This window comes from Oryzias latipes, chromosome 14 (genome assembly GCF_002234675.1).
Source record: "Oryzias latipes chromosome 14, ASM223467v1".
Classification (NCBI taxonomy): Eukaryota; Metazoa; Chordata; class Actinopteri; order Beloniformes; family Adrianichthyidae; genus Oryzias; species Oryzias latipes.
The window spans coordinates 17,819,198-18,102,646 of record NC_019872.2 but is presented as its reverse complement, the minus strand read 5'-3'; the positions used below and the strand labels follow the sequence as shown (position 1 = coordinate 18,102,646).

The 283,449-nt window shown below is 39.2% G+C and overlaps 3 protein-coding genes across 7 annotated transcripts; 2 read left to right on the top strand and 1 right to left on the bottom strand.

Moving 5' to 3' along the window:
- Positions 1-50,569: 50,569 nt before the first annotated feature.
- LOC111948684 lies at positions 50,570-53,745 on the bottom strand. The gene is made up of 3 exons (XM_023962787.1): positions 53,585-53,745; positions 52,257-53,479; positions 50,570-50,637 (listed from the first exon to the last, which is right to left on the bottom strand). The coding sequence occupies exons 2-3, from the start codon at positions 53,227-53,229 to the stop codon at positions 50,570-50,572; spliced, it is 1,041 nt and encodes a 346-aa protein (XP_023818555.1). The 5' UTR covers positions 53,230-53,479; positions 53,585-53,745.
- A 45,771-nt stretch (positions 53,746-99,516) lies between these two features.
- On the top strand, positions 99,517-104,025 carry LOC111948659. Of its 3 annotated transcripts, none has more exons than XM_023962663.1 (4): positions 99,517-100,170; positions 101,696-102,753; positions 102,839-103,006; positions 103,543-104,025. In XM_023962663.1, the coding sequence occupies exons 1-4, from the start codon at positions 99,847-99,849 to the stop codon at positions 103,610-103,612; spliced, it is 1,620 nt and encodes a 539-aa protein (XP_023818431.1). In that variant the 5' UTR covers positions 99,517-99,846; the 3' UTR covers positions 103,613-104,025. The 3 variants fall into 3 exon arrangements, with proteins under 3 accessions (XP_023818431.1, XP_023818429.1, XP_023818430.1); XM_023962661.1 differs by having other exon boundaries at positions 99,522-100,170; positions 102,839-103,155; XM_023962662.1 differs by lacking the exon at positions 99,517-100,170 and having other exon boundaries at positions 101,512-102,753; positions 102,839-103,155.
- A 30,787-nt stretch (positions 104,026-134,812) lies between these two features.
- On the top strand, positions 134,813-260,339 carry LOC101156842 (roundabout homolog 2). Of its 3 annotated transcripts, none has more exons than XM_023962382.1 (28): positions 134,813-135,370; positions 138,958-139,284; positions 202,833-202,990; positions 203,122-203,242; positions 203,337-203,475; positions 206,787-206,923; positions 209,681-209,692; positions 210,187-210,311; positions 214,034-214,205; positions 217,247-217,452; positions 228,555-228,636; positions 228,751-228,916; positions 229,502-229,668; positions 231,287-231,408; positions 233,046-233,277; positions 243,251-243,375; positions 243,474-243,645; positions 245,245-245,421; positions 248,051-248,077; positions 248,204-248,243; positions 250,536-250,663; positions 251,293-251,565; positions 252,256-252,418; positions 253,576-253,833; positions 255,700-255,908; positions 257,728-257,847; positions 257,973-258,227; positions 259,808-260,339. In XM_023962382.1, coding segments are annotated over exons 1-28 (4,170 nt in total). In that variant the 5' UTR covers positions 134,813-135,315; the 3' UTR covers positions 259,810-260,339. The 3 variants fall into 3 exon arrangements, with proteins under 3 accessions (XP_023818150.1, XP_023818148.1, XP_023818149.1); XM_023962380.1 differs by having other exon boundaries at positions 134,814-135,370; positions 257,695-257,847; XM_023962381.1 differs by lacking the exon at positions 209,681-209,692 and having other exon boundaries at positions 134,815-135,370; positions 257,695-257,847.
- The last annotated feature ends 23,110 nt before the right edge of the window (positions 260,340-283,449 follow it).

The following is a 283,449-nucleotide window of genomic DNA, read 5'->3' as shown; positions in this document are numbered from 1 at the left end:
AAAAGAGTCAGAGATAAATCTGTCAGTCAGACCATTTTATTTGCATCACAGTAACTCTAAAACCTGTTTGCAACATGCTACATGTTAGCTGTGCTGGCATATTCACAGGGTTACAGAGTTAATTGTAATACGGAGTGATAAGTCAAGTAAAGTGGGAGAGCAGAATAAATATGTTTCTTGTCGACTTAGAGCTCATCAGCCCTCTGCAGTCCACTCATCTCTGTTTAAAGCTTGGAGTTTGAGAATGGATTAGCATGACTTTTACTGACTCACCAGATGCAGACTGCTCGTATTAGCCTGGTGATTGGCCCCTCGCTTTGATCAGAAATTCTCTTTCCATTGTCAGCATGTTACTGTTTTCAGAATCGCCTTCGCTGTGGAAAGCCGCTACCTTAAAGCTACAGATGGGAGCCTGCACGCAGAGAATAGTCAACACTGACAGGAGATGGATCCTGCAATAAGTCAGGCCTTCTTAACTTAACGTCTGGATAAGTTCCGTTTGTAAAGATCTAAACAGAATCGACATGTTTCCAACAGAGGTATTTTTTTTTTCTTTTTGCTATAATAGTTTCTTTGAACATCCATTTTTAAAGAGGAAAGTGGGTGGTTGAAAAATAAAAGCAGAGAAAGTCAGATGGCTTCACACAGTCGATACGTTTGACAGGGTCAGACTGCTGCATCAGAACTGCTCAATGTCAAAAAGAAACAGTTGTGATAGAAAGAAAAATGGAACAAAATACCAAATATCTTTCTTTATTGATCTGGATGTTAAAAATGAATTTTAGAGTTGAGCAATGATGTCAGAATGCGATGCAAAAGGAACACTGAATAATACATTGGTGTTCAAGGAGAATGATTAGTCTGAGTTCAGGCTTTAGATCCAGTTTTTTCTTTTTTGAAATTAGCTTTTAGTTAAAGAATACACTGATTTCTTGCAATAGTTCTCCATATAACCTACACTCACCCGTCACTTCTTTAAGCACAACTGTTCAACTGCTCGTTAATGCAAATTTCTAATCCAATGCATTTAGGCATGTAGACATGGTCAGAACAGTCCGCTGCAGTTCAAACTGAGCGTCAGACCAGGGAAGAAAGGTGATTGAAGTGACTTTGAACATGGCATGGTTGTTGGTGCTAGACAGGCGGGTCTGAGGATTTCAGAAACTGCTGATTTGCTGGGATTTTCACCCACAACAGAGGTTGACAGAAAAAGAGAACATTTGCAATGAGTGTTAGTTCTTGTTGATGCCGGAAGTCAGAGGAGAATGGTCAGACTGGTTCTAGCTGATAGAAAGACAACGTGAACTCAAATAATCACTGGTTACCACCGAGGTCTGCAGAAGAGCATGTCTGAACGCACAACACCTCCAACCTTGAGGCAGATGGGCTACAGCAACAGGAGTGTGCCACCCCTATCAGCTAAGAACAGGAAACTGAGGCCAGAATTCAGAATCACCAAAATTGGACAAAAGATTAGAAAAAAATTGTCTGGTCTGATGAGTCTCCATTTCTGCTGCAACATTTCGGATGGTAGGGTCAGAATTTGGCGCCAACAACATGAAAGCATGGATCCATCCTGCCTTGTATTAGTGGCACAGGCTGGTGGTGGTGGTGTAATGATGTGGAGGATATTTTTTTGACACATTTTGGGCCACTTATTACCAGGTGAACATGGTTACAACGCCACAGCCTGAGTATTGTTGCTGACTATAGTCCATCCCTTTCTGACCACAGTGGACCATCTTCTAATGGCTACTTCCAGCAGAATAAGGCACCATGTCATAAAGCTGGAATAATCTCAGACTGGTTTCTTGAACATGACTGGACTCAAATGACCTCCACAGTCACCAGATCTCAACCCAATAGATCACCTTTGGGATGTGGTGGAACGGGAGATTGGCGTCATATACCACCGACAAATCAGCAGCAACTGTGTGAAGATGTCATTTCAATATTAACCAAACTCTCTGAGGTATGTTTCCGAGTTGAATCTATGCCACTAAAGATTAAGACAGTTCAATTTCATACTAGTAAGGTGTACCTTGTAAAGTGACCGATGAGTATATATAACTTGTTAAATCAACTTTTTCTTAACTTCCTGTTTGGTGTGCACACACCTCCTGCTTGACATGCATCACATTTGGTCGCTCTGATTTTTCACTAGTGACAATTCTCCTTTTTTTTTGACTGACAGAAATGTTTATTGTTCTCAAAATTCTGACTATTTTTGTCAGACTCCACCAGTACAGCACAAAGCAACGTACATCCTAACCTCCGCAGCAGCTTGACGTTAAGCAAAAAGGATTTCAGAAACAGAGTGCACACTTTGAGTGCCAGTTCTTAATAAAAGATGTTTATGGCATTTTCAAACGAGTCAGGTATTTGATTACACAGTGACAGCTTGTAGCTGTTCTGACACAGTCACTAACCTTTTATCGAAGGAGTAGACACAAATCATGTTTTTGACCTTTCCCTCGTTTCACACAATCTGACAGACAGAGCCTTTTACTGTCAATATTCCATTTGAAATGGATAATTTTTGATTTCTCCAAGAAAGTTGAGCCACACAAAAGCTTTCATCGAATTCTCCCAGAGGTATCAGTTCAAAAAGCAACAGTCTACTTCTGTTACAAGCTTCTAGTTTGGCCTCGGCTGCCCTTCTGGTTGGATCCTGCAGACTTGACTGTGATCACACATTTGGAAACAAGAAGGACGTGAAATAATACATTGCTCTCTGACGGCATGAAAAAAAGGGGAAAAGCGACCTGATCCCGTCTTGAACTTTATCGTCATCTAGATTTTACACAAATAGATGTTTCTTTCAAATATTTTTTCAGTACACAAGCAGCCTGGAGGCGGAGCTGTGGCATTGTGTTTGAGATGAAAGGGGCAAACTCTTGCCTGAAGAGATTCAAACTAGGCCCCTCGGTGGGCTGTTCCTCTCTAATGAATTCAGTCCTATGTGTCACTATTTTGGTAAAACTTGACATCTATCCCATGCAGATTTGTAAAACTTTCACAACTCTGCTTTAGTGCGAAGACTTTTGTCATTTACTTCCAAATTTCTACTTCTCGTTCTGCGATTTTGGCTGTCCCAGCTACCGTAGGTTTGTTCGTCTTTCTGTTTTCGACTGCATGCATATTCATCACTCCCTGATTTTGTCCTTCCACTTTCACACTCAAGTGTGCAGGGCTCTGAAACAATGCGCTTCATCACACAGAGACGACAAGATGCCTCTGTTTTCATCCTCCAGTCGGCCCTGAAATGAAAAGCTTCCTCAGATATCTCACACATTCGGAATCTTTTTACCACATTTTCCTCTTTTTGCTTTGCTCACCGCCTATACTGCAGCTTATTTTATACTTAATGATCTCCTGTGGATGCACAGCCAGCCTTATAGACTAGCTTGCACACACACACACACTCAAAAAAAGACAGAGCAAAAAGAAAAAAACAAGATTTGCCACCACTATCGACAGTGGGCTCAGCTCTTGTCATGGCAACCACAAAAAAAAAAGCAAGGAAAATAAAAAAGCTGAGGGTTGGCCGTGTTCACTGATGTGAAACCAATAAGGAATTGTGTTCTTGTAGATTTGTTGTGTTGTCTGGACGGGAGGTCAAATTCACTGCAGTGCATTTTACGGTTGCTCACTGGAAAGCTGTAAAAACCCAAACTGTGTGTGTCATGGGGCTACGTTAACCTTCTACAGGTCTACAGGAGGGGCACCAGGGACCCCCACTGCTGGGAATTGGTCAAACTACACTTTATTTATAACAACCAGAAACCACCTGTTTGTATATCCTTTATTTCACAAATATTTTTCATTCGTAACAGTCGAAAATATTGTGACCATTCAAATAAATGTGCAAACATCCGTGTGCTCTTCTTCACCTTACTGTTTGATGTTTGGGTAGGCCAAGTGATTCATCCTTGAAAGAAAATAATTCTGAGAATGACATGAAACACCTTTTTTTTCCCTTTAATGAATATAAACTAAGGTCACTGAGTTTTCAGTTACCATCTTTCTTTCTTATTTTTGTTCAAAACGAAAGAAAAAATCTCTAATTTCACCTGCTGATCTGCCTGCCCTTGAAATAACATCTGAAGTTTAAATTTATATTTAAATATCTACTTGATTTATTTGTATTATTTCAATTATTCAAAGTGTAAAAGTGGAAGACAAATTTAAATCATGGGAGAAACCTTGGGATATTCCTCTAACTAAAAGCAGGTGGATCAGCTATGTCTATTTAGCGATTTTCAGGACGGTGGGGTTTAGTGTTATCATGCAGTATTTGGCCAATTGGGGGATGATTGATGAACAAAAAGTATAAAAAACAACAAACAACAAATCCCTTAACATGTTCTGTGACCAGACATTTTGACCTTCTCATTAAAATATGTATACTGTAGTTGGAATTCACAGTCAGCCGAAAGACTTTGAATGTGCCACCATTGACTGTATATGAGATCTGGACTGACTGTGACATCACCTATAGCAGAACACAGTCAATTTCGATGACAATCACTTGAAAGTGGGCTACACAAAATCTGTTTGGTATGTTCAGCACAGGACCACATACGTTTATTGAGGCATCTGATTTGATGGAATGCCTCTGATCTGATCAGAGCAAGAACGGTTATTCTGATGAACAGAATGACTGGGTAATTGCTGTTTGATTGAAGTCTGTGTGATTTACCTTCTTGGAACCAGCAGGTACTTCCTGTTTGGGTTCACAGGGGGAGGGGTTCACTCCGGCCAGTTCTCATATACAGTCAATGAAGGGGACCCAGTGACCGCTTCGTGATCAGTGGTTGGATTAGAGAGGAAAACTACTATTAAGGTCTATTCAGACTGGACACATTTGGTTTCCTTAAACTGATCCAGAGTTTGTTTCCCCCAATAATCCCTAACATATTTTTAGTCTGAATACACCCAAGCGTCACTGGTCCGTGACCCATCATTTCCAATCGGACTGAGCTCCGGTTTGCTCAGAGTTTTTTTGTCTGAATGAAAACAACTGAACTACTAAATAGGCCACTGTAGCTGGGCATTGCAGGATTTCAACAGGAAGGAAGCAACCATTAAGATCTGGTCATGTTGTTTCAAAACAAATCCACAGTGGACAAAAGTCTGAATACAAACCAAACGCAAGGTTGAGGACTCAATACGGACAAAATTAAGCTGACCTGGACCGTACCAATGGACTTTTCCAGTCTACATACACCCTAAGTCTTCCAACCATGGATGTTGTTGCAGCTTCCCATTAACTAGATGGTTAGTAGACATGGATAACAGATTATTGAAGCCAGTTTGTCAAAACTAGTAGCACGTTTGTTATGAATGTATTTTATTCTGTTTCTGAGTTTCCATCAGGCATGAAATACGGGTGTTCCTTTACCTCTCTGACTTAAATCATCTATCATCATCTAAAATGTTTTTTGGTGCATGTTTTTCAAATTGGCCCTGATAGAACCACTTTACTTTGTAACTTTTACTGCTTTTAAAGTGATTTGACACAGTCTTTTGATGTGAGTGTCTCAGGAAAGTCAAATTTCAAGGTGAAAAAATGTTATTTTGTTTTGTGAAACACGATGGATGGGTCCGATTTTCCCCGGAAACTGTAGCAGCGCCATTGTCAATACTTCCATCTGAAGCGAGCTGGCGAGTTGCAGGTGGTAATCTAATGCAGAGGTGCAGGTGTTAGTAGCAGGGCAGCAAGTATCTAATAGTCCTGCAGTGTTGACTTTGGCACAGCAGCAGTACAAACATGTTGCTGCGGAAGAACCCACTTCCACTCTAATGTATTTACTGTCTAATTTGTGTCACAGTGAGAGACCATATATCCTGTTTAGGGAGTGACACCTCTCCTCCTCCACTTTATGGAGCAGTGCAGGCATTTGATGGGACTGGGGCATGCTGGGCTGATGGATGAGCTTGTCAAGGCAGCCCCTCGATGCTCTCCTCCCCACATAATGCACGAGACCGGAGGACCTCAATCATATAGAAAGGCATCGCTTGAAACACAGTTAAAAACTCATCCATAACACCTGAAAATAATCTTCTTAGCAGAACGAGCCGTTAGGATGAGTGCTGATCTACAAGCTTTTTTTTTTTTTTTTTTAAAGGCCCGGTTAGGTGTGAGCTTTTAAATTCAAACTGAATTCATGTCATTTGAAAAAAATAAAAATAAAAAATAAAAATGCTAATCTGTGTCGTGACAACTCACTTTATTCAACTGATAAACACGCCTCAGGTTGACAGCTGTTTTTTATTTTTTCCCTCTCCTTCCTGCCATCACTATAGTCTGCCAGTGTACAATGTTGAACACAGACCCCTTTAATGTCAGAAATTCAGCACAACACTGAGAGTTTGATTCCCCGAGGCAGAAGTTTGGAATCCCTGACAGGTGTTTCAAAGAGTCGAATTTGTGGATGTTCTCAAACAAATTCTTGAAACACTGTGCTTTAATACTTCTCACTGAGTGACTATTTTTTGCACATCTATTTCTGCTCTGGTTTCTGTATGAAACTCCAATCAGAGGTAAACTTGGCTGATGTGTGTGCGGCTGCATCTAGAACAACAAGTAGCACATCAAATAGTGCATAGCCACCAGTAATTTCAATATTTGAATATACAGTAGGATCCCGCTGTAGTAGCAGCCAGCGTTGATGTTAAGAGTTAGCTGCATGGCTGCCTGTCATCCTGGGGAAACAAAGGCAGCGCACTGTAATAAAACCCTTTATTGCTTCTGCAGATGCAGGAAGCTGGGAAGATGTGCAGAAGACTCCAGCTCATATACGCTTGTTCAAAATGTGGAATGCAGATGGATGACATCCCAACCAAGCCTGGAACTCAAGTAAACAAAGCCAACTCTTTGGGGGCTGCACGGAATATTCCCCAGAGCTTTTTTTGGTGTTTTCTATTTTTTGTGGGCAGCATTTGAGCATGCACTGATATCGAAGGAATATTAAGCCTTTGTCTTCTTAATTTATTTCATTTTTCAACCACCATTTATTTATACTGTCTAATGCAGCCTGACTTACGTTTGAGACATTAACTGAAGGTTCTATATTTTAAAAAGAATTCTGCAGAGACTTGATCTATCGTAAAAGCGTTCCCAGTAGTCTTTTAATATTTGATAATGATGTCTTTAGACAAAAATCTTGGTGCCATTTTCTAGGCTGGATACTGCATAGTTTCTACAGAGTTGTAGGACTTCATTTGGAAATTCACCTCTGAGTTGTCGGTGGGCTCTTCCTGCAGAGCAACCCCGCCCCCCTTCCCCTCCTCATTGCTGTGAGCTCAGAGCAGGGTCCACCCAGCATATTTCCTACATCACAAAATGACTTTTTTATAACTGCATTATTTCATCTGCTCAAACAATTTCATTAAATAAACACTCATAAAAGCAATTTTAAGATTTTTTAAAATATGTTTCATGAGAAAAATGCCACATAACATGCTAAAAACACCAAAAATAGGATTTTTATCTAAGTGGGTCATGTAAGGCAGCATTTCCTAAACCCCGGGCCGCGGATCGGTACCAGTCCGTGGGTCATTTGGTACCGAGCCGCAAGGAAAGAATAAATAACTTTCATTACTTCCGTTTTATTTCAGAATCTGAAAGATATTTTACTTTGAAAAATTGCCCAATTCCCTGTTACATCGGTCTATGTCACTCTTGCCACGGCCCAAGGCGCTCTTCTTTGTCACGTGATGGGTTATCGCTAAAATAAAACCCAGGAGCTACTAAAATGAGTAAAAAACAAACGTCTTTGGAAAGTTTCTTTGCCAAGGGGAAAACGCCCTGCCAGGAGAAAAAAAGAGGAGCATTCGACTTCCAAAAAAATTAAAGCTGCATTTAATAGACTGCTTCTTTTTGCACCATGAGTGTGGGAAGGGGAGAGGATGAAGACACCTGTGTGATGTACAATGTCATGCGTGTCAAAATAAAAGCTCAGAGATCGATTTGTCACGTCTCTGTTCCTCCTTCATTGAAGCGTTGCTACACTAATCGTCCACCACATCTTAAAGACGAGTCCGTGAAAACTCTGACGTCATAACAGTCCGTGACGTTAGGTTTAAGGGGCCAACATTGTATTAAGAGGTACAATTTCAAGGATGAATTGCAGCGTGCCTCTTACAAATACAAAATTCTTTGTCTTTGTAGTAAATTTACACATGCCAAACCTAATATCTGGGTCCTGTTAGGCTGGAGTTGTCCTGGAAGGCTGACATAAATCCAAAACCTCCTCTGATAGGTGCATAACCTTCATTATGAGCAGTAATTCCAGCCACATTGATGCATGGATCGATCATGTCTTACATTTCATATTCAGTCTTGTAGCACTTCTAGTCGAGTTTCATGTCAGAAGTGGATTTACAAAAATAACCTGAAAAACAAAGATGTCTGCCATTCACATTTGTTCTGGCTGGAAAACAACAGGTAAAAAATATTAACCCTGTTGGCAGGTTTCCGTGCAAAAAAGCAATGCGGGCCTTCATGTCAGCTCAAACTCTGACAGCTGACAGGTAAATGGTGAAATATTACACTCTTCCGTCAAAATGCGTATGCCAGCCTCTCGTCTGAGCAACCCGTGAATGAGAGCCCACTTTCCTCTGCATGAAAAACCTTATGTAGGAGAATGACTGTCTAGAATTACATTTGCTTTTTAAGTTTTGAGGAATTTAAAAAAATACTAGATAAGATTAAAGCCATTAGCGGCGTTATATGTCCTAAAAGCGCTACCCCCTCACCCCCTTTTCATTGGCTGAGGGGCTGCTACATGCCCCTTACTACACCCGTCTGCCACCTTTTTTTAAAACGATAGAATTACTGTTTTTTTTTTAGCTCCATAGCAACCATCTTGTTTTTTGATCGCCTGGGGGTGACAAACAAGTCCATGTCATTTGTACAACAATCGAGAAAAATAAAGTTTTGGAAAACAGAGGTTTTTTGTTAACCACGATTACATTTCTAGTATGTTTATGTCGTGTATCATATCATTTTGTTAGCCTGAGTCAGATACTTATATGTTACCTTTTTACAATATGTGCAAAATATGTGCACAGAAATGTGCGAACAACAGGGGAACTTCACTTTTCCATGCTCACCACGCTAACACTGTTTAAAATATACAACTTCTAAGTCCAACATTTTCTCCCAAAGTAAGCTCTAAAGGTTAGGAATCAATAATTTAACATTCATAGGACGAGTTTACATTCAGAAAACAATCCAGTTTAGTACCTTTTACAAATCAAGATAGTGGCCTATATTTCCGAGGTCAAATGTCAACAAATATTTACATGTGGTTATAGACCTAACCTGGTGGTGTGCGTGTGAAACTTTGTGTCATGATTAGCTAAGACGGGAACAGACCCAAGCGCTCGAGAACTTGACATAAAGAAAGTTTTTATTTTGTTCTCGGGTGTTGACGAGGAGTTCCGTGGATGCTGTCACCAGAGCGGGCGGAGATGAGGAGTGGAACAGAAGGTGCGTTGTCTTCTTTGCATGTAGTGTAAACCGTTTTGACAAGGCAGGTGAGGTGGGAGCTTGCAGTTTGCGATCCGACAGAGGTAACGTGGCGAGGCGAGGTGGTTTGGAGTGGAGAAATGGCGTGGCTGGAGGTCTGGATGGCAAGACGGACTTAATAGACCAGAAGCTTGAGGATGAACCCAGGTCGGCTGTGATGGATGAAGTTCATAGTGGGCAACGAACTGGCGATGTATACCGGAGCAAGGCCATCTTAAATCCAGGGGGGTCGATGAGGGAAGTGCCACCAGCTGGGTTCAATCTGTGGAGGAAGAGCAGAGAAACACTTTGTAAATATCAAAGTGAAGTTTTGATTTTTTTTTCACCATAAATTTGGAAAAACATGTGAAAATCACCAAATTTGGTGCTTTGCCACAAAATGACCACCAATCCATAGATCCTGTGGCCATCCCATAATCAACACCTCCTACACTTGTGTTTTGGTTTATTTACTCGATCTTAGTTACTTGATATTTATTACACATTTTTTAACTGTTTCTCCCACTGTGATGTCATCTATTTTCTAGAATTCATTTTCTCCGAGTATTAGTTTCGTGAAATTTCCACTCAAATGCACAGTAAGAAAGAATTGCCAAAACAAAATAGTCCTTGCAGTCCAGGACGGCTGCAGGCCGTAATTAAAGAGCTAATGACCAAATTAAAAAGCGTAGCAGGTTTTGGCATCCACTTCAAACAATTCGTGCTATCATTTTGATTCACAGCACAGTTGATCAAATTGTGAATATATATTTGAATCAAATGTGCCATTAGTTTTTGAAGATATCTGAGAAATAATTCTGTATTGATACAGAAGTCCAAAACTTACTGCTGGAAATGGAACCCCTTGCTTCTGTTAGAGAATGCAAAAAAGAAGGATGAAAACTATGAATTGTGAAACTTTTTCCTTTTTCAGTAAAAGTCTGCAATTTGTTTGGAGCCCTCAAACCAACAACATTTTCAAACCAGAACAAATAACAAAAAAAAAAAAAAAAAAAATGAAATGAAAGAAGTGGGTTTTTAAACACGGATGCAAATTTTTATTTAATTTCTTATATAGCATAATATAATACAATTTTAAATTACTTCAAATTGCTCCTTAGGGTGCACCAGAATCTAAGACGCACCGTCAAAAAAGGTTTATTTTTGAACTTATGTCATATATAAGGGCGCACTGAACTAAAAAGACCATTAAACGAAAAGGGTCAGAGATACTTCTGTCAGTCAGACCACAGTAACTCTAAAAGATGTTTGTATCACATCAATGGATTAAAAAAAAAAAAGCAGACTACGCTAACACCCAACTTTATTGGAAACATGTAAAATGCACAATCCGACACAGCTATACATTACCCGCGTTAGCGTACTCACAATAGCACCCAAACTTGTTTGCAACACTCAAAAATACAGACTGATTCAGCTAAAACAAACATTGCTGGGACTACCATAACTCTCAGCCTTGTTCGAAACATGGAAGAGAACAGACAGACACCACTATACATTAGCCACGGTAGCATTTTCACAACAGCACCTCATCGTGTTTGCCACTCGTAAAAAAAACAGGTTGACAGAGTGCCATGTACCTCCCAGAATCATGGGACATGTGTCCTTGGTGAAATAGAGAATAGAGTAGAATTTAGAGAATACTGTTTTCTATTTTATTCTATTTTAATTCTAAATTCTTAAAAAATGTCGCCATTGTGGGATGAATAAAGTTTATCTAATCTAAGTAAGCCGGTATGGTCCGGTACGGTCCGGTACTGTCCGGTACGGTGTACCTGTATAAGATCTGGCGAAGCTACGCCGTACCGGCTGGTGAATCAACTGTGTGGACGCTCTTTGCTGCATTAACACGCACCGCTAACGCTCCAAAACGTGAGAACCAGGCAGCACTACTGTATATCTCATCATTTTAGCGTCTCTGTGGTTTTTAGTGTCTTATCATCACTGCAAAATGTGATTTATGTCCCTCTCTCCTCTCACGTTATCCACTAATTCTTTCATTTCCCTAAACAAACACATTGAGAATGTGCGACTTACAGGGTACCTTTGGATTTGTGGCATGTGCAGGGACAACCGATTCATTCACAGTCTAGGAGGCATATTTATGTTCAAGCTGGAGGTTGGTTAGTTTGCAACGGGACAAGAAAAACAACAAGTGATTCCTACAGTTTTCTGAACACTACTGTGATTGATAGTTCAAGATAAAACCCAATGCAATGGTAGTAGTGAAACACGTAGCAAAGAAAATAATGTATATTTGAAAAAGTCATTGAAAAAAAGAACAATACAGGGATGATTGTTCAAGAGTAAGATTGCAAGTGAGGATGAAGGTGTACAAACTGAAGAGAAGAAGAAAAGTAGGAAGTGCATTTCCTGCATTTATCAAAGTCTTTAGTACGATAATCAATTCCATTTTTTTTTCCACAAAGCAGTTGAGTTTACAGTCAAGATTTATTCCTAACTAAATTTATCTGTAATGCTGAAACGATTTATTTGAAGGATTCGTATCATCATTTGTATTTGACGATTCGATTCAGTGGATACTGGTTCATTTTGAACAATCCAATCCGGTTGACTGAAGTATTGATAAATCTAGGACATCTTTAGCCTAAAACTTCAATCAGTGTGACTCAGAGAGAAATACACCTGGGCGCCTTGGATCTCTAAAAGTCAACTCTCTGATTTTCAGAGACAGACCTGCAGACAACAAGACAAGGACCCTGACAATGTCTGCAGACCTTACACCGAAGAGAACTTATAAACTCTGTTAAAACCAGAAGGACGGCTGTCAATCAGCAGTAGATGGATTACCAACTTTGGACCATGGTCAGAATGTGGACCCTTTTTTACTTTACAGCATTACCTCATAATAATAAAAATGCTTAATCAATTATTGAAGATGGTTTAAGTGATTGATCTAATTATATCACTTCACTTGTTCCATAAATGGATTCATGATATTTTTCTAATGAAAAATAATCTGCACATATTTTTAACTTTTGATACTTGATCTCCAAATGCTATGATGATTTCAGAAATAGCGTTATGTCTAATTATATTCATGACTGTTCTAATGAAAAAATAATCTGCCCATATTTTTGATACTTGATCTACATATGCCATGAAGATTGCTGAAACAATGTTATGTCTATTTTTTCTGATATAGTGTTATTTTTATTCATAGTCATGAATTTTCTAACTAAATTAATCTGCACTTATTTTAGATGTGCTATGTTGATTTCTAAATAGTTATTTCTATTTTTTACATGATAATTTAAGTAATTCATCTTTGTCATGTGATTTATTGATACCTAAGGATTCTTAATTCTGTCTGATAAAAGTTAAGAACCGGATAATGGGGGATTATATAAGTTCGCTTCCTTCCACTCTCTTTCAAGCAATCTTTAATTTAATATCTAATTATCCGAAGTTTGATACGTCTTTGTATGAATGTAAAACTGCTCCAAAAGTTCAGCCCTATGTTGTTTTTCCACATCAAAATAATCCATAAAAACACAAAAAAGAACAAAAGAATCCATAGAACATTCTATCACACTGTATGGTCACATGTCTTTGCTAACATGCGTCTTTGCTGACATCACGTGTGTTGTCTGCTGTGATGCACTTGGTCGTTTTTACGTTATAGTACAATAAAACTACCATACCTCAATCCAAATGGTATTTTCCAATATTGATTAGAATCGATTTATTTTTATTTTGAAATGTTTCTGTAATGGTAAAGTTTGATTTGACTCAGTTAACAGCTTGAATCAGACAGATCAATCTGGTTGGATAAATCAATTCACCAATTACTTTTTACACCCCTATTATGCATTTACCGCTATTAAAAAGATACACGTTGATGTTGTTTGTTATAGTACCACCATAAACAAAAATCTCCTTTCACCCCTGTATATATCCATATATAAGACGCTGCAAATTCAAAGGTGCACTGTCGTTTCAAGTGGAAAATGTGGTATTTGACTTTCTAGCAGCAAAACTTTGTTTTGAGAAATTAGAATGCAGAGAGGAACTACCTGCCTGGCATAAACGGATCTATACAGAAGACCATCCCCTCTTCTCAAAAGAAGGGTCAGATAAATAGTGAAGTCTCTGCATTGAGATGCATTTAGAATAGGCCTCATTTGAAACCCCTGAAATATTTAGCTCCACAGGCACACCTCTAATACACTGTGAAGAAAACAATCTAACAAAACAAGTGTTTTTCTTAGCAGCAATGACAGCATGAATAACTATACGTGGTAAATAAGGTTAGGAGTCATCCTTGACATACAGATAGGCAGAACACAGCGAGTGATGTATGCCTTTACATGGCTTTTTGTCTGTTTCTCTCCATCAGTGTGACCCCTTTTGTAGTTCAGCTGCTAACATAATGCAGCCACTAATACTCAAAAAGAAGCTTTTTTTTTCTTAGGAAGTGAAAAGACAAAATAACATGGTGTCTCCTTTTAGCACTGAACTGATAATTGCTTCATGTATGAATTGGTACTGTTAAAGTGCTATTTAATTCTCTGACAACAGCAACACTTTGAGTGGACAGATAAAAATGCAGCATGCTTGGATCTGTACTTCAGAACTAATTTCAGTTATCAGATTAAAACCCTTATCCAACAAAACGTTTGTCAGTCTAACTGGAAAACAAACATAGTGGAAGTGTCTAGAGAGCAATATAAGTAATTGCATGCAATGCATTCCATTTAATAAATAATTGATTTAGAGCTATTAGCATGGTATATTTCGTATACGTGCAGGGGCGGACACAGTTTTCAACATGCAAGCTATTTTGTGTATATATGTAAGGGTTAATGGCTGACAACGTATCACTTTTTAACGCACACCTTGGAAGCCTGAACCGTCCTCCGCGAATTGCGTTAAAAAGTGATAATGCACACTTCGAAGGCCATTAACCCTCTTATACCATGGTCACTTTCAGATTAAATAAATGTTTGTAGTCCTTAATTCTTGTTTTTTTTTCCGATTTTGATCGCTTTATTCACAAAAAGCGGACTATATTTTACGTGGTGCGGCGCCTTGTCATGGTAATGTGACACCGCTGCAGTCAAGATTCAGCGATGTATATATGCTGATCTTTCCGATGGGTTGGATAAAGCATCAGTTCAGAGAGAAAGTTCGCCTCTTATCTCCTGTTTTTGGGGGTTGTTTTACAGAAGGGTTGTTTTAAAGAAGCCGGCGCAGTGATACAGAAGATTTAAGATAGGTGAACTTCTTTTTTTGGGCGTGCGTTTATCTCTCTGCGTTATCACTTTTTAATGCACACCCAGCAGCCAATCAGAATCGAGTATTCACCTGGAACATGGTATAAATAGATATAATCTAATGTATTTTACAGCGACGGTGATGATTGACAGCATTTAATTCACAGCTTTATTTGTACTAATCAAGAGGAAACATGAAGTTGATTAGTAAATGAAAACAAAGGGATAAACACAAAAAAGGAAAACATAATAATTAGTTTAACAAGTTCTGTTAAACAAAATGATATAGAATAGAATATAATTGAACAGAATTGAATAGAATAGAAAAGTATTGTTTTAAAAAAAAAAAAAATAGGACTAGTATTGAAAAGACAAGAGATTAGTCTGGAAACCTCCAACTTTTTTCAGGAAAAAATACTAGCTGAAATACCCTGAAGTGAAAGAGGAAAAGTGAAAAATGACTCTTAGAAGCGTCTAAAGGGACAAGAGCAATGTCCTCCTAAAAATGGTCAAAAAGAATTACCTGTTATTCCGTGGCAAAGGAGCCACTTAAGCTGTTGGCTGCATAAAAAGAACAAAACAGCTTGGTGACTACAAAGAGGGCTCTCACAGCTTAGTTATTCTGAATGCAAGCTAAAACTCAAAGTCAAGCTGGCCATGAAATGGAAAGCATCTTGAGGTGTCTCCACCCAAACAGGCAAGCAGTTAACAGGCCAATAAAAGAGGTCACTCAGTTAGATGTTGAAAAAACAGAAAGGAAAAAAAAAAAAAAAAAAACCTGAAGAGGTACATTTGTTTCCCTTTGGGATGCAGACAGCACCTTCAAGTCTAGACTCAAAACTCGAACTTTTGAGAAAGTTAAAAGTATAGATCTGTCTCGGTCCCTAACTGCTGCAATGACTCATGACAGATGTTGTAGGGATTTTGTATTTGTCAATGTACTTCCTTTTATCTCATTGCTGCAGTTACTAAACTACCTTGTTTATCTTAGAACGTATGTTCAAATGTTTGTCCTTGTTTTTTTTTGTATCTTTCCGTCAATTTAGATGGTTCCCCTCACTGTGTCTGGTTCTGGGGGAGTATTCTTCCAAATTTTCCCTTTAGAGGATATTTCCTCTTCAGTATCACCTTTTGCCTCCTCAGTACAAAAGTGAGGGTATCTGTTGGTCACTAATAGTTGGCAAATTTATACAATTAATACAACCCACACACACTGTATTACTTAGGTGAATTATAAGAATATGAAATCAACTTAATTGAAAGGATTATAATTAACAGCGCCAGACCTGATGTTTTTTGTTTGTTCGTTTTTCGATTTTGGCTTTATTGCAGTGCCCTCACTCCATGAATATAGAAACATTCATGAGGAGATGGAGGCACTAACCTCAGATATCACAGGTTTTTGTGGCACAACTTTCTTTTTGTCATATTATAAATGTTCCAGTGTTTATTTATTTGTTTATTTGTTTTTACATGTTTCTTTCTTGTTTGTTTGTGCGTGTTCATGTGTGTGTGTGTGTGTGTATGTTTGTTGTACTATTCAACCTCTCTGTCCTCTCAGAAAGTGGTTCCTGCAGGAGACCTTCCTTACTGATTCTTTTGTGATCCATCAAATCAAACTTTATTTATAAAATAGCGCTTCTCACACAAGCGCTTTAACATTAAAAAACAAAAACACACAATATTACAGTAAAAACCCAACCCACCCTTTACCCTTCCCACTCCCCTCCGTTAAAACATACGACCCATGACCCCCACACACAATGAATAATGACTGTGTATCTTCTATAAAAAAAAATTATAAAAAGTAAGGCTTGGCTCTGCTGTGGGGAAACGGTATGTGGAAATCTTTTCATACCAGGAGCTAGCCTGGCCAAGGGAGCATCGCCACAGTGCCCACCCAGACTGCGCTTGTCATTCGTCGATGTGGGCAGATGTCCGTCGAGGGCCAATGGGTCTTTACATCTGTTCGGTTATGAGCTGTTCAAAATTTTTTATCGGTTGAGAATTACGCTCTTTATGCGTCTTTAACGTAGTTTATGCGCGCTCATCAGATAAATCTTACGCAAATGTGTGATGTGCGTTCAATTTACACAATTGACGCACACATTTTGGGCAGAATTTAGCTTTTTAAATTAATCTACGTATGTGTTGTGTGGTTTACCCGTACTTCCTGTGGTTTTATTGTTGTTACTTTGGGATACATCTGTGAAATTTTCACAGAAAGAACAACTCATTTCCCTTTTTCCATGTGTATTCACGAACGACCCATTTTCACCCGTGCAATTAGCAAAAATGTACATAGTGGCTGTGTGACATGGTCTTTAGAGGAAGTCACCTTAATTGGTTGCCCAGTATGTGCATTACACCGTTGACTGTATATGAGAACTGGACTGAGACTGGACTTCTTATGTGATCTTATGAATATTGATGTAAAAGTACAAAACAAAAAGAAAAGGAGAGCTCCATTACACATGCAAGTCAGTGTGCACACTAAAGTTGTGTGCAAGTCTGCATTCAAAAAGCAGGTGTCTTAGCCCGTGCTGCTGCTGCTGTTGTTGTTGTTTTCTCTTTTTATTTCACTGCTGCACTGCCTTCGATGAATCCCAGTTGTCACTCAGGGGCAAATTCTCTACACCGTGACATTGGTGTGCTTGAAGTAAGATGTCAAGATTACAAAATGCGGTGCATCTATCTGGAAATCTGACCACATCATTCACAAAGTGCACCGCTCAATGAAATGCCAAACCACACTCACCACATGCTGTTTATAGCACGACAACAGGAGAAAAGCAAAAACAATTCAATGTCTCCAAATCATTTCAAAACATCTCAGTTCACAACAACAATTTAGAGTTGTTGCTGTACTTCTATTACCTCAGAAACAGAATATGAATGTCTGAAAAATGATGTTTATATTTATAGTTTTCAATCTAAAACTATTTTAAATTACAAACACTAAAAATCCGTGCTAAACTTACAACATTTTTATTATGGGTGTATTCAGACTGGAAAAGTCAGTTGGTCCGGACCGAGTCACATCTTTTGTATCTTGTTATATCTCGCTGACCAATTATGAATGTCTGTATCAACGTCAGGTACAACATTTTTAACTCGGTTTTTTGACCCGTTGGAGACATGCAGTATGGTGGTTACTGGCAAGAAGACGACTAAGGGACATAGTTTCTGCACAGCGGCACTAATTCATAAGAAATTCACCGAGTTGAATGCGTCGGTGTGTGAGCATTAGTTGTGTACATGTTGACATGTACAGCCAACAGGTATGTTTACGTGTGGACAGGCCCCACCCTTATAGATTTGTATTACATCAGAACACAAAAGATTATCAAATATGATTAAAATGAATGAAGTTTGGCCTTGATTACAAAAAGGGTTTATTCAAAAATACCTCTGGTTTGGTTTGGAGTGGTTTTGTCCACTCATAATTCAGCTATCTGTTTACACGCTTGAACCTTTCTACGTAACAAAGATTTTTTTCAATGAAGCATTTTTTTCGTCTGCTCTGTTTGACCAAAGTAATACTCAGAAATGCAACTTTAAGCTGAATTGCAGTCACAACAAGAAGATGTTAAAAACACCAAAAACAAAATTCCCATCACAGTGGGTCTTTAAAATGGTCATTTAATGTTCAGTAGAATGTTTGCATTCTTCTTTTTTTTTTATCCAAAAGCAACATCTGGAATGGGCACATCAGCCCTGAAATATTGATCTGCAAGTTTTTACACTTTGGCAGGGTCTATATTGATTTTTCAGGGCTAGCATACAGATTTAGATGTTTACACATTTTGTTTTCATACCTGAACTACTTCTAGTTTCCAGTTCAGCTGAGCTGCGTGTGTGTAGAAGGTAAAAGAATGAGTGAATCTCAGCAAACTCGCAGGACAAATGTGCAAAAGAAAAGAAACCCAGATTTCAAAGTCAGCGCCGTCTTTCAGTGAAGAGACTCTAATAGTACAAGCATGTTGCCGTTTCAAATAAACAGATGCAGTATTTTGACATTTACACTGATTAGGTAAACAGCAAATCCCCCAGGAATATTTGTCATGCACTGATTTGTACAGAAAGCATAAAAAAAAAAAGATTTCAAAACCAGTCACACTTCACTGCTGACCCTTAAACAATCCTGACATGCTCTTCATTTTCTTTCCATTTCATTAGCAGCTAAATTTTCCCATCATCCTTGTTCTTCACGCAATCATGTCTTCAATCAAAGCGTAATTCCATGTGCTTCACATCATTTTGCATAACACATTTGTGGAAAGCAAAAATTATTTCAGTTCATTCCTTACACCACTGAGCACAAAATAATGGGATCAGGAAACAACCAGGCCCAACTTGTTAGTAATTCAATGTCTCCATTATGGGATGATGATCTGTTCTATGATTCATGATGGCCGCGCAGGAAAGTCGTGTAATTGGAGAGTATGAAAAGTGATGATTCTCTCAACAGGATTTCAGGCTGTGTTGTCAGAGTGCTTATCACTTTGGTGTCGCTGCTTTCCCTTTTGAGTTGCACAATATACACACATCAAAGTCATGTTGCAGCAGTGCACTTCAGTAACAAACGCCCCACATTCCTGCTGGTTAAATTGAAGGATGTGTCACTGAAGTCTTTTTTTTCCCCCCACAACTTCCTCATCTTTTTATTCCACCAGATTTCTAAAGACAGAAAATAATTATGATATTGCAAAGCCAACATAACAGGAAAGGTATTATCTACAATTATAATAATCAAGATTGTTAGGGAGGAAGGTAGATGTGTGAATTTGAAATTTTATATATTATAAATAAAAGTATTCTTTCAAAACATTGACTGAAAAAAGTGAGATCCAAATCAACACTGGTCTTCCTCTTTTGCATTTATGTTGCGTAGCGTTGACACAAAAATAGTACGTTCATTGGAATTGGAATGGTAACATTACCTCTGGTATCCCTTGTGCTATCCTAGGCTCTTTACCATTGGGAGTTGGGTCATCTGGACCCCACTAGACAGTGCGCTGAACCTTTTTTCTTTAATGATTTGTGATACTCACTGGTGTAGATGGATTACATTCAACTCTCTTCACTTTTATCCACCTTTGTCATGGTAGGGAGAACATGTCAATGTAAGGGTGGGGTCATCTGGACCCCATAAAGGGCTAAGCATGGGTCTGATTCTACGCTCACACCCAGCACGAAAACGCACATACAGGCGACCACCTTCAGTAAAAAGTCTATGTTGACACACATATATACGCGTTTTGGGATTCCACAATTAAAACTCACATTTATGCGTCATTATGTAAAGGGTTGAAGTTGGTTTCAGTGCTCTGCGAACAAAACGAGCTGCCATCAAACATGCGGCAAACGTTAAACCCATTAAACTTTGACCAATCAAGGACAATGGATTAGGTAGTAACGTATGAGTAGAAATTAATAATTAGGGTTTGTGCCCAACCAGAATTCTATGAAAACAAGGGTTTCATTTATCGTAATACAGCTGTGAAAGAAAAGCTTGGAGCAAAGTTTGCAAGATTTGCACTAATATCAAGTTGTTTGATGAAAAAACAGTGCTAAGAATCAAATCATAAAATACTGTGACCTAAAAAATAAAATAAAAAGGTGTGAAAAAATGTATACAGTTATTATTAAAATATTGGAAAGCACTTGGAAACAAATAAAATAAATATGAGGCTAAAACACAGAAAAGGATACAATTTGAAGGCTTGTGTATATTTGCTCATAATTCCTCATAGGTTTGTGTAATCTTTCTTCATAATTAGAGCCTTCTTTTATGAGCGCACTTGTTATGAGAACACAGACTCGTGAACTTATGACAAATGTTCCCTGCTTGACTACATTTACAAACATTTGTATTTTTTGCATCAAATATTTTCCTCATTATGTGTAAAGTCACCCCCCCCCCCCCCCCCTTTATTTTGAGGTATTACACAATTAAAGTGAACCAATCTGGGTAATCAAATAAATGCTTACTTTTGTTTTTGGTCCAATTGGCTTGAAAAAGGAAAGAAACAATTGCAGTTTTAGTCCAGGGTGTTCCTGCCTGAACCTACAGTGTTTCTGAAACACATCATTATTCTAAGCAGCACAAGGCAAAGCCAAGATTTGCTCACCTCTCTGGAAGAAGATGACCCTTGCTCTGTTAAAGTAACCCTGTAAGTTCAATATTATATTTCTGTGTATTTCTCCTAAGCTTGGATTGTCCAGAAACCAATTAGTGTTTAAGCTTCAGAAATTGGTTTCCTAAAGGACCAGAAAGCACTGATGACATGCACGCACACATGCATGTCTGAGCTCTATAATCATGCTTTTTTGCTAAAGTTTTGAAACTACTCTGTGTATTAATAAAGTTTTTCAGTATTAATTACATTTTTTGCTAACAAAATTAAATAAGCAATTGACAAATCTTTTGTTCTGCACACAAATACATATATTGTTTTAAGAAAATTACTTAACTCGTTTGTAGCATGCTACACGTTAGCCACGCTAGCGCATAACTAATACCTGTAACTCCCAACCTTGTTTGCAAAAGACAAAAAAGACAGACTGATACCGCTACAGCAAATGTTACTGTCACTACGCTAACTACCAACCATGTTAGCAACACACAAAATAATAGTCTAAAACTTGCTATACGTTGCTAATGTTAGCGCATTTTTTTAATCAACATCCTAATTTGTTTTCAACATGTACAAAAATAGAGTGATGCCGCTTAAAACAATCGTTACTATAAATGCACGTCAATTCAATTCCATTTTATTTGTATAGCCCAAATTCACAACAACAGTCGTCTCAATGGGCGACCGGTAAACTAAACTCGGCATCCCTGCCCTTAGACCCTCCTTCGTGGTAAGAAAAAATCCTAAAAAAATGGATAATTGCAACATCAGTATACCCATTCAGTGTGTAAGCAGCTCTGGATTATACGGCACACCAAAACATGGTAAATTGAAAACATATCCATATTTAATATATGTTTCAATGTAACAGTATTTGCAAAAATCTTTCTAGTTTGAGAAATTACCAGTGTGAGGCATTTTTATGTTAAGTGACTGCTAGTGCGCAAGGTCATTATGGAAAGGTCAAGCCATCTTTTTAAACCCATGTTTGTGTGTGTTAATGTTTATCAAACACCACCTGTTGTGAAAAAATATGACACTTTTAAAGGTGCAAGGCTTGGCCTCCACATATGTAGTAACTTAGATCATGAATTCACCAACTATCACAATATTAAGTTTTATAAAGACAGAAGCAAGTTTAAGTTACTTTGTGTTTCACTTATTTTTTAATGTATTTGTAATTTTTCTAGGAAATTCCATAATTCCTTTTGGGATTATAGAATTGCTGGAGCCTATCCTAGCTATTGTCAGACAAAGGGAGGACAGGCTGGACAGGTTTCCAGTCTCTCACAGGGCCACACAACCCCACAAACTCACATTCACACCTAGGGACTATTTCATCGACTAACCTATGAAGTCTGTTTTTAGAATGTGGAAGCTAACCAGAGAAAGGTGAAGTGAGAGTGCTAACCACTACACCACTGTGGAGCCCTCTATTTAGTTCACAAAGGATGGTTATACCTCATTTCAATGGACGGTATCACAGCTATCATGAATTGTTTTGGTCATTTTGTTCCCTCACCAGTAGGGTGTTCGACACATTTTTATGGGAGTGGCCAAGGTAAAAGAAAAAGTGAGGCACAAAGGGTTTTAGCAAAATTGAAAAATAATGCTGTCAGATATTCATAATGTGCAACTAAAACAAACTTTACCTCTTTACCTTTCTTTAAATAATGTGTAGTACTTCAAATTAAAATTGGATGAAAATAGACTTGACATCGGCACTTTTCCTTTTGGTTTGTTGCATGTTACACGGTGCTTAGAAAACCTAGCTGTATTTGGATTCATTAGCTGTACGTTAAATACATAAATTATTTATTTAATTATCTTTTTGTTTTCACTTTTACTTTAACAAGAGAGACAGTCACATGAAGTTTGAAAACATCTGTTTAAAAAAAAAAACTGGCTGAAGGGAAGGTAAAACAGCAAACACAAAACCATCAATTTAAAGACCCACTTTGATGAAAATTGTTTATTTGGTGTTTTAACATGTTCCTGTGGGACGTTTTTGTTTGATTAGGGACATATATGAGGAAAATTAAACTTAAAAATGTGTTTCTTAGTACCATATTTCTTTATTCTAATCGTGAATCAGGAGTAGACGAAATAACTGCCATAGAAAAAAAGCATAGTTGGTGTGTAGAAAATTGGTTGGGCAGGCCACCAGCTGCCTGCTCTGCTCCATTCTGATGGATCCACTTGGATCCAATTACATCTTTGTTTTCCTCGTCTGAGCTGGTATGTGGCTCAGAACTGTATAACTGGATAGCTCCGCTATCGTTCACCACTTTTATTGCACCGCTAATGCTGGGTTGGGGTTGTGAGGGGCTGTTAGCTAGTGGGAGAGCATTTAAACAGATGGGTGATGGGAAGTGGGGGGTGGACTTGCTCCGCGCCAACAGCCCCGCCCACAACTCAGAGAAGAATTTCAACTATGGCCGCTTTGCAGAAACTATGTACTACAAATTTTTTTTTTTTTTTTGATTTTAGCTTAAAACACAAGTAACCCTTGTGCTATCCTAGGCACTTTACCATTGGGAGTTGGGTCATCTAGACCCACTAGACAGTGCTCTGAACCTTTTTCTTCAATGATTTGTGATCTTCACTGGTGTCCATGGATTACATGAAATCTTTCCACCTTTATCCACCTTTGTCATTGTAGGAATAACACGTCATAGTAAAGGTGGGGTCATCTAAGACAGCACAAGGGTTAAAAGGCACTGGGAACTCTTACAATAGATCAAAAGATGACCATCATGGTACTTTAAAGGCAAAGTTCTAAAGCAGCAGCTTGAGTACATCCGCTTTTTTTGGCGGTTTCTGCAGTTCAACATGCAAGTGGAGCTCTACAGCCAAAATGTTCTTTTTGTCCCAAAATGTCACTTTTTTCTTAGATGCTGTCAGTTTGTGACGGGGGGAAAGAAGTTTCAAAAAGCAAACACTTGGTTAGCAGTTCTTTGAATAGTATATAATGTTTCAACACATCCATGTAATTTTTTTTTAAGCAGAAACTTGGTTCATGAAACAAAGCTTTTTGAATAAAGATTGGAGATTAAACATGGAAGATACTGATCAAAATATTATACCACAACCCCAATGCATCAGTTAGAACTAATAAACAGACTTCCAACAGGTTTTTTCTTGGAAGAGGAACCAGACAGGGTTGCCCACTCTCTCCTTCTCTTTTTGCTATATTTATTGAGCCTCTAGCTGCAGCAATAAGACAGAATGAGAGTATTAAAGGAATTAAAACCAAACACAGCCATCATAAAATTAGTCTCTATGCAGATGACATATTACTGTTTTTAAGTAATTTACATTCTGTAAATGAAACGGCAACAATCATTAATGAATTCTCCTCTATATCAGACTATTCCATTAATTGGAATAAGTCTGTTTTATTACCACTGAACAATAATGCGGAGCAAAGACTCACAATACCAGTTAAATCAGGAAATATCAAATATCTAGGTATCAATTTTTCCCCCAAACTATCAGAACTGGTGCAGCTAAACTACACCCCATTACTGAAAAACATACAGGACGATCTAACACGCTGGACCAACCTGCCTCTGTCCCTTATGGGCAAGGTAGCCACAGTAAAAATGAAAATCGTACCCAAAGTTAATTATCTCTTCTCAATGATTCCCACACAACCGCCATTAAAATGGTTCAAAACATTAGACTCATCCATGTCAAGCTTTTTATGGAACAATAAACCTGCAAGTATTAGTCTAAAAACTTTAAAATCTGCAAAAAGCTGTGGAGGATTAGAATTACCTAACTTCCACAATTACTTTCTTGCAAATAGATTACAATACATCTTAAAATGGTTAAAAAATAATCCAGAAACCAACTCATGGTTAGACTTGGAACAGGCGTTATGTGGAAAGATCAAACCTATCAGATCTTCCATTTATTAGCCAAACAGTTAAAAAACAGGATTGTTTCAAAAGTATTAATATAAATGCCACTTTAACAGCCTGGTGGGAATTTCTCAAAATATCAAAATCATCAATTCAACCGTGCAAAATGACACCCATCTGGAACAACCCAGACATCCTCATAAACAAAAAAATTATCCACTTCCCAGCTTGGCAAGCAGGGGGCATAAAACAACTAGAGCACATAATTATTGATAGAAGATTCATAACTCCCCAGGAACTTCAAGACAAACATGGAATAAATAACTTCTTGGAATATCAGCAACTTAAATCAATTATTACTAAAAAGTTTAAATACAGAGACAACGATTTAAAGCTACCAGATGTAGTTACCACTCTGATCAATTTTTCAATGAATAAAACTCTCTCCAAAATATACAAACTTTTATGTAATTTAGATAATAATATTTCACTTCCGACAACAAAATGGGATGCGGATTTGAGCATCAGCACAGATGAAAGCTTTTGGTCAGAACTTTGTCTAAACACCTTTAAACTGACAAAAAGTCCAAATCTGCAGCTAATCCATTTCAAAACTCTACACAGAATTTACTACACTGGACAGAGGATGTTCAAGATGGGTCTCAGCAACTCAGACATTTGTCAGCACTGTGACGGTAATCTGCCCGACAATTACATGCATGCACTATGGTTCTGCAGGCCTGTCCAGGCTCTCTGGCAGCAGGTATGTGCCGATCTATCAGTCTGGCTTAAGGTTTCAATCACAGCTTCACCGTCACTTTGTGTGCTTGGTGACATGAGTGCCATCGATGTAGAAGGAGGATTAGGCTCTATCATTTTCATAACTCTTTGCATTGCTAAAAAAACTATTTTAATAAATTGGAAAAGCAAGAAAAATATAAATATAAGTCAACACAGAAATCTGCTGCTTGATCATATCAGCTTGGAAAAAATGTCAGCCCAAGGTTCAAGTAACTTTGAAAGAATTCGGTCTCTCTGGTCTCCCATAGCTAACTCCATGACTTAGGGGGTGGGGGGGCCTGGTCGTCGTTGCTCCTTGCCCTTCTGCCATGGGCCGGGGTGGGGGTCGGGGCCTCCGGTGCCTGGCGGGGGGTGGTGGGGGCTCTATTGGTCGGGGGGTCGGGTCCGGCGCCTGGGTGGGGCGGGCTGGGGTGCTGCGTTGTCCTCTGGGCTTGGGTGTGGGGGTGCGTGCTGGGGGGGTGGGGTGGTGGTCTGGCTTGGCTGGGGGGGTGGTCCTTTTGCCTTTGCTGGGGGGGTTGGCGGGGGGCCCTGCTCGGGGGGGGGCCCCAGCGGCGCCGGATGGGCTGTCCATCTACACCTGGGGCTGGGATCGGCCCTTCCCTGGCTCTGGGGCGGGACGGGACAGCCCTCTTGGGGCCCCCGGTCGCTCTGGGTGTCATCCGCTTCGGCTGCGGGGTCTGGGGTGGGGGTCTTGTCGGCCCTGTCCTGTGGGGGGGCATTCTGGGGGGGGGGGGGGGCACTATTGGTACGGGGCAGGGGGGGTTGACGGGTCGGGGTCTCCGCTGAGGCCATCGGCGGTTTCCCCGGCCGGTTGGCTGCCTCGGTCCCGTCGAGGCCTGACCAGGGCTCTTCTAGGGCCGGCGTTTGGGGGTGGGGGCCTGGGCTTGCTCCGGGGGGGGCGACGCTTTCTGGCTCCTCTCTCTGTGTGTGGGGTGGGTGGTGCTGGGCCTGGGGTATTGGCGCCTACGGGGGTGGGGCCCCTGGGCTGGGTGGCCCTGGCCCCCTTGCTGGGGGGGGGGGGGCTGGGGGACAGCTGTTTGACCACCGGGGGACAGTCTACCAGCTGTCCCCAACTTACCCCCTTCCTCATATAACCTCATATTAGGGTGAGGGGGTGGGGGGTCTAGCCTGCGATGCGCCTTGGGGGGGGGGCTACTTGGCAGTGGCCCCCCTCCTATGGTTGCCGTATGGAGTGTGCCCCCCCTCTTTCGGTTTTATTTGCACCTTAGACATGTAGGGTCCTTGGTAGGGGGGGTGCTTGGACATCACTGCCAGCAAGCAGCAGATGTCCTCCTGGCTCCCTACCCGCCAATTTTAACCGCACCTTAGACATTTAGGGCCCCTTGGTGGGGAGGGTGAGAGGACATCACTGTGAGTAATCAGGAGATGTCCCCTTAGTGCCCTACTCGCCAATTTTAACTGCACCCCCCTTAGTACACACACCCCTCCCCCTTCAATATATACATTCCAACATAAACACACACACATGCACACACACACCCACACACACACCCACACATTTTGCAAGGAAGGTGGGACCTGGGTCCATCTGTCCCCTACCCCTTCCCTGGTGGGGGGTGCGGGCCCCTTGGCGATGGCGGCCGTGTCCCTTGGGTGCTGGCTCCATGGGCCCGGCGGTGCTCTCTCCGCACGGTGGGGGGGTTCATATTACACCTGAGCCGGGGGTGTTCGTGTCCCTGGGGGATGGGTCCTGGTCCTTGCCCCTGAGCGCTGGGCCCCGCTAAACTTCCAACATGGCCGAGCCTGGTCGGGCCATATTTATAACACCCCTTGTGGGCCCTCTTTTTTCCCAGGGGTTCCCCCCTCCTGGGCGGGGGCGGCGGGCCCCTGCCTTGCTCCTCCCTGGACCAACCGTGGGCCGGGCGGATGGCTGCCTGGAGTGCGGAGCGGGTCTCCCTTGGGGGGTCCTGGCTCGTACCTGGGGTGGGGGCGGGGGGATGCCCGGAACTCCTGGGTGGTGGTGGGGTGCTCGTCTGGGGCTGTGGGCGTCCTTCTCCGGTGGGGCCCTGCGTTGGGCGCTCCCGGCGCGGCGGGGGGGCTGCTCTCCTGGTTGGGCTGGGGCGGCGCTCTCTTTTCCTCCGTGCCTCCCTGCTCTCTGGCTCTGGGGGCCTTGCGGCGGTCCTGCTGGCCCTGGCCTGGGTGGCGGGCTTGGTCGCCCGGGCGGCGGTTGTTCCCTGCCGGTTCCCGTGTGGCGTTGGGGGGATTTCGGCTGCCGCTGCTGCTGCGGTGGGGGTCTTGGGGTGGGGATGGCTGGGCACTCTCCCTCCTTCTTGTCACGTTCCACCATCCATTTTAGAAGAACATAAACACTCACCTGAGCACAGGTGTTAGCTCACCTTTGCACTAACAGTTTGCATGATTGAATGACTGAAATATTTCACACTAGTTGGTTTTAAGGCATAAGTATGCGTGTGAACACTATCTGTTTTGTGTACATGTCGACAGGTGGACATTTTTGCAGCTAGCAGGTGTGTTTATAACATTTGAGTGTGTGTGTGGATAGGCCCCGCCCTTTTTGTACTACATTTGAACCTTACCATAATGATTAACAACCAGTAAACTTGTTGCTTTATGCTGCTTCATGGTCTTACCCCCCTTCCCCTCCTATTATCACCCTCCTACCCCCCCTCTCTAACGTCCCTCTCTCTTCTTCCCCTCTTTCCTTTTCCGTCCGGTCCAACACCAAAGATTTTCAAACATGATTGAAATTAATAAAGTTTGGCCTCAATTACAAAAGGGGTTTATTCAGACATACCTTTGGTTTGTCTGAAGATTAATAACCCCTCTTGTTAAAGTAAAATATGTCCAACACAAGAGGCCCTCAGCTCTCATCTGTCTGCCTAGCTGTTGGACAGGACAAGTTAAAAGAAAGAAAGAAAAAAAAAACATGGAAGATACTGTGTCTTTATCAGTGTATCATGCTACCTTGAAAAAGTACCACAATTACAAAATAAATGAACACAAAAAAAAAACAAATGTTATTAAAATATGTGGCGATTGGATAGCCTGTATTGATTCTTTGAATTGAATTGAACTTGTATGTCCGCTGATTCTTTGTCAAGCATTTTAGCGTAGTTTATTTATTTTCCCTAACGGTGGCCCTTTAGTCGCCTGCACTGAAATAAATAAATAAGGCAAAGGGTTCCTGTGTGTTCAATTACTTTCCAGCAGCACCACACCTGAGGGCTTTAGATGAAATATGTGCAGCCACATTTTTTTTGCATCCCCACAAAATACCCACATTATAGTCAATGTTTCTTTAAACCCCATTAAGGTGCAGTCTGGGATCTGGGCAGCAGATGCAGAAGCAGGAGCCATCTGAAAATATCAAGGGTGACATAAGCTTGTGATCAATGACTTGCCTAGATGCTTACAGTTCAACCGAGCTTGAATCTGGAAAACATGTTGATCCCGCCTTTTTGGACTGTAAAAAGTAACCAGTTTAAGCAGGCTTTCTGCTGCAGAACATTGATTAAGCCGAGACTGTAGATCTTATAAATTGCAATAAAAAAATAAAAAAAAAACATTTCAAATGTCTTTATTTTATTTTATTTTTATGGTGTTCTGTTCAAAAATTGTTCTGCATGATGGAGCCTCTTCTACCATAAGCCTTAATAGGCATTCAATAAAAAAAAAAAAGTGCTTGGTCATCAAGCCACAGTTCCAGCACTGTTACCTTGTGTACTATTGCAAAAAAAAGAATTTGCACCTCAGGTAGTTTGCTAATGCAAAACCAAACGATTACCACTAGGCAATGCATTTCATTGCACACTTCCTCTAATAGTTCAGAGTTTTTCTACACCCACAATTCAGAGCCTTAGTTTATCCATCATGCAGTCATTTCCTGTGGTAGCTGAAGAAAGCTCGTACATCATACTGTGTTACTTAAAATTATGAGTCTTTGTGCTTTTATTCACATAGAATTCATTAAGTTGTACCCCACTACTCATGGCTGCTTTTGCGAGGCACATTTCATAGGTTGAAAAGATATTATTTAGGTACAATTCAAAACTCATTATGATCAATCCATGATTCTGAAAGGTAAACAATGTATTTAGACACTGCAGACACATTCATAGGTTGTGTAAATGTAATTTCACATTTCTTAATTGATATCAGAATGGAAAATAGCAGCGGAGATTTAGCTTAATTGGTTTGATAACTGAAATCAGAAGTCCTGAATTTCCACCACTGTATTTTCTGCACAGTCATTTCTTTTTTTTTTTAAGTGACAGTGGGCCTTATAATCCGGAACGCCTTACATATTGATTAATTCTGGCTTTGCTTGCTAATGTTGAAGTGATTTTGAGTGGTCAAAATGCTTAATTGGGTTGTAAATATGCTAACGGAAACATTTGTTTTAGCGGTATCAGTCGTTTTTAAACATAAAGGTTGGGAGTTACAGGTATTGTGACTGCGTTAACATGGCTAATCTGTAGCGGTGTCTGTGTTTTTTTAACGTTTTACTAACAAGGCTTGGGTTATAGGAGTCATAGTAGTAAAGTTTGTTTTAGTGGTATTAGTATTTTTTAACTTGTTTTTTACGTGTTTTTTACAAGGTTGAGAGTTACAAGTATTGTGAAAATGCTAACATGTAGCAGTGTCAAACTGTGTTTTTCATTTTAAGTGTTACCAAGAACGTTAGGAGTTAGCATAGTCACAACAATGTTTGCTTGAGCAATATCAGTCTGTTTTCTTACGTGTTACGAAACAAGTTTGGGAGTTATGAAGCCCATCTGTCTCAAAAATAAAAATAAAAGTGAATACCCAAAATGCTTTTTCATTTTCACAATAAAGCTGTATTTGTTGACTCAAAAATAAAATGAAAAACCAATCTGCCAAATGGCAAATTTCTTTTTCTCCTTTAACACTGCTCATTCTGTCACTTCATTAAAATGATAAAGAAAATGGTATTTGACATTTCATGTTCAAAAAGTTCTCGAGTAAATGTGTAGCAAAATTCAATTACCGTAGAAATATTTAATTTGAATTAAAATGGATTAACAGAAATCCTTTTTTACTTTCACAACGTAACTGCATTAAGTGACTGAAAATAAAATAAAAATCAATCAACCAAAATGCTTTTTTATTCCCCTCTTTAACACCGCACATTCGGTGACATAAATGAAGCAATAATGCAAAGAAGGGATTGCATTTTAGTTTTCACATCCACCGTACAAAATCTGTTGCATAAATCCTTTCCAGTCAGCATTTCCAAAGGGGGAGGTGGTAGCTTTATTGTGAAATTGGAAAATAATTTGCGGTATTGACTTATTTTTAATTATGAGACAGATATGCTTCCATAGAGAGTAATAGGTATTGTGAATATGCTACTGTGGCTACCATATACCAGTACTGGACTATGTTGTTTTATACGTGTTACTAACAAAGTTCGGAGTTAGAATTGTTTTTAGCTATATCATTCTGTTTTTTTTACATGTTACAAACAAGGTGGGGAGTTACAGGAATTGTGTTAACTCTCAACCTTGTTGGTAACACTAAAACCATGTGTTTTAGTGGTTTGTGTCACTACTTTAACGTGTTGCAAGAAAGGTTGGGTGTTACAGGAAATTTGAATATGCAAACATGGATATTGCCTCTGTTGTGGCTAATAGACTTGCCACAAACAAGTTGTAGAATCACTGTGCACGTAGTTAACAACTTTTGACTGACTGACTTATCTCTTAATACTTTGTCTTAGAAAATGTGGTATCTTGTTGAAACAAAAAAAACGAATAGTATTTATTTATTCATCAAGGATTCTGGTTGTATGAAGCAGTAGGGTGAAGTTGTTATCTTACCTGGAGTAAACACAACTCTCGGTTCAGATAATACAAATTGATTTCTAAGAGTTGAGCCAGAAATTGCCGTTTTTCAAACAGAATAACAACTTAATATTACACCTCACAGTTATTTGCTTTGCCACTGCCGTCTCAAACAAGGATGTCTGTGTGTGAATTGATGCTTAAGGAGCCATTACCTCGAGTGACCCTTAAAAAATCCTCCTTAATTCTCCAAAGTGAGACCCCGCTGACTTGTTGCAGAGAGGACTACAGGGGTGACATAGAGACTGCATATAAAAAAGTGTGTTTTCATTTCTGAGACATTTAAAAACACGGAGTCCACTTCAATATTCTCAATCTGTTGGTGACGCTATGGCATTTAATTATGCACGATGTTGCATACAAGATTAAAGAAACTTCGTTAAACTGGAAGTGACAAGTCCTCATAAAAATTCTGGAAATGTGCAAAGCTCTCTTGTAAAAGCAGTTCCAACGTCACTGTAAATACTGTCACATAAAGGGAGACTTCAACATTTTCTTTATCATATTAAAGACCAACACTTAGAAACTCTTCAATCAGCGATGCTGTCTAAATAGTACAGCAAATATGTTACCTCAGATTAGTTAATTAGTAAGATTTTGTAAGAGAAAAAAAAAACACTGATGTATTTTCTGTGGCTCATTACAAATTTAAGATATATTTACCCACTGACCCATTTAAAACGTGCTCCACAGTGTAATGTGCGAGTTTGAGGGGGCCCTTGAGAAGACAGTGAATCGGTGTCCCAAGGTGTTTTATTTTGCTGATGGGACATGCTCTAAATCCAGTCTGTCCCCTGGTACTTGAAATACTTTTTGAAATATTTCAAATGCGTATAGCATAACTTCAGGCAAACAGCAGTTGTCAAAACGGTGGGATCCAAGTGTCATCTCTGATAAACAATAACTTCAGGGAAGAATGCAAAAAAAAAAAGTTATTTAAAATAAAACATATGCCATTTTTTTTTTTAAATACTAAGCTTGAAGAAAACTTTCCCGTATTTCCATTAGGAATTCACCATTGACTTGATAAGAAAACTTGACTGAATAACCCCTTCGCCTTTGGGTTCAAAGCAGGAAATACCTGCTGGCTCCAAGAAGCCAAAATTCTATGGGTTTTATGGAGAAATAAACAGCTATTACACATTCTTTCTCTGTTGCTTTTTTTTACTTGTTCTTAATAGTTTTTTTCATAATGTAATTTTTTTATTGCAAGTTATTTAAGTAATAAACTGGCCAATTAGATACCTCCTTTAAAGTATGTGGTGCCTGCTTGATTGACAGATCCAGCACAAGTTCTGGTTCGAGGTCACAGCACGGAAGCGTGTGGCTCACGGCGGCTAAACAACTATCTTTAAGTGACTTAAAAGTTGATTTTCTCCCCCCCAAAAAGAGAGCTGACCATTGCCCCTTGGAAAAACCAAACAACAGGTAACTACGAAGACCTTCAAAAGATTGAAAAAATGGATTAAAAAATTGCACTTTTTTGGTCCTTTCTTTCTAAAACTGGTGGTTGTTACCAATATTTGAGTTGTAACATTGTCCTTTTTTTATCAATATGTGGTCATTCAGTATTAAAATTTTAATATTTTATTCCATCTTTGGGATGACTGATGAATGCCAGCTGTACAATTCAGCTGGTTTGCTTCGCGCCAAGCCGAGAAACTCAGACGGTTACTCTTCAAAGTCATTTGATTCTGATCTGATCTTTCAATTATGTTTCTTCAGTTTCAATCATTTGACTTAGACATTCATTTTTTGTTTGTTTGCAGTGTTTTGATTAAATGTCCTTTTTTTTTGTTTGATTTATTTTTATTTTTTGTTTCAACTGATTCCTTTTTGAATAAAACTATGAAAAACAGAAAAAAGAAGTTTTCACATGTGTGCTAATAAAACTTTATTTAATGTTAAAACATGAACAACATTTTTAACACATCACCATATCATGTCATATTTCTCATAAACCAAACCAACCAGTGTGGTCTTGATGTCTGCCGTGAGCTTTTTATTTTTTCTTTTTTTTACTCCCTTATCTTCAGACTTTTAAACATCTGAACCTATTAAATTGTAAAGATCTAATAAAAAATGCTCACTGCATGTTTTAGTCACTTAGACCTCATAAAAAATTTCCCAGAGTGCAACGAAGCGATCAAATGAGGCAGGGGGATGACTTCTTCTTCTTTTTTCTTTTTTCCGTGCCTGCATGCCCACCGCTCTCTCTCTCGCATTCGACAGCCCATCAACAGGCACATTTGCACAGGGTGGGAACACTAATGGTGTGATCAGACTGAGGGGGAATGTCAAGGCCTTAGAAAGCAGTGTTCATCTTCACATCAAAAACCATGAAATCGTTCAAATTATGTTTATATCACAATAAAAAAATAAAAAAAACTCAATAACGTATTTGTTGATTCTGGCAAATTACATTTCGAAATGTTATTGCAAGATAAAATGTTTAAATGTGTCACAGGAGTTTAGATAAGCCGGGTTATTTATTTGCATTTTATTGCACCAATACTTATCGCTCGCAAAAAATATATATGTGAAAACAACACTGTGATGAAAGTCTGAATGCAAAACATCAATCACTGCAAAAACTAAATATTATCCTGCAGCTTTTTGGCACCAATATGAATGTCTGTAATGACCTTCAAGGATAATATAGTAATTGAAACCTGCAATGATGATTCTAGTGCCAGTTTTGCTACAACTTTAAAGTCTCACTCTAATCATCTTTTTGATCTAAATCCCAGTGGCCTTTTAATTATGATGCTGTTTTAGCCAAAATAAAAAAAAATAAAATCATTTCCTGTCTTCTTTCTGATTTGATAGCTTACAGCCCCTTACAACCCCAACCTAACATTACCGTTGCAAAGGAAATGGCTACCAATATTGGAGCTATTTAGGGATTCCAGCTTAGACGAGGAAAAAGAAGTGGATGTATAGAGAGTAAAAAGAGGGCAAAGAGAAAACAGACACTATGGAGAGACCTGATCAACTCTCTCTAGGCGTTGAGAATGGCTCGGCCTGCTATCACCGTTGTGGAGGACCAGGACTCTTAGGAAGATCTCCGTGCTAAAGTTGCTGTCATGTAAGGGGTGGCACTGCCAAAAGGGAGCGATGAAAAAAAGTGATAAGTGTTTTAATCTTTATTATCAGGGCATATCTGTCTCAGAAAGTGGAACATGTACTAGATATGTCCTTTTCAAAATTTAAGTTCAAAGCAGCTGATAAAAAACTGATGCATTGGCTTTGGGCCTGAGTGCCTTGGGGTGGGGCGGGTTCCTGCTTGGGTGGGGCCTCAGCTTCTGCGTGCACTCTGTTCATCTTACTCCTCAGCCGGGGGGCTGCCGGGTCTTGGTGCACGTCTTCGTTGTGGAGGTCCAGTGTGCGAGAGGGTGGCTACTCCCGGGTCTTTGTCTGACGGTGAGGCTCTTGGATGCCTGGATCGGCCTCTGTCACGGTGAGGGGGCTCGAGAGCCGGTAGGACCCAGACGCAGAGACTGGAGGCAAAACGGTTTCGGGACTAGAGGGTTTAATAAACAAACAAACAAAAGGCACTGCCGAGCAGGATTACAAAACAAAACAAAACTTACTGTGGCGTGGCTAGAAACATGGAACATGAGCGTGGCTAGAAACATGGAACATGCATGAAGGGACGAAGACACATGAAGACGTTACAGACGTTAGACGTTAACACTGTGACAAGAAGCTAATGGACCAGCACAGGAGGAAGGCAGAGACAAGACTTATATACAGACAGGGCAGACAAGACACAGGTGAACACGATCAGGGCAGATGGGGACCAAGGAAGTACAACTCAAGGCATGACAAGACAGGAACCCTTTCAAAATAAAACAGGAAACAGAACCAAACAAGATAGAACAAGAACTAAAGCAAAAACCAAGACAAAACAAACTCAAACCATGACAGCCGCACTGCTGCGCTGCCGACCCCTAGCTTTGGGGTGTCGGGTGCCGTGCCTCCTGCCTTTGCTGGAGCATGCAGTGTGATCAAGGTTCACTCTAAGCACACATTTATTCAACCCACCCGCTCATTCACTTTTGCACAAATATGGGGCTGGGTATTGTTTTTACGCCCCTCTTCAAGAAAATTGGTAATGCAAATCTTGTGTGTACCTGTCTGTGTACATAAGTCTTGTGAGATAAATCTTCCATAATGAGTGTATGAATATACTTCCAACCTGTAAATAGTTGTGTGCAGACTGTTAATGTATGACTTTGTATTATCGACTGCCCCTCCACCCCCCTTCTAACCCCTTATCCCCCATCTCTAACATCCCAATCTATCTCTCATCTTTTCTTCCGTCCAGTCCAACCAGGAATGCGTACAAATATAATTATCATGAAGCTTACCCTCAAATGGAAAAAGGGGTTTATTCAAATATACCCTCTGTGTTTAAATAGCCATAAACTCCTGTTATAACAGTAACATCTGTCCAACACAAGAGGCCTTCAGCTCTGATATGCTTGCCCAGCTGTTTGACTGGACGAAGAAAAAAAAAGAAGACGGATGACCCAGCACTCTAGCAGCATTTAAACGCATCATCAATGCATAAATCTGCAGAGGTATAAGGAGTCTCAAAACCCCTTGGTCATTTGTAACTCCGATCTGTGCATAAATGTGGTTTTGTGTGTGTATCAGGCAATCGATACGTACCATTCAAACATTTGTATGGAGCTGTTTTAAATGTGTTCCTAGTTATGAGTTGGTGTTGTTACAAGTTTTGTTTTGTATTTGTGAGTTTTCAAATACAAAATTGCAAGTACGCAGTAACACACAAAATGTATTGTATGAGTTAAAAATTGAGTATTACACAAACACACACAAATCTGTTGACACTAGTTTCTCTCCATATGGATGCATGGGAATGCCTATTGTAGTTTCTCCATAACAACTACACGCTTTTTCCAGTGTGTGCTCCTGATTCACAACAATTGGAATTAAGACATACTCAGAAATCTCATTTTAATCTACATTTTCATTCTATATGTCCTTCATCATGAGACGAATGCTACAAGAACATGTTGAAAACACAATTTTCCTTACGGTAGGTCTTAAACTCAAATCCCAGATAACAAAGTCCCTGTAAAATGTTTGTCTCGTGTAGCTTCAACAGTCCTTACATCCTCGATTGCCGAAGTGACAACAATTGGGTTTCTCTCACAGATCTTCCTTTTTCTGTTCCATGCTGAGCCAAATCTTTTTCTAATATTTTTCAGGCATCACCGTTTCTCCGCAGGAAAAAGCAGGTGACTTTCCCATTGTTTGAGAAATCATGGTGCACAGCAAAAGCTGTCGACAGCAGTTTCATACAATAACAACGGCAGGGGAAGAGGAGAATTGGAAGTAAGATGCCACACATGGCTTTGTCCATTGTACTCACTTTGCACTCCCCCGCAGGTCCTCCGCAGCCGCTGGCATGTGCTACAAAATCCTGGCTGAAGAGGAAAACTAACTGGAGTGGAGCACTTTGATGAGAATCCAAGCGGAATTACTTCTTGAATATTGTTTTCTAAGCATCTCCTATTGCATAGGAGAGTGACACAAGATTTTGCGGTTGGATGCTGAGCGTCTTTGGAGGAAGACAGTTAAAAAGAGGGTTGCTTTTTAGTTGGTGCAGCAGGGGTCAGCGTTGAAAAACAAGCTCGTTCCTAAAAAAACATGAAGCTGCTGCAGCTTCAGAGACTAGAGTTCAGACAGGAACCTGATAAGGGAATTATCTCACAGCTGTCATCCACCTAGGCTAAAATGCCCCTGGGCAAGGCATTAATCAATCTCCAGTACCTGCGAGACAAGGGCTGTAGTGTTTCTGCACAGAGGATCCCAGCTGTGCGGCTGTTTACACAAAGTCTGGAACTTCACCTCAAAGCCATTGTTCTTAACACTGGAGGTTTATTTTCTTTCTCAGCTCACATTCTACATTAGTTTGTTGACTGTGTATTATTTTTATTTAATTTTATTCTTGCAATGCATCTCAGTGAAATACAGGGTCAAATTTGGCTGGTCATAAAATCTTAAAACAAAACATAAAGTCAAAAATCCAACATCCTGAGCTTAGAAGGAAGTGATCACTTGTATTTTCCATACTGTTATGCAACAGAATGCATATTTTCCTTTTTTTTTCAATGAGAAAGTCTAATGTATTTGTTGAGCAAAATACTTCATGTGTGGGTGTACAGGTAATTGTTTGAAAGCTTGTTATACCATCACTAAGTAATAATTGCTGTAATTATTGAGAATGTACATCCATCTCCTTTAGGTCTGTTCATGCAAAAACAAACGACAATCCTGCAAACGGATTGTTATGTTACAAAGATTATTTAGAGTTTCAGATCAGATGTGAGGCAAATCTCCTTGGTATTCAAGCAATCAGTGATAAGAGTCTCTGGTGATCCATAGTGTTTTTCTGCAGTAATTACCTCGAGGTGAAGATTACAGGAGATTTCTTCTCAAGTCTGTACACATCATGGAGAATTCATAGTCTTGTTTAAGATCAAAACAATCAACCTTATTCACGGCTTTGGGTCAATAAACAGAATGCTGAGTTTGACAGATATCATATCTAACTTCTTCATAAATAATGTAACTACAGCACATTCCAAATTGTTACGCAAATGACATTTGTGTATGATTTTTTTTTATTTATTTTTTTTACTAGTCCTGTAGACAGCTGAGTATGACAGAGTTTTAGGGCCAGTTTATAATTTTTTTTTTTTTAAATAACGACTTTTATGTCGTAAATCTACGAGAAAGAAAGTCATAACTGTTGAATTACGAGATTTCAAGTCGTAACTTTACGATATTTTTTCTCGTAAATCTCAGAGTTTTTATCTCAAATTTACGACTTAAAATCTCGTAAATTTACGAGAAAAAAAGTCATAGATTAATGAGGAAAAAACACCAAAGTTTTCCGTAAATCGGAGCATAGCTTGAAGATGAAAGATGTGGAGCCTTTTGTGAAGCTTTCTTTCCGGATAGGTATAAAAAAACAGAGATTCTAAACCAAAATCAGATTATTTTCAGTGGAGCCGTCTTTCCAGGGTTCAGTGTCAGTAAAGCAGAGTTTCATATGATAAGGAGCTCAGAGACACGTTTGAGTGTAGAAGACCACTGCAGCCTTTATTCTCCTTTTCATTCACATAACCTGAAGTTCATTTGTCACCTTATGTCATGAACCTGTCATCCGAATGCCAATGCAGACGTACAGTGTTACATACACCCCCTCCTCCAGACGAAACGTCCCGTTTCAACATAAAACAATAAATAGGAATAAAAATAGTCTGTTATATTAGCATTAGAACATTGAAATTACCAAAAAAGGGCTCCTCCTCAGACGGATCAATCACACAAATGTAGAGATTTTGTCTTTGGTGGAGAAAGAAAGGAGTAGACAGCTGCAGGGATACCGACGGCTTCATCGGGCTGCAGAGATCCTGTAAATCACCCATCAATAAATAAATCATTAATAAATGACAAATCACACAAATGAGCTTCCAAACATTTGGAACGTTATCAATAAACATTTAGCTCACCTGTTCAATTGAGTTTAGTTGGTCTGCTCTGCTGCTGCGCGGCGTTCACTTGCTGCTCTAGATGCTCACTTCCACTTTAATCTCGTACAATTACAAGTTTTTTTCTTGTAGATTTACAAGTTTTTTCTCGTAAATCTACAACTTAAAATCTCGTAATTTTACTGAGATGAGAGCAGATAAGAATAGATTTTACTGTTACAACAGGGGTTATGAATCTTCTGACACATTAGGTGTATATTTAAATAAACCCCTTCTCTATTTTAGACTAAACTTTATTCATCTTACTTATATTTGTAACAATTTTTTGTTGGACCAGACCGAAAAGAATAGGAGGGATGATTTTTCTAAATTTGCAATGCAAAAGATAATCAGCCTAATTTTCAAGTCACTAACCATTAGAGTTTAAATTTTATTTAACAAACCTACAAAAGATAACCATAGTTTTTGTCAGAAACCTTCCACATTTTGCCTTTATCTGCACCAACCTGTCTGTGTATGTGCTCTGAATCAGCCAAAATATCTCTTAAAAGTACCACGATCACGCTTAGGTTTTTGTGAAATAACCAAGGTTTTCATACCTCGTCCAAGACATTTACAGATTCCATGCTTTTCAGCAGCAGTGATCCTTTTTTTTCCCAAATTCCAAGAAAATATTGGTCGGCCTAATAATGTGAAACACCCTTCTTTAGTAGTTTTTCCTTTAATTGAACTCGCCTCGTAAACCAGCTACCACAGGTGTCTGAGATTGATGTCAGTGATCAAAAGAGCCCAGAGACATGATATCATCCATGACTTTAATTGCAAAAAAAATTAACATTCTTATCTTTTGACACTTAAATACAAATTGCATTATAATTTTGAACTTTGTAATATGATTTATTTGATTGCATCAACAACAATAAAGCATCAAATTCAGAAATATAAGTATTATATGAACAATGTAAAATTAGTAAAACAAAAAAAACTAAAATTCTTGAGATGTTAGAGGATAGTATCAGATTAGATAACTGAATAAAAAAAGCTAAAAAAAAACATTAGCAGATCATCTGTATATCCAAATATCCAAACCAATTTAAGAAAAAATGTGTTTAAACATTACTGCATATATTGCAGTATTACTACATGATAATAATTGGTGCAAACGTGCAGAAACCCATGCAAGATAATAGGATAAGTTCAATCTTTTTGCTATAGTACAGTCTAAAAAGAGTATTTGGGCTGTAGTTGGAAAGATGATTATTATATATTTTTACATTGATTTAACTCAATTATTTAGTTTGGTGAAATTAAATCCTTTTTTTGAGTTCATTCAACTTAAAAATAACACATAGTTGTCTGACAGTTATTTTACTTTCAATCAACTCAATTAAGTTGGTGTAACTGAAGCTGTCAATGTGTCATGACATCATAACGTTAGGCAGCGTAAGGAATTGTGGGATACCATTTTCTTTGCCTGTCTGGGCAGATTGGGGTTTAAGTGTGAGTTTTTGTCCATGGGTTTTGTTGTCTGTTACACTCTGTTTTTACTAGTAATTTAACCTGTTTTGTTTCTTTCTTTCTGCACCATGAGTTAGAGTGTGGGAGAGGATGTTGAGCAACCCCCCTTGTGCGGGAAAACACTTTGTTCCAATAATAAAGACAGAGATTAAGACATCTGAGCTCCTGCCCCATAGTGCAAAACATTGCTGGGTCATTCATGTCTTTGATATGGAAATTACAATTCTTATTGGCCTAAACTTAAACATGTTTAAAATCATAGTGAAAACAATAAATAGATAAAAACAGATGCCAGAAATACATTGTACTGAGTAGGATAAATGTGTGATAATAAGTCAGATAAATGTGTTAATTTGAGTTCTATAAACAAAAATATGTAAGTTAGATCAACATAATAAATTGAGTTAGATAGACATAAAAACTTATAAAAAAAAATCACTAAAACAACGTACGGATCCATCATATTAAATATACTTAAACTTTTAGAAATAGTATTAATAAAAAAACATCCAAATAATATTCAAAAATAATCTCCCCCTCCGCCCTAAAAAAGTAAAAGTTTTTTATAGTTTTTAGAAGGAGTAAACATTATTATAATAAATATGTGAAGAAGCATTGTAACATTTATAAAAATAAGGTTTATTTAAAGAATAATTTCTATAAAGTCATCAAAACATGTCAAACATTGAATTAGATTTTTGAGAACAAGGCAGAGCAAAGACAGAAACAAATGTTAATCTTTAAATTTTTATGTTTGGTTTTAAACCAAAAATATTTGCATTTTTAAGGGTAAACTTGAGTGGTTTATTTTCTCAACCCACAAATGTTATCAAATTTCAGATGACTTTGTGATTTATTATATATATATTTCACCTTATTTATGCTCTCATTATGTGGTTCAAAATGAATCAGCTAAATAGTCAATCAGCTGCCAATCTGGGGCGGAGTCGCGGGGGCAGCAGTCTAAGCAGAGATACCCAGACTTCCCTCTCCCTGGCCACTTCCTCCAGCTCCTCTGGGGGGACCCCGAGGCGTTCCAAGGCCAGATTAGAGACGTAGTCTCTCCTGCATGTCCCGGGGCTTCCACCTAGTGGGACATGCCCAGAACAACTCCCCAGGGAGGCATCCGGACTAGATGCCCGAGATGCACTTCAACTGGCTCCTCTCAATGAGGGGAGAAGCAGTTCTACTCTGAGCTCTCCGCGGGTGACCGACCTTCTCACTCTATCTGAAAGATAGAGGAAGCTCATTTCAGCCGCTTGTATTTGGAACCTCGTTCTTTCCGTCATGACCCAGAGCTCATGACCATAGGTGAGTGGTGGAAAGAAGATCGACCTGTAAATCAAGACCTTTGCTTTCTGGTTCAGCTCTCTCTTCACCACAGTGACTGCATAACAGCAGATGCGACACCAATCCGCCTGTCGATCTCACTCCTCACTCGTGAAAAAGACTCCATTCTACTTAGGGCAGGAGCATTCCACCCACCCAGAGAGGACAAACTACCAAATCAATCATCTCTATATGTTGACTTCAGAACACTCTACATTATTACCTGATGTTGACAAATAAAACAGTTCACAAGGTTTTATTTTCTTTTAATAATATTAAAATGTCCTAAATAAAACAAGTAATTTAAATCATGATGCTTTTGGCTAAAACTATTACATTTTATTAGCTCCAACCTTCCGATACGGAGTTGGGTGGTTTATACGTTAGGGACACGACAGAAGGTTACAAAGTTGATTCTTAAAGCCGGGCCTTCATGATGAAGTGATCCATCTCATCACAAAGGTGCTTTGTCTCACTAGAAAGAGATTAGGTGGTCCAGAAAGCAATCGCAGCTTTTTTGAGGGTTTTTTGCAGTTTGAACATGGCTATCAGATGACAAGAAGTGATGGATGTTATCCATTTTCAAAATGATTCAAAAACACTCACTATGGTACATTTTTACCTGCATCCTAAATATGCATGCAGTGTGGAGTTTCTTATTATTATTACAGACTCATGGTCCATTTGCCACAAGAAACACAGCATGAATAAAAGACTGTAAAAAAATGATAGTAAAACAATAGTACAAGTATAAAAACAATGACATGAAATTAACAAGTATTATAAGCGTAAAAGAAAAAAACTAAAAGTATTGCTGACTAAAAATCATACCTTGTCTCTATGAGAGATTGTGTCACTTCTGTCATCTTAAACAAATCAAACCATGTTTCTCTGACCTTTGACAGTTTCTTTTATTTATTTCTTTTTTTACTATTTTCCTCCTTTTAAATCATTTTTTGTTGTAGGCTAGCATGAATTTGCGAGAATCCCAGTGGATCAGTATTTCTAAAATTCTCACATCAGTGTCTGGCACCCAAAGCTGTGTGACATTCAGTCTGCGTTCCTCCTCTTTCTGATGTATGGTTTCAACTTCAGCAGATCTAGGTCACGTCTGCACGCTTGAACGCCTGAAATTCCTGCCATGTCATTTTCTTATTGCATTTTTGTTTTAACGAGCAGCTCTGAACAGGTGGTAAATGACTGCTGTGAAGGTTTTCAGGAAAAAAAACAACCATTTTCTGTTTTTAGACTGAATATATTTTTTCCTGTAGAAATGTCAGAGAAATAATTTTGTAGAAATTGTGCAAATAAAGGTTTAATTATGTGGCTTTTTTTAACACAAATGTAATTAAATCTAATTCAAACAAAAAAACCCTGAATCAATGCGTGCAAATGTATTTAGAATCACAAAAACGGACATAGAAATCCAGATGTTGAGGGCAAATAAATGATGGCCTTAGTTATTTCAGGGAATCTACAGCTGTGATTGCATCCTCCGTCATCTGTGGAGGAGAATGCCTTTCCTTTATTATTCATTTGATCTAATGTGTTAACATTTTCTTACCAAAGTATTTTTTGCACAATAAGGCGCAATTAAAACACTTTGGTTTTTCTTTTTTTTTTTTTTTTTTTTTTTTTTTTTACCTTGTCCTGTCCAACAGCTGGGCAAACAGATGAGAGCTGAGGGCCTCTTGTGTTGGACATATTTTACTTTAACAAGAGGGGTTATTAATCTTCAGACAAACCAAAGGTATGTCTGAATAAACCCCTTTTGTAATTGAGGCCAAACTTTATTAATTTCAAACATGTTTGAAGATCTTTGGTGTTGGACCGGACGGAAAAGGAAAGAGGGGAAGAAGAGAGAGGGACGTTAGAGAGAGGGGGGGAAGGAGGGTGATAGTAGGAGGGGGAGGGGGATAAGACCATGAAGCAGCATAAAGCAGACAAGTTTACTGGTTGTTAATCACCATGGTAAGGCTCAAATGCAGTACAAAAAGGGCGGAGCCTGTCCACACACACACCCAAGTGTCAAACACACCTGCTAGCTGCAAAAATGTCCATCTGTCGACATGTACACAAAACAGATAGTGCTCACACGCATACTTATGCCTTAAAACCAACTAGTGTGAAACATTTCAGTCATTCAGTCACGCAAACCGCCAGTGCAAAGGTGAGCCAACACCCGTGCTCAGGTGAGTGCTCATGTTCTTCTAAAATGGATGGTGGAATGTGTAAAGAAGGAGGGAGAGCGCCCAGCCATCCCCACCCCAAGACCCCCACCGCAGCAGCAGCGGCAGCCGGAATCCCCCCCACGCCACACGGAAACCGGCAGGGAACAACCGCCGCCCGGGCGACCAAGCCCGCCACCCAGGCCAGGGCCAGCAGGACCGCCGCAAGGCCCCCAGAGCCAGAGAGCAGGGAGGCACGGAGGGAAAGAGAGGGCCGCCCCAGCCCAACCAAGAGAACAGCCCCCCCGCCGCGCCGGGAGAACCCAACGCAGGGCCCCACCGGAGAGGGACGCCCACAGCCCCAGACGAGCACCCCACCACCACCCAGGAGTTCTGGGCATTCCCCCGCCCCAACCCCAGGTACGAGCCAGGACCCCCCAAGGGAGACCCGCTCCGCACTCCAGGCAGCCATCCGCCCGGCCCACGGTTGGTCCAGGGAGGAGCAAGGCAGGGGCCCGCCGCCCCCGCCCAGGAGGGGGGAACCCCGGGGAAAAAAGAGGACCCTCACACACTTTGGTTTTTCAAAAAACAACAGTACACCGTGTAATCTGGAGTGCCTTGTGATTTAAAACTGCTGCAAACAAAGTTAGATGTTATTGTAAATAACATGGCTAATGTGTGGGGGTGTTGGACAGTGCAACTGTTTTATACGCCTTGCAAACACGGGTGGAAGGTATTGTGGACATGCTAATGCGGCTAACTTGTAGCGTTGTTAGACTGTTTTTTTTACGAGTTACGAACAAAGTTGAGAGTTACCACAGTTACGCCGGTATCAGTCTGATTTGTTTTTTTATGACTCATGAACAAGGTTGGGAGTTACAGAGTTACTGTCATGGTGCCTCTATCAGCCCCGCCCCTCTCCACTCTGCTCCGGAGGATTCCCAGCTGTTGCCACTCACCTCATCCGCCTGCTGCCTACTTAAGGAGATCCACAGCCAGTATTCGTCGCCAGTTCGTTGCTCCTCCATGGTACTTGTCAGGTCTCTCATGTTTATTCCTAAGAAAAATTCTTGTTTTATTAATTGTGCCTTTTCGCCTCGCTTCCAGGACGTTATCACCACGAGTGCTACCTGGGATTCCCTCCGGGACAGACCGTTCATTCCACGCTCGCCTCGCTAGCTGTTCATGCCCTCACAGCCTTCACAGAAGCTCTCCAGCCACGCCACGTCTTCCTGCTACTCACCTGCAATCTGGAACCGAAGATCCCGCTTTTGGAAAATCACCTGCAAGAAAACTAAATCATAAATCTCTCCTGTTATCCTTCCGGGTTCCAGCATCTGGGTCTGCTGCAAAGTCTCGATAACCATGACAGTTACAGTATTGTAAATAAGCTAACGTGGCCTAGTGTATAGCAATGTCAGACTTATTACTAACAAAGTTGGGAGTTAGCAAAATCACAGTAATGTTTGTTTTAGCGGTATCAGTCTGTTTTCTTACGTGTGGCAAACAAAATTAGAAGTTACACTGACTCGTTGCAAAGTTGCGCTAACCTGGCTAACTTGTAGCATGGAACACAGTGTTACCTATTTAACTAGCAAGGCTGGGAGTTAGTGTAATAACATTACAGTTTGTTTTAGCTGTATCCATATGTTTTCTTAAGTGTTGCGAAAAAATGTTGCAGGCATTGGGAATTCGCTAACGTGGCTGACGCATAACAGTGGCGGACAGTGTTTATTTTACTAGTTATTAACATGGTTAAGAGTTTGCATAGTCAAAGTAACGTTTGTTTTAGCGGTATCAGTCTGTTTACTTACGTGTTGCAAACAAAGTTGGGAGTTACAGGTATTGTTAATGTGATTAACGTGTAGCTGTGTTGGACTGTGTTGGACTGTGGTGTTACTAACAAGGTTGGGAGTGTGTTTTAGTGGTATCAGTCTGTTTTGTTTTAAGGTTTAAGGTTTATAACAAACTGTAAGGCCTCTACTTCTCATTGTGAACTGTATTCTCGAGTGGGATGGTCTTCTGTGTCAACCAGGAGGTTCACACACCGGTGCATTTTTATTTACAAATCTCTTATTGGAGTTTTACCTTCATGCATTTGCAGCTTGATCAAGCTGAGGACTGTGGAATCATACGGACTCCAATCAAATGACCATCTATTGCTCGCTGTTGCATTTGCTCGTACAGAACTGGGAAAAAAATAAAAAAGGCTTTTGTCTTTTTTGCCCCCTCCACATGGAACACTACAAAAAAAATGGTAATTAAAAGAATTCAGTTCTCTGAATATTTTTTAAGTCCAGGCTGAGATTGGAAGAGAGTCACTTTTAACCGTACCTTTTTTTTTGCATAAGCTCTAATTTTTATTTATTTTATGTTTTTAATGTTGACATTTTTATCGTAAATGTAATTTATTGTTTCCCCCTAGCCAGGACTCCCTTGACAAAGAGATTCCTAATTTCAATGGGATAATTCCTGGGTAAATAAAGGTTAAATTAAAATGAATATCCTGGCAGCTCAGGAACAAGCCCTGAGCACCAAAGCGATAGAGGCTCAGATCTACCACACCAGACAAGACCCAAGGTGTAGGCTGTGCAAAGAGGCGCCTGAAACAATCCAGCACATAACTGCAGGGTGTAAGATGCTGGAAGGTGGTAGAGAATGAGAGGGCAAAGATCCTGTGGGACTTCCAGATCCAGACTGAGAGGATGGTAATGGCGAACCAACCAGACATTGTAGTGGTGGATAAAGAACAGAGGAAAGCCGTTGTGGTGGATGTGGCAGTGCCAAGCGATGGCAACATCAGGAAGAAGGAACATGAGAAACTGGAGAAATACCAGGGACTCAGAGAAGAACTGGAGAAAGCCTGGAAAGTGAAGGTGACAGTGGTGCCTGTGGTAATTGGAGCACTCGGGGCAGTAACCCCCAAGCTGGAGGAGTGGCTACAACAAATACCTGGAAAGACCTCAGACCTCTCAGTCCAGAAAAGCGCAGTGCTATGAACAGCTAAGATACTGCGCAGGACCTTCAAGCTCCCAGGCCCTGGTAGAGGACCCGAGCTTGGAGGAGAAACCACCTGCGAAGGGTGAGAGGGGCGGATTTTTTTACACCAGTATATATAATATATATATATTTTTTTTTTTTATTTCAGACATGCCTGGCATAAAGCAATGCGCTCAAAGCTGGAACACTAGTGGCCCTGCTTAAAAAGCATTTGGATTTAAATGTAAAGAGAAAGTCTTTCCTGATTAGACTTTAGCATCTTTGAGCACAATTGCAAATTGCACGTGCCTCTTTCTGGTTAATCCATTAAACATCCATCAGTCACCTCACGCAGGCCACCTCTTGTGTTGGCTGAGCACTGCTCAAGCCGGCGAAAAGGCTTTGACAGTAGAAGCTTGTGCTATTAACAGAATTAACTCCGACCAGAGCAGCAGCTCAGGGAAAACATACCAATTCCATTATCTCAGCTGGACGGAGGCCATTCACTCTCAGCCACTCTGCAGCCAGAGTGCTGCAAGCGTGGAGCCCACCGAACCAATTGTGCAGAGACACAACATGAAGCAACTCCAAAATGCACTTTATCAAGGATGTTTAGCCTAAAATATTCATCCAACTGAATACCAAATGTACGTCTTTAATACAAAAAAGAACAAAGAGTCATTTTAGATTTTTTTCCCCCCTTTTTTTTCCTGGTAAGTAGACTGAATCAGGGTGAGCTCAGCAATATTCAGTCGACTTTTGTTTACATCACCACTTCCAGGACTTTGTCTGAACACTTTTTTGGCCTTGACTGCACACACTTCTAAGTAAATATTAGTGTCTTAACATTCCAACTTTTTCAAAACAGAAAAATGAAAACTTAATGTTCAGCTCTATTGTTTTTTGATGATGCAGCAATGAGGAGAACATTACAGATTTCAAAAATATTATAAAAATTGTGATTAATGATTAAAGTTTACAGTTTTTTCACTGTGGAACCGCAGCACAAAAGAACACAAAAATAAAAATGTCTGAAAATAAGAAAGTAACACTTTCTTCAAAATGAACCATTTTTTAAAGTAAATTTCAAAGCCAAAAATATTTATTAAGAAAAAAAAGTTAAAATTTGAACAAGCAAATTGAAAAAAGAGCAAGTTTACTTTACTGGTCAAGAAAATATACCTTATTATTTTTTTTTTGCTTCTGTGGTCCTATTCTCCTTCGCCTATCTTTTCAATAAAAAGACAAAAAAAATCAAATTTGACTAATAGGCAAAGAAAAACTGACCCATGATCAGCCTTTTTAATTAAGATGTGGAACTAGAATTTCATATTTTTTTGTGCAAAGCAAATGAAGTAACTACATGCGCTTTCTGAAAGAACTAAGGTAAAAAATTATAAATAATAAACATCTTTCAAGCCTGAAAAAAGAGGAAAAAAAATTCACAGACCAATTACTTCTACTTTTTTTAAAATATTAAAAATTTAATCAGAAAACAGTTCATTTAAAATATTGAGCAAACACACATCTATCTATCTATCTATCTATCTATCTATCTATCTATCTATCTATCTATCTATCTATCTATCTATCTATCTATCTATCTATCTATCTATCTATCTATCTATCTATCTATCTATCTATCTATCTATCTATCTATCTATCTATCTATCTATCTATCTATCTGTGTATATATATACTGTAGTTGTAGCCGGTTCCTCCGCAGGTGCGTGCCACGACGGCAGAAACAAGAGCGAAGACAATAGAAAGGTTCAAGCCCTTTTATTTTTATATTGTCAAACCAAAGCAGCGGCACTGCAACCAAAAGATGATGACATACAATAATGTGACATACACAAAGGAAGAAACAGGTGAAACATTAAACACACTAAACATATGAATGTGAGAACAAACACATACCAGAGACAGCAACTCCACGACACACCGCAAAACCGGAAACGGCCAAGTGTTACATCCCACACACACACCTGCTCTCCTTATATATTGTATCACGCCCCCCGAACCAAATCCCCATTGGTCACACTTATGCCCCCCCAAGAAAAGATCAGTGCCCCACTGATCTGCCATCAGATGGTAACACCGACCTGGGCAAACGAAAAGGGTTAGAGTGTAACCCTGCAGTGGAACGAGTCGTCCGGCGAGGCCCAACAGGCCCAGACACTATGGGTGCCAACTGTGTGTCATCTGCTCCCCCTTCAACCCCACATGCTGAGGGAAGCACTGTGGGAACGGGCACACACGGTGTGGAAGTGTCAAGAGAAGTAGCTGAAGCCTCAGCCCCACCCCTACAAGAACTAGGCCCACGAACCTCAAGACTGGACCCAGTGATAGGCACAAGGACACCAATCACGGAGTCATCAGCCTCCCCATTGGCATCTAACTCACCATCCACCTCTGCCACAGGGGGCACTATCACAGCCCCACTCTGTACAGTGGGACCACACAGTCTTAGTTCATTACGGTGAACATTGCGGATTGGCCCAGAGGAGTCGACAGGCGCAACCGAGTACACAGGCGAATCCCCACCCAGACGCTCCAACACTTTATGGGGGACAGGAAACCACACATCCTGAATTTTATGCCTCCCGGGAAACCGCCTGTTTCTCACGTACACCAGCTGGCCCGGCAGCAGGGATGCATCACCCCCTACATGGCCTGCATAAGCACGACGAGCTTCTGCCGCTTGGTCCAGATTCTGGCCCGCCTGCTGATAAGCCCAACGCAGTCGCTCCTGATGTTCCACCACCCAAGCATGCTCGTCACCCTCAAAGTCTTCCCTATCCTGACCCAGCCAAATATCGAAAGGCCTAATGGGGGCCCTCCCAAACATCAGGAAATATGGTGAGTAACCTGTGCTATGGTGTTCGGTGGTGTTATACACATACAGCAGCTCAGGAAGGTATTCAACCCATCGTCTCTTCTGATGTGGATGCAGTGTTCTCAACAGGTCATGTAGAGTCCTGTTAAAGCGCTCACACTGCCCGTTTCCCTGAGCATGATAGGGGGTCGTTCGGCTTTTCCTGATCCCGTATACTTTACATAAACCCTGCACCACATCTGCTTCAAAACACCTACCCTGGTCAGAGTGTATCCTAGAGGGGACACCATAGGGCTGGATCCAGTGCTTTACTAGGGCCTTAACAACAGTTACTGCACGCTGATCACGGGTTGGTACTGCGACAGTAAACTTGGAGAAGACATCAGTCATGATAAGGACATTCTCACGCCGGTCTGATGAGGGCTCCAACACTGTGAAATCCATAGCCACAACCTCCAATGGCCGGTAAGCCAGCAAATGTCCTTGAGGTGCAACTACCTGTGGGTGAGGGTTCTTAGAAACAATGCACCGCTCACAAGTCTTGCAAAAAGCCTCCACGTCTCTGTACATCCCAGGCCAGTAAGCCCGACAACGGACCAGCTTAAAGGTTCGCTCTACTCCCTGATGCCCAGCTACGGTGTGTATCTGATTGAGTATCTCATCCTTCAAAATGGCTGGCAGTATGATCTGCCTGATCTGCCCTTCACGCTGTCCCCAAAACTGCCGATACAGCACCCCATCCACCTCAACAATCCGCTTCCATTGTCTTAACAGCTCTACTGCCCTGGGACATAATTGACGCCTCTCTGTCCGGCTTGGCCCCACACCCCGATCCCAAAACCTCCTAAAGGTAGAGATCAAACCATCACCAGACTGCAACCTAACCAGGGCCTTAACGTCCAAAGTGGGAAAACTGGTAGTGGAGCTAGTGTTAGGCACACCGACTGAACCTGTATGTACCTCCTGTTGCCCCACATACTGCCGAGAAAGAGCATCGGCACCTTTGTTCTGCCTGCCAGGCCGGTAGGAGATCTGAAAATCAAACCGGGCCAGCTCAGAAACCCAACGTTGCTCCACGGCACCGAGTTTTGCACTGTTTAAATGACAAAGAGGGTTGTTATCAGTCATGATTGTGAACTTGCTACCAATCAAATAATCACGGAATTTTTCAGTAACTGCCCATTTCAAGCCCAACAACTCTAGTTTCATGGCACTGTAGTTCTCCATATTCCGTTCCGAAGATCTAAGACCCCTACTGGCAAAAGCCACGGGTCGGAGTCGTCCGTCCACATCTTGTGATAAAACAGCCCCTAGTCCTTGGTGACTCGCATCTATTTCCAGAACAAAAGGTTTGCAGAAATCAGCATATGCAAGAACGGGTGCCGAGGTGAGTTTCTTTTTCAAACATTGAAAAGCCTCCTCACACACGGAATCCCATAATTGCTGAAACCCATTGGTGGGCCGACCACCCTTGCTTGTAGATAGCAATGAGGCCAAGGCATGGAGAGGTGCTGCCATCTTGGCAAAATTCTTTACGAACCTCCTGTAAAAACTTGCAAAGCCTAAAAAGGACTTTAAGTCTTTTAAGCAGCTTGGCCTCTTCCATTCTACAACAGCTTTAATTTTGTCAGGATCTGTAGCTACCCCGGCAGCTGAAACCAAATGTCCAAGGTATGCCACTTCAGATTTCAAAAAGGAACACTTTTGTAGTCTGACTTTAAGATTGTACTGTTTTAGACGGGAAAACACCAGATCCAGACGCTCTAGATGTTGCTCAAAAGAAGAGGAGAAGATGTTGAACCAACCTGGTGAGACTGGCAAACTCTGAAGGCATTTTGCCATGCATCAGGGACTGAATGACTGCGCGTTTCATAACCATGGCCTTCACTCTCATAAAAACACTTAATCACGTTCATCCCCAAAATGCAGGGGACAGTGTTTTTACGTTGCCTCATAAGGTTTGTCTCTGGATCTTTGACCACAAGGATCCCTCTACCTTTTATGGTGACACCAAATGCATGAACATCTCTTTCAAAATAGCCCAAATAAGGTATACTTAAACCATTTGCGGCAGAGAGTGAAAGCCATTCACAATTTTTCAAAGACGGACGGAAATGTTTATTGAAAAATGACTCAGTGACTGTTGACACATTTGAACCCGTGTCCAAAAGACATTTCACCTGTACATCACCAATGAAAACATCGACAGTGGGACAAACTCCAATTAAACATTCAACCTCGAGTGTGTCAGATTTCTTTGCTTCAGAGCCCATCACATCCCCTCCTGTAGTTGGGCTCATCACCACAGGGGCAGAGAGTTTCCCTGTTGCTCGCCAACAATGCCCGAGTTTCCACGACCAGAAGCGTTACGTGATGCAAAAACGGTCTTATTTCCCGGTGCTGCCCATCTACACTGACGAGCAATATGCCCCGCCCTCTGACACCTAAAGCAGATGGGTTTACCTTCCGAGTCGAACCGTGGTTGGACCCCCCGACCAGCTGTCTGTCCGATCTCTACTGACAAATCTGACACCTTCTTAGCCAAGTCAGTAATTTGTTGCTGTTGCTGCTTCATAAGGCTGATCATTTCTGCATTTGGATCCACAACCGGCTTAGCTGTAACCACGTTTACATTCTGGACCTCCTTTTCCCCCTCAACCTGACACACATCAGCTCTACGTCGGCTGTAAGACGCAGTCGCGTCCCCATCCTCCCACTGCAAAGCTTCCTTTCGTAGGTTGAAAAACGAGATGGCAGAATCCTGGCGGATGATGCGCTTTAACTCCCGTCTCAGAACCGAATCCCGCACATTCTCAGCAAACTGATCCCGCAAGGCAAAATCACTACACCAAGTGTAATTTACTTCACAGCGGTTGATTTCATCAATGATTGCCATGAGCGCGTGTGAGTACTCACGGATCGTTTCCCCGTCACGTTGTTTTCTATCAAAGAAAAGTTTCTGCAGGCGAGTCAACGAAGAAGGCTGTCCATAAATTTCTTTTAGTATCGCCAGCACACAATCCGGGTCGGCCCTTTCTGCAGAAGACCGGTATTTTATTTCCTGCTTGGCCTCGCCCCCAAGATGGTCATATATATACATTGCCTTCTCGCTCTGCTGAAAATGACGGAAACTTAACACCGAGTTAATCTCATCCAGCCATTCATAAAAGTCCGCACACGAACCCCCGGAAAAAGTGCGGCATTTCTTCTCCTTAGGGAGGTAAATGACACAGTCCTTCGGCCCAGTTGATGACGAACCACCTGCTGCTCCGTCCAATTGGGACGCCGCCGCCGAACCAGACCCAGCGGGTGAAGCTTCCTGCTCCCGCAGCTTCTCAGTCAACGCGTCATTCATGTTCCGCAAGGCGTCCATGGTCGCTTTGTCCACAGCTATCCGGTCTTTCAAGGCCTGCAGCTCCGCTCGCAGCTCCTCCATGACGACAGCGGCAAAGGGAATCCCCGGAATCCCGTGATGACGTCAGCCACCGAACACCTGATCCAGCCGCTGCTTTGGTTTACGTGTCAGACTCCGGCCGCCTCCACTCCGTAACGCAACGATCCTGCTCACAGCGCCAAATGTAGCCGGTTCCTCCGCAGGTGCGTGCCACGACGGCAGAAACAAGAGCGAAGACAATAGAAAGGTTCAAGCCCTTTTATTTTTATATTGTCAAACCAAAGCAGCGGCACTGCAACCAAAAGATGATGACATACAATAATGTGACATACACAAAGGAAGAAACAGGTGAAACATTAAACACACTAAACATATGAATGTGAGAACAAACACATACCAGAGACAGCAACTCCACGACACACCGCAAAACCGGAAACGGCCAAGTGTTACATCCCACACACACACCTGCTCTCCTTATATATTGTATCACGCCCCCCGAACCAAATCCCCATTGGTCACAGTAGTCATATATTTTTATTATCTATAAAATGTATATTTGCTATCTTCAATTACTAAATACTTGAAATAAGTTCTGGATTATCAGGGGAAACTAACTGTGGTTCACTTTTAACAAACCAAATGTGTCCCGTCTGAATACACCCTGAGATTCTTGCTAATTTTGTACTCATTTGTAGAGCTCCTGCCCAGTACTTTTGAGACATTTTGTTCTTTGAATTTCCAGTCACTTCGTCTTATTTTTAATATCTCTGATTGTTCACTGATCACGTTTTATTACAATATTTTTATATAATTCTGAAACCTGTTTCATTGATTTACAAAACTTACTCCTTGCAATACCTCAAACAATTGCGCTTTTGTTTACACTGGAACCTTAAAGTCAACACTTTTGCAATATGGATATTGCACAGCTCGAAATCGCGACACCTATAAATTTGCGATTAATTGTGCAGGCCTAATCTATATGTTATAAACAATTATCAGAGTACCTTCTTAGCTGTCTTCTTGCTAGTAATCACCCTGCAGAATGCTTCCACCATACCAAAGGAGCAGTGAAAAGTGTTGTATCTGACGTTGATACAGACGTATCAATTAGCAAACTAGAGAGTCCTGCTTTAACACTTAAAATATGTTTTATTTTTAAAAAAGAAAATGAAAGATTATTTAATGATCTGATGGAAAGATTATGACATTTATAAACATATATATTTATATATTGAGTACAGGTTTTTTTGCACTAGAAGGCGCACCAGGTGCACTGTCAATAAATGGGCTATTTTCGAAATTACTCAAATCGCTTCGACATAAGAAAAAATTATGATTTAATAGTTTTTTTTTTGTTTTTTTACCCTTTCTTTGAATCAAATGTATTTGATTGTAAATCAGAGTTTATGTTATATATTTTAGAAAGTATTGCAATTGTATTATTCCACAGAAACACAGTCTGTGATCATTTCTCAAAGTGGCTTTAACTTTATCAACTCCACCCTCCACATAAACTTTGATATAGTGACAATAATGCAAACAAAATCAATCAATGAGACTACCAAGTGTTTGTAATACAGCAAATGACACAAAGGCTATGTCTGAATTCCTTCACTATTAACTACATAGTGCGCTATATACAGTAGTGCGTTCGCCATTTTGTAGTGCTTTCCGAACCCACAATTCCCAAATGTAGGTTCGGAAAGCACACTGTAAAAAACAGTGTGCATTAATGCTCACTAGATTGGGAACAGAGACCACAAGTCATTGTATTTAAATCTTTTTCTTTCTTTTTTTTAAATAAACCATCAACGTTTTCATCATCAGAACACAATGGATTCAAAGATAGCCATAAAGTGCTATTGATTCAATTTTCACTTTGTGAAATTGCTTTTACAATCCTGGGCACTGGATGGGTGAGCACTATGTGGTTTTGGAAATAGCTTATGACCTGACTATCAGTACCGACTGCATCACTGCTTTATTAAAAACAGATTTTTCCACCTTTGAAATCTTTGCTCCAAAATATATTGATATTAAAATCAACCCTCATCCACCACTCAATACTGTCAATTTTAGACCCAGCCGCATCACATACCTGACCGAACAGAGCACAGCAAAACTATGACATAACAAAAATTACATCCACAACGTAGACTTAAGCTTCCTTTTTGTTACCCCCCTTTTTTTTTATGTCTGATAGCAAAGGACACAAGGAAAGGGGCGGGGGTTAAAACGTGCAGAAATCCACCAGACGTTATCATGGCTGCCACTTCCTTCCAGGTCATTTCATCCTGTTAGGAAGCTTCCTAAGCAAAACAAAGACCACTCAAGCGCACCCCTGAACCTCCCCGCCGCTCTGCTCACCTTTGTTCACCTCTCTCATTAGTCCCCTTAATAGACCTCAGCTGCACTGATCATGCTTTCAAACATTGCATGGTGCTTGTTTTTTTTGTTTTGTTTTTTTTCTACTGAATTATAATTGAGACTGTTATTTTTCCTTTTGAAATAATTTGTTTTATAGGGGAAAAAAACAACCTAAAAGAAGGGAACAGCGTAGGATTTAATTGCCTGTCATTGCCCGTGACAATGAAGTTCGGATAAATGGCAACATTTTCATAAATTGTCAATAAATGATGGCTTTTTCAGGACATTTATGCAAGTGTGCACTGAAAGCTAGCACAGAGGCATTGTGGTTCACTGAAGGCTGGATTTGCATTTGCTGTTTTTGATGTCTACCATCTGATCAGAGAAGTTCGTGTCACCGAACAGCATTTGTGGATGTTTTCAAAACATGAATATCTCTGCTGCGTGCCTCTGGCGGTGTTGGCTGAGGAGGCTTTATCAATCGTCCCTCAGCAGTTTATGAATCCCACTGAAAGGAAATGTCACATTTACAAGACTGGGAAGAACAGATAGTAAATTTTATGGACTTAGTTGCCGCGTTTCATACGCAGATGGGTAAAATGCTAATAATGTAGAGGGGGGGGGGGGGGGGGGGTAGGTGATCAGCAAATGTGATTGCTCCATCTCAGGTGCACTGTATCCTGCAATCAAATATTTAACACGCAATCAAGCTCCACTGGCAGAGATGCCGGGCAGGTGCAGATGACTCAGGATTTGTATTAGGATGGCAACCTGTCACATAAATAACTTCACATATGGTTTCAAGTTTTCAGGTGATGATCACTGACTTTATATGAGAACAGGGTGACCCCTCCCCCCTTGGGTTCTAAAGAGTAAGTTCTTGCTGGTCCCAAAGAGCCAAAAGCTCATTGACAGAGTCAGAAAACCATTCTTGATCTGCTACCTTTTGACATTTTCTTGCTAATCTGATTCCTGTTTTCGTATTTTTGCTGTACCGCAAGTTCAAGTCATAAACTGACCAATCAGAAGCCTAAGTAAAAATATGTGCTGTCACTTTAAATGATCGAAGCCTCTGATTGACAGATTCACCCAAGCCCGCAGTCAGTGGAAGTGGTGTGGTCTTCTTTCATGCTCACCCCTGATTGGAGAGTGTGGTTTCCATAGAAACATTGATTTAGACCAACTCTGATCAATCGGCGCTTACCGACGACTTCTGGTTCCAGCATGGCGACTGCGTATCCTGAAAAAAAGGCAACTAAATTGACTTCATTTGGTTGCAACTGGCAGCAGGTCACTAGTTCTCTTGTACAGTTAATGGTATTGATAGTCTGCAATCTGAATAGACTTCAGATGTATCGTAATCTAGTTTTATTGGAATAATCTTGACTGTATTGGATTCCAACAACCGGAATGAAAAAACCTTGAAGTTGGAGTTTTTGTGGTTTCCTGTTTGTGTTGTGTTTTATTAATAAAAAAACTGCATTGAATTATGTCTTTTAATAAAAACATAGAGGAATAGTCACCTATGCGTAAATTAATCAATTATTGAAAGTGGTGTGAAAATGATTCATTACGTACAACTTTGTCAACAACTTATCACATGATCACTATATGGTGCCTTCGCCATGTTTTCAAGGTGTCTGAATCTACAATTCCAACATTGAGTGGCCTAGAAATTTCCCAGAAGTCTCAGTGCGCAAAACCAATGAGCATCAATGCTCACTAGATTGACAAATGTTGACCACAATGCATTGCGTTTGAACGATTCTCATTTATATTGAATCAACCATCCAAATGTTCATCATCAGAACACAGTAGATACATAAATAACCATAGTAAAATGTTCAAAAGGTTTTTTGTGTTTTAACTTCGGGAAATCGGTTTTGTCATGTTTGACGTTCAAAAAAAAACAAAAGTAGTGACTTGCTTTTAAAATCCAGTGCGCTTTTCCGCTCTGTACAGTGTTTTAGTAGTTAGGGAGTCGGGAGAGTAATTAGACACAGCATTGGATTTAAAGAGAATTCCTGTAAATCACTGCTAAAGCTTATGTTGGTTAAACGGACAATTTCCTAAATTAGCGATGTTTTATATTTCTTTAGACTTTAATCCTTCAAACCAGTTTATGATAGAAAAATGTGTTGAGCGCCGGTGGAAAGGAATTTGGCAGTTTTTTGGAACAACCCACACTCTCCGCTCTGCTGCTCATCCTCCAAACGCATGTTCCTTACAAATGTGGCTTCATTGAAAAGAAAAAAAAGGAAATGCACAGGCTTTTTAGAAATAAGATTAATTGCCTCCAAGCATTCCAGACTGAGAATCCCTCACTTTTCTTTGCTATTCATATGTAACCAACCATTGTGTATACAGGTAGGATAAAATATTCATAATGTACTATATCCCTCAATGTGCAACACGATGGTTTTCACCTGTCTAGGCATTTCATGGCTCCTTGTGTAGTAGAAAAAAACATGAATATTGTTGGTTTTAGATTTTTGAGCATAACAAAAACAAAAGAATGATGAAAATAAAAACAAATTATTGGGTAATAAAGTCAAAATGTGGCCTCAGCTATATTCAAGTACAAATTCTGAACCCATTTTGGAATTTAAATGACTTTTGTACATCAACAATTCATACATATTTAATGAATTGATGCATTGCGTTTTCACTGGTGTTGTGGGCCATGATGGCACATACTGTGCTTAAATGTGCGATTCTTATTCAGGTAGCATCGGCTTACCGGACCCAGCAAAAGCAGTTGAGCGCCAGTCGAGCATTGTACGGCTGCGAGGCATAAACTCCTAATTAGGAAGATGAATGCACATGAGAGTAATGATGCAAAAGCACAAACACCAGATGGAAGTCGGTAAGTCAGAACAGTACAAACCAAACCCTTTCTGCATGATTTGCTTTTGTCCAACCGTCTCTAAAGTGAGCAAAAGTACAGGTCATCTGTTGTTGGTTTTAGAAATACAAATCATCATAAAAGTCTCAAAATGTGGTCTTTTAAAAAGTCATTAAAAGTCTCACTCTGATCGTCTTTTGATTGACTGACCTGAGATGCAGGTTATGCTGTTTTAAGCCCAAATCAAAAAACATGTCAATTTTAGGATATAGTTTCTACATAGTGGGAGGAGTTTGTTAGAAATTCACCTCTGAGTGGTCTGGAGAAACCCCACCTCCACATCCCATCATTCATTGCATTAAATTTGCATTCAGTCACAAATACGATCTTTTTGAAACAGCATTTTTTTTGTCTGCTCCTGATTCGCAGTGATTTCAATAAAGAAATACTCATATATATCAAAAATGCCACGAGAACAATTTCCTCGGAGTGGGTCTTTCACCTCAAGAGGCTGAAGCCCCCGTGGGGCATTTTTGGACAGAGAGGGATCAGCACAGCTCAGAGGATCAACGGTTGCCTCTCTGACCAAACCTGGAGGTCATCAGCAGCAACACAATTATCAAGGACTCCCCTCATCCCATGTTTAAGCTCTTACCCTCGAGCTAACGTTCCAGGTTCTGCAGAACTCTGACCAGCAGATTGAGAGACAGTTTCTTTTCCAGAGTAACAAGCACATCAAACAAGGTCAACATGAAATAGATAGGAACCGTCCATACGGAAAACTGTCATCAAAACAAACATCACTGCTCACCTCGCTCATCTTGCAGATTTCATAGCTTTTTTTTTTTTTTTAGTGTGGGTTTGTGTAAAATTGTATACTTGGAGTATTTCTTTCTTCCTTTTTTTTATTTTAAACAGCACCTCAAGAATCCTGTATTCAAAGTTGCTGCTGCAGAATAATGAAAAAAAAAGCCACTCCAATCCAATATTGACCAACGTTCTGCAACACTACTAACTAAAATAAGGCATTTCTCTTAAAAAAAAAAATCAAATAAAAAAGATGTTTCAGCCCTTCAGCCGAATCAATGATTTGCAGAATCAATGCCAGGCTGCATTAAAACACCCCCAGTAAAACAATTTGTGGTAGTTTTGTCTTGTAATTTCTTACCCACGTCTGTGGTCCCAAATGAAAAAGCAAGACACCTTTTACAGCTCGCTGTTTGTCAGGTGAATGGCGTACCTTTGCAGGCGGGCCTATATAAAGAGGCTGTCCAGGCTTTGTTGTCATGGCGAAGGCCTTCAGCAGCATTTAATAGGTATTATTCATGCACAGTTTCAATGTTTGAATCTATCACAAAAGCTGATGAATATTTAGCTTCTGGCTGTTGTTAAAGTCTGATCAGGTAAGAATTACAGAGCCCAAAGCAAAAGAACGAAGGAATAGAGGAACATTTTGGGAGAAACCACTTTGTGTAATAATAAAGCATAATCACATACAGCATGCAATCAGCATTTTAGGCTTGTTTTACACAAATTTGCCTCCTGGCTATTAGGGCTAAATGGGTCTGTAAAAGACACACGTGAGCTACCTTTCACCAATATTTTCAATTTGTGGTAATAATGGCAAACAGAAAATCTGTGTGGCAGAGCGGACAAAACACCCATGAGAAGCCTCCATGTTTGCATTGTGTACTGATTGTTTCCAGCATTCCGTTGAAGGAGGAAAATTATTAGCATTTGTTTGACAAGAAGTTCCTGTTGTTCCTTGAGCAAAAGGAGGAATGTAAGCATTCCGGAGCATAACCAAGGAAGGGTGGAGGGGAAAAAGAAAGCCTTTCCAAGGCACAACAACAGAATAAAATGAAGTCTCCGTTTTTATGCAGGCATCAAAGAGAGCAGCAGACATGCGAGCCAGGCAACAAGAAAGAGGGAAAAGCTTTGGGTACACACAGTCGGCTGTGGTGTTGTTTAGCGCGCCGCGCTCTTTTGACGTTCCCTCCAACATGCATGGGTAATTCTGCACGCAGAGGATCACAGCGCTAAAATAAACGGTCAGAGAGTCATTGTGCAGTTGTCAGACATGTCGTGTAAATCAGGGGTAGATCTCAAGAGTAAAAGCAGGAGGCCATCACTGATACAAAAAAAAGAAGTTTCCTCTCAATTTACAATGTTAAAGACCTTAAACATAAAAAAAGGACATTTTATCTAAAAATACATCTTTAAAATAAAGGAAATAAAAAAAAGGTGATTTAACAAAATGTATCTTCTTTCGATGAACATTTATGGAATATTTGTTGGATTCAGAAGCCTTTCAAGACTGATCTGTGATTAAAATGTTTTACAGCGGCAGCAGAAACCAGTCATTTTTAATAAGGCAGTAATATAAGTCACCACTTTGCAATTTTCCTTTTTAATGTTTTCAGCTCAACAGAATTCGAAGGTGGCTGTTCCTGGTAATTACATAAAAACCTGATTTCCCCTGGGTTGAATTCAAAGAAAAAAAATTAAAGTATCTTTAAAGACCTTTCCGGTCGGCAACAACAAGTGTTCCATTTCAATTCCACAAAATTCAGTAGATCAAATAAATGCATGTGTGCATTTTTCTGATGTTTCCTTCTACTCTTAATGATTCCTCTTTTGCCTGTGCACAGCACAAAAGGATGGAAGTTTCCTTTTGTACCTTTTTGTTTTTTTTTTCTCAAGGAAGGAAAATTAAAGTGCAAAGAATGTTCCTTTAATTCTTGCAAGCTGTCAGACTGCAGCAAGTGCGGTTTCAGCTTGTTTCGCTTGATTCATGATTTATTCCTGCAAATGTGATTGCTCCTCCACCTGTTCCGGAGAGCAAGAAGTAAAGTATGTTCTTATAGGATAGTTAAAAAAAAGAAGTTTCTTTCCTTGAAGCCGATATCAAGTTAGCAAATTTGTTCCAGTGGTTTTTTTCCTCTGTCTGGTCAATATAACCATTTAATATGCCTTTAGCTTCAGCTTAGTTGTCTTCGTAATTCCGTTTTTTTTAACCTTATATAGCCATTTGTATCACGTATTTATCATTAGTAGGATCCAAACATTCCTTAAAAACCCATTGTATATAACTCGGTCCATGTTTTCTGCCCTGTAGTTCATCATCATTCCACTAGGGGCAGTATACGGGCTTTTCCTGCTCATTTTAAAATGACTGCCTCCATGAAATCTCAAAAAAACATTTGGCGGGGAATTTCTTTTAACTGATCTATTGTTATTTATTTTTTTAAATGAGTACTTGCTGTATTGAAATACTGTAAAATGAGTTAAAAATGAACTCTTTATAATACAGTTACATCATGTTATATCATGTTAAAAATGTGTTGATCAAATTTAAGACAGTGGGTAAATAAGGTACTTTTTTCCTCATGATTCATGTCAAAATTTTTGCATCTTAAACTGACATTTTTGTGAGCAAAAACATACCAAATCCCCCAATGTATCCTAATAAGTACTATCTATAACTTCAAAATCGAATTTCAATTCATCAATATTTTTTGTGGGTGGTTTTTATCAAAGGGTTTTACAAACATCATAATTCTGAATAAATTGAATTTTCTGGGATTTAAAAGGTTAAAACCTTAACTTGAGATAAGAATATAAAATAACATAATAGATGTAAAACCTGACTATTTCAAATATAACTTTTAGATTCTTTTTAAACGTAATACTGAAAAATGCTCACCGTCGTATACATTTTCTGAAGGAAAAAGCCATTTGACAGGTTGTTAACTTCAATAACAAGCCCGCCTTTTTAATGGACAATTCAGGGCTTGCAGACATGAGCTGTAAAGTACCACTCCGCAGGCACTTTAAGTTTAATCAGACTGTGTTTGTCTGTAATTGCAGTTTAGATTAGCAAAACAAGCAAAAATCAACAAAATGTTTTTACTAATTAATGTAGAGATCCTATCCTTGAGAGGCACATGCTCCTGGTACAGCACAGAAATGGAACTGAAATGTACGGACTGACTTGAAAACAGAAAAACACTTGACTTCATCGCTCTGCCGCCTCTGGCTTTGACTTAAGCTTTAAGGATTAACATTTTTTTTTTTACTGAGTTCTGAGAAAATAAAGAAAACCTTGTAACCAAGTAAACATAACTTCTGTGTTGTGACTCTCGTCTGCTTGTTTTCTCATACATGGCAAACATTTTTTTTTTCATTGTTTAGTTAGTATGAGTTTAACCCTATAAAGCCCACAACATCAAACTGAGAGAACCTGCTTTCTTAAAATTAGGATGTTTTTTAAAACCTTTAGATGAAATCCACAAAAAACTTTCAATATCATTCTTCTTAAGAAATAGAGATGGTAGTAGTTATGAAACAGGTGATTCGGTCTTTCTTTTTTTAAAAACAATGTTAGTTTTGGTCGATAGTCACATAAGCCAAAACGCACTGGCGTGGTAAACTAAACGGAAACACATTCGGCAGGTGGCTGCATGGCGGCATTTGTAATCGGGAGGCAGCTGTCGTGTTTTTGCATGCCGCAAAGTAGCTGTGGAGGTTTCAGGAAATATTTATCGATCAGTGGCTTCCCAGGCACAATTCAAGGTTGTGGGGTGGTAGTCCAGTGACAGGTGGGTGGCAGGAAAGTCTGATCTGCCCATTTCAGCCACCACCTTGCCCCGTGCCGCCGTCCTACCGCAACGTCCTACTGCTACTGCAGCAGTGCGGGGCACTCCATGAGGGCTGTTGAGATAGGCTGGAGGCTCATGAATGACTGGAGGCGATCCCGGACACCATGATGTCCAAATGCAGGTGCTGTTCAAAACTCATCATCACGCTGATTGCGCCACAGCGACTCCGAGACCTGCGTCTTGACGCTGAGAAGAACTACTCATAGAAGAAGAGGAATGCGCACAAGAAGGGCAAAGAGAAAGAAGAGGTTGTTGGGCGAGGCTGTGGTTGCATCGCAGAGTGGTGCTCAGACAGTATTTAGACCCCGGTTTTTCTACCCCAGGTGGCACTTGATACATGCGTGTCGCCGTCCGGAGACATTAACGCATTGTTCAAGTAGGACTGCTCCTGGCCGGCGATTTGGCTGCCACCGCATTGCAGTCGCGCAATTTTGTGATGACATCTTCCCCACCTGACTGACTGACGCCTGCTGTTTCCATTAATGACCACCCCAACCATTGATCAAAGAAATCGGGCGGTTCTTGAAGGTTCTGGCTGTTGTATTTGTGAGTAAAGATAAGATAAAAAATATTAACATGGGTCATGAGGATAGAAGGACCTTATTCACCCACTAACTCAAATTTGTTTTACCCTTTTGTTTTAACACGGTGTAACTGTATTATAAAGAATTAATTTTTAACAAATTCATTTAATACAGCAAGTACTCATTTAAACATGAATAAGAATAATTGTTATTCTCAGTCTAATGTTTTGAAAATTAGCAAAACATTTTCTGCCAAAGGGGTTTTTGAGATTTCATGGAGGCAGACATTTTGAAATGAGCAGGAAAAGCCCTTCTACTGCCCCTAGTGGAAGGCTTATGAACTACAGGACAGAAGAGATTTACTGAGTAGGTTTTTAAGGAAAGTTTGGATCATGCTAATAAAAAAGGGGGCTCAGAAATATGAGTATCAAATATGATACAAATGGTTATATAGGGTTAAAATGAAGTTTCTGTCTGCTGTTTGCAGAGTATGAAAAAGTTGGAACAGACAAGTAAATAATCCTAATGTTTTTATCTAAACTCCAGTCTAATACATTGCTATCAGCTCCTATTATTATCATTTTTAGTCTCCCCTTCAAACTGCAACCTTACCAGAGCCCTTCTCACTCCTGCACCATTGCCTCTGTTCTAGTTTTACCGCTGGCTCTTTGAAGCGCCATAATCCTTAACAATGAAACCACAAAACCATGATTCATTGTCGGCGTTGTTTTCGCTCAAGATCTTTATATTATATTATCCCAGATTAAACCCCTGTCCATCATGGGCTGTGTGAAACACTGCTCCGGTCAGATATTAATGACTTCCCGCTTGCCAGCATTTGCTGGCCCATGGGTTTCCACAAGCGCGGCTCAATTTCAGCATTTATCTTCTCTGTCACTGTAATCTCTTGGAACTGCTCATTGAGAATGACTATTATCTATTATAGAAAGAAGGCAATAAAAATTTAAATGCCTAAAACAAGCGCGGACAAGACAGGAATATTAACGTTTTTAATGCCATGCGGACTGAAGCGTAATAAAGCTAACTATCAAAATAGCTACAGAAGACCATTGTCATGTGACCAGACCTCCCAGTTTTGCTGCTTTAGCAGATACACATGCTATCTCCATACAAATAATGCTTTCGTTTGAAATAAAGCAAAATAAAACTAAAATGCCACTCCTGTTGGTTCATCAGAGCAAGAACATATAATACCACTGATACCATATCAGTAGCTTTAATTTACTTAGTTTTTATAGATCTTAGTTTTTATAGTTTTTATAGATCTTCAAGATAAGACATTGGAGCACAACTCTTATTCATCTTAATTTTCCAAAACGCTTTACTACAAGACGGAAAGTAAGAGCGAATCGAACAAAATACATTGTTGAAGCAATACCACAAGGCTTTTTTCTGTACAGTTTGGTATATCACAAACTGAAAAATGGGTGTCCTATATTATGACAGTGTGGTATAAAGAATTGATCATTCCAAGCATGGCATCAGGTTCTCAGTCACAAATGATCTGCTGCACAACAAAGAGGCCATCTCACCAGGCCCATTACGAGTCTAGTAATTGAATGGGCCTCATAAGCGTTTCAAGCCAAGTCACACATAGCAGATCAGAATACAATCCAGAAAATCCCACTGCAAATGGTTGACAGTAAATGTTACATCCACTCATTTAAAAAAATCTGGTATCTTTTTAATTTCTTTTCTTTACATGCAGCATTTAAGCTACCACATCCCCACGGGCGCATGCGGGCACATTCCTGCTCTCTTAATCTCTGCAAAAAAGATTGTAAGCTGCTGTACATAGCTTTTTAGGGTGTATCTTCAGTGTATACAAGCTTTATAAATGAGCCCTTAGAGATCCAGCAGCTATGATCTGTGATGTCACATTGATGTACAGCCTGGAGCAGTTCTTTACTTCAATGGATGTGAAACAGGCTGGGTGAATTTTTTTTTAACCATTATTTATCCAGTAAAACATGAATAAGGACACACGCTGTTTTTACTCTATATGACTACCAAAGTTGTCAACTTCAAAATCCATTAAAAAAAAAAGCACTACTGCATTGATAAGTCAATTTCTGCTTTTCTTTGGCCTTACCCTAATGCTTTATGGGTAATGTTGCTTTATGGGTAATGTTACTTCAAAGAAATTACTTCCAAAGTAATATTTAGTAAACTAAATGTTTGCAAAAATGATTAACCTGAGAGGAAATATCAAGGTCTGACAATCAGGCATGACTGATACATTTAATATTTAATATTTCTTACCTTTTTTATGGGATTGAAAATTTGATAGTTTAAATGGATCGATACATTTTGCTAGGAGGTGGCAAACTGGCTCATAGTTATTTATTTTAGAGATGTCTCTATGAAAACATCTTGAATTTCTTTTTTAAACCAAATTTTATTACTCAGCACTATGTACTTGGGTATATTGTTCGCTGAAAAACAAGATATCAGAAGGGCACAATGGCATTTATTCACCCATGTTGACCTTTCTGATGCAAAAATCAGAGGAAATTGGTTCAGCTGGTTTGAGTTGACAGCAAAAGCATCAGTGCCCTAAATTTGCAGATTTATCTGGTGAAAACTTAAGGTATGCAGCTGTTACGGCTGTGGCCGTATTTGGTTTTGTTTGTTCTGTGTGTGGTGTATTATTTTGTATCAGAGTGGGACTTCATTGTTTTTGTGGATCTTTGTGTCTGTCTGTGTCTGATCATTGTCAGGTGTGGCTCCTGTTGGACCCAAACTGATGGAGGCAGCCTTCAAAAGCACGGTGTGGACTTCCAAGGGAGCTTGGCTGCATCATGTCTCCACTGCAGCTTGGCACTCTTCTCCACCTGTTTTGTTGTGTGTTGCACTTTGTTGTACGTGTATTTTTATGTCCAGGCCCACTCTGTTTAGTCTTTTGTTTAGTGTAGTTTTGTTTAAGTGAAGCTGTAGGGGTGAACTGCCATTTTCTTTAGTACTCCTTTTCTCCTGTTTCTGTAAGTCCAGGGAGGTTAGTGTTTGTCTTTGCTTTCCCTTTTCTTTTGCTTCAGGTAAAAATGTTTTCTGGGTTTAGATAGGTTGGAGTTGTGTTTGTTATTTTGGCCTTGGTTCACCCTGAAGCCTTTTTGCTTCACTTGAAGTTGTTTTTTTATTCATTAATTTGTAAATAAATGTCTTATATTTGTATGGAGACAATTCTTTCTGTGTTTTTGTTTACTTAAGAGTGGTGGCAAAACCATTTACTTTTATGTTATGCCCCTCTAGGTACCCCTAGACCAAAAAAAGGGGTGTAACAGCAGTAAAATAATTCTGAACTTTAGGGGTGTAAAGAATAATCAACTTAATCTGTGAATTTGATTTATATTTCTACAATCCAGATTGATCTGTCTGTGGCAAGTTGTTAATTGACTCGATTTACACCATCATGAAATTGTTTTAAAATGAAATACCTTTTTGGAAAATACCATTTGGTTGTAGACATGGTAGGTTTATTTTACTATAACGTAAAAACGACCAAGTGCATCACAGCAGACAACACAAATGTGATGGCACTTAAAATAATCTGTTATTCCAGTCCAATGTGAGGAAACACCTTGAATTTAGCAAAGACATGTGACCATACAGTGTGCTAAAATGTTCCAAAAATGTTCCCAATAACAGTGTACTGAACTTTAAGAAACTAAAATGTGAATGGGTTTTACTCTTAATTCTTGTTTACTTGTTTGTTTTTTTTGTATGTACACATATTTAAATAAATACAAGAAATCTGGTAAACTTCCTTTGCACTGTTATTTATATCTGAGTCACACTGATTGAAGTTTTAGGCTGAAGATGTCCTGGATTGATTTTGAATCAGTGAATGGGATCGTTACACCCCTACTGAACATGTCGGACATAACACTGAAAGGCTGCAGAGGTCCTTACCAATTAAAGTGGCTTAGTCTGATGTGTGTGAGGTTCTTTTTGGTGTCTGTTATATTCTGACAACAGTCAGAAAATAACAGACACCAAAAAGAACCTCAATTACTTTAAGCTGCGTTTCACTGGTTCTTTTGGTGGTGTAGTGATGAAGGGATTTTGTTTTTCCTAAGATGTTTATTGCCGTTTGACCATTGTGCTAATTGTCGCCAATCCTCTTTAACAGCAGTGTACCCATCTTCTGATAACAAATACAAATATCTTTTATATTTTTTTAGAAAAGAAACGCATAGCTAAATGCTATAAGGATCCCCACTGATCAGCTATTAGATTTGGCAAAGTGGGAGGTTTGCACCATGGTTCCCCAATTTGTTTACATTTTTTTTTTTTTTTTTTTTAGAAAAATAAGACAGCTTTGAGGACAAAGGGATCCAACTTGAAAGCAGGGGTCTGACACACAGCCATGGCGAACTGGTCATTTCCCCCTGAGATGGAACCCTTGGAGATAGCTGTGAAGGAAAAACCTGGTGGAAATCTGTAAAAAGTCTAAGCAGCCTGTCTGGCACCAACCAGATCATGCAGCAATATTTCCCTTCTTCCCCATTCTGATAATCAGTTTGGACTTCAGTATGGGATCTTGACCACGTATAGATGCTTGGATGGATTGGGTAGCTGTCATATGAGTGACTCTTTGAGCATTTGTGTCATCAAAGACTTGAGGCAGTACTGACCATTCACCAACCAGAGGCCTTTAAATTAATTCCTAACACATCCAAATCCTCTGACACGGAGCTGGACTCAAGTAATTCAAAAGGAATCTATGACTGATTTATTGATCCGTGGTTTTATCATACAAAAAAAAAGTTAAAATATGGTAAATGTCACATAAAGACGCACACTCTCTTGTCGACTGAAAGGTTAAAGGTTTTTCATCCATGAGGAAAAATGCTTTCTCCATGCATTTATTTATACTCTGCCAGTTATGGCTTTTTCAAGTGTCCCTGCAGGGCTGTCTGCACTTCCAGCACCTCTCGACTCTGATGCACTTCCCCTGGTAGGGCTTGACTGCACTGTTGAGCATGTAAGGCTTGTCTCAAAGCACTCTTCTTTCTGCCTGGGGAACGACACCCTCAGAAAAACACCTACATGAAAATGCAATTAAAAGGTTCTTTCTCTGAATAGTACAGCCTGTTTTAAAGGACAGTGGCAGAAAATGCGACATGCAACACAGTCCGGGGATGGACAGAGAATGAGGGGCAGAGGCGGGTATGAGAGAGCCATCTGCATTATCCATCCAAAGCACTCATCGTACATCCATCATGTCAGCACTTAGCTCTAATTTAAATGTTTTTTATGTGATGAAGTACACTCACGAGTCCACATGTCCTGTCTTTTTATAGCTGAAGTAAAAGGCATATCTGCAGATATATAAAAAAGCAATTTCTATTATGACCTGGTTAAACTTTTTCATTAACTTAACCATAGTTTTGGGTGCACAGGATTACAAGGCACACCGTCAATGAATTGTCTATTTTCTACATTTTGTCATATATAAGGTGCACCAAACTATAAGGAGCAGTAAACGAGACAAGAGTCAGAGATAAGTCAGTCGGTTAGAAAAACTTTATTAACTGTGTTCACAGTAACATGTTACACATTAGCCACATTAGAACTGTTAGCCATGTTAGCATATTTACAATATCTTGACTCTCAACCTTGTTTACAACACCTAAAATTTCAGACTCATACCACTAAAACAAACCACTGTGACTATGTTAACTCCCAACCATGTTGGTAGCATGTAAAAAAAAAAAAAAAAAGAACAATGCTAAATGTTACCCGCATTAGCTCATTCATAATAACATTCTACCCTGTTTGCAAAACGTAAAAAAGCAAACAGGTACAGCTAAAACCACTTTGCTAGCTTCCAACCGTGTTAGCAACATTTAAAAAAGAAAAAAAAAAGCGGTCCGACAGCGGCACACGTTAGCTTATTTACAATAACATCCAACCTTGTTTGGAACACTTAAAGAACAGACTAATAACATTAAAACAGACGTGACTAAGCTAAGCAGTAGCGGTTAGTAGTACTGTAGCTTTTTTGAAAAAAAGTAACCCTTTCAAGTGCTCCTTATCTTGAGAAAAATGTTGAACTTAAACCGTTAGATCCATATAAATTATTTGAACTGCTTCTCAAAGTTCCTCAGTCCAAATCTATATTTCAATTAATGTCAAGTAATAAAAGAAAGGGAGTTTAAAGTTTTGAAAAAAGCAAATCAATGGAGTCTACAACTCAAGAAACAACTTTTGTGATAAGGCTTCCTTTTTACAAGAACTTGTCAAGGAGTGTCCTATCTTGTGTAGTAAACATTTGACATTTTTTCCTTTTCCCTTACTACAATATAGCAAAAATACAGTAGTACATGTATTGTCTATATTAAGGAAAAGAAATGTGTTCAACCGCTGTAAATCAAAACAATTACTGTAATGTTTTTATCAGTCTCTAATGTAATAGAGCCAAATTTGTCACAAATTGGCCCAAATGATGTAGCAAAGAGGCCGCTCATGCATAGATTATACAAACACAGAAGCAAACACAAATTAAAAATGGGAAGAAACCTGCATCCTGTAACAGAAATGAAGAGATTTGAGTGTGCTGAAGCGGCTCAAGAGAGAGTGCATGTGCCAGGTTCTGTAACCTGTGAGACCAGGGTGAAGAAAACAAAACCAAACCCACCTGTGCCAGCCATTTTCCTGCACGGGTTAGCTGGGATAACATCCAAACCCGGGCCTCCAGATGAGATTATGTTCTTACAACTGTTTATTAAGATTTGTACCATGCTTGTGGTTCATGGAGCAGCCCCACTGCCACCCCTACAAATTATTTGTATGGTGTCACAAAAGGCTTCCCGTAGCGTCTTGTTATCAGGCAAATATGGTGGGCCTAAGTGCAAATAACATCACCATTAAAATAAAATATATTAAAGTTTACAACGAAACCTAAAACAGCAAAACAACTGCTGAAAAACATTACATTTCAGAAAAAACCAGAAGAATTTCAGAAACCAAAACATGATTACAAAAACAGAAAATGGTTGAAATGATGGACAAAAGCCAATCAACGACGTCCTATAGTACATATGTTTTCCAGTTTCCGCTTTTTTTTTTTTTTAACAATTTATTAATTTCTGAAAAATAGTTTTGTTTTCCCAGATGTTATTTTTCTCTTCTTTTATGGAAACTGGGAAAAGGAAGGTACTATGGGACATCACTCATTGGATGTTGACTTGTGTCTATCACTTCAACTAAAAGTTATTTTGCATGAAGCAATTCTGAAAATTCTGGATATGCTCCAAAGTAATGATGACACTTCTATAGGTATGCATACATTGAAGCTGCATTTGAATAATAAGACGTAAAAAATCAAATGTTATCATCCAATCAGTGATGTCATACAACCTATCTTTTCAGGGTTTTTTTGTGTTTTTTTTTTTTTATTTCCTTCTGGAAATTACTTTGGTTTTGCGAAACATTTGATTTTAATTTTGTTTATTTGGAAATGTGTTTTGGCTTGTGGAATTCTTTTTTTATGTTAAAAATGTGTTTTTTTTTTTCTATTTGTAATGCCTTTTCACTTGTCGTTGGGATCTTTAATATGTTTTTGCATTAAGTGATTTGTTGGTGTGATTTGGACTTCAGGGCCACCATAGATAAAGCCTTCCAACAACTCACTCGGTTGTAATCAATCGTCTAAACGTACAAAACAATTACACATAATGTATGGACTACAGTATGATACAAATAGATAATGAAAAAATAGGCATTAGTGAGCACCACAACCAATAGACCTGTGCTCTTAAAAATGTAAAAATTACACTTCCTTGTGTTGTTTGTTTGTTTTAGATTTAAAGTCTGATGCAGTGTCATAAAATAAAATGTGAATGATAGCATCTTTTGCTGTTATCTTAGGCTTCAGACACATGTATGTTAAGGAGAGCTGGGGCAGGGGGTTGTTATGGTAGGAACTGGGTCATATATCGAGTGTTATCCAGTGTGTTAAAAGGGCTGGAAGTCGCAAAGCATTTGTGTTTTCTTTCAATGAAATTGACCTTTGCATTGGAAAATTTTGAGTGCTATAAAAGCTCAAATAAGAATGTATTTAAAGGAAAAACAAAACTAAATAGAACAAAAGACATGAGGGCATCACTTGTGCTCTTGTAGATTTGAAGAAGGTAAATTGCAGCTAATCATCCGCCTTTAATAAATTGATCATCAAGTGCAGAGCTCAACAAAAGGTAAAGTAGTATCAGCTTTTTATATTTGGAGCATTTAGGTTCATGCTAACGCAGTACCATAAAGAAAAGACTCAGATACAGAGAAGAAGGAAAGTGGTATAGCACAATTTCCACACATGAAGTCATTGCTCTCCTGTAAAAAAAGAAGTTTACTAAAGTGGACAGCATTTCAGACGACTGCCAATCTTCCTAAGAGTATGTTCTAGCAAGTTCACACCCCAAGGTCAGCTGTAGAAAAAAAAGAAAATCTTTAAGAGCAACGTGTCAGACCCTAAAAATGTCCTTGACAACAGAAAGCCGAACAAGTGTAATTGCTTTGCAAAAGTTAGAATTTTCTTTTTGAACATAAAGAACCAAAAAGCATTAACCAGAATAGCGGAATTGCACCTCTACAAACTAAAAGTTGTTTACAACAAAAGCCCCTATGGGCAGATGAGACCAACGCTGGGTTGTTTTGCCCTCATGTCCAGCACTTAAATTGGCAAAATCAATAACAGCCTTCTGGACGAAGGTTCCTGTCGAGTAGGGCAGTGGAAGTATGATGTTCTGGACCTCCATCGCTAATGGGAGACTTTGGCACCTTCCCATATCTAGTTTACCATTAACAACTTTGAACTCACTTTTTTTTTTTTCCTAAAGGAAAAGCTTCTGTCACTCACCGGTGAATTTGCCAATCACATCACATCGGCTGTTGGCGAAGACGCAAAAATATCCCCACCCACATTATACGCAGTAGCACTGCCTCAACAGAGAGGGCGCTCACGAGCTCGCGTTTACTCTTGTTTATTTGATAGGAGCCATGTTTTGCTTTGACTGACTGCAAAAAGGGCAGATATAATCTACCTAAAAAATGATCCAAAAGTGGACTTTTAATCAAAACATGAAGTCATAATTGCTGAACGACACATCTTTATTGAGACTTCTATAACTAAAAGAAGATAAGGAGGACTTTTTCACATTAAAGTCACAGATTAATGAATTGAAAATAAATTATTTGTGCAAATTGTAAAGTAGGAAAAGAAAAAAGATAAAAAAGGCCTGAGACTATTAAAGGTGAAAGCTCAGTTTAACTAGTGTCGTTTCATTTACAGCAATTATGTGAAGACCTGCAGCAACTCCAGCGCAACTCAATCGCTCAAAGCTTTGGAAGAGTTGCTAATAAAAAATAAAAATCTGACATATTAGCCTAAAATAAACAAGGATTTTCAGTCATGCCAATGCAAATGTAAAAAATAATAATATAAATGAACTAAAGTGATTTTCTCAGGAGCAATCCCCCCATGTAGTAATCATATAAGAAAAGTATAATACAAAATAAACATACTGCTTTACTTGTTAACAAAGTTTCTTGATAAGTGTTGAAAGGTCTGAATTCTGTTTTTTATTCAGCTTATTTTCTGTTTCCTCCCTTACATCACACCAGGCTTTAGTTTTCGTCATCCACAGCTGTTCCATTTCCAGTAATTACTGCTCAGTCTTTTTAAGTTCACAGTTTTTAGTTGTTCTCTGTCAGATCCTCTGTGATCCCACCTTTTTTTATTTTTTTTGTTCTCAGGTTTAATTGTTGTTCCAATGTTCACCAAAGTTTACTTCCTAAATGTTTTTATCATCCTGCCTTACATCCTCTTTCTTTAGATTCAACTCCTGACAAAAGAAAAAGTTTACGAGACTACAGATAACTGGAATATCAAATCTCCCTAGTTTGAATGTACTTCAATGTATTTTTGTATAAAAATGACAGAAACTAGGAAAATATCCACTTCTATTTAAAATTTTATACAGATGTTAAAAAAAAGTACTTGTTACATTTTTTTAGACAGACACATGTGAAAACAGCATTTTCAAATAAATAATGCAACTAAAAAAGCTACATAAAGTTTGCTTCATATGAATAACTTTCATAAAATAACATCAAGGACAAAGATTTTTGTGCAAGGAGAACAGAAATCTATGCAAATCATATACATCAAATTACTGCAAACACCAACACTACATGTTAAGCCTGTCATCTTGCTACAAATATTCAGCCGCACAGCATGCTTTAGGTCCAAATTCAAATACACCCAACTTCTCTAATTGCCTAACATGCTAATTGGACTGTGGAAAAAAAGGGCTCCCGAGTTTCATTTAGGAATCCCACAACCTGAATTCAAAACTAGCAGCAAAAAGGTTTTCCAATTGACACACGACATCTGGATTGCCTTGCCCTGAAAGCATATTCATAATTAATACGCAGAGTCTGGTGGAGGGTGGCTTTTTGATGACAGAAAGGTCTTTCGGCCTTACTCAACCTAAATAAGAAAGGAAGGTGTAAATTAAGCATGCAAGAATATGCCATTTGAATTTCTGTGTGGCTCATTCAAATGAAAATATAATCTTTGTGTAATTTCTGCGTGCGCTGCTTCGACACTCCTCGACTCCTTTGTTGATGATCACAAAAAAGCAGAAACAAACAGTCCACCTCATTCATCACGAGATTAACCCTTATTTTATGTTACACGTGTTTATGTTCCAACTTCAAAATGACCCAATCTATAACATTTACCATAAACTCCAGTAGAACATACATCATCAGTAATTGTTATGGAAGATTTTTTCTTTTTTTTAAATATATTTGTGAACTTCTGCTTTATTTTATCTGCACACCTCATAAATCAAATCTTTTTTTGTTTTATTTTCATTTTAAAAAACCCAACTTCCTGCCTGCATTGTGATAAAAAACAATAACTAATGAGGTAGCACTTTTCTACCGTTCTGACAGTCTACTTTGGGTCAAAGTTCTAGAAGAAGTTTATTTAAAACAGTTTCTAAGTATGCACACCAGCATTTATTCCATATATAAAAACTGTTAAAGGTTACAGGTATATTCAAATCATTTATAAAACGAAAACAACAACAAAAAACTACTTCCACAAAAGTGTTTCGGAAGGAGAATTTAAGAAAGAAATGATATCAAACCACTTTATGCAGGAACAACAAAAAATGGCATCTCCATTTCTGTCTATGAGGTGAGGTTGTGGAATAATACGGAGGAAAGTATCAAAATGAGTAAAAATGTTACACAAGTACAAAAAAATTGCAAACGGACATTTTGGAAATGTATAGGTTTGAAAATTAAGAAGCCTAATTGGAAAAGGCACTGACAATCCTAAGCTAGAAAATTGTTTTGGTCCCTAAATGCTTTTTGTTATAGTTCAGTCATTTTCTGTTCGTCTATTATTTTGTGTTTATATAAATAAAAGTGTATGTTAAGGTGTAAAAATCCTGTTGCATTTTTCTGATGATGGAGGACACATATAACTTATGTTTAAAATTGCATTTCTGAGTTATTCTTTATCCCTTATATCGCGTTTGGGTCAAAATTGAAAAAATGGGTCAATTTTGACCCAAAAACTGCATAAGGATTTACATATTATTTTAAAATGCTGTTTGACAAAAATCCCAATCATCACATGGGGGGGTGGGTGCTCCATGCCAAAAGTTCCACCCACAGCTCTGAGATAAATTTTAACGAACGCTGATGAAAAATAATGTAGATATTTTGGTTTTGGCCAAAAACAGAATAATCATATGGAGCCCCTAAAGGGGAATTTAAATAAAAAACTACCAAGTTCGCACAACAGTTAGTTTTCTTTTTTTAACTTTAATTTTTTTTTTTTTTTTTTTCTTCAAAGTCCCTTTAGGGGCTCTGTATAATCAAAATTAAAAGCCCACTAGGAATTACAATAGAATCAAAGATTATTAGAGTGGGACTTTAATGTTTAAAACTCTGATTTCTAAAAGAACAAACTACAAGAACAATACAGCATCCATCTGTCTTTCGGGTGTTTTCTTGCCTCCAACAACAAATGTGCCTTGCAAACATTTGCATTGCCTTTTTGACATGTTATTCCACAGACTCTACCCATTTATTCCCCACCTTTCTAATCCCTGCCAGTTTGTCTTGTTGATGGCGGCCTGCTTTTGTATCACAGTTGTCAAAACAAATCATCCATGACAAGCAACTTTGCAGTGACATGGTGGCCCAATATGTTGCCTGACCAGATCCTGCTAAACCTGCAGGGTAGTAAGTACCTGCCAAAAATCCCAGGTCCATGAACTTTATAGGGCCTAATATATTTTTGGGTTACTTGGATACGTATATTTTGGTTGCACCAGTAATGTTAGGTTGGGATTGTGAGGCGCTGTAAACCAGTGGGAGAGCATGTAAACAGAGAGCTCTCAGCAAAGAAAGAAGTATTGCTTGATACTGGTATAATTGCATGACCACAAAGACTTTAAGAAACAATTCCCCTCCCAACCTAACTCAAACTGGAATTCAGACCAAGCACTGTGACTCAACTGTGCTTACTACCACTCTGCTACTTGTGCTTTTTCTTTCATTTCCCTGAAATTTTCCTATAAATGCTGAGATGTAAAACAAATCAACAGAAAGAGTGTCTTTTTCTTTCAAGGCGCTGTTCCTAAAATTGCAGAGTGTGGACCGAAGGACTAAAGTAGTAGAAAAGTGTTTTCATTTTGCAGTCTCAGACATAAAGGTCACATAATGTCGCACCGCAATCATTATATTTGGAAAAGTATGGCAATCTCAAAAGTGACAGTTACTTTGAGCGACTGCGAGAGAAAGGTGGGCCAACTAATAGAGACAAGCTCTTTCCATTGAAACAGTATCCGTTCCACTGAGCAGTACTGCCGGACCTAGAGACCAGACAGAACCACAACCGTGACCATCTGATAGTCACAGCTATTTTAAGGCCGTGTCACACAGCCAGTATGTACATTTTCAGATATTGCATGGGTGATAATTGGTCATATGTGGATATATAAGGAAAAAGTGAGAAAAGTTTTGGTCTTTACATGAAATTGTCACAAATGGATCACCAATGCACCACATTAAAACCACAGAAGTACAAATAAACAACGCAAAGAACACGTAAATCAACGTAGAATATGAACATATGTTTAAATGCAATGCATTAGTGATTCACATATCAATTACGTAATTTTAACAATTGCGTAGGACTTACGCAATAGTTGCATATAAACTATGTATATGTGTGTGTATATCTATCTATCTATCTATCTATCTATCTATCTATCTATCTATCTATCTATCTATCTATCTATCTATCTATCTATCTATCTATCTATCTATCTATCTATCTATCTATCTATCTATCTATCTATCTATCTATCAGTTTCCCTCTCTCTCTCTCTCTCTCTCTCTCTCTCTCTCTCTCTCTCTCTCTCTCTCTCTCTCTCTCTCTCTCTCTCTCTCTCTCTCTCTCTCTCTATCTATATATATATGTATAAACTGTGTGATTCTCAAACGACCAAGAATTCTTAATAGCCCAAAACCAAAAGCTCTAAGTACCCTTCGACCGAGACCCTTGACGGACAGCTGCGCACATCGAGAAAATAACACTTGTCACTGTCACTTACCAAAGACAATAAGGAGCATTTTCCATTCAATGTGTTTTTTTTTGTTTTTTTACCAGAATCAAATAAAATTAATGAAAGCAATAAAGAGAAACTGTTGATTTGGTCAGAGGAATTCACAGTGAAGCCATCCTTCCACATGAAACATTTATTCCTCCTAATTCTCCTTGCAGAACCTTTGAATGGTAATAACATGTTTCTTTCCGCTTGGTCGTGCCAGACGAGCGACGGAAGGACTTTAGGCCATAATTATCCTGTTTGTTCAGAGGCCCAGTGCTTTTTATTATTTAAATCTCCTAGGGCTGTGAAAGTGCTGGGAGGCAATTCCTTCACCCATTTTTTTTTTTTTTTTTTTTTTTTTTTTTTTTTTTACTAGCCATGCTGCTTTTCTTTTCTTTTTTTTCATGGTTTTGTTGTACATGAAGAACATGAAGATTAACTTTACTGGAAAAATTAGACAAGAAAGACAACTTAAGGAAACCATTTTTTAAATTAAAGAAACATAAACAAGTATGAGTTTTTTTTTTTTTATCTTTTCTTAATTGGAATAGCATTTTACACCACACGTCTAGACTTAAACAACACAATGTCTATGTTAACTTCTCAAATAAATTATGTTGGTGCCTCTGGTTTGGACCAGTCACACATTTACCTGCAGTGACTCATTGTCTTTATTGAGAAACATGTTTCAAAACAGAGGAAGTAAAGGCTCTGTAGAATTATGACTGCAGCAGCAAGCCTTTTGCATTGCAGCAAGCACAACTCAAAGACACTTTCAACATTGTGCCAGAACACCTTTTTCACAATCTGCTGAGGTACTCCTACTTTTAAAACAAAAGTATTCACCCAAAGCTTTTAACATGACCTCATATCATTACATGAAGTCAGTCTCTTGGCTGTTTTTCAGCTGTCAGGGAGAAGAAAGGGATGATTTAGCAGAGAAGCTGCAGTGGAGGCTAGTAATTAAAACTAAATTTAAGTGAAAAACATGTGGACCTCGAAGAAGATTTGGAACAAAAGACTTTTGTATGTTATTAGGTGAACACTGAATGGGTTTTATTTGGACTTATCTTTACCCATGATAAACAAATCTCCCAGGAATATATAAACTCTTCCTTTCCGTGGGGAAATAAATGAGTGTCTAAAATACCAAAACATAATTCCTTCATAGACCTTTAATCTAAACAATCCCCCATATTCGGCTCATGTATTTGACATAAACTGCACCACATGCTGTAGTTCCTCCAATGACCACTAGAGGCTGGTTGCAAAATGTTGTAATTACCCAATAACTTTGGTGGGAGTTTACTCCCCCAAAAATGTTGACTGTTCTATTTCAGGAACATTTTTGGATTTAGATACTTTAATTTTCTATTCATGACAACTGTCTGTGTGTGTATGACGGGGGAGGGGCAAAAAGAGGTGTTTTTTCTTTCTTCTTTTCTTTGAAAGCATTGATTGTATATGAGAAGTGGATTGAGTGACCCCGTGAGGAATGTTTGTTTTCAGAAAAGCCCATAAACCTCTATAGAGAAAGAAGTCACTATTACTCAGTCATCACATTTGTCAGGATAACCATTCTTACTCTAATACCTTTTTTAACATGTTCTTGCTATTTTTTTTGAACTGACCAATCAGAGGCTTCAATAGAAGTACATGGTTAAATTTTCGAAAGTTTAATTGATAGATTTTTTGAGCCAGCTTTCAGTGGAAGGGGTGTGGCCTCACTTCTGATTCGTGAGAGTGGTTGCCAACTGTGACTCAGACTGACTTGGACCAATCACTGTTTTCTGACATTATCTGGCTCCAACATGCAGGTGAAAAAATGGTGACTGAGTAGACTTTCTTTCGTTGGAGCCAGAAGTTGGCCATTTCTATGGGTGACATCACACTGACACTGTTATACAGCCGGTGGTTGGAACTCAAACAGATCTTTAGGCTGAATCTGAATAGCTTCTCCATTGCTCCACTTGTAAGGATAGTTGAAGCTGTAGCGGTGTCCGAAAGTGTTTTTGTAAGGAGAAGCGAGTAGTGCTGGGTATCCCTACGGCAGTAGGGTGATCCGCGTCACACTGTGGCGCAGAGCAGAAACACATTTCTTCACGTGAGTGTGCTCTGAAGCACAAAAATTGCATTTACATATTTTAAGTATTTTAAATTGATCAAACTGATGTTATTTATTTATACGTGTTAACGCAAATGACCGGCGACTGTTGATGATGTCAACAAGCGGTAGCAACGTCTGAAACTATAAAACACTATGGATTTGTCAGAATTCCCACCCTAACCCCTATATAGTGCAGTTCGTTCTCCATTTTGTAGTGCGGTACGAATCTACAATTCCAAAATTCAATGCCCTGGAAATTTCCGAGAAGTCTCTGCGAAAAACCAGTGTGCATAGATGCTCACTAGACTGGCAAATGTAGACCACAATGCACTGTATCGGAACTTTTTTTTTTTAAGCAGAAAAATGTATTTCAATTTATTTTTTTGATAAACCATCGGCGTTTTTATAATTAAAATGCTCATTTTAATTCAATTGTAACTTTGGGAAATCGATGTCGTCATACCCCCGTAAAAAATGATGTCTGAATTGCTTTAAAAATTCACGGCACTACATAGTGCTGCACTGTATACCGTATTTTCCGGACTATAAGTCGCTCCGGGGTGTAAGTCGCACCAGCCCAAAAATGCATTATAAAGAGGAAAAAAACACAGATAAGTCGCACTGGACTATAAGTCGCATTTTGACAGGAAATTTATTTGACAAAATCTGAGACCAAGAACTAATAACTTGGACAAACTCATGTGACATAATCATAGCAGACTGTTTATCTCATAATTTCACAGTAATTCTTTCTCATACTTATTTATTTATTCCTTTCATGAAGCATCATTGGCCAACTAATACTCTGTATTCATCCTGTATTTGTAGAAACTGTTTTCACTTTTATTGCATTTCTGAATCTATGAAATCATTGGAAAATAGAATATTATGTCGTTAGCCTTCAAGATCTTACTGTAAAAAAAGTTTGCTGATTCTCTGAGTCACTTAACATACTCTTAACACTCAACATACCTCATACATCAAATTTAGCCAGGAACATTATCTCTGTTCCTCACAAATGAACATAACAGGAGGGTTAACAATGTATTTATTTCAATTTATTTCTAATATAAGTCGCTGCGAAATTATAAGTCGCACTCCTTGCCAAACTATGAAAAAAAGGGCGACTTATAGTCCGGAAAATACGGTAGTTTTTTAGTAGTTAGGGGTTAGGGTGGGAATTCGGACACAACCTATTTTTTTCATATCTCTTTGCTTGGAGGGATAAATGTAGGGATGGAGCCAAGCTGTAGGGGTAGAGAGGCAGTTTGGATTCGGCCTTTAGCTTCATTTTGCCCCGCCCACTTGCCGTTTTTGGAAATAAATTGGCGGAGTAAACTCCCAGAGGCTTCATTATTGCCTTGATCATTCTTCAGGGATCTGTTATTTTATAGAATTTTAATATCTATGGTTTAAACATGATTTAGACGTTTTCTTGAATATTTGATTACCATGAAACAGTTTTGACAGCAATGCCCAAGAGCTTTTAGAAAAACAGCTTTTGAAAAGTGTATTTTATTTCATGTCTACTTCAGTGTCTGATTTATTTTACATCAGAGAGATGGAGAAAATTTCACGTGAGCAATTCTAATGACAGAATCTTTTTAGATGCAAAAAAGACCTTTACTACTTACATTACTAAGAAAAACTGAGAGGCACCCTAGCTTTTTGAATGTTTGTCTTTGTTTCTTTCACTTTAAAAAGAAAATCACCATTAAAGTTTGCATGTTTTTCTTTTGTACCCCTATAGCATTTTCATGAAAATTACATCCTAAAGGTTTGCTGACAACAAAAGCCCATGGAAGACAATTGAATGCAAGAAAATAGGGGGAATGGGGGTGGGCGGGGGGGGGGGGGGGGGTAGAGTGCTAGAAACCGAGTGAATATTTGTGCAAGCGTGAACAAACCCTCAGTGTGGCTTATGGTGCTTGGAATGAGACCCCAGCAGGGCTGCTCTGTATCCTCTGTTAACTCAGCTGTGTACCAGTAAGGGAGTGCAACATAAAAGGTGTTCTGGTTAAGCTCTTTCTGACATTTTCAGTCATGTGTGTCTTCCAAAGGCTCAGAGCGCAGTTTCAGTCCTCTCCAGACGACACTTTATCTAACTTTTTAAACAAACTGATTTCACTGCTCGTTCGGCCGTGAAAGAAGGTCATGCTTAGTTGCTTGTTATTAAGGACCATTTTACTGTCTTGTCAGAATGAGCATGTTATTATGTGTAAGTCAATTAGTGTAGTGAAAGTTCTCCTTGACAATATATATATATATATATATATATATATATATATATATATATATATATATATATATATATATATATATATATATATGATCAAATAGCTGTTTTTGGTATCCCATTTAACTTTATTTTTTTACTGTATTTTTTGCATTATAGGGCACACCAAATTACAAGGTGCAGCATCAATAAATGGTCTATTTTAGAACTTAGGTCAAGTATAATGCAGACCAAATTATGAGGCACATTGAGTGAGACAAAAGAGTCAGAGATAAGTCCTTCAGCCAGACTTTAACTCTTGTTTGTAGCACGCTACACGTTAGAAGCGTTTGCCTTGTTAGCAAATTGACAATACCTGTGACCGCAAACTTTTTGCTACACATAAAAAATTGACTGATTCCACTGAAAGAAAAATTACTGTGACTACGCCAACTCACAACCTTGTTAGAAACATGTAAAAAAATAGATAAATAAATAAACAGTCCGACAACACTACACATTAGCGCATGAAAAATGCCTGGAACTCCCAGCCTTGTTTGCAACACAGTCCAACCCTTCTGCATTTTAGCCAACGTTAGCCACGTTGGCGTATTCACAATGACACCCAAACAAATGTTTTGACATGTGCCATGTACATTTCAAAACCACTTCAATATCAGTAAACATAACCAGAATTATTCCATATATAATGTGCTCTGTACGGAGCCCGTGACCTGACATGGGTAAAAAAATAATAAAAAATTTGATCAGACGAAATAATAATTCATTCAATGATATTTCGTTCCCACAAAATAGTTAATTCGTTCCAACAAAATGCAAAATTCTGCATAATTTTTATGAGCCACATTGAAAAGAAATGATTATGTTTTTTAACCTATAATGGATTGGTCTGTTTTTACTTGAAAAGAGCAAAACAGACTTTCTGTCTTGTCACAAGTTCACTTAAAAATCCAGTTTACTTTTTTTTTTTTAAATAAATGGCTATATATATATATTTGAAAAAAAAAACCCACCCCTCTCACCCTCCGCGGGTGGTTTCTCCTCCAAACTCGGGTCCTCTACCAGAGGCCTGGGAGCTTGAGGGTCCTGCGCAGTATCTTAGCTGTTCATAGCACTGCGCTTTTTTGGACTGAGAGGTCTGAGGTCTTTCCAGGTATCTGTTGTAGCCACTCCTCCAGCTTGGGGGTTACTGCCCCGAGTGCTCCAATTACCACAGGCACCACTGTCACCTTCACTTTCCATGCTTTCTCCAGTTCTTCTCTGAGTCCCTGGTATTTCTCCAGTTTCTCATGTTCCTTCTTCCTGATGTTCCCATCGCTTGGCACTGGCACATCCACCACAACGGCTTTCCTCTGTTCTTTATCCACCACTACAATGTCTGGTTGGTTCGCCATTACCATCCTATCAGTGTGGATCTGGAAGTCCCAGAGGATCTTTGCCCTCTCATTCTCTACCACCTTCGGAGGTGTTTCCCATTTTGACCTTGGGGTTTCCAGTCCATATTCTGCACACATGTTCCTGTATATTATTCCAGCCACTTGATTGCGGCGCTCCATGTACGCTTTATCTGCCAGCATCTTACATCCTGCAGTTATGTGCTGGATTGTTTCAGGCGCCTCTTTGCCCAGCCTTCACCTTGGGTCTTGTCTGGTGTGGTAGATCTGAGCCTCTATCGATCTGGTGCTCAGGGCTTGTTCCTGAGCTGCCAGGATGAGCGCTTCAGTACTGTCCTGTAGGCCAGCCCTTTCTAGCCATTGGTAGGACTTATTGATATCAGCCACTTCAGTTATGGTCCGGTGGTACATCCCATGAAGGGGTTTGTCCTCCCATGAGGATCTGTCCTCCAGTACTGTATCCTCTGCTCTCCATTGCCTGAGACATTCACTGAGCACACTGTCAGTTGGGGCCTTGAGCTTGATGTACTCATGCATCTTGGATGTTTCATCCTGGATAGTGGCTTCTACACTCACTAGTCCTCGGCCTCCTTCCTTGCGGCTAGCATACAGTCTCAGGGTGCTGGATTTGGGGTGGAACCCTCCATGCATGGTGAGGAGCTTTCGTGTTTTAACATCTGTGGTCTGTATCTCTTCCTTTGGCCATCTTATTATTCCTGCAGGGTATCTGATAACTGGCAGTGCATAGCTGTTTATTGCCCGGGTCTTACTTTTGCCATTGAGCTGGCTTCTCAGGACTTGCCTTACTCGTTGGAGGTATTTAGCTGTTGTAGCTTTCCTTGTTGCCTGCTCCAGGTTGCCATTTGCCTGCGGAATTCCAAGGTACTTGTAACTGTCCTCAATGTCTGCTATTGTTCCTTCTGGGAGTGAGACCCCTCCTGTGTGGACTACCTTGCCTCTCTTTGTCACCATCCGACTGCATTTCTCGAGTCCGAATGACATCCCAATGTCAGTACTGTAGATCCTGGTGGTGTGGATCAGGGAGTCAATGTCACGCTCGCTCTTAGCATATAGCTTGATGTTATCCATGTAGAGGAGGTGACTAATGTTGGCCCCATTTCTGAGTCGGTATCCATAGCCAGTCTTGTTGATTATTTGGCTGAGGGGGTTCAGACCTATACAGAACAGCAGTGGGGACAGAGCATCGCCTTGGTATATCCCACATTTGATGGAGACTTGTGCAAGTGGCTTGCCATTGGCTTCAAGGGTGGTTTTCCACAGCTTCCTATGAAGGCTCTTATAGTCCTGTTGATGTACAGCTCCAAGCATTCAGTGATCCATGTGTGTGGCATTGAGTCATAGGCCTTCTTGTAATCAAATCCAGGCTGTGCACAGGTTGGTGTGTCGTGACCTGCAGTCTTGAGCAACTGTTCTGTTGACCAGGAGTTTGTGTTTGGCTCCTCTGGAGTGTCTAACAATGCCCTTCTGTGTGTTACTCATGAATTGATCCATGTGCCTATTTATTTTGGTTATATATATATATATATATATATATATATATATATATATATATATATATATATATATATATATATATATATATATATATATATATATAAACATATGTATGTATATAGATGTATGTACATATGTATGTATATAGATAGATATGTTCACTATCAAAAATTGTTTTAGCCACTCATCCATGTCTTTTCTTTTTGACAATCGAAAAAATACTAGTACAATTGTTTACAACTCAACTTTTTTACAAGTATTAAAACTCAAGAAAAAAGAAGTGTTTTTTTTTTACAATCCTGCAATCAGAATTGAAACAAATAGAATAGTATATATTGTTAGAGGTACAAAAAAAGTCCTTGAAGATTCTTTTTTTGTTTTATGTTGATTTTCTTTTTCTTCAGACACTTATAAAAAGCTTTCTGTAAAGGTTTATTGGAGCTGCTTAAGTCATCCAGCAGTTTTAAGCCGTTGTGCTTTAAAAAAAAGATGTCTCTGTCTTTGGATCTTTTCAGATGTCTTGGAGGAAAGATTCATGGTCATTCTTATTTGTGCCTTCAGAAAAGCTCCGCACAAAAAGTACTAATTGAAAAAAAAAACATTTTTAACTTCTCTAAAGAAACAGTCTTAAGGAATCACTAAATGTGGACAGAATGAGTTTTAATTAGAGAGAGACATTTATTTTGGTTGTATTAAACACACAAACTTCAAACATCCACATAAAGATTGACATTTGTTACGGCTGTGGCCGTATTAGGTTTTATTTGGTTCTGTTTGCTCTGTGTTTTGTGTTATTTTTGTATCAGAGTGGGACTTCTGTGTTTTTTGTGGATCTTTGTTTGTATGTCTGTGATTATTTTCAGGTGTGCTGGCAAGGGTGTGGCCTCCATTTGGACAAGCTGGTGGAGGCAGCCTTTAAAGCCACCACTTGGACCTCCAGCCGGTGAGAAGGGTGCCTTGCAGCAAAAGCCTCCACTGCTGCTTGGCCCTCTTCTCCATTTTGTTTTGTTCTCCATTTTGTTTATGTCTTCTCCACTTGTTTTAGTTTGTGTTGCACTTTGTAGTTCTTTGTAGTTTGTAGTTTGTAGTTTTGTCTGTGCCCACTCTGTTTAGTCCTTTGGTTTATGATTTTGTTTAAGTGAAGCTGTAGGGGTGAACCGCCATTTTGTTTAGTACATGTTTTCTCCTGGTTTTGTTAGGTTAGGGAGGTTAGCGTTCTGTCTTTGATTTCCCTTTTCTTTTGTTGCAGGTAAGATTACATGTTGCAGTTAGTTGGGGTTTTGTTTGTTGTTTTGGCCTGGTCTCACCCTGAAGCCTTTTAGCTTCACTTTTAGTTATTGTTGGATTGTTTATTTGTAAATAAATTGGGTTATTTTATGGAGACATTCGTTTTGGTGTGTGTTAATTTAACTTTGGTAGCCAAACCTTTACTTTTTTTTATGTTATGCCACCAGTCACCCCTAGACACAGAAGGGGGCGTAACACATTGAACAATGTCACTGAATGAATTACTTGTGAATAAACTACAAGATGTTTTATTTTTTTTAAACATTTTACTAAAATGTCAACTCTGCTGGGATGGGCTTTGATAACTTCAAAATAAAATGCAGAGGCCATAAAATATGTATGTACAAACATTTATTTTTCCACCCAAAAACTTGGTATTATATGTCCAAGAGAAAAAAACAGGGTTATTATTGCATATGTGTAATTTCTTTTTTTTTTTTTTTTTTTCTTTTTTTTTTAACTTGTCCTGTCCAACAGCTAGGCAAACAGATGAGAGCTGAGGGCCTCTTGTGTTGGACATATTTTATTTTAACAAGAGGGGTTATTCATCTTCAGACAAACCAAAGGTATGTCTGAATAAACCCCTTTTGTAATTGAGGCCAAACTTTATTAATTTCAATCATGTTTGAAAATCTTTGGTGTTGGACCGGACGGAAAAGGAAAGAGGGGAAGAAGAGAGAGGGACGTTAGAGAGAGGGGGGGGTAGGAGGGTGATAATCGGAGAGGAAAGGGGGTAAGACCATGAAGCAGCATAGAGCAGACAGGCTTACTGGTTGTTTATCGTTACGGTACGGTTCAAATGTAGTACAAAAAGGGCGGGGCCTGTTCACACACACTCAAATATTATCAACACACCTGCTAGCCGCAAAAATGTCCACATGTCAACATGCACACAAAACAGATAGTGTTCACGAACGCATACCTATGCCTTTAAACCAACTAGTGTGAAATCTTTCATTCATTCAATCATGCAAACTATTAGTGCAAAGGTGAGCTAACACCTGTGCTCAGGTGAGTGTTTATGTTCTTCTAAAATGGATGGTGGAATGTGAAAAGAAGGAGGAGGAGCGCCCAGCCACCCCCACACCCATACCCCCGCAGCAGCGGCAGCCGGAATTCCCCCAACGCCACACGGGAACAGGCAGGGAACAACCGCCCCCCGGGCGACCAAGACTGCCACCCAGGCCAGGGCCAGCAGGACCGCCGCGAGGCCCCCAGAGCCAGAGAGCAGGGAGGCGCAGAGGGAAAGAGAGCGCCGCCCCAGCCCAGCCAGGAAAGCAGCCCCCCGCCGCGCCGGAAGAGCCCAACGCAGGGCCCCACCGGAGAGGGACGCCCACAGCCCCAGACGAGCACCCCACCACCACCCAGGAGTTCCGGGCATCCCCCCGCCCCGACCCCAGGTACGAGCCAGGACCCCCCAAGGGAGACCCGCTCCGCACTCCAGACAGCCACCCACCCGGCCCACGGTTGGTCCAGGTAGGAGCAAGGCAGGGGCCCGCCGCCCCCGCCCAGGAGGGGGGAACCCCGGGGAAAAAAGGGCGGCCCACAAGGGGTGTTATAAATATGGCCCGACCAGGCTCGGCCATGTTGGAAGTTTGGCGGGGCCCAGCGCCCAGGGGCAAGGACCAGGACCCACCCCCCAGGGACACGAACACCCCCGGCTCAGGTGTAATATGAACCCCCCCACCGCGCGGAGAGAGCACCGCCGGGCCCAGGGAGCCGGCACCCAAGGGACACGGCCGCCATCGCCAAGGGGCCCACACCCCCCACCAGGGAAGGGGTAGGGGACAGATGGACCCAGGTCCCACCTTCCTTGTAAAATGTGTGTGCGTGTATGGGTGCTTGAGAGGGTGTTTGTGTGCATGTGTGTGTGTTTATGTTTGAATGTATATATTGAAGGGGGAGGGGTGTGTGTACTAAGGGGGATGCAGTTAAAATTGGCGAGTAGGGCACTAAGGGGACATCTCCTGATTACTCACAGTGATGTCCCCTCACCCTCCACACCAAGGGGCCCTAAATGTCTAAGGTGCGGTTAAAATTGGCGGGTAGGGTGCCAGGAGGACATCTGCTGCTTGCTTGCAGTGATGTCCAAGCACCCCCCCTACCAAGGACCCTACATGTCTAAGGTGCAAATAAAACCGAAAGAGGGGGGGCCCACTCCATACGGCAACCATAGGAGGGGGGCCACTCCCAAGTAGCCCCCCCCCAAGGCGCATCGCAGGCTAGACCCCCCACCCCCTCACCCTAATATGAGGTTATATAAGGAAGGGGGTAAGTTGGGGACAGCTGGTAGACTGTCCCCCAGTGGTCAAACAGCCGTCCCCCAGCCCACCCCCAGCAAAGGGGCCAGGGCCACCCAGCCCAGGGGCCCACCCCCGGAGGCGCCGACATCCTAGGCCCGGCACCACCCACCCCACACAGAGAGAGAGGAGCCAGAAAGCGTCGCCCCCCCCCGGAGCAAGCCCAGGCCCCCACCCCCAGACGCCGGCCCTAGAAGAGCTCTGGTCAGGCCTCGACGGGACCGAGGAGGCCAACCGGCCGAGGCAACCACTGATTGCCTCAGCGGAGACCCCGACCCGCTAGCCCCCCCGACCCGTACTAATAATGGGCCCCCCCTCCCCCCCAGAACGCCCCCCCACAGGACAGGGCCGACAAGCCCCCCACCCCACCCCAGACCCCGCAGCCGAAGCGGGTGACACCCAGAGCGACCGGGGGCCCCGAGAGGGTTGTCCCGTCCCGTCCCAGAGCCAGGGAAGGGCCGATCCCAGCCCCAGGTGCAGATGGGCAGCCCATCCGGCGCCGCTGGGCCCCCCCCACCCGAGCAGGGCCCCCCGCCAACCCCCCCCAGCACAGGCAAAGGGACCACCCCCCCAAGCCAAGCCAGACCACCACCCCACCCCCCCACCATGCACCCCCACACCCAAGCCCAGAGGACCACGCAGCGCCCCAGCCCGCCCCACCCAGGCACCGGACCCGACCCCCCGACCAACGGAGCCCCCCACCGCCCCCGCCAGGCACCGGAAGCCCCGACCCCCACCCCAAACCACGGCAGAAGGGCAAGGAGCAGCGACGACCAAGCCCTCCACCCCCTAAGTCATGGAGTCAACCACAGGAGACCAGAGAGACTGAATTCTTTCAAAGTTACTTGAGCTTTGGGCTGACATTTTTTCCAAGCTGATATGATCAAACAGCAGATTTCTGTGTTGACTTATGTTTATATTTTTCTTGTTTTTCCAATTTATTAAAATAGTTTTTTTGGCAATACAAAGAGTTATGAAAATGATAGATGCTAATCCTCCTTCTATATCGATGGCACTCATGTCACCAAGCACACAAAGTGACGGTGAGGCAGTGATTGAAACCTTAAGCCAGACTGATAAATCGGCACATACCTGCTGCCAGAGAGCCTGGCAGCAGGCATATGTGTAATTTCACCAACAAATTGATGCTTAAAAAGAGCAGAACATTTGAAAGTTTCTTTATAGTGTTGGGGGTAATGGATTACAAAGTAACATATTACTGTAATTTAATAGGAACGTAAGGAATTACAGTTAAATTTTGGTAATTAATTACAATTACAAGACAAAAGAAACCATTATTACTTTGTTACCTGGGTTTTGTAGGCTCTGACATTTTCTCTCGTTCAAATGAAATGAAACAGAGGTTAAATCAAGAAAACTGAGTTACTGGCACATATGTGCACACATGCGCACGCAGATTTGGGGATCGGTCAATGTACACATATGCCTCATTGCTGCAGTCATATTGCTTTCCAAACTGGCTCAAAGATGAGAAGAAAAGAGATGCTGCAAGGAGTCTCGATCCCCGAGGAGCAGAAGGTGGGCAGCAGAGCAAAGACCCGCCCAGAGGACTGATGTGTTGGTTGGAAATTAAACAAGTTGTTTTTTTATATTAATATTATAATTTTCTATATAATTTTTTCTTTAAACAGGTTCATACTTTGCATAAGGTCGTTACTTTAAATAGAAGATTAAATGAAAGACAAGGGGATCTTGTTTGTGCAAACTGTTTTCCCCTTGAGAATTGGTATACCAGAAGGGGAAAAAAGTAAATATTTACTTTTTAGAAGTAATTTACCCAACGCTGTATAATATATATGTATATATAAATTAGGGCTTCAGGATCCGAGGAAAACTCACGATTTACTATATTAAAGATCAATATTGCAATGACAATATAACTTGCAATGCATTAACAAAGCAAAAAAAGACAAAAAAATTCCCTTTTTCTGCAACAATTTACTTTCAATAAGAGTCAGCATACCTTAATTAATACTCCAAACGACCCTAGAATATATCGGATTTGGACATAAAAGGGCTCCATCTGATTGGTCAACAACGTGAAGGGGTCCATCTGATTGGTTCAAAATCATAAAGACATTTATTTGATTCGTTAAATTCTTCAAGCTGCCATAAGAATGTTTTAGCACGTTTGAGGTAGCCATTTATCGCAATTTTCAACGTCTTTTGCAACATGCGAATTGCACAGCTTGATTTCGCGAAAATAATACATTTGTGACTCCACCCCCTGAGCTGACTGGGTCAAAGTGTACAACAAAGGAAACTGATCAGACTTCAAATTTAACAAACAAAACCCCTTTAGTTGATGATTTCCTGCAAAGCTCCTGTTTATGAGACAGGAGCCAAGAATGATTTGAAGAGGCCACTTTTAACGCAGTCTCCATTTGGAAATCAATGTGATCCAACCAAAGAGTTTAAGACTCTCAACCTAAGAGGCCAACCTTGTTTTGTTTTCCGAGAAACACTCAGATGATGCAATGTCTGGGTAGCAAACACTTTTTGAGTCTGTATTGGACAGTAACCCTTGCTATACGTTTGTCTGCAAAAGCCTTTTGGCTGGATGACACTCACGACTCAACAAACATATTCAGAAGGCCATCTGGACCCTGGGGGGAAGAGCTGGACAATCTACAACTGATTGTGGAGAAGATGTTGTCAAAAGTCCTATACATCACAAGCAACATCTCGCACCGTCAGCATTGAGTTTAGGTTAGTCAGAAGCGCATGTTCCGCCAAGACAAGGCATGACTCAATGTGCCACTGAATGTCATGGTTTCTTCCTTCCTGCCCCCCCCCCCCCCCCCCCCCCCCCCCATAATGTTGTTGACACATTTATTTCATGATGGAGGACATACATAAAGAAAATTAGCCTTAAAATTGTATTTCTGATTATGTCTTTATTCAAGTAATTGGGAAATAAGGAACTGACAAAAACAAGTCTTTTTGAAAAAGTTTGTAATTGTGATATAGATTGTACAATTGGTGGCCCATAAGCTTCCTGGTCCAGTCCATTGTGATGCATCCACTTGCAGACGAATAGATCCATGGACGTCTTTGTTTTTCTCGTCTGAGCTGGAATCTGGCTCTAAACTGTACGGATGGATAGTTCCAATATTGTTCGCCATTTTTGTTACACTGGTAACGTTAGGTCGGGGTTGTGCGGGGGTTGTAAGCTAGCAGGAGAGCGTGTAAATAGATGGATGATGGGAAGTGGGGTAATGCTCTGCTCCAAAAGTTCCGCCCACAACTTAGAGGTGAATTTGTAATGAACTGCCGCTCTGCAGAAACTACGTCCTAGAAAACAACAGGGTTTCTGGTTTTGTCTAAATCATAACTAAATAATCATAATTACATTATGACTAATGGGAACGCTTTGGAAATAGATTTAATGATAATCAGACTTCAAGGACCCTAATTAAATTAACTTTATCTCAGATTTTATTTCTTTTATGGTCTAGAAAACAGTGGGACGCCTTTGTGAACATCTGCCTTTCATCAACTGAGGAACCACTATGACACAAATGATAAATGTCAGGATCTTTTTTCCACTGTTGAACAGAAAAAAAAAAAAAGAAGCAGTCCAGTTTTGGAATCTTGCAACAATAATTTACAATCTGACATTAAAATATGAGACCTAAGGAAAGCACTGTCCTTTGGTAAATGCTGAGGCGGCACAACACCGTATACTAGCCTCCAATCCTGGTCATCTAGAGCAGGCTGAGTAACACAGTTTGGGATTTATAGGCAGTTGTGATACGGCCGAACACAGAGACATGAAAATGTCACCATTTGTCAAATGGCTTATGACCTTAAAAAAAAAAAAAAGGGAGTGTTTACAAAGCTGTGTGAGCCTACGATAGAGTAACATGCATTACCACTCCTAATTCTTGGGCAAGGATTTCCCAGAGAAAATTGAAACTCAGTCTTTGAAGCTGCCATGATTTTGACTGTGAAACATTTTTCTTTGTAGATGAAGATACTGGGATTAGAAGGCATTTCCACGTGGAGCTGTCCTCCCTACGCTGAAAGTGCTGCAGAAATGCTGCTGCTGCCTTTCTGCACAGACACAAATGAATTCTTTTTATCCTATCGACTTTGTTATGTAGGTTAAACAAATAAATGAATTAATAGAAGGGTAAGTGTTGCGCAAACTCAGAACAAAATTAGCTGGCTGTGAAACTGTTTTTTTTAGCTTAAACCTTAACAACTTGAAAATTTTCTCTTGATTAAAACATCGCTTATTTTTTTTTTTCATTTTATTCATTTTTTGCTATTACGTTATTAAAGCCAGGGTCAAACCAAAAAAAAGTATTTTTATTCCACTATCTAAGAAATTAGTTTTAAGAATAAATGTAGCTCTGCCTGTTACTTTAAATCATTTTTAACAATCAAATTTATAAAATAAAATTAAAAATGTTCCTTTTTCTACTGCTGCTCCATTGCACTATGAGCCTTATCTTTACTGTAAGTGTCTTGTTAAAATGTGTTCCCATCACGAATGCGAAGACTAATACAAGTGTTTTTTTAAAAGTAAAGATTCGAGAATTTCTTAATATTTCCAAAACTCCCAAGTATAAGATTAAGAATTGTCGTTTGAAAGTTATATGCATAATTTTGAATTCAATTTGAATTCAATTTAGCCTGATTAGATGCACCTTGAGTGAGTTCTCAGCCCTATTTGTGTGACAAAGGGAGATTTAAAACATGGATTTGGTTCAACTTAAGAAAACCTAAAGTTTGATGTTGAATAAACTCTAAAGTATAAATAAAATTATTGTTACAGATTGAAAACAAGAGCAAGTGCACATAAAGAATGAGAAAGAACTACAGTTAAGACAAATGTATGTATAGACGCCTTGCTGTGATGTCACGCAATGTTCTCCATTTCGAGAGTTTAGCACACATCCAAATTCCTTTACTACTCAGTACATACAGTACACACAGTACATACTGTACATTGTTCACTCAGTGTAATGCTTTCTGTCTCCAAAAGTACTTTTACTTTTTTTAGGTCTGCATAATAAATTCAATTCGATGTTATTTATATAGCCCAATATTTACATCAATAGTCATATCAATGGGCTTCATGTCGGTAATTGTGTAATAAACATGAATCATAAAGAACATAAAGTCACAGAATTCAATAGGTGATTGCTAAACTTAACTAAACAGACTAAACTAAACCGGCCATACGCGCCCTTAGACCCTCCTTCGCGATAAGGAAAAACTCCTAAAAAAAAGAAGACACCTCAAATAAATAAATAAATGTATCAACATTGCAATACCTTTTTCACAAAAGATGGCATAAACAATACCAAAATTGAGAGGCCTAGAAATTTCCCAGAAGTCTCTGCGAAAAACCAGTGTGCATCGATGCTCACTATATTGTGGAAATTGACCACAGTGCATTGCATTTTTGCAATTTAATGTGTTTAAATATATTTTTTTAATAAACAATCAACATTTTCATCTTCAGAACAAAGTGGATTCATAAATAATTGTCATAAATGCTCGTATTTATTAGATTTTCACTTTGTGACATCTTATTCGCCATTTAAGTGAAAAAAAAAAAGTAGTGAGCATGGTGTCCGTATTGCTCTTGAATCCAGGGCACTACACAGTCCCACACTGTATCGTTTTTTAGTAGTTAGAGGTTAGGGTAGGAATTCGGACACTGCCATAGGCTTGAAACATCCGATGGGTAATATCTGCTACTTTGGTGTAGAGAAATAGCCCGAATCCCATCACTGGACACACGTGTTGTTGTTGGTTATAAAAAAAGTGATACATATTTAGGGATGGTCACCATTGGGGTTTTATTTGGTACTGGTACTTTTGAAAGGGTGCAGTTACAGTATGGTGCTGCAAGCGGTACTTTTTTCTTTTGTTTGTCTGTAACGGTGATGGAATTCAGGGAAAAAAAGCAATCTTTCCCCAAAAACATGCAAATGTGAGGAAGCTTCATAGGTTTCTGCAGAGCGTGAATGTGTGTTTGTTTTTTAGATTATTCTCACCCACACCAAATGCATGACACATTTAATTGCGATATTAACCCTTGTGCTATCCTAGGCACTTTACCATTGGAAGTTGGGTCATCTAGACCCACTAAACAGTGCGCTGAACCTTTTTCAATGATTTGTGAACCTCACTGGTGTCCATGGATGACATGAAATTTTCCACCTTTATACACCTTTGTCATGGTAGGAATAACACGTCAATGTAAGGGGGGGGGTCATCTAGATAGCACAAGGGTTAATGCTATTGATGCTCATTGTAATATTGGAATATGAATGCTTGTTGTATTTTCCCACTATGTAAGTATACATCTAAGTAATATGTATTTCAGTCTTTTGGCGCGCATATGTCCTCACAATCTCGCTGCTCGGCATTGTGTTTGTGCGCTGGTGTGGGGCTCAGAGACACCAGACATCAGTTCTGGTCCTTGGATGCCTTTGTGTTGGTGGGAGGACAAGTAGACACAACAAGAGACAAAAATCCGTGGCAGTGATGCTCTCTGTTCGAATCCTAAAACGGCGGAGAGGACGTTTTACACTGGGACGTCACGTGGAAGGCGTCTATTTTGCTGCTTAGGGTCATGTTGAGGTATGATAATGTCATGTGACTACAAAGTAAAGGTTAAGTGACCCAACAGACATCTATAAATATTCTGACAATGTAAAATTCCAGGCTGAAGATATCAAACACCATTTTCTTCCTTTTTTTTTGAATATAAACATATTATTTATAATCCCATTTTAATGTAATTTAGTCACAAATAAAAGTCAAGATTACTAGTCAGGGTTTTTTTCCTTACAAGAAAAAAAAGCTTGACATTTTCAACTAACAACCTTAACACACTTCCATAAATGTTGGGACAACAGCACTGATTCTGCTTTGGATGTGATTTAGAACAGTTCATTAAAGACTCTTGAAGGAGTGGGCTGAGCTGAGGGACCAGCTGTGCTAGCTTTCAGTTTTTAAAACTGATTGGTAATTGTAAAGGAGTGTTTAATTTCTGTCAATTTTCTTTATTACCACGAGATGTAAAAGGTAAGTACGACGGAGTTTTAGGGACAGTTTACAAAAAAGTATATACATTTTTGAATGACGACTTTTAAGTCGTAAATTTATAAGTTTTATCTCGTAAATTTACGAGTTTTTTTTCATAAATTTACAACTTAAAATCTTGTGAATTTACGAGAAAAAAGTCATAGATTGACAAGGAAAAAACACCACATTTTTCCTTTTATCAGAGCCTAGCTTGAAGGTGAAATAATTGAGGACAGCTTTATTTCCCTTTTCATTCACATAACCTGAAGTTCATTCGTCACCTTACGTTATCAACCTGACATCTGAACACCAATGCGGAAGTAAACAGTGTTGCATACGCCCCCTCCTCTGGATGAAACGTCCCGTTTCATATAAAACAATGAATAGGAATGAAAATAGTTTTTTATATTAGCATTAACCCTTGTGCTATCCTAGGCACTTTCCATTGGGCGTTGGGTCATCTAGACCCACTAGACAGTGTTCTGAACCTTTTTTCTTCAATGATTTGTGATCTTCACTGGTGTCCATGGATTACATGAAATCTTTCCACCTTTATCCACCTTTGTCATGGTAGGGAGAACACGTCAATGTAAGGGTGGGGTCATCTAAGATAGGACAAGGGTTAAAACGTTAAAAAAGGCAAATAGGGCTCCTCCTCAGACGGAAGCGTCACACAAACGTAGGGATTTTGTCTTTGGTGGAGGAAGAAACGATTCAAGTGGACAGCTGCAGGGATACCGACGGCTTCATCGGGCTGCAGAGATCCTGTAAACCACCTATCAATAAATAAATCATTAATAAATCACAGCTCAAACTAATGAGCTTCCAGACATTTGGAACGTTATCAATAAACATTCAGCTCCCCTGTTCAATTGAGTTTAGTCGGTCTGCTCTGCTGCTGCGCGGCGTTCACTTGCTGCTCTGGATGCTCACTTTAATCTCGTAAATTTACGAGTTTTTTTCTCGTAAATTTACGACTTAAGATCTCGTAACTTTACTTTTTTTTTTGGTGGCCCTAAAACTCCGTCGTAGGTAGAGCTTCCATCTTTGATGAAAAAAGTGATGAATGGCGTCAAATGAACATCCCTGAGACCGACTTTGTCCTGTCTGCGAAACATATGAAGCCATTTCTACTGAAGACTGTGGTAAATGCCAACTCTCAGCATTAGGCAGCTCTGTAAAAAATACCAAGCAGCCCTTTGATACATGTTTTTCAAAGAGCCATGAGTCAGCAGATAACAGAGCTAAAATCAAGCAGGGGGAGAGTCGGGGCCACCTGTAGTGCTTTCATGAAGAGGGTATTTTGTCATCCAGTTTTAATGGAGCAGCATTCCAGTTGTCAGTTCCACCTGCGTTTCTGTTCTTACATCTAAACTAATTACCCCGTGTGCCCCACAAGAGATCGGAGGCAATTAACTGTCAAAAAAAAAAAAGTTCCCAAAACAGGTAGCAACAGTTCCAAACATACAATGCTGCCCTTAGGGGAGGATCTTTTAGGTCAGCTGGATTGGTTCCTGCGTGTCACGAGCTTTAACCACACGTGTTGCTGCGGCACTGCAGCATTAGACACTTTGCAGAAGAGATGCAATACTGCTTCAGTCTCTTCACACAGTTTATACTCACTGCCCACATTTTCCTGTTAAAAAAAATTATCTTGATGCTTGTTTTGGCTTTATTTTACTTATACATATATCATCCCTTTTAAAAGCATGTGGATGATCTCCCAGTTTATTCCAGCACAAAGTGATCTAGAAAACCGATTTGTGTTGTGGCAATCAATTTATATAAAAAAAAACAACAACATTTATTTAAAAAAAAAAAGGTTAAACAATACTTTTCAGATTTTTCTCTCACTTGTTGAACTCAGCAAGGTCAGAATAGGAAAAAAAACTGTAAAAAATGTGATTTCTGTGCTGCACAAATGTCTAAGTTGGAAGGAAGCAGCACTTGCTGCAAGGTTTGGCAACATTTCTCTCTTTTTTACAAGGAAACAGAGCAGCTCAGTGTATTTACACTCATTCACACTGTGGCTTTTCATAATAAATAAACAACTGTTAAATATAGAGTGATGAAGTGATACTTATATCCATAAAAGATTAAATATGTAAATGCTGATAATTAAAATATAATTGTTTGTTAAGGTTTTTTTTTTTTCATAGCTGCAAGAGTTGTTACAGCATCCTTTCTGGTCAAGGCAGTCACTTCTGATCTTTTTCCTTCAATTTAACTTCAATAATATTCAAACGATGACATAATATATGAAGAATGGATCAATGCTCTCCTTAATGTTGCTTCAAATAGCAAAATCAATATTATATTAAAAGTGCAGACATGTCCCATGATGCAATGCTCGGTTCCCACCAGGAGATGGCAGCATAACTCATCCATACAGAACACGGAGAGGATTACTCTGAGTTTGATTGGCTTTGATGAAAAATCATTAAAAAAAATATTAATATATTTTTCTCATTCATTTTGATTTTAAAGTTCACTTGGCATAACCAAAAATGGAAAATGCACAACCAAAATGCAGGATGGAATGTTATATTACAATATTATATTTATCATCCTATACTTTTAACATGATCAAAACTGTCATTTCATCTCTCAGGCAACTCAAAAATAATTGTCATTTTTGTAATTTGGGAAAATAAAGACGTGGAGATGTTTTGTGGGAACAATGGCTTTCTCACAGTCACACCCTGAAAGTGACGTAAACGCCTTCCACCACTTGATGGCAGTATAACTGTGGACATCTGGACTTGGATGATACAGGGAAGCTGTCTTTGTTCTGATGCAGACCAGGTGGGCTGTGTGTGGGTAGGCATTAAGGGGAAAAGATACACTGCAGGCATTTTAAATATGAGATAATCCTACCAATGTCATGATGAAGCACGGCGGACCTTCATGTGAGAACCAGTGCGGCTCAGAAGACTCCAAAGTGCCGCTGCCCAGACTAGACCATATATATATATATATATATATATATATATATATATACATACATACATACATATATACACACATATGTATAATGCTGGTTCTTGTATCGTATGATGATACCAGAACCACTGCCCTATGCGATTAATTTTTTATCTATTATTAATCAAATCTAATGATTGCTGTGAAAGCCCTCCTTTTGTGGTCTTTTCATTTAAATTTGAAACATTTTGGAGCAGTAAAAGATCAAAATACAACTAAAAAGTGGCTTTATGAAGTTTTATTTTGACAGATGTCCAACCTTTACCTTAATACCACTTAGAGGTTTTTTTTCAATCTCGATCTTTGCAAAAAAAAAAAAAAAAAAAAGAAACATCTGGTCCAGGGTGTAGCTGTAACATATAAAAAAAACTGAAAGAACATCTTTTTAATTTTGCTTTTGGTTTGGTCACATTTCCTGTTGGGATCTTTTGTGCCAGGGCTTGGTTCTTGCCCTTGCTGGGGCAGCTGGAGTTTAACATTACAGCCTCATGGCTGTGAAGTGGACCCCATTGCTGTCCCAGTCTGGGTGGGCGCCGCAGCGAAGTTCCTACGGCCCGAGCTGGCACCTGGTATGAAGAGATTCCCAAAGACTGTTTCCTCACAGCAGAGCCAAACCTTACATTTCTTTTAGTAGGTACTTTTGTCAAATATTCATTATACGTGAGGATCATGGGTCGTATTTAATGGAGGGGAGTGGGAAGGATGAAGGGTGGGTTGGGTTTTTATTGTAATACTGTATTGTGTTTTTTTTAATTTTTTTAAAATGTTACAGCGCTTCTAGTTGCGCAATGTATGAGAAGCGCTGTTTTATTAATAAAGTTTGATTTGATCTTTTTAATTCTAAAAAATATTGACCGTGAAGTTCTTATTGATACCATAATACATATGTTGACATACCTTATTCTGGAGTTTACAGTCCCATGCATTAATCCTATAAGTTAAGGGTTAATGGCCGACGAAATACGCATTATCAGAAAAATAACACACGATGTGGAAGCCTGTTGCTTTCTCGAAGTGCGTTAATGCTGATAATGCACACGTCAAAGGCCATTAACCCGCTTGTAGCATGATCACTTTCAAAATAAATAAATAAATAGTAGTTTTTAGTACTTTATTCTTGTTATTTTTTCGGTTTGGATCGCTTTTTTCACAACATATTTGCTGCGTGGTGCTGCCAGAGCGCGTTGTCACGGTAACGTATACACCGCTCCGACCTCAGATCTCGACTGCAGTGGCAAAGGAAAGCGAAGTGTATGCTGATCCCCACGATGGTTTAAAAAAAGCATCAGATCAGAGCTAAAGTCCACCTCTTACCGCTTGTTTTTGTCCAGATGATGAAGCTAAAGTTTGTTTTAAAGAAGCCAGAGCCTTGATACAGTACAGTTAAGCTCAGAGGTGTAAAGTACTTGAGTAATTTTACTTGATTACTGTACTTAAGTATTATTTTTGGGGATTTTTACTTTACTTGAGTACAATTAAAAATCAATACTTTTACTTTTACTTAATTACATTTTTTTAGAAAAAAAAGTACTTTTTACTCCTTACAATTTTATTTACAGTCAAAAAGTACTTATTTTTTGGAGATCACTTCATTCTATTTTCCCTTGCTATTACCAAACCAATTGAATTGCGCTGATGCCCAGTTTAATTTAAATGTTATTTATTCTGCCTATGAAAATCGTTTTCACATTATATGAAATTGGTCAGACATGTTCATTGGTCCTTTGGAAGTGACGTCATGTCACATCTATTACCACAATGCACAGCACCTTGACCTGGAAATTAGGGAAATTATAACAGTCAATCAGTGGAAGAAAATGGAGGAAGTATGTGATTCATCAGCAGCTGCGAGCAGCACAGTCCAAAATCAGCCACAGGATCAAGAGCACCCGTGGCCGTATCTTCGCGAATTCTTTTCTTTAAGTGGTGTAAATAAAGATTCATTCAAGATGAAATGTGTCCTCTGTCTCCCGCTTAATAAAGAAATATCGGCCTTCAAAAGTTCGCCATCAAACCTAAGGAAGCATATTGAGGTAAGTACATTAAGTATTTTGTTTTACTGATAGTTTTTTTTTTTTTTTTTTTTTTTTTTTTTTTTTGGGTGTGCATGTTTTGACGTTGATGGCGCGCCTTTTATATGTGTAGTAGGCCTATTTTCACTAATGCATGCGATTGACAATATAAGGCTCACGTAATAAAATGCTAAAATGCATTTGTAATTGGTAACGTTAGGTCCACGGGAAATTTGGCGCCTATTGCAGCTTTGAATAATCATTATCATTCCGTGCTCTCATTGTGTTTGAATTCATGCAAAACACAAGAAAACCAAGCGAGAAATTTTTTTCCAAACATGTTGTATTGTCAAAACGGTAACACTTTACAATGAGGTTGATTAGTTCATGTATTAACTAACATTAAATAACCATGAGCAATACATTTGTTACTGTATCTGTTAATCTTTGTTAACGTTAGTTAATAGAAATACAGATGTTCATTGTTTGTTCATGTTAGTTCACAGTGCATTAACTAATGTTAACAAGATATAAAGTATTAGTAAATGTTGAAATTAACATGTATACGTGCAGTTCATTATTAGTTCATGTTAACTAATGTAGTTAACTAACGAACCTTATTGTAAAAGTGTTACCATCAAAACTAATGTAATGAAATCAATTCACCCTGTCATGTCAGCCTTACAGTCCTGTGTTTTTGTCAATATAATCAGAAATAAAATTAATGTTTGATTGTCACTAAATGCTACTGTATTTCTAAAATCAACAAGTATTTAACATTATAAAGTGTGCAATTGGCTGCAAATGTCAGTTTTATTAAAGGGTTAGTTCACCCAAAAATGAAAATAATGTCATTAATGACTCGCCCTCATGTCGTTCCAAGCCCGTAAGACCTCCGTTCATCTTCAGAACACAGTTTAAGATATTTTAGATTTAGTCCGAGAGCTTTCTGTGCCTCCATTGAGAATGTATGTACGGTATACTGTCCATGTCCAGAAAGGTAATAAAAACATCAAAGTAGTCCATGTGACATCAGTGGGTTAGTTAGAATTTTTTGAAGCATCGAATACATTTTGGTCCAAAAATAACAAAACCTACGACTTTATTCGGCATTGTATTCTCTTCCGGGTCTGTTGTCAATCCGCGTTCACGACTTCGCAGTGACGCTACAATGCTGAATAAAGTCGTAGGTTTTGTTATTTTTGGACCAAAATGTATTTTCGATGCTTCAAATAATTCTACCTAACCCACTGATGTCACATGGACTACTTTGATGTTTTTATTACCTTTCTGGACATGGACAGTATACCGTACATACATTTTCAGTGGAGGGACAGAAAGCTCTCGGACTAAATCTAAAATATCTTAAACTGTGTTCCGAAGATGAACGGAGGTGTTACGGGCTTGGAACGACATGAGGGTGAGTCATTAATGACATCTTTTCATTTTTGGGTGAACTAACCCTTTAATGCTGTAATCAGAGAGTGTATGTGTAATTGTTACATTTATTGCATACAATATAAATATTTATTTGTTGTTTTTACAGAGAATGCACCCAAATTACCTCAAAAACTACTCTAAATTGACAGCACAGAAGAGAAAGATCGGGACCTCCACCCATGCTTCCAGCAGTAAGCAACTGAAAGTTGACTCAGTTTTCCCAGTCAAACATGTGTCTCCAGTCACTGTGAACAAAGCTATATTAAGGTACATCATTCAAGGACTTCATCCTTTCAGCACTGTTGATCTGCCATCATTTAAAGAGCTGATTAGTACACTGCAGCCTGGCATTTCTGTCATTACAAGGCCTACTTTACGCTCCAAGATAGCTGAAGCTGCTCTGATCATGAAACAGAAAGTGACTGCTGCCATGAGTGAAGTTGAATGGATTGCAACCACAACGGATTGTTGGACTGCACGTAGAAAGTCATTCATTGGTGTAACTGCTCACTGGATCAACCCTGGAAGTCTTGAAAGACATTCCGCTGCACTTGCCTGCAAAAGATTAATGGGCTCTCATACTTTTGAGGTACTGGCCAGTGCCATGAATGATATCCACTCAGAGTATGAAATACGTGACAAGGTTGTTTGCACAACCACAGACAGTGGTTCCAACTTTATGAAGGCTTTCAGAGTTTTTGGTGTGGAAAACAATGATATCGAGACTGAGGCAAGAAGGTGTGAAAGTGATGACACTGATTCTGAAGGCTGTGGTGAGGGAAGTGATGGTGTGGAATTCCAAGATGCCTCACGAGTCCTGGACCAAGACGATGGCTTCGAATTCCAGCTACCAAAACATCAAAAGTGTGCCTGTCACTTACTTAACCTAGTCTCAAGCGTTGATGCCCAAAAAGCTCTCTCAAATGAACACTACAAGAAACTCTACAGATCTGTCTTTGGCAAATGCCAAGCTTTATGGAATAAAAGCAGCCGATCGGCTCTAGCAGCTGAAGCTGTTGAATCAGAAAGCCGGCTTCAGCTTTTAAGGCCAAACCAAACGCGGTGGAATTCAACTTTTATGGCTGTTGACAGAATTCTTCAAATTTGCAAAGAAGCAGGAGAAGGCGCACTTCGGAATATATGCACCTCTCTTGAGGTTCCAATGTAAGTGTTTTTCCCCTCTATCGATGTAAACAAATGTGGGTTGTTTTTGTTTAATACTCTTTGATTATGCTGATTTCTCCTGTAGGTTTAATCCAGCAGAAATGCTGTTCTTGACAGAGTGGGCCAACACAATGCGTCCAGTTGCAAAAGTACTCGACATCTTGCAAGCGGAAACGAATACACAGCTGGGGTGGCTGCTGCCTAGTGTCCATCAGTTAAGCTTGAAACTTCAGCGACTCCACCATTCTCTCAGGTACTGTGACCCACTTGTGGATGCCCTACAACAAGGAATCCAAACACGATTCAAGCATATGTTTGAAGATCCTGAGATCATAGCAGCTGCCATCCTTCTCCCTAAATTTCGGACCTCTTGGACAAATGATGAAACCATCATAAAACGAGGTAAATGAATGCAAGCAACATACACTTGACGAATTCTAATCTGGGCAACCTTTGAGCCATACCAAAATTATTCTTTTATTTATTTATTTTTGCACTTTTTAGGAATGTTATATCCCATCTTTGGCTGTGATCTCAATATGAATATTGATGTAAAGTATTCTTGCAGCAGGTTGTAGTTATCCCTCAGTGTTTCTTGAAACCAAACTCATATGTATCATATGTGGTTTGGAAATGCAGTTAGATTTTATGCTAAAATAAGGGATTTGCATGATTTTAGATGTAGATGACTGCACGTAAATGTAGTTAATGACAAAATCCATAAAATTTGTTCCCAGTCAGAAGCCCCTCAACCAAACTTTTCTTTGTGTCTGCTCACTGTGCTTGTAGGCATGGACTACATCAGAGTGCATCTGGAGCCTTTGGACCACAAGAAGGAATTGGCCAACAGTTCATCTGATGATGAAGATTTTTTCGCTTCTTTGAAACCGACAACACATGAAGCCAGCAAAGAGTTGGATGGATATCTGGCCTGTGTTTCAGACACCAGGGAGTCTCTGCTCACGTTTCCTGCTATTTGCAGCCTCTCTATCAAGACTAATACACCTCTTCCCGCATCGGCTGCCTGTGAGAGGCTTTTCAGCACTGCAGGATTGCTTTTCAGCCCCAAAAGAGCTAGGCTTGACACTAACAATTTTGAGAATCAGCTTCTACTGAAGTTAAATCTGAGGTTTTACAACTTTGAGTAGCGTGTACTGGCATTAGATTGTCTGTCTTATAGTTTGATAATTAAATACAAACAGTTCTAAAGCAGGATAAAACCTTGTATGCATTTCATTTAATGTTTTTTGAGATTAAAAGCTTAAACAAGAATCTCTAGTTTTCTTTCTTGCTTTTACTTTTACTTCCTTAATACTCAAGTACAATTTTAATGGAGTACTTTTTTACTTTTACTCAAGTAAGATTCTAGCCAGATACTTTTACTTTTAATTGAGTAAAATTTTCCCTAAGTACTTGTACTTTCACTTGAGTAAAATTTTTGAGTACTTTTTACACCTCTGGTTAAGCTAGGTGACCGGGACTTCTTTTTTAGGTGTGCAGTTATCACTGTGCTTTATCACTTTTTAATGCTCAGCCAGCAGCCAATCAGAATCGAGTATTCACTCTGACCATGGTATAAGCGGGTTAATTGCCGACGAAGTGTGCGGTTATTACTTTTTAATGCACGCCGTGGAAGCCTTCGCGTCGGACGGTTGCTTCCGCGAAGTGCGTTAAAAAGTAATAACGCACACTTCGAAGGCCATTAACCCGCTTATACCATGGTCACTTACAAAAGCAATACATATTAACCAGGTTTTAGTCCTTAATTCTTGGGTTTTTTTCCAATTCGGATCGCTTTTCTCACAAAAAGCGGACTATATGTTACGTGATGCGTCGCATCGCGCCATATCACAGAACATATAGTTACGTCAAGTTTCGACGATATATATATGCTGATCGTCACCGATGGCTTGAATAAAGCATCAGTTCAGAGAGAAAGTTCACCTCTTACCGCTTGTTTTTTTTTCCAGATGATGAAACAAAAGGTTGTTTTAAAGAAGCCAGCGCAGTGATACAAAACATTTAGCTGACCGAACCTCTTTTTTCACCGTGCAGTTATCAAGTTTTAATGCATACCCAGCAGCCAATCAGAATCGAGTATTCAACCGGACCATGGTATAATTTATGATAACCAACACTTCGTTGGGCTTTACATAAGAGATAGTGGTTGTTGTGTTGATGACATCGCAGCAGTGTTGAGCGCACAACGTCAAACCTATTTTCAGCTGAGTTCAAATAAAACCTCCTTGCAAATCAACAGTTGGACCTTGGGTTTATATTAGAGAACACAACAGTAGTTATAGATTAAAAATTAGATCAACAGGGTTTTTAAAAAAAGCCCTAATTTGTTTGCAATTATTAAACAAATTGGGATTAAGGTAAAAATTTGACCGCCCTGACCAGAACCTAACAAACTGTACATAATAGCATGTGTTGGCAATAAAACAGGAAATAACGTTATCCATGTATGACAAAAGCATTATATCCTCAGTCTTTTTCCTTCAGTGGAGCGTAAGGACACTCGGCTGATAGCGACTGTTTGAAATGGCACACGGCGTCTCCTGATGAAGTCACCACCAGTGTTTTCAACCAGAGGCAGCCTGCTGGCAAAGTTTTAATGTTAAACACTGCACTGTGTGCTGTGTTGAGATTAATATTTCATTATAAATGTCACAGCACGCACAGATTTGTGACCTCACTACTGCAGAAAATGACCAGCATTCTGGCACTATTTGTGCACTGCTTTGGCAGAGATAATTAAATGAATGTGTGCCCTGAAGTTGCTGAGCTGTTTTGGGTCATAGAGGCACGCGGCGCGGTGCAAGATAAATGTAATATTAGGTAATAATGGACCCAGCATACAAGTGAAAAAGTGGTTTGCAGCTGCAAAAATGTCTAATGGAGAGCCCCTGAGCTTGTTAAAGTCACAGGTTTATCAGCTTTGCCCACATATGGTGCCAGAGTCACTTTTTTACAGCACAACATCCCAATTATTTGTTTTTGGACTCTAAAAAAATGGGAAAATGTGACTCAACCACTGGACTAATTTACCACAAGTGGTTGGTTAAATATACGATAGATATAAATGAGCAAAATAAAGTTTGCTTTTGATTAAAATAATTGACATGTAGTTTGTTAAATTAACTTTTCCCAAACTCTGTTCGTCCAGGTTAAGTTGATGTGACAGTTATTCAGAAGGGAATGCAGCGAGGCTGCACAAGGTGTGTCAGGGAGATAGAGCGCAGTCTGAAGCCCAAAGCGTACTGTGAATTCAGGTTAATTTGAAGTGATTAGATTAAGCAGCGCGAGTGTTGCTGTGGGGAAAGCTGAGATGTGTCCTGCTCTGAGGGTGCGACTTACGCTCCGCCGTTTGCTTCTGAGTAAGCCTGTGAGCGTGGAGTTTCATGGTGCGGGGTAGCAGGTATATCTCAGACGCTTCGATAACACACATTCAGCAGCTTGTCAGACTCCATTTGATTCAGTTAAACTTGGATTTTCTTCAAAGAGGAGAAGCAATCTTGAAAGATAACTGTAAAAACTTCATTTGTGCTTTAAAAACTTTGAAGCTATGTTCAAAAACACACTGAACACGGGTTCTTGGATGTTTAGCTCATGACTTTCACACTGGACAAGCAGGGAGGGGCTTCTATAGCATTTTCTGTTTCTCCTGTTTACTAGTGCATTTCTGCCTCCTGCAGTTGGAAGAGGCTTGGTGCAGATCTCTTGATCCTTTTTTTTATGATTTTTTTCAGGCTTTTTCTTTAACAGCTCTATTCAAATAAATAAAAGGTTTGGTATCATTTATGTCAACTATTTACTTCTCCCTCATAATAAATTTTTCGGTTGGCAAAGTATGTTACCCATTCGTCACTACCAAATCTGTGACCCTGATTGGTCAAAGTTCAGCTGATTTAACTTTTAGAGTGTGTTCAGTGGCCATACGTTTGTGTAGTTGAGAGCTTTGAACGCAAAAGCCCAAAACGTGCATCCATGTGCATTTACACTTTTCATTGGAAATGTTCGCTTGAATGCCCATTGCTGAGGGCGGTGTGAACAAAGCTAAAAAGTTACATATAGTTTGAATCTATTGATTGGTTAAAGATAAATTGATGTTTTTGATTGGTTACTTGCAATATGTGTTTAATGGCCATGCTTTTTGTACTTAGAGGCCACAAATGGTTGTAAAAATGTGCTTAGCTACACATGAGCGAAAGCTCTGAACGCAGAAACTTGTTGAAAAGCTCCACGCATGAAGTTACGGTGGCCCAGAAGGGTCACAACACAGCACCTTTTTGCAACACAACACAACACAAAATGATACACTGCAATCCGTCACAACACTAAGAAAAATTGGAACTTTTATAAGTATATCTGCAATGGAAGTAGTTAAAAATGTCCAGTTTGAGATAAAGTGTTGTGCTGTGTTGATTTTGTCGTGAGTTAATTGTTTTATGTTTTGAGTTAATTGTTTCGTGTTTTGAGTTAATTGTAATGTGTTGTGAGTTAATAGTTTCGTGTTATGAGTTAATTGTTTCGTGTTTTGAGTTAATTGTGTCTTGTTGTGAGTTAATTGTGTCTTGTTTTGAGTTAACTGTGTCGTTTTGTGAGTTAACTGTGTCGTTTTGTTAGTTGTTTCGTGTTGTGAGTTAATTGCGTCGTTTTGCGAGTTAATTGTGTCGTCTTGTGAGTTAATCGTGTTGTGAGTTAATTGTTTCGTGTTGTGAGTTAATTGTGTCTTGTTTTGAGTTAACTGTGTCGTGTTGTAATTGAATCGTGTCGTGTTGTGAGTTAATTGTGTTGTGTTGTGAGTTAATTGTTTTGTGTTGTGATTAAATGTTGTCGTCTTGTGAGTTAATCGTGGTGTTGTGAGTTGTTTCGTGTTGTGAGTTAATTATGTCTTGTTTTGAGTTAACTGTGTTGTAATTGAATTGTGTCGTGTTGTGAGTTAATTGTGTCATGTTGTGAGTTATTTGTTTCGTGTTGTGAGTTAATTGTTTTGCGTTGTGAGTTAATTGTTTTGTGTTGAGAGTTAATTGTTTCGTGTTGTGAGTTAATTGTATCGTGTTGTGAGTTAACAGTGTTGTGTTGTGAGTTAATTGTTTCGTGTTGTGAGTTAATTGTGTCTTGTTTTGAGTTAATCGTGTTGTGTTGTGAGTTAATCGTGTCGTGTTGTGTGTTAATTGTGTTGTGTTGTGAGTTAATTGTTTGGTGTTGTGAGTTAATTGTGTCATGTTGTCAGATAATTGTTTAGTGTTGTGAGTTATTTTTGTGTCGTGTTGTGAGTTAATTGCGTTGTGTTGTGAGTTAATCGTGTCTTGTTGTGAGTTAATTGGGGGCGGCCGTGGTGCAGCAGCAGGGCGGTCGACTCATGATCGTAAGATTGCAGGTTCGATTCCCGTCGGAGTTAAATGTGTCGTGCTGTGAGTTAGTTGTTTCGTTTTGTGAGTTAATTGTTTCGCGTTGTGAGTTAATTGTTACGAGTTGTGAGTTTAATGTGTTGTGTATTGAGTTAATCGTGTCTTGTTGTGAGTTAATTGTTTAGTGTTTTGAGTTATTTTTCTGTCATGTTATGAGTTAATTGTGTCTTATTGTGAGTTAATTGTGTCATGTTGTGATTGAATTGTGTCGTGTTGTGACTTAATTGCGTCGTGTTGTAAGTTAATTGCGTCTTTTCCTTTTTTTTAGGGTTTTTTCCCAGTTTTTTGTAGTAATTCCTTTTCTATTCTTTACTAGATTTAAATTCTTAAAGTCTGTTCACATCAATGTTCATTTCATTCATGTATGCTTCACTTTGTCTAACTTTGGAAAGACTTTCATACTTTCTGTCAGTTTACTTTCACATTTCAATAAACCAAACTGCTAGAAAAACAACAACAACAGTTGCTCATTTGGAAATGATGTCACACAAAATGAGCTCCAACGAGGCCCAGTGAAGATAACCTGTTTATCCCCATAGCCTTCTTATTATCAACAACACTGGCCTACTCCACTTTTCTGTTGTGTATTAACAGAGGTTTTTCTTTTAGAAAGATGCCAATTTTTTTTTTTAAGGATTTCTTTGTTTATCATAGACTGAGGCACAATTTTTCTGTTTCAAGTGCAGTCATGCAATTTATTTATTAATAATTGTTTATCATAGCTGCCCTGCTCTGTTTTTGAACCCCTCCATCCGCATTTTCCACTTTTTCTTTCTACGTGATGGTTTCTGTTGATGCTACTCTTCATAAAAACCCTTCATAAAAACACCCTGATGGAAGGATGTTTTGGACCAATCTTTCATTTCTTTGAGTCAACTTTTCTACCAGGATAGATCCCACTATTTTAGCTGCATTCTGTAGGAATGCAAAGGAACGGAGGAAAAAAAAAAAAAAAGAGCTCAAGAAAGCTGCCAGGTCTTGAAAATCCTACAGCTTTTGTTTAGGTTTGCACATTTCTTGGCGAAGAGGATGATGAAAGTAGCATAAACCCTTCTAATTAAACGCATGTTCACAGCTGCTGTTATGAAAAAAAAAACAGATATATTCTCTGAAAAAGACTCATTTAGCAAACACAACTTGCAGTAAATGTTGTGTTTTGTCACTGCTCTGATAGCATTTATCCATTTTCTTGCTTCAGGTGTACATGAGCAGGCGATGGAGGTTTTTTTTCTTCTCTCTAATAAATGAGCACTGTGGGTATGCGAGAGATAGTTTTAATGTTCTGTGCAGGACTCGTGTTGCGGACGGCACACAATAAGCTATTGATTAAACCCCCTCAAAACTGGAGAACGCTGTGTTAGCGCCCGTCTTGATGTCACACAGCTTCACACCCTCAGTTCAATATCCTTTCATGTCCCTCATGATGGGATTTTCATTTTCTCCAAGCAGATTGCTCATCTGCAGATACATAGGGAGATGTGTGTTATTCGACTTTGTTCAAATACACCTTGAGAAAATTCGATCTGGGGAGGACATGGCTGTGAATGGATGTTAGACTTTGATCCCACCCAGGACTGGAAGGGTCCGTTTCTCTTTTTAAAATTAAGCTGCTGTTACTTTCTATTAAGAGCTCAACTTAAGCTGTTGGCAGCAGAAAAAGCTTTTTTAGCAGAGATGGATTACCTTTCATTCTGCTTGGCACGCTGAATATGTGAAGAAATTGTTGAGCCTTGAGAGATTAGAGTTTTTGGAATTAGAGGAAAAGTTAGAAATATATGCTTCCCAATTAGAAAAAGAAACTGCAAGCTGCTTTCGACTTTGTGACTTTCTTTTTTTAAACAGGTTGCTTTGTGTTTTTAACAGACTTCCTCTGCTCTTCAGATTTTACTGCATCTTATTAAATCGATGCAACCTTTTGCACTAACTAACTGCCTCAGGCTAATGCGTTACATTTGCTGACCTTGTTAAATTTAGGATTATCTGATAAAGATATGGACACCTTTTAATCAGTTTTTTTTTGTTACAATATTCATACTTGAGTGCAAAATTAGATCATGGAAACTTGATAAAAAAAAAGTACTTTTAATTTGCAAAAGAACTGCTTTTTGACACTTTGAAATGTTTTTGTATAGTGATTTGTTGAAGGATTGCACTTTGAGGACCACAATAAATTCTATGGAGTTATGGACATGGAAAAAAGAAAGTTCCCTTGAATTAATCATTTGTTGCCATGATTTAGAATTTAGTGAGCTCAAATCAGCCTTTTGTTTCCACTATTTAGTATTTTGTGCGTATGAATTAACATATTCACAAAATGCTCATTTAAGGCCACAGATTAGTAATGTTGCAGATAAAAGGTCAAAGCAAAGCAGTGTTTTTTGTGCATAAATTGCTAATTCGTGGGCATAAAATAGTGAACTGTGCACAAAAATGCTAATTTGTGGAAAGAAAAATGGAAATCCTGTATACAAAATGCTCATTTGTTCCTGAGATTTACTGATAAAATGCAAATATGTGGTCACAAAAAATAAGTTTTTGAGCAGAAAATGCTAAGTTGTGGCCACCAATAAGTACTATTTGTGCATAAATTGTAAATTAGTGCACAAAAAATAGTAGCTTGTGCACAAAAATGCTGATTTGTGGCAATAAAATAGTAATTTGTGTCTCCAGAATGCTGACTTGTTTTCTTAAGTGCTAATAAAATGCTAAATTGTGCCTTCAAAATTCTAACAAATAAGATTTTTTGTGACCAAGATGCTAACTTGTTTCCTTAAATGCTAATAAAGCTTATAACGCTTATTAAAAGCTGATTTATGCCCATAAGACAGTATTTTGTGTGCACAAAATATTAATTTGTACCCATAAAATAGTAATTTGTGCAGAAAAGAGGCTCATTTTCCCCCTTAAAATGCTCATTTTTGGCCACAATATACCAAATTCTGCACTGCACCAAATTGTGTGCACATCTTTACTTTTTTTGATGTCATGTCCAGGGCTCTGTAATATTCTACATAGATTATTTGAAAACCACATGTCTTCTGGAATCAAATAAATAAATCTAAGAATAGTCTGATTTCCATTCTAGATGTGCAGTGTGCAGCTCCTCTCCTGGGAATCTATGTAAATGAGATGGCTATAGTCTTTTAAATCTTTCAAGTCTTGAAAAAGCTATCAACTGCCATCACCAAGCTTTCTGTTGGCTGCTTGACACCTGAAACAACAGAAGGATGGTTTGTGTGGTTATAGAATAGAATAGAATAGAATAGAATAGAATAGAATAGAATAGAATCCAAAAATGCCTTATTTCTAATTATTTTGTCTGCCCGAGTGCACTCTGGACTGACAGTGATAGCAAGTGTCTGGCTTTCAACACGCAGCTGTCTTTCTCCCATAATGCATTCACATACAGGCTGTCAGATTCTTCCCATAGAGCTTGTTTACCACTGTCCATGGCAAACCAGGCTGCATAAAATTACTGGCAATTGTCAGTTTTGCTGCAGATGGAAAGGAATAACATAAACAGCAAAGGCAGGGGGAAAAAAATTGCTGAACTTAGACAAACAAAGTGTTGTTCTCTACTAAAAAAAAAAAAAAAAAGAAAAAAAAGGGCAGCTCTTGGATTTGTGTCATCGTCAAACAGAGGAAATCTTGACTTTTTATTACAATTTTAGCTTGAGCCTCTTTGGGAATGCTGTTAAATATGAAGTGACTTGTTTTGGAGACAGAGTACAAAAAGGGAAAGCAGGCTGACAGTAAGCACAAATATTTAAATTAATACAGCAAGCCTGCAAGGTCTGTTATTACCTCCTCTAATCCTCCATGCGTCGCACAAACATGCTTACTGTATGTGCAGGAGCAGGTAAAATTACTTTTAAAATCCACTTGACTTAATCTGTATAGACTGGCTAAATAAGCAGGGAAGCACAGTAAAGTAAAAATATGAGTTATTACATTTGTAAAACGTCATATGTCTTAATCTACAAGCAATGAGAAACGTGAAATCCTGCCTTTCAATGTTTTAAAAAAAACCTAAACGTGAGTATTTAAACTTTATCATTATTATTATACTATTATTACCCTAATTTAATGCAAGCATAAAAATGACAAATGTCAGAAAAGTGACTGTGTTTACTTGACAAACTAGCATAAAAGGGACAGAAAAGAATTAAAGCAAAAGAAAACTGCTAGTGTTGAGTGGGTGTAGCGCCAACTTTCAGCATGAAACAACAACCTCAACATAAAAGAATTTTTCTAAAAAGGCTTTATGGGTTTTCTTGACTTTACACTGATGGTAAGGTTATGATATAAAGGCTGTGGTAAGTGTCTGATTCTTACACCAGTTTGACTACACAACAGGCACGGAAACTTGGCCTGGGACTTTCACTTTCTAAAAGAAATGTACCCCCACGTTTTATGCGGTTGATAACCTGTAGCCTCATCGCCACATAGAAGCATTGACTGCACATATTATTCACAATACATGGAAGACACAGATGATGATGAGACATCACGAAAGCTCTCCAACAGCATCGGTAATCACGTCTCCACGTCTAGGTTCATGACACCATTCAGAGACTCTCCCAGAGTGGTGAGCTTCACCATCTACTGCAGCAGCTGCGGCTGAATGACGGCGCTTTCAGCGGTACTTCCATCTCTGTGATCCAGTTTGACGACTTGCTGTCCCGCATTTGTCGGAGGAGGGAAAACATGAAAATATGAATAAAAATAGAGTACCTTTACGAATACGCGACACACATTTAACACCAAACGTACGATTTCTTTTAACTAGCCCTTGTGCTATCTTGTGGGGTCCAGATTTATTTATTTAAGCTTTATTTAATAGGGACAGTGAACATTAATGAACATCTATCAAACAATGATAGGCGTAAACATGCTGGATTATAGCAATGATGCTAATTTGCATCCATAGTCCCTACACTCAAAAAAATAACTCATTGGATGAACTCAATTTAATTGTGGGCAGGATTTCCATCCAATAAATATGAGTAACCCCACCTCAAAGAAAATTTTTCCATGTAACGAAATATAATCGAGTTAGTCGAACTCAATTTTATCAAGAAAGGCAAAAAAATCATGCGACAGAGTTCTAAAGCCAGATTCGAACTCAGAACCTCTGTATTATAAACCCACTAGCTAAGCCGCTGAGCTAACACTCCAGTGATGAAATGAAGCTGCCGGTATGAACAAATAGATTCATCATTTCCATAAATGAGGCTCTTCGTGTATCGTCTTATTGGGAGAAGCCGAGTTGAAACGATTTCATGCCACAGTTTCGTTTTTTACGTGGAAAAAACGAACTAAAGTTTTCACTTTTGAAAAGTCGAAGGATTTGAAGGACTAATAGTCATACCAGGCATTACATTAGATGAAGGAGTTGAACATTTTAATAGTTCAATGGTTAAAATAGGTGAAAAATTGTAGCCGTGAGACGGCAAAAAGCATAAAGAGAAACAGGAAAACAGCATTCATCAGCATGCCCCTTACTTGAACTCAATTATTTTGGATTACTGGAGTTATGGGTGAAACTATTAATACATTTTGTGTTAGGTCAATTAAATGTAGATACATTCTTTTAAAATAAATATTTTTAAATAAAACAAACAGAATTTTATTGTGTTACATGAAAGAGGGGCTTGAATCATTTTTTTGAGTGTAGGCAGGAAACATAAAACAGGACAAAACAAAAGACAGAATCACAGATACAATAAGAACACAAGAAGGTGGTACATTATGAGAGCTAAAAGTCAGTGGCTACAGGACTGGTTTGCTTTCAGCCACTGCTTGAGCTGTGTTTTGAAGGTCTGTAATGTTTGACACTCCCTTATGTACAGTGGAAGACTGTTCCAGAGTTTACTGGCCTTTTACAGAGAGAGCGTTTTGTCCAAAGGCTGTTTTTCTGTATGGAACCTCACAGTCCCCCCGAGACGAGGCCCCACTCCCAACATAGGCACTTTAACGTTGGGAGTGGGGTCATCTGGACCCCACAAGACAGTGCGCTGAACCTTTTTTCTTCAAAGATATGTAATCTTCACTGGTGTCAATCGATTACATTAAAACTGTCCAACCTTTATCCACCTTTGTCATGGTAGGGATAACACGTCAATGTAAGGGTGGGGTCATCTGGACCCAATAAGATAGCACAAGGGTTAGATGTGCCGACCCGACATGCACTACAACATCTGAAACGCACTGCTCAAATTGTGTACATCCTTAAATCATGTCACAGGACCTCTGATGGCATCTGTAGATTGACTTAACATTAAAACAAGATAAACAGCTACACAAAATGACCGTTTATCAGATCATCATTCCAATAGATTGTTTGCGCTGATATGCAACACTTTCTGTTTGTAAAGTGTTAAAGAGTTAACTAAAGTCAATCAAACTAAACCTCATTTATGAATAGTTTTTAATGTTTTTCACCTTTCGGCGTATCCCTTCAGGGGCCACCACAGCTTTTACTCCTTTATTATTTTTTTTTACAGCGGATGCCCTTCCTGACACAACGCTGTATTTTGTCCGGGCTGGGGACAAAGGGAGACCCAGACTTGAGTCCATATAGTGTTGACTATCGGTCTTATATGATAGTTTTTGTTGTCCCTGATAAAGTCAGGTGGTTATTTAACAGCAATTGGTTCATCTAAATGTTTTTTCTCCAGTAGGACGTAAGATGCATTTAGAAAAAAAGGTCCACTTTTGTATTTTTAGGATTTTCTAATTGGTTAAAACTATTTGAATGCGATTAAGAGATTCCATTGGGGCTTTGTGCTTGGTAAACTCATGATACTATGCGGTTATTTTTTTTGTGCAACATTAACAGATGGCAGGAAGGAGAGTATTTAAATTTTAAAACACTCATAGACTGAGTGGCAGGCTAGGAGATATTGGAGGAATACTGATGGGGCCACTTAATAAATGAGTCAATATCCATGTCAGAGACAGGAGAGCAGAAAAATGCCACTTAAACTGACATTATGCCACTTGATCTGATAAAGTGGAACATGCATTACCTTCCACATATAATATTCACTCAGGTTTACATCAGATTAGAAACGATATTTGGACCTATTTTGGACATTAGCTCAGGGATAGCTATATTTTGGACAGAAGTTTGAATTGCAGACAAAAAAAATCAGATGAAACTGTTATTATGAATTCAGCTTTTCCTTTTAAATGAAACAATATTTACGCAGCAAACTGAAAAACTAACCTTCAAAATAATGAAAGTCTGTGGTGCTTTCAAGCAGAACACATAACCTTGTTCCGCACAAAGAGCAGAGAGTCCCTGAAAATACTGATGAGATATTCGGCTACTGAGAAGTAGCAGAAGAACAGCATTCATTAAGTGAAACTACTGTACGCCCATAGGAAATGACGTAAAGAGGCGCAGACAGGGTCATAGCTCTGTTTTGCGAAGTGTACAGTACAGTGATCCCTTGCTACAACGCGGTTTACTTTTCACGGTTTCGCTACTTCACGGATTTGCATCGTGCATTGTGTTCTGCATTCTGATTGGCTAAAAAGTCACTCCGCTTCTTCTCTACCTGTGCGTCAATAACGTTGCAGTTTAATAAGTACACGTACGTAATACAGCTTGCCAAATTAACAGCACGTACGTGCAAATTCTCTTGCAATTTCGAGTTTCTCTACCCATAGAAAAAAGGGCAACAACATCTTCCTATTACTATGTTCTTCTCCCGAACAAACACACCTGCACCGCGGGCTTCAAAAGAAGAAAACACTGCAGAGCGGAGTCAGGATGCAGTGGCTCTGTCTGAAGAGCAGTGAAATACACCTGAATCACTATTTGTCCCACTGTACTTTGTATTTTTTTCATAATCGTTTTATTTATTTTTTTTTTAAGAAAAAAATAAATAACACAAGAGCTGAGGGCCTCTTGTGTTGGACATATTTTACTTTAACAAGAGGGGTTATTAATCTTCAGACAAACCAAAGGTATGTCTGAATAAACCCCTTTTGTAATTGAGGCCAAACTTTATTAATTTCAATCATGTCTGAAAATCTTTGGTGTTGGACCGGACGGAAAAGGAAAGAGGGGAAGAAGAGAGAGGGACGTTAGAGAGAGGGGGGGGTAGGAGGGTGATAATAGGAGGGGAAGGGGGGTAAGACCATGAAGCAGCATAGAGCAGACAGGCTTACTGACTGTTTATCGTCACGGTACGGTTCAAATGTAGTACAAAAAGGGCGGGGCCTGTTCACACACACTCAAATATTATCAACACACCTGCTAGCCGCAAAAATGTCCACATGTCAACATGCACACAAAACAGATAGTGTTCACGAACGCATACCTATGCCTTTAAACCAACTAGTGTGAAATCTTTCATTCATTCAATCATGCAAACTATTAGTGCAAAGGTGAGCTAACACCTGTGCTCAGGTGAGTGTTTATGTTCTTCTAAAATGGATGGTGGAATGTGAAAAGAAGGAGGAGGAGCGCCCAGCCACCCCCACACCCATACCCCCGCCGCAGCAGCAGCGGCAGCCGGAATTCCCCCAACGCCACACGGGAACAGGCAGGGAACAACCGCCCCCCGGGCGACCAAGACCGCCACCCAGGCCAGGGCCAACAGGACCGCCGCGAGGCCCCCAGAGCCAGAGAGCAGGGAGGCGCAGAGGGAAAGAGAGCGCCGCCCCAGCCCAGCCAGGAAAGCAGCCCCCCGCCGCGCCGGAAGAGCCCAACGCAGGGCCCCACCGGAGAGGGACGCCCACAGCCCCAGACGAGCACCCCACCACCACCCAGGAGTTCCGGGCATCCCCCCGCCCCGACCCCAGGTACGAGCCAGGACCCCCCAAGGGAGACCCGCTCCGCACTCCAGGCAGCCACCCACCCGGCCCACGGTTGGTCCAGGTAGGAGCAAGGCAGGGGCCCGCCGCCCCCGCCCAGGAGGGGGGAACCCCGGGGAAAAAAGGGCGGCCCACAAGGGGTGTTATAAATATGGCCCGACCAGGCTCGGCCATGTTGGAAGTTTGGCGGGGCCCAGCGCCCAGGGGCAAGGACCAGGACCCACCCCCCAGGGACACGAACACCCCCGGCTCAGGTGTAATATGAACCCCCCCACCGCGCGGAGAGAGCACCGCCGGGCCCAGGGAGCCGGCACCCAAGGGACACGGCCGCCATCGCCAAGGGGCCCACACCCCCCACCAGGGAAGGGGTAGGGGACAGATGGACCCAGGTCCCACCTTCCTTGTAAAATGTGTGTGCGTGTATGGGTGCTTGAGAGGGTGTTTGTGTGCATGTGTGTGTGTTTATGTTTGAATGTATATATTGAAGGGGGAGGGGTGTGTGTACTAAGGGGGGTGCAGTTAAAATTGGCGAGTAGGGCACTAAGGGGACATCTCCTGATTACTCACAGTGATGTCCCCTCACCCTCCACACCAAGGGGCCCTAAATGTCTAAGGTGCGGTTAAAATTGGCGGGTAGGGTGCCAGGAGGACATCTGCTGCTTGCTTGCAGTGATGTCCAAGCACCCCCCCTACCAAGGACCCTACATGTCTAAGGTGCAAATAAAACCGAAAGAAGGGGGGCCCACTCCATACGGCAACCATAGGAGGGGGGCCACTCCCAAGTAGCCCCCCCCAAGGCGCATCGCAGGCTAGACCCCCCACCCCCTCACCCTAATATGAGGTTATATAAGGAAGGGGGTAAGTTGGGGACAGCTGGTAGACTGTCCCCCGGTGGTCAAACAGCCGTCCCCCAGCCCACCCCCAGCAAAGGGGCCAGGGCCACCCAGCCCAGGGGCCCACCCCCGGAGGCGCCGACACCCCAGGCCCGGCACCACCCACCCCACACAGAGAGAGAGGAGCCAGAAAGCGTCGCCCCCCCCCGGAGCAAGCCCATGCCCCCACCCCCAGACGCCGGCCCTAGAAGAGCTCTGGTCAGGCCTCGACGGGACCGAGGAGGCCAACCGGCCGAGGCAACCACTGATTGCCTCAGCGGAGACCCCGACCCGCTAGCCCCCCCGACCCGTACTAATAATGGGCCCCCCCTCCCCCCCAGAACGTCCCCCCACAGGACAGGGCCGACAAACCCCCCACCCCACCCCACCCCAGACCCCGCAGCCGAAGCGGGTGACACCCAGAGCGACCGGGGGCCCCGAGAGGGTTGTCCCGTCCCGTCCCAGAGCCAGGGAAGGGCCGATCCCAGCCCCAGGTGCAGATGGGCAGCCCATCCGGCGCCGCTGGGCCCCCCCACCCGAGCAGGGCCCCCCGCCAACCCCCCCAGCACAGGCAAAGGGACCACCCCCCCAAGCCAAGCCAGACCACCACCCCACCCCCCCACCACGCACCCCCACACCCAAGCCCAGAGGACCACGCAGCGCCCCAGCCCGCCCCACCCAGGCACCGGACCCGACCAACGGAGCCCCCCACCGCCCCCGCCAGGCACCGGAAGCCCCGACCCCCACCCCAAACCACGGCAGAAGGGCAAGGGGCAGCGACGACCAAGCCTTCCACCCCCTAAGTCATGGAGTCAACCACAGGAGACCAGAGAGACTGAATTCTTTCAAAGTTACTTGAGCTTTGGGCTGACATTTTTTCCAAGCTGATATGATCAAACAGCAGATTTCTGTGTTGACTTATGTTTATATTTTTCTTGTTTTTCCAATTTATTAAAATAGTTTGTTTGGCAATACAAAGAGTTATGAAAATGATAGATGCTAATCCTTCTTCTATATCGATGGCACTCATGTCACCAAGCACACAAAGTGACGGTGAGGCAGTGATTGAAACCTTAAGCCAGACTGATAAATCGGCACATACCTGCTGCCAGAGAGCCTGGACAGGAGTGCAGAACCACAGTGCGTGCATGTAGCTGTTGGGTAGATTATTATCACAGTGCTCGCAAATGTCTGAGTTACTGAGACCCATCTTGAACATCCTCTGTCCAGTGTAGTAAATTCTGTGAAGAGTTTTGAGATGGATTAGCTGCAGATTTGGACTTTTTGTCAGTTTAAAGGTGTTTAGACAGAGTTCTGACCAGAAGCTTTCATCTGTGCTGATGCTCAAATCTGCATCCCATTTTTTTGTTGGAAGGGCAATATTGTTATCTAAATTACATAAAAGTTTGTATATTTTGGAGAGTGTTCTATTCATTGAAAAATTAATCAGAGTGGTAACTACATCTGGTAGCTTTAAATCGTCGTCTTTAATTTTATACTTTTTAGTAATACTTGATTTAAGTTGCTGATATTCCAAGAAGTTATTTATTCCATGTTTGTCTTGAAGTTCCTGGGGAGTTATGAATCTTCTATCAATAATTACGTGCTCTAGTTGTCTTATGCCCCCTGCTTGCCAAGCTGGGAAGTGAATCATTTTTTTTTTAATAAGGATGTCCGGGTTGTTCCAGATGGGTGTCATTTTGCACGGTTGAATTGATGATTTTGATATTTTGAGAAATTCCCACCAGGCTGTTAAGGTGGCATTTATATTAATGCTTTTGAAACAATCCTGTTTTTTAACTGTTTGGCTAATAAATGGTAGCTGTGACAGGTTGATCTTTCCACATAACGCCTGTTCCAAGTCTAACCATGAGTTGGTTTCTGGATTATTTTTTAACCATTTTAAGATATATTGTAATCTATTTGCAAGAAAGTATTTGTGGAAATTAGGTAGTTCTAATCCTCCACAGCTTTTTGCAGATTTTAAAGTTTTTAGACTAATTCTTGCAGGTTTGTTGTTCCATAGAAAGCTTGATATGGATGAGTCTAATGTTTTGAACCATTTTAATGGCGGTTGTGTGGGAATCATTGAGAAGAGATAATTAACTTTGGGTAAGATTTTCATTTTAACCGTGGCTACCTTGCCCATAAGGGACAGAGGCAGGTTGGTCCAGCGTGTTAGATCGTCCTGTATGCTTTTCAATAATGGGGTGTGGTTTAGCTGCACCAGTTCTGATAGTTTGGGGGAAAAGTAGATACCCAGATATTTGATATTTCCTGTTTTAACTGGAATTGTGAGTCTTTGTTCCATATTCCTGTTGAGTGGTAATAAAACAGACTTATTCCAGTTAATGGAATAGTCTGATATGGAGGAGAATTCATTTATGATCATTGCTGTTTCATTTACAGAATGTAAATTCCTTAAAAACAGTAATATGTCATCCGCATAAAGACTAATTTTATGATGGCTGTGTTTGGTTTTTATTCCTATAATGCTCTCATTCTGTCTTATTGCTGCAGCTAAAGGCTCAATGAATATAGCAAAAAGAGAAGGAGAGAGTGGGCAGCCCTGTCTGGTTCCTCTTCCAAGAAAAAACCTGTTTGAAGTCTGTTTATTAGTTCTAACTGATGCATTGGGGTTGTGATATAATATTTTGATCCAATTGATGAATGCTTCTCCAAAACCAAACTTATGGAGGGCAGCAATAAGGAACTTCCAATTAACTCTGTCAAAGGCTTTTTCAGCATCCAGCGATAGTACCGTCATTTCCTGGTTTTCAATGGTGGCAAAGTCTATTATATTAACTAGTCTACGGACATTATAATCCGAGTGTCTGCCTTTGATGAATCCAGTCTGGTCGAAGTGAATTATGTGAGGAGTGATTTTTTTCTATTCTCTGTGCTAGTGCTTTGCAGATAATTTTTACATCTGCATTGATTAGAGAAATAGGGCGATAGCTTGAAGGACTAGTGGGATCTTTGTCTGGTTTTAGAAGAAGAATTATGTTGGCTGAGTTCATGTTAGGTGGCATTGATTGGCTCTCATTAATAGATGTGACAGTTTTATAAAATGTTGGTGCCAGTTGTTCCCAGAATTCTTTATAAAACTCAGCAGGAAAGCCGTCAGGCCCTGGTGCTTTACCATTGGGCATAAGTAACAGAGCTTCATGAAGTTCAGACAGCGAGAGCGGAGAATCTAAGTTTGTGATTTGATCCTCATTTAGCCTAGGTAGGTTTACATTATTAAGAAATGAGTCAATACTTTGCTCTGACGGATTGATCTGCGGTGTGTACAGGTTTTTATAAAAGTTTTCAAATGCGTTATTAATTTTGACCGGGTCATGGGTGACATTTCCTGTTTGGTCCATAATAGAGGTGATTGATGATTTTTCTCTGTTAATTTTAAGCTGATTAGCCAGAAATTTGCCAGATTTATTAGAGTTTTCAAATCTTTCAAGTCGTAGCCTTTGTATTTGAAATTGTGTTTGTTTATTAATGATGTCATTTAACTGCAGCTTTAAATTTTTCAGATCTCCCAGAATGTGTTCCTGTGCAGAAGCAGCATAAGCAGTCTCCAGGGTTTTGATTTTATTTTCTAATTCTAATAAATCTGCTTTCTCTTTGCGTTTTTTGTGCGTTGAATAAGAAATGATTTTCCCTCTCATGACTGCCTTTGCTGTTTCCCAAAGAACGCACGGTGGGATGTCTGGAGTATTGTTGAAGTCTAAGAAGGTTGCCCACTCTTTTTTAAAGAATTCAAGAAATTTCTGGTCCTTTAACAGAGACGTATTAAACCTCCAGGTTGTACCAGAGGGTGTGGATTTTTCCCTAGAAATGTTTACAGAGACTGGAACATGATCACTGATAATAATTGGATGGATATTGGAGCTTTGAATATTTTTTAAAAGAGAGTTACTGATTAATAAATAGTCTAAACGGGAGTGTGAATGGTGAACTGGAGAAAAAAAGGTGAACCCTTTAGTGCTTGGGTGACATGAGCGCCACGCGTCGCAGAGACCCAGATCATTCATGTACTGCTTTAGAATACTTGCAGATCGCCATGTACGCTGATTTGCTGCTGTGCTGAGTCTGTCAAGTTCAGGGTCCAAAACAAGGTTGAAGTCTCCTCCTATAATGATTGTGGAGTCAGAGTGAACTGAGAGTGAGGTGAAGAATCTGTGAAAGAAGGAAGAGTCGTCAACATTAGGACCATAAATACTCGCTATACAATAGTCCTTATTCTGAATGGATATATTAATGATTACAAATCTGCCTTCTGGGTCAGTAACTGTATCCTTATGAGTAAAATTAAGATTTTTATTAATTAAAACAGCAACTCCTCGTTGTTTGGAGTTGTAACTGGCAGAGTATATAACTGGAAATTGTAAGCAGCACATAAGGTGATTCAAAGAATCCGATAAATGGGTCTCCTGCAGTAGAGCTATATCTGCTTTTAGACCATCCAGGTGATTTAACACTTTCAGTCTCTTTGGCTCAGAGCCAAGTCCACGCACATTCCAGCTAACGATGTTAAGACTGTTCATAACTGCTCTGACTGAAAAGGTGTAAAGCTAAGTAGTGCTTGTGTACCAGTCCGTGTGCGCGTGCCCGCATTGAGAAGCGCTGTGCGCGTGAACGTTTTCTGGCTATGTGAGCTGCGTGTCGCGTGCGTCCTATGAGAGCCTGTGTGAGGTGATTGCAGTATGTCGGCGTGTGTGTGCGGGATCGCATGTGCACGCCCCTGTGTGCGCTTGTGTGTGCGCGCGCCCGCTCCGTGCATAAATAAATACTTACCGAGGATGAGTTGCTTCCAGGTGATTTACATATAATGAGGGGGGAGAGGGGGGGGAGAGTAAAGGAAAGAAAAAAAGAGATAGAAGGGAAAACGAAAACAACAACAAAACAACAATAGAAACATCAGTGGGACTGAGGTGACGAAGAAAAAAAAAGACTGTTTTCCTGAGATCGAGGTGTGGATTATTGATGATCCGGTTTTCCATTCATTGAAGTAAGTTTAGCGGGTTTCTTCTGGGCAGCGCAGATGTTCTCAGCGCGGATCTGAAAGCCTTCAGCACAGCCAGGGGGTGATCTCCGGGTCCCGGAACAGCCGGCCGTCCACGTAAAGTTTGTCAACAGCCACAATCGCTCTCGAACCAGCAGCAAGATGTTTCCTCCTCAGCGGGAACAGGATCTTCCTTCTGCGGAGGATTTCTGCCGGGAACTGGTCATTAACGCTGTAATGCGTGCCTCTCAGTTCCCGTCCGCGGCCCTTCACCAACTCCTTCTGTTTGAAATGTTCGAATTTAGCCACAATAGGACGCGGGCGCTGGTGGTCGGACCTTCTTCCTCCGAGGCGGTGAACCCTGTGGAAAGAGATCTTCTGCACCTCCTCCTTGGGGAGCTTCAGGTGGACCTGTAAAAAGGATCTCACGGTGGCCTCGGGGTCTTCTCCTGCCTCCTCTGGAACCCCCGCGACCACTAGATTGTCCCTCATGCTCCTCGACTGAAGATCCAGGAGGGTTTCCTTGATGGATCGGTTCTCCTCGGAGAGACGGGCGGTGTCATTGCCCAGGGTCTTGACTGTCTCTCTGAGGGCCTGGTTCTCCGCTGCGAGCTCCCGCACCTGCTGCTGGCTGAATTCCAGAGACTCCCGCAGACCTTGAAATTCTCTATGGAGGATCTCCAGCAGATTGAGGCGGCCATCAAAGCTGGAGAGCTTTTTGTCAATCGAATCCAGGATATCGCTCATTCCGCTGCCTGGAGAGGACACAGCCCCGGGAGAGTCCTCAGGCCGTTCACGCTTGGCGGAGGGGGTGGTGGTGGCGGTTCTGGGCTTCACCATGTTGCAGGTATTAAAACACTCGTCAATGAAATTCTCCAGGTCCTCCAGGCTGACAGAAGCTTAATACTCTTAACAGGTTATGTTAGTTAGCAGGAAATATTTTAATATGGCGGAAAAATGAAACAAGATCGAAAATGTTTGTTCAAATGCTTACGCGCCGCCAAGTCGACTCACCACACTCGTCTCGCTGGGTCTCGCGATACTACAGCATCACCTCACTCCCTACAGCATCCTGGTACCAGGAGTAGGATTTCATAATCGTTTTAAATTTTCTCCAGTTTAATCCAATTACTCGGGTCGCGGTGGGCGGGGCTAATCTCAGCGATTTGAAGCCTTCTGACTGTTCACATTGATGATTAAAATTATTATTTGACAGTACAGTACAGAGTTATTTGTTGAAAAAAAAAACGTTTCTAAAGTACTTTTATTTGTGAAACAAATGTTTGAGCCTGTAAAATGGTTTGTTCTTTCTTTTCAATGTATAATAGAATATTTAATTGTATAATAATAGAAAAAAAAATAGAGGTTTCTACTTCACGGATTTTGCCTATCACGGGTTCTTTTTGGAACGTAACCCCCGCGAAAAACAAGGGTTTACTGTATATGCTTTGCAAATGATCACATTCAGCCAACAGATGTCATAGTTTTAAGGCGGATTTGATCTTTTTGGGGTTTTTTCTTTTGTAACTATCCTTATTTTTTGTCTTTCTAGGGCCAGAAAAAAGCTTCCATAAGCTAAAATGTGTGAAAAGTAGGTCAAAGGCCACGAAATAAAGATCTAAAAAGGCTGGTAGGACAAATACAGGCTTTTATGAAAGTCCCGATAACCACAGAAGCCACCGATTAAAATTCCACTAAGATGAAGATCATGTTTGTGGTCTTTTTGACACGTTCTTGTAGCATTTTTTTCATGATGGAGGACATATATAAAGAAAATGAAGCTTAAAATTGCTTGTCTAAGTATTTCTTTATAGTAATTGTTAATTAGGTGCTGTTGTAGTTGTGATGTGGAAGCTACAATTGGCAGGCCGCTAGCCCCCTGCTCCGCCCCCTTCCAATGCATGTATATTATAAAGAAAATCCTCCTAAAAAATATCAAACCTTAAAGTTGTTTTCTTATTTTCCTCTTTGCTTGTGGCCTGTGGATTTAGTGAGTCTACACAATAATAGACCAGTTGAAAGCAACAACACAACAACAGTGTGTTTCTATTTGTAAAGCAAAAATATACAGAGAAAAAGAATCCAAATTAACAATCTTGGGCTATTCCATTTAATGCATGATTCCCTCAGACAATATTTAATCATGTGTACAGTATTAGAGATGGCACGTAACATTAACAACACTTGACAGTCTTTTGCTAAAGCAGTGGAGAAGCTGCCTCTGGGATTCTGGGTAAGGACGTGGTGAAGGCTGCTTCCCCTCTGAGATTTCATAAAGAAGTTACTGGAATAACTTAACAAAAAAACCAGCAACAACAATCTGTGACATTGTGACTCCGTCATTCTATTTGTCAGAAGAATCAGTCTCAATCTGCTTCCTTTTCATGACAATTTATGAAGTTATTCAAACTGACCAATCAGAGGCCTCAGGAAAAGTAGGCGGTCTCATGTCAAACGATTGTAGAGTACCGTACATTTTTTAGTAGTCAGGGTGTGGACTTCCAACAAGCTCACTCCTGATTCCCTGAAAAAATGGTTTTATTTTGTAAAGGAATGGTAACCAACACAACTAAAACTGGGTCCATCAGGACTTATATTTACGCGTGACAAAAATGTAGGGTTTGTGTCGCATTCATGCAAATCCTATTGATCAATACACTAAGGAAAGGTTGTTGGCACAATGACCTCACTATATTGTAGTGGCGTATTCAATTTGATTCATGCCATAATTTGTGTTTGCTGATACGATTCATAGTTGATATTGGTTCATTTTGAACGATCCAAGTCACTGACCTGAAATAGATCTTTGTCCAAAAACGTCAACCAGTGTGACTCAGAGATAAACAGCGGGTACTGAACAGTGCAGGTGAGGTTTTCCAGATACTTTGTGTTTCTTGCAAGATAACCAAGAGTAAATTATATATGTGTACAAACAAACAAGTAAATAAGAATGGATGGCAAATTCATTTACATTTTAGTTTCCTAAAGTTCAGCCCAATGTTGTTTTTCCACATCATAAAAATCCATAGAAACACAAAATAGAACAAAATAATCCATAGAACAGCCTAGCACACTGTATGGTCACATGTCTTTGCTAAATTCAAAGTGTTTCCACCCATTGGACTGGAATGACAGACGTATCATTTGTTGCTGACATCATATGTTGTCTGCTGTGATGCACTTAGTCGTTTTTACGGCAAAATAAACCTGATATGCCTCAATCCAAATTTTATTTTACAATATTGATAATCAATTAATTTTATTTTGAAACCGTTTCTTAATGGTATTGGTTAATTTGATCCATTTTATTAAACAACTTCCCTCAGACAGATCAATCTGGTTGTATTATAGGAATAGAAATCCGTTTATCGTTACATCCTTAGTTTCAAGACTTTGTTTTGGTATTAATTTTTTGTGAAAATAGAACTTTGCCTCTTTTTTTTTGGGTGTTTAATACTTTTGCAGGCAAATATTGTATGCTTTTGGTATTTTTGGTCAAACTAATGGTTACTAAGTCCATACATGAGGAAAACATGCAAACTCCTCACAGAAAGACCCCACCTGAGATTTGTACCAAGGCCTTTTCTGCTGTGGAGCCAGAGTGCTACCCTCCATGCCACCATGCACCCATTCTGTACTATCCACCCAAACAAGGACCTCAAACCATCAACACTGTCTTTTGTTTCGCATCATTTCACAAATTGAGGTTAATTACTTTTAAACGTTAATATTTTGGGTCCAACAAAGAAGACGTGGCGTTGTTCTGCTGACTTTGTTCAGTGTAAACAGCTTCTGTCTTTGAAAATTTTTCTCTGATTTTGACTCTTGGACGTTTTTCTTCTCTTCATATTAGTGATTCAGCTGACAACTTTGCAGACAGTTTCTTCAAGAAAATCCTTGAAACATTTGATCTGCCCCTGCCACAGATGAAAGGAGCCGCGAGTTTCCTTGTGAGTGTAAACAGTTTGCTTCTGTTGAGAGGTGAGCTAATCATCCGGCATAGTGTCGATGGAGCTGAACTGCAGAAGCAGGCTGGGGAAGAAGGCCAGCAGCATCATCATGGAGAAGAGTCAAGGGCAAAAACAACCAGAACCATCACAGACCAGGAGCCTCATGTCAAAGGGAGTGCATTCAATTTGGGTTTCACAAAAAAGAATCTATTAATGAAAGCAAAATCACTGTGAAATAAAATTACTGGGACATCTCTCGTTTAAAATAAAAAATAAAAAAGTTTTTAAAATAAATCAAACATTTCAAACGGCTCAGTCTGAATCCAAAAGCATACATATAAACTCAAACTGATCAGCGTTCTGCACAGTGTTCCCTCGTTTTATGCATGCTTTGCCTGCTTTTTATCTTTTTGTGTGTGTTCTGTGTCGCAATTGGCTGTTGTCAATCAATCTGTGCAGTGTCACATTTACATAAAGCTGCATTCATGAGCAGATCTTTGGTTTCATTCTACAACACTGAACTTCTTTTTCTCTAAAGGTTTGAACTTGGAGAGTTTAAACGAGAGACAAAAGTGTGAAAATGTGGACGTCTGTCAGAGAAAAGTGCAGAACGGGTGTAAAGTGAGGAGTTTATACAACCCTGAAAACATCTAGAATCTTTGTTCACAGATTTCACCGATCGTGGGTTAATTATGGACAAGAGTCCAAACGAAACAAGGTCAAACCGGGTCTTTTAGCTGCAGTGCTACACCCAGCCATTGTCTTTACCTGCTGTGTCCCTTTCGGGGTCGTGGGACTACTAGAGCCAAACTGGGCTACTGTTGGGCGAAGGCGCCGCACACCCTGGTCACCAGTCTGTCACAGGGACACACAATCACACCCACACACACTCACGGTCACACCTAGTTTAGCGCCTTGTGAGCCAAACACACCTGATCCAAGCAATCAGCAGCAGACAAGGTAAAACTAAAAACAAAAAATAAGATCAAGCGACCTTTTTTTATTATTGCTTCGATGAAAATAAAAAAAAGAAAACATCCTAAAGTTTTGGAGGCCCGCCAGCTCGCCTCTCGGGAGCCGGCATTGTGATTGCGATCGCTCCACCTCCATCCGACTGTCCACGGTGCACTCACCTTCACCCGACAGTAGCCGGGACTTTCCCCGAACGGGAAACAGCGGGTTAAGAAAGTGGAGGGAAGGTTTTTAAATCGTCCCAAGTATCCAATATCCTGTAGTTGTCGGAAAGACTGAATGCACCTAAAGCTTCTCACTGATGTGCAAACCACCGTTTTGGCAGATTTCTGTTACCTCAGTCAAATAAAAAAAGTTGTAAACTGAGTTTGTTTGAACCAAATTTTATTTTTACTAAACAAAAGTATGCATTGCACAGTATCTAAGGACACATTCAAGCTTTCAACAATACCAAGCTCTTTTGAAAAGCAGAAAACCGCCATTGTTTCAAGCACAGCTAACAGGATTAAGAGGTGAACGTTTTCATTCACGACTCGCCATTTTTAACACTGAAAGAGGCCATTTCTATGGAAATGCAATGTTTACACGCATGGGAGAAGTCTATTAACTGCCATTTTGAAAATGTGCTCACTGCTTCCCAGGGTTTTTACCTCGTGTTGCCCTCAGCCTTGTCTTCCTTGTTTTCCTTCTTTTTCCCCCCCTGTGCTCATCCAGAGGAAAAACAAATGGTGTAAATATCGTTGTGCCTGATTAAGCACAAACCATTTCTTTTCCTCTTTGCAGACATATTGAAAACTAAATGTCTCACTAGTGCTCCCAAAAGAAATACTCTCAACTGAATGGACTTTTTTTTTTGTCTTCTTCTTCTTCTTCTTTTTTTTTTTTTACCTTGAAAGCATTTAAATGGAGTTGAAAAGACTGGTCTCTTCTCTCCAATCTACCAAGGTGAGTCAGGAGTTCAATAGTGTTTTGTGGAGCGTGAAGTTACAGAGCTAGTGATGTGTCCACCGCAACAGAATAAAGTGATAGTAATGCACTGACAGCAGCACTTCTAGCACAGAAACAGAAGAAAAGAAAAAAAAAGTCTGAAAAAAAAGTGAAATCTTGTAAAGATGAACTTTTTTTGAAGAGATTTTACACATTATTATTGGGAAGACAGTTTTCATTTGATGACGCAGTCAGATGAAAATTATGTTTCTAGCGTGTTATTGTTGTTTTCTGATGATGGAAGACATATATTGAAAAAAAAAATAAGCTTAAAATGCATTTCTGATTAAAAATAAAAGCCATCTGAAAAAGATTGTGACGTAAAAAATACGCTGGGCGGGCCACAAGATTGATGCATCCACTTGCAGACAAATAGATCCGCATACGCCTTGGTTTTCCTCGTCTGAGCTGGAATCTGGATCAAGACTGTATAGCCGGATTTCTCACATATTGCTCGCTATTTTGTTGTTGCACCGGGAACGTTAAGTTATTAGGGGCTGTAAGACATCGGGAAAGAATGTAAGCAGATAGATGACGGGAAGTAGGGGAGCACTTATTCATCGCAAATGGTCCCGCCCAAAACTCAGAGGTGAATTTCTAATGAACTCCTGCCGCTCTGCAGAAACTACAGTATGTCCTAGAAAACAGCAGGTTTGTAGGATTTTCACTAAAAACAGCATAATCATAATTAAAAGACCGTCAAAAGATGATCAGAGTGGGACTTTAAACAGTTTTCTTATTTCATACCTGGAAGTTATTGATAGATGTGCCCCAAAAATTGCAACAACAACAACATTACATCGTTGATGTAATGTGACAAATTCTCCATATTAGCTGGGCGTTTTCTAATTGAATGCCAGGAATTCACCCATAACACGCTTCATTAGCTTCATTAGATCTAGGATATTTGTTTTGGAATGATTTCTAAAGACTGAATTTACCATAAACGACCTTGTGGTCTGGTTTGGTTTATGCTTTTCATCTGTTTTGTTTCTGTGCAGGTCAGCTGTGATTTCTCATGGACGCCCCCCTCCTCCTCCTCCTGAATTCTTCTTCTGACAGTCTCAGCTGCCTGTAATCACTCATTAGATTTCTCTATTTCAGTAAGTGTCGTTCTGCTGTCGCCATTGGTTCCTAATGTGGCGGGCTGGTTGAATCAGAGGCACAGATTCAGTTTTGAGCTCAGATCACCAACAGCCTTTGACATTTTTCAATGTACCATTCAAGTTGATCTCACTCTTCTGAGGAACATTTTGGGCCGGTAAGACTCCTCATGCCTGTTAGGCTGCTTTGGTCTCCATGTTCCACAGCGAACAGCACAACAAGCTGCTCCATTCCATGTTCCATTGGGTTTAACTGTTAAATTTGGCACATTTATTTGTATTTTGGCAAATGCTTTTCTCTCTTCCTGTCTCACCTAGACTTTCTCACTTCTGACTTCTGACACTTTTCAATTTTGTCTTTTTGCATAAACCAAAATTTTCAAAAACTTTGAAAAAAATCCACATCTGTTTAATTTTTATTAGGTGTGTTTACATATTTTTAAGTGAGAGAATTTGCCTATTAATGGACCTGTTGGCAAAAATGTCTTAACCCCTAAATGTGTTTGGCCTGGGTTCAGCTTCCCACTTCTGCTTTCATTCAATCTTTTGGAACTACGGCTTTCTCTTAAGTCCTTCCTGCTCCTTAGTTTCCCTCCACCGACCAGCCATAACAGAGTCAGAATACTCCTTAGTAAACACTATAATTCAGGGTAAAACCAGAATAATATTCTCCATGAAATGTATTTTTTTCTTTGTGAACCTGATAAACTCTGCTACTTTCATCTTGAAATTAAATATTTAACTAAAATAAAAAAAAAGGAATATTTTTGGAAGAATATTCTGCTTTATTTATTTGGGTTAATAAACAGCTGAATTGGTACCAAGAGGAAGCAACCCCATACCATAATACTAACTCCACAGCTGTGGCAGCTGGATTTGATGGACATTTCTCCAATAACGATGTTACTTTTTAATTATGTCTTGTTATCGCTCCCTTGTTAAACTGCATTTTTATTTATGAGTGACTTTCTTTGGTCTAACTGTCCATTTGCCTCCACTTTGTTTTGTTCTGTCATTCTTCTTGAACTAGGTTGATGCGTGTTTAGACCAAGCACACGTCTGCTTCCCTCTCATTAAAGCTGGTCAGGCCTGGTTTTGAACACGCCGTCACACATACCATCTGTTCCCTCCGGCTCTCCGGGCTTGAACAAACACCGTCATGAGTGGGTAATGGTGCAGACAAAAAATCTGACCTTGAACCGAGGCGTTCTGTGTGTGACCACAGGTAGATTGATGGGAATAAGTAAACCTTTTGATTCTGGTTCATGTGACTCGGTTGACAGAATCCCACGTTGCCTGGAAACCCATTGATCTTAACCCGGTATCGGGAAGGAAATGGGTTTGTTTTTTCTTTGCCACTCCTACCTTTCTAAACTTAAGATGAACCTCAAAACTTCTTTATCTGAGTATTTTTTGACCATCTGAGGAAAACCTGAAGTTTTTTTAATCTTTCTTTTCTAAACTTTGTATCTTTCTCTGAAATATTTTAAATGGATAGATGAATAGAAAGATGGATAGATGATAGAACCACAGAAAGTTAGTTTGAACTTTTTTTACAGTTTTAATTTTGAATTTCTTTTCATCACCACAAAACAGAAAATCTTGCACAAATGGTTTTACAAGGAAAATGAAATGGAGCTGGAGTTTTTTTTGCCCATTTATTGGTTTGAATATGAGCTAAATTTAAGGGGAAAAAAGGGGGGGGGGTTTACATATATATTCAAATTGTTATATTAAAAAGGATAATAAAAAGCTACTGTATCTAAACAGATACATCAGGTTATTTGTTAGAATGACCCTGTGACAGTGGCGATTTCTTTTGTTTTTGAGTTTCTAAGTCGTATCTGGAGTTAAGCGTCATGGCTCATTCTGGTTTTTATAATGCAACTTTTTTCTTTTAATTTTTTTGGCTGATAAATTACTGTATTTTCTTTTTTTAACCTGATTTTTACACTCTAATCTTTATCACAAAATGTTGTTTCTATTTAATTTCAAAGACTTTAAAAATGATTAATTCTGGGATCAAATAAAGGATTTCAACATGATGACTTTTGTAGTGAACCTTATAGTCAGGAGCCAAATGCATAACATTCTGGATGAAATGTGCTTTGAAAACTGGAACTGGAGTCGCCAGAAGGTGTGTTGTGTGCTTTTATATTTTGGTTTGGCTCATGTTCTTGCTGTTCTTTCAACTCTTTTGATGTGTTTAGGTTGCCTTTTTGGGGAGGAGTACTGTGAAGATTGTATACTTTGGGTTGCCAGTTGTATTTCCTTGGTTCTTGACATGTTTTCCGTCTGTCCGTCACCAAGTTAAGGTTGACAATTATCTGCCTTGATTTGTGTTGATGGTCCTCCGTGTATTTAAGTTTCTGGTTTTCAGTTCTTCGTTGTCAGGCCATCTGCTTTGTCACATTTTGTTCTTTAGTTTTTTGTCATGTTCAAGTTTATTCACTAAATGTTCACAATTACACCACCAAGCCTGGTCTCCTACGGGTGCCCTGAAGTCCAAATCATTCAATGCCACACATTGGATGATGACGTTTGAGTTTTGAAGAAGAGGGAAAGCAGAGAGATGTTTTGCCCGAACTGTCGTAAAGAGTTGTTTGAACAGTTTCTGAACTTTTGCAGTGGCTGTAGTAAGACACTTAACCCTTGTGCTGTCTTAGATGACCCCACCCTTACTTTGACGTGTTCTCCCTACCATGACAAAGGTGGATAAAGGTGGAAAGATTTCATCTAATCCATGGACACCAGTGAAGATCACAAATCATTAAAGAAAAAAGGTTCAGAGCACTGTCTAGTGGGTCTAGATGACCCAACTCCCAATGTTAAAGTGCCTAGGATAACACAAGGGTAAAAAAGATATTGTCTGTCGAAGAAATTGCCAAAAAAATCATCCTGTTGAAAAGGGGAACAAATGTCATCCTCCTATCAGCGATGACCCACAGTGCCTACCTTTTCCAGTTTCTTATTGTGTTTCGTTTTTTCAACATTTCATTTTGATTTCTAGAATTTTACTTACTTTTCTAAAATATAATGTTGAATTTTTTATAACTATTAATAACTGTTTTACTATTTTAATTGTTTTGGCTTTTTAATAGGAGTTGCACTTCAGGCCACTGTGGTTTTTTTTACCACTATATTCTAAAAATGGGGGGTCAAGTGTCATGAGCAATCCCTGTTATGTTGAAGGATTTGACTTTTTGTTTTTATTAAATTGTTTTCTTACCAACAAAAAAATAAACATATATAATTTAACATTTAAATCATCTTAAGTAAATTTCCAATTTGTCATTTCTCTCCAGTAAAAACTTTCATCAAATAAGATTGTTGTTTATAAGTGTTGCTAGTAGAGGCTAGAACGCTTTCCATTCACTGTCATTTTATTTCATAAACACTGCAAAAATCACTAATTACAAAGAAATTGTTACAAATGTAAACTGATGATTTTTTATTAGTCACCAATCATTTTATTTTATACATTTTCATATAATTAAATAATAATTTGACGTAACCTTAATGAAAAAAAAAAAAAGAATGTAAGCTGATTTACTTGCCAGAATTTTTTTTTTTTCCCCAAGACATTTCAGAGAATTTGTGCAGGAAAAGATTCACTGGAATGTTGTTGCCACATCCTTTTTTTTTTTTCTTTTTTTCTGATGATTCAGGTTTAAAGTAATTGAGAGCAGAGAGGTATCAATATGAACAAAACGATGTTGCCAAAGGAGGAAATTTGGCAATTTTGAAGACAGTAGCGCCTGATGAATGAAAGCCCTCCAGCTTAACAATGTGCTCACCTTACACCTCCTTCAGACTCCTTTTTAAGTCATTCACCACAATTATTGTTCGATTTGGTGCCGTCAGCGCAGCGCCAACAATGCTTCAATTGAACCCCATAGATCTATAGCACCTGATACAGCCTATCTCGCTCTCATCTCACGGTGAAGCGCCGCATTTATAACACTATCGACAATATTGAGCTGAATTGACAACAAGGCAGCATAAGTGCCTCGGGGGAGTGGGAGGGGAAGAAGTACCGTTTCATTCCAGCCTTGTAATGGCTTTTTCAACCATGAACATGAAATAAAATGTCATCTACTGAGAGCTGACGGGTTTGTTTAAATATTTTCATCCAGTCGTGCTCCTGTTGTCTGTGTTCTCATGTTTTCCCAAAAAAGTAGTTTATTCGTGAAAAAGAACAGGGGAACCTAAAAAGCAGGCATTTCCTTCACAAATGAATCTGAATTTCTGCATTTAGATAAAAAAAAACAGATTAATTACACCAATTAAACAATTACAGAGTATAAATGTGTGATATAAAGGAACTGATAACAATTCGGTTGGAAGTGGACTGGAATGACATGGATCGTGGTTGAATTCCCTGCGAGTTGTCAGTTGGTTTACCATAATTGATCTCCAATGTAGAAATGTAATGTACCAAGTCCAATTGGGATAAGGACGGGTGGGGGTGGGGGCATTTGAGAATAAGTTCAATTACTACTTTGGTGAACCGACAATAATACAGAGAGATCTGAAAGAAAGGAAAAAGACGTTTGGTGCCGGAGCTCGAACATTTTATAAGACCGGATTTTACCATTGATGAAAATGTCCTTTTGCCATAGCAAGGAAAATGGACGTATCCAATCAGCCAGCATACACGGTACAGGGGCGTAGCAAATAATTTGAGGGGCTCAATATTTCATTTAAAAATATTGCTTTTATTATTTTAGCAATGATTGTTTCTTCTTAATAGTCAATTCAGTAATCAGGGGGACAAATCTTTTTGATAGGGGCCAGCTGTACCTCCCCCCCCCCCCTTCCCCGTAGCTCCGCCTCTGGTTTGGCACATTTACCCATTGAAAGTAAAACATATATATTTTTTTATTTTTTATTTTTGATATTGTAGCGCTTGTCTCATTCGTGGGTCACTTTCTCCCGGGGCACTGGAGTGAGTAGGAGGGGCTGAGCCGTGCCGTGCCGCACGGCGCACCACTCAGTCACTCACCTCTGAGTGAATTCCATTTCCACCTTTCCACCCACAACTTGTCCCGGCTGCGTGTGGCTGCGCCCGGACCCGGTGAAGTGTTGTCAGAGAACAGAACGGAACCGCCAGCTGCTGTCGCGGGTTTGGGCGTCGATGATGTTTGAATTGGCGTCTGCGGGAAGTGTCCACAGCTTTTTCTTTCCGTGCGCTTTTGGAGAGGAGGAACGGACATGTGACTGACTGAGAACGCTCATCTCCTAGGAGGCTGAAACAGCTGCTCCTGCTTAATTTACCTGCAAACAGCGAATCAACACACAGTGATCGAGTCAAACCCGGACTTATTGATCAATTGATTCCTTTTGGGTTTTTTTTTTCCTTCCATTTTCCCGCTTTTACCCTTGAAGAGGAATCCATGCGCCGGTAGCTTTTGAGGCAAATATGCCAGAATGGGTCCTCTACTCTATTTATTCCTCTGTGGACTTCTATGCATCCGAACCGAAGGTGAGTCATTGACTCCATCCTTTCATTCCATTCCATCCATGAAGCTGCAAACAGATCAAAGCATCTCGACCTACTGCTCGAGTGCGCCAAAGAGACGCACGCTTCCATTAATATGATGATCATGCAGCAACATCCTCATGCATGTCTGGGTTTCTCCACATCTGTGCTGCTTAAAGCCAAATGGCTGATGGTTGGGAAAGTTGTTTGTTCAAACCAAATGCGCACTTTTCTGCAGCATCTCCTAGTTGGGGTTGAAAAAAACTGGATGTAAACAATTGAAATGAACTGAATTAAATCAATACAATAAGGAAAATAAAATGGTTTGCAGACCCCCCCCCCCCCCCCCGACTTTTTTTCTTTCATGAGGCTGAAAAGTTTTCACTCTTGAAATACAGACAGTGCCTCCCATGCAGCGTCTGAGTTGAGTACAGTGACTCAGTCCTGCTCTGCTGTAGAGGTTACACACACACAACGGCATTAATGCTGACCCATTTCAACCCCCTAATCGTAAAAAAAAAAGGATTGTTCCTCCTTTTGGGATCCACTGAACTTATTTTCACCTCAACTAAAACGTAAATGTGTGTCAGTAAAGCAAATGTCCTCATTTTTCTGGAGGTGGTGTGTTTAGGGGCTGCAAGCTGAGCATCAATAGAATTAACCCCGAAATGACCCCAAAATGTACTCAGTTTTGAAGCTTTTGTTGATCGAGAAGATTTCTATCATATTGCCATTGCAGGATCAGCAGTTTGCAGTGATTTCTTGCTTGTTTTTCTTTTGGTTTCCATCATTGATCAACTTGTGGGCTGTAGATATAGATTTTCACTGTGCGCTTCTGTGAAACCTCTGCAGGTTTGCTCACGTCTGACTAGTTGAAATGATTTGATACAGCGCGATACCTCGGACCCGTACTCTGTGAACTCAGACAAGTCGCCCTGCTGGACGTCTGCACGTGTCTTATAACTTCCAGATTTCAAATTGTTAAGACGAACTTTGACATTTCCAACTTGATTTTAAAGCCATGGGAGGCTCTTGAATGACAATTGCCCTTTGCTTGACAGACAAATTAATCTTTCAGTTCGACACCCAAATTGAGTTCCTCTGAACGCTTTTGCTTGAAGACTGTCAACCTAAATTGACTTTTTTTAGGAGTTGCTTTAAAAGAGCTGAAATAGGTTTTTTGTTTCTTCCTGATTTTCCGCTTCAGCACCATGGACAGATCCCCACAAATGCTTTCGCCTAGATATGAAGGAGTGTAACAGTCAAAAGCCATTTCTGCATATGGGGAGAGACATTTTAGATGTAAAAGAGATTACATTTATGTCAAATAAAAGTCAATTAAAAAGGTTTAATACACAGACAAAACATGTGTTGACCGTTGTTTAAATGCCATAAAGGAATACTAGTTAGCTGTCATTGGGTAGTCAGCTTAAAACATAGATTCAGAAAGCAAACAGACTAATGGAACAGATTGGGGGTCTATCACAGCAAAGAAAAACAAACAATGTCACAGGATCACTCTGTCACGTCACAGTCCCACCCACTGAGCCAGTTGATCTAATTGAAAGTTAGTTACAGCGCCCTTTTAAATAGCTGCAGAGTAACAGAAAATATCAAACAAGTCACATATCCCCCCACTGTGTCTCACATTGCACTAATGTGACTTATTTCTCAGTTTATAATTTAGAAAATCCTGTTTCTAAAATCCAATGTTGCACTAAATTGGTTGTGTTGTCACCACATAATGGAGCGCCTTTTTTGTCAACAAAAGCTCTTAACAGCGTGGCCGCCACCTTCCTTTTTACCCACATTTGCAGCTTCATTTCTTGTTGCTGTGGAACCTCCCAAAACATTCCGGTTGCCACTGCGATTTGCGCGTTTGTCACAACTGAAGGCCATACTCGACGTAACATCCCTCTCATGTATTTATGGCTTATTTATATTTCTCTGCTTTCTCTTAAAGCCAATCTAAAGCCACATTCTTAGCTGCTGGCATGTACATGACAGAAGAAAGGCCATTTGACACAGAAATTGGAATGTACTCGTAAACTAAGAAGCAGTAAGAAAAGATTGTACATTTGGGTGGATTTTCTCCCATTAGAGGACGAACAATTGAATTAAAGTAGAACCAATGTCTGGTCCTTTAATGAAATGGGCTTCTACTACCTCAAATGTATAATGATGCCTAGTAACACAGTAATGTTGACTTTATTTGTGTTTGTGTGGAAATCCACTTTCACAGTTGCTTTAATGCTCCCACTCAGACAGCGTGTTTGATGCCTGGTTGGTGCTGTTAATGAAAATACTGATGAGGTACAATGACCTTTAAAAAAAATAAACAAATAAAAGGTGTAGAAAGAAGAAGTTCCGCCCTCAGGGCAGCAAGTGACACTAAGAAAACTTCCTGAAGCTAAATAATAATTGTATTGGTTATATTTACGAATCTTAGAAAATTCTATTTAATTATTTATTATATTTAATATGGGATCATATGTCAAATAAAAACTGTTTTATGGGGCAAAATATGATTTATTTGCTCAACTAACCACCACTTTTAGCAATGCCAATTTCTAACCTTGCTACTTACTATTAAGTAAAAGAAGAAAAAGAAAAAAAACACTCCAACATTGCTACACATTAGCCACGTTAGCGTATTACCAACAATGGCCAAACTTGCTTGGCCATTAAGAAAAATTAAAATAATAAAGACTGACATCTTGACAGAGAGCAGCGTAGGGCTCAAAATTGCTTCGACATCAGTAAACAACCAGATTCCTTCATCCATTTTCTAAACCTGTTTTTGGTCCTTTCGGGGTCATGGGGTTACTGGAGCCTATCCCGGCCATTTGTGGGTGAAGGCAGGGGACATCCTGAACAGGCCGTCAGTCTGTTGCAGGGCAACAATCACACACCCATAAGCTCACAAGACCTAGGGACAATTTAGAGTAACCAATGAACCTATGAAGCATGTCTTTGGATGGTGGGAGGAAGCCGGATTCTCCAGAGAAAACCACGGGGAGAACATGGAAACTCCTGGCAGAAAGGTCCCCCATTGATGTTCTGTTTTAGGACCCCCAGCTGGGACTTGAACCGGGGGCCTTCTTACTGTGACAATTCATTTAAAAGGGGCTCCAAATTACAAGGCACACTGTCACTTTTGAAAGTGCTAAAAATACAATAAGTTGTCAGAACTTCGATGAACAAATCCATTTTTTTTATTGCCATACAATACATAGAGGCATAATTTATATCTATCACAAGCCTCACTCCCATCTACTTAAAAATAATCTGTGTCCTTACCTGTGATGAGCATGTATAGGTTTAGGTTCATGTTTATAACGTTTTTCGTTTTGTTGCGTTTACCACTGTTTGGTTAGAATTAGGCATAGAAAAGGTTTCATGAAAGCATTTACTTTTCAAAAAAAAGATATCACAAGTACAAGTATTTTGGTTTACAGAATGTAATGCTCCACTCCAAAATGGACCCTTTCATTATGCATTTTCATAGAAACGTATTTCTTTTAAAGTGAAGATATATTTTTATGATTACTACTTCACCAGGACCTCCTGCTCTCTTTTTGTCCCTCCAGCGTCTCGTCTTCGTCAGGAAGATTCTCCTCCCCGCATTGTTGAGCACCCTTCTGACCTCATCGTATCCAAAGGGGAACCCGCCACTCTCAACTGTAAAGCAGAAGGCCGTCCGATCCCCTCGGTGGAATGGTATAAAGACGGGGAGCGCGTTGAGACGGACCGTGACAACCCCCGCTCCCACCGTATGCTCCTCCCCAGTGGTTCCCTCTTCTTCTTACGCATCGTCCACGGACGGCGGAGCAAACCAGATGATGGCAACTATGTGTGTGTGGCCCGAAACTATATGGGAGAGGCTGTGAGCCGCAACGCTTCTCTGGAAGTAGCTTGTAAGTCAAGGCTCTCTCGTTGTTCTTCATGTCTGAGAGGTTGAGTAATGGTCGAAGCAAACTATTCATGCATTATTGGTCTATCTTGATGTTGAGGTGTGCAAAAAATAAATAAGTATTGGGTTTGTGTTAAATGAAGCTGAATATTTTTGGGGGTGCTATGATATTATGGACTGCAGAAAATGGGATTTGTCACAATATGCACAACTTCACCAACTTCACCTCTCAGCTGAACCTGCAAGTGTGTGTCTTCAGTCATTGTGGATGTGTGTGTGTGTGTGTGTGTGTGTGTGGAAATGCTTTTCAGACTGTTAGTGAGACCTGTTTGGATGACCTGCCTAAGTAATGTATGGGCAAAGCTGTGAACAGCTTCAGGGTGAAAGCGAGAAGTGGGCAGGATTTTAACCCGGCTAACTCCCTTTCACTGTTGTGATTTGGAAAGATGGAGCCAGCTTCCAGCCAGATCTCTCCCTGTGTGGGAGAAAGCTGCTCTGGGCTATTCACATTTCCATTATGTGCTAAACTGAGCTGATTTCTTGCCATGAAGAAGATGCGCGCACACACACTGATATGCATACATGTGCGCACACACATGCACACATCTGGCTTTGGTTAAAGACCACAGCAACAATATTTCTGTGTGCATCTTTTATTTTGTTAAACATGTAATTTTGCTGTTTAAAGTCCTACTCTGGTCATCTTTTGATCTAAAAGTGTTCCCAGTGGTCTTTTAATTAGGATTATGCCGTTTTTATCCCCAAAATCCTGTCAATTTATAGGACATAGTTTCTGCAGAGCGGCAGGAGTTCACAAGAAGCTTGCCTCTAAATCGTGGGCGAGTCTGTTGGTGCAGACGGGAAATAAGTTCGATCTTATTTCCCATCTGTTGGTGCAGACGGGAAATAAGTGCGATCTTATTTCCCGTCTTCCACTAGCTTACAGGCCTTCATACCCCGAACCTAACATTAGCAATGGAGCAAAAATGGTGAGCAATCTTTGGCAGAATCCAAAATTGTTCCCTACCCCTCTGGGTCTACCTATTGCTCAAATTGTAAGTGCTTTAGTGTTGTCCAGACTATTTTTTTGTTGATTTTTTTTTTTAAGGGAAACCGTAGAGATTTAGGACTAAGTATCCCTCTCTATCCCTTGGTTTTTAAAGTTTTAAAACCGATGTTATGTATTTTCCAAGCGCTGGAAGCTATGCGCTAAATAAATGACCGGCGACTATTCAAGACGTCATTGTGTGGTAGTGACGTCTGGTTTTAATGGATACTATTTTTCCATTGCTCTTTGCTTGGAGGGAAAAATGTTGTGGTTGGGAGAAGCTGGAGGGTTAGGGAATTCATTGAAATTCGCCCTTGGAGTTTGTGGCTACACACCAGCTCAGACGAAGAAAACCAAGACGTACATGGATCTATTTTTCTACAAGCGAGTGTATCAGAATGGAGCAAAGCAGAGATCTGGTACCTCACAACTTCACAATATTTTGAATAAAGAAATACTCAGAAATGCATGTCCAGGCTTAACTTTATTTACATATGTCCTCCATCATGAGGAAAATTCTAACAAAAACATGTTAAAAACTCCCAAAATACAATTTACATTAGAGTAGGTCTTTAAATTTGTACAACCAATCCCCCTTTTTCTCTTTCTTCTAGAGGAAGGGTTTAGTTTTTTGAATCAGAGTTGTCCTCTTGTTGTTTTGTCACTTCAGCTGATTTACCACTCACTCTGCTATTTGAGTATTTCAAGGACTGGAAAAAAAAATAGAAAAAAAAGAAAAAAACTGAGATAAGAAGCTCACACCTAATGGCATCTACGCTACGACCTTATCTCACATCTTTATGGCACACTTCCTTCGTCTTATCGCATTTTCCAAATAGAACAACTGCCATTTCTCTTCTGATGAACTTTCCTAGAAAGAAATTGCTTGTACAGATGCTGAAGGACATAACTGTAAAAAAAATATGGCTCTGTCCATTTGTGCGCCACCTCCCAAAGTGTTGCAAGTGGCTTTCACACAATAGACGCCGTGGTCTTAGGCACTCTGACATATCAGCTTTGTGCGAAAGCTGCTTTAAGAACTTCCCTGCCTCACTGCCACTAGAATTCAAACATATCGCACCAGCAGTAAGGCCTGTAAAAGTTCTGAAGGTTTGAAGGTGGTGAATAATTCTATTTGGCAAAGAAAACCACAGACCCAGAACTGTCGTCACAATGTCAAGAGACTAATGTTGGCTGCTTCGCTGATTTCTTTGACTGAATGGAGGCCGACTTTACCAACACAATGACTGTCAGAGGGATTTTAAGGGGATTTTTCTGGTTTTCTTTTAACACAACAAAGCTCTTTTGTGTTTTGTGGCCCAAACATGTATTTGTAATTCGTTTTCTGTGTTAACTGTCACATCGTTTATTGCGTAGGAGTTCAGTTATTATTGCTCGAGTGGAAGCATGTTATTGTATGAACAACACACGGAGCAAATAGTGAAAAAGCTATTTCTAGACGTGAAATACCAAAGTGCGAGGAAGTAAATCTTAATATCATGAAGTAAAACTTTAATCCTTGCCTCAGAGAAGGTCTAATGTTCCTTGACATGCTGTCATGACGCAAGTCGTGGATGATGCATTGCAGCATATAGAACTATTGAGACGCTTTTTGCTGTATTTCTGTGCTGGGGAGTGAGTGGTTCCCATAGGATCTTTGTTGCAGAAACTCTCATCCACTGAATGTCTTGACACTTGTGTGACACACAGACATATCAGGAATGAACCACAGTAAAACCACCAAAGAAGTACGAATAAACCATCCAAAGAACATGTAAACCAACGCCAAACATGAACCGTGTGTGAATATTGTGCTGTTTATATGCAATTTATTAGCTATTTGTGCGTCAATTCCGTAATTTAAACGTGATATGTGCCATATACACGATATAAAAGTTACACATTGGTAGTACATGCATTAAAAGTCTGTTAGACATACTTGGAACGGTCGTGGAAAGTCACAAATTTGCATAAGCATCTCGGCAAAAAATCATGCACAATTGCATAAGCTGTACGTAAAACCTGCGTATAAACTATGCAACTACATCTGGGCACATTGATGAACACAAGAAACACTTTAGAATTATGTATATCAGGCATGTATCACAAAAGACCAACATTTTATACGTCGAAAATGTGCAAAATGTACGTAGGATCTATGTATTATAACATTTGCAACTAAATACATTTCAAGGAACTGCTATTAAAATACAGCAGAATCATCTTGCTTTTTGTTTTAAGTTTGAATTTCTAGAGATCTCAGCTGCCATTTACTTTTGTTTTTTTATTCTGTCTCCTTAAGAGCAGACAAAGTCAAAAGGTTGATTTTTTTTTGTTTTTTTTTCTGGAACATATAAGCAGTAGGACCAAGGCGGTCTGATCTTGTTTGTTTTGAACAGAATATCATGGCTAAAGGGAGGCACATTTTCATGATTACTTGAGGGCCCGCATGTTTCTGCCAGCATAGCTGCAGCCAAAGTTGTCATCAAATACTCCGGTTGGGAACAAGTAGGCAGATAAAATTGCTGTGGGGTTGATCTGACAGTAAGTATAACTCAAAACGGCCTGTATCTTTAGGAGTTCAAACACATTGTGCATTTTCTGCAAGGTTGTAGGAGCCTGTCTGGAGGGGGGGAGGCTTAAAAAAACCAGAAGGCGCTGCTCTCGTATGTACAGTTGTGCTCAATAAGCATTATTCTGGTGGCAGACGATGCAGTTTTTGAGCTTCAGCTTGGCTGACATTTAATGAGGTGTTGTTTTATTCCACCAGGTACAAAAAAAAACCTGCTGATATAAACAGAGCTTTACCCATGTACATGACAATTTTACAAAAGGTGGACCTGCAAATGCAATTACATATGCCAACACAATATATATATATATATATATAGATATATAGATATAGATATAGATATATAAATATGACGTAAAATTTACTTTTATACTATTAACTCTTTCCTACTAAGACATTTTTGAGGTAACATGTTTTTCCAGTCTGTTTACCATTTTCTGCGAAATAGGGTGCACTTTCAATAATTTTTGAACCTATGTCATAAATAAGACACACAGAAATATAAGATGCATTAATCAAGAGTCAGACTTTATTGACTGCGCTCCATAACTCTAGAACTTATTTGTATTACGCTACACGTTAAGCCAAGTTAGAAGCGTTAGCTATGTAATTTATTTATTTTTTTGTAATGAACTCCTCTTTTCCAACAGCTAAGCAAACAGATGAGAGCTGAAGGCCTCTTATGTTGGGCAGATTTGACTGTTACAATAGGGGTTTATCTTCAGACACATGAGGTACATATTTGTATAAACCCCTTTGTATTTGAAGCTTAACTATTTGTATTGATTATATTTGTATCCTTTTTTTGCGTGGACAGAAAAGAAGAAGGACGAAGAGAGTGGGATGTTAGAGATGGGGGAAGTAAGAGCACTAAGGAAAAGGATTAAAGGGGAGTTAAGCAAGTTGGAAAAGCGTTAGCTACGTTAGCATATTCATGTGACCTGTAACGCCCAATCTTGTTAGTAACATGTAAAAGAAGCTGACTAATATCGCTAAGACAAACGTTACTGTGACTGTACTAACTTCCAACTTTGTTAATAACTGGTAAAAGTACATAGTCCGACACCGCTATACGTTAACCTCATTAACGGTATTCACAATGACATCCAACTTGTTTGCCAGATTTTGGCATTTTGTACGGTAAGTCGTAATCGTGTCTCACATTTATCAACATCATGTTAATTGTTTAAAGTTAAGAGGGAAAAAACTTCAGAAAAACTCAAATATAAATAAAAACCCAATTGGTGCTTTTTACCTGAGGAAATAATAACAACTTTGAATAGAATTGGATACAGAAACAAATAATTATTGTTAAATTTACTTGCCGGACTTTGTCCATTCTTTTTTTTTTAAATGTCTGTAGGGATGGTATTAGCATAGGTTTTATTCCATCTGCATGATTATTTCATCTTTATTCAAGTTTTTTTTTTTTTTTTCAGTCTGCAGGATTTGCATGGGAAGTATATTACAGTGAACCCAAAGCTTGCATTACTTGAATGAATGCATTAAGCCTATTCTAACCCTTTTGTTTTCTCTGTGACTGGACATAAGCATGACAGAATGATGGGGAAAGAGACCAAAAATGTATAGTCTGGAAGAAAGAAAATGTAACTCAAAATATGTTCCTTTCCTCCCATTTAGAGTCCAAACAAAGCCTCTCTGTCTGTGTTGTATTTCAGCAGCCAGATTTCCTCCTATTTCTGCATTTGCCTACCAAGTATGTAATTTGTCATAATTGCTGCCCTCAGATTGATACAGTCACACCGAGGCTGCCTTTCACAACTGTCAAAAAGGACACTTTAGTTTTTTTTTTTCTTTCTGAGCCACATCAACAAACAACTGTTCAACCTCCAGGCCACCAGTGGACTGGCACTAATCAGAGTGAGTGGCTGTTGATGGGATTAGGACAGCTTCCTCAAACTATTAGGAAGGGACAGAAAGAAATAAACATGGATGTGTGGCAGTGAGGTGTGGGCGGAGAGGCGGCGCTTGCATGCATGTTCATTAGTGCAGGATTCAAAGCCTACTACTGTTTGAGTGTGCCAAAAAGAATTAAAGTTTAGTCACTCAAGCAGGAAATCATCAATCAATGTCTAAAAGGGTTATGTCAGTACGTGGCATTGTGGTATGTAAAGATTAAATTCAATTGGCATTGGTTTAGTGTTGATTTAAGTGGAAAATACCCGAATAAACAAATTTTATTTATTTAAAATGTAACATTTTTGATTGTGAGCAATAAAAAACATGCTAAAAAAATTATAATTGCTATTAAATAAAATAAAAAAGGTTAACATTTCACACGTTAACCATTACATTTATGGTGTGTGGGGCTTTCACTTATATTCATGCTCAGACACATGAACATATTTACAAATCCACGTGGCTTTTTTTTTAAGTAAAACTTTTAAGTAAAAAGAGAGATTACAACAAACATTTTTTATTTTTCAGTCTTTAAAGAAAGAAAATCTTAGTTTTTAATAGCTTAATAATTCTACTGCAAGAAAATACTGTGCCTTCGTGAATAGAATTTTTTTCTTAAAATCATTTTTGGTAAAACCATTTTTCTTACCCCATTTGCATTTTCTCTTTTGCTTTTTTTTAACCCATCTTTTAACCATTTTTCCTTATAAGAAAGTAATGTGGGACTAGGTGGACCCCCTTCCTGATGTTTTTGTTGCACATGAGTTCCTTATGGGTTATTATTATTTATTATTATTATTATTGTATTACTTTAAGAATTCTTGTCTTATTTGTAAGGAGCTGTGATTTGCAGTATGGTGGGTCACTGTCACAAAACACTGGACACATTTGTTGCAGTGCACAGGGAGAAAACTACACGTGCATGATCATATCTGCTCAAAATCTGGATTGGCAAAAAATTTTATGAAGAAAAAATACTCAACCTGTCATCTAAGAAGCTTTGCTGTTTTGACTGGTGCCATGATTTGCCGGACTTAAAAACAATCCTTTGATTGAGAGTTGAGAGTTTGCACTGCCCATGTGGCAGCATGTCACAGTAAAATCACAGTGTTCTGTCTTCAGCATTAAAAAAAGGTTTTATCTACTGTTTCTAAATACGTTTAAAATGATTGACATATCATGCATCTTCAAATCGGTTATATTGAGCATCAGCGACTAGCTGTCCAGCAGTAAACGGAGAACCCGTCTACCTCTTAATCTGTATTTGCCATTGGTATTCATAGAAGAACTGCCAACATAAAGCCAGTGATCCAATTACATTTGGATAAAATCAAGGGGTTTATTATTTGTATCAACTATAATGCAGTCAATCCTACAAGGAAAGGTAAATAGTTCAAAAGTATCAAAAGAGGATCCTTGTGGAACATCTGTTTCTTCGTTCATGAGAACACGGGGCCCGATCTAACCGACAGAAACAATGATAAATGGTGATGTCTGTCATTCCTGACAATAAAGATAAAATGAAATTTAGGGAGGGTGCATGACTTTTCTGCTTAAAGTTGTTATTTTTAGCCTCTAACTAGTTGCGGCAAGTGCTACGATTATAAGCAAATTAGAAAAAAGTTTTTTCTTCTCTGAATTTTTAGTTTTTTGTTGTTTTAAAGAAATGCAAATCATACATTAAACTGAAACAAAATTATAACCCAAAAATCAGGGTTTTGAGTGGAGAAAGTGAATGGTGGCATCCCTATACCAACTTCTGTGCAGATCTTTTGAAAATTGGAGAAAAAGTTAATTTATGTGTTAATCAACAACTCAGTTATTTACTCTTAATTTTATTTTATATTATTTATTTGTGATTATGTTTGAGAATTTTACCAGCAAAAGAAACGGTGAGACATCTGTAAGGCACCTGTGGGTAAAGGCCTTATCACACAGCCACTACGAACATTTTGCGCTTATTGCACAGATGAAATTTATACAAATACAAATACAACACGCAAAGAACACGTAAATCCACATGAAACGTGTAATTACTGCGCTGTTTATATGGAATTCAGTAGTGATTTGTGCATCATGTGCATAATTTGAGCGTGATATGTGTGTCGTATACACGATATAAAAGTTATACATTGGTGGTACATGTCTGAAAGGTCCTTTAGACATACCTGGACCTTTGTCCTTTCCATAACTTTGTGGAAAGCCACAAATTTGCGTATGCATTCCGCAAAAATCTTGCACAATTACGTAAGTTTTACGTAAGAATTTTGTTTAAACTACGTAAAATACACTTTAACTGGGTAGTTCTAAACCAACCACAAGTTTTGAACAATTCAAAACCCTGGATGGACATCTGCGCACATTGACGAATTATGAACGAAACAAATACTACAATGGCGTAATCACACATGTATTATAAAAGACAGAAATTTTGCAAGTGGGAAATGCACAAAATGTACGTAGTGGCTGTGTGAGTTGGCCTAAAAGTAGCTCAGCTTGCTTTGCTACAATTGACAGAATTTGTCCCAACAAATCCTTCTGAGAATCTGTATCATCCAACCGTTAATTTCACCAAAGCAGACAGGAAAAGAGAAAAAGAAATAGAACTATTATCTTCAAGGATAAATCTAAAAACAAATGTGTGAGGCTATCAGAATAGTTCTTCTAGCACAATAATTATTAAAAAAAAAAAATAAATAAATAAAAAAACCTAGGGGGGTGATTAAGCACAGAAAAATGCCATGCTTTCCCACCGCAAAGTGATGCATCTTGCTGTTGTTGCTTGGCAGCCTGTTATCAGCCATCAGTTACATGTGCCAAGCAGCAATATTTACAGCAACTACACAAAGGCCATTAATAAACTTAAACACTATCCAGAAAGAATTACCCAGAATTGTCTCCTAATGGACTCAAAACTCGCTGTTCATATATAAATTGTATAGCAGCTCTGGGGTCAGAGTACTGTCAGCCCTCTTCTCCATCACTAGTAACAATGCAGTTCAGAGAGCCAACTTGTGAGCTCATGCACACAGAAATTCAAATGTTAAAACACCTAGAAGCTTTTATCTACTAAGTTAACAATTAATTTGATTTTTTTTTATCTCCTAAATGTATTTGATTTGCATAAATGCCTTATAGATATAAATGTGTACTGTACTTTCCTTACTATAGAGTGCATCACATTATAAGGCAATAACAAAAGGTCCATTTTCAAACTTATGTCATATATAAGCCGCATTGAACTATGTGGCGCATTGGGTAGACAAATGACTCGGTAGGACTTTAACCTTGTTCATAGTAACTCTAGAATTAGTTCGAAACATGCTACACATTAGCCACATTCAAAGCGTTGTAGCGTATTGACTCGTGTATTCAATACACCTGTAACACCCAACCTTTGTTTGCAACACCTAAAAGAAACAGACTGATAGCACTAAAACAAATGTTACAGACTATGCTAACTCCCAACCTTGTTTAGTAACACAAAAAGAAAAACACAGTTTGATACCGCTACACGTCAGCTGCGTTAGTGTAGTCACGTGACTCCCGACCTTGTTAGTAACAGAAAACAAATAAACACAGTCTGATATTGCTACACGTTAGCCGCGTTAGCGTGTTCACGATACCTGTAACTCCCAACCTTGTTAGTAACACAAAAAGAAAAACACAGTTTGATACCGCTACACGTTAGCCATGTTAGTGTAATCAGGATATTGTGACTCCCGACCTTGTTAGTAACAGAAAACAAAAAATCAGTTTGATATTGCTACACGTTAGCCACGTTAGCGTCTTCATGATACCCGTAACTCCCAACCTTGTTTGCAGCATGTGAAAAACAGACTAATACCACTAACATAATTGAATTGTGGCTAGACGAACTCCCAACTTTATAGTACTACATGTGTTCGGCTATTCACAATTCTTGTAACTCCTAGCCTTGTTTGAAACAGGTAAAAAAAAAAAAAAAAACACTGACCCCACTTATACAACGTTACTGTGACTACGCTAATTCCTAACCTACCACATAAAAAAAAACAAAAAAAAAACATGTCCAACAATGTTATACGTCAGCCGCATTATCGTACTTACAATAACACCCAAAACTAGTTAGGAACAGGCGTTTTGACACGGCCTTCTTCTGAAAAATCCCTTCGACATGAGTCAGCACAACCAGAATTTATGCATATATAAGGCGCTTTGGATTATTTTTTTGAGTGTGCCAAAAAGAATTGAAGTTTAGTCACTCAAGCAGGAAATCATCAATCAATGTCTAAAAGGGTAAGACATTTTTTTTTTTTGAAAAATATTAAAGTGCCTTTTAGTGCAAGAAATGCAGCAAATACTTCTATGCCTAATTCATTTTCGAATAACATCTGACTTTTCATGTTAGAGACAGGAACTTGTTCCTGTGTGAAAGATGCACTGTTCTTTTTTTTAAGAGGAATGAACACAGAAGTGACCAAGGCAGGCGAGCAGAACAAATGTATAGTTTTCTGAGCAGGATAAGGAGCTAGCATCTGGTGCTAAGTGGACCATGCTTACTCCTTGGAGCTCTGTGATTTGCGAGGTTGTGGAAGTTACCTATGGGCTAGCATCTGGTGTTAACTGGACCATGCAAACACCTTTAAGAGCTCTGGTGCACTTTTTTTACAGCTGGTTGAAAGAGACATATGCTTGGCGTGAAAAAGCTCACTAACTCAGTTGAATTCATTCAAGGCTATTGTAGCTTCTGTGAAACTATAAAGGAGTATTTAACTGTTGTAGAATTTTTGTTTTTTTATGATTATTATTTTGGTTGCAATAATCAAAAACCAATGAAAAAGCTTAAAGACCCACTCTAGTGAAAACTGTTTTTAACATGTTCTTGTGGAGGTTTTCAGATAAAAGGGGACATAAATAAATAAGATTGAGATTAAAATGCACTTCTGTGTATTTCTTCATTTAAATCATTTTGAATCAGGAGCAGACAAAAAAATGCTGTTTGTAAAAGACTGCATTTAGTACGTGGAAGATGCATCCACAAATAGATCCATGTGGGTCTTTGTTTTTCTGATGCGAGGGTGACGCTGGGTGACGGGAAGTAGGGCAGGCTTGCTCACTGCCAGTAGTCCCACTCAAAAGTCAGAGGCAAATTTCTAATGAACTCCTAAAGCTCAGCAGAGACTTGTCTTAAAAGATACAGTTTATTAATTTTTTTTTTTGCCTAAAAACCGCAGAATCATAACTAATATATCAAAAATGATTGAAGTTGAGATTTGACAATTCCTGTATCTAACAGATTTTTCTAAATATTTCTGTTCCTTTGAATGACAAAGATTTGATATGTTTAACACTGATTTAATACTTCCTTTACCCACACTCACTTGTGGCCACACTACCTTTTCAGGAAAGCGCACACACACACACATAAACATACACACACAGAGCTATTGGCTGCAGTTAAATGCTGTCATGCTACAAGGTTTAAATTTAAATATGGCTTTGCGTCGCCTTTTAGATTAGTGGACTCTGGTTTAAGCTATTCCATTAGCAGAACTTAAACACAGTCTTCCTGCTCTCTAACAAATGTAGCTGTAACTTATTTCTGCTGTCATGTGTCTAAGCTGCGTCTGGGCGCTGCCTCTTGTTTCCATTATGCTACAACAAGTTATATTCCAACGGTGTAAAACTCATATTTCATGGGGGTCTGAGGAATGGATTAAAAAACAACAACAACATAATTCTCATGTTAGCTATATTTAAACTGAGTGCTCAGGTTTAGCTATCATTGTGTTTTTTCAAGCTGTGTCTTCACAAAATTACATTTATAGATATGGAAAACACAAAAATGTTTTTTTTTTTTTGAGACTGCAAAGTGGCATAATATATTGAGAATGCCTATCCACTGGTTTACAGTATTTAGTTTTTAAGGGTTGGTGAGAGTAAGAACATCCCATACCGGCCAACAGGGCTTTGTTGTTGGTGTATTATTTATGAGACAAACCCAGCATTCTATCCAATCTAGGCCAAATCGCTGTTATAACCGCTAACTGTTACATCCAGGACCACCACTCTCCTTTTCATTCATCTCCATCAAACCAGTTCTCCCAGGAACCATCAACCACTCCATCCACCATTACTTCTGATTCATAAAAAGCAGAGAGTGCCTGGACTGGTGTACCAATAAAGTGACATCCGGCTTTACAGGTACACACCTGAGTGAGTAAAAAGGACCAGGAAGATCCAGAAGCCTGGTTTATTTATGATATTCACTGAACCCCCCCAAACTCACACACTTAAGAATCTGTTTTCTCGTGTTTTTTACCTGGGAATGGTTATTTCATAAATAAATTCTCAATACAAGACAGTGCTCTGCTGAGTGTCTCTTTACAGCCTACTACTCTCACATCTGTGTCAGGTCAGTCTTAACAAAAAGAAAGGAAGTACCTCTAAGAAGGCATTCCAGAATGTTCCATCCTCTCTGACATGTTTGTTGTAAAGCAAACACTGCCTGCTGCTACCCTGACCGGGAGGTACACTGCTAAAATAACTAAGGGCCAAAAGTGTCAGGGGTCCACATGGAATTAGGATAGATGGCAGCCATTTCCGTTCTGTGTGCCAAAACAAAGACCTCAATCTTTTCAACTTTTGTGCTGATGAACTGAGTCAGGTGTTCTGAACTGGAATTGGCTGGGGACGGATGCTAATTTCAGTACACTAGTACTAATCAAAGTGAAGGACCCTTAAGTTCTTCACTTAAGTAGAACTCCCCTTATCGTGATTAAAAATGTGCAACATACAACTTAGGTGCTGAGGTACACTAACAAATCAATTCTTCAATAAAACTTTGCACGAACATAAAACAAAGGCTGGCAAGTCCAACTATCACATTGCTAATATTTAATATATTGGTAAACAATTTTATTTTTCCTGTTGTTGTTTATTAATCTGAGTACAATGCAAGAAGAAAGCAAAAAATACAGATCAGTGAATATTTTTGACTTTTTAACTCAAACCATCTTCTAGAATTAGAATTTGAGATGAATTTCAAGGTACAGTTCAGAATTTTTTAAATGATGTTTTTCATTTACTTTGTATATTTGGTAGAATGTTTACTGCTAACAATAAATAACCATTGCAATAATAAAGCTTTTTAAACATTTTAGACATCTATTGTCAAAAAGTTACCTTCTTGATTAAAAATCTCTTGAATTAAACTTTTTTTTTTTTTTTTGCTTTTTACTTTTATTTTAAAGTATTAGACTTTGATTGTGAATTCACCGAATGGAAAACATACACTCACACAATTAAAAAAAAAAAAAATGCACAAAAGAAGTCCACTGGGTGGAATTGAAATACCACAGAGAGGAGCTTCAGGAAGCCACCGTGTTGTAAAAAGAGTGATCTTTCTTTGGTTTGTGGGTTAGTGTGGTCTCACGCTCCAGTAGTTAATGTGCACTAGTCCATTGCTGCAGATGTTGGCCACACGGGGACTGGAACTGCATAGTGACCAACAGAGCTAAACTTGGGGAGGGTGGACAGTGTGGCTATTTTTTTTTTTTTTTTTTTTTAGAACAGATGTTCCCAGCCTCTGTGCACTTGGCATTTGAGCTTTAATCTGGTCACTGAAGGGCATTAGGGTAAACTGAAAGGAAGGGGGATAGATCCTGCAATGCATAGGGGACCCCAGCTGTCAATGGCCCTGAGAAGACAACCCCCACCCTGCCATGCACACCCTTAAAATTTCCAATTGAGTCCTAGTCAAGCCCCTCCCAGTCAAATCCGTACCCGTTTACACTCCCACAGCAAAAGCTGCATAGTTTGTAATTGGCTGAGAATTAGGGCACATGTTGTATTGTTGAACCTGTGGAGATTATGCATTGTGCTTGAATCTGTGGAGATTATGCTGTGCTGGGATATTATGCCTCCATTTTCTCTGATTGCCTCTTGGTATTAACATTTTTCCAGCGCCATAGTGAATACTCTTTCCTTGCTAAATTTTAAACCATACGTTCCCTTCTCATTCTCCTCTCCACTTGGTGCTCCTTCCCTCCCCAGCTCTCCTTGGTTCTCCTCTTACCCCCACCCTCTCTCTCTCCTCCTTAGGGCCTCTGGCTGTCTCCCCACAAGTGATGTTCTTCTGGCCAGATGATGCATGCATATCTCTTGTGTCTTCTTGATGCTAACTCACGTCGACATTTGCACGGCATTGTGGGATTCTGCTCTCGGTCATATTTCATGTAATGATGAAAATGATGATGGTGATGAGGATTCAGGGAAGGGATGGGGGGGATGCTTCTATTTTTTGCCCTTGTCCTTTCTTCAATATCAATCAGCGCAGTGTGATAAGATGGTAGATAATGGGTGGTTGTAGATGTGTTGCAGGATAACCAGCTTTGGTTTTACTTTGGTTGAGTTTCCTTTTTTTCCTTTTTTCACCAGCTCATACATAGAACTGTAGATCAAGCAACTAGTGGAAGCTTCCGCTTTAATGCCTCCAAATTTGAACAATTGACTATGAATTTGCAGTAGCCAAAAAAGCATATTGAAGAAGAAACAAATAATATAGAAATTCCACTTTTGGGAGACATTTATTTAACAAGCTACTGGACCAAAAACAGACATTTTATTTTGAAAGGCAAATCATAGTAATAGAACAGGTAAAAATTTTAGACCGAATATTTGCACGCTTCACCACTGTAACAAAATGATGCTTATTTAACTTCAAGAAATATTGGACGAATCTAGTATATTAGCATAATATATGAACAATTATTCAGATAACCATAAAGAATATGCTAACAGGTAAACTAAACTCTTTATATCCCTTTAAATCACTAAATCCATTTATTCTCAAATGTCTGTGATGCTTTGGAACAATGTAACCAAATCTGGCATCAAGCTACGTTCACATCGGTCTCTGCAACGCCAAAACGTTCAAACCGTTTAACTCATTATATATAGACAAATGGTAGGGACCCCTCTCTGAATCAAATATTGACGCTTTGGGTGAAACCAACTCGATTTGATTAAATGACTTCGGTAAAGTTACACAGATTCTGACTTCCACCTTAATAATAATAATAATCATAACCAAAAAAAAGTATTTTTTAGTTTTCCTCATATAGTCTGAAAGCAGCACTTGATGCGTTGCTTTCACCTAAAATATATGTGGATATATAAAACAGAAATTAAAGTAAAATTATTTTTACGGTTGAAAACATAAATCAATCACCAGCGTTTTGGGATCTTTTAATTTCAGCACATTGAAGAACGATTAGTTGGGCTCACCCAAAGCTTCAATATGTGATGTGGGGGAGGGGATCCTTATCCATGTGTTCATATGACGAGTTGGGGTGAGAATGTGTTGCCAACGCATGTTCAAGTGACCACTTCTTTTGAAAAGTCTACGTAAACACGTTTATATGGGCGTTTTGGGCTTTTCGCGTTCATGCATTGCTATGCAAGTGCGGTTCCTGAGCACGTAATGAAAGTTAAACCACTTAACCATAGACCAATCAAGGACTTTGATTTGGGAATTACCTGTAGATTGCGTAATTTTTGATTCACGGAAGTGTAAATAGAAAATGAAGGATAAATTAATAGTTAAAGATGTGAAAGAAACAGTCTGGAGCAAGATTTGTGAGATTTTAACTGTTGACATATCGCATCAAGTCTCTTCCAACTGTAGGTGGCAGACATGCCCTCCACTGTCCAATGTGAACACCACTGGCTTAAGGTGCATTCCAATACACGTCTAGTATGAATAGCAACAAAAAATTAGTGGCTTTTCTTCTTCTGCGTTGCTTTCAATAGTAAATACTGATAAACACAATTACACTACCCTCTATTGATTGTTGTATATTCTTTTTTTTTTATAACATATAAGTCTCACCTGAGTATAAGTTGGACCCCCGGCAAACTATGCCAAAAAATCGTGACTTATACTCTGAAAATATGGTATAAGGTACATTTTAAGTGACTTCCAGACAAATGTTTTGGTGAACACTGTGTTCTGCTAAAGAGCCAGGAAGTGAAAAGCATCTCTAATAGAATGGCCTTTTCCTTGCAAGTGCACTAACAAGGGAAAATGTGTTCCAAATGAAAACAGAGTGAGACGAAAACAGGAGGATGGAAACATTCAGAGAATTGAGGAGGGTATCATTACTGGATGAGTCTGGGCTGTGGCAGACCTTTGGCCCTCCTGTAGCGTTTCCTCTGTGTGCGTGCGTGTCTGTTAATGGTGACTGTGTGCACATTTTCGACTTGCCGGTATGCAAAGCTGTGTCAGTGGATATCACGTCTATGGAAAAAGGATTTCTTCACAGATTTTGCTACACCCTAATTAATCTGCTTAAACCTGCTAGGCCTGTCTCCAGCACTCTTAACACATCAGAAAAGCCAGCTCTGAATCCAGCCAGGATTTTCTCCATGAATGCTGGTGGAAAATCACTCCTGCCTCACAGCTGAAAGCTTTCTGTCAGAAAAGCCTGCAAAAAAATAAAAAAAAGACAAAACACATCTCTTCATTTCCTATGATAGATGCTGGATGGGGGAGTTATCACAACGGGTCATGACACCCCTGAAACTGCCGGTTTGTTGCTCCACCTGCCTTGACTCATATTAAGAGGTTCTGAAAATATTATGGCCAGCAGATGATGCAAAGTATGGTGAGCTGTGTTCACTTAGCCTTTCTCTGGAGGGTGTGGCTGACATTTTTCCTGTCCTGATCCAAGTCTGCTTGGCAACAAGCTCAGTAATCTTTTTTTTTTTTTTCTCCTTCATCCATAGAAGCATTCTGACGACTTTTTTGAAAATCAAATGTGTGCTTTTACACTAACAGTTTTGAAGTGCAAAAGTGGTGTGGCTACAGCACTTGGAATCTATATAGGCATTTGTGATATACAGTATGGTACTTCAGTTTTTTTGTTGTATTATTTCAGTTTATTGCCGTTCTCGTGCAATGGATGTTTAAAAGTGCCTATCATATAAACATGTAAAAACGGCAATATTTTAGCAGTTTTTTCTTTCCGCACTATAGGGCTCACCCTATTATAAGTCGCACTGTAAACAAATGGTCTATTTTTTAACTTTTGTCTTATTTAAGAAGCACGAAGTAAAAGACGCATAAAGAGAGCCAAAAGAGTCGTGAATTTTAAAAGGTCACCATTTTTTTTTGGAAACGGCATGTTAGCTACTTTAGAAGCGTTAGCCTGTCAGCGTATCTACAATAACTATAAATTCCAACCTAGTTTGTAACACATAAAAACAGCCGGACACCGCTACACAATAGCTGCGTTGGCGTGTTAACAATACCTGTAACTCCCAACCTTGTTTACAAAATGTAAAAAAAAAAAACTGATAACGCTAAAACAAACAGTACTGTGACTACAATAACTCCCAACCTTGTTAGTTACACGTAAAAAACACAGTCCGACACCGCTACATGTTAGCCATGTTGGCGTATTTACAACACCTTTAACTCTCAACCTTGTTTGCAACATATATAAAAAAAAAAAAAAACTGACTGATACCGTTTTAGTAAATGCTTCTGTTACTTAACTAACTCCTGACCTGGCTAGTAACATGTAAAAAAACGAAGTTCACTACACATTAGCCGTGTTGGCGTATTTACAACACCCAATCTAGATTGGAACCCTTAAAAAACAGACTGAAATTTGGACAGTGCGCTGTGTACTTTTCAAAATTAGTAAGTAAAACCAGAAATAATCCATATATAAGATGTTCTGGACTTCTTTTGTTTGGAAAAAAAATACTTTTCAGTGTGCCTTATGGTTTTTAAAATACGATGATTATAAAAAATTAAGCTAAAATGGTCAATTTACTTAATCAGATCCTCTTTGATGTCTTTGTCACAGTACATAAGGTTGGTAGAAGCTGAAAGAAATACTTTTTATACATTTTTTAATATGAAAATCACTAGAATAATTCTTGGTGTTATTAATGTAATGATAACAGTAAACAAATGATTCATGGATGATGGTGTTATGAGGCATCAAATGTGGGATAAACAGAAACCATGCACTCAGGTATTTTTGATTGTGGTTTTAAAAACAAAAGTAAGAAGTGCTGCTGAGTCCAAAAACAAAGACGAAAAAAAGGAAATTCAATGGACTGACAGGAACACAAACAGGAAAATAGAGTTCAGAAGATGATGTGAATATGGTGGGAAACAATGCCCCAAGGATTCAGAGGACAGCCACCACCGTGAAAGAAGAAGAAAATAGGTGTGAGATAGCAGACAAATCTAAACTCGTCACCAAAAGAAACTCCAATTTTGAAACAAAAGTGAAGATCAGCACTTTTATTATGTTGGTAATGCTTTGGTCATTTGATTTCCTTCTTTGGTTTCTGTTCGAGCTAGGCTCTTTAACACTAGCACATCTTTTCAGTATTTTTCCCTTATTATACCATTGTCCAAGTAAAGACTTGATTCTGATTGGCTCAAACGTTCCATTAAAAAGTGATAATGGACACTTGAAAAAGATGTTCCAACCAAATATCCTGAAAATTCTATATTATTGTTCTGGCCTAAACCTCAGAAAACAAAAACTTAGAACATATTGTAGGTGGACTTTTTTTTTTTTCAACAGCAAGACATTAGAAAAGATATTTGTCTTTCAACTAATGGATATATCAGTATCTATATAAAATATCTTTATTAATTTATTGGTAATTTCTGTTTTGGGTCTTTCATCCCCACCAGCTCAGACGGTAAGGCATTTTCAACCTAAAACATTTAAAGGAACAAAATGAAAAGTAACACAAACGTTTAAAACCTAATCTTAAGTATACTTAAGAGTTACGCCTCTTGTCTTGGGGGGGGAAAAAGGCATATTATAAAAAGGAAGGAAATTAGCCGTTTTTCCAGTCTAATAGAATTTACCTTGAGCGGACAAGAGAGCAAGATGAGATAGACATGGAAGGTACATTTTGCTTCACAAAGTAGCACAAAATAACGGATGACAGAGAGCATTTTTGTGAAGCAACCAGGGCCCTGAACATAACACAACAATCCAGGCAAAATGAACATTCACTCTGCCTAAACAATATGATAACCAAATCCAAGGACAAAGACAAACCTACAGCCACAGCTGTTAAGCCTACTAAACATTTTATCTGCCTTACAGCAGAAAATATCACATTTTTAGCAGTGAAATAACTTCTTTGTTACAAAAAAATATTCCATTCGTTGAAGTGTTTTGGTGATGTGACCATGAACTTGGATGCTTTTAATATAACAGTGGTATCTTTTAAAATTCAACTCAATTGTTGACTGAATAATGCTTGTTTGAGATGGTGAGTTTGAGCCTGTTAACTCAGATTTATGAGAAATTATATCAACCTTTAGTGTTTTGTGAAAAATAATTATATTTTCTTTCTTAGAAAGATCGGTTTTGTATCGGCAAAGTGGGATTATATGTTTTAAGGCTGTAAAATGCCTCACTACACATTTTCCTCAGACAGACATAAGCATTTTCAAGCTTTTTTGTCTTTTTTAATCTCTCAAAGTTCAAACCTTTTTAGAGAAATAAGTCCAGTACTATGGAATAAAAACAAAGACTTGCTTATGATTGAAGATTTCTATAGAGAGTGCTGTATTTTGAGAGCTACACAATAGTAAAGGGAGGGTATTAGACTTTTAAGGTTTGATACGATACCGACTTTGGCATAAAACATTCGCCACATTTGAGATTTTTTTTACTTCTTAGTCATTTTATTTCTTATCTTAAAAATAAACGCCATCAAGAAATGGGCAGGTAACAAATGTAACTCGCAATGTTAAAAATACAAAATAATTTTCCCCAAAATTACCAACTTATGTCATCCTGCGCTATTGCTAAGAGCAAGACGCACAACTCTCGGCCCCTCTGGTCAAATGAATGATGGAGTAACTCACCTAATAACCAAACATATCTTAAAATGACACATGTACTTTGATTTTCTCATTTATTAATTAGTAATCAATGATTTAATAGAGTAGTCGATACCAAAACTGGTGATATACGATATCTTGGTATCAGTATTTCCACCACTCCTGCATGTATCTGGACACGCGACATGGCACAGAGGAGATTGATTGACCAGGTCTACAGCCAATCAGGATGCAGGACACAAAAAAAGCATTCAAAATTGCGAAACAAAAAAATCTACAAAACTGCCAAAAAAAAACCAAAGGTGAACCACGATGGAGTGAAAGAAAAGTGTCAAATCACTAACACCAGAAACAAACCTTGATATTTTAGTTTCACTACATATGCTAACTACACAGCACTAAAAAAAGATTTTAAAAAATCTAATTTGAATGTGCTTGACATTTTTGTGTAGTCATTGACTTCAAGATCTGTTTTTCTCCCTCCACTAGCCCGGTGACGACACTTTTCCACCTATTTCATTCATCCCAGGCCAATTAAATGTAACAAGACTGATGTGAGTGCTCTTCAAAGCAAGGTTTTCAGAAGTTCACCAGAAATCTGCTTCTCTGCCGGATGATAACCCAGCTATTGTTGTTCTCTGATCTCTGATCTGATCTGTTTTTTCAGTCAAGAGACACCCTCCAGTTGGGATTTAACAGGCGCTGTAATAGCATCTCGTTAACCCTTTTGTGACCTGCCTTTCTTGATGATCATTATAGCCCATCTGAACTGTGTGCCACTTCCGTGAGTGATTACATTCATTCTGTAATGATTGGGATCTTATTAACCCCACAAGGAAAATAAAACTAGCAAAATAAGCCACTGACAAAAGAGGGTAAAGAGTGTTTTCTTTTCTCTTGAGACATTTTAAGCTCAGACAGAAGATCAGTTGCAATATTTACTCTCAAGATGCTAATGCCCTCACAAGAGGTTAAATGCTGTTGGTTCCTCATCATTTAGAAGTAATTAAATATCTGAGATTCCCCACACTTAAAGACCCACTCCAATGAAAACAGTGTTTTTAACATGTTCTTGTGGCATTTTTGAAATGATGAAGGACATTTATAAAGAACATTGAGCTCTCTGAGTATTTCTTTATTCAAGTTGTTGTAAACCAGGAGCAGATCGCTTTTGTGACGTAGAAAATAAAATGGGGCGGGGCTCCCTGCTCCGCACCCCTCTGATTAATTCACTTGTTGACTGATAGATCCCTGTACGTCTTTGTTTTCCTGTAAGCTAGTGGGAGAGCATGTAAAATGAGTACTATTTTTCTACCCATATGTTTAGTGTCAAATAGGTGATGGGAAGCGGGGCGGGTTTGCTGCAACTCGTAGGTGAATTTCTATTAAGCTGCTGCTACTCTGCAGAAACTATGTCCTAGAACAAGACCATTTAGTTCAATATTAGTAGAAAATGGTAAAATCATAATTAAAGGTATACTGGAAATGGATCAACATGATTATTGAAGTAGGGAAGTCTATTTTGGTTTTGTTTATACCCTCCTGCAGACAAATTGAGGTCAACATTTTAAGGCCGTGTCACACAGTACATTGTACATTTTGCACAATTCTTTGGGAATTCGGTTTTGAGCTGTTAAAACTTTTAGTTGGTTGAGAATTATGCAGTTTGTGTATTTTACGTAGTTATTGTGCAATTGTTTCGTAACCTTATGCAATTGTGTGTGATTTTTGTGAGATGCATACACAAATGGCTTTTCACGACCATTCCACATGTCTAACGGTCCTTTCACGCATGTACCACCGATGTATAACTTTTATGTCACGGATACAGTACACATGTCACGATCAAATTTTCTATTTGACGCACAAACCTTGGACCAGATTAGGCTTTTAAATTTATTTACATGTTTTTGAGTGGTTTATTTATACTTCTTCCGTGGTTTTAACGTGGTTCATTTTGTGATACATCTGTGAAAAGTTGATGTAAAGACCTAAACTTTTCTTACTTTTTACACGTGTATTCACCTATGACCAATTCTTATCTGTGCAATATGCACAAGATGTATGTAGTTGCTGTGTGACTTCGCCTTAAACTGGGATGGGCTTCCCTGAAAGAAAGAGAAAAAAAAACAAAAAACGTCTAAGCTGGGGGACAATATCTAAAACCCTCCCAGCACCACTGCAACCTTCCTGCTGTGAGGTGAAAGTGCTAACCGTCATGCCACCACGCCTCCCTTGGTTCAGTTCGCCTGACATGGTGAGCATCTGTCATGACCAACCGATTGCACATGTCTGCCCCAGTGCAGTCATCCACACAATGTTTTCCTCCATCAAATATGAACAGTTTTCTCTGGTTGTATTGCATATTTCATTGAAATAATCCACAGTGTCTTCAAATATTTACAGAGCTGGATTTTTATGTGACATCAATATACTTAGTTGAGCCCTCTGTGCCACATGTAAAAAGGAAAATAGAAAGAGCTGTTGTAAGTTTACTTATAAAATTTGATCTATTTAAAAACTCTTTTTGTTTCCCTCCGTCTGGTCCAACAATGGTTACAAGTATAACCAATATAAATAAAGTTTGGCAGAAATTACAAAAGGGGTTTATTCAAATATACACCTCGTGTGTCAGAAGCTTCATAACATCATGTTGTAGTAGTAAAATATGCCCAACAGCTCAGCTGTTGGACAGGAGAAGTAAAAAAAACATAATTTTTTTGGTCTCAGTACGACAGATGGGGCTGCGCATCGTTACCTACATGGTGATCGAAACACAATTCTTACCATTTAATTTAAATATGTGTTAATGGTTGCTATATGTGTGTCTTTTTATTAGATAAATGACATTTATACCTTTATTTACAATAGGAGATCCGACTTAACTAAACATAACAGATAAAAATAAAAAACAATTTGAAAGAAGTGACTCTTGTCACTTTAAATAATGTCACAAATAATTTATGCCAGCTTCCTGGTTAACTTCAGCAGTAAAAAAACACACACCTCACAACCCAGTCTCATCCCAAAATGTTTTTTGAGCAGTTTTACAAGAACAGGCGTTAAATTGTGGGATGGCCACGTTTGATTTTCTTATTCAAGTGCTGAAAATCTTCTCCCCAGATTTTCAATTCTCAAAGTTTAGCTACAGTTCCAGCAGATAGTTGACAAGATAGTAAACGGAGACACAACAGCTAAATAAATATGACAGCTAAAAAACACTCAGTCCTTTAATCTAAACTGAAAATATTTTAATATTTATAAGCATCATATATCTTTTTCTATCCTATATATTTTAAACAAATTCTGTCTTTTTTAGAACTTTTTCAGTAAAAACATTTAATAGCTCTATTTTGAAAATGACAATCGTCATCAACACTTTTATTTTGAAAGTTTATTTTCTTCAGGTTATCGTGACACATTTGTTTTTTTTTAGTTTAAGGACTTAAAATTTAACATTATTCTGCATTTTAGAGCAATAATAAGCTTGTCTGAAGTGTATTTTTACTACACAGCTCACGAATCAGCAATCTCGGATGTCGCAAATACTTGGGAACAGATCGCAAATATTAAAAAACTCATTACAACCCTAATGACCAGTACCAAAATGAGTACTATTTTTGCTACCCATATGTTTAGTGTCAAAGTTTCAAAAGAACTGCGCTGGGTATCTTTGTGACTGATAAAAATTGGATATTCTTTTTCATTTTGTGTAGATTTTCCAAAGTATATGAGATAATTTGTAAAATATACTAAGCCACACAGAACTGTAACTCTTATTTTTGTAAATAAGAAGTCAGACTGTGGTCATGAGACACAGATCTGCTCATTCTTAAGTCTGGTCTAAAGAGCAGAGGTTATGGGGTCTGTGCGTCTGTTTCTTTTGCCTTAGGCCACTTAGATGACAGTGTTAGTTATAGTTGCATAAACCCACATCTACATTTTCACAGAACTGTGCATGCTTTTCACAAGCATGCACAGTTTGTGTATATCTGTTGCAGGGGAGTTGGAGCTGTTCCAGAAGTTGTTCAACAAAATGTTTCCCCAACTGCAACTACAACAGAATTTCTAAAACGCCTGCAAGTTCCTCAGATGTACCTCTTGAAGTCCCACTTTGATCATCTTTTGATCTATTGGAAAATTGTTCCCAGTGCTCTTTTTAGCCAAAACCCCAAAAAATAATTTCTGCAGAGCGGCAGGAGCTCATTAGAAATTCACCTCTGAATTGCGGGTGGGCCCGATGGCATGGAGTCCCCCCCCCCTTCTATATTGCTGAGAGCTCTCTGTTTACACACTCTTCCACTAGCTTACAGCCCCTATCACCCTACTTTACTAGTGCAACAAAAATGTCCACCATGAATTAAATGCCACACATAAGCCCGCCCCTACTTCCCGACATCCATCTGTTTACATTCTCTCTTGCTAGCTTACAGCTAACATTACCGCTGCAACAAAAACGGCGAGCAATATTGGAGCTATTTTCAGACCGATGGCAGTTCAAACAAGGAAAATGTAACCTGAATCTATTTGTCAGGAAGTGGATGCATCAGAACTAAGCGCAGTAGGGAGCTTTTGGCTTGCCGTAGTTTCTCCAAGTCTCCTTTTCCAACATTTTTGTGTCTGCCCGCTGATTCACAACGATTTCAGTAAAGGAATTCTCAGTTACTCAGTTTTAAGCTCAGTTTTCTTTAAAAATAACACAAATAAACAGGCTTTTCATCGGAGTGGGTCTTCAAACAATTTACAGCCTGAGAGGACAGCCCTCATCAGTAGATGAGCTTTTTCTCTGAGTGCACACTCATGCACACCCCGTGTTAAAAACAGACTTCTCATAAACTGACAAGCAATCAGTTAAATGATGTCTTAATTGGACTTTGGACAAATATTTAAGAAGAGTAGTTCCAAAAAGCAACCATCTCCCTCTTTGTTGGCTCAATTAATCCTTGATTGGCGATAATTGCCAATGCAACGTTTATCTCAAATAACTCTGGATATAAAATAATCCCAGCATACTTTTCTTTTTTTTTTTCCTGCTCTCCTTAATGCTGGCTTTCTGCCAAAACAAAGCAAATATTTGATGATGGTGTCTAATTGTCTCCTTTCCATCTGCCTCACTCCCCTGCCTGTGACTAATAAGCACAGGCAGGTGCAAACTACGGCGCAGAGCGTGGGGTTCATATGTACATTTGCACACCATCAATTATACTTTGACACTGCTATAGTCGTTCTCGATCACTAAATCACCGTGCACTGTTCCAACAGGCGTGCTGGCTGTTTTCGAGCCATTAAAAACACCCCGGCCTGGCTTCGCATCGGCTATTAGAAGCTCTTAAGCAGGTTGGGGGGGGGGACTAGCTGCTAATGATTAGAATGCATCTGCGGGTTCTGACCTCCACAGCTCCACGTTTAGCAGCACTTAATTAATTTGGATGGATTCTGGAAAAAAGCTAGCCAAACAAATATCTTAAACAGAAATTACTTTTCTCTTTTATGTACTACGTTCTGCTAACAAGTGCTCCAGAGGGACGCTTTAACTAAACACATTCATTTACTGGAGTGAGAAGTACTTTTCAGTTTTTCCCCTTTTTTGTTTCTTTTTTCTTTCTTTTACATGCTAGAAATTTAGCAGTGGGTTTGAGTGAACAGTTGTCACATTTGTGTGTGTTCTTATCACCTCCCCACACACCTGCTTACCTTCTCTCTTCTAATGCCTTCTCATCAAAGCCAGACTCTGCCACAGTTTTCTTCTTCCTTCCTTCTTCCCTTCCCTTCCCCCTCTTCCCAGATAGTTTGGCTCAACAGCAGCCAATATCCTAGTATCCCTGCAGTGTCCGGGCGGTCAGACCTCCCTGGTATCATTACATTCCTGTGAGAAAAATACAGTTTATAGGATGTGAATACAGATATTGTAAAGGGCTATTACGGATTAGGAAGAGTGGCAACTGCTAAAATAAAAAAGCGCCAAGCCTGTTGCAAGTTGCTTGCATTTTTTTTTCCTTCCTCAAAGCACTCGTGTAAATCATATTTCCGTTAAAATATCCTGTCACCTGATGTGCAAAATCTCCTGTCAGCAAACAGTAAAGGCAGATTCTGTGTGTAAATAAAAGATTAACCAGCTAATTGTTAAGCTACACACACCAGGCATTAGACTCCCCTTTAACCCTTGTGCTATCTTATATGACCCCACCCTTACACTGACGTGTTCTCCCTACCATGACAAAGGTGGATAAAGGTGGAAAGATTTCATGTAATCCATGGACACCAGTGAAGATCACAAATCATTGAAGAAAAAAGGTTCAGTCCACTGTCTAGTGGGTCTAGATGACCCAATTCCCAATGTTAAAGTGCCTAGGATAGCACAAAGGTTACAAATGTGCATTCTTGAACAGGACTCAGTTTTGCTTGTACTGTACCTTCCTCTTTTAGTGATTGTGACACTTAAGTTGTGCAGCTCCTGTTTGTTTATGTATATTTTGAAACAGTACTGCCATCCAACCGGGCTTTATAGGGTTGGTGGTTCCGATTAATAAAGCAACAAACAGTAGCGCCGCTTCCACTGACTATGAAATTGTGCAAATTAATAAATTTGCCAAATGGAAACACAACAATTTAAAAAAAAACTTGAATTTAAAAAAAAACGTTTTAGTTCTTGGAGGAAAGGGTTGTTATTTATTTTTTTATTTTTTGGCTTATCGAAATTGACATATTTTGCATAACCTTGTATTAAATGAGTCATGTGACCAACAACGGGATGGCAATGCGCTTCTTGGTAGGAACTAGCTGCCTTGGGCACTGCACAGCAGGTGCCACAAGTGGTCACACAGCATCACGCAGTTCATCAAAAGTTGAGCGTGTCATGCGGAATTGTTGGATCCTCAGCTGCTCTGTAAGATCGCCAACCAAAATTTGGTTTGAGCCAAAATGGCTCTATCTATAGCCGCTTCCATGTTAAAAGAGCTCGCCACTCCATGGTCTGAATAAGACGTCTTCTTTGATAGATGATGATGAGCGCTGGTGCCGGGGCAGAAATTTGAATGTATCTGCTGTGAATCAAAATATTGCCCACATCTGTCACAAATTATTTGAAAAACTTATTGTACGAGTTGGTTGTGTTCATTGGCATAATTATGATTGAGTGGAAACAGTGTAATTGTGAAGTTTTTCAACAATTCTAGAATTTCGCCACAGTTTTGTGCATGTGTGATGAAAATGCAGCCACTGTATAGCCCCAAATCTGTGTATTTGTGGGGTGTTTTTTTATTTATTTATTTTTTTGCTGCCATTTCCACTTTTTCTCTCCACTGAGCTACCGCGGTCTTTTGCACAACCTGTATGCGCAAAAGCAAGAGTTTTAAACACGGAAGCCCGAAACCACAGATACACTCATTTAAATAGACTTTTTTTATTGGAAGTGGCAGCTTGTGGAAAAATATGGCACACTACCTTAATGTATTTTGGCAAGCAGGTGTCATACTTTTATTGGCATCTAATTAAATGGAATCTGTGTGGTTGGCAAACTTTTAATTTGCCTTTTGTCAACCTTTGTTCTGTACTGTAAGCACAAGATTTAACGAACACGTACAATTTTGAGGAATTAAATTGTGATGGCCACAAATGGACAGGAAATCTACAAGCATCTAGTTTATGTGAATCTAGAATCATGATTTTTAGGAAACATGTCTCACAGACAGACAAAGAGATGGGGGAGCACTGTGCATCAGTCACGGACTTGCTCTGGTGTCATTTGGTGATTTAACCCCCCAATATGAGCTCTGGTGCTGAGTGCCAAAACCTCGGCTCCCATTTTTAGAGTCCACAATCTTCCAGCCTCAGACCAGACTTTCTTTGCTCCCCTCACTGACATGAGTTCAATCGTGCTTTGAAGCTTTCAAACTGAAAAACTCTGCTTTTTGATAAAAATGTGCTCATACGGACCCAAAATCCCAAAATAAGTAAACTGTGAATTGAAGTTAAGAGTCGGATAATAACAACTGTTGACCAAAATAAGGTTAAAAACCCACTCCAATCATCTTTTGATCCATTCTAAAAGTATTCCCAGTGGTCTTTTAATGTTGAGTGTTCTGCTTTTAGCAGAAATTTTTAATTTAACCTCTGAGTTGTGGGTGGTATGAAGCAGAGGTGGCACGGAGCAACCCCGCCCCTTTCCCTTCCATATTGATGAGAGCTCTGTTTACACACTCCCCTGCTAGATTACAGCCCTCACATCCCCAATCTATCTATCCCAATGCAACAAAAATTTCCTTCATCCTGAGGAAAATGCCACAAGAATGTCTTAAAACACCAATGACACCAATAATGGGCTTTAAGCATTGATAAATGACAAAATGTTTTGTGTTTAATATATGCAATGTTTGGGTTCATTTTTATCTTTTTATTTTGCTTTGAGATGATTACTTTCTCATTTTTCATGACAGAATGGGTTCATATTAGTAAGCATCCATACAGCTTTCAGGACCCACTGCAGTTTGCTTTTTGGAGTGGAATAGGAGCTCCATCGTGTACATGCTCCAACAGACTCACTGTCAACTAGATAAAATTGGCAATGCTGTACAATATTCTACTGTGTAATAAACTCCAGAAGACACAGATGGATTCTTCCACAATCAGCTGGATGGAGGATTGTGTCCCTGACCAGTTGAGCAGCAGTACAGGTGTACCTCAAGGTACCGTACTCGCACCTCTCTTTTTTTCTTAATGTACACCTCAAAGTTTTTGTACAAGTCAGGATATGAAATACTTAGATGACTTTAACGTTGTGGAGTCAATGAGAAATTTTACAAGAGACTGAATAGCTGGTGGATGTATTTGTGGCACTGTAGAAAAATTATAAATGTGAATGACATTGTTTGTGTGGACAATGTTTACATGACATAATTACTCAACAACAGCCTATATGTAGTCAGAGGCTTCTTTAAATTTCCTGCAACACGGACTTCTACAGGAGACCCTTTCTGCTGTGCTGCAACCTCCTATCCTAAGACAAAAGCTACTACAACTCCTAATGTTTACTTTAAATTGAGTTGAATTGTCATAACTTGGTACTGCCCTTTGTGCCCTGCTTTTTAACCTTTATTTATAAAGGTGAAGGAATTGTCCACTATATATTCAGCCTCCTTGTCTCATTTGAATAATGTGTGTCTTATCTGCCTGCCTCTTAGGAAGCATGAGGTACTATCCCAAACTCTGGTTCCGTCAAAAAAGGATTTTGTACTGCTATTAGTCACTCTAAAAAATTGGTAAGGACTGCCTTGGCCCTGCGATGGACTGATGAACCATAGGTCGTCCCTGCTTTTCCCTTACAGTGGATGGGAAAGGCTCCAGAATCCCTGCCACCCTTAAAAGGATGAAGCAGGTTTGGAGAATTGATGGACTGAACTAGTCTCGCTAGATTATCTTCATTCTGTGCTAGTTCCTCTTTTATCTCATCTTCCTATTTCCTGAGGCTTTTCACTTAGATGTTGATCGTTGGGAAGCATTTTCTTGGCATACCACAGGATCTTGGTTGATTCATCCAGAGTCAGGGCTTTGATGCTCAATGACCCAGTGTGTGTTTTCCCCTTTTTCATTGATCTACCTGTAGGGATTCAAGGCAATGAAGAACAAAACTGTGGGATTTAATATGTCTTATAAATTAATTGGAGGGATAAACATTTCAGAAAATCTTTCATCCATTGAAGCCTAATTTTTATTAATTCCTTCAGCCCATTGAAATGTACATATTGATACACTTACAGACAAATCTTTTGTCTTTTACAGTTTTTTGACCAAGCTTCTTGTTTTTGCTTTTATTTTATTAAATAATGCAATGCTTGAATGAATTTGCTTTTCAATACGAATCAGTAAATAGTGTGTACTGACCACAACTGCATCATTAAAGCATGCATTCATTCTGAAGAAAGCTTTGGGTTTTTAAGTGTTGGCTTTTTTTTTCTACTGATATGCCATAGTAGTTTCCATGTCGTCAAAAGCTTAAGGCCAGATGTATTTTGTCATTTGTTGGGTTTGTGTATCTTTGAAGCTACGGTCACACCGCCCTCGGCAACGCTCGTTTAGGGAGCCACTTCCGTTTCAAAGTCTATGCAAACGCTAGTATATGCGCATTTCGGGCTTCCGTGATTAAAACACTAGCTTTCACACGTTGCTATACATATTTTCAAGAAACCTTTCAGGCTCTATGTACAAATGTGTGGTTATTGAACGGGCATTGATAGTTGAACCAGATCAAAATTTTAACCATTAGGGACTCGAATTTTGTAGTGACAAATGGATGGCGTCCTTTTTAACTCACAAAGTGCCCTCCGGTTAAAAAAAATTGATCATGAAAGAGAAGTTAATACCGGTAGTTGCAATTTCTGCCCGGCTGGAATTATGTGACACATATTTCCTATATTGAAACATAGCTGTGATAGACAAAGCCTGGAGCAAGGTTTAACATTTCCCTCCAAGCCTCTTCCAACTGTTAGTGGCAGACATTGGCTCGTAAAAAGTAGAAAGTAAAGAGGAAGCCCCTCCCTGCTTGGCTAAGCAGGAGCTAAATCGACGTTCAAGAACCTGTGTAGTATGCCTGGTGTGTACATAGCTTTCCAGTCTTTGTGTTTGTGTTGTGAAATTTTAGCTATGTCTGACAAAGTTTGCCATGCATATAATTGGTTTTTACTGTCCTTACACATTTTCTTTTACCTATTTGCTTCTTTTCTTTACAACATTGGTACACACTTGTTTTTCTGCACCCATGCTCCAGTAGGGTGTTCCTTCTTCATTGTGTAAATCTGGTCAGGAAACAACTTCGTGCCAGTGTTGGATTACTACCATGTTTTAAAATACCACAGCTGACAAAATGCCAGCATTTTTAAACTTCTTTTCATTTCATTAGATCAATATACAGGAAATCCCTGTTTTATTTTTATTGTTTTAAGTTTTGTATTTAATCTACACTTTGCAAAGACTTGTTTATTGAACTCAACTAAATATTCTACTAAGTACTGCTTTGTGGTTTCAGTGATATAAATGATATCCGTTATGATGGCCGCCGCAAATGGAGGAGACCGTATTAGTCTGGAGTTCTTTTTTTTTCTCCATCTCTCCCTCATGTATATTCAGATGTGGGCTACTTAGACCGTTGTTACTATACTTGTATTATGAATTCCATTAATTTCTCTTCCTTCTTTCATCTCCTATGGTCTTTTGTTATGATTATATATCCGTACACAACTCTTGACAGTAGCTGTAGCTGTGCTCATCCTTAATTAACTTTGCCAAAAGAGGGAATGACTTTGAATTGCCAATTAACTGATTCTGAGACTTAAGTATGCTGAGAAGTAAATTGCAAATAGCAATGTCTACCTTGCTTGAAGCTGGGACTTTGGTAGCAATTTTTGTTGTGATTGATCAAGCGTCTTATTTAGGGCTATTGTATCATAGCTTTAAAGATGCCTACCATAAGAAGACGGACGGACAAATGGTTGTATGTATGGGTAGGTACGTGGAGAAATAGACAGAAAGGATAGAGATGTAGGGTTTTTCAATCAAATTAAGGAACAATGGAGACCTCATCCCTGCCTATAATCTCAAAACTGCTACAACCAGCCAGAGCTTTATACAAACATCTGTATGTGTTTTTCATCCACCCCTCACCCCCCCACCCCCACCCGGCTGCCCCTCCTTTGAGAGCTGCAACATTAATAACTGTAAGTGGATAATGCTCTAGCTTGAATTCCGATCAAGGTTTAATAAGACCATGATTCAGTCGGCCACTGGCAGCAGGAGGTACTTTGTACGCGTGTGCACGTGGAAGTGTATGTGTGCGTTTGTGTCTAGTTGTGTGCTTTTACATAAGGGAGATGCATAATGCTGCTGGTGCTTTCAAGTGCTTCGGGGGTCGGTCCCTTCATGTTATGACCTTTTGCCCTCAGGGAACTGTGAGTAAATTGGCGTCACATTAGGGGAATCGTAATCAGTGAAAATGAAGTAATTGTACAGAAAAGTGCAATGAATAAGGAAAAGATTTGTTTAATATCATCTAAATAAAAGCAATTTTAGGTTTGTAGGCACACAGGGGCGGAGCTACTGAGGGTGGGCAAAGGGGGGAGGTAGATGCCCCCTCAGTAGAAAGCTTTGCCCCATATTTGCAATTTTTTTGTCAATATTAATCTCATTTTCAGCAAAGATTAAGAAATCATCAATACAAGCTTCTTTAAGCATTGCAAAAATTACAAAAGCAATATTTTTGAAATTAAGTTTTACCAACCTTACAGAGTCTCCTGCCCCATGTATAAAATGTTCTTACCCCGCCCCTGTTGGCACTACCGAGCTTTTTGTTATTTATTTTTTGACATCCTTGTTGAATGAGTGTTTTTGAGGCTAGTTGTGTTGTTTATTGTAACCGTCAACACTAAAGCTACATTCACACCGGCTGCGTTGACTCGTGTCCAAGCGGTCCCTTTCAATCAAAAGTCTATGTAAACTTATGTAAACTCGCATTTTGGGCTTTAGCGTTCAGAACTGTTCTGTTTGTCCGTCACTACACAAGTTTTTTTAGTCAGGTCTTGGGCTCTACCAATAAATCGGGCATGTCTTGAAGAAGCCCCTCCCTGCTGGCCCGGTGTGTGGACACCACTGGCTGAATATGTATTCAAGAAACAACAGGCAAAAAGCAACACATGTCCAGAGTGTAGATCAAAACATTTTCAATCCATTAGAGGAGAAGGTAATTCAAATAATTAAGCATTTTGTGATACAACCACCAAATTAGACGCAGATGCCATCTTTCAGAAAACCAGAAGAATAATCAAAAATGGCAATTATTTATAAACATGTCGGCCATATATTCAAATGATTCTGCGAAATAAGGTATGTCAACATGTATTGTGGAATCAATAGACGCTTGTGGTCAATATTTTTTGGATTGCTCAGGTCTACTGTTTTATTTGTCAAAATTTGAGCATTCTGGACCTGATGTTTTGTTCTTGTGTTTTGTTTTTCTTGAATTATTTGAGATTGGACAAAAGTACACCTTGTTGGTATAAAAGTTAGGGTTAAAAGTCTGTTAAACAATGAAAACTTCCTAAAGCCAGTTTTTGTTGTTGTTGTAATTTGATCTTTTATTGCACCACAATGTCATGAATTTAAATCAAAATATCTCAAATTGAGGCTTTTTGCAGTGGTTATTAGGTCAAAAATAATTGTTATTAAAAATAGTTTAATTAATTACAGGTCAATTTTAATTAATCACACAAAAATATATGTCAGAACTAGTAGTATTCATATTATATATGTTATAAATTATTGGATTTTCTAACATAATTTTCTGATAGATGAAATCCTAATGTACATCCATGCCAAATATGGTGCTTGTACCACAAAATACATATTTTTTTTAATAACCAGCCATCAAATGCAACTATGCATTTGATATATGTAGTTTCCAGGGAATAAATCCAGCAATACTGACCAATCTGAAAATAGCATTGATCTTTTTAACAAGCATTTGTCAGACACATACTGGTAGGCACTGCAACACCGAGCGGCACACCATTTTCCAGCAAGAACATCAAGGGAGTTAAATAATATTGCAGTGTCATATAGAGGCACTTAAGAATTATTAATGTTTGTATGTATTATGTAATATTAAGGAAGCCACAGGCCAATACAAAGGGACCATTATTCATGTTGAGAAGATGCATGCTTTTCTGTGAGTCGGAGCCATTAAACAAACTGTGTTCATTGCAGTCGGTTCCAAATGTTCTGAGAGAAAACCGGACTTAGACGTCTAATCCTCTTACCCGGAAGAGGACTAATGCACTCGTCGAACTAGTCCACTTTTATAAACATACATGGAAGAGTGCAGTCTCGATGAGGGTCCTGCATGTGTTGTATTCCCCGTCTCCTTTGACTTGTCCCAGCTTCCCCCTTCCTCTACTAAACCAGATGGCCTTCCTCTAACAGAGCATTGACACCAGATGTGCAGCTCCGGCGTCGACTCGGAGACCAGCTGGGCTCAGTGTGCCAGTGGTTCAGTTAATGAAAATGGCTGCGCCTCGTGTGTTTGTGTGTGCTTGAGTGTTGCTCACTGAGGTTCAGCCGCATGTGACAGTCGGGGGGGAAACTCTGTTGACAGTTTTTCTGAGTGAGCCACAGCAAGATGCAACTCAACTCATGCGTGTTGCAAACAGCAGCACACCCTCCAAGATTGGTCCAACACCCCTTGCTTCTTAAATTTTACTTTAAAAATGTTTTTCATTATTTGTTTTTTATTTGTTTATTTAGTCGTTCACAAGCCCCACCTTCCTCCACACATGATTCCTTTCTAACCTATTTGGCAGCAAGTGGATCACTGGGTGTATTACTTATTCATACACAGCGACTCAAACAAAGACGGTGAGGTGCACACCGTCAGGGGTAGTATAGCGCTGCCAGTGAAAAATGTTCATTTTCATGACTTATTGCTTTCATTTTGATTGCTCAAAGATATCATCTTGGATGCAAGGTAACGCCATAATGAACATTTCATTCTGATAAAACCTAAAGCCTCAACTAATGAAGTTGTAACAACATACTGCGCTTCGTCATTTATGAATCTGCAGCGAAATAATTCATTATTACACGTCATTGTGCTGATCAATTAAATGATAGGGAAACAAAGAAATTCTGTTTGCGTGGCAATAATGCCGACAGGCTCCATGGGACGAGGACAAATCAGCTAATTGAAAGTGCTTTAGCGAGGAGAGGTAGCCTCTTTTTTTAAAGATGTATCTCAAACGTGGTAGATATGGAAAGCCTACCATTTGGAGATATCCTCATTGTTTGAGATGATTACCGTCTACTCTTATAGGACAGACCATTCGAGGGGGTATTCTAATACTACCAAATGGCCAGTGAGGTGGATGGGATTCCTAGGAATGCACAGAAACAAGATTCTTGCTCCAAGGTGGTAAATCATACTCCCAAAAATTTCCTTAGGGGACGTCAAGTTCACTCATCTTAAAACAGTCACATATTCAACATCAGTGGAGGCAGAAGTTGTGCAGCAAACCAACCGACACATGACAGCCTTGTCACACTGCCGCTTTGTACAATTTGTAAATATTGTACAATTTGTAAAATTGGTCATACGTGAATACATGGGGAAAAAGTGAGAAAAGTTGTGGTCTTTAAGTGAAATTTTCACAGATGGATCACAAATAACCACCTTAAAACCATGGAAGAAGTACAAATAAACCACGCGAAGAACACTAAAACCCGCACTTCTTTGAATTTCTTCACTTTGACATTCAGAGCACTGAGCAGTAATCGCATTGTGTCAGCACCCACCGTGCTATATACACAGTACGTTATATATTTAACGTGCTTGCCATAACCCTTGTGCTATTTTATGGAGTCCAGATGACCCCGCCCTTACATTGAAACTGGTGGATAACAAAGGTGGATAAAGGTGGAAAGATTTCATGTAATCCATGGACACCAGTGAAGATCACAAATCATTGAAGAAAAAAGGTTCACAGCACTGTCTAGTGGGTCTAGATGGCCCAACTCCCAACATTAAAGTGCCTAGGATAGCACAAGGGTTAAAATGTTGACCGAGATTTGTCTGCAGGAGAGCCTAAACAAAGCCAAGTTGAACAGCCTGAGTCCGTTTCTAATGTAAAAGACTTCCGTACTTTTTTGAAGTCCCACTCCAATAACCTTTCTGTCCACGGAAACACTTGATGGAAGTCTGCGCACATCAGTGAATGACGAACGCCCAAATGACTTACATAGATCCAGCAAGGCCAACATTTCATGCGTGCAAAACCTCCAAAATGTACTTAGTGGCAGTGTGACATGGCCTTGAGGAAAGGTTGGTTCCTTTAGGATTTGGACCATTAGGCCAAAGATGTGACTCCAGATATTGGACGCCATACATTAATCTATCTAGCTGCACCCCTGCATATGCTGAGATAACACACTGGGGACTTTCACTGATTAAACGTACCATGTGTGTGAAATACGTTGTTTAAAGATAGATTGGGTTTTAACCTTGATTGTCAGGCGACTGATTAAGGTAATATTGTAACCACCACCAGTTAGTTATGGTAGGCTTCTCTAACAATTCCAAATGATTTACTTTGTCATTTTCAATGTCTAAATTATTGATGGTATTCTTAGTCTAATGCGGGGCTCCCAGGAGGAGAGGACCGGGCTATTTAATCATTTGGACACCTACAGCCAGGGCTGGTTAATATGGCTGGATGTTTTATCTGAGAGTCATTTAACTGTCAGATGATTTTAACCAGGTCCAGTAGAGGTATAGTGGCTGAAAGTTGGGTCACATCTAGTCATAATTTCACTTACAGACTCACACCGAGGAAAATTGTGTTTTTGGTGTTTTTATTGAAGAAAAATAGGCTTCAAATTACCTTTCTTTACTCAAATCATTGTGAATAAGGGACAGACGAAAAACATGCAATTTGTATTTGTTACACAGAGGCTCCAACTGACCAGTCACATGTTGCATTTCATTCTGATGCATCCACTTGTAGATGACTAGATCCACTTCTTTATTTTCCTTGTCTGTACTGGAATCTGGCTCCAAACTTTGAACAGCTCCCATATTACTAGCAGATTTTGTTGTCCTAGTAATTTTAGGTTGCGGTTGTGAGAGGCTGTAAGCTAGCGGGATAGCGTGTAAACAGATGGATTATGGGAAATGGGGAGTTCACATTCAATCAGTTTTAGGTACTTTATTCTTGTTATTTTTTTTCAGTTTAGATCGCTTTTTTCACAAAAAGCTGACTATTTGTTATGTGGTGCTGAGCCGGCACCCACCTGGACTGCAGCGCCAAAGGAAAGCGATATATATGCTAATCGTCACGCTAGGTTAAATAAACACAGACACCGACTGACAGTCTCTATTATCAAAAGATTATCTTTCGCAATTAAAGAAACAGTGAAAAGTGACAGTTCTGGTTCCAAATAGACATTTTTTGAAAAAAGTGCTAAATGACAAAACAAAGGTGTGGACCAGATCCTGCTGTTTTAAAAAAAATTACACATGATAAAGAACCGTGATAAGCAGATGAAAAATGCTTTGAATTAAATTATAATTAAGTGTACATTGCAGCAGCAAGCAGCACTGACTGTCGCTCAGAACTGATTTGATGTTAGCATGTGCAGATAGTTGAATAAACTTGAACAGCAAATAAAATGAAATGCCATAAAGAAAGTATTAATAATGAAAATAATAATGGATTAGATTTATCTGCGCTTTTCCAGACGCTGAAAGTGCTTACATGTGTCCATTATTCAGTTACTCTTCGTGTATACTTGGTGATTGTAGAGGCGTGGCTGCCAGTTCGAGCCTCTGAACATCACCGGGACATTCATGCGCAGTCACACACCGGTGGAGCCACACTAGAGGCAAGGAGGGTGAAGTGTCTTGCCCAAGGACACATCGACAGTTGACTGGGGGAGCGGGGATCAAACTGCCGACCCCTTCGATCATTGGACGACCTGCTCAACCTCCTGAGTCACTGCCGCCCCAAGAAAGACAGTGACTATCAGCACTTAATTTTTCCAAATACAAACTTTTTTCTTGGCTGTGTGGACCCAGAGGAAGGCTTAAGTGTTAAGCTGAGTTCTCCCCGATCCCGATTTGCGCGGCAAACGCAGCTAGTTTCAATGTCAAATCAATGGTACAGATGCGGTGCGATTTGAGCGACAAGTGTGGCGCCAAGGTCTCACAGCAGTGCGTGGCAATTTGATCCCACTACTACCCATCCCGGCTACTGGTGGTGAAAGCGGGTACACCCTGTCACAGGGCCCATGCAGGTGGAGCGATCCCGATCCCTATGCCGGCTCCCAAGAGACGAGCTAGCGGCCAGACAGAGACCCACTGCGGAATAGAGAGCCAGGCTGCTCGGGCCTCTTCAATTTTATGATTTTGTTTTTCTTATTTTCAAAGTAATAAAAAAAAAAAGGTACCCTGATTTTATTATTTTTTTACCCTCTCTGGTTAATGCGGGGCAGCAAGCCTTCAAAGTCAGAGAGAGAACACAAATGAAACTTTAAGTTTCATTTTAAATACGTGCGGCCAACAACAAAATCCAGCAGCAGTTTAGAGAGCTTTTGCAATGCACATGCGCTCCTGGGCCGTTGTGACATCACGACTGCTCATTAATTCAAAGCCATCGTCTTTGTGACAGTTTGATTGACACAAATTTAAAAGGAGAAATACTTAGAAATGCAAAAACGGAATGATTTTTTTCCATCACATTTGTTTTTCTTTCGTAAGAAAAGTGCTAAATGTAGACGTCAAAAATGCAACACATTATTTTCATTGGAGCGGGACTTGAACAATATGAAGGCTCACATTTCTTTGCAGTTAAAATGCAGCCCCCTCCTTTCCCAAAAGACTGCTATGTTGTGAACAATGTAAAGAAAATGTTTAAAAGTGTTTTATGGCTACCTTTGAGGGTTTTTTTATGGATATTAGATCTATGGCTCTTGTATGGAGTCAGGAAATTGAAAATCAAAATCTATAAGAAAGGTTTTATTTATTTATTTATTTATTTAATTTGCCATGATAATAAAACCAGATGTTTAAGATGATCTGATTTTCAAGCTGAGGTCCTAAAGATATAGTCATAAAATGATATTGCCTCATCCTACGGCTGGTTTAGCAATCCTGCTGTTTTTCTATGCAATAGAATTTTTGGTTTTCTTTTTGTCAGTCACTCCAGTTTCAGGTTCATGATCCACATCTGTCTTCAGTTCAGTTAACTACCGTCAGCCTATTGAAGTGTCTTGGTTTCAGTTCATCCTTGTCAGGTCATCTGCTCTGTTGTGTCACCGTTTTGGTTCTCCCCAAAGTTTTGTCATGTTCACGTTTGGTTATTACATATTAAATTTTCTGTCACCAAGCTGGGTCTCCTGCATTTTGGGTTCTCCACCACCAGTTCCTGACAATTTTGGATAAACAGAACTGTAATAAAACCATTAAAAATAAAACATAAGTGTTATCGTTTTCTGTGACGTAGTCTCTGCAGAGGGCCCGTAGTTCATCAGAAATTTGCCTCTGAGTTGGGGGTGGGGGCTGCTGGTACAGAGCACCCCCATCCCACCCCTCCACCCCTTCTTCTTTCTGTTGCTGAGAGGTCTTTGTTCACATACCTACTAGTTTCCAGTTTTTGGCCACATGCCAACTCACAAAAGAAAAACTTAAACATGGAGAGAATGGAGTGGAGCACAAAGCTTGTGGCCCGCCCAGCTTATTTTTTTTTTTCCAGCTGCATCTTTTTCGTCTGCTCCTGATTCACGATGATTTGAATAAAGACTCAGAAATTACATTTTAAGCTTAATTTTCTTTATTTATAAAAAACAATTTCAATGAAACATGTTAAAACCACCAAAAACCACCATATTCATCATAGTGGGTCTTTAAGGATGATTTACTAGTTTGATTGACTGAAGCACATTAATCACAACTGTCCAAAATACAATAGTTTTTCTCTGACATTTATGTTAAATTGTTTAGTTTAGGCTCTGTCTCCACGCAGCATCTTTTTTTTCATGGCTCGTATCACACAAACAAAATAAGAACAAGCGAGGGGAAGTCCCAGCAGAGGCCTGTGCAGAAAAATAGATTTACATGCCGAGAATCTAAAGACCTGACAAAGAGACACTACTTTGTTATTGCTTTGGGATTATTTTGTAGGAGTTGTCAAAACCTGCGAAGCAAATTGTTTTATGCGAAGCGTGGTTCTGTCTAAGCAGGTTGTCAGTCCTTCTAGCTTGGAAATGCTTTGCACCTGCAGGCAATTTAGAGTTTTTGAGTCAAAGTTCCACATCTTTGGACTGTCGGGAGACAAGACAAAACCCTAAAGGAAACATGCAAGAGAAAAAAAAAAACATGCAGAGTCACTTCAAGTGTGGAAATTCTTGCTGTTAGTCCTGAGAAAGTTTCTAAAGTAGCCTACTCTGTGGATTTTATTTGGGCATAAACTTCAAGCAATTTTAAAGCAGTTTTTTGGTGGCTCCTTTTTATTTAAAGAGTTTAGAAAGGAAGCGTTGATGTGTGGCTGCTTGGGAGCCCGTGCATCCGTCAAAACTGTGACTCCTCTGCTGCCATGTGGATTATTGTCTCCAGAGCACACTTTGAATGCAGCTGTGTTTACACACTTCACTGCTTCCGGCAAAGTGAAAATGCACATACATTTCATTCGTACTCCCCCAAAAATATACATATGAGAATGGAACACGTGTGTTATTATTTTGGTTGCAAGTCAGTAAATCGGCATTGAAGGCACCTGTGTCATAAGTGACCATTATGATGTGTTCAGGTGCTGGAAAAAAAAAAGAAAAAAACGAAGCAAAGCAGACTCCACGCAAACGTCAGACTGAGAAATAATTTGCTGTGGGACTGGACGCTCCAGTGGGTGTGTTGTTCCACGGTGTCTCATCAATTACATTCCCTGTGAGAAAACACCCGGCTGTTTTCGTTTCTTCTGATGCTGAGGTTAATGGTGCTTCCCTCAAATGCCTCTGCCACCAAGTAATTGGAGGAACTTAACGATCATAAGTGCAGTGTTTGCAGTGTTGGGAACACGGGCTCCATACAGCTTTATTAACTAGGAAAAGGCTACTTCTATTGATTGACCCTTTGCCTTGTTTTTTCTTCTTTTTTTTCATTTTGATGGCTACCGAAAAAAACAACAACAAAAATCACAAAAGAACCGCTGTAACACTATACAATATGTAATACTACAATTTTCATAAAAGGCCTTTTTAATGGTTATTTCAATAAATGAAAACACAAATTTCAGTATTTTTCTCTCTTTTTCAAATATTTTCTTTTTAATATCCAGCTGGCAAGATATTTAATTAGAAGTATGATCTAATTAATGTATTTTTCAAAGAATAAGTCTTTGGCTCACACTATACTTGGCCGTTGAACTCGCCTAAGCTCGTCATGCGCCTCTAGCTGTCCCCCATACCACCTGGATGAAGTCCATCTGCTGGACTATTCAAACATAGTTGTAGAGTTAGAAAAGCTAATTCTTCTCCAAGAGTTCTGGTACATCACCAGTCCGTCCTGGGGGAGGATCCCTCTTTCATATGGGCATCCCTGACGTTTCTTCATTTTTTTTCCAACGCAGAAGAAGTGCCGCTTAGTCTTACGCCAGGCTTTGATTAAGTCGTCTTTTTTAAACTTTTAAGCTTTTTAGTTGGCAATAGTTGTTTTTTTTAAGTTTATATTTTTTAAGTAAGTTTATAGTTGTATGTAATTGTTTTTATACTTATACTATCATGAATTATTTTACTCTCAAGTCTTATTTATTCGTTCTGTTATTTTTGGCAAATGTACCTAGAGTCTGTAATAATAATAAACTTCCTTAATTTGGTATGTTGAGGCTTTTTAAAATGCAAAAAAAATGAAAACTGATGTACAGTGCCATCTATCCTGTGTGCAAAATTAATTACCCAAAAACTTATTTATATAGATGTGAGCATCTTCAGAAAAACTTTGCATATAAAAAAAAAGCTCTATATATTGTATATAAAAAATAGAATCTCAAAGATCTCTATATAGCACGACAAAAAACATACCAAACCACTGAAACACTGGAGACAATGGTGCCATCAGGCTTAGCAAATATAAATGCTACATAGAAGTTTGTTGCAGTTATAGCAGACAATCCTAACCAAAACTAGCCAACCTTAGTATGAACTAGACTGTGCGATTGCAGTAGGGACGTAATGCAATTGATGCGATTGCCGATCGCGATGAAGTATGAAGTGGCCACTCCAGTGTGACTTCTATGATTTTTTTGTTTGTATTTATTATGCTGTGACTTCTATTCCGGAGTGATTTATAGTCCAAAAAATGTTTTTGTTTTCAGAACTTTAAAGGCTTATAGCTGGCTTTGATTTCAGTGCATTTAATTTCTAAATGTCAATCAACACAGAATAGATGTATGTCAGATTTTTTGGAATTTATTTTGGGTTTATCTTAAAAAATCCTTCTTTCACCAAGGTTGTTGGGGGGTTTTCGGTGATGAAATAAAATAAACTGACCAGGGTTCTTTGTTTATTCAGTCAGTTCATCTCATTGTATTTGTTTTCTTCCGGAGGAGACAGGATTGTCACTTTCCTTGCGTCTTGTACCTAGAGAATATGCCTTGGCATTGATGCCAGGGCCTCCATCTGCCAGTCATTTATTGCATGCCTTACACTTCTGACCTTTCCACTTACTGATACGCGACACAGATGCCGTCTCGCCTGTTCCCATCTCCTCTTCATCTGACCACAGACGACTGGCTTTGGCACAAGTATGCAGATCAGACGGACAAAGTTGCTGTGGACTAGCCCGCATGTGTCAGCAACGCAGAGGTGCAGCGCTTTCTACTGCCGACTCAGCCACTCACAGCAGTCATTTTCAGCATGATTTACGGAGATGTTGCAACGCCTTGAGGAAGAGTACCATCCCTGTGCTGAACATGGTAAATCGTCAAGGGAGGCTCTCCGAGATAAGGAAATCAAACTCATACAAGTTTCGTTTAAAGATATTGAACGCATTAACAAATACAATTTGATAAAATTGGTAAAAATGAGTCTAAATATTGAAATGATGAAACATCTGAGCTGATTTTCCTTATTGCAGCTTGTGTTTACTTGCAGAGCTGTGTTCCTTATGTGCCAGAACGGAAAAAGATATTAAGATGGTGTCAGCTGTTCATTATTTATTATAAAACATAAATCATATTTTGTAAAAGTATCATTTTTTTGGTGAATGTGATGTAGAAAAAGGCTTTTTGTATGAATGCTGTTCAGAGCTGCACTCTAGGACACTCACATTCATGTCCCTATCATGTTTAAAAGTGAGCGTCAGGCCAGCCGGCTGCCTTTTAGCCCACTTGGCAGCCTGGTGGCTGTTGCTCATCTGTCCCCAAGCCAGCGTGATCACATCACCGATCTGGACCAGGATTAAAGGACCTAATACGTACAGCTGTGCTGAGATTATCCATGTCATTATTTACAGTTATTTTGTCCACCAGTCCACACACATGCTGCTCAAACAATGATCAGTTCTCTTTTCATGTTAAATCAAATTTGTTCCAACCCTGCCTTTCTATTAGACTTCATGTTCATGTTTGTGTGTAAAACCAAATAAAGAGAACGCTCAGACGTAGGTGGAGTTTAAACAGGTAGAGAAAAATGTTAGGAAGGATGGATGATGCGGTTAGACAGCTGTTCTTGTCTTTGTTGCTCCATAGAGGTTAATTTATTATTTGTTAATTTATGCATATATTTTGTTCTTTTGCTTATAGTCTATTGGACCACTGATGAAAAAATATGATGGAAAAATGAGACTTAGGAGTGTTATGATTCATTGACTAAATAGGTTAAATGATTTACATTCCTATGATATTCCTCCTTAACCAAATTGACCTTTACCATTATAAAAAGTGAAATCAACCGATTGGAAAATACCATTTGGATCAACCATCATTCCAGTCCAATGTGTGGAATCACTGAATTTAGCAAAGTCATGTGACCATACAGTCTGGTAGAATGTGCTAAAAATGTTCCCTTTGGATTATTTTGATGTGGAAAAAACAGCAGTGGGCTGAACTTCATTAATCTAAAATTTTTAAGGATTTGCCATTAATTCTTGTGTATTGTCTGTTCACATTAATTTACACTTCATTATCTTGGAAGAAATACATGGAATCTGGAAAACATCCCCTGTACTGTTCAGTTCCCAAGTATTTATCTCTGAGTCACAACTGCTTAAAGTTTTGGCTAAAGATGTCCTGGATTGACCTAAGGTCAGTGAATCAAATCGTCAACCACAAATTATGATATGAATTGAACCAATGTTGGAATGAATCATTATACCTCTACTTGAAGGCCACGATAGTTCCTTTGTTTGGCTTTGCCACCACTCTTCTCTGGTCAGGATGTTTTTCTTGGCTCATTTTTTTGCCACTTACATCCTTTCAGTATATGAATCATATTGCCAAGTTCCTCTGTTGTAATCATTTACGATCAAAGAACTCTCTGAATTAAATTGAGTATGGAAAATCCTTTTGACAACTGGGAGAACTACAAACCAATCTTTCCACCACCACTTGTGTGTCCCTCCTTTTATAATTGTCTCTCCTTTTTAACCTGGTACTCTGGTAAAGTTGAGGAAAAATCTAGAAGAGATTGTAAAGCTAGATTAAAAGTGGATAGTGGTCATGCTCATTTTGTCATGGGTCTGTGGTTGAGTCGGCATGGATGCATCCGTTGGCTGTGAGGGATTTTCTCTACAGAGTATCGCTGCTGACACTCGGACATTTCCAACCCCTTTGGGCTCCCCCCGTATCTTCCACAACCCTTGGTTTTAATTGGAAATACACAGGATTTTCAATAGGGAGCACCCTCCTTGAGCAGAGGCTGATTGCCCTGTGCGTCCGGTCACTATGAGAATTTCACTCAACATGTTATTCATGTAAAAGGCCAAGTGAAAACAATCTTGTTTTTTCATTTAGTTTGGGACCTGCTTGTGTTGAACATTCACCTCAATGATCATAGTGTGTGTGCTTTTTAATGTCAATTTCTCTTTGAACAACCATGTGGATGCTCTTGTCCAGTCCTTCAACGGCCACTTTGGAGCTATACTCCATAAAGTTTTGCCTGTGAAAACCAGCTTTGCTCCGCTACATGAGGCCAATCCCCTGATAAATGACTCCATTTGAGCTTTAACAAAAAAACGGTTACATAGTGGAGCGACAGTCAATCCTCTCATCTGGAACTTCACGAACTCTACCTAAAAGACCAAAGAAAATCTTAAAATAACATGCTTAGGTCTGCCTTAACCCAATATTTTACTTTAGTTACCTCAAAAAGATTCCAAAAGGTTTATTTGATACAACTAACCTGCTGTCACTAAAATGTTTGTTCACTCTAAATGTGCTGTGACGATTTTATTATTTATTTAAAAAAAACTTAATTTATCAGAGGAAACTTTTCTCCACCAACTTCATCTTTTCAGATGCGTTCTTGTCAAATTTAGTTATATTTTAACTACTAATGATATTTTTAAAAGATGTCAATATTGCTTTAACAGAAACAGCGTTTATTAAAATGATATGATAGTCAACGCCTCCAAATAATAATCAGTCATGGTTTTATTGGACTTTTCCTTAGTATTCCATACTAGGAAGAAAATGGTTCACTTTCCAAATGATGTGATTCAAGCCTACAATTTTGGGTCATGGTCTTAGGTTAATATGATTTGGGTATGATCAAAAAAAAGATTTTTTTTTTTTTTTTTTTTTTTTTTTTTTGCCATTAAGCAAGTAACAATGACAATTACCTTGACACCAGGCTTTTGTTTTAAAACAATACATCATATATCTTTCTTAATATGCCACAATATCCTAACCCAGTCCTAAACTCGTCTCCAGGATTTTGTTCAACGGTGTAACATATAGTTTGGTTTTGAACTGAGAACTGTGGCATCCCTCATTGAGACTGTTGGTGAAGGTGTAATGATAAAGAGACTTAGGGGGGGGGGGTTAGTTAGTTAGTAGGTCTGGTTTTGTTTAAAGAGGGTTTTCTTCCTGTTTTACCAACAGAAGCGTCAATGTTTTTGCAATATTTTTTTTTTTTTTTTGTAAACAGGGAAGCATTCATGTGTAACCCAAATGAATGCCTCCCTGTTTCGGCTGTACATCTCCTCAATGTTCAGTTTGAGGACCAATCCTTTCTTTATATAAAATATAGATATATATAAACTCTATGCTGATGACATCCGACTGTACTGCTCATTTGTTTTATCTGACTTATAAACTGTCCTTTGTATACCTGTCTGTTTGACCTCCATCAATCAGTGGCTGAGAGCCAATTTTGGTAAGTAGAATTCCAATGAAACAGTCAATAATCAAATGAGCAAGTGGCCGTGTAAAGGATAGGGACACTTCCTACAAACTGCTATTACAAAAAACCCAGAAAGAAATCCTGTGAAGCCTCTGAAAAAGTCAGCATACTCCTTTCTATTGCACTCTTGGTGGCCTTGGGTTTACCAGGGAATATGCACAGATGTTATTAACAGAGATTTGGGGTGAATAATCTCTTTAGCTGCTCTGTAATTATTTTATGTTAGACTGGGATAGAGACGAAGCGAGCTTGGAGTGTACCTGGATCCCCGGCCTCCTTAATGAGATGTGATCTGAGACTTTTAAATGCTGGTCAAAATCTCGTTTGGTTCTGCTCTTCAGATGTATTGATTTTGTGGAAATGTCAATCAATACACAGCATGAAACTGTTTTTGAGGTTTATCCAACAGAGACTGTTTGTTGTGCAGATAATTTCTACATGAATGACAGAATATTCTGGACCAGTTCCGGTTGAATTACCCATAAACACCAAGAAAATAGGCCTATATCTTCTTTATCCTCTATCTATTGTATTGTGAAATAGTTTCTCTTCCCTTTGATGTTGACATTTTTGGAATGATGAAAAATATGTCAAGTTAATTTTGTTTGCTTGTTATCAATCGTTTTTTTCTTCGTCAACTTATAGTTGCACACAGTCAAGTCTAATTGAGAATTGTCTGGATTGGACATTGACCTCAAGATAAAAAAAACAGAATTTTTTAGATGTTTTTTTTTGGGACAGTGGAAAAAATGCTGTTTTTGCTGTTATAGACACATTTAAAGTAATTCATAATTCCATTTAATTTGGGGATTCACAAAAGTGTTTTTTACTTTAAAAATTGTAATAATATTGTTAGATTTTTTTATTATTATTATTATTATTATTATTATTACTATTTATACGGCATAGTATGATCCAGCATGTGCCAAAATGATGCTACCTTAAATTAGCATAGGTAGTGCTATACATTCAACATATGTTTCTGATTCTCCAAAACACAATAGTGTGTTACATTGTTTTTGTGTGGTTGGGAGTGTTTTATTTAAAGTCCCAATCCAACAATCTTGTGATCTATTGTTAAAAAGTTTCCTTTGGTCTTTTAATTATGATGATCTGCTTTTGGCCTAAATCAGAAATCAATGTTTCTGCAGAAAGGCAGTAGTTCATTAGAAATTTTCCTCTGATTGTGGGCGGGATTGTTGGCTTTGAGGAAGCCCAGCCTCATTTCCCGTTATATATCTGTTTAGATGCTCTCCCGCTTGCTTACACCACCTTCACAACCTCAAGCTCAAATTAGCGGTGCAACAAAACGGCTAAAAATATTGGAGCTATCCAGTTTTGATCCAGATGTCGGCTTTAAAGAAGAAAACAAAGACGTACATGGATCTGGAGGCAGAATGGAGCGTGACTGGGAGCTTGTGGCTTGTCGTAGCAGCTTTGACATCACACCTACAAGCGTTTTCCAAAGGCATTTTGTAAGCTGCGCCCGATTCACAAAAATTTGAATAACGAAATACTTAGAAATGCATTGTAGAGCCTAATTTTCTTCATATATGTCCTACATCATGAGAAAAATGCCACAAAAACATGTTAAAAACACCAAAAACAGGATTTTCACTGAATAATGACTAAAAGAAAAATTAAAAATCTTCAACTATATAGTAAAATAAGACATTCCTGATGGTTCACACCAGTTTCGCAGGTTTTGTGCTCAATATTTTGTCATGTTTCGGAGTCTTCTGTTAAAACAGAATATGCTGCCCCTGGAAGACCTTTGTGTTCTGCTGTAAGTTTCCATGAATTCCCAAAATCTCTAAAACCCTTCTTTTTTTTTTGCCTGCTCACCGAAAGGTAGTGAGGGCATATTGTAAATGATGCTGTGCAGGAGGCTGATTAGACCAATCGAACACAGCCATGCACACTCACCCTACAGCCAATTTAGTCTGACCAATGAACCCATAAAACATGCCTTCATTCTGTGGGAGGGAGCAATTACTGTAATTCCTGTGTGAAGTGTTGTTTTTTTAGGGGGGTTGCCAGTCGGGGGAATAAATGTGTGTAAAGTCAGTGTCACCAGCAGGTTACATGAACCTCTAGCACCCAACTAGCATTTGATCATTTGAGTTGATTTTCTCATTTGGAGATCAAAGGTCAAATCAGCGCAATCAAAGCAACATAGCACACTAACACACACTTTCAGTTAAAGTGTTAGCGCAACATTACCATATTAATTAGTTTTCTTTTGTGCCGAATGCCAGCGGCATGTGGAAGGGAGGGGGAGAAAATGCCCTCGCCTCATAACCGCAAGGCTTTATTTAAATGCATTCCCATATATCTATATTCTATCCAAACATGCACATATTTTGGCCCATCTGTATGTGCCCATGCAAAGCAGGATAAAAGCAGGATGCAGTGGTAAACAGAGCTCGGCAGACGTCTCCAGTGGCCATCGTGAGATGTGTTTGATCATGCTAGGTGGTGCAGATGTACGAATCAGCCCTTCCTGTTCTATCTTTTTGTCCTACTATATATATTTATTTGCTGTTGTGTGAAATGACATTCATGCAATAGAGACAATTCCAACTCCTCCGAATCTTTTCCCTACCCTGTTTAAAAAAATAAAAAATAAAGAAAGAAACTACTTATAATGATTGGGCTGAGCTGCAGCGTTCCTTAGTAGTGGTCAAAGGATACAGATGCAGGAAAGCTCTCCTTTTCCTTGGTGAATTTACTAAACCAAGATGGATAAAATACTCGTTTCTAAACTCTGACTCATTTTCCAGCTTCTGCTGTACATCTCCACAATATTGCTGTAAGGGGCTACGATATCAATGGTTTCTTCCAGGGAAAAAAAAAAAATACTATCGACCTTTTCTATATTTTGCTTTCATGTTTTTTCTTGCTCCCTCTGCGGTTAGTCCGCGTGATCATCCAATAACTGCCAGAGAAGTAGGAAAGTTTATGAACATTGGGCATTTGTGCCTTCCAGCATCAGAGTTGGGAGTTTTTTCTTTTTTTTGCAGCCTTTTCTCCAGCTTTTTAATAAAAAAAATAACTAAGTGTCTGCAAATGATAAAGGAGTGATTAAATCCAAAATCATGAGTAAAATCCATGTGCAAATGTTTAATCAAACATGGGTGCGTCTGGATTTACAGGTGAAGATGAGCCCGGCCGGCACTGGGGAGCACGGAGGGTGGGGGGCAGATTTACAAATGTGTGGCTGAGGAGAAATGCGCGGGGACGGGGGTAATTAATTATAGATGTGGAAATGTGGTCTGAGGGAATGCTGTTACAGTAACTGGAGGCACGCCGGGTGAGAGCTGAGGAAGAGGAGATGCGGGCAATAGAAAGAAGAGGGGGAGAAGCCCTTTTCACCATCCTCAGATTTAATTTACGTTACACGACACGAGAATGGAGGTTAATGAAACATGACAATGGTGGAGTGTTTATTGCTATCTCTCTGTGGTGGTTGACTGGCTTCTAACTCAAAGGCCAAAGAATGCATAACTAATATGATTATACAGTTAAGTGTAAATTTACATTCTAACATGCCCTGCAAGGCTGAATTGTGAATAAAAATACTGAGGAAAAATTAGGGTGGCCTTCTGAAGATTAAAGAGAGTGGAAAGAAAAAAAATCCTTATTTTGAGTTTGTGGTTGCAGCTGAAAAGTAGACTGCATCTCCACGAACTCGGTTAAATTTGTGTTGCCAAAGGCGTGCTCCGAATGTATTTCCAACCTTCATTTTGACTCTAATTAGATTTGACACTAATGATGGCAAAAAAAAGGCAAAGCAAAGCAGTGCAAGGTTTACAAGCTGTCTATTTATGTTTTTTTTTTTTCTTTTGGAAACTGCTGATTTCAGTTACCTTGCACCTCTTGGTTTGCAGATTTATGTCAGCAGGCTCTAATTGGACTTAATGCATTCCAAATCATTTGTGAACACATTAAATAAGCAACATATTTCCCTCACTATCTGGCAAACTGACCATTATCCTAAATTAGAAGTCGAGAGTTTACCATGTGTGTGTTAGATTCAGTGTGCACCTCATTTTTAATTCTGTCACTTCCTGATTGTTTTCCTTTTCCATGCTGTCATTTTCTAATTGAATGCCAGCTACTGAAATATCTCTTTTCCCATTCATTTTATTTAGATGAACGTAGGCCCTGATTTACAGAAATATAACGGGGACTGTGTGTGTGTGCCGGGCTCCTAGCCTCAGGGGACATTCTGTAAATGCTCCTCATCTCCCTGCTGATCGTACTCCTGACTGATTGTTAATGACTTTTTTAGGGCACAGTCAGTTAAGTTGTTTATATATGCATCGTAAAAAAAAGCCTCCCTTGTGTAAAACGCTCTTTTCTTTTGAGATGCCCCCCTCCTAAGGGCCGTGTCCCACAGCCACTCAGTAGGTTTTGGGCATATTGCACAGCTGAAAATTGGTCATACGTGTATATGCGTGGAAAAAGTGAGAAAAGTTGTGGTCTTTGTGTGAATTTTTTATATATATAGCATGAGTCGTGAGTCAATTACATAATTTTAACATGTGTACCGTATATGTGATTCAAAATGTATACACCGGTGGTACGTAAGGGAAAAGTCTGTTAGACAACGGCTGTGGAAAGCCACATATCTGCATATGCGTCTTGCTAAAATCCCTCACAATTGCGTAAGATTTACGTAACAATAGCGTAAATTTATCAACCGACCAAAAATTTGAAACAGCTCAAAACCGGACTCACGTAAAGACCCGTCGCCTGAAACCGTCGACCGACATCAGCGCACATCGACGAATGACGAACCCAAGCAACGTACATCACGCATGCGTCACGAACAGCCAACATTTCAAACGTGGAAAATGCGCAAAATGTAGGCAGTGGCTGTGTGACACGGCCTCACATGTGCAGCAGATGTGGTTCCAGAACAGTGGCGGTGGGTTGTGGTCACTGGCTTAGTTGGTGCTATAGGAGCATTGGAGCAACTGTTTGTGTGGCTATATGTACATGTCAGTATGTGTTCCCTGAATGTGACAGATATGGGACACTCTTGACTGCTATTGAGAAACTGCCACACCCCCTAAAGGCTATCTTGCTCAAAAAGAATCTGCAGCAAAGTCCAAAGCTCAACTTAAGGCTGGACTGTCATAAAAAATCCTTTGGCTCGAATGCCTTTACTGACAGTAGATGACTGACTGTATAAAGCTATATGTTACCAAAAGAAACGCCTTTGCTCACAATCCTTGTCACCATGCTCAAACCCTTTGCTTGCACAGAATCAAAATGGATGTTTAATGATGTCTCTGAAAAGAAGAGTGCCAGTGTCTGTTTGTGAGCTTTGTGTGTGTTTGGTAGCGGCGGTAGGCTTTATCTACATGCAGCCCCACGCTTCCTCTTTGCATCTGTGCTTCCCAAATGGATATGCAACCATCTGTTACACACGGAACTCACAAGGTGTTAGCATCTTCATCTTCCCTCTCTGCTCATTAACAATTTCACTTGTGCCTCTGTGCTGCTTCCCTACAATCAGAACAGTTTTCTTTGTGCGAGCTGACACTGCATCCAATTAGAGATTCCTCAAAAGATTCTTAGACTACATGTCAACAAATACTCATAGCATGTTGTAAAAGGCATCGTTTAACTTTAAATTGGTAGCATTTTCAAGCATACATGTACTGTGGTACGATAAAGTACCATAGTATCAAGTATAATCATATCGGTGGTGCCACACCTGCAAGCAAATGAAAGTGTATGGAGTTGGCCTGCACAATAAATCGCAAATGTATCGTTATCGCCATTTTAAGCTGTGCAATATGCATAACGCAAAAGTCGGCGAAAATTGCGATAAATAGCATCCTTAAATGTGCTAACACTATCTTATGGCAGCTTGAAGTATTTAACCAAGCAAATAAATCCCTTTATGCTTTTGAACAATCGCATTTGATGTTAGTTCCCTACCGCCTGGGTAGGTGAGGGTCATTTGCAGTGCTATATTAGATGACCCCACCCTTGCATTGACGTGTTCTCCCTACCATGACAAAGGTGGATAAAGGTGGAAAGATTTCATGTAATCCATGGACACCAGTGAAGATCACAAATGACAAAAAAGGTTCACAGCACTGGCTAGTGGGTCTCAATGACCCAACTCCCAATGTTAAAGTGCCTAGGATAGCACAAGGGTTAAATTAAACTGTTGTAGTGAGACGGAAATCATGTATTTAGATGTTTTACTGTTTGTGTCACCGCATTATTGATCACTAGTATTTCAAACTGCAAGTTTTCCTCATGTTGTAGAGCCTTAGTATGGAGGTATACCTGGATAAAGTTAAACGTCCCTGACTTAGAGAATGTTCCAGATAATCTTTATGTATCGCAACTGATTATCAAGTATCAGTAATATTAAATTACCATATTTTTAGGACACACAACAGCCAAAAAATGTACAAAGAAAACATATATAAGTCCCAGTTTTGGGAGAGAAGTCTTCTGTGCAACCCCAAGCAGCAGCATTTTACGACTATTCATCTTTGTCTTGAATTCACTGTGTTCTACAGATGAAAACGTTGATGGTTTTTTAAAAATAAAACATTTAAACATCTTTTTTGAAAAAACATTTTCAATCCCAATGCATTGTGGTTTATATTTGACAATCTAGTTAGCATCGATGCACACTGATTTTGTACAGAGACTTGTGGGAAATCTCTAGGGCACTTGATTTTGGAATTGTAGATTTGGACAGCACTGCAAAATGGTGAATGCACTATATAGTGCGTTATGTAGTAAGGCGTGAAGGAATTCAGACACAGCCCATGTTTTTTACGCCATCCCTTGCAAATTCACAAGCTGATATTGCAATGTCAGTACATTTTTATTTATTGTGCAAGCATTAAAAATAAGGAAAGTAATTTTAGAGACAGAAAGTATTACACTGAGTGAACAATGTCTGTCTAGTGCTGCAAGAGGGAAATTTAAAGACCAACCACTAACTCCTTTTATAATGTAGCTGTACTGAATCTGCTGGAAGTCTGTTTCGGTTTAACAACTCATTAAAAATCATTTATTCTTACTATTTTAGGTGCGTGTGAAACAGCTATATTAATAAATCTCACCCCTTCTAGGCACCATATTGGTGACAATCTGTCTAATAGTTTTGAAGACATGAAATATTTTTAGTTACCCAAAAGAAAAACCCACCATGGCAACACGTTAGTTTGAAAGCCAATTAATTGATTTATTTTTCCCCCAAAGAAAATTAGAAAGATTTACTTCTGAACTGTAGTTTAAGAAAATCCTTATAAAAATGAATAAAAAAACTAATTTTAAATCTGGCATGGACAACAGGACTTCTACAGATAATCACTAGCTAGAATTTTGATCAGATCTCAGAGGATCCCTTCAGAATAGTCCAGTGTTTTGCCCCAGTCATTCGTGGGTATTTTTTGTAGTGTTTTGGGTTATTATCCTTTTGAAAATCCTCTAACCAACCACTGAGACCAAGCTGCAGTATGTTTCCTTAGAATGCCTCAACAGTCTTGAGAGGTCATTATTTCCCACATAGATGCAAGACAGTAGGAATCAGCAAACCAGAATTTAGACTTTTCCATATTTTACAGATGGAACTGTTTTTTTTTTTTTTACATTTCCCTGGATATGATTCATTTAGCATTTGTGAGCTTAAAGCAGGTGTGCCAAAAACTCACTAAAAGCTTTGGGACTTGTCAGTAAACATGTTGTTTTTTTTTTGTATACTGTCAACCGTGGTGTCCTCATTGGTCCATGAAGTCCACTTTGGGTGAAACTGCATTTGAAGGTGTAAAATGACTCAACATCTTGGCTGTATGTTCTGGATAGTTGGATGTTCTCCTATAGAACATAAACTTCTCTATCTAATCCTCAGAGACAACTGTTTTCTTCTCTTTATGTTAAGTGCGACCCGGATATATGATAAAACCTTTCTTGACACGTCTAACCCTTGTGCTATCTTATGGGGTCCAGATGACCCCACCCTTACATTGATGTGTTACCCCATCTTGACCCCACAAGACACAACAAGGGCTAATGTGACATTAGAGGTCACACATTTCCCACTCTGATCATCTTTTGATCTGTTTTCAAAGTTCCCAGTGGTCTTTTAATTATAATTATGCCCATTTTAGCCAAAATCACGTTTTCTAAAATTTCTAAGTTAATGTGGTGGACCATTGGTGCTTAGTAAGCCTGCTCCTGCTTCCCATCACCCATCTTTTTACAAAAAAAAAAAAAAAAAAAAAAAAAAAAACCCTCAGAAATGCTATTTTAAATTGAGTTTTCTTTATTAATATCCTCTATTAGAAAAATATCACAGGAAGCTGTTAAAAAAAAACACAATTGTAATTGGGATGGGTCTTTGACATGTCTCCAAGGTAACATTATTGTTTTGTCTTTTTGCGCTCAGCCTATATGAACAGAATTTTCAGATTCTCATTGGTTTGTTTTCAAATTTTAATTTATTTTTCTATCATCACACTGTTCAAACACTTGGGTTATTTCTTACAAACATGAAAAACCCAAGAATGCGTTTTGAGTTACATTTTGGGGCAATTCAATTTTCCAGGGTGGTAGTAGTTTCATTTTAACTCAATTATTGTTGTTTTTAATTTTCTTGAGGTTTTATTTTATTTTTTCATCTTGACTTAAAATAACCCAGAAAAAGGTAGCCCTTGGGTTATTTTTAAACTATAAAGTAATTATAGTTGTTTATGGGGGTTCCAAGGGTAATTTAAAAAATAAATAAATAAACAGAAAACGGCTATCTAATTAATTTTAGGTGTGGGAAAGCAAGTAAGGACATTTACAAAAAAACAAACAAATAAACTAATAACCATCAGAGCAAATGATTCACAAAAGAAGCTTAAATTTGTGTTTATTCTTATTTGGTCTGACTCAAACACTTTTTTTATGTACATTGGGGAAAAACAGGAAATTATTCTGAAAGATAACATTTTACTTTTCTTCTTCTGCGAGACCTATGTTGAAGATTGACTCACAAATGTTTACATGATGTCAATACTTTGTACTTAAACTGATATTATTGCATTGGTAAAGATAGTTCTGCATTTATTTAAACCTTTAAAGTTGTTTAAAAATGGAGAAAGAGTGACTGCCGTCTTTCTGTTTTTCCCTGTATCTCTTCTCCCTTAATTACGCTGGCATAAACATGAACCTTGCAGTGATGGCAGTTTTGATTCCTAATGTGAGGCATTAATTGTCCCTGATAATGTGTTTCCTGATAAATAGGCTCGCCAATAAGTGGCTGCAGAGCTGAAGCGTCCTTTCAAACATCACCTACAGTGCAAGAATAAATAAGCTGCTTTAAATCCATGTTATTTGCTACCAAAATGGAAATGACTGCATGCCTTTCAGTCATTCCAGGAGCTTGGCTAGCTGAGCAACACGCTTCAAGGTCTCAAGTGGGATCTTAAAGGATTTGATGTGATGGCGAAATGATAAAATGAAATTCAGTTGCCGAGTGCTTTTGCAAAGTGTCAGGAAATCAGAGGAGGAAGATGGAATATGCAAAAAGCTTACAGCAGCTGCACAACCTTCCTCCTCTTGTTAATCATATAATGAACCCCAGTGTTGTTATTTGTATTCATATACTTCCACCTTGTCACATATTTTTACCACCTATTGTGCCATGAAATGAAGCCCATTTACAAATCATTCTCCTTCTGATTTGATGAATATAGCAGGCAAATGGATGAGTCCCCTGAATGCCTTGTTTGAATAATTGAGCAATATTCAATCAAACAGCATTAGGCAGCGGTGGCGGCCGTGCTATCTGGAATAATTAACTCGAGACAACAGACTACACATGGATGCTGCCTCCACGGGGGTTCCTCATTTGAGAACAACAGATTAAAGCGCCACCTTATCTCACACATGTCATCAGGCAGCACCACCCACAGAAACCAGCGGAGGCCAGGAAAGGAGGGAAAGCATGCAGAATGTAGGGGTTCTTTTCTATTATTGCAAGAATCATAGAGAACTACAATAATGCTGATAGTGCAGATGCGTATACTTTACAATATACTAAAGATCATTAGATTTAGTTTACTTTATTGTTTTTGCACATTTAAAGAAAACTGTTAAAAGACAATTATATGCAGTGTGGGGAGAGGCAAAAGAAAAAACCTAAAGGCTTGTTTAAAGTCCCACTCCGACTATAAATTTTTATTCCCCCCCCCCCCCCCCCTAAACTTGCCCTGTCCAGCAAACAGATCAGAGCTGAAGGCCTCTTGTGTTGACAGATTTTACTGTTACAACAGGGATCTTCAGACACAAGAAGTGTATATTTGTATAAACCCCTTTGGTATTTGAGGCTAAGCTTAATTTATTATTATATGGCTTAGATGCATTTAGCTGGACTGGACTAAAAAGCAAAGGAAAGGAGAGTGTGGGATGTTAGAAATGGCGGATAAGGGGTTAAGGGTTTTTATCTATTGTATATTCGTTCCCAGTGGTCAGTTAATAATGATTATGTAATTTTTTTTAGCTAAAATCAAAAAGCCTGTCTAGTTTTTTAAGACATATTTTCTACAGAACGCCAGAAGACCATTTGAAATTCCCTTTTGGGGTTGAGTAAACGGGGAAAATTGAGTAACAGAGTTTCAATCTTAAATTCTTTTTTACATGTTTACCATTATGCTAATAACACACGCACACAAATTCATTTGGAGTGGACCTTTAAGGCCGCCACCTAATGTAACTCAAAAATATAGAACATACATTGAAAAATAAATAAATAAATGAAACTGGAGGAAAGTCACAAGTATTAAAACATGTTTCAAAAGAACAATGAAAAAAACAGTAACAACAAAATCCAATCAGTTTATATATGATCAACAAAGTATTGATAGATTTGTGTTTGTATATAAATCATATGAACAAGATCCTTAAAAATGAAAACAACAATATCACAATGAGTAATTTCAATAGACAAAAGACATGATAAACAGTTATTACATCACATCTTTACAGCGCTTCAAAGAAACATGGGAATTTGTTACTTGAAATTAGTAATTCCCCATCTTAGATGCCCTAAATCTTATTGAATATTGACCTCAAGAAGGGAGAAACTTAGGAAAATAAAGAGCTGAAGAGTTGATTATTGTTGAGAATAAACGATAAAATATGTAGTGAATTGATCAGGAATATTTCCTTCACTAAAACGTTTTTTTTAAAGGTAAAAGCACTTATTTAAAAGATATTAAAATTATAATGGGACAGATGAAGAGTTTTTCTCTGACCTGGTTGCAATTTTGACAAAGCGTTTCTGAAGAATAAAAACTTTATGAAGAGTATTGAAAAATGTACTGGCCTAAGCAATATTCCAATATGAGATACCAATTAATCATGCAATGATAAAAAATGTAAAATATATTAAGTGGTTATAAGATGTCTAACCTTCATTCCTATGCCAAGGGAAAAAGTTATTTGTATTGTATTTATTTTTTTATTAACCATATCTGTTTGTTCTGGTTTAAATTCTCATAAACAACAAAAAAGATTAAGGTTAGTTATATGTCAAAACATTGATTTTAATTCACGAGTTCATGATTAGATACAATACGGTTAAAAAATAAAACTATTCTTTCAAATTTCCATTTAAAATCAATTTGTTTGGCTATAAACAAAAGGCTTCACACACCTACTGTTATAAATCGTACAAATAATCATAATATTTTTGACTCCTGCAATAAAAAGGGTTTTATGCCTGAAAAAAATAATATAAATTACTATAAAGGATAATCAATTATTGGATTTGATGGGTTCTGAGTTGGGATGATTCAACTGAGTTCAAAAGTCTGCAAACTTCAATGTTACAGGAGCCATTTGGTCCAGTTTGTTTCAGACCTCTGAGAGCTGCAAAGTCCCAAATCTGTTTTAAGAAAAATAAACTGTGCCATTTATACATAAAATGTAGCTTTTTAAAAGGTACAATAGCTGTAGTAAACTAAAGTTGTATTTTTTTATACAAAATAATTTACGCTTCTTTTTCTTTAGATGGCAGCACTCACAAGTTCCTTTCAAAATGAAATTCACCCTCAAATCAGATCCTCCTCCTGCATCAGATTTGAATAAAAAATGTTTTTAAAAAAAGTTTAGTAAAACATGACATTTTTTTATATCATTATGACACAGGACAACATTGGTGTTGATAAAAAAAAAAAAAAAAAAAATTCTATACATATAAATCAGTTATGTTAAAAACCCAAACGTAAATTACAAAACTTAACTAAAACAAATGTAACCACAATTAAAAACATCAATGTGTTAGTAACAAAGTATTAATACATTTAATAAAATTGCTCTTTTCTCAAACACCAAAGAGCCAGAATGGAGAGATAATAGAACTGCATGTGGCTCCAGAGTCTAAGGTTAAAGACCCTGACATAGCCCTTTACCTAGGTGGTCTTTTGTGTAAATTGAAGGGTTTTTATATAAAAATTTTAAATTATTAAATTAAGGCTTTTTTAAAAAAAAAAAAAAAAAAACTTTTATACTATGTTTAATACTTTGTTACTAACACATTGATGAAGGCATTAAAACATTAACCAACATGGAGCTCCAGACCAGTTGAAACCAGAGGAACGTTTTCCACTGAAAGACAAAGCTATAAGTTCACTTGCTTGCAGGAGGCGGGGGGGACTGACAACAAACACTCAAAACTTAGATTTGGTGAAGTAAACCACTGAAGGTGTTTAAGACAATGGGTTTTTTTTCTGTCCTGCCAGATAATGGCCAGAAACCACATACAGCCTTGGGGGATATAGCTGGGGAGTCCATTTTCGGGTCCTCGTCTATCATGGTGAAGACCCAGAGTACTCTGTACGAGTTGGATCCAACTTTTTAATCAAAAGGACTAAATTCCAATTGAGCCTTTTGGTCATTTTATTCCTCCTCAACCCACATGCAGAGGTTAGCGGGTGTAACCTCATAGTATGCAGACATTTTTTTGCAAGTAGTGCAATATCCTGCAAAATAAAAATAAATCTGTCCTCGCATTAAAATCTTTTTCATTTTCTTTTCTGTTTTTCATTTTTTAAGACTAGTGTCACACTCCGCTGCTCTATTTAACTATCTGCACACACCTACCTACTTTTCAGTAATTGGCTTTCGCTTCATGTGTCCAATTATCAAGTTTCTCCTCTTTGTGTCTGGGCTTCACCCTCTCCAGGGACCAGCTTTACACTAACGGAAACATCATCAACACAGGGACAGGAACTCATATGTTTGCCCGGATGAATGTAGTGATGCCTTCATGGAATGGGTCAGTAAGCGTACAGTACAACATGACAGGCAGCCAGGCATATGTCTGTGCCAAAGTAGTGTCTACTACTGAGACTCATTTACTGTAGCATGTGATTGACAGCTGGGCCAAAGGGCCACTGGCTGCTTCCTGATTTCCTTCTCAGTTGAGGTGTCCTCTGGGACTTGGATTTCAAGCTACAGTATATCAGCAATATAGCTTATGGCGGTAATGAGAATGAAAAGCAGGCTGAACACCCTGCCAGTTTATGCTGCACTGACTTCTACGGACTAGAATTCTAAGAGATGTAATTAATCTCTTTGTTTGTATTAATGCATCACACATGACATCAGAGATGACAGCTTGCCGCTATTTTTTTTTGTTCATCAGCTGCTCCAATAGGAGGGGGAAAAACACTTTTATTTCACTTTCACGGAGGGGATGGTTGTCATCCACTGCACTTTGATTTAAAACAGGCCTTCAGCGAAGACTTCTTGCAAAAACATGTCACAAGCTATTAATGCAAAGAGGTTACAACTCATTGCAACTCAATTGGGATCCAATTTGCATCTCCTATTTTTAACAATAGTCTTGATGGTGGTTTACAGTGCCATCCTTCCCATTTCTGCTAGAATAAAAATGCAGCTTTGAACTGTGATGTGACAGAAAGTTAAAGCATTGAAGTTTTAACCTTTAAACGTAGCAACATCTCACTCAGAAACCTTTTGAAAATCTATCAACATATCTTTTGCTATAATTTTTTCTGAGACGACTTCCATATCAATTATGACATGATATCTACACACACACACAGACATACCTGTGTGTGTATATATGTATATATATATATATAGATTTTGAACATTGTTAGCATGGCAGCTTGCAAAAGTGCAGTTTCTTGTTGCGTGCATATTTTTTACTGAAAAATGTACTGCATTCAAAGAATCCATGGCTTAAGCTGAGCAAAACAACATGAAAAAGACATGTTAGGAATGTGGGGGGGGTTGAATAAAAAACCTGTGTTGCCAAGGAATTAAAAAAAATGACCATCACCGAGTCTTTCAAAAATGACATAGATCTTTGTCTCGTAATGATCAAAAAAATGAAAGAGTAATAGAAAGGCTACTATTTAAAAAAAAAACAAAAACAAAAATTGTAATTAATTTGTCAGATGTGGCTCTCATTAGGGTGGCAGAGGGGGAGAGTAGCTGCGTTTCCAATCCTCAAATGCGCAAAACTTTATCAAAATTCTAGAAATGTGGAAAAACACAATTTCACAATTATATAAACCAACTCACGTGATAAGTCGTTCAAAAACATGGTGACAGATGTGAGCAATAATTGGATTTTACAGATCTATCTATTCCGCATGACACGCTCAACTTTTGATGAGCTGTGTGTTGCTGTGACACCTCTTGTGGCGCCCGCTGTCCAGTACCCAAGGCAGCCAGTGCCTACCAAGAAGCGCATTGCCATCAGGTTATTGGTCATGTGACTCATTTAATTAGAAGTGTTTCCATTAGCATTTTTGCAATATATGTCAACTTCTATACTCCTCAAAAAAAACCTTCCTCCAAGTGCAAAAACTTATTTTTCGAAATTGTCCTGTTTCCATCCAACTTGTGGAATTCCGTAGTTAATGTACCCTTAGCTAATGGTGGGTGTTTAGACGGCGCAAGAGCAGTGGTGGGTAGTGCCATACAACGCCATTTGCAGCTTCATTTTTGTTTTTTCTTTCATGCAAGACTTATAGGTCTCTCATCTTCCCAAACACACACACACACTCAAACACACACTGTTAGCAGCATGCAAGGACATCTGTGAAAGGTGTTGCTAGTCTTTTGTCCTTGCTTTGCAATGAAACCTTGCGCTTGTTCTTTTGGCCATTTCACAAGGTTTTGGGGACACGTGCAGTTCTGTCAATATCCTTGATCACTTGTACTTTTTCTTCAAATTTGTACAAACCGTTGCAACCACTTTGTGTGAAAACAAGGCCTGACCCTGCACCAAAAACATTTTCCTAACCCTATTTTTCTTCCAAGGTCTGGACCGCCAGCCAAAGAAAAAGTGTAAAAACCCAGCGGCTGTCCTACCTGACAATGTAATTACTTTGATAGTATCTTTGTTAATATAATCTTTGTATTTGCAGATGTTTGGTAAATGTTTGCAGTAGTGATTCTGGCGTCTTAAGAGATTTGAAAACATCAGTGGCCTGGACTGCATTTCACCTCATAAATGTTTTCACTGACCACAAGCTGCTTATCTTTACCATGGCAAGATTACATGCATGGCTTTTCCCTGAGCATCCAGTATTAATCTTAAACATGGCATCTGTTTTTTTTTTTACAACTCCGCCTTAGGAAAACATGCGGAACAACAGCCGCTGTCTTTTTTTATGCTCTTTTTCCAGTCACTTCTCAGTGGGTCAGTATCTCATAAATGCCCTCAGGGCGTTTATTCCGCATTTGGCTAAGACTTTAACTCGGACTCACGGATGAAATGAGAATTTGATGATACACAGTCAAAAGATAAGGTCACTTTGGGTTTAGAAAACATGACATTTAGACATACAGTACAAGGTATTATCGTTGTAAAAAAATTGGGAAATATTGGAAGAGTAGTTTTATGTCCAACCAGTTAAAATATTGACATGAAAAGTTATTTTATGGAATCTCATGCCCTAAAAAGACTATTTTAAATATATTGGCCAATTTGTAATCAATGTCTCTAATTTGGGTATTTGTTGACTTGAACATGCATTAATTCTCTGTTATCCATGTTCCACTACGTACATTCTGTAGTCTTCTGTGGGGGATATTTAATTTATTTGTAGTGGTAAAGCCTCAAATCTTAGTTTAAAATCTAACTATATGTTTCTTCATTGACTAGCAGTTGGTTAAGTACAGGAATGGCACATGGGAAACCAGGTTTGATCCCCAGGGAGGGCAATAATTTTGATCCAGTGTTAGTACTTGGGCAAGAGTCTTCGCGCTACTGCTTATGTAGACACAAGGGGGACCAAGTCTGGGTTCCCTGTGCCTGTCCCCAGCCCGGGAAAAATAGCAACAGTGTCGTCTCAGAAAGGGCATCTGGTGTAAAAAATCTCTGCCAAACCACCTGTGCAAGTGATGAGGCAAGTCCTGAAGGGATTAGCCAAAAGGTGAACACGTTACACCCTTGAACCAAGTCGTGGGGAATTTGCATTGACCTTTGTATTTGCATGTTGACGTTAAAAGTGTCAAACACGTGGAGCTGAATTCAACATATTTAATTTAACTTTATTACATTACTACTGGCTCAGTAAAAGCCAACTGAAAGGTTTTTCATCATTGTAAAATGGTAAATGGCGTATATTTGAATAGGGCTTTTCCACCTCCCTCGAAGGCTCAAGGCGTTTTACAGTCACAGACCCATTCACCCATGCACACATACATTCAAACACGCTCCGCTGCCGAACACTGATGCCAACCTTCCACCAGAGGGAAGGTGGGGTTTATTATTTTGCCCAAGCAGACTTCGACACATCGGCTGGCAAGGCGGGAATCGAACCCGTAATATTACGATTGGAGGTCGACCGCCCTTCCCTTCCACTGCACCACGGCTGCCCATTGTCCCTTGCTCCTTAGCAAATCCCAAAAAGGATTCTTCTGAAAAAATGTTTTGGTTTTCTGTCGTTTTGTAATGCACAAATCAAATATTAAACCGAAACAAAATTGTGACCTAAAAATCGAGGTTTCAACGGAATCATGGAAAGAGTGAACCATTGCATTATTTTAACATGTTTTATGAAATCCCCTTATGCAACCCACAAGTACCGTATCACAAATGTATAAAATAAAATTTGAAAAATGTCCGCTTATGTATTCTCCTACTCTTTCTTATTGGGAGATTTGTCTACAATTAAATTAGAAATCTTAGTTTAGCCTTTTGGGCTTTCACTAACAGATCTGACCCTTGATGTACTGGTGTTGATTATATTACTTTTTGTTAAATAACCTACAAAAATGTTTTACAAATGCCACTTCCCAACACATACCCAGCAGCAATTTAAAGTTCAGTGTCTTGCCCAAGGACACTTGGACGGGAAGGGCGGGAACAGAACCTGGAACATTCTGGTAGAGGTCGACCACTCTACCTCTGACCATGTGTCTTTGACATTGTGTTGGATGTGTACAATGAAGATTTCTCCCAATTCAGTGGCCTTTTGGTATAGTTTCCCACACAAAATGTGGAAACTAGAAGTGTAGAAATATCACATTTGGGTCATACCAAAATGTTTCTTTGCTTGACATACAGCATTCTGGTTGTGGGTTAAAGGGTTTCAGTTTCTGCAGCCTACCAACACCTTGATGGAAGGGTCACACACACAGAAGAAGATTGACTAGCATGGGTGTGTGACACCCATCTTCCTGGGCCAGAAAGGAGTCGGATGGTCGTTTTCATTAACCCTTTAACCCCAGAGATGTTGCCAGCAACACCTAAACACCTAAATACTCTTTGACAAATCGCAATCCGCTTCCATCAGCTGATTCTGACAGAGAGAAAAGTGGCTTTGCACAGGTAAAAGGTTGCACAACGGCGCAAAGCTGCTTGTCTCCACTTCAGAATCCGCTGGCATTACGTTGATAGCACAAACAGTTGAGTTACAGTAGTCAAAAGAATGCAAACACTGAAGCTAAAGTTGCAGTGTTTGAGGGTAAATTGGCAACTTTAAAAAAACAAAAACAAATCCTTGACCCACAATTTAAATGTTGTGTGTCACTGCTGGGGGGCTCTATGATGCAAAAATATACCATGTTGACTCTAAAAATCACATTTTGCTACTGCAACGCAGGGACTGGAGTGGAATAATAGATATTTAAATGAATCATACAAATTAGGCCACTTTATTTACATCATGATGTCTTGTTTTTCTTATTTTCTAGTATTGCGTGATGACTTCAGGCAAAACCCTCAGGATGTGGTGGTGGCAGTTGGAGAGACAGCTACTTTTGAGTGTCAGCCCCCACGCGGGCACCCTGAACCTGTTACCTTTTGGAGAAAAGATAAGACCCGCCTTGACCTCAGCGATGACCGAATCACGGTAGGGTAACACCTAAGATTTATTTACCTGTAATTTAATCTTCCTGTTTACATTGATCTGTTAAAGTCATATATCTGCAACCAAATCGACACCCAGTTTGGAAATTGTATCCTGACTGGTTTGTTCTTTAGGTTCGTGGTGGAAAGCTGACTATCTCAAATACCAAGAAAAGTGATTCTGGAATTTTTGTGTGTGTGGCCTCCAACATGGTTGGAGAACGAGAAAGTGAAAAAGCTCAACTGTCTGTCTTTGGTAAGAAAAGGGCCATGAAATGGTTCCGAATTTGAAGTCTAGTAATTTCACATTTAGTCATAGACAACAAAACCTATGTGCTTTCCAAATCCAGAAAAGCCATCATTTGTGCAACGGCCGGTCAACCAGGTGGTTTTAGTGGATGAGAGTGTGGAGTTCAGGTGTCAGGTCCATGGAGATCCTCCACCTGTACTGCGATGGAAAAAGGAGGACGTGGATATACCTCGTGGCAGGTAAGTTCAGAAGGAAAATCCCTGGATTTGAAAAAAAATATCCGTAGCCAGTTCACCAAACTAATTGCACAGTAAAAAAGTCAAGTTTGTTTGAGTTTTTATTTTTATAGATGACCTTAGAGTTCATATATGGAGTGATTTTTGTGCCATTATTCCAAGCGCAGCACGTTTTAGATTATCTTGCCCTTAAAACAGAATAATGGACTTGAAATTTCTAAAATAACAAACAAACGAACAAAACAATTTTCACTTGAGAGAAAGTCCCTGTCTTCTGCGCTCAAAACAGAGCAGCGCACCACGTTACAAATGTGTCACAAAAGCGAGCCAATCACAGACATGGACGGTTGATGCTAAATAGTCAGAAATTCTTCCAATCAGCTTGTAGACTAGATCTGGTTTGTGCACGATTGGAAGAATCTCTGACCAATCCCACTCCCTAGCTTACTACATACTATACACAGGTACTGGCCTTGGAGCCTGTCACTTGCAGCAGCCTTGATTCCTCTTCTCATTTTTTATACCAGTTTTACAAGATAAACCTGCATCCATTGTTCATCTGACAATCTGGAACTAAAGGTCCCTCAGAGTTTTATGGGGTTTGAACCTAGTTTCTATAAGCCAGCCTTTTGTGGGGTGCATATGTAGGTCACTGTTCCAAATCCAATGAGAATGGTTAACAATGGTTTTCTAAAGTGTTCCTAGTCGCATAATAAAGAAAAATAAATAAATAAAAAACACTACAAACAACATTACTTACCTTAAAATAGTGGATTTTTTATATGGATATATACATATGTATTTTACGACGGAGTTTTATGGGAGTCGGTTTAGCTCGTGCTGGTCGTGCTCCGTCGTAGTATTGGGAAGTTAAATTTTGTGTAAAATATCCTAAGTGCTCACCTTTAAACATAATTACATTACTTTTTTAACCTTTTTTCGGTACACTCTGTAACATATTCAAAGGTTTTTATTTTTTTAGAAATATTAAATGTTTTTGGCTTTTTACATGAATCAAACTCAACATAAATGTGACCAGTTGACCCCTTCTAATAGTATATTATATTATATTATATTATAATAGATAGATAGATAGATAGATAGATAGATAGATAGATAGATAGATAGATAGATAGATAGATAGATAGATAGATAGATAGATAGATAGATAGATAGATAGATAGATAGATAGATAGATAGATAGATAGATAGATAGATAGATAGATAGATAGATAGATAGATAGAATAAAAAAAATAAGTCCAGATGAAAGCCCCTAAACCTACTACTATGATGGAATCAACCTGGATGAATGAGAGTCTTCATAGATATGTATTTATATAGATATAATTATACAAGGAAGTAATACAGTGTAGAGATTAGAAGGCAGTGGGATTTTATTATTGTTATTTTTTTCAGACCAAAGAATTATCCCTGCAAGCTGTTTTGTTAGATTGAAAGTAATAATGTCCACTTCAGCCAGTAGGGTGAAAATTCAATTACCAGGTAATTTTTGAAGTCATTTTAAAGTGTTCTTCCATTAAATGGCTTCATATTGAAGCGGATCTCTTTCTTTTCACTCGGGAACATGCAGACTGTTGCTCTCAGGTTTCAGTTTTATTGCGTCATCTACCTAGTTTTTTCGGATCTTTTTGCAATCAACAAGAATAGTCAAAGTTACTTTAATGGCCACCTTTCTTCATGCCTGGAAGCTGTCTGCTTTCTTATGACAAACTGAGGTATACCCTCTGCCTTGGTAACCCATGGGTCTGGAATTTTGTCCCACTTACAGTCTCACCGTTTCCTTACTTCCCTACTTTTATTTTATTTTTTATTCTTTTCCAAAACCCGCCAGTCTCCTGGGAAGTCTGTATCTGGGTCAGAAAGGTGTTGTGAATGGAGTCCATACCAGTCTGGACAGACCCCCCCCACACACACACACATACACACACAGTTTGTGCTACAGTTTAGAACATTTTTTTCAAATGTGACTTTTTCCTGACCATTTAGGCCACTGAACACCACTTGATCTGTTGTCCATCTTTGAAACAGTGATGCTACGTATGTATACACCTGGCATGAGTGGTGCGTTCAAGAATGCGCTGAACGTGGGTTTTTAAATTTAGCCTATAGTGGTTCATACAGGTCAATAACAGCGCATGTAATCAAAGTTGGAGACGATTGGTGCATAATGTCAAAATGGGGCAAATCTCGTGAATTTTGCTTTAGACTTTTTCTTTCACAGCTCCATTCCAACATGTGAAAGACTTGGGGGCATATAATTCCGGCCAGACACAAACAACAATTATTTTTTTCTCCTTTATAATCAATTTTCAAACGGTTGGCACTTCAGTGAATTAAAAAGTACCCTACCCATACAATCCTACCAAATCAGAGTCCCTGATTGGTCAAAGGTCAACTGGTTTGATTCACAATGTGTTATCAATAGCCACACATTTTATACGTAGAGCCTAAAAACTGACTCAAAAACCTGCTTAGTGACGTGTGAACGCCAGATTTTATAACGCCAGAAATGCGCATATCTGCACGTTTCTATCGGTTTTTCCTTGAAAGTGGTCGCTTGAGCGCGCTTTGCAGAGGCCGGTGTGAGCGTAGCACAAAACTTCCAAGACAATGTCACAAGAGCTCTTTAGCCAAAAGAGGCCCTAGAGAGGAAGAGCCCGACTCCTTGCACCTCCGCTCATTCAGCCTTTTGGCCCTGTGAGGCGCTTATCTCTGCTCTGCTGCGATGTTCCCCGTAACTGCTGTGCTGCTGCGTTACAATTGCTTCACTGGTGGATACACTCTGATGCATGGAACATCTCTATGAATTAGTCATGTCTTACTGCTTGGCTCATTCATCAAATTCAGCTAGTCAGACTGTGCCACTCCCTTACACTCAGACTGTCTCTTTCTTCTTCTTTCTTCTTCCCTCAGACACACACACACATATATGTAGCTGCACAGCCCACACTGTAGTGGGTGGCTGGTCTTTATGAATATTGAAATAGTGGAACAATCAGGGTTTCAGCTGCAAGCACCTTCCATTTTTTCCGTTGCCTTCATCTTCTCATAATTGCTCTTCTTTTTTCCTTCTACATTAGCTTTAAAAAATAAATCTGTTGTTGTTTCATCAAGATGAGCACATCATTTTTCAAAGTGTCAATCTGAAATATCAAATGCGAGTTCACGTGTCGTAGTTTCGCTGTTTGCTCAAAGTGTTTGCTTCACAGAAATGAGCCCTTTGACTTTCATCAAGATGTTTTCTTGAATTTCCTTTCTCTAATTTGCTGTCACTGCTTTTCATGATCACTAGGTATGAGATCAGATATGAAAAGGAGGACTTCCTGTTGAGAATTAAGAAAGCATCAGTCAGCGATCAGGGAACGTTCACTTGCTCAGCAGAGAACCGTGTTGGCAAAACAGAAGCTTCTGCCTACTTGACTATCAGAGGTAAGTAACTACTATTGCCTGCAAAGCTCATTACCTACCCATATATATATATATATATATCTCGTATATATATATCTCGTATATATATATATATATATATATATATATATATATATATATATATATATATATATATATATATATATATATATATATATATATATATATATATATATATATATATATATATATATATATATATATATATATATATATATATTTTTTTTTTTTTTGTTTCTCCCAAGACAGGCCAGAAGACAATCATTCTTTGTTGCTCTCTGTATAGATTTTATTGGCCCTTGGTTGAGAGGCCTACAAGCTTTTCTTTCATTCAGCAGTCTGTTGTGGTTAATTGTTCAAGGCAGCCTCCAAAACTAAAGAAATCGGAGCTTTCTGCTGAGCTTTCATTATTGCTCCTGTTGGGGGGGGGGGGCTTCATCCCGTCATGTTTACGTGCTCCATAGTTGTTCCACAGCAGTGGGAGATGATTATCAAACGATAACAAAGTTTATTGCAAGTGTTAACATTTAATGGAAATTAGTAATATTTACAACTGAAGACGATGAACAGATGAGCTGTGATGGATTTGGAATAATACAATTTTTTTGTTGTCGTTTGGTAATTTAATTAAAAAACTAAAACTTACATTAAAACATATTCATTTGACACAGACTGATTAGAATTTGTTTGAATTTTGTTTTCAAATATTTAAGAAAAATGAGAATGTTATACAAAATAGAAAATTTGACAACAATCATGTTAAGTCTTTTTTTTATTATTATTTGGAGTGTTTTGTAGAATATCAATATAAAAAACTATCCAGGATGCACTCCCCCTGCATGGGGAGCCTATCTCAGCCACCAGCATCGCCATGACTACACAGGCGATTACTCTGGTTTGGAAAATAGCTGAATGGGTGGGAAATGGATGGACAGATGGACGGACGGACGGATGAATGTTGTCAGCTATGTAGCTGCAGAAGAAAACATTGTAGTTTAGACAATTTTTCCTTTTTTTTTCAATTCATTTCACATTAATGTCATTTTCTAATAAAAATACAAGTTCACAAAGTTTGACACAAGGGTCTATTTAACAAACCACAAGATGAATCTATAATGTACTGGAAAGAGGAATATGGCAGAGAAAACAAAGTTTACGCTTCCAAAACACCTCAGTACCACAAGTTGATCAAAATATTGATGGTTCTGCCTTTCAATTGGTTATTTAGTTCAGCATTACTGTGTAAAAAGTTGTTGTTTTTATAAGTTTGAAATAGTATTCAGTCTTGAAACATACAGTTTTGTTTCCATTGACTGTATATGACAACTGGACTGAGTTAGTGCGACGTTGCAATGTCTGGATGCTGCCAGACATTGCCATTTAACAGGGATTGGTGTGGGTCAACAATTCTATGGCAACCACTCTCACCAGTCAGGAGAAAGCTTATTGGAAGTACACACCCCTACCACTGGTAGTGGTCTTGGTAGAATCTGTCAAACTTCAACGTGAGATCACATATTTTTATTGAGACATCTGATCTGCAAGTTTTAAACTTTATTAACTTTAACTACAGAAAGAAAACATATTGAAAAACAAGTTAGGATTCGCGAAAACATGTTGAAAAAGCTAGCAGGGCAAACCTGACAAATGAGTAATAGGTGTTTGTTTTTCTTAATAGATGACTAAAGCTACATTCCTACCGTCTTCCGCAAAATGTGTTCAATCAACCACTTCCAATTAAAGGTCTATGTAAACATGCGTATTCCACATTACATTCACAAGAAGCTGAGCAGGTTTTAATCCATTTTCAGGCTCTACGCAGAATACGTGCGACCATTGAATGCGCATTGACAGTTAGACGACTTGATCTTCCACCAATCAGGGATTTAGATTTGGTAGTAGCATATGGATGGCGTCCTTTTTTGATTCAAACCCAATTCAAGCTTGGAGCAAGATTCACAAGATTTGCACCGCCAAGACACCAAGCCTCTTGTAACTTTAGGTACATACGCTAGTAGCAGGTATAGTATCGGGTACACTCTGGTTTAAACACTGTATGCTAAAAGCGTATCCAAGGTCATGCTGAGCATTGATAAGTTCTTGAAAATGTGGTGTACAAAGCATAGGGGATTTTGGCTTCTGGAAGCCAGCTGGTACTTCCTGTTTGGAATGCGTAGGGGGAGGGGTCACTCAGTCAAGTTCTCTGATACAGTCAACACTTGTTTCTCAATTTCCTGAAAGTAATGATTATCATTGATCCAAACAGTGGTATTAGTCTAAGCTTTATAAATCTATTTATTTGTTAAAAATAACATTTTTGAAAGGTAAAACTGTAAATATGATTTTAATAAAATGAATAATACCTCAATTAATCATCTTTTTGATTTTAAGGTACATATTTACTGTTGAACTGTTTTTTTTTTATATATATATATATTTTTTTTTTTATTTAACTGGTTTGCTGTCATTTTATTTGTTTGTCTGCCAAACAAATCTTTCAAACTGTGTTCTTTCGGTTAAATAAATGATTTGGAATGGGTTTGCATCCCTTTCCTCCCTAATAATATTTTTAAGGCGAGCCCCACTTGCTTCGGTGAATACCTCCTTGCCCTTAACATCATAAGTGGAAACTCAGCTCCACCTCATTACTTTTCAAATTTTCATTTTTTTTTCTTTTTCTGTCCCTCTGTTTCGATCCTCTGCTTTCCTTATCTGTGTGTTGTGTGTCAATGTCACCCTCGCCATTGTTGTCACCAGCTCGCCCCGTTGGTAAGTAAGAGCTGATCCCATTGCGCATGCATTGCTCTCTGTTTTTGATCACCCACATCTTCTGCATGCATGTGGCATTGATGTAATCCACAAACACAATCATCATACTACTTTTTTACATGCACATTTGCATTGTTTCTCCAAAATCTTTGTTTTCCCCGATCAGTTGTGTAGAGGCTGTAGATCTGCAACCTCCCCTTTCTGAAAAATCTTGTTAGTGTTGATGTGCTTTGGCTAAAAGTCTTGAATGAACATTGCAGTTCACTGAGTATTCTCTATAATTCATTCTGATGTTCTAGAATAAAAAAAAAACCAGCTTGTTTGGCTTTCAGGAAAGACAACTGCTTTTTAAATAAATAGCAACAACACATTGTGCATGAGTTTCTTTAGCTTGTAGCTGGACACATATTGTAGCTTTTCCTTTTGATTCGAAATAAGGCCAAACCATATACTTATGCTAACTTTTTGTCATGGTTTATTTCATTTTGACTCAGAGGCACCTCAGTTTGTGGTGCGACCACGGGATCAGATCGTGGCTCAAGGACGAACAGCTACATTTCCCTGTGAGACCAGAGGCAAACCACAGCCTACTGTCTTCTGGCAACGAGAAGGAAGCAAGGTGAGAAGACTTCGACTAAGCTGGTTTTGTTTAAAAATTAGAATTATATGTAGATGGATGGATGGATGGATGGATAGATGGATAGATGGATAGATGGATAGATAGATAGATAGATAGATAGATAGATAGATAGATAGATAGATAGATAGATAGATAGATAGATAGATAGATAGATAGATAGATAGATAGATAGATAGATAGATAGATAGATAGATAGATATGACTCATTGTAATGGAAAACAAATATGGAGGAAATAAATAGCTCTTTGTGTTTTCAAAAGAGTTGGTTAATTTCAGATTTGCAAGATATGACTGAAGACGAAACTCATAATTTTTCTACTAACCAACATAAGTTTTCTCTTTGACTTTAAATGTGCTTTTAATCACTAGCATTTGAAAAACAGCAAGAACAAAAGAAAACATAATGTTTTGAGCACCAGTTTGTGTGTGAGCTATGTTAAATTGTGAGTCAGAATCGGGTTTTTTTTGTCTTTATTAAGGCTATGTCACACATCCACTTCATACATTTTGCACATCTTGCAAAACTGTGCAAAAACGTGAATAAACATGGAAAAAATGAAAAAATTTGTGGTCTTACGTAAAATTCTCAGAGATTTATCACAAATGAACCACGTTAAAACTACAGAAGTACGAAAAGAACACGTAAACAATGAAAAAGCCAAATCTGGCCAGAAATCTGTGCATTAATTACGTAATTTTAACATAATACGTGCGCCATATACATGATTTAAAGGTTGTTCATCGGTGGGAACATGTGTAAATTTGCCGAATGGCAGACGTGGACATAGGTGGAACAGTTGTGGAAAACTACAGATTTGCAAAAACCACACAAAAATGCACAAGACTTATATAATGTTTGCATTTACACTACTTAAAAATACACATAAACTGTGTAATTCTTAACTAACCAAAAACTTTTGAACAGCTCAAGACTGAATTCAGGCTCAAGACTTGTTCAAACCCAGCCCACATCAATGAATGATGAAAACAAAACACTCTTAGGAATTACGAATATCACCCATGTCTCACGAAAGATGGAAATTTCGCATTTAAAAAATTCGCATAATGTACATAGTGGTCGTGTGACACAGCCTTTACCAAATGTAAATGACCAAACTTAAATTAATAAACAGTCTTGAATGAGTAGATTTCTATCATTTCTATACAGTAGATTATTGACAATTGTTCTTTTAAATTGTTCTGTAGGGTTGGGAAAAGTTGGATTTTCAAAAATAATTTAGACCGGATTAAAGTTGAACAGGATTATAACAACTAAAGTGAGTTATTTGGGTTTGTTTGGATTCCCTTCATAATCCCAAACTAAAAAACTTGATAGTGCGGGACTATCTAGTGCCTATGACTTTAAAAGCAAGTCAGACATCGCTCTCATTTCTTTTTTTTTCCTTTCAAAATGGCAAGCGTGACGACGTCATTAAGTACAAAAAAAAAATGCAAATGAATGTGAACATTTTTATGACGGCTATTTATGAATCCACTGTATTCTAAAGATGGAAGTTTGATAGTTTATAAAAAGTAATTAAAAATACTTTTTTTACATGAAAAATAATTTAAAAACAATGCATTATGGTCTATATTCGCTACTCTAGTTAGCATTGATGATTTCTGGGAAATTTCTAGGGCACTCGATTTTAGAATTGTAGTTTTGAACAGCTCTACAAAATGGTGAACCCTATATAGTGCACTTAAGTAGTAAGTAGTGAAAGAATTCAGCGACGACCATAGTGTACAAAATCCCCGTATGACAAGCTAGCAGCTAGCTAAATGCTTATATAGCACTTCGTGGACGGTTCCACGAAGGCTTCCACGGCGTGCGTTAAAAAGTTATACTTCGTCGGCCAGTATGCCCTTACATAACTGAACACACGCTTCCCTTCCAATAACTCTGAAGACCACCTTCGTTTATACATAAACTGTCAAACCAACCTTCTAGAACAATTAGCTCATGAAATGTCAGGTGTTGTTGGGATTTATGTGGTGTCAGTGGACAAAAAATCAACCCCCCACCACAGTGATTTTTACTGGTTGATTTGGTATTTAAGCTAATTTTGCTGTTTTGTTTTCACTGAACATGGTCCCGTCATTAAGGACAAACATTTCCACTTTAGTCTAATTTGTCCAAGAACATTGTTCCAGAACAACTGCTTTGACAGCTAATTAATTAAACTGAGCAATAAGCTATTCCTCTCTATGCTAGTGGCATAACATAATATAATGTTTCTACTGTAATGTTTTGGCACCACTTTGTGAAACTGAAAGCGTGGATTGTGGTAATTAGCCGAAAGGTGACCCCTGTTTAAATGACAACGATCCCAATTTGCATAACGACCAACACATAAAAATGCTACTTAAAAGAAAGTTAATAAATGTACAAAAATAGGAAGAAAAAAAAACATTTTAAAGCAACCTTCCTCATAGATAGCAAATTTTTTTCATAGTTTATTGATTATTCATTTAGTGAAGAAGGATGAAAAATCTGAACAAAAATGATATAGGAAATTTTTAGAGAGGACCTGTGGTAGTCAAACTTCAAAGAGGTCGTGTTGAAATACATTTTTAAGTCTGTGAACTAAAACAGGTTTCCGCAGAAATTTCTGCTAAGAATTTACACTTTATACAGAAATATTTATCTGCAAAAGATACACCTCATATCAAGGACACCTACATGTGAGCACAATTGATGAAAAATTAAATAAAAAGTCACCAAAGAAAACCGGAAACTGACAAAAATGACAAAAAGAAATCAGATTCACTATCATTAAAGGTTTTTTAATCAACCAAATTCAAAATTGTTTTCATGCATTTAGCTAAATAACACAACTTGTACCACGTTAAAACTATGAGGCTTAGACGTTCCATATTTTTTGGACTAAATCTTTACGGAGCATCAGTTGCAGGCTCAATAAAGAAGAAAGAATCTCATACACTATATACGTCACACTTTTTAGATAATGTATTAAACAAAGCATGGGACCAGTATGGGACTTTGTGAAATTGATGACGTTGATTTAAAAATAAATAAATCATAAAAGTAATGAGCATGGTGTCCGAATTCCTTTTAAAATCCAGGGCACTACATAGTGACGCACTGTCTAGATTTCTAGTAGTTAGGGGTTAGTGTGGGAATTCGGACACAGCCACTATATCCTATATCCAAGCCCGGCGCTTCTTCTTTTGCGTTTTGCTCTCAGGAGGAAACACTGATACACTCACCTACAGTGCCCTCTAATGGTTGTTAGTGGGAAAACAATAAACACATGAGCCTATTTGTTTTTGTTTTTTAATAATATGATTCGCACCCCAAGCCAAACTATGCAAAAGGCAGCAACTTGCAAAGAAATATGATGAATATAGAACTTAAATTTGAAAAACATGCATAATCGATTCTGAAGTCACAAAACATAAAAGGGTTGGTTGGAAACTCACATTGGATAAAATCAATTACCGGCTAGTAAGTCAATACAAACCACCATTACAATTACACATTTTTTTTTAAATACTTCAGTACCTAAATAAATAAAAGATATGCTTTAGAAAAGGCTTAAAAAAAGTATTTAACAAATTTTAGCCAGCAGTCAAAGACATCCACAAACCTTTAAGTGGATAAAATACACTTTTTATTCTGGAGCAATAGTTTGTTTCATTGTATTGTATACATTTTCCTCTGTTGTTTGTCCTTGCAGGATCTTCTATTCCCCAATCAGTCTGCCCAGGGGGACAGCCGAGTGTCTGTGTCTGTGAACGGCGAGCTGACTATCTCATCTGTACAACGCTCGGATGCAGGGTATTACATCTGCCAAGCTCTGACTGTGGCAGGTAGTATCATGGCCAAGGCTCAGCTTGAGGTAGCAGACGGTAAGGCAGAATGCCAAAGTATACGCACTTGGTTGTCATTAAAAGTCAGGGAAAAAGTTTTACTATGAAGCGCGCTGTAATACAAGAAGTTGTTTTACCAAAAAGGTCCACCATAGCTTTCACTTTTCAGGAAAAAGGTAGACAAAAAAGAAAAGCCTATCCACAAATAAAAGGAATGAGTAATACAATCTAAAAACCAGTGATTTACAGTCACCTTTTTCATTTTTACTTCCCTTTACATAATTTAGATTGTCTTAATAAAGCTGGCTTTATGGTAAAAATACATTTTGCATTGTCTTCACAGAGCCCTTAAGTCAGCATGTTCCACTCCCAGCTGGGAGCTCCGTCATGCCCCTCCTTCCTTTTGTGTCTTGGCTTTTTCTCTCACACATTGCTAAATTAGCATCTGTTGGAGTGTTTGTTGTTTTGGGGGTTTTTTTGGAGAGGAAATGACTCTTGTTCTGTCAGTAAAAGGAGAAAAAGCAATATTAAAATTTTACGTGGAAAATGTGCAGGACGGGAAAACTGGTGTTGACAGATGGTATAAAACAAAGATAGGTAAAGTGTTGGCATAATGCAGAGGAAGGATTTTGGAAGCTTGGTCAGTGCAGATCCGGAGCTGCTAAAGAATTTAACAATAACGCTCTATGTAAACCAAATCAATCAAACACAAAAAATAGAACATTCTTTCATCAATAATGATGTTTTTGCACATCATTTTATTATTTTATTTGCTTAATCAAGATTTATGATATTTTACCACATATTCTTTTTATTTCAAATTAGACTGTTTTTGAGTGTTTTCTCACCCTCGGCTGGGGTGTTTGGGTCTATACTGACACCCCTGACGAGAGGAGGACAGGGCAGACGGCGCTTTCTGGTCTCTCTTTATTTTGGTTTATCTTAATTCTGGTTTTTCTTTATTTTAATCACTTATTTATTATTCACTGGTGTTTGTCTTTGTGTATTTTATTGTGCTGGGCTAATTGAATGTATTTTATTGTATTTTATTGCATTTGTTTTTGTTTTTATGTACAGCACCTTGAGCTGTCTTCTCGTCATGAAAGATGCTATATAAATAAAATTAATTTAATTTAATTTAATTTGATAATTATAACTTAAATTCCGAACTCCGGCCATCTTTTGATCTATTTTCAAAGTGTTCCCAGTGGTCTTCTGATTACAATTAAAAGACCACTGGTCTGTGTCATATTCTAACACATCGTTTCTGCAGAGTTGTAGTAGTTTACCAGGAATTTGCCTCTGAAGGCTGATCTTCATTGGTCCAAGCGGGCTACACCTCCTTTGTGTTGACACAAAAAATAGAACATTCTTTCATCTATCCCAATCTTTGCACCGCCTCCGTCACGTCTGCATCTGATATCCGTCCCTCCGCTATCGCAACGTAAACTTGATGCAGGAGTTCTATTTCCAGTCCGTCAACGCATCAATTTTACCATCAACTATTATCAATCAATCAAACTTTATTCATGTAGCACCTTTCATATACAGTAAAAGCATACCACAAAGTGCTAAAACAGAAAAACGGGTATGGGTTTCAAAAGAAACACTTCCATTGTACTTTCAAAATAAAACTTTTATTTTATATTTATGTTGATGTGCCCATGTGATTATGTAGCTGGCCATCCCAGCTATAAGCCTTTTCCAACAGCATTTTTTGCACTATGATTTGAATAAATAAATAATCAGAAATGGAATTTTAATATTAATTTTCTTTATATTTGTTCACCATTATGAGAAAACGTCAATGCAAGAACATTTTAAAAACACCAGAAACACAATTTTTATTAGAGTGGGTCTTTAAGTGCCAGCTGGACTTAAAAAAATAAAACCGTGTGCAATTATCTTATATTCCTAAACCTTATATTGTGTTTGGGTCAAAATTGACCCGTTTTCACACTTGAAACTGCTCAGTTTTCACCCAAATACAATATAAGGATTAAATAGTACGTTGATGCTGCTGATTAATGCTAAAAAAAAAAAACAAGTATGAATTTCAATGTTTCATCACAACACTAACTGTTGTTGCCCTAAACAGATAGATTGCTTTATTTATAGACGTCTGTCTAAATCAGGAAAAAGATGAATGTTTATATTTCTACTCAGTACGTTAGTTTAATGACAGGATGGCAGACAGATGATTTATTCAGGATTAAATGTTATTAAAAACTGTTTTTGTAGAATGATCTAGAAATATTTTAGCTAATAAAAGGCTAAATAGCTCTTTTACGTTCCAACTACATTTCAATACTACACAGCCTTCTCAATTTAATAATGGTTGAACAATTTATCATTCATGGCTACCACTGAGGTTTTAACCGCTATATCATATGTTGCACCGGACTTTCTCTGCTTTTTTGAATCCGATGCTGTTTCGATAGCTGTGCTAAAGTAGGCGTGATTAACAATAAAGCAAGAAGAGCCTGCTGTACACACCTGATAACAGTGAGGAGCAGTGGTGAGGAAACTTGAAGTGAGCAGGAGATTTAGCCCTGAAAATGGCCGCTTGAGAGAAGAGCGGCTGGGTGATGTAACATGCTGCTCATGTTTGAAAGTGGCGTGTTGTTGTTGTCGTTGACATGCTAATTCAGAGTTTAGTTTTTGTCAGGCTTTTTTTTTTTTACTGGGATTGCTAAAAGGGAGCTGCAGCTCTGAGTCAGAGGAGGGAGGACAGGCTTGAATGTGTGAAAGGTGTTATAAAAAAGATGGTAATTAGCACTGAGGGTAGAGCATCGTTAATCCTTACCTAGTAATTAAGGCTCCAAGGTGTGATGCAGTACCACGAGTACACCGCCCTGCCGTCGAAAACGCTCACAGAACACTCACTTTCTTTCACAACAAATCCATCACAGTGATGCCTCGGATTTTCATGCAACCACTAATGCAATTATTCCACTCGCAAATTAGCACCTTGGGATAAGGTCAAAAACTTCTTTTTTTCACAAAGCTGACAATTTATGCGATAAATATGGCATTCATTTATTCAACTAATGATATTCTTTTCTTAATTATCACCTTAGCTTTGAAGGACCGCCCACCCCCTATCATTCGACAAGGTCCGTCCAACCAAACTCAGGCGCTAGGAGCTGTGTCCGTGTTCAGATGTCAAGCTTCAGGGGATCCAGAACCTACAGTTACCTGGAGAAAAAATGGAGCAAACCTGCTCGGAAAGGACCCGCGCTTCTCCGTACTGGAGCACGGAAGTCTTCAGATCCAAAATTCTCGGGTGGGTAGTTAATTGCACTCTCAGACAAGTTGAATGGTGGAAGTTGGGATGGTTTTTCCCTGAGCAAACTCAGGCCAGGAAAGAAGGAATGAAACGCAGAAGAAAAATAGCTAGCCCCACTTGTCATCTAACTAATATGCAATTGATAAGCTCCCCTATTTTGCTATTTTTTGCATTGTGTAATGCCTTAGTTATAACTGCCCTTACATGTAGAATGCAGCGTAAGGGCACCGTACCACAGCATCACCTCTATGTCAGAAGTGCTTGTAACTTCTATTTTCCTTAAAAATACTTCATGATACACTTAATTATAGCAGAAAAGGATAGGTGACTAGAAGGATGTTAGACAAAAAAACACAGCTATAGGCTAATAGTGGAATGCAGAGCTTTACTTGTACTTGTATTTGTAGTACATATACAGTACAGACCAAACTTTTGGTCTGTACTGTATATCTGCAGATTTACACTAAATATTGCAGATGCAAATTTGTTGAAAACAATCTGATCTATGGACTATGCAATTTAATGATTTTTATTCATTTTTATGTATTAAGGATGAGTTACATTTGAAATCCTCATCATTGCCGAAAAACATGGCTCTTAGCTGTGTAAGTTGGGTTGACTTTTTTTTTGGATCTGTTTGATACTGACATGCGCATTTCTTAGACCCTATCTCATTAGCACAATCCAAACATTGCTTAGAAACCCACTGTATAAATCTTAGTCCATGTTTTCTGCCCTGTAGTACATCAACATTCCACTAGGGGCAGTAGAGTAACTATTCCTGTTTTTTCAAAATGGCTGCCTCCGTGAAATCTCAAAAAACATTTTTGGCGGGAAAATGTTTTGCTAATTTTTGAAACTTTATGGTGAAAATCACTCACCTGTTGTTAATCAAGTTTTAAATAACTACTTGCTGTATTGAAAGAATGTAACATTTGTTGATAAGTAATTCTTTATAACACAGTTACACCATGTTAAAAATGTGTGGATCATATATGAGACAGAATAAATAAGGTGCTTTTTTTTGCCCCGAAACCAAATCACTCAATGTATTACAATTAATGCATTAATTGTGAAATAATCTCATTAAAATTTATATAAAAATGTTTTTCTGTGGATTTCATCAAAGGGTTTTAAAAACATCTTAATCCCCCCCCCCCAAAAAAAAAAAAAAAAAAAAAAAAAAACAGAAAGAAAAGAAAAATCTTTTGTGAATTCTTTGATATAGTGGGCTTTTTCAGGCCACAAAGTAATTCAGAAAAATGAACGCTTTAACTGATCAGTATCAATGCTGCTAATTTTAATTAAATAAAAAACGCCCTAAAAAATTGTATATATTTGGATTTTTTATCCAAAATAATCTACTGGATCATTTATATTGACAAAGGAAAAACTTTCATTTATGAGTCATGTGCCACTGTGTAAAACGTGTTCATGTGTGTTCATCCAGGGGAGTGTAGTTTTATCCCAAACTTAGACTTTGGCCTCAATAAGAATCAAAATGAAAAGAAAACTAAACATACTAACCTATGAGGGGCCGTATAAGACATTATTTATTCTGAACCATTCACATTCATACATTCTTGCTCTCACAGTCATATATACTCTCTTTCGCATACATATATTCTCTTACGCATCCATATATTCTCTCTCTCACATTCATACATTCTTGCTCTCACAGTCATATATACTCTCTTTCGCATACATATATTCTCACTTGCACATCCATATATTCTCTCTCTCGCATGCATATATATTCTCTTACGCATTCATATATTCTCACTTGCACATCCATATATTCTCTCTCTCGCATGCATATATATTACTTTACACATACATACATTCTCACTCTCATTGTCACTCTTAAAAAAGAATGTATGTATGTGAAAGACAAGTATATATGAACGTGTGAGGAAGAGTTTATATGTGTGTGTGAGAGAGGAGTATGCATGAAACGGAAGTTACTTTGCATGAAAAGGAAGGCACTTTGAATGAAAAGGAAGGCACTTTGAATGAAACGGAAGGCAGATGATTTCTCGTGCTCTGATTGGACGAGAGGCCGCCACCTCCCATTTTGAACACACTCTAAACCCTATCACTTGTACTGACTCATAACTATTAAGGTTACACAACTTAAATGTCATTTTGTAGTTGATTCAACTATAAAGTATTAAGCTCTATCAAGATTTTTTCAAATTTAACTTAACAGTGCTAAATATTTTAAAGCTTATTTGTATCTGGCACTCAAAAATTTTAAGATCCGTGAAGTAGCGTTATGACGTCATCACGTACTGGTGGGAGGGTCTTTCGTTTTCTCTACGTTAGCTCAGGTGGCCATGTTGGATTTGCCGAATGCGAGTATGCGACGTTTGAAATTGAAAGTCGAGCATTTTATTATTCTGCAAAGCGTTGCGATTTCGTCCCGCTTCAAGACGCCCCAACCTCGGGTTTTTTTTCCATCCGCCTCATCGCTGATGGTGCCGTCTTGTCTTCAGCCCTGATTTAATTTAGTAAGTATCGTTCATGGTTTATTTTGAATGAATGCTTTACAAATGCTCTTATACTACCGTAAATGTGGTTTACTGTTGTTTAAACATATGTGTGTTATGATTGTTTTAGAGATTAATGTGGAAATGTATACATGATTAGTTTGTCATAGCAGACGTATGGCGAGCCAAACCCAAAATGCATTTCTGCCCGTAAGTTACGACAGTGATGAGGTTTTTTTTTTTTCAGAGGTAGAAATGATCTGTTATGCTGCAATCACACTAAACATGATCCGCGTGTGAAATTCGCGTTGGAGGCCTCTGTCTGTGGCTAAAGTTTGCTGCTGGACATTTGTCCAAAAATGTCACTCAAAGCCTCTAACGGTTGTGTGGGAGGAGCTACCGCCAACAGTTTTAAGCCTGGTTGCTACATGGAAGCATTGGGTTTTGAATGCAGCTTTAAGCTTTTATAAATCACTGATCTCCGTTATAAAGGTTTTTGTAAAAATAAATTAATCAACGTGCTCGTGTTGTGTTCAGGTACCGAACTACAGAGTGTTCAGTGTTTCACCTCCAGGTAGACGCCAAGGCCAGCGAGGTAACTTGTCTCAGTTATTTGTCTAGAGCTATTTTAAAAAAACAAAAAATGCAATAGGTTGTGTAGTGCAATAAATGTTTTTTGATCAGAATATAATTGAAACATTTTTTAACATTGAAAAATCTCTTTTGGACTTTTTCAGATACTGAACTTCAGAAAGTTCACCAGAAAGTCACCATTTCACCAGAAAAGACCTGTCAGTGGGTGAGTTTTATACTTATTTAATACATTCATCCTGAACTATTACCATTATTAGATTTATACGGCAGCATGGAAACATTTATGCACATTTTAACTAGCCAAAGGTCTAAATAGAGCTGAAATTATTTACAATTTAACTAAACATATTTAGATTGCAGGCTGAAGGTGGCACAATGGAATGGAGGTGCAAGTTGTGTTCTGTTACTTTGGCACTATGCAGTACTACATATAATACTGCAGTACTACATAGCCAATATTCCAAAGTGTTTCCACTGCCATGTATGTGGAGACACTTTGGAATATTGTCATGTCTTTATGACAGTATATTACAATAATAAAATGATGTTGCATTAGCACCATTCCATCATTTGAAACCATGAAAACTCATCTGTCAAGATCTGAAATGGATTTATGTAGAGTAGATGCAGTCAGAGGAAATTGTGCAGTTTTTACATGTTTGTGTAACTTAAAGCTGCCCTTTTCTGAGACTAAGTCCACCAAAACAGACAGGAACTGGCCAGCTTGGTTAGGATTTATGACCTCCAGGTGAATTTCTAATGTGCATAATTCAAAAACGGATAACAAATCATTTATAAACAGCTATAAGAAGCCACGGTGTAACTTGCCTTCAAATGACTTTGGGTCTTTGACCTGAAGTGGATCATGACATAAACACTGTATTGTCCTCTTACTAGAAATAGACATCTAGAAAAGGTATCATTTTATTATTTCTTAAAGTTCCTTAAATAAATATTGGAAGTGTTTGCTCTGCATTTGCTTCAATGGTAATGGATATTTCTTTTTATTCTTTTAGGACCAGCGTGACGTGAACATGAGACGGGCACTTGTCCTCCTTGCACTTCCTGTTTATCTGCATGAAGATGCCTCCAACTTCTTCAAGACCTGTACAGTAAGTGCACACGACTCCCTGTCAATGGTTTTCACTAATCCTTTAATATTGATTGAGATTTTATTGAGTGACATAATAAATAGGGCAATTGTTTGTAGTTTGTAAACTGAGTGATATTTTTAAATGGTTTTAAAACTGAGACGGAAGATGAAAGGCGAACATCAGGGACTCCTGATTGGAAGGAGTGGAGTTTCGTTTACCTTTTCTGCTCCTGATCCATCATTATTTGAATAAAGAAAAATGAAGCTTTAGTCTTAAATTATTTTATAAATGTCCTCCTTCAGAAAAATGCTAAAGAACTTTTTAAAAACACAATTTTAATTGGAGTTGGTCCTTAAAACATCATAGCCAGTTGATTAAAAGCTAACAGAATGTTAGCATGAAAAGATTCCTATTGACAGATGGCAGGAATGTCAGTTTTGGAGATTAGTGTGATGAATATCTTTGAGGGTCTGAACTCATCTGTGTTTTTTGTTTTGTATTTTCCAGAATACCAGACCTCACAGACACTGCTGTGGGTATCTTCTCAGTTGTCGTGGTGACGCTCCGGATGCTGCCGTCAGTGGTCCCACAGATCTGGCTGACTAATCTCTTGTAACTCTTCGGGGACATCTATGCTCTGGACCTACAGCACCCCAAAAAACTTGAACTTGCCTTCATATTTATTCAGAATGCTGTCTTGAGCCTTGAGGACAGCAAACCACTGAAAGGACATTTATTGACGCTGAAGAATGTTTCGTTGAGTGAGTCTTCCAGAATGGACTATTTGTTGGTTTAAGTGTTATGTAACTAATGTGTTTTGTTGTGATCATATGCTTTTTCTGCCGTAAAATACAAAACCAACTCTTTTTGTCAATATGTTGTGTGGCACTCTTATAATGCAGTTTTATTGCACTTATTGTTTCTTCATCCTCTTGATATTTGTGCTTTTTTTTAAAGAGCAATTAAAAAAAGTGTATTAAGCAATCACTATTGTGTGGCCTTCACGTTTGTTGGTTTTTATCAATGTTAGCTTTTAAAATGTAGTGGGGCAGTATCAATATCTCTGTTTAGAATACATTTTAAGCTGAAGAATTTTAAATATTTTCAATGCTACACATTTAATGAGTTAAAGAATTTATAAAGCATTTGAGTGAATTTTACATATTTTATGAGTTGAGTAATATAAAAATATAGTTAGTTAAAGCGTTTTTTAGTTGGAAAATATTAAAAACTTTAAGTAAATAATCTCTCTTTTATAAGTTGAGGAATCTTAATATTTTTTATATGAAATAATACAAATGTAAGCCAACTGACAATATGAATTTTAATAAATGTTAACTTAAAAGTTTTAATAATATAACTTAACTGTTGCGTAATCTGTTACAAAATAATTTTTAAGTTCAGTCAACTCGCTAGGGATTACAGTGCAGACGCTAACATGAACAAGCAAGAAATCCCAAATTAACAGACTTGTGTTGTGGAAAGGTATGTTTTTCAGCTAGCAGGAATAATCAAAGTATCCGTTCTCTGTTTCAAAATGAGATTGCCACAAAACCGTATGTTATCTCATACTGGAACAGCTTTGGATGTAGAATTCAGTGGGAAAAGGTTTGGACCCTGCCACAAAAGTATTTCATCACCAATAAAATCAGAGAAATTTCTTTCAAAATTCTTCACAAATTTTATCCAGTGAAACATTTCTTTACTAAGTTTAAAAAAGATCTGGACATAAACTGTTCATTCTGTCATTCCTCACCAGAAACTGTGCCTCATCTTTTTTGGTTTTGCTCTTTCACTCAACTATTTTGGAAAGATGTGATACATTTTATAAGAACTCATCTATGTGAAGATTATAGATTATTTTACGAGCATATTATTTTTGGATATTTTACACAAGAAAGACTTAATGCAGAAAAAATATATGTAGTTAATTTACTTATAATTATGGCTAAATACTTTATACACAAGTGTAAATATGCCAACAAAAAAACCGTGTTTTATGTTTTTCAGAAAGAAATGGTTTGGTATGTGAACAGTATTAAATCTTCCACTAACAAAAAAGCTGTCAGAACAGTTGAAACATGGTCTCTCCTGAAACTTTAACAGATTCCTTTGCCTTATTATTTTTGTTTTCTTTTTGCATAACCTGTTTTACATGGTTATCATTATGTTTTTTTTTGTTCATTCTCATGGCGAACGTGAAGATTGTATTTTGCACACAGTGGAGTTTTGTGTTTGGTATTTTGTATGTGCAAGATATTGTTAATAAAGTTTATTTAAAAAAAAAAAAGAACCGGCAAGAAGTAGCCACGGGGGTCCTGCAGCCATCGGAACCTTAACAAATATTTCATCTCCACCTCACCGTTGCCTTTTTTAAGAAATGACAGCTGGTTTTCCCACATTTATATGTAGTTATGGATTGAAAACAAGAGGAATTTGTTTTAATGTAAATGCGTGTTCCAGCGTCTACAGGAAGTGTCGCCCATAATTCACGCAAAGGCTCATGGGGGCTAGGAATAAGGTGGATACGGATTTTCTGTTTCGGTGGCACTTCTATTACCATTATTGGTATTTGAGACATTCCTTTGTGTCTCTAGAGATGCAGACAGATTTGTGACCACTTGAGGTGAAGATAAAATATTTCTTAAGGTTCCGATGGCCTTCTTATTGGTTCGTGTTAGCGTCTGTTCAAAATGGGAGGTGGCGGCCTCTCGTCCAATCAGAGCACGAGAAATCATCTGCCTTCCGTTTCATTCAAAGTGCCTTCCTTTTCATTCAAAGTGCCTTCCTTTTCATGCAAAGTAACTTCCGTTTCATGCATACTCCTCTCTCACACACACATATAAACTCTTCCTCACACGTTCATATATACTTGTCTTTCACATACATACATTCTTTTTTAAGAGTGACAATGAGAGTGAGAATGTATGTATGTGTAAAGTAATATATATGCATGCGAGAGAGAGAATATATGGATGTGCAAGTGAGAATATATGAATGCGTAAGAGAATATATATGCATGCGAGAGAGAGAATATATGGATGTGCAAGTGAGAATATATGTATGCGAAAGAGAGTATATATGACTGTGAGAGCAAGAATGTATGAATGTGAGAGAGAGAATATATGGATGCGTAAGAGAATATATGTATGCGAAAGAGAGTATATATGACTGTGAGAGCAAGAATGTATGAATGTGAATGGTTCAGAATAAATAATGTCTTATACGGCCCCTCATACTAACCTCAATTTCATTTACATACATAAAACAATGTTGGTCTTATTTTAAATTCTTCTTTTGTTGTGTTCACTAGTGAAGGAAAATACTTTTTTGTTTGACAACAATCTCAGATTCTTTCTCACAAAAACGTAAATCGCTATTTTTCTTTCTTTCTTTGCCTTTTACATCCTGACAGTCCAGATTTTCTTCTTGTGTCAGATGATGTCAACTGAATATGATTCGAAGGGACAAGTACCCTCAGTTGCTTTTAAAGATTAATAGCAAGTATTGATTTTTATAAGCCGTTAAACGCTGCTTTTTAGTCTGAATCTCTGAGGCAGCAGCTACGCTGCAGGGCTTGAGGACAGCAACCAGTGAGGTGGAGTCTAACTGGGATAGTAGAATAGAAAATCTACAATATACGGTGTCCTGCCACAGTGTCAAAGTACTCTCCTGTTACTCTTATTCTTGCTGTCAGAGGCTCCTAAAACATTGCTAGTGTAAAATACATTGTCATATCTCTTATTTCCCCTGTCAGCAGTAGTGATGATAATGCTGATGGATATGGGAATGGGATGTGATCATTACTGAAGGAAATCAATTAAGAAAATGAATGTAAGCTTTTACTAGGATTTTTTTTTTCATGGGCCAGTTTTAAAGTTTCCTCTCATCCACTCAACAGATTTTCTCGTGCCAAATGCGGGCCAGTGGAGGTTAATGCATTTTTACTGTACTACTAGCTGCAAACCTCCTTCAAAAGGCCAGACTGGCGTAAGGGATTGGAGAAACCGTAGGGGATCACAGTTACAGAGGCTGTTGCTGTGTGCTCAACAGCAATAGAGAACTAGAGTTTTTGGACTATAAGTTACAGCAGCCAAAAAAAAATCATGTACAGTGTAAGTTGCACTTTTGGTAGAAATTTGTATAACAAAATAAGGGAATTAATACCAATAATTGGTTGAATATCTGCACCCCTCACTGCCATTAATGCTGATTTAGCTTCATAATAAATAGGAGGTATATTTGTTTACAATTATTCCGATAACCATAACATAAAGAACATGCTACGTTCACATCGGGCATTTGATGCGCATTCAAGGACGCGCTAAACACACATTCTGATGCTACGTACACATTCAAGGATGTGCTGAACATGGGTTTTTGAAAACACTTTTAGCATATGGTGTTCACACAGGTCTGTTGCTATCCAATACTAGCACATGTACTCAGTTACAGAAAAAAGAGGCTTAGTGCGAAATCTCGTGAATCTTGCTCCAAACCATTACTTTCACAGCTCTATTCCAATATATGATAGACTTGGTGCTGCATGCATCCGGGAGGGCACAAACTGCAATTATTCATCTCTCCTCTATGATTAATTTTCAACTGATTGACACTTCCATTTTTTGAGAAAGATGCTACCCAAACATCACGACCAATCGGAGTCCCTGATTGGTCAAAGTTCAACTAATTTAACTTTTGACTTGCGTATAATCGCCGCACGTTTTGTACGTAGAGCCTGAAAACTGACTTAAAAATGGTAGTGATTCATGAACACAAGCGTTTTGAATATGGATGCCTTAAAGGTGCATACATGTGCATTTACATTGACTTTTCATTGAAAATGGTTGCACAAACACACGCTCGCAAGCCGGTGTGAACTGTAGCATATAACACTCGTTTAGCATGTGGTGTTCACACTGAACAAGACTAGAGGGGCTTCTTGTTTTCTTTTCCAACTGTTTACTAGGGCATGTCTGCCATCTACAGTTAAAAGAGGGTTGGTGCAAAATGTCGAAGCGGTGGAAATCTTGCTTTAGACTTTTTCTTTCACAGCTCTATTCTGATATATGATAGACTTGCTATCATAGAGTTCCAGCCGGACACAAACCGCAATTATTAATTTCTTCTCTGTGATTAATTTTGAAACGATTGGAAGGAATGCCATCCATTCAACACTACCCAATCAAAGTCCCTGAGTGCTCAAAGTTCAACTGGTTTGACCTTCAACGCATGTTCAGTGGCCACACGTTTAGTTGATAGAGCCCAAAAGCAGTCATAAAAATTGCGTAATGACAGTTGATTTTTAGGGTTTTGAAAGCGGGAGGTCGAAACACGCGAAACAAATCACAAAAATCTGATGAGTGAATGAGAGGAAACTTTAAAACTGGCCAATGAAAGAAAAAAAAATGGTAAAAACTTACATTCATTTTCTTCATTGGTTTCCTCCAGTGATGATAACATCCCAGTCCCATATCCATCACACGTTCACATAGACTATTCATTGGAAATCCTAGCTTGAATGCGTGTTGCAGAAGATGGTGTGAACATAGCTTGAGACTAAGTGGTGCTGCTGTGAGTCTGAAACACTGACACACACACATACAGGGGCCTCTAGTGAAATCTCATATAAGTCGCACATTAGCACTGGGGGAGATAATACGTCGACATAACCTTAAATTTCATTTTTATGCCGATGATACTCAACTTTATGTAATTATTATGATGTAATTATTTTTGGTTCAGTTGAGGCCGGATATGGCGTGGCTCAGAAATTGGAGTCTCTGTCTAACAATGTTTTTTTCAAGCTGCAGAAATCTGGGGGTGATATTTGATACTGATTTGAATTTGGAGACGCATGTTAAATCGGTGGTCAAATCTTGTTTCTGGCAAAGACATAGGTTATACAGGATGACCCTTTTCCTATCAAAAAAATGTCTTGAGATGGAGATTCACGCTTTTATTTTTTCCCGTTTGGACTATTGTAACGCACTCTACACATGCCTTTCACAGCAGAGTGTGTATCAACTCCAGTTAGTCCAAAATGCTGCCGCCAGATTCATAACCGGAACCAGAATGAGGGACCATATCACTCCAGTTTTAGGGTCTTTGCACTGGCTCCCAGCCCATTTTAGAATAGATTTTAAGATTTTAATGATTACTTTTAAAGCACTCTGTGGGCTGGCCCCTAAATATATAGCTGATCTCCTCATTCTTTATGTACCTGGTCCCAATCTTAGATCTTGGGCAAAAGGCCTATTAACAATCCCACAATCTAGATTGAAGACCAGGGGAGACGGGGCCTTCGCTATAAGAGCCCCAACACTCTGGAACAGTCTCCCTGAATAGATCAGGCTCACTGAGTCCCTACCAGTTTTTAAATCTCTTTTAAAAACCTACCTCTATAGGTGTGCTTTTAATGATTTTACTGGTTCTTAAATTAAAACATTTGATTTGATTGATTTTATTGATTTTACTAATTTATTGATTTTATTTATTCTAACTGCTATCACCGTTTCGTGTGTGTGCTGGGTTTACTTATATATACTGGAAACTGTTTTTTAATCCTGATTTTGTCTCATATTAATTGTACAGCACTTTGTAATCTGGATTTGGAAAAGTTCTTTCAAAATAAAGTTTATTGTTATGAATTATTTTTATTAATATTATTATTATTATTATATTATTATATAAGACCCCTGGGCAAACTATGCAAAAGAAACGTGAAATTTACTCCAAAAAATAAGATACATCTTTAAGGCTGTACTACTAGTGATAAAGATCCTTACAAAACATTCATTAGGAAGTTTAAAAGGTGTGGTGTATTATTTTGTTATGGGTTCCAATCAGACGAATTAGTTAAAAGTGATCCTGTTGAACATTGAAGAACTTGAGAGATGATCTGAGCTCTTGTCTTCCTCAGCTGTCTGATGCCGGGTTGTACACCTGCGTTGCCACCAGTTCCAGTGGGGAAACTTCATGGAGTGCTTATTTGGATGTGAGAGGTCTGTTTCACTGGAAACAAATAAAATCCAATATACTTTTAGTTTATTCAACAAGTCACTGCTTGGTATTCTTTGCTTTCTATAATGTTATTTCCATCTGCCTTGCTTCCCCAGACTCCATGGACCCTATAGACTTTGTATTCCACAATTCAACCACTCTCCCTGGGCCCCCCTCTAAGCCAGAGGTCACTAATGTAACCAAGAGCAGCATTTCATTGTCATGGGAACCAGGGCCAGAGGCGGGCTCCCCTGTGTCCTCCTATGTCATCGAGGCTTTCGGGTGTGTGTGTGACCTATGTCCCAGAGCAGCGTTTAGTGACCCCAAACTTTCATGGCAATTACAGATGTGGGCGTCTCTGTGGGGAATTTAAGCACGGCAGCCAGAAACTTTTTTGATTGACCCATATAGATTAATTTTGCTTTCATTTTTATTATTTCATCAAATTTCATTTTTATTATTATTATAAAATCATTAGTAAAATCATCATAATTATATTTATAAGTATTATATTTATAATGAAACGAAATAATAAAATGAAATGATAAAAAATTAAAGATACATAGTAAAAAATAAATAAATACAATAAAAATAATATAGTAACAGCGATACATTACAATAATTATTATATATATTTAAAGTTATTATTATTAATACATAATTATCCTGTTTTTTACATTTATTTTTTTATTTATTACTTTTGAATGTTATAGTTTTATTCACGTTTTTCTTTTTATGAACCCTTTCACTAAAGCAAATGCTTTTCGATACAGACAGGAAGCATTTCAAAAGATTTCATGAGTCATTTTGATATTTCATTTCAGAATAGCTTCTGATACAGTCTTATCCGATTAATCCTCTTGTTAGCCAATCAGTGAGCAACAGCTGGCAAACCGTGGCTGACCACGTGAAGACCACCGAGTTCACAGTAACGGACCTTCGGCCCAAAACTGTATACCTGTTCATCATCAGGGCGGTCAATGCTCAAGGACTGGGTGACCCGAGCCCAATGTCTGACCCTGTCCGCACTCAAGGTAAAGACATGAGACTGGCTCCTAACCCTTTTAACACAAGAGCTTTAGCTTCAGTGTTTACATTCTTTGGATTACCATAACTCTTCAATCGTTGACACAATTCTGAAGCAGAGAAAAAGCCATCTTGCACTGATACAGTAGGAAAGTGGTAACAAAATCAATATCATTGCAGCAGATTTTGTCTTGGAGAAAAGCAGCTTTGCATGTTCGTAAAGTGTTGCATTTTGCCACAAATCCAGTATTGTTTTCTCAACACAGGAATCCGCAGATTCACATGGATCGCGTAAGACGGCGGTCACATCTCTCAAAATGCCACAGCGGGGAATTAACTGCAAGTTTTTTAGCAAATTCAGCATGTGACTGCACAACAGTATGCAGTCGCATTTTTACACTCCATGTGGTGACCACAAAGGTTTTTTTAAAAACGCAAATTTTACAAACTGGACGTTTTTTTTGACATCAGTCAGTGGCTGCCCGAGCACATTTCAAGGTTGCACTGTGACGGGGGTGTGGCAGGAAGGCAGCTGCATCATAACTAACTGATAGGAGGGTATCCAAGGTCCCCCAAAATGGTCTGAGGATCGACCCTACCAACCCGTCAGATTGTTGGAAATCCTACAGCGCAGGCATTTTACAAGAGCTATTGACATTGGCCAGAGGCCCGGTGAGGACCGGACGTCACCGTGGGTCCTGCATATTAAAGAGGAGACGGTATTGATGCTGCAAAAAACTCATCATGGCGTTGATAGCACCACAGTGACTCTGAGACTTCTGTATTAATGAATTGGAGTTGATGCTGAGAAGACTACAAAGAAGATAGAACATTGTCCTTGCTGGACTGTTCATAGAAGAAGAGCAACACGCACAAGAAGGGCTAATTATAATGAAAAAAATATAATGTGTGCCACTTTTTATATACCCCCGGACTTCCAGGCGGCTGGTGGACTGTGGCACTTGAAATGAATGACCGCTGTCACCGGGGACATTTACACATCATCCAGTCAGAGCTGCTGTCGGCTGGCGATCCAGCTGCCACTGCCCTGTGGCCGTCCAGCTTTCAGCTAATTTCATAATAGCGTCATCCCTGCCTGACTGACTGCCATTCATGTCCATGCTGAGGATTTTCAAAAAAAAAACGTCGGCATGAAATCTTGAAGATGGGGCGGCCGTGGTGCAGCAGTAGGGCGGTCGACCCATGATCGTAATATTGCAGGTTCGATTCCCGCCTTGCACGCCCATGAGTGGAAGTGTCCTTGGGCAAGACACTGAACCCCACCTTGCCTCTGGTGGGAGGTTGGCGCCAGTGTCCGGCAGCGGAACCGCCACCAGTGTGTGAATGTGCGTGTGTGACTGGGTGAATGGGTCTGTGTCTGTAAAGCGCTTTGGGACTTGTAGGTGGAAAAGCGCTACATAAGTATACGCCATTTACCATTTACCAAGATTCTGCTGATGCCTCCCTATCAGTTACATTTGCGGCCGTAACATAAACGGTCGAAGATTTATGGTATGTCAAAATGTTATTTAGGTGTCGCCAGCGCCAGTGTTATAGGGTTGATTGATAAGTCGTTAAACGCCATTACCGACTGGATTAACGTGACGTTTTCTTTCTCTTCCTCAGACATTAGTCCCACAGGTCAGGGAGTGGACCATCGTCGCGTGCAGAAGGAGTTGGGGGATGTTGTTGTCACCATGCATAATCCTGTAGTTCTCAGCTCCACTTCAGTGCAAGTCACATGGGCTGTGAGTACTTACTGCATTAAAAAAGAAATAAAAGGGATATTACTGTGCTTAGTAGTAATCCTGCTGAAACAAATACTTTCAGAGAATAGCCTAAGCTTGATCAGAAACCTTCTTGTTGGCTTTTTCCCTGTGTGGATTGCCCGGCGTACATTTGGAAGGAATATTGTGTTCATGAACTGAACAGGTGCTTTTGTACCATTTTAGGCTGCTTTGACTTCATGAAAGAATCCAAACGGATGCTTCTGCTGTGGACAAATAGCTCACCATTAAGTGTTGCATCTGTCATTTCGGGGAGCAGAATGCAGACAGCTTTTGTCAGGAGTCTGTTGGCAAAGGTGTCTTTAGCGCTGGCTGCTGCAGACACAATGCGCCTGCTGTTTCGGCGCCATGATGCAGCTCCTGGACAGACATGATGGGGGAGGAAATTGTGTTTGTGGCCAGTCTTAGTGTGCCCACAGACCCCGTTTGATCTGCGTCCATTTAGAGTGAGAGAATTCCCAGCAAAAGTTTCGCTGTTAAAGTGGGTTAAGTTGGCATGACTTTCAAAAAGGCGTTCTTGCCATGAGTCCATCCTGAGAGAACAGTTCCACAAATGTTACTAATCCCACTTTGAGGGTTTGTATATCAATTAACTTTGATTATTTCTAAGGGAATTGGCACAGTGAGTGGCCTAGTTTCCTTCATGTTTGTCTCTGACCTAATCGGGCTTCAGCTTCCAATAACAACAGGGGAAAAAAATGCTTTAATGAAAAATCTGATTTTTGGGGACAGAAATTTACATTTATTCACCTACATTCTAAAAAATAACAAATGTATCAAAAAAGGGAAAACAATTCTATTTGTAATTTCAGATTTTGTCCCTTTGCAGAGAACAAATGTTCTGGAAAAACAGGCCTCTAGAGTCAAAAATTCTAAAATTTGGAAAATGTTCTTAAATAAGCAAAAAGGAAAGTCTGCCAAAGGGGTAAGAAAAATGGTTTGATAAGAACTAAAAAAAAAAAAAGTTGGTCACCAAAAGAACATTTAGAATAACAAAACTATTAATAGAACGGAAAATTGAATTTGAATTCAATTGAATTCAAAAAATTCTGCTAAGAACATGTTTGTTTGTATTGGGTAAATAAAATCGCTTTTCTTGAAATAGAAAATTAAGGGCATTTGTTTTTTGAGAGGTTTTTTTATTAGAGTCTCAATAAACAAACAAACAAACAAAAACAATGTAGGCATCGTTACTTCATCCATTCCCCCTGATGCAAAAATGCCAAAATATCTGAAGCATTCATCCTGATGTGACCAGTCTTGACATCTCGAGACGTCAGTAAAACATAATTTGACCGATTCTAGATATCAGATCATTAACTTTTTATACATTGAAAGCTGTTTCTGCTTGGGCTCAGATTAACAAACCAATTGTTTGGGCAAAATCTGCCCAAAACTTAAAAAGTATTTATCAAAAGTACAATAGGACATAAAGTGAAGCATTGCTTGGACCGTTTCTCTGGTGCTAGTTAATATGAATGACTTGCTGAGCAGATATCGGCCCCCCCACACAGAGTTTAGCCAACAATTTAGCCTAAAAAAAGCATAGGACACCTCCCACAATCCTCCACTCCTTTTTGTGTCTCCTTCCTTCACAGGTGGAGAATCCATCTCAGTTTATTCAAGGCTACCGCGTGCTTTACCGACAAACATCCGGGCTGCCCTCCCCGGGGCCTTGGCAGATCCAAGACCTAAGGGTAGCCTCTGAGAGGGACATAACTCTCTCTGATCTAAAGAAAGGCATCGTCTATGAGATTAAAGTGCGACCATACTTCAACGAGTTCCAGGGTGCAGACAGTGAATCTATGACAACACGCACCATGGAAGAAGGTAAGTGACATATAATTCATATGTCTTGGAAAAATTAATTTTTTCCCCGACTTAATGATGAAAAAAAACCTGAAATATCGTTGTTAATGCATGAGGTTCTTGCATTATGTCTCTCTCGACTTTTATATTTAGTTGCTACCAGTAATGGCTCCTTGGGTAGACAGTAATGGATAATGGCATTTGAAGTGCACCCACCCACTCACGCTTGCTGCTGCACAACCGTATTATTTTGTGTGTGAAAACTAGTCTCTGACACATTGCAGTGAGGGTTCTGTGACAGCCTGAGACCTCTGAGGGACAGTGGGCAGAGGGAGAGGGGAGGGACTGACTCATGCACTTCTCTCAGTCTGCTCTTGTCTGGATCTTATTGCAGTTTTGGGGTCTTTAACCAAGTATCTATTGTAAACCTGCCGCCATACACTCCCAGCCAAATGAGCACACTTAAGCTATGGTCAAACCTCCCTCGGCCACAGGCATTCAAGGGACCAGTTCCAATGAAAAGTCTATGTAAACACTTGGAAATGTGGTCTTTTGAGTTCATGCATAGCTTTGCAAGTTTCTATGACTGTTTTTGTACACTACGTGTTGCACCATTCAACCAAATCGTTGTCGTTCACCTTTCAGCATATCCCTTTAGGAGCAAATCAGGTTTCACTGAGTCACACAGGTGGTTTTGGTAGAGATTTTTTACACCTGATGCTCTTCCTAACTCCACCTCCGGGCTGGGGACTGGTACAGGGAGACCCAGACTTTGGCCCTCTTGTGGCTACATGGTTAGGCAGTAGTGCCAAGGGTCCCACACTGGATGAAGCTCATCACGCCCCCTGGGACTCAAAACCTGATTTCCCATGTGCCAATCCAGCACTTAACCAACTTAGCCGCTTGCGAGCTAAACCAGATCAAACGTTGATAATTGTAGTCCGTGGCCCACCTGAAAAATATTATTTAATTATTTAGCCATTTAGAGTCTTTGGAATGGATTTGAACTCACAAGTTTTGGGGTCTCTAATGAGTGAACTCTCCACCACAAGGCCATTGACACCAAGTCTTTAAGTACTGAAAGAGAGCTGTAAAGGAAAAACCTGGAGCAAGATTTGCACCGCTTCGACATTTCACATCAGCTGTAGGGGGCGGCCATGCGCCAGTAAAGAGTAAAAGAAGAAGCCCCTTCCTTGGTGGTCCAGTGCAAACACAATGGGCTAAACGTACGTTTAGGAACTTCTGTTCAGCGCGTTCAAGAGCGCAATGATGAATTTAACGGAGTTAATGATTTCAAGTGATATAAAGAATTTAGTCGATTTGTAGGCATATGCTTTATGCTATGGTTCTTGAATGCGACTCACATGCTCGGTGTGTCCGCTGCATTAAAGTTTTTGATGGACAGCTGTCCTCGCTTAATGCAGGTTCTTTAAAGCACATCGATCGCCAGGTGTGTGCATAGCTTTCCACCAATGTTCAACGTTTGTAACACAAAACATGCTTCGCCCACCATTTACCTAAAGCCAGAACCTCTGAAATATAAAATATCTAGGCTTCCTGGGTCCAAGCAGGGGACCGACCAGGTGTGAAAATGATCGATGGATCTGCACAGCCGTTAAAGTAAAGAGAAAGAGTCAGAGGGGAAAGCCTTGGGTTTACTCGTCAATACGTCCGTACCCTCACCCACAGCCGTGAGCTGTGGACTGTAAGTGAACGATCACCAATACAGGCAAGGATAATGAGTTTTCTTTTGAGCGTGGCTGAGGTCTACCCTAAAGTCCGGGTTCACAGCTCAGTCTCTGCTCTAATTCAATGAGAGAAGCCAAATTAGGATTTTTTTGGGGGGCAAAAATGCCTGTCAAAAGTCATCCAAGTGAGACATTTTGAGCATTGTGCACACGATCCTGTAAAAATACTAATGAACTTTTTTAACATAACATCCTTTTTCCGTTTAATGAAATTTTCCTACAGAATTCCTCATCTTAGCTTCCCACTGAAACTTCACCGAAAGTTTCCTAAAAAAAATATGATTGGAAGAACCTCCTCCTCGTTGCATCCCTTAGAGACTATTGATATTGCAGCCATTACTCATCCTCAGGTGCCATTTTTTCCAATAACTCATACAGGCAGCCTCCAAAGGTGTCATCCATTTAGGAGTGTTTCCAAAGTCATATTTATTGCTGCAGGTGTTCAAAACAGAAAAAGAAAGCTGTTGGAATTGCCGGGTTAAAGATAAATAAGAAAAAACAGGTTGAATGAAGGAAAAGATGCTCGTCTTAAACTATTCCTTTGGGAGGTCATCTTGCAGCCTGTTTGGCTAAATTTTTTTTATCTATTTTTTTTTTATCTTTGTAGATGTATCTTCATTCTGTGTTTTGGGATTTATTTGGTAAAAACAATGTTCACAAACGTCTCTTTTTTTCTATTACAACACAGAAAATGTGTTGTTTCTGTCTATGCCTGGGTCCTTTTTTTGTGTCTTTATTTAGTTTGAGAATATTTCTTTTGAACAAGGAAAGTTTTAATCTTACACTTTATTAGTTTCTACTGTACAAGTAAAATGATTTAAAGAGCTTATGTCAAACAAAATCTACTTTTAGAGCTTTTATTCCACACAAGAAGAAACCCCAAAGCTGTATTTTGATCCTTTCATGGATTTCTGAACATTCCCCTAAAACCCTGCTTTCTGAGCACCAGCCCCTCCCAATCCAGGAAAACGAGCGGGTTCTCACATTGTGACATCAGAAAGGTGAGAACCGCCCCTTCCAGGAAGAGTCTGCACTGGCGGCACCGCCCCCAGTGTAACGCACACACCCACTTTCTCCACGGAGCTAGCGGTGATCAGCAAAACGTTTTCCATTTATATGCACAGCATTGACATCCATCTTTGCAAGAGTTCGGATTTTGTTTGTTTTCGTGGGTGAAACGCAGACACGCTGTCAAGTTGACGTCATTAACCCTTGTACTATCTTAGATGACCACACCCTTCCATTGACATGTTCTCCCTACCATGACAAAGGTGGATAAAGGTGGAAAGATTTCATGTAATCCATGGACACCAGTGAAGATCACAATTGATTGAAGAAAATAGGTTCAGCGCACTGTCTACTGGGTCTAGATGACCCAACTCCCAATGTTAAAGTGCCTAGGATAGCACAAGGGTTAAATGGGCGCCACCCACACGGAGTGAAAGCCGGTGACTCAGAGATTGAGTCGTCTTATTTCAGGGTAGGAAAACGATCTACAAAACTTATGAATAATTAATTAAATAAATGGTTCTTTAGTGTTCCAAAGGTAATATATACGGATGGAGTTTACTCTGACAGGCTGAAGGTCCCACACTGTAGGTCCTTTAATAAAACTTAGAACAAATTAGGCTTTTTTTGGAAATTTGATTTTTAATCCAAAGAAAATACATTTCAACTTTTGGTTAAAATTTCTTTAGAAAATTTGGTACAAAAAAAGGCACAACTTCAAATAAACTTGCTGTCATCCCGTTTTTATTTTAGATGGGTTAAAGAGGGGATCAGATTAGAATGAAATACTAACTTATGTGGCTCATCTTGCATCCAGCACCCAATTTCTTTCCCAGCACGATGCATCTTTTCACTTCCTGCTCCTCCAATTATTCTCTTCCACATTTATCTGTTCTCACTTTTACCCTGTAATTAGACAGCAGTTTGAGAGGAAGCTGGCTCACTGATCTGTCGTAGCTGTGCTGCAAAAACAAACCCGAAATAATTTATGACAATGTGTTTTTATTGTTTGCACATCAACAGATATTAGACTGAGAATGAGTTTATGTAAGGCAAAAACATGAAAAAGAACTGCAAAATGAAATGAAAAACAACTGTACAGTTACAAAAAATACAAATAAATAACAGAGGCTTTTTTTTGTTAGACAACTCAATCTCTCTCTTTTCAAATCAAAGCCCTCAGAGGTACGGTAAATGTTTTTTTATCAAGCTGGACTTGTCATGACTCCTCAGTGAATTGTCTGTTATCAGACACTATTCAGCCCAGACAGATGGATGGAGATCACAGCCAAATAACTACCCTGTACTTTCAAACAGTTGGGAGTCCAGGCTCCTTAACAATCCAGGACTAACAAATCCAACCTTTTCAATCAACAAGTAGGACTGCGAAATCAAACAGCGAACTTTACAAGCTGTTAAACTGCCGCCAGGGTTCATCATTTCAACACAAATAGAACATTTACGTCTGAAAGTTACCGGATGTCAAATTGGGTTAGTTTAGAATCTTCTCTTTTACTTTTTATATGTTAAAAATTGAAGATGAAACATGATTTTATCTGTTTTCCAAGCATTCCCATCGTCTTTCAATTATGATTATGCCGTCTTAAACCAAAATCCAGAAACCAGTGTCGCTTTCTAGGACAAGCTTTCTGCAAAGCCGAAGTAGTTCAAATTAGCCTCTATTGGCACGGAGCAACCCCGCCCCCCCTTCCCTACCCGTTGCTGTTTAAGAGCGTGTCAAATAGCCACTACGTACATTTTGTGCATATTGCATGGATGAAAATTAGTCATACGTGAATATAAGAGGAAAAACTGAGAAACCATCGAAGACGTATAAATAAACCAAGTAAAGAACACTTAAATCGACATAGAACATGAACCGTGCGTGATTATTAAGCTGTTTATATCCAATTCATTAGTGAATCATGCATTAATTACGTCATTTTAACATATGTGCGCCGTATACACGATTTAAAAGTTATACATCGCTGGTACATACGTGAAAAGTCCATTAGACATATGTGGAAGGGTCGTGGAAAGCCACAAGTTCATGCATCTCGCAAAAATCCTGCGTAATATTTACATATTAATTGCGTATAAACTACGCAAAATACGCGTAAATAACATCATTCTCAACCCACCAAAAATTTCGAACAGCTCAAAACCGAATTCACGCAAAACCTGTCAGCCGAAACCCTCGACAGACATCTGTGCACATCAACAAATGACCAACTCGAGAAACACTTCTGAGTATCATAACGTATCAAGATGTATCACGAAAGACTGAAATTTCATACGTGGAAAGTGTGGAAAATATATACATAGTGGATGTGTGACACAGCCTTCACACTGTCTCCCTCTAGCTTACAGCGCCTTACACCCCCAATCTATCGTTAACGCTGCAACAAAATATTGGAGCCATCCAGTTGTACAGTTTGGAGTGGATCCATCAGAATGGAGTGGAGTAGGGAGCTGGTGGAGTATTTTCACAAATGCGATCAATATCCAGTTGCATTTTCTTCTTTTCCTGATTCACAACAATTAGAATAAAGAAATACTCCTAAACATAACATTGAGCTTCATTTTCTATATGTGTCCTTCATCTTCAGAAAAATGCCCCAGAACATGTTAAAACACCAAAAACACAGTTTTTATTGGAATGTGTTTTTAAAGTGTTAAAACAATTTGTTATAAAACTATTCATTCTAGGAACAAAGACAAGAAAAAAAGACTTTGAGAAAAACTTTTTTTTAAGTCAAAGATTGTTTTAAAAATACACAGTTAAATCAGTATTAGAATTTGTTTACACTGCTCTATGCTTTCTATGCTGTATCCTTCTATGCTTTTTATGTTTGCGTTTTCTCAACGCTGCTTTGAGACACTTACGGAAATTAAGGGGGGAAAAAAAACAGATAATGGTTCCTGACTTCTTACAAACAAACCTTTAACTGACTGTAAAGGATCCATCTTTTTTGCTGAAGCAGCTTCACTGAAAGAATCTCCGGGAAGGAAAAAGTAAAGATTACTTCCAGGATGGTGCATTTGAAGATTGCAAGTGTATAATGCACAAGTCCAATCTCTTTTATGGGATGATCACAATGTGTGGAGCCACAAAATGTAAAAAAAAAAAATGACTGTGATGGCTGTTTGTTTTTCTTTTTTTCTTTCTACTTTAAGCTTTTTTACTAAATGCATGCACATTATTAAATAAATAAAAGAGATATGATACATGATTTATTGTCTTTGCCACACTCTAAGGAACAGGAAAGCATAAAAAATTGTGTAAAATCAAAACTATTATATATGCAGCACATTTCTTTTTCTGTTCTTAAAATAAGTTTTCTGCACTTAAAAATGCTCTAGAAATGACAGAGGTCCATTATCTTTGGAATGTTTGTCTTTGCCTGTTTTGTTTCTCCCTACACATTTATGATTATGATTTGATTTGACGCCGGATTGCCTCAGAAATTATAAGGATGACAAGCACATCAAAAGGCTCCTGCTTGTCCTCTGATTTAGGCTTTACATTAGTTGTAAAGCAATTGGCTTTCCTCTGCTGTACATCTGCAGCACTTTGTTTGAAATGATTTGAAATGATTTGTGTTCATGCCTTGGCCTGTGCCACCATAAACATTTACAAGTGTTGCACATTTATAAAAGAAGCTGAGATGAGGTGATTTTTACAGAGCAAGTAAGTAGCCTAAAATAGAGAAGGAACACTCGTGTTTAGAGGAACATCACTACAAAGTAGTAATGTTTACTTGTGAGAAATCTCATAAGACATCAAAATCTAGAAACAAGGAGTTCCAGACAAGAATTAAAAAAGATAAAATAAGCTTTCGAGTGGACTGATATTTCAAAATACTTCAAGTTAATGTTATGCAGCCCAATGCTAGGTTTTTTGTTGCTAGTACCAAACAAATAGTTCAATCTTTTTTGACTTTTTATAAACCTAATTATAGTCTAGTTTGATTATAATGACACAAAACAGTGTAAAAAGAGGAAACGACTAACTTTAGGAAAAAAAGTGAACAAACTGAAAATATGATAAATCCTCATAAAATCTAAAAGTAGCACTTACTATCAGAGCATAATTTTGTTTTTTTTGTTTTTAAAATAATGAAAACAAATGTACAGAATGAGTGTGACAAGGCCTTTATCCAGACCCCCCCCCCCCACACACACTACTAAAATGGATTATTGGACTGTAGTCCTAACCTGGGAAAAATTTGTTTTTTAACCACAAACAAACAAAATTCATAACAAATCAACAATAACAAATACATACATAGAACCAAGGGAATTTTTACCCGTACAAAGATTCCTGCCTGTCTAGTTTTCAAATTGGGGACGGATGGATGAGTGTAGGTCCACCACTCTGCTTCCAGGATGGCTGTATAGCCTCCTTTTGAATGGTGGGGTCCAACAATTGCTTTCAAACTTCAAACCTGGTCAAAGAACTTGCATGTCTAAAAAACAAGGCTTGAATTTTTTGCACATCTTAAATAGTTTGCCGTGTAGCATAGTGTGCTGCAACAACAGCAGGGCCTGTAATTCAGTAATAATGTTTGGTCGCAGTCCCAAAACCTTCTACTAGAATACAGCTCAATTTAAATTCAATACACTGACCTTAATGGCTGTAGTTTGGGCCTCATCAAAGCAGTCACTGACCTTTGTGGCATGGAAAATAAATGAGGACATTTGTTCGAGATTTGTTTTATCCTTTGGTTAGCACCGATCACTCACAACTCTGTATTGATTTGCAGGAACCTCTCCCCCTGACGGGTCACGCGAACCCAAACCGCACCCATCAAGCCCTCCCCTCTAATAAAGCCGCACGATTCTGTCTCTATATCCGCATGTCTCCCCTGAAGTTTATTTATGTCCATCTTTCGTGTATTATTAAGCCATTTCGGTAGCCGGACAGTCAACTTTTGTGCAGTTGGTATCTGTCTCATCATTATAACACTACCTAAGAAGCAGAATATATTCCTCCATTGGGTTTAATATTATGCTAAGTACAACAACAATAGATCTCATTTGGCAGACGGGACGTCTTTGTGATGCCGTCTGCTGAAATCTTTGGGAATGTTGCCATATTTGTTTAAGGCCTCTCTTTTAAACTAAATTATTCAGGCTGGTTCTTTTATCTTTCTAACTAAAAGGAGGTCTGTTGTTTTGCTGCCTGCTTGTGTTCATTAGGTGAGCCAGATGCCGGGCTCTCCATATGGTCGCGCAACATTAGATCACATCTCATAGTCTTGATGGTTAGAGCGGTGTGAGGCTCACTCCTGCCTCCTTGAAGAGATCTGCATAGTCTAGCTGTTCTTAAAATATCAAGTCAATCTGGAGAATTGGATTCACAGCTTTAGTTTGGGCAATAATGTTTCTTTATATGATTATTATTATATATACACTCATTGGCCACTATATTAGGCACACCTGTTCAACTGCTCGTTCAGGCAAATTTGAAATCAGCCAATCACATGGCAGCATCTCAATGCATTTAGGCATGTAGACATGGTCGAGACTTTCTGCTGCAGTTCAAACTGAGCATCAGACTGGGGAAGAAAGGTGATTGAAGGGACTTTGAAAGAGGCATGGTTGTTGCTGTCAGACAGACTGGTCTGAGTATTTCAGAAACTGCTGATTTGCTGGGATTTTCACCCACAACAATCTCTAAAGTTTACAGGAAATGGTCTGAAAAAGAGAAAATATCCAGTGAGCGGCAGTTCTGTAGGTGGAAATGTCTTGTGGACGCCATAAGTCAGAGGAGAATGGCCAGACTGTTTCCAGCTGATAGAAAGGCAACAGGAACTCAAATAACCACTGGTTACAACCGAGGTCTGCAGAGAAGCACAACACGTCCAGCGTTGAGGCAGTTAGGCAACAGCAGCAGAAGACAACACCGGGCACCGCCCCTGTCAGCTAAGAACAGGAAACTGAGGCCACAATTCACACACACTCATCAAAATTGGACAAAAGATTAGAAAAACATCGTCTGGTCTGATGAGTCTCCATTTCTGTTGCAACATTCGGATGGTAGGGTCAGAATTTGGCATCAACAACATGAAAGCATGGATCCATCCTGCCTTGTCTCAATGGTGCAAGCTGGCGGTGGTGGTATAATAATGTGGGGGATATTATTTAGACACACTTTGGGCCTCTCATTACCAGGTGAACATGGTTACAACGCCACAGCCTAAGTATTGTTGCTGACTATAGTCCATCCCTTTCTGACCACAGTGGACCATCTTCTGATGGCTACTTCCAGCGGAATAAGGCACCATGTCATAAAGCTGGAATCATCTCAGACTGGTTTTTTGAACATGACAATGAGTTCACTGGACTCAAATGACCTCCACAATCACCAGATCTCAACCCAATAGATCACCTTTGGGATGTGGTGGAACGGGAGATTGGCGTCATATACCACCGACAAATCAGCAGCAACTGTGTGATGATGTCATTTCATTATTAACCAAAATTTCTGAGGTATGACTCTAGTACGTTGTTGAATCTGTGCCACCAAGGATTGAGGCAGTTCTGAAGGCAAAGGGGGTCCAGCCTGGTACTAGCAAGGTGTAGGTAATAAAGTGACCAATGAGTGTTAACCTCTTTATGTTTGAATCTTCTAACTCAGTCATACCTTCTTTTACCATTTTTTTTATTCTTCTAGTGAATGAACAAAGACAGTTTGTGCCTAAAAAGGTCTGTTTGCCCTCCTGTTGCCCACTGTCTCTTTCGATCTGCCAGGTTATCATCAAATTGGTGCATTTAAAAGATTTCTCATCAAAGACAAAGTTTGAATTTGGCACCTCAAGGCTCAACATTTGAGGCGATAAACCAGATGATTTTTTTTTTTCTTGGCACAAAACTTTCATGCACATCCAAACTTGCTGATCTTCTGGGAATCGCTGTCATCTGTGCAATTAGTAAGGAGCAGTTTGGACTTCAAATCCTTGACCTGAGTAACACAGGATGCCATTAAGATATTGGATTCTCATACTTAGAGAGATGAGGCGCCCCTGAATTCCTGCTGCCAGGCAGACTGCGAAAGCACGTTTTTGCAGGGCTTTCCGAGACAATATGAGTTGCGATAGAGAGACACCTCCTTCTTTGACAGGTTGAAATAAATTAACTCGTTTTAACTATGCACGGCTTATTGAGTTATTGTGCTAATTTCTTCTGAGGTAGACTTTTTTTCCCCCCATCATTTTAATCTCTTGACCCCTCAGCTCCCAGTGCGCCTCCGCAGCAAGTGACAGTGTTGACAGTGGGAAGCCACAACAGCACATCCATTAGCGTGTCGTGGGATCCTCCCCCCCCTGAGCAACAAAACGGCATCATCCAGGAGTACAAGGTAGATGAACTCCACCTCCAAGGCTGCTTTTTTCTTTTGCCTCCTCATGCATTATACAACTTTACACTTACACTTTCCGCTGCTTTTGTCTCTGTCAGATTTGGTGTCTGGCCAACGATACCCGCTTTCACGTCAATAAATCTGTGGATGCAACCATCCGTTCAGTGGTAGTCGGGGGTTTGCAGACCGGGGTGCATTACAGCGTGGAGGTGGCTGCGAGCACCAGCGCCGGGGTGGGGGCCAAGAGCAAACCCCAGCTCATCATTTTGGGTAATCCACTCACACACTCGAAAGCCGGGATCAAATACCTGAAAAACGGGTCCATATAGCACATCAGGGGTCTGCGAGATGATTTATCAATTTATCACACCAAAAGAAAGAAGACTGCGCTCTACAGCGTAGACATCTGTGGAGAAATCAATAGTGATTCATTAAGTGTAGTGGCTGGTAACACTGTGCCAAGTACTGTTAGCCATATCAATAATCCTCTTCAATATGTGAGCAGCTGGTGCTAACCTAGCAGAGACAGAGTTTTTGTTGGAGCTTATCAGCCCGTCGCATCTTATGAAATAGCCAAAGGATGCTCACAGTATATGAGCCCAGAATCAATATGGCAGCCCGGGCCAGATGCTGTTCATCTGTGACTTTTGACTGATATATAATAACCTTAACGCACAGAGGAGGGAAAACAGGCCTGTGGACTGAACCTTAATGACGACGGGGGGGTCGTTGAGGGAGGGTGGGGGGGTTGGTGTTGTTCCTGCTGCAGACTGTGAATCTAATTTCACAGCACAGTAGCCACAACAAAAAAAATCAAACTCTGTCAGAGCTGCTCTGTCAATCTCGTGTCTTGCAGCTCAAGTTGATAAGAGCACTGCTGAATTGATTAACTCTATATGGGAGGCACTGATGCTGTTTATTTATTTTATTTTTTTATATCTGCTTTTCTTTCTGTTTCCTGTCAGCTTTCCTTGTCGTTTGGGTGTCCCAATGCCAAAAGCACTCTTTTCTACCTTTTAAATAAACCTTTATGTTAATGTGACTATGCTAACTTGGAAACATTAAAAAAAAAAAACACAGTCAGACAATGCTCTGCGTTAGCCACATAAGCATTTTCACAGTAACATCCAACCTAATTAGTAACACGTAAAAAAACAGACTGATACCGCTAAAACCAACAATACTGTAACGACGCTAACTCCCAACCTAGTTAGTAACGTAAAAAAACAGGCTGATACCGCTAAGACAAACGTTACTGTAATTACGCTAACTCCCAACCTAGTTAGTAACATGTAAAAGAACAGACTGATACCACTAAAACAAACAATACTGTAACGACGCTAACTCCCAACCTAGTTAGTAACGTAAAAAAGTACAGTGCGACATCACTACACATTGGCCGCAGTAGTTTATTCACAAGAACACCCAACCTTGTTAGTAACACTTAAAAAAATAGACTAACAATGCTAAAGCAAACAGTATCATGACTATGCTAACTCCCAACCTTGTTAAAAAACATATTTACAATAAACCTTGTCTGAGATTCATAAAAAAAGACAAACATTTTGACAGCGCCACATACTTCTCAAAGTCACTTCAACAACATTAAGCACAACCAGAATTGATCTAAATATAAGGCGCTCTGTCATTTTATGAGAAAATTAAAGCTTTATAGTGGAGAAAATACAGGAGTTTTAGTTGTCCTGATGCCTTCCTGAGAAGTGAGGACCTTCACAGTGAATGTGCTTTTTATTTTCTAATATAACACAACACTTGACATTTGGCCTCCATGCTTCTCCCTTTTGGTTGTAGTGAAATTTACAATCCCATGTTTTATTTACATCCATCCTGTGTGTGCGGTGCCTCCAGGTGCAGAACTGAAGGATGTGATGACCGGATCAGAGAGCAACAATAGCATCTCAGACGTGGTGAAGCAGCCAGCCTTCATCGCTGGTCTGGGAGGGGCCTGCTGGATTGTTCTCATGGGCTTCAGTGCCTGGCTGTACTGGAGGAGAAAAAAGAGGAAGGGACTAAGCAACTATGCAGGTAAAAAATAAAAATAAATAAAGGACATAAATCAATCCATATGGGTCTGAATCAACAGAGGATCTCAAAGCGCAGTGGGTCGCTCTGATGTCGTCACAGATGTGACTCCATTTGAGGCATATGAAATGCAGAGCAAAGGAAAAAATATAGAGGAGGGATGGAAATAGGCTCTATTTACTTTAATTCAGTGTGCAGTGATGTGCGTCGGCTGTGGCGAGTTCCATCAGCACCACACCTCAGCACTCTAATGCATTCAAGGGGGATAAGTAATTTAACATCCCCTGCAATTACTAGACCGTGCCTGGTGTTGTTTGCTCATTAACATGAGGTGCGCCTTCAGTTAGTAATTTTGACGTGTCTCAAGGCAGACCTGTGATGGTATACATTTATGATATTAATATTACAAAATGTATTGGGGGTGACAATCTTATTTTTTAAAAATATGTATTGATTTTGAGTATTATTGATAAATACATTTTGGAGGTTGCTCACTTATCTTTATACTTAAAGAAGGCTGTACAGATAATTCAGGTCTAAATTGTAAACAGTTTTTCTTCGATTGTATTATTATTTTTTGATAAATACGTTAAAAACTTTTTTTTATAGATGTCTGACATATGGATGCACATTTATGACCAGAAATATACATAGATATACATTACTATGATTCCAACTGAAGAAGCAAAACACCAGGTGAAGAACAAAAACATAACACTCACACCATTCCATATTAACAAAGCCACCAGCAGCAAGAAAAAGGGAAAAAACATTGTCTAAAATCATTAATTATCATCGGTTTCAAATGGATAACAGCTCCAGAGTTTAGAAATAATCAGTAAAATGTTTCGCAATCAGAGGACAGAGGTGCACATTTGCACTGAGAACAGTACCGGTGGTCAAAATAGTAAAGTAACTACTTTTTCTTTCTGTTTTTATGCACTTTTTTCTTTTAGATCGCTCTTTCTTTTTTCTTGATCATCTGTTTGTAGAGTGAGAGCCTTGTTTTCCTGCTTTGTTTTGTCTTTTTTTTTTGTTTGTTCTCCACTTTCTTTCTTTTTTAAGTCTGAATTTTGTTTAGTTCTACTCTTATACCAGTTGAGTTTACCAAATGTGCTTAGTTATTCTTTAAATTCCAAATCTAATCATCTTTTTAACAATTTTAGAAATGGTTCCCAGTGGTCTTTCAATTATGGTTACATAGTTTTTGGCCAAAATCCAAAAACCTGTGTCCTTTACTGGGACATAATTTCTGTAGAACCGCAGTAGTTGATTGGAAATTTGTCTTTTCAGTTGTGGGCGGGACTGTTGGCATTGAGGAAGCCTGCCCTGCTTCCCATCATCCATCTGCTAACAGCCCTCCTAACCCCAAACTAACATTACCGCTGCAACAAAAAACACCAAAAGTACCATTCACATCAGAGTGGATCTTTAACTTCCTTTCATTTCACCACTAGTTTCCTCCTTCTCCTGGTTTCATCACTAATATTTTTAGAAATTCAATGTATTCTTAAACTATTTAGTCATCTGTGTGTGTTGGTTTTCTTTCATCTTTTGCAGCTGCTGAACCTCTTTTTTCCTATTTTAACTTAAACTGTTTGTTTTTCACTTTGATAACTACCCTCTCCTGCTGTGTTGTTGCTTTTTCCCACATAATCATCTGCCTCACAGAGCATAGGACATACTTTTTATTTCTTTATTTTTGTGGTAGTAAATAATAGAACAATCAGCAAGCACCAGGCAAGGTAAATCGGCACCGGGTGATTGGTTTAAATATCACTCTGCTTTCATACTGTTCTTAAAAAAGAAGCTCCCACCAAAAAAAAAAAAGAAAAGAACAAAAGCAAGGATATTTGTGCTTCACAGGAGAAGGGACTGCACTTTTACAAGATGTTTTGATGACAAAACAGATTTATATGGTTAATAGACAACGGTACAGCTATCTCTGTCTGATCATAGTTATTATTCACCATTTTGTCCTAAAAGTCATGGACCAAAATTTAAAAATGATCATTACAAGAAAGTTTTAGACTGTCTAACACAGGGGTGTCCATATATTTTGCATAGAAGGTCAGATTTGGTTAGGTGGAAATGTCTGAGGGCCAACCATTTGGCATTCTTTGAACTATTTTAATTTAAATGAACAAACATTTTATTGCAATAACATACTTTTAATTTTTCCCCATAGAACAAATACATCTAAATATGTTTTAACCAAAATCCCTGTTGATTTTTTTTCCCCCAGTTAGCTTGTCATAGATAGCATGTCTCCTCTGGAAATGCCTTTATGGTGAATATGAAAACATTATCAAGAAATTGCACACAGTTTTTAGAAATTTCTGGAGGCCGGGTATTATTGATTCTATCAAATTAGAACGCGGGCCACATTTGGCCACACTTTGGACATGCCTGGTCTAACAGTATTGGAGGAATAAAAGGCCTCATATAATGAAGATTCAAATTAGCTCCAGTTTTAGATTTTTTCAAGAAAGGCGTCAATTAAATTCCTGTTTCTAATGGTCCAATAGTGTTTGAGCCTTTAGGATACTTTGAAAATGTAGTGAGAAGATACTTTTACGTTAGCCCTTTTTTTTAAACTTTCTCGTCATGCCCTCATCTCCTTTCTCTGCAGTTCAGTCCTTCACCTTCACTCGAGCAGGTATGTCTGCACATTTATTTTGTGAAATAGCGTTTTTAGTTTTTTTCATGACTCCTATAGTCTGCATTTCCTCATAGATTGAAATGGACTTAAACTCTGTTTTTGCTTCCCTCCTTTGGCATCAAGTTACCTTCCAAAGAGATAGAGGACTGATCCGAAATGGAAGGTGAGTTTCTAGCATTACAAACCCTGCAGCTAAAGTGTTCCTGCTGACATTTTGGCATGTCACAGTGTAGTGCACACATACCGCCTGCACCATCCCATTGTAGTACCTGAAAGGAAGAGTTCTCTCGTGATGAATGGAATCTGCACACCCGTTCCCCCTGCTTAGTTGTACTGTATCACGGTATGATTTGCACTTGTGCTCCCTTGATGAAATCATTAATCACTCCTTTGAAGTAAGTACCGACAATTAATGCAGGTGGGCAGGTGTTTTGTTCTCCGTCTTTCTTTATTTGAGGTCACCGATCAAGGAGGGAGAGGTGATGAATGTGCGCTTTTAAAGGACTTTGTGTGGAGCCGACAGTCACGGGTCATACAGTACAGAACGTCAGGATGGAATAGCAAAGACTTGGACATAATAACCTCCTTAGTGGTTAAGAACATTTCTGCTATGTCAAAGTGTTTCAAAAATGCCCTAGTATGTCCTGTTTCGCAGTGGTCCCCAACCTTTTTCAGGACGTCAGACAATATTTACACAGACCAGCCTGGACGTGCCTGAAATTGACGTCTGATTTATTCTATTTTTTGTTTGTAGGAACCATTAAATAGTACCATCCAAATAGATTTACCCATAACCCATTACTGGCAAAGTGAAAGCTACAAAAAATTGGACATCCAACTTTAATGGTGTGATAGATAACTACAAACAGAAATGGTCACTAAACCTGGTATTTTCCAATTATAATCATAAAGGTGAATCGGGTGAGACACTGTATTAGCAGCATCCTCGCAATAATAGACAGCCAGTTGCTGAATATTATGCATTATTCTTATGGTGTGTGGGAACAATTGTCATAATAAATCCATATTCCAGAGAAAGAAACCTGGTCTTTGTCTGTTAAATACTGCTTTCTTTTGTTTGTCTTTTGTTTATTTTGAAGTCGAGGGCTCTTCTGTGTCCTTACTGTTTGTTCTTTTTTTGTCTGCGAAAGGATACTTTCCAAAAATGTTTGTTTTTTGTTACCTTTGCTACCTCAGGGATTTTCAATTTAGCGGTTAGCGTAGCTGCTTTTAAAAAAAGTAGTTGATTTCTTTTCGACACGAGCAACCTCACATCCGTCAAAAATTGAGTCGGATGTGGTGGAAAGAATCCACTAGTTAAAAAAAAAAAGGAGTCATACTATAAAGAAAGAGGCGTGGTACCAGAATCAAATCAAATCAAATCAAGCTTCATTTACAGTAGTTAAAAAATGATTGCCATACTTTGAGCAGCTATAAGTTCTTTTAAGTTAAAAACAAACAAACAAAATAAACAAATGTAAGTAAAACAAACCTGCTTTGTCTCCCCCTCCCCTCCCTGGACACATACATCCCATGACCCCAACCTCCAGGTTGCAGCCTATTTTTTTTTGTGAATATATAAATTTGTCCCGAATGTGCACAACATTTGTTAAAAAACAAGTTTTTTGTTTTTTCTTTTTAATTAAAAAAAATAAAGAATGGTGTTGTTTGGGTTTTTCTAATCCACTCTCAATGTGTGCATCCACTTATGTCATTTAAAATGGAAAATATTGACATATTTGTTTGAATGCCTTGGAGCCAGCACTGTGTCGGCTGCGAACAGCCTCTTGGCTCTTGACGCGCTGAGCTCAATACAAAATTCACTGCACATTAAACATGCAAACAGACCGTGTTCACCGGATGTGCAGACATTAGAATGCCTCGCCATTTTTACAGCAGCTGATATGAAGAGGCTGTAAATTGCCTATTTTCCCTCCTTGAATGACTGCCCACAACTTGCCTACCTTGAAGACAAAGCATGCATTCATGACTGTTACATTTCACAGAGACAAAACGACATGGTGGCTTTCCGAAACCACCTAATAGGCTTTTGCTTTCTCTGTTGCTATGGAGACAGCACTCCAGCGTAGCTGATCTGCCAGAGGCGGTTCATGATTCTCAATTTAAAATGTAAATTTCTGTTGTGCTAAGGCTCTAAAGTGGATTTAGTGTGTGTTTAGGCCTGCCTTCCTTCTCCGGGGAGAGCTAGGAACCGTAGAGTTGGGAGGGCCACAAGTCTGATTTATAGACTTGCCATTTTATGTCTCTCTGTTGCTTTATTGTTTCTTGTGTGCTTGGGCTGCACAGGCGAGAATATGCTGAATGAGTTTTCACATCAATATGTTGTTGATGCAGCAGGGAGCAAACAAGCACTACCATTACAGAGGAGACTGAATGTCTAACAATGTCCCTTCCCTGTCTGCCACCCACTCATCCCTTTGTCTTCCTCCTGCAGCCGTCCGGGGCTGCTGAAAGCGGGCGATCCAGGCCTCCCCTGGTTGGCGGACTCCTGGCCGTCAACAAGCCTCCCAGCAAACGGGGGCATGGGGAGTCCGAAGGGCGGCAGCAACTTCGGACGAGGAGGTAAGACTCGTAAACAAGGAGGTGGCGATGAGTCCAGTTTTAGCAACGCCTGGTAGGACAGTTTTGACGTTCATCCTGTGGGAAGCCCTGTGACAGCACGTCACACATAAGCACGCACACACACAGAGCTCAGCCCATGCAAGCAAATTAAAGGAGCCTCTGAGGGCTGTACTTTACTAATTTGATTAGACAAGTATGGTATTTGCTTTGAATTGTGATGCTTAGATGTATTTCTGGCCCTCTGTCCGTCACACCCTGCAGTTGTGCATTTCCCAAGATTATATTGGTGCAACAATCTAGTTTTTAAAGGATTGTTTTCTATAGTTTTATCTTTTAAAGCCATGAGGGGAAGGCTTTTTATGAGGGAGATGGTAGAGGTGAAGGTTAGCGCTGTTGGAATATTCCATTTAATGGACCTTTCACTGGGCTCCCACTGAGTGTTCAGGCTAATTACTGGTGTTGCTAATCACTTTCATTTAAATCAAGTTCATTCTCAACCTGTATTTGGCTAATGCAGAATGCCAGAGCAGCAGGGTGCGCTAATGACCTTAAAGATCGTTAGCTTCATGTCAACTGGCCGCTCTGTGTTGCCGTTACCACGTTCCCCTCTCTTTTTGCCTTTGCCCCAGATGTTTTACCGTCTGCAGCAGTGGAGAAAACGGGCACCATGCTGTCTGATGGTGCCATCTACAGCAGTATTGATTTCATGGGGAAGGGAGGCTACAGCAGTCCAGCGCGAGGCAGTCAGCCCACCCCCTACGCCACCACTCAGATCCTGCAATCCAACAGTTTCCACGAGCTGGCTGTGGATAGGCCAGATGCCCGCTGGAAGGCTTCTCTCCAAGCCCAGCAGGAAATGGCAAACATGGGCTACTCGCTTACCGACAGGCGCCCCGGTGGGGGTATGAGCAATGTTAAAAAATCCTATCTGTGCTGTTGTATTGAACTTTCTCTGTGAAAATTCAAAAAAATCATACCTGTGCAACTGTATTTCCTAAAACAACTGCAACCTAACGTCAGGCGAAAAAAAAAGCAAGAGAAATGTATTTACATATTCACTAAAATGGACCCTTAGGCCAATGTTCTTAATTACTCTTCTGTCTTCATCACAATTCTACCCTGAGAGCTTATCTAGCCTAGAAATGTCACGCAATCATGACGCATTTCTTTGTCTTAATTTGATTAGCGATGGCAGAAAATCCCTCAGTGTTCCGAGTTATTTATTTATTTATCTTGTATACATTTTGTAAAGTCAAGGAGGCATATCTGTCTGCACTTTTGTACTTTGGCCCTATAGACTCCATGCTCAGCTAAATGTCAGGCTTTCCACAGATAAAGCCCCAGCAAGGCGGGAAGCTGTAGGGAGGCAACTTACACCGGTTGGTCACAGGGTTTGATGCCTCTTTAAGAAATGTCAACATTTAGGCAATCTTTCATGTGCATTTATCAGCCCCACTCCTCATACAAAAAATGGAGATGGGTTTGAACATTTGTGCGGCACATAAAGATTCAACATTTCTTTTGAAAGAGTCTGGATTGTGTGTGTCTGTGTTTGTGTTGTGTGTGATTCATGTGTCATTTGTCCCATTCAGGCTCAAAGGTTGGGAAGAAGAAGAAAGTTAAGGGTGCAACAAAAACTACCAAATCAAATGGGACCTGCTGGGCTAACATTCCCCTCCCTCCACCCCCAATGCACCCTTTGCCAGGCACAGAGGTCAACCTTGACCGGTACCTTCAGGAAAACCATACCGGAGGGTAAGAAGCTGTAGGATTGCTGAAAAGCCTCTTTTCTGGGCTGTTGAGAAACACTAAAATGAAAAGAATATGAAAGAGCACTTAATACCTTAACATCAGAGATTTCGCCAGCTACAATGAGGTTTGGCCGTTCATGCAATCAACCTCAATCAGCTGATTCTTAAGCACAAAACCATTCATATCAGCTGTGCACAGCTATGCCACACATGACTAATGTAAGGCCTGGCATACCAGCACAAAGTTGCTTGACAGAATCAGCTGATTTACGTTAATTGCGTAAACACTTCCCCACTGTAAAGTGTTGCGTTTGAGTGTAAGGCTTCTTTTGTCCACATCAGAATCAGATGGGATTACGTTAATTGTGTACGGTTAAAAAAACAACTACAAGCTGAAAATTTGGAAACGTAAACATTGGAAAATGAGAAGCCTAATGGGAAAATATAAAGAAAGGGGTGTTTATTTTACATTTTTTTGATAATCTGATGTTTTTTTTTCTTTAATTCTTTTGTGTTTATGTGAATAATGATGTTTAATTAAAAATAATGTATAAAGAAAATATAGAAAGAATGGTGGTGAAAATTAATAGGAGTTTTCTTCTACCCCATCTTTTTCAAGTACTTTATCTCTTTCTGTTTATCATGTTTGTTTAATTATTGAATTTATGTTTGAAACTAAAAGCTAAATCAATCAATTAATGTAAATACTGGAGCTATAGCTCCTCCGTTAAAAGGTTAAAAATCCACACCGACCATCCTTTGAGCTATTTTCAAAGCATTTCCAGTGGTCTTTTTAGTTATGATGATGCAGTTTTTATTAAAAATTTAAAAACCTTTTTTAGGAAATAGTTTCTGCAGAGCAGCAACTCCGTTTTTGTTGCTTAGAGCTCTGAGTAGGGAGTTTGTGGCCCAAAATAAGCTATTTTCCAACTATATATTTTTGTCTGTTCCTGATTCACAACAACTTAAATAAAGAAATGGAATTTGAAGCTTCATTTTCTTTATAGCTGTCCTTCATCTCGAGAAAAATGCCACAAGAACATGTTAAAAACACCGTAAACACTATTTTCATCAGAGTGGGTCTTTGTAGCCTTGCCATCAAAAATGTGTACGTGGGAAAAAGGGTGTAAAAATGGAGAACATGTGACCTTTCCATGACAGATATGACAACAACAGCTGGGCTCCGGCCATGTCTGTGCACACCTACCACCACCAAAATTTGGACAGCGAGGAAGACCGGGAGCGAGGTCCCACTCCTCCTTTGAGAGGAAAGTCCTCCTCACCAGCAGGAGCTTCCTTCAGCCAGCCGTCTGCCTCGTCTCTCAGCTCTGCACACCACGAGGAGATGCAATCCATTTTGCAAGCCCACTTAGACGAGTTGACCAGAGCCTACCAGTACGAGGTGGCCAAACAGGCATGGTAAGCCTTTTTTATTTTAAACCTAGGGTTTCAAACTCCAGGTCTCAAGAGCCGGTGTCCTACATGATTTCTAACCAACCTACCATTGAAGCTCCTTATTGGCCAATTGGCTAAACCAGGGATGGGCAACTCCATGCCTCAAGAAGCGGTGTGTCTGCTTGATTTCCAGATATTCAAGCCTTCCTCAAGACTTTGTTACCTGGTTGGGGTGTGTCCAACCAGTTAGAACATGCTGGTATGTTGGAAAACATGCAGGAATGTAGCTTTGAGGCCTGGAGTTTCCCATCCCTGGACACACCTGATCCAGGTGATCAACAGCAGATAAAGCCGGATTTCTGAGGGGGTACCTGGTTGCAGACAAGTGGCGCCCAGACGTCCCTTGCCAGAACAGGAAATTTCACAACATTTCAGAATTGTAGCAGGTGTTTTATTAAAACTTTATTAAAAGTTTTAATAAAACTTTAAAGTTTTAATAAAAGGGGCACCTGTATATTATAAGTGTTCAACGTGTGCTTAAAACAGCGCAACAGCTTTTAATTGTTCTATTCATTTTAAAAATGCCATTGACCAAAGTGTTCGGATTTGTAAAACTGCTACACTGGAGCTTTAACTACATTGTTAACATTCCTTCATCAACTGCAACATTTCCACCCTCAACGCGGTCAACGTGAATCAGCGGATTCTGTTGCAGAGAAAAGCGGTTTTGCGGCAGTATACTGAAATACTTGCATATGCACATTGGTGAAAAGCTGCTTTTCACTACCGATCAGCTGATTCACGTTGATCGCTGAAGGAGTTCCGCTCAGAGCAAAGCAGGCTTTGACAGAGGCATTTCTGGGACTCAAGTTTTACCGCTTCAAACTAAAAAAAAAAAAAAAAACCTGAAGGGGTCAACAGTCAAAATATTGTTTTTGGACCAACAGAAGACAGGACTTAGACCAAAAAATGGGTATTTATCAACCAAAATGGGGGGAGGAGGGGTTATGGGGGTAATGGACCAAAAAGTGTATATTTTGACCAATTTGAGGAGGGAAGACGAGAAATGAACTTCCGGTTCCGGCGAATGATAGCCGCCATGATGTTGAATGCGACCAGGTCCTCTTGGGATTTCTGGAAAACCAGCTGGAGGCCGGCCCTCGAGGCCCGATTTAGACCTATAAACTAGTCAAACACAGCATGTTAAGCAAAAACGCTGCAGTTTTATTCAAATGTGTTTGTCTGACACATTAGCATACACTCCTGTAAATTCCTTCTCATTATTCTGACAATAATTTGACTTTTGCATATCATTTGCCATTACAGCACTGGTATTTCCACTTGTCAGCCCAAACATGCAGTCCTTGTTTTTTTGTAAGCGACAATAAAAAAAAAAGAAATTAATAAATAAACAAATAAACACCTCTCCAATGATTACTCGTCTGACGGACTAAAAGAAAACTTGATAAGTCAGGGCCGACACGTGTTGGAGGGTAATGACTGGGTTCAGTCTTACATGCTGTTCTGACATCAGTAAATAGAGTTGGTAATTATGCATGCATCTCCTCCACGGTGGGATGCGAGCCATCATGGAGGACAGCTGTGCGGGAGATAACAGGCATGTTGCTGACAGCCTTGCCCATCCAGATATCCTTTATTCAGTCCAATTACAACTCCATTGTGTTCGCGCAACACACACCACTGCCGAGAAAGTAATCAGTAAAAAATCACTTCAGGCGTTCATAGTCTCTACACATTGGATCTCTTGGTTTCCTACTGATTCCACTGTCTGTTTGGTTGCTTGTTTTTTTTTGTTTTTTTTTTTTTTTGCTTTGATCACTTTTGCAAAAAGAAAAAAATCTTAAACGATGTTTTGCTACATTTAACCAGGCATTTAAAGAGCAGCCCCAGTGTGTCCGGCACTCCGATCGACTTCATGTCCAGTACGCTGGGCTCTGATTTAGGAGCAACTCTCCTTTCCGAAGAGGATGAAGAGGAGGATGAGGAAAGAGAAGATGACAGATATGCTGTTGTCTCAAAGAATGTGTGTGGATTTGACTACACTCCTGGTCACAGCATGGACAGCCTAGATGGTTCAGGTTTGTTTTTGAATTAGTTCAAACCATTGCTTATAGATTAACTGGGAGTAAATTGGACTATAATTGTAACAAATACCCACTTAGTAAGTCAACAGAAATGCCAAAAAAGGGATGTTTGACTATAATACATACACCTCGACTCTTTTGTGTGTTTTTTATTATCATAAACTATAATTTTGATTGTTTTGTTGTCACTCTTATTGGCATAAGAGCATTTTAGCTGTCTTGCAGGACTTTTAAAAGTATGACAACCAGTTTCTTGCTTTCCCTTTTCACTGCCCCTCACAGATCTCTATGCTTCATATGACTTTTTTTTTTAAATTGATTTGAATCATCATTTAATCTCTGCCAGTGTTGCCAGATAGTTGTGTTTTTCCAGCCTAAAAGTCATCTAAAGATCACCGGACCCAAAAATAAAAAAATAAAAACACCCAAAAAATGAATCGGTGATTAACAGAATACTAGAAAAATAATGTACAACATGTAAAACATTAAAAACTCCATAAAACATCACCTGAGATGACTGCAAAGAGTATTTGGTGTTGTTTATTAGTCTATAAAAAGGACATTTTACGCAACGCTGACAAGTAAAATCCTCCCAAAAGAGTATAAATGCGGTTATAAAACAAATGATCTGTTGTTTTTATATTAATAGCATGAAAATCATGGTTATTTTCTTGCTTCATTCTGTCTTTTCACCTCAGCTTTCAGTCAGATCTGAACAAGGAATTCAAAACAAACAAACATGAAATACATGATCTATCAAATAGGAAAGGGGAGGACATGAAATAAAAATGTCAAGAATGTAAAAAAAAATTACTAAAAAAGCCTTACAATATTAGCATATGCCGAGTTAACTAAAGAAACAATATACCTGAGCAGCTGGGCTTGTAATATAACTTTTTCGTTTTTGGGGGGCTCTTATGCTTAGTTGTAATGTGTTTTAAAAATACTTTTTTAAATATTAAATCTTCGACATTAATATTTAACACTCATAACTGTAAGTTTTATCCAGTCACGCTTCAGAAGGAGACAAAATATTTGAACTTTAGTGGAGCAACTGAAAAGTGAGGCATATAACATTTAAGAAAAGACTCATTTATAAATAGAATTCTGTCTGAAAGCTTTTCTTTAGAACATGAGGATTTGATGCCTCCCCCCATAGGAACAGAAAATGTACCATTTTTAGCTGCCATTGTTTGAGAAGTCAGAGTTGACAAGTGTACTGAGAATATGTGTTTTTAGTGCTTTTTATAAACCCATTGCAGGGCAGAAGACGGGTCGGTGGCACTATCAATATCGACTAGCACTAATGCAAACATGTTAGCTTTTCATGTTCAACTGTCACATGTTCCAGAGTTTTCTTGAAGCATGAAATATATTTTTTTTAAAAAGAAAGAAAGATGGTGGCAGTGTTTCCACTGGAATATTGCGACACTTTGAATGACATTTTTTCATTTTTAATTGTATTTTGCACAAGTTCTTCTGTTACTGCAATTAAAGGAGGCATGTGCTGCAGGACTGTGTGATAATAGCTTTTAATTAGTTTGTTTGTTTTAAAGTTAATCTTGTGGGATGAGTTTGGGATGTGAGCATCCTTTGCAGCTCATAAAAAGACACTTGAAATCTGGTTTGTAATTAAGCTGATAATAGTTACGGGCAGCAATTCTACTCCCACATCAACAGATACATCTGGCTGAATCCCTGCGCTTATCTGTTTGTATAATCTTCGGGCTGTCTGTGATTAATATTTGTTGTAATAACTTAGTCAATGATCTTATTTTAGGAAAAACCACTTACTCAGATGGTTTCGGTGCAGCGGATCGAGCCGGACAGGGCACACACAGCCTTGGACACAAGAGGGCACCACTTACAGGCCACAAGCCTCAGACAGACAAGGTTGGCACACTTCCCAGACGAAGAGACACCAACACAGATGGTAGGTTTGGACTTTGGTCCGCCCAGGCAGCACTTCTCAAATATTATCATGCTTTTGTCGTGAATTAGACGAGAAGGGCCTCATGATCTCTCCTTCCGATGCCTCTCCAAATGCCCGTTCAACAGCCCACACGACAGCCGTGAAGCCCCTGAACTCCATGGGTTCCCACATGCACAGCTCGTGGGCAACGGCAGCCTCTGACCAGTCTGAGGAGTGCATGGTGACCGTGTCAACGCTAGAAAGGCAGCATATGGCTTCATGGAGTGGCACGACATCCTCCGGCAGGGCCACCATGAACATGGGCTCTCAGAAGAGACCTGGCACAGACTTCTCCCATAACGGACATCATTCCACTCATGGCACAGAAAAAAGGGAACACTGTAAGTTTTTAATTCCTTTTGACAATGGGTCAGTGTGGAAGTTACAGACAGTGAACCCAATAGATGAATAGTTTTGTTCTTTTTGACAAAAGACCCACGCTAATGAAAACTGTGTTTTAGGTCTTTTTAACATTTTTCTGATGATAGAGAACAAATCATAAATGCCTAAAAACGGCATAATAATAATTAAGACCAGTGGGAACGCTTTGAAAATAGATCAAAACACCATCGGAGTGAGTGCTTAAGTAGTTTGTTGACTGAGAAAAAGCTTTGTCGAAAACATCTAATTATTTTATTAGACAGACTCTGTGTCTTCCATTTAGATAAACTGGTGGTTTGGTTTGATTTAGCTGAATGCTAGAGTAGGTACCATATTTTCTGCGCTATAAGGCGCACCAGATCATAAAGTTCATCATTGATGAATGGTCTATTTTCCAACTTTTGCCATATATAAGGCACACTGAACTATGAGATGTATTAAGTGATACAAACGAGTAAGAGATAAGTCTTTTAATCTGACATTATTTACTGCGATTAAAGTAACTGCAGAACTTGTTTGTAACATGCCAGCGTTAGCCATGTCAGAAGCATTAGCTTAGCTGTTAGTAGCATAAAAACAGGCGTATACCACTAAAAAAAAAGGTTACTGTGACTATGCTAACTCCCAACCTAGGTTCGCCATTTTGTAGTGCTGTCTGAATCTACAATTCCAAAATTGAGTGCCCTAGAAAATTCCCAGAAGTCTCTGCGAAAACTCCAGAGTGCAACGAGGGTCACTAGATTGACCACAATCTATAGACCACAATGCATTGCGTTTTAACAATTTTTGCGAAAAAATGTATTTGAAATGTATATTTTCAATAAAACATCAATGTTTTCGTCTTCAGAACTCAGTGGATTCATAAATGGCCATCTCAAAACGCTTATTTTTACTCCATGAAATCGATGACATCATATTTGCCGTTTGAAAAAAAAAAACAAGTAGTAAGCATGGTGTCCGAATAGTTTTTAAAAACCAGAGCACTAGATGGTCGTGCACTATATTTTTTTTAGTAGTTAGGGAGTATTAACTCCCAATGTTGTTAGCAACATGTAAACAAACAGTTCAACAGTGCTACTCGTTAGCCACATTAGCGTATTTACAATAACAGCCAACCTTGTTAGTAATGCGTATAAACAGATTGATACCGTTAAGACGAATTTTACTGTGACTAAGCTATCTCCAAACCTAGTTAGTAACTAACATGTAAAAAAAAAATAGCCTCTTCACTCCTGTAACTCTCAACCGGGTTTGGAACTTGTAAAAAAAAACGAACAGACATTTTTGTGCTGTGTAAAAATATTAAGTCTTTCGAGTGTCCCTTATAGTGCGAAAAATATGGTAGTTAAAATAATTGAACATTTAACATTAACTATAACACTAGTGTCTTGAATAATAATGTCTGCACATCCTTTTTATGAACTTTGTCTAAATTAATGATTTGCCATGAAAGGGTGTGACCGCTTGAAAGACTGAAAATATGCTATTTTTAATAGAAAATGTGACATTTTTATTTTCCTGTGTTTTACCTCTTTTTCAGAGTCCGGATGAAGCATCTTTACTTGCAGTCTGTCCGTGAAGACCCTGTTTTTTTAAGTGCTATAAGATTTTTTTTTTCTTCTCCTCCAGAATGATTCTGAAAAGGACATAAAATAATGGAAGGCAGAAATGTATGGGAAATGACCCCGCTGAGTTGTAAATATTATGTACAGCCACAGATACCATGGTCACGGTGTTATTATTTTCATCCCCCCTCTTCAAAAGAGCAAAGTGTATGTTATATGTGCGCTCGTGTTTTCTGTCACATGGTGTACAGCAGTTTGCACTGTGGAGATGAAGACAAAAAGACTTGCTGAAATGAAAAAAAAAAAGAATTGTAAATACATTTTACTGTGATTTTTTTATTTTATTTTTATTTTTGCTTTGCTATGCAAGCCAAACCCAAGTTGTCTCTTTTGTGATTCATGACTATGATTTATGACATTGATTTATGAATTTCGAAATGATTTATTTATTTATTGGTTTCTGCTCAAACTGTTAGCTTGTTTTGATAAAGCTAGCCCATTGTTGTACTTTGCACAGAGCATTTTTGGTGGAAATAAGCACAAACTCATTGTCAGCTGAGCTGAGAAGGAGAACTATAATGGTGAATATGAACATTTATATGAAACGGAGCAGAATCCGAAGATCATGTAGATATTTGGCTTTGATGTTTATTTGGGAAGCACTACAGCTACGTTCACACTGAGCCTGTGTCACATGTTTATTAACACGTTAAACGTGAGTCCTTAAATGCCGTTTTAGCATATGGTGTTCACACTGGACTAGTGCTACCCAATACTAGTGCATGTACTCACAATTAGGAAGACGATTGGTGCAAAATGTCGAAGAGGTGCAAATCTGGTATATCTTGGTCCAGGTTTTTTTCTTTCACAGCTCTATTCCGATATATGAAAGATTTTGTGTCATAGTTCCAGCTTGGAACGAACCACAATTGTTAATTACTCCTACATGATCAATTTACAAAGGGTCGGCACTTTTTTGTATTGACAGGGACGCTACCAAACCCAAGTCCCTGATTGGTCAAAGTTCAATTGGTATACCGTTCAGCATGCATTTAATGGCCATGAGTTTTGTACGTAGAGCCAAAAAACAGACGCAAAGACTGAATCCAGATTCATTCCTGACGCCTAAAGCTTCTCCCTACCCATACATCACGCCCTCCAAGCGGAGATTTATGGAAAAAATAATGTCTTCAAATTCAAACATTACTACCATTTGATGACGTCATGGATAGTCGCTGGTCATCTACATTAAGGTCATGTCACACAGCCACTACACGTATTTTGCGCATATTGCCCAGATGAAAATTGGTCTTAAGTGACTATACGTGGAAAAAGTGATAAGAGTTTTGGTCTTTATGTGAAATTGTCATGGATGCATCACATATGAACTTTGTTAAAACCACGGAAGAAGTACGAATAAACCACCCAAAGAGCACATAAACCTAAGTAGAACATGAACCCTTCATGATTATTGTGCTGTTTATGTGCAATTCTTTAGTGATATGTGTGTCAATTACCTAATTACAACGTGATCTGTGTGCTGTTTAGATCATATAAAAGTCATTAATCGGTGGTACTCATGGGAAAAGTCTGTTTGACATACGTGGAATGGTCGTGGAAAGCCAAAAATCTGCGTATGCATCTTGCAAAAAACATGTACATTTGCGTGATATTTACGTAATAAATTCGTAAAATATGCGTAAACTGACCAAAAATATGTACAACTCAAAACCGAATCCACGTAAGGACCCGTTGGTGAGCGCAAGAAACACTTATGAATTACATTTATCACGCTTGTAATAAAAAAGACTGAAATTTCATACGTGGCAAATATGCTAAATTTATGTAGCGGCTGTGTGATAATCCCAGGGCTTTTAGCGCATAGCTGCAATCACTCGGGGAAAATACAAAATATCGGTTTTATAACTTCAAAAAGTCATACAAAAACAACAGCTCAATACTTACATTTAAATATAAACTTCTTTGCTTCAGAGCACACCTACGTGAAGAAATGTATTTCTTCGTCACAAGCGCGACATGGATCACCGCACAAGTGGAGGAATAGCCAGTTCTGAGTCGCCACGGCTTCCCCTTAAAAAAAGAAAATGTCTGTGTGGGGTGGGTGGTGCCGGGCCTGGGGTGTCGGCGCCTCCGGGGGTGGGCCCCTGGGCTGGGTGGCCCTGGCCCCTTTGCTGGGGGTGGGCTGGGGGACGGCTGTTTGACCACCGGGGGACAGTCTACCAGCTGTCCCCAACTTACCCCCTTCCTTATATAACCTCATATTAGGGTGAGGGGGTGGGGGGTTTAGCCTGCGATGCGCCTTGGGGGGGGGCTACTTGGGAGTGGCCCCCCTCCTATGGTTGCCGTATGGAGTGGGCCCCCCCTCTTTCGGTTTTATTTGCACCTTAGACACGTAGGGTCCTTGGTAGGGGGGGTGCCTGGACATCACTGCAAGCAAGCAGCAGATGTCCTCCTGGCACCCTACCCGCCAATTTTAACCGCACCTTAGACATTTAGGGCCCCTTGGTGTGGAGGGTGAGGGGACATCACTGTGAGTAATCAGGAGATGTCCCCTTAGTGCCCTACTCGCCAATTTTAACTGCACCCCCCTTAGTACACACACCCCTCCCCCTTCAATATATACATTCAAACATAAACACACACACATGCACACAAACACCCTCTCAAACACCCATACACGCACACACATTTTACAAGGAAGGTGGGACCTGGGTCCATCTGTCCCCTACCCCGTCCCTGGTGGGGGGTGCGGGCCTCTTGGCGATGGCGGCCGTGTCCCTTGGGTGCCGGCTCCCTGGGCCCGGCGGTGCTCTCTCCGCGCGGTGGGGGGGTTCATATTACACCTGAGCCGGGGGTGTTCGTGTCCCTGGGGGGTGGGTCCTGGTCCTTGCCCCTGGGCGCTGGGCCCCGCCAAACTTCCAACATGGCCGAGCCTGGTCGGGCCATATTTATAACATCCCTTATGGGCCGCCCTTTTTTCCCCGGGGTTCCCCCCTCCTGGGCGGGGGCGGCGGGCCCCTGCCTTGCTCCTACCTGGACCAACCGTGGGCCGGGTGGGTGGCTGCCTGGAGTGCGGAGCGGGTCTCCCTTGGGGGGTCCTGGCTCGTACCTGGGGTCGGGGCGGGGGGATGCCCGGAACTCCTGGGTGGTGGTGGGGTGCTCGTCTGGGGCTGTGGGCGTCCCTCTCCGGTGGGGCCCTGCGTTGGGCTCTTCCGGCGCGGCGGGGGGCTGCTTTCCTGGCTGGGCTGGGGCGGCGCTCTCTTTCCCTCTGCGCCTCCCTGCTCTCTGGCTCTGGGGGCCTCGCGGCGGTCCTGCTGGCCCTGGCCTGGGTGGCGGTCTTGGTCGCCCGGGGGGCGGTTGTTCCCTGCCTGTTCCCGTGTGGCGCTGGGGGAATTCCGGCTGCCGCTGCTGCTGCGGCGGGGGTATGGGTGTGGGGGTGGCTGGGCGCTCCTCCTCCTTCTTTTCACATTCCACCATCCATTTTAGAAGAACATAAACACTCACCTGAGCACAGGTGTTAGCTCACCTTTGCACTAATAGTTTGCATGATTGAATGAATGAAAGATTTCACACTAGTTGGTTTAAAGGCATAGGTATGCGTTCGTGAACACTATCTGTTTTGTGTGCATGCTGACATGTGGACATTTCTGCGGCTAGCAGGTGTGTTGATAATATTTGAGTGTGTGTGAACAGGCCCCGCCCTTTTTGTACTACATTTGAACCGTACCGTAACGATAAACAACCAGTAAACCTGTCTGCTCTATGCTGCTTCATGGTCTTACCCCCCTTCCCCTCCTATTATCACCCTCCTACCCCCCCCCCTCTCTCTAACGTCCCTCTCTCTTGTTCCCCCCTTTCCTTTTCCGTCCGGTCCAACACCAAAGATTTTCAAACATGATTGAAATTAATAAAGTTTGGCCTCAATTACAAAAGGGGTTTATTCAGACATACCTTTGGTTTGTCTGAAGATGAATAACCCCTCTTGTTAGAATAAAATATGTCCAACACAAGAGGCCCTCAGCTCTCATCTGTTTGCCTAGCTGTTGGACAGGACAAGTTAAAAAAAAAAAAAAAAAAAAAAAAAAAAAAAAAAAAAAAAAGAAAATGTTTGGACGCCACTAAAGCTCCAAATGCCACTACAATTAGAGCAACAGGGAGGAGCCGTAGGGGTAGGGAATTAATTCGCATTCAGACAAAAACTTAGCTACGCGTGAACGTAAATGTTTTTAGGCTAGAAGGCCAAAACGCACATTTACGGGCTTTTACGTAGACTTTTAATTGAAAATGGTTGCTTGAACATGCGTTGCCATGCCTGGTGTGAACGTAGCGTAGAACAAACAGGAGGGAATAAAATAACAAGTAGAAGACATAACTGTTATGCCAAATAATTACTAACAATCTTTCAAATGTTTTCCAGTAAATCCTATTATAAATTTAACTAACAAAGATTCTTAGCAAATTATAACCAAAACATGTTTTATTATGAGACACAAAGCTAAGGCATAAAACAGTAGTTACTTCTCAGAAGACTACTCCATTGCTTTGTTACTGCTTACATTCACTGACATGATGGTGCAATATTCAGAAAGCAATGTAACAGTAAAATTAAGGGTCAAAATCAGTGACTCAGAGGCCCAGAATGTCCTTGATGGAACAGAAACAAGATGCATTAAAGTGGCCTGCAGACAAACAGGAGGAGGTCATGTTGCACTGAACATAATCGAAATTATACCACACAAATAGGCTGCAACATAGCTGTATATTTAGAAATGTGCACTGTCATGTTGTAAACATGTCGAGCATTTGTTTGCAATCAACTCTGAATATTTTTGTTTTCATATGCATAAGCTGGTTTTTCTGCCTGTGTGATCCAGAATGCGAAAGTAGGTGTATTTAAGATCACCTAGGCGGATGCAAATGCAGCGCTGTGCAGATCGACTGGTGTGCGGTGCATGTTGGGTAGCTTTTGCTCTGACGTCACATGTCAGTCATCCTAAAAACGTTTTGAGAAAGGGGTGGGTGCAATTTGCCTGGCCCGCTTGCAAAAACCACAAAAACTAAATGCATTGTGGGAATCTGTGACTATCAAGAACTACAACAGGATGAGAACTACTCCAACTTCCTCTTCTCGTTCAGTCTTGCTACAGCTCAGCGTTCGCCTTCAGGCCTTCCCCCACCCCTGCCTGCAGCCACCTGGTCTCGCCAACGATCCAGGCGGGGAGCAGGTCATTTAAACACGCCTACTTTTTTTCCACACCTGTTTTGGTGGATTTTTTTTTAGACTTTTTGGGTCACCATTGCTAACCAGATTGGTTTGCCCTTAGGAATACACAGCCACACACAGTATTGGAAGGGCTTTTTCTGAAACCCTGTAATGCAAATTAAAATGTATGTTTGAAACGAACTAGATTCATCATCACAAGCCTGAAACAATCTCTGAATTTCCACACTTCTGCCTACTTTGGAGTCAAATTGGAAAAGACCGTGACGATGTTTAAAACAATCACTTCGAACAGTTTCAGATGCAAAATTTGCTTGACGTTTTCTTGATTTCCTTACCTTTCTGTTGTTTAGCTGCCTCTTTTATTTCCATGAAAGTGCATATCGTCATTTGTAGTGAAATGTTTTTTTTTTCTTTTTTTTTACAGTAGATATGTTCACAAACTGTTAGGGCATGCTTTAAAATTTCATCTGACACATGCAAATATGCACATGTTGCGTTCTGAAATATATGCTGGTTTCTAAAAAAAAAACTGATGTACGGTCTAGTCCTCTCTTTACCTCTGGGGAAAAAAGGTGAAAAAAATCTGTTTCATTATGTTCAACACTAAAAAGGAGTATTAGGGCTGGTTTAAAAACTGATTTTTTTTAATTAAAACTTTAAAAGTCATAAATTCACGAGAAAGAAGCAGTAACTTTCAAATTATATTTACAACTTTAAAAGTCATACGTTAAATGTGTTACTTTTTTTCTAGTCAATTTACAAGTTTTAATATTATAAATTTAAGACATCTCGTTCATTTATGACTTCAAAACATATACATTTTACAAGAAAAAATTTAACAAAAGAAAACCGCCGAAGTTTTTTGTTTATCAAGGCCGTGCTCAGAAATGAAAGACATTTTGCAAAGCTTTATTTTCGGATAGGTTTAAAAAAAAAAAAAAAAAGAAACTCTGAACCTTTGGCGACTTAAAATCAAACTTTTATTTGCATTTGAACATTGAAAAGAATGTGCCAAAAACTGGGCCTCTTCAGATGGAAGCATCACACAGATTTGGAGATCTTGCCCTTTGGGGAGGAAGAATGGATTGAAGTGGACAGCTGCAGTGATACCGACAGCTTTATCAACAGGCTGCAGAGATCCACCAATCAATAAATTAAACATTAATAAACCGTAAATCAAACAAACATTTGTAAAGTTATGCATAAACATTCATTTTACCTGTTCAAATCCGAGACAGTTTGATCAAATTGAGTTGTACAAAAATTCGATCTGCTGCACACGATGTTCACTTGCTGGACTGGACAGTTATTCTAGTAATAAAAAATAGCTGTTAATTTATGAGTTTTTCTCTCTCTCGTAAATTTACAATTTACAACTTTAATCTCGTAATATTACTTCTGTTTTTTGTGCTACACAGCACAGGAGACTTGGTAAGTACAAATCCGACTTCCAGTACAGCCTCATATAATATCGGTTTTGCTGTGGGCACTCCTTTTTTAAGTGTGTATTGTGTACAGCTGATATTGAACACATGAATTAAAAGTGAAGAATGCCATTAAAACCTAATAACCAGATACCCAAGATCTCACTAGTACCATAAGATGTGTTATTTGTTCTCCAGTCTTTGTAGTGTCTGTTACAACCTTACCACCCAATGTTGTTTACTCGTTTTTGCCAATTTGTCCTGTTTATAAAACGTGAATTTAATGGAGGACCTGAGCAAACAGACTTACCCACAGAGCCCAATTACACAGCATTGATATTGCTACATGTATGATTGATAGGGTTGTTTTCTGACATACTAGTTTTGAAATAGTGCGAGTTGTTGAGGTTTTGGTTCAATGAAAAATCTGTTTAGTAAAAAATGTTGTAGGGAGACTTTTTTTTTTAAATCTTTAGGGATCAATTCGGCCTCTGCTTCACTTCACTTCACTTTGTTTCAAACATACATGTCAAAACCACCAGCGAATATTTACAATGAAGCGATTTAACTGTCTTTTCAAGCAATATTTTTGCTATTTTGACACATAAATGTGTGGTTTCACATTCAAAATCATTTCAAAAGGATAAATTCCAAGTTTTAAGCAATATACAAAAAAAAAAAAGTTTAAAGGCTTTGAACCCTGCAGTCGTAATGCAAAATTCATGTCTTCTGCTTATTCCTCACTGAGCATTGAGGGGGTGTCAAGTCAGGACTGAGAATGCTCTTTGGTAGCTAACCCTGACCTTTAACCTTTTTGTGAGTGATACAGCTGGACAGCTTCACCTTTGAGGATGGTGGTCAGACATAGCTTGACTGTTTGATCAATTCACAGCTCGGATGTAGCCAGGCCCATCAGTTCTACAGAAAAACAGAAGCAGGTTGTCTGCAAACTCGTGTTTCATTAATGGATGGAAGGGAAATTTGGAAATCTAAAACCCTTAGTATGTTAAACGGAAAAATAGTGAAGCAAATCTCAAAGCAGTAAAAAATACTTTTGAAAAATGCAAAAAAAAAAAAATGCCTAAGCTACGTACGTTCACAAGTGTGTGATTAGGCAACTGGACATCAGCACTCACGCGTAGCCACACAAGTTTCTACGACACTTCAAGTATTTTTCCCTTCGTATTCATCGTATCAACTGCTGTCAACGCCATGATGGGTTCTGTACAGCATTAATGGCGTCTCCCCATTTAAATGCAGGATCCACAGTGGCCGGGATCGCCAGATTGGTGTTTGGTCATCGTCAGGCCCCCAACCCATGTCAACAGCCATCGTTGACTGCCTGTACTGCTACCGGACGGTTTAAATGGTACAGCCGCATGGGGGCAGCTGCAGGGTTGCAGTCTGAAATCGGCCAATCATCAAACGATTTTGGGGTCCTTGGAGACCCTCCTATTAGTCAATTAACGCACTGCTGCCTTCCTGCCACTGGACTGCCACCATGTAACCCCTAAATGGGCAAATGCTCCCTCTTGATTACAAATGCTGCCGCACACCCACCTGCTTTTTTTACTGAAAAACTTACATTTAGGTTTCAGCGCTGTGGCTATTTTGGGATATTTGACCACAGTCTTAACCCTTGTGCTATCCTAGGCACTTTGAAATTGAGAGTAAAGTCATCTAGACCCACTAGACAGTGCTCTGAACCTTTTATATTCAATGATATGTGATCTTCACTGGTGTCCATGGATCACATGAAATCCTCTCCACCTTTATTCACCTTTGTCATGGTAGGGAGAACACGTCAATGGTCATCTTGACCCACTAGGATAGCACAAGGGATACTTTGATCGTCATCACCACTTCTAACTATTCAAAGGTTTTGTTACATTCATCTTTCAGATACTTTTGTTGATGAAAGGACAATTTAAGCAAAGCTAAATGATGAAAATGATCTCTTGGTTTCATCAAATCAACAAGTTCCTCAACCAATTAGATCATGTTTTAACTCTATTTTCTCTTAAATGTAGTATTTCCCTTTTTATATCCTCTATTTTCATCATTTTCTTTTTTGTTCATGTCCACTCCTGGTTCCTTTTTTGCAAATGCCGAAACAAAATTAGCATAATCCCAAACATAGCTGTTATACTTAACAGTGTGAGGCTCCCAGCATTCATTATAGTCATTTTTGGCTCAGAAAAACTCCAGTCAGACTTTACACTGATTACACAGTAGGCACCATTTCTGTGTATATTTCCATAAGAAAGCACTTTCTTTTTTTTAGATCCCCATTCAGCACAAGCAGCAACATTTCATGAAATTTTCCCAACATGTGGTGGACAACCTTTTCAGAATGATTATGTATAACCTTGCCTCAAAAGGCTGATTTGTACCTCCTGACATTTGGCTAATTGGAACATTCAGGAGGAGTGGTGGTCTACATGTACCCCACCTGAGACAGCAAGAGTTGCTCAGCGGCACGGATACCCCGAGGCTAAGCCAAAGGCCAGTGGTCCCCTGGCCTTTGGCTCCCTCAGTGACCAATTTATTTTCATCTTTTTCACCCTGTTGGTTCTTTTACATGGTCACTTCTTATTGCACAACGCTTTAAAGCCTCTCGCGGAGCTCCCTGATAGAGGGCATTAGAGCAAATCAGCTGGTTGCTGCTGAAAAAACTTCTCCTGTTGTTGATGGCAACAAAGTTTGCCAAGAGTTTCTGGAAGTTTCCCTATAGAGTATGACAAATCATTGCCTAAAATATTCGAACCCTTCTACCTATGCATGATGTCAAGAGTAATGTCAACACATGATGATGTCAAGCTGTGAAGACAGTAATGACTTAGCCAGTCATCCTCATAGGTGGACACGGGCTCTCTGCAGGCAAAAAAAATGGGCAAATCAGCTGGCCAGCATAACATATCAAGGTTGTAGGCGGTTCTGTGACCCTGTAGAGCAAAAATGTTCAAGCACATCTTTCTACAGGCATGCTGCGATGACAAGTCGTAGTGAACAAACAAAACGTAAGGGTAAGTAAAGAAGAACGAATCTTTCCTCTTTTTGACCCCCAAAATCCAGTGCACTGGGCAGGGAGCCTGTTTTTGTTGTTGCTGTCCAAGTGATTAGTCTGTGCTCTTTGTGTGCAACCTGACTGTTTGAATGAGAAAATTAGAGTGTAGTTTGTGTGGGGACCTTACGGGCAAATATGTTTATCATTCACTCTCTGCGTGAAGCAATTACATTCAGTCCTTAAGGGGCCTGAATACGCATCTACACAATATTAGAGTGCTGTGTTGAGGACACCATTTCACAGCATCACTTGGAAATGTGTTTAACTTACATAATCCTTACAAATACCTTACGCTGCCCTTACTACACGCACAACAGTTGTAGGGATGGGTACTTAGCCCCGGGGCAACATTCTTCAAAGCCGCAGTATCGGTATGATCTGACCTCAACGGTTCTGCTATCAGTACTGGAGAAGTGGCATATTTTTGTGTCCCACAAGATATAAACTAGAGCTGTGACGTGTGGGATTTTTGATCACCCCGCTGATGAAGCAGCAGGAGTCGCGCCGTCCCGGTTAACACCCCCTCCCCCAGCCGCCGGCCAACACATAATCCCCCGGCAGCCGCGTCACAAATGAATACAATTACAACGCAGTATTCTTTAATAACAAATAACAGTAACAACTAACTATCTAACTAATGAACTTGTCATGATCTGACTGCTAGGTAGACCCAGATGCTGTAACCTGGAAGAAACTCAGAGGCGAGGTAGGATCAAGATATTTAAGGTTAGAGACGCTCCAGGATCGAAAGGCCAGAGTCAGGGTCCGTGAGCAATTCAACGTAGTCCGAACTGAGGATGGCGAGACCAGCTTGAGGCGAGGCGGACGTCGTGGACTATGGAAACAGCTTGAGGCGAAGCCGAGCATCGAGGACGGCGTAATCAGCCTGAGACGAGGTGGAGCACCGAGGACGGCGAGACCAGCTTGGGGCGAGACGGACGCCGAGGACGATGAAACCAGCTTTAGGGGAGGTTGCCCACGAGGACGGTGAAAACAGCTTGAGGTGAGGTGGAACCCAGAGGACGGCGTGACCAGCTTGAAGAGAGGAGGGACCGGGGACGGCGTAACAGGAACGGAGCGAGGAACCAGTGTGACCAGAGGGGAGCTGATCTGAAGACGTGAGACAGGAGCGGTAAGTACAAAGCTTAATTTACTAGAGCAAGATTACTTAGCTCAGGACCAGGCGTAAGCACCGGAGTGAGTACAACGGACTGGCGTAGTATGCTGGAATGGATCACCTTATGAATGGTCTGGCAGGTGATGAGGTGATAAAGGCCAGCTGGTTCCAATGAGTGAGCAGGGAGTAGGAGGTAGCAGCCGGAGGCACCATGACAGAACTAACCATATAGGTGTTGTAGAGTGAGGATGTGTATGTGTGTCAGTGCGCTGCGTGTGTAAGAGGAAGGAGCGTGTGCCGCGCGAGAGTGAGTGAGAGCGCACACAAGTGTGTTGGGGATGCACGTTCATGTTTGGTGTTACGGAGTTAAGGAGAACAGGAATAACCGCGTCACGCACTCAAGAACGTCTGCGGCTTGTAATGGAAGTGAATACAATGGAAATTCCCCCGAAAACCCTTGAAGTTTTGACTGGCAGAAAAAAGTAAATTATTAGCAAACATTAATGTATTATAGTTCAAATCACGCACCATATGCAGAATTAAAAAAAAAAGGAACGTGCGGCTTTCTGCAATCTACCTGTATGTTCCACCATGTTGCCCTATTTTAGAGTGAGGAGTTTATTTAATTTGTTTTATCTTTACATCATGAAAGCAATATGTCAAAACATTGCTGTTTATTTTTCTTTAAATAACTTATTTTTTCATGTATTTTACTTTTCAAGCTAGAAAAATGTATAAAGTAAAATGTTATGCTGTTGCATAATGAGGAAATTAAACACTTTATGTTCTTAATTTGTTATTTATTTATTTATTTATTTTTCGTCCTCAAAAAGTATCGATAAGAGTATCGTTAAAATACCGGATCGATAAGCAGTATCAATAAGAGTAGTGGTACCGTTAAAACCTTAACGATACCCATCCCTAAACAGTAGGACATTCTACGTCCCTTAAGGTGCCTGTACAAGCTTCAAGACCTGCATTCTATCTTAGGCTATGTTCACACCACCTTCATCCAGCCTCTACCAATGAAAAGTCTATATAAATGACCGTCTCGGGCTCCTGCATTCTAAACTATCGCAGTCATGCATAACTAAGACCATTGTTGGGCTCTGCATGCAAAACGCGTGGTCACTGATCACGCATTGCAAATTAAACCAGGTTGAACAATCAGGGACTTGGTGATGACGTATGGATGGCGTCCCTTTTAACCCTTGTGCTATCTTAGATGACCCCACCCTTACATTGACGTGTTCTCCCTACCATGACAAAGGTGGATAAAGGTGGAAAGATTCCATGGACACCAGTGAAGATCAAAAATCATCGAACAAAAAAGGTTTATCGCACTGTCTAGTGGGTCTAGATGACCCAACTCCCAATGTTAAAGTGCCTAGGATAGCACAAGGGTTAGTTCACGGAGGTGCAAACCAATTAAAAATCGATCATGGAGAAGAAAATAAGAATTGCGGTTTGTCCTCGGTCGGACTCATGTGACATAAATTATTTCATATATAGAAAGGATAGCAAGATTCACAAGACTTGTCAAGCCTCTTCCAACTGTAGGTGGTGGATGAAGCCCCTCCCTGCTTGTTCAGTGTGAACGTTCTTCTTCCGTTTATTTCCTTTCGGGGTCACGGGGCTGCCTATCCTGACCACTTGTGGGCAAAGGCAAGGGGGCACCCTGGACAGGTCGCCAGTCTGTCGCAGGATAGAGTGTCCACAATCACACACCCACACACTCTCACATTCACATTCACACCTAGGGACAATTTAGATTAACCAAAAAACCTATGAAGCATGTTTTAAGCATATTTTTGGACGGTGGGAGGAAGCCGGAGTCCCCGGAGAAAAACCCACGCATGCACGGGGAGAACATACAAACTCCACACAGAAAGGTCCCCCATTGATGTTCTGGTTCAGGTACCCCAGCCTGAACCAGAACATCAATGGGGGTCTTGTCAGGGTCTTAAATGATCTCAGGTCCAATGCCTATATGAAGAAAGTATCTGTTTTAGTCTTACTGGACCTGAGTGCAGCCTTTGACACAGTTGACCACTCTATCCTTTTAAACAGACGTCATGACATGGTTGGAATTACTGGGACAGTTTTTAGTTGGTTTAAATCCTACCTCACAGATAGAGATTTTATTGTTAATTTAAATGATTTCTCATCTGAAAGGCACAAACTGACTTGTGGGGTGCCTCAAGACTCCATCCTGGGTCCCACACATTTTAATCTTTACATGCTTCCACTTGGTGATGTCATCAGGACTCACGGCATTAACTTTCATAGCTATGCTGATGACACTCAACTGTGTGTAGCTGTGTCTCCTGATGACACTGGACCCCTGGATAGCCTTTTAAACTGCATTTTACATATTAAAATGTGGGTGGGAGAGAACTTTTTGCGGCTCAATCAGGACAAGACTGAAGTCTTGGTTATCGGTTCTGAAGCTGAGAGAGATAGAGTCCAATTTTATCTGTCAACCCACTTTATGAAAATATGTGATACAGTAAGGAACCTCGGTGTGATTTTAGATGCAGATCTTAGCTTTGAAAAACACGTCAAGTAGCCAAGACTGCATTTTACCATCTAAGGAATATCGCCCGAGTGAGACACTTTCTCTCTAGAGCCAGTGCTGAAATCTTAATCCATGCTTTTATTACATCAAGGATAGATTATTGTAATGCCCTCCTTTCTGGTGTCAACAAAACCACTATCAACCGCGTGCAGCTAGTCCAGAACTCTGCTGCACGCCTTTTAACAAGAACAAGGAAGAGGGAGCACATTACGCCAATCTTAAAATCTTTGCACTGGCTCCCCGTCAGCTTCAGGGTTGATTTTAAAATTCTTTTAATAGTTTTTAAGAGTGTCCATGGTCTTAGTCCTTCTTTTATATCAGACTTGCTTTTAACGTATGAACCTCCTAGAGTCCTTATAGGTCCTCAGGTGCAGGCTTGCTGAAGGTCCCCAGGGTCAGGACAAAAAACCACGGCGAGGACTCATTTAGATACTACGGGCCTCGTCTTTGGAATAGTCCGCCTGAGGATGTGAGGGCCTCATCCAATGTGGAGGTTTTTAAAAAGAAATTAAAGACACATCTTTTTAAACTAGCTTTTAATTAGATTTTATGTCTTTTTATGTTTAATGTATATATATATATATATATATATATATATATATATATATAAGTTAAAAAAATGTATATATATATATATATATATATATTTTTTTTTTTTTACTTTTATATTTTATGATATTTTATCATATATATTTATTCTTCAATCTTTATATGTTTTATGATGTTTTATCACATCATTTTATCATTTTATTTGCTTAATCTAGAATTTTTTGTATTTTATGACATTTTATCATATACATATCTGTTTAATCTAGAATTTTACTTGTATACTTTTTATGATATTTTAACACATATTTATTTTATTAGACTGTTTACGAGTGTTTTCTCACCCTTGGCTGGGGTGTTTGGGTTTTATACTGACACCCCTGCCAATAGGACGACAGGGCAGACGGCGCCTTCTGGTTTCTCTTGTTTATCTTTATTTATTTATTTATTTATTTTACACTGGTGTTTGTCTTTGTGTATTTTATTGTGTGGGGCTAATTTAATGTATCTTATTGTATTTTATTGCATTTGATTTTGTTTTTATGTACAGCACCTTGAGCTGTCGTTGCTGTCATGAAAGGTGCTATATAAATAAAATTAATTTGAATTTGAATTTGAACCAGAACCCCACTTGAACCGGGTGCCTTCTTGCTGTGAGGCAAGAGCGCTAAACACTGCGCCACCATGCTGCCCCAATTTGAACACCATTGGCCAAAAGCGCTTTTTCAGTGTGTAGGGCCCTCTTTAGGCCTGGACCACCCAAAAGTCCACAGATTCCATACTGGTCAACCCTGTATGGGTGCATGTGACTAATGCAGAAGTGATCTTGCTGAAAATCTGAAGTATCATCAACACTAATGTAATTTTAAAATAATTACATTCTAATTTCTGAATTTTTGTTTGTTTGTTCCTCTTCTATTGATATTAATTTTTGTTATTATTTTATGCTTATTGTCAGAACAACCGTCAAACTTTCAATTTTATTTTACGATAACAACTGCACCTCTGTGTGTTTACATTCACCAAATAGAAACTCACATTGTTGGAATCCTCCAAACTACCTGTTAAAGGTCAGTGTATTTTTCTATATCTTGATCCAACAATTTGTCAGTTCTTTATAATCTTTCTGTTGATGCTTTTTTTTCCCCTTCCTATACCACTTCAAGCAGTTGAACCCTGAGGTCATCTTTATCTGTTTAAAAAAAAAAAAATCTCCCCTAAGGTAGTTGTGTTGCTGGAGAAGGAAGGTAGGATTATTGTCCTGGCCAATGAGGAATTCCCAAGATAGATTCAAACCTCCAATTTGTGACTGGCGATTTGCTGCAATTCCACAACCAGACATCTGAAACGCCATAAACATGTTGGACAATCCGGTTTTCAATCTTCTTGAAACCACTCCCCCCTCAAAAAAAAAGCTATGAATCTCTGCAAAAAAAACATTTTTCATGACAGTCATTGAACTTCCCCTCTATCTGACAATGTTTTTTTTTCAAAATCTGCGGTAGTCAGAGTCGGTGTGACAGCACCCTCTGATCTCTGATACTCACTATTCATTCCTTATCTGCCACCGTGTAGAAGAAGTCCCCCCCCCCCCTATATTTATTTATTTTTCTAGGCAACATTTACAGCATCAGACAGGGATCCAGCCCCATAAACAAATTTTAATTTCTTTTACAGCAGCTGCAGGAAGCTTCATTATCTCTGACAGCTCCAGGTTCTGCACCCCTTTGGCTCCCTTTAAGGGGAAAGTAATCTTTCCCGAACACAACTCCAATAAATTTAAAGTCATAAACGTGCCCTTCATAGTTGCATCATTTTTGCCTCTCGTAACCTCTCAATCTGTATTACAGCATCACACCCTTCTCAAACTTGGCCCTCGTCCTATCACTGAGAAAAGCTGTCTACCTCTGACACCTGCTTATTGTTTCACTCTGTGAAGCGAATCAAAGTTTGCTTTGCCTCAAGACGTCTTTGCTGCAGAATTACTTTCTCTACTAGCTCAGTAACCTAAGATGTGATTTTTTTTATTAACAATGCACCAGGAAAGCTGAAATCTTGCAAAAGATGCCAATTTAGAAGTCAAAGACAACGTGTCAACCATATTGGATGGTGTTAACAGGCATACCCTAATACTCAGCAAGATAAAGCAATGCTGTAAAAAAACTGAAAATTCCACACAACTATGGGAAACTTTTGTCACCTACAATTATTATAGCTTTTGCAAAATTTGCTATTTATAAATGTATGTATTTGATACTCATTTTTTATATCGTCGAAATGAATGATTCAGTGTGGATTTGCCATAAACAAGCATTCATATATCATTACTTATTCTAACTTCATTTCTTGCACTGACACACTATGAGAGGCCGCCTGAGAGATAATTCAAACTTCATAATCACAGATACCATCATACGCTCACACACATACCACTATAGTCTTACTCACACAACAGTTTACTCTCATATGCACAATCATACTCTCATACAAACACTACTATACTCTCATACAGAGGGTAGTGTTTGAGCTGCAAATCAAATTCATGCATACGCACAACTATTCTTTGTTACAAATACAATTATTTTTTACTTACAAATTATATTATACTCTTATGCATATTCCATAGTTATTTAAATAGTGCTAGGAAGGTGTTTAAAAGACTATAATTGTCTCAATTAAATACAATGATTGTGCATTTACAAAAGTTTGATGGTATATATGTGAGGGAATAATACTATATGTGGGAGAGCATGACTGAACAGGAAGTTGCTTTGATCAAACAGGAAGGAATCTTAAATTCTCATTACCTCATTGGTTAATATGTTTAAAAACAAATTCTCCAAATTTAGCTAGCACTAGCTAACTTTACAGCTTTATCTGACCAGTGATAAACAACTATGGCATACTTACTTCTTTTTCTTCTTCTTCACTGGCAAGTTTTTTGGGGGCAAGTAAATAGTAATGAAGCTGACATTACTATATGTTTTACTCATGCACTAAGATGTGTTCAGGAAATTATGAGAGAAACTGACAATGTTGGACATAACAGCATGCTAATGAACAGATTATTCTTCGAGCTTACTGGATATGCAGGGACAATTTCTATATCTCTCTCAATTAGTCAGCAACTTGAAGGGGGTAACAATCCAAGTTTAGGAGTTCTGGATGAGCTGCTTGAATGTTTTTCTTTCATAATAAATTCCTATGAAAGTTTTATTTCATAGTTTTATTTTATTTTTTATTTAAGTTTTATTTTATTTTGAGTTTGAGGTCCATCTCCCGAAACGCTGATACCGTGGTGACGTCACATGGTTGACGCGGAGTCTAGCTTCGGAGGACATGCTGCTAGCGCTCCCTGACGCACCTGCTCTAAAAATCCGCCGCATTTCTTGCTCAACTGCCTCATTAGAAAAAGCCCCTGTGGATGGCGGCCGCCGACTTTGTTCCAACATTTCGGACATCGTATAGGCAACAGTTGTGGTGTTTAGGATGTTATTTAGCAATCCTATAGCCTCACTAAGACGTTCCCGATCCGCCATTCTCCAATTTTTTAAAGGTGGGGTTTGTCAGGTCCATCATTTCGCGTCGCTTGAAAAATTACCTATAGCAAGCTGAGAATTTAGTTCTATGTCCATTTTAATCAAAATAACTTCCGTTTCAATCCAACTCTCTTACATGTGCAATTATTTTTCTTCTCATACCATATCATGTTGTTTTGCATTCACATTTATTTTGTCACTTCCATATTACATAAGTATGTTTGTATGTGCAAAATGACACTGTGGAACATGTCAAAGTATTGAAGTCTCTGTTAGCATGTATGAATGTGAATACAAGAAGATATGACTGTGCTTATAAGACAGTATATAAATACTTATGAGAGAGTACACCAATATTTATATGAGAGTATGATTAGGCGAGCAAGAGAGCAAGGAAGTATATGAAAGCGAGTATACGGTTGTGTGAGTAAGACTGTAGTGGTATGTGTGTGAGAGTATGATATCTGTGAGTATAAAGTTTGAATTATCTCTCAGGCGGCCTCTCATAACACACGGTACTAGTGGTGCTCAATAATCTTATCACCCTCTCCTTCCCTCTCACTCATGGTGCAGAAAGAATGAAACTAATCCGTCCAGACAGGCAAAGGGAATGGTATCCCACAATTCCTTGCGCAGCTGATCTAACAGCAGCACCAAAGTTACACCTACTTAATTTAATCAATTTGAATAAAAGTAAAATAACTGTCTGATAATTATGTGTTATTTTTAGGTTGCATTAACTCAAAAAAATGATTTATCTGAACTGAAGCAAATAATTAGGTTAGATCAATGTACAAAGTTTATCTTTCCAACATCCATACGTGGTCTTATCACCCTCTCATGTTGGAAAAAGTATTATCTGAGCTTTTTCTTCCACTAAATCATCTTCAAATGGACACGCCATGCTCCATCACCTCTCTGAAAACAAACTAAGGTTCAACTAAACCTGCTCCAGAGCAGGTTATGTACAGAGTATGAGTTGCCTTTCAACTTGACATACCCTGAAACATACCTTCATTTTTGGAACAGAAAACTGAGGTTATCCGCTTCCTTGGCCTCAAACAAACCGTGGTAACTCACATAACCTGCTTTTTGGAATACCCACCTGGAGTTGCCCATCCCTGTTTACCTTCAACGCAGTTTTTAGTCTGCCTGGGTGACAGACTTATGTATTTTGTCTCGCTTAATGCGCCTTATAGTTTGGTCTGTCATTTAAACGACATTAGTTTAAAATCGAACATTTAATGGAGGTGTGTCATATAATTAGGTGAGCCCAATAGTGCACAAAATATGCTAATTTTGTCTTGTAAATACACATTTTTACATTTTAGATGTCAGAGTTAGATAGAAACTGAATCTCGGTTTATAAAAGGGTTTTATTGACCGCCAAACACTCAGACATCATCCCCTCATGGAGCCGGCCCCTCATAAAAGGCTGTTTGAGGCTGACAGCCATCAATTTCAATTTTGTCTGTCAGCCTTGGTGCAATTTTGCCACATTTGCCCTCGCAGTACTGGATGCTTCTTTGACGACATATTGCAGGGAATCTGAAGGATAAACACTGCAAAATTGAAAATGAAACTTGGCATCTCCTGCACACACAAACACACACAGTTCCTTAGAAACCAAAGCAAATACTTGAAACCCCTTCTGCAGACAGCAGATAGTTTTTGAAAAAGAAAAACAGAGACGGAAATGGCAGAGTAGAAACCATCACGTCATGGTTTTGAACAAAGGTTGCCTTGAGTGGAAAACGGCACTAACGTTTCGTGTAGCCACTTTAGCAAATAAAACCTGTTTCATCTAATTAAAGTCTCACTCTGATCATCTTTTGATCTATTTCCAAAGCATTCCCAGTGGTCCTTTGATTATAAGCATGCCGTTATAAAAAAAAATGGTGTTGTTTTCTAGAACATATTTTCTGCAGAGCGGCAGTTGTTCATTCGAAATTTGCCTCTGAGTTGTAAGCGGGGCTGTTTGCACTGAGCAAGCCCGCCCCCGTTCCCATCCTGCTAGCTCACAGCCACTCAAAACCATAACCTAACATAACAGATGCAACAAAAATGGCGAGGAACATATTGAAGCAGCAGGACAGTTTTTAGCTAAACATCCGCTACAGTAAATGTTGTGAGCATCAAATAAGCTGGCATTTGTTGAACATCTTGATTTTTTTTTTCCTGATTCATCCTGGGAGCACTGGAGTGGACATCACCCTTCATGCCTTTTAAATGTACCAGTCAAATCGCTCAAGCTTGAAGTGATAACTGGACCGACATGGTAAAAATAAAATCTCAGTGTGTCACAGCTATTGACAGGTGCACAGCTGTAAAGAAGGTCAGCCTTTCTTTGCACAGAACACACAAAATGTCCTTTTGCTGAAAGCATCACAGCACACCTGCGGTGAGTAACCACACCCTATAAATGCACCCATTTTTCTGTTATGGAACAGTAAATCGGCAATTCAATTTGAACTTTTCCTTTGAAAAAAAAAAAACATAATTCCCCTGTTGTTGTCAAGTCCTGCCATGACTTTTGTGCTTCTTCTTTAGTTTATATAATATTTTCACAAAGTAAAAGCCTATTTTTGAACACTTATTCTTCAAACACAGCTCTCAAAAATGATAAACTTTAATAAGAAAAAGAGTTACATTTAAGGTTTATGTCTAACGCCCCCGTGTAAATGTGAAATTCTTCTTTATAGCCTCTGAGCACACCGCTGATATGCGAGTGAAGGGACACAGCTAATGGAGCGTGGGAGAAAAATAAATGTCTCACACCTTGACCCACGTGGTCCATGACTCACATGCGACCTTATCATCCCCATCAGAGCTTTAGAAAACCCGCAAGCGTCTATATTCACTCAGAAATGAAAGCAAAACAGTTCTCCAGGAAGTCAAGCAACCCTGGCCCCTCTTCGTTCATCACTTCCTGCATACAGCATGACCCCAGTGACTCCAAATCTCAGGGCAACATATTGGAGCAGAATTCAACAAACCGAAGGGATTTTTCTAGATCAGAAATCCAACAAATAAATCCTTTTAGTGTAAAGCTGGGAAAGGTTTTGTGGCCCCTCAGACGAATATATATATTTTTAAATTATAAAGGAACTCTACAAAGAGATTTTCTGTTAGTTCCAAGATGAAACGATATTTAATTATTTAATAAACTTACAGCATGATCTTTGATTGACCATATGACTTAAAAGCTAAGATGCTCATTGTTTAAGTATTGTTGTATAGTATTACTTTTAAAATGTACGTTTGGCTACATATTTTTTTTTATAAAATGTATATCACTGATTCTTGAGAGTTGGGACAAAACTGTGCATTGCCTGCAAGGAAAATCTGTTTGTTCAAATCATACTATTTTTTTCATGATAAAGGTTACATATTGATGTAAATAACTGTGTGCTATTTGATTATGTAAAGGTTCAGGCAGGATGTTAAAAAAAAACCACTTTTTATTTCATATGTTTACCTTCATGCAGGGCTGTCCAACCTTTTTGGCCAGATTTTATTTAGGTGAGGGTCAACCATTTAGCCTGCATTCTTTACACCCTCATAATAACATTAAATGCAAATGAACTGTTTATTTATTTTAATATGGGATACTTTCCATTTCTTCAAAGCCTGCTTAGCTGAGGGGGTAATAAGCAATTTTGCAACCTTTTCATCATCCCCTGTGGTGTCTCCCTATGCTTTGTCAGACTTTCTGCATGCATGTTACATGTCTGTCCCAGAGGTTGAACAAAGGATCTCTGACTTTCCCACGCTGGTCCTGGACCACCGAATAAGCAACCGATGAAGGATTTCTGTAAAATGACATTAAATAATTGCTTATTTGCAGAATAAATGGACTAATATGGACGTTCTTGATCGTAAGCTACAAATGAAGCCCATCTTCAGTTACCTTATGCTCTTGGGAAAACAGAAAAATGGTACGTTTTCTAGAATATGAAGGCATTTGCTTTAAGTTATTATGAAAAGAAAACCAAAAAAACAAGAGTCATATGAGTTACTGCTGGGTTACTGAGGGAAGTGTAAAATGGCTGCAAACACCACACTTCTGACTCACTACTGGATTAAGAGAGGTCAGAAAAGGTAACTTCATCTGTTGCTTGGAGGTGGGGGCTGATGCTTCGATCGGCTGCGAGATGAGTTCAGAACAGGTTGTGACCATCCGTGAGTTTCAGTCTTCTGGGAAAACCATTGGAAAGGTCACAGCAACAACAGCCCTCACCTCACTGCTGCGTCGAGCTGGAGAAATCCTGTCCAAGTGACAAAACATCTGATGCTGTTTCAAAACTGCGGTGCTATTCTGTGATGACTTATAAACATGTAATAATAATAGAAGTAAAAACAATGTGTGTTTCTTTTGTTTGATGATCATCAAAAACATTTCATTGTTAAGACATGATAAATGAAGGTTTAGATCTTATTCTTCCTGACATCACAGTAGATCAGATTTGCTTAACCAGAGAAACATTAATTTTAAATTGAAGGTAGACAGTAGAGCTTCAAACAAAACACAACAATAAAAACTTGTTAGTAATTTATTTATTCAAGCTTTTTTGTGTTTTTACATTTTAGAGCTTTTCACTAAAACCACTTTCAACTATTTGCCCGTCGTTGTGTTTTTTTATTGAAGTTTTCAAATTTCTTTATTTTATCAAAACCGCAGGCGTATGGCTCGCAGGGGCTATCATCCCCGCCCCCGCCGCCCCTTTTCTGACCTGCCCTCACTGGCTGAGCCGCTGTTACACGCCCCTCACTCTCCCCTTCTATCCAAGTCACCCTGGAGCTGCAGGTGACAAATTCATTTAAATGGTAAAATGGTAAATGGCGTATACTTGTATAGCGCCTTTCTTCCTACAAGGACAAAGCGCTTTACAGTCACAGACCCATTCACCCAGTCACACACACATTCACTCACACATTCACACACTGATGGCGGCTCCGCTGCCAAACACAGGCGCCTGCCTACCACCAGAGGCAAGGTGGGGTTCAGTGTCTTGCCCAAGGACACTTCGACTCATGGGCGTGCAAGGTGGGAATCGAACCTGAAATCTTATGATCATGGGTCGACCGCCCTACCGCTGCACCACGGCCGCCCCGAATTTAAACAATTTTTTTTTTCAAGATGGCAGCTTTTCTGTTGGTGTTATCTCCATAGCAACCATTATATTTTCTGGTTCCCTGGGGGTGACGAACAGGTCTATGTGATTTTTAGAAGATTCTGCAAAAGAAGACTTTTGGATTTTCACTCCCACATTCCCATTCGGTTCATATCGTATGCTATATCATTTCGTTCAGCTTGAGCCATGGATTCATGTATTTAATTTTCACAATATTTTGGGTAAAATTGTGTGAGCAATAAGGGAACACCACTTTTGCGAGCTAGCCACACTAAGGCCATTCAGGATTTACAACTTATAAATCCTTTTTTTTTTGTTTTTTGTTTCACAAAAAGCTTCCTAATGATGCTGGAGGAGTTAGAAGGTTATAGATCAAAATTCCCAGCAAGAGTTTAAATTTGTAGCTGGTCCTAAAGGTGATGTTTTTGAAAAACACAGATCAGCCTTTTTTTGGGGTCAAAGGTCATCGCAACATTGTTGGAGTTGCAGACTTAACATTGTGGCATGTGTATAAAAGGCTGTGTAGACTTGTTTTCTTTTCCAATATTGTGTGAAAATCGTCAAATTTCTCACTTTGACCAATGGCTACCAAGCTGTAGGTCCTGTGGCCATCCCATAATAGTTTCACAAGTTCTTTTGGATATCACCGAGCAGCTGGACATCAGTTGGCTGCATGTAGGACTGGCGCATGGGAAACTAGGGTTCACTTCCCAGGGGCATGATGAGCTTCCTCCAGTGTGGGTCCTTGGGCAAGGGGCCTTCATGCTACTGCCTAACTATAAAGCCGCAAAACTATAAAGCCGCAAGAGGCCCACATGCCCGGATAAAATACAGGTTTGTGTCAGGAAGGGCATCAGGTGTTAAATTCTCTGCCAAATCACCTGTGCAAAGCTGATTCACTGTGGTGACCCATGAAGGGATATGCTGAAAGGTGAACCAAAACATTTGGATATTCCCAACTCGTGT

Bases quoted from the DNA above. Each gene is read 5' to 3' on its own strand.
- LOC111948684 (XM_023962787.1), bottom strand. From the start codon at position 53,229: ATGGAGGAGCTGCGAGCGGAGCTGCAGGCCTTGAAAGACCGGATAGCT. The intron at 50,638-52,256 runs GTAAACCCATCT...CTCTACCTTTAG, and splicing joins ACCACGGTTCGACTCGGAAG to GAGGTTTTGGGATCGGGGTG.
- LOC111948659 (XM_023962661.1), top strand. From the start codon at position 99,847: ATGTTCATTGGTCCTTTGGAAGTGACGTCATGTCACATCTATTACCAC. The intron at 100,171-101,695 runs GTAAGTACATTA...TTGTTTTTACAG, and splicing joins ACCTAAGGAAGCATATTGAG to AGAATGCACCCAAATTACCT. The intron at 102,754-102,838 runs GTAAGTGTTTTT...TTTCTCCTGTAG, and splicing joins ACCTCTCTTGAGGTTCCAAT to GTTTAATCCAGCAGAAATGC.
- LOC101156842 (XM_023962380.1), top strand. From the start codon at position 135,316: ATGGGTCCTCTACTCTATTTATTCCTCTGTGGACTTCTATGCATCCGA. The intron at 202,991-203,121 runs GTAGGGTAACAC...TTTGTTCTTTAG, and splicing joins TCAGCGATGACCGAATCACG to GTTCGTGGTGGAAAGCTGAC. The intron at 253,834-255,699 runs GTAAGCCTTTTT...ACATTTAACCAG, and splicing joins GAGGTGGCCAAACAGGCATG to GCATTTAAAGAGCAGCCCCA.